General features: G+C 40.7%; 3 protein-coding genes across 4 annotated transcripts; all 3 read left to right on the top strand.

Moving 5' to 3' along the window:
- Positions 1-9807: 9807 nt before the first annotated feature.
- Positions 9808-195200, top strand: EXOC6 (exocyst complex component 6). 2 transcript variants are annotated; one of them, XM_024192625.3, is made up of 23 exons: positions 9808-9947; positions 45695-45866; positions 47164-47211; positions 47298-47388; positions 48426-48471; positions 67515-67719; positions 71789-71944; positions 74040-74108; positions 79715-79798; positions 79898-79944; positions 80346-80466; positions 83383-83454; positions 84169-84266; positions 85559-85664; positions 97146-97255; positions 109258-109369; positions 111738-111872; positions 134395-134574; positions 138346-138375; positions 147752-147893; positions 162135-162208; positions 192393-192505; positions 193854-195200. In XM_024192625.3, exons 1-23 carry the CDS (start codon positions 9865-9867, stop codon positions 193984-193986), a joined length of 2427 nt encoding a protein of 808 aa, XP_024048393.1. In that variant the 5' UTR covers positions 9808-9864; the 3' UTR covers positions 193987-195200. The 2 variants fall into 2 exon arrangements, with proteins under 2 accessions (XP_024048393.1, XP_026506713.1); XM_026650928.2 differs by lacking the exon at positions 138346-138375 and having other exon boundaries at positions 9810-9947.
- A 3730-nt stretch (positions 195201-198930) lies between these two features.
- Positions 198931-213447, top strand: LOC112101756 (cytochrome P450 26C1). Its single transcript, XM_024192617.2, has 6 exons — positions 198931-199134; positions 199584-199808; positions 200209-200484; positions 204494-204649; positions 211125-211766; positions 213058-213447. The coding sequence occupies exons 1-6, from the start codon at positions 198931-198933 to the stop codon at positions 213445-213447; spliced, it is 1893 nt and encodes a 630-aa protein (XP_024048385.2).
- Positions 213448-220130: 6683 nt separating this feature from the next.
- LOC112101757 (cytochrome P450 26A1) lies at positions 220131-223726 on the top strand. Its single transcript, XM_024192618.2, has 7 exons — positions 220131-220319; positions 220560-220784; positions 221033-221320; positions 221571-221720; positions 222521-222655; positions 223006-223161; positions 223385-223726. Exons 1-7 carry the CDS (start codon positions 220131-220133, stop codon positions 223724-223726), a joined length of 1485 nt encoding a protein of 494 aa, XP_024048386.1.
- The last annotated feature ends 64632 nt before the right edge of the window (positions 223727-288358 follow it).

Genomic DNA, 288358 nt, shown 5'->3' on the forward strand with positions numbered 1-288358 from the left:
AAAGGAGCACTCAAGGACGATAAGGCCACTGCGGAGAAACTAAATGAATTCTTTGCATCGGTCTTCATGGCTGAGGATGTGAGGGAGATTCCTAAACCTGAGCCATTCTTTTTAGGTGACAGATCTGAGGAACTGTCCCAGATTGAGATATCGTTAGAGGAGGTTTTGGAACAAATTGATAAATTAAACAGCAATAAGTCACCAAGACCAGATGGTATTCACCCAAGAGTTCTGAAGGAACTCAAAAGTGAAATTGCAGAACTACTAACTGTAGTCTGTAAACTATAATTTAAAGTGGCTTCTGTACCAGATGACTGGAAGATAGCTAATGTGATGCCAATTTTTAAAAAGGGCTCCATAGGTGATCCCGGCAATTACAGGCCTGTAAGCCTGACTTCAGTACTGGGCAAACTCGTTGAAACTATAATAAAGAACAATATTGTCAGACATATAGATGAACATAATTTGTTGAGAAAGAGTCAACATGGTTTCAGTAAAGGGATATCATGCCTCACCAATCTATTAGAATTCTCTAAGGGGGTAAACAAGCACATGGAGCAAGGGGATCCAGTGGCTATAGTGTACTTAGATTTTCAGAAGGCCTTTGACAAGGTCCCTCACCAAAGGCTCTTATGCAAAGTAAGCTGCCATGGGATAAGAGGGAAGGTGTTCTCATGGATTGGTAACTGGTTAAAAGATAGGAAACAAAGAGTAGGTATAAATGGTCAGTTTTCAGAATGGAGAGAGGTAAATAGTGTTGTCCCTCAGGGGTTTGTTCTGGGACCAGTCCTATTCAACATATTCATAAATGATCTGGAAAAAGGGGTAAACAGTGAGGTGGCAAAATTTGCAGGTGATACAAAATTACTAAAGATAGTTAAGACCCAGGCAGATTGCGAAGAGCTACAAAAGGATCTCTCAAAACTGGGTGACTAGACAACAAAATGGCAGATGAAATTTAATGTTGATAAATGCAAAGTAATGCACATTGGAAAGCATAATCCCAACTATACATATACAATTATGGGTTCTCTGAAAACATCCACTCAATGTGCAGCGGCAGTCAAAAAAGCGAACAGAATACTGGGAATAATTAAGAAAGGGATAGATAATAGGACAGAAAATATCATGTTGCCTCTATATAAATCCATGGTACACCCACATCTTGAATATTGTGTGCAGATGTAGTCGCCCCATCTCAAAAAAAGATATATTGGAATTGGAAAATGTTCAGAAAAGGGCAACAAAAATGATTAGGGGTATGGAACGACTGCCATATGAGGAGAGATTAATAAGACAGGGACTTTTCAGCTTGGAAAAGAGACGGCTAAGGGGAGATATGACTCAGGTCTATAAAATCATGACTGGTGTAGAGAAAGTAGGTAAGGAAGTGTTTACTACTTCTCATAACACAAGAACTAAGGCTCACCAAACGAAATTAATAGGCAGCAGGTTTAAAACAAATAAAAATAAGTATTTCTTCACACAACTCACCGTCAACCTGTGGAACTCCTTGTCAGAGGATGTTGTGAAGGCCAAGACCATAACAGGGTTAAAAAAAGAACTAGATAAATTCATGGAGGATCGGTCCATCAATGGTTATGAGCCAGGATGGGCAGGAATGGTGGCACTAGCCTCTGTTTGCCAGAAGCTGAGAATGAGCGGCAGGGGATGGATCAGTTGATGATTACCTGTTCTGTTCATTCCCTCTGGGGCACCTGGCACTGGCCACTGTCAGAAGACAGGATATTGGGCTAGATGGACCTTTGGTCTGACCAAGTAGGGCCATTCTTATGGTAGTCCTTGGACAAGAACAAATTTCCCCCCGAAGTCTGGGTGTTTCCCTAAAAGATTTGGTAGTTGGTAAATACAAATATTTTTTGCAAAACATGCACTAGTGATCTAGCCATACAATATACCAGTTCATCCACCTCTTTATATAGCTACTTAAATTGCCCTCATCACCATAGTATCTCCCAGTTTAATAAAAGAATATGAACAAAATACATTTTCGTTCCTCCCCTTTAGGAATAGCTTGAAACATTTGCACATACAGAGAGAAAGAGAATGCATTTTGGCTAGGATGATGCTTCCCTGGCCAACCTCCACTGATCCTGGCAGAACCAGGATTCCTTTGACCTCCTAATTTGGGGAGGGGGGAGCAGAAGAGACAGCATAGATCTAAACATGAAATGTTAATAAATGTATTGATCCAAAATTCCCAACATAAAATAAAAAGTGTCTGCATAATGTTTGCATCATACAATTTTTAGCTTCCTCCACGGTTCATTTTTTATTCTCTGAACTAGTTCCTTGCACTAATTGTATTCTGACAAGCAGTGAAAGAGTGTGTAGATTGCATAAATATAAATAATTATTTCATGTATGACAAGCTATAGTACAGTATCTTCTGCAATCCCTTATTACAATCACGGCAAGGTGCTGTTGAAAATAAAAGTTATGACTCATCTCCAACAAACTTTGGTGAATGATACACCCCTCTCACACTCCAGGGGACTCCTAGCCAATATGTAAAAGGTTATCTGTATAGTTCCTACAGGTTTAATATTAAACTTCTTAGTTTGTCCAAAATGTGTTAATCTCAAAAGGTTTGGATTGCAGAGATCAAAGTGTTACAAATACACGTTACAAATACATAACCAACACACCATATCATTCAAGTGTTTACTTTATAATTAAATCTTATTCTTTATACAATTTCAGGTTTTGTTTTTCAAAATGATATATTATCGTTGCAAACCCCAATAACACATAGAACACTGACAACTATGAAAGATATGTGGCTAAAGTAGCTCATCATTAACAATTAGCTATTGATTGTCCCCTCTGTTTAAAATCTTGTAATCACTCCCATTCAAGTCAATGGAAGTTTTCTGTGCAAAATGGCTGTAATAACAAACACCAAAAACATGGTTTCAATGGTTTCCATCATCAGCACTCCCACTATAAAAACTGTTCCAGCACCCTTGCGTGCAGCAGTGTGCTTTACAATAACGCTCAGTTAAAATGTTTAATTTCCCCCCAGGTCTTGAACTGCAACTTGGACTGCACATGTATGCTGTGGGGTGGGGGTGTGGATTCTGGGAGATGGGTGCAGGAATGGCAATTATCACACCCAGCAGGGAATATAGAGCATCGCTACTGGATGCCAAGGGGTGGGGTCGGAGGGATGCTGGGGTGTATGGAAATGGTGGTTCCATTAGACACAGCAGCAGCTGAATCCTGCCCTGTGGGTTCTGGGGAGGGGGGATAATGCTTGGGGGTAGGGGTAATGGTGATTTCCAGGACCAGCAGAGACCATAGATGCAGCAGTATCTGAAGTCCACTCTCTGGATGCCAGGGTGGGATTGAGAGAGATGCAGGCTGTTGGGGAGGTGGGTGGAAATGGCAGTTCCTGTGCCCAGTAGGGAAGCTACAACCAGCATTTGCCCGCCCTCCATCACCCATCATCATCCAGTACAGGTTAGTTCTCTACAGCTAGTGATGGGTCTTTTATGCCATTCCCCCCCAACCATTACAGTAATAGTGAATTGAGTCTTCACCTAGCTGAGGCAATGCTAGTTCCTCTTTTGCTTCCTCCCTGACCTGTTTCCCCATCACCTCCCCAGAGTCGTGGGTGAGGACAGAGTGGCTGTGGCCCCCGTGATGAGTGTCAGCACTGAAGCCATTGTGGCTGGTGACAGCTGTGGCTCAGAGTCATCCACAGGTGCATAGGTGCTGGAACTAGGGGTGCGGGGGTGCTGGCTTGAAGTGGTTTCCATTATGTACAGGGTTTACATTTTAGTTCAATGGCTCTCAGCACCCCCACTATAAAAAGTGTTCCAGCACCCCTGCACAGTTGGTGACCCACAGACTTCCCCAGGGGCCCTTGAGCTGTCCAGGGTGTAATCATAAGTCCTGCTGGCATCACACCACAGCTGAACCGCTTGGTGTCAGCCTCAGACCAGCTAGCCACACACTGGGAAGAAGGTTTTCCCCCCGACTCATCACCAGACTGAACAAGTGCAATAGCAAAGCTAGAACAAATGCTATAGGTGCACAGAGCTTCATACATGGCAAGATCTGACTGCTGAAGTGGGGTATGTATCCTGGGAGGCAGAAGGCAAAGGTGCAACAAATAACCCATGGTGGGAATTTTGCAAAAGGCATTGAGGGACTCTCAGCACTTGAGTGGATCATAAGTTGCATCCCCACTACGTTACTAGCTCAAGCTTCAACCCACTCCCCCACTGGGCCAACTACATTGAACTGAAAGCACCATTTAACTCGAGAGGCTAGAGATTTTTATGTGTAGATGTGAGTCAGATTAGGGGCAACACTTGAGTTATACCTTGAACTAACAATGAAGTGACGACAAGCCCTATAACTTTACCATCAAACGGTTTATGATGATCAGATATTTTCCACTGATTTATATGTACAGCTATGAATATTAAGTCAAACCATCTCAAAACAAAAGTAGGAGAAAAAGCTACAAAAATAATCAGAGCACCAAGTCTCCTTGTTTCTCCATGCATACCCTAATACACACTGGGCTAGAACTGGCAATGTAAATAGTGCTCTCAATTCAAATGTCAGTCAATGGGATTGAAGGCACACAGTACTTTCTAGGATTGGGCCCCATACCCTCTATATGGCTGTTAAAAATAAACTTATGGCCCCAATTTTTGAGTAGTACCTTAGTCTGTAAGTAGGCCCATTAATTTCATGTACTTAATACAGCCCAGGTAGTTGTTTAACAAGCAAAAAGTCAATTTGTTCATTACATGGTAAGAATGTACCAAATCCAATGAATCCATTCATCAACAGTAGCTGTGCTTATCTTCCAAGGATGGCCAGTAACATAGCTGTGAGGATGGTTGCAGAGATCCTCATAAAAATGAACCATATTGATTTCTGGATACAGTCCTACAAGAGAAGTAGCTAGATCTAATGGAAGTTAGAGTCCTGTGGTTTCATTTATTACATCTTTTGACCTTGAATCAGAAATGTAGTGTAAGTGGACAAAACCAGGAAATGTAGGTGTGACTCAGGCCACCAATTAATCATTCTAATAACTTTTGTAATTATTAAACTAACTTTTTAATGTCCTCAATTATTTTAAAAGTTAATACCTAATCTCCCTTCTTATAGTGCAAGATTAGAACTGTTAGTCAAGCCATCCTTTCATCTGCATTTGTGTGACATCCAGTGGCTGGATGGGTCAATCACAAGTGTGTATTATCTGTTAATGATACAAAAGATGAATCCCAAACACTAGTTGTTACACAATAGTGAGCACCTGAAATATTTATTACAGAGCAGTTAACTTTTATTTAAAGAATAAAGACAGCAAGTAGAGAAGAAGCTTGTGCAAGAGATATTTGTCTGAAAACAGCACAGAATTTATAATAAAGAGATTGCTGCTAAATTTTTGGGGTCTCTGCTGCACATAACAGCTTTGCTTAAAGATCCTAGCAATCAGGGGTCAGTCCTACTCTTATTGACGTAATGGTAACACTCACATTCATTTCAGCAGGAGCAGGTTTGGGATCTAAATCAAGTTTTTATGTAAGTCTCTGAGGGAGATACCAAAATAGATAAGCTATAAAAAGACTGCCCTTTCCACACAACACTGCCTGCCAGTATTAGGCTTCAAGTCGTTTGTTTCTCAGTGAATCTGGCACTCTATTCTCAAGTTTGACAAAAGAGGTTGAGATTCATTTGAGGAAGCTGTACCCGATATTTTCCCTGCTGTAGATTAATGGTTAGACAATGACTTGAAATCAGTGGTGCTCAGAGCAGAGTCAGGAGTCTACCCACTAGGTTCTCAATGCAAGATTGGGGCCTGCATAATGAATTGGTGTGAATTTTGTTTATAGCATGAAGGGACACAATCAACTTAAAAACCACATTTCTATTTGAACAGTTTACCTATTACTGTACAAATGACACCTAAAATGACTAAACTGAAAGAGATTAAAGCATAAATATTTGCTTTGCTTTTTTAGTGTACTTTTGCATTTCACAGCCCTTTTCCCTAACAGTTTTCTGTTTGTGTGGGTCTTTCACAAAGCAACAGGGAAAAGACAAACATTTGGAAAATAGGAAAATGTGATTTCAAATCCACAAAAATTGATAGAGGGACTCAAAGGTAAGTGTCCTGCTGAAACTACTTGTAAATCATATTTTGAGATAACTAAATTTCAGGTTTTTGGTGTCCCCTTTCATCTGCAATATTTATCATCAGTGAAATGTTTTAAATGTGTTAATGAATTATTCAGTGCTTTTGACAACAAAGTTTCCCTGAAAATAATAAATAAGTCCATCTTCAAGAAAAGACATTAATGAAGTGGGTACAGTGTAATAGGCACATTACTAGAGGAGATAGGAAAACAGCAGCTGTGCAGCGTTCTTGGACACAAAGTCCTCAGGAATCACGAGGTCAGCCCAGGGTCTGATTTTTCATTGCTGGTTTTGCTGACTACAGATTCATTCTGGTAATGATAGTAAACAGAATAAAAGTCCTGCCCTGAAGTTAGAACTGTTTCATGCTCTGCAATGGCTAGAAAAAGCAAACTAAACTTGCTGGAGCTTTATTCAGAAGAAAACAAAGATCAAATATATGAAAATGTCTTTGCTGAGATTGAGTCATTTGAACTGCCTCTTGGAACTAGCTTAAGGTAGGCATAATTTCTATCATATTATATTGTATAAAAAGGATTTGTTTTATTCTTAGGCTGTTGTTTCCCTCACCCCCAGGTACTGGAGACCTAATCCTGCACATACTGAAATTCAAAGGAAAACTTCCTTTGAATTCAATGGGAGTAGGATTGGGCCCTAAAGGAACAAGCATAGATTAAAGGCCTCTACTGAACCCCTTCTCACCAGGACAAGGGGTGTCTTTACAGACTTACCACAAGTGCTCCATGAAGCAAGAAATTACTTTTATAAATGAAAACAAGAAACAATCACTGTTTTTCCATAATGGAATGCTTTTAATTTGTTATCAGCCAATGCCATCAGCGACATGCTTGAAAAAATAGGTGAATGACTTTTAATTCAGATATTTTAGACAGACACTACCCTTGTTTATTATCAAAGTGTATCTACATGCAGTTAAGTTTTATTTAGTGAAATTCCTAAATGTCTGAAAAAATTAGAAATAATGCATTTACAGTTTATTGCATTTTCATGGACATGAAGCTTATATATTAAAGATTGTATGTTGAGCTTTATTGTTGGTGTCTGCAGCAGAGTGTTAAAAATAGCTTATCTGGTATTGTGGATGTCCGTTTGTAGTAAGGATCAGACTAAAGAAAGAAACCATATATCTTCATTTAGAAATACATTTAATTTTTCCTGAAACTTGCATCTATCACCCTATTCCGTAAATAACTTGAGTGATGGAAAAAAGGAATGTAGGAAGAATTTTACTATATATCAATGATTTATACAGGGAAATAATATAGAAAAGGTAGCTAAAACCTGAAAATAGTTTCCCCACTCTGAGTTATCTCCCTCCTGCATCACTGCCCGAACCGTACTTTGTAGGAGCTTGTCTACACTTAGAAAAACTACCTGTTGCTGACTATGGATGTCACTAATAGGTTCAGCTGAACCAAAGCTGAAAATGATCTAGCTGCAAGTGTAGACAACATCCAAACCATGTTCAGTACTGTTTCATTAACTGTGGCCTAGTGCTTGATGGTGGTTTAATTACAGTTACTGAAATGATGCTGAACACAATTGCAGCTAATGCACATTCTGGGCTGATTCAGTTACACACAGTGCTGATAACTGTTGTTAGCAAAGGTTAGATTTTCTAGTCTAGGAAAAGCCATAAATGGGCAAGCCACTTTTAAGGACCAAATTTTCAAAAGTTGGCTTCCATTTGTGCATAGATAACTTTGCACTGTAAAAAATCCAGGTCTGGCCCATGGACCTTGGCAATTTTTGGCCCCAAAACCCAAACGTACAATCAAAATAGAAATCAAGTGAGCAGCTCCTACTTCTCTGCAAAAATAAGGACTCTGATTTATCTGAGCCCCAAAGCTGTGGAAAAACACATATCTGGTACACAGATCCAACTGAATCTTGCAAATTTTTATCCCCAATCTACCTAGTTCTCTAAGCTAAACAGAGAAAAATGAAGCAGTTCCCAATGAAAATAAATAAAAAATAATAATAGCGCACCAAAGAAATCTAGAACTAGAAAACTGATCCGGCAGCACCAAAAAAAACCCACTGTCCAACACCTGGATCTTCTTGGATCCAGCTTGTAATGTTTTTATCCCAAATACAAAATTTCTACTAGCTAAAGAGAGAAATGCTGCTAGCTGCTCTAATTCCACTGCAAAATGAAGGCCCTGTTGCATTCTTGGTCAATAGAACCACAAAGACATATATCCAGCATCTGGAGCTTGCTGGATTCTACCATTTTTGGTTGTGACCCACAACGTGTATTGTCAAAATAGACAATGCATGTTTTTATTTCTGCTTGAACAGAAAAATCCAAGTTCCAATAAATCCTGCGGCAAAAGCAACACAAAACCACATATCTGGCACCTAGGTCTTGTTGGGTCTAGCAAATTTTGGCTGTAGGTCTCTAAGTCTACTCCACACTAGCACTTAAAAAATCCAAATACAGGTCTAGATCCAAAACGTCCAGCTCATTCTTTCACCCATCTCCAAAGTTATCATGGCCTCTCGGAAAAACAATTAAATTGGATACACATTTATCTAATTTAAAAAAGATAGCTACACTTGCTGTCTGTTTAGAATATAAAAAGGCCTTGGGATCTAGATGAAAAATGGACCTTGCTGGATTCTGGTCCATATTTTGATTTTTTTAAGTGCTCCTGTTCCAGAGTGTAATAGGGGACCAGATTTTTAAAAGGGCCTAGGAGCAGCTATAAGTGATCTCTTTATGTTGTAGAATTGAGAGATGAATAGCAAAACAAACAAAAAAGAACAACAACAAAACCCAAAACCAAACTGTTGGATTGGGCAACACCTGGGTGTTTACAGCACCTATGCACAAGGATGTATCAGGGTACAGAATTTTTGGTGCAGTAGGAGTGGCCCTGGAATTTATGATGGGGGTGTGTGTGTGTGGGGGGGGGGAGAGGGGTTCCAGCAGAATCCACGTGCTGAAAGGGTGTTTTTGTAGCGTTTGTGTGTTGGGATGTGTGAAGGTCCAAAATTTTTGGTGAAGTAAGAGCCGTTAGACTGGTTCTCAGTTTATGCATTAGAATTTGGTGCTGTGGGCCAAAATTTGGCTAGATCCATCCAGGTGCCGGTGCCTGATTTTTGACGAACTCAAATGTGCCAAGACTGGATTTATATGATCATTTACTATTATGATCTGGCGTGTGCGGGAAGCGTGGCTAGACTTGTTTTCTAGTTTGCTGCTGCATTGGGGAGCTAAGAGCCACACAGACCAGCAGAGTCCTCTTGTGCGATCTAGGCAGACACTCTCTTACCTCTTCCCTCCACACTCTTAACCCTGGACTCCTCTCTCCCGTCTTCCCTTGCCCAATCCTCCTGAGCCCCAGCAGCCCCAGTTCCTTCTCGCTGAATCCCTGCTCCGCCCTCCAGTTCCAGCAACCCCGGCCCCTCTCTGTCCCCCCACCGCCCTCTCAGCTCAGAGTGCGCACGTCTCCCCGCTCCCCTGTACCCCCAGCAGCCGCTGCGGAGCGGGTGGGCTGGGCGCTAGCGGCGGACCCGGCGGGACCCGGCTCTGCAGCTTTCGGGGTGGGGGCGTGGAGCGCAGGAGCCCGGTCCCGGGCCGGCAGCGGCTGCAGCGCCGCCTCCCCAGCGCGTCCCGCAGCGGCGCCGCTGCCTGGTTCCCTCCCACCCAAGATGGCGGAGAGCCTCCCCGAGCATGAGCGGATCCTGCAGGAGATCGAGAGCACGGACACGGCCTGCGTGGGGCCCACCCTGCGGTGAGGGACAGGGACCAGGGCCAGGAGGCGGGTGGGGGTCTGCAGATGGCGAGGGGCTTCCCGCCCGGCGAGACCCAGGGGCTGGGCCGGGCCCTCGCACTGACAGCTCCGCCCCAGAGACACCGAGTCTCCGGCAAGTGCTGTGCGGGGCGCAGCCCTTTGAGGGTTCGCCGCCGCTGAGCCTCGGGGCCCGCTCGGGGGCGTCTTGCCCGCCCCTCTGTTCACAAAGCCCCCACTCCCCCTCCAGCTCCCGGCGGGGCCCTGCTCGGAGCGCTGCACCCCGGCCAGTCTGAACGGCCTCCGGCCTTGGAGGGAAGGGGCGCGCCCCAGCGTGGAGCATCCCCTGCTGCCCCGTGTTACCGGGGCCTGGCCGGAGCCGCGGGAGCTGACAGGGGGAAGGCGCTGGCGAAGGCAGCTAGAGCACGGGGACCCCAGCACGTTCAGGACTCGCTGGACCAGCTGGTTATTGTACCAGCACGGGACAGGCACCCCTGGAGGGCCTGGGCACTGCACCCCTCGTAGACACTCTGCAGATCCGTGCACGTACGCTTCCCATAACCGACAGCATCAGCCTGACTCCGTTTTTTTTCCCCTGTGGGGAGAGGGGACTAACTTGTCACGTTCCCTCCCCACTCCTGGCCGGGGCAGCGTTGGTTCTGGTGCAGAAGGCGGTCAAGATTTGTCTAAAGTTAACGTGCTCTGCATGGGAGGAAGGGCACCAAATGAGGCTTCAGTTGTTGGTGTTTGTATTTGGGAGCTGTCAAAGGCGGTGGGTGTGGCTGGCTGCTGGTTTCCTCATTGGCTTTGGGATTCGGGATGCTCCCTTTGAAGTGGTGTCAGCCTCTCCATCCCGTTTCAGATCTTAGCTTTTCTTACTATCTTCGAGTCCGTGGTTGACAAGTGGCCACAGGGTAAAATTCCAAACATGCTGTGAAACCTATCCTGGGTGCTTGATGTAGTAAGGAGCACCAATACTCCACTCCACATTTAAGATTGAAGTTAGTTTCTCCACTATCAGAGGGGTAGCCGTGTTAGTCTGGATCTGTAAAAGGTGACAAAGAGTCCTGTGGCACCTTATAGACTAACAGACGTATTGTCTATAAGGTGCCACAGGACTCTTTGTCGCTTTCCCCACTATGAAACTAGTTGTTAATCTCCTCTAACTTCACCCAAGTGAAACTGATTCCCCTGAAATGTTGCCACATCTCATGCCTTGGCAGATTTTTTTCTGGTAGCTTGATAACATTCAGAAAATTTTTGACTCATCATAATTTCAAAATTATTTTTACAGCTGTCATATCTCTCAGGTGGTTCTGCCTGCAAACTTCAAATAGGTCTTGTTTTCTTGGCCTTGTTGAGGAGAAATGTCTTTAGTACTTTTGTGGAGGGGGAACAGTCTAGGCTTTGTTGCAACTGCTAGTCTGCTGGTAGTAGAAAGGGTGTCACACAGACAGGCAGGTATTCAGGATATGGAGAGAATGTGGGGGACCAGGAGGGACATGGCCTGCCTGGAGCTTAACTTCCTGATCTGTGAATGAGGGAATCCAAGATTGCTGGGAGGAAGGGGAACCTGGAACGGGGCAGGAGACTTGTCAAAACATATAAGGGGTGAGTATGAGGGTACGTGTGATCTCTGGTGGAAGACATATCGGATGTGTGTGCAGGGAACTGAGGAGGCATAGAAGAGTGTGTGCAGGGGACCATGTTGAAACATGGAGGGGAGTAGGTGGTGGTGGGTGAGAGAGAAAAGTGCATAATGGGATGCAGAGAACTGGAGGGCTTGAAAAGGAGCAGGGGAGTTGGGGGTCATGGTTGAGGTGCACAGAGGACCTGTGAGAAGCCCAGATAGGGGATATACAGGGGATCAGGGTGAGGTATGGACGAGGGGATGGAGAGAACTGGGGACAAAGAAAGAAAGGTACAGGGAATCAGGGAGAACCAAAGAGGGGATAAGGAAAGGTTGACTCTCCTATCCATGTTAAATACCTAATATTTTCAAAATATAAACATGTAAATGTTTGAAGTTTTCTCTGTGGGTAAAAGTTCTCCCACCTTTCTCCATGCATATTTTATGGATTTGCTCATGTCTTCAAAAGAGAAGCTTTGCTTTGGTAGGTCTGATAAGTTCTGTACGAGGAGGGCATCCTTATACACTAGCCTGATTTAGACTTGTTGTGCTCATTCACAAACAAAAACTTGGCAAAACAAGAATTAAGGTTGACATAATAATAATAATAATTAATAATTAATTAATAATGCCTAACTCTTATACAGCACTTTTCATCAGTAGATCTGACAGTACTTTACAAAGGAGGTAAGTTTTACAGAGGGAGAAATATTTCAAAGGCGTTCAGCCAACACCCAAAGGTATTACACTCCCTTTGCAAAAATGTACACCTTTTAAAAACAAACTACATTTAAAGTTCTGGAAATGAATAGTTAAGGGATCCAGCTGGTTCCCAACTGCTGTTTTGTAATGCATCATTCATTATTATCTGCACAACTTACACTGGACCAACCTTACCCCTCGCCCCCCAAAATGATTTGACCTAGATTTCAAACCAGATAGACGATTGGTAATATTTAGGTATTAGAATTTTTACTTGAATTTAAATAAATTATTAAATAGCCTCAGTTCTACCTGAAGCCCATGGTTCCTCTCCTTTGAATTTAGAGACAGAGGCATTCCTCTCATGGATTAGTAACTGATTGAAAGACGGGAAACAAAGGGTAGGAATAAATGGTCAGTTTTCACAGTGGAGAGAGGTGAACAGTGCAGTCCCCCAAGGATCTGTACTGGGACCTGTGTTGTTCAGCATTATTCATTAATAATCTGGAAAAAGAGGGTTAACAGTGAAGTAGTAAAGTGTGCATATGACACAAAAATAACAGGAGTACTTGTGGCACCTTAGAGACTAACAAATTTATTAGAGCATAAGCTTTCGTGGGCTACAACCCACTTCTTCGGATGCATATAGTGGAACTGGGAAAGGTTCAGAGAAGGCAACAAAGAGATCAAAGGTATGAAATGACTTCTATGCAAGGAGAGACTAAAAGATTAGGGCTGTTCATCTTAGAAAAGAGACAACTAAGGGGATATGATAGAGATCTATAAAATCATGAATGGTGTGGAAAAAAATCAATACAGAAGTGTTATTTATCCTTTCACACAATACAAAAAACAGAGGTCACTCAATGAAATTAATAGGCAGCAGATTTGATACAAACAAGAAGTACTTCTTCACACAACACACAACTAAACTATGGAACCCATTGCCATGGGATGTTGTGATGGCCAAAAGTATAATTGGGTTAAAAAAAGAACTGGGTAAGTTCATGGAGAATAGGTCCATCAATAGCTATTAGCCAAGATGGCCAAGGATGCAGCCCCATACTCGGGGCAGTCCAAACCTCTGACTACCAGAAGCAAGGAGTGGAAGCCAGAGGTGCATCTCACCATAATTGCCCTGTTCTGTTCACTCTTTAAGTTGTGGTATGGACCACTGTTGGAGACAGCATACTGGGCAAGATCAACCATGGTGTGACCCAGTATGGCTGTTCTTATGTTCTCTTTTATTAAAGCAAGAACAAAGCTAAATGTAAAATCAAATGATAGACAATAAAAATAAGAGAATACAAATGAGAATAACTCTGTCTCAATAGTCCAAAATAGAACAAGCTGAACATAGAGCCATGCCTTTAGACAATCATATCAGTAACAATATTTGATTTTAATTTTCCTGCAACAATGAATCCACAGGCCAGATATTAGAGCAACCACATTTTGTCATTGGATAACCACATCTGACATCTTATCTGCCCATAGATGTGATCAGAAAAAAAAAATCCCCAACCTGATTGTTTGTATACCAATGCAATGCTATCATCCCAAGTCTAGTGACAGGCAACTCCAATGCCTATGCTGCTGCTCACTAGACATTCTGCTAAGGCTACAGATATGTGTAGCTAGCTAATGTGTATAAGTAATAAACCATACTCTGAAGGAATTTGAAATCTGCATAATCTGTGAGCATCCGAGTCTCATTCTAAAGGCATTTTTATACAGGTTATGTACTTTCCTTTGAGCAATCCTCTTGAAAGGGCACAGGAATATCTGTGTCTGTTAAGATATTATCACTTGGAGCCCAAGCCTGAAGTCTTTTTTCAGGCAAAATGCCCATTGACTACAATAGGCATTCTGTCTCAGTAAAATCAGGTCCTCACTCTCCATGTCTGTTCCCTAGTACTGGATAGAATATCTTTTCTTTGGAACTTCAATTGCTGAATGAAGGAGACAGGATTCCCTGCCAGTGCCACTGCTACTTCTGCTTCTTATATCCTGTATGTTAATGATGTTTTACTGATGTGGGTGCGACTTGTTCCCTCAGTGGATATCAGTTTTCTTACAGAACATACATATTTCTGAAAGGTCCTTAGCTAATTACCCTGTGTCTCTAGTCCTATTATTTCTGGAACGTCACCCATTTTGATTTTTAAGGTATACAGCAGTGCTACACTCTATCTCCAAAGATCTGTTCAAGAAACTGCAAAAAAACTGGTATTGTGCACATTTGATTTTCCCTTACAGCAGGACAGCTTTGATCTGTTTTATTAGTGCAAAAAAGCCTTAAAGTCTGCTTAGCAAGTCTTAGGAGGATTACCACAGTGTAGTGGGATCCTCAAATAGCATAGAACCAACCTAATGGCTCCTACACCCATCCCTGCTCCTCAGAGTCAGTGCAAGTAATGTGATTAGAAGAAAGGGGGCATGGCAGTGGTGACCCTGCATCTAGTGACCTCCAGCTGCTGTAATAACCCCTTTGGGTTGTTGGCACAAGTTGGAGCAGCCTAGAAACTACCAGAATCTACTTTAACTTGCACAAAAGAACCAAATTGGTGCAGAGTGGCCTCAAGATCAAGGGATCAAAGGTTGCCTAAAACCATCTTTGCACTCTCTTTCTTAACTTGTGATGAACGCTCCTTAGCTGCAGCTGAGTATCAGCAACCACAGTGTACATGTCATATTCATTGAACAGCCAATTCTACTGTACAGAACACTATGCAAACCCTATAGATTTTACAAAGTACATAGCATTTCTTTGTCAAAACATCATCATCTCTATAGAATGTCCATGACCAGTCCTTCTTTCATGTCATATTATGAAACTGAAAGTACAATGTGTTGACAAAAGGCAGGACAATTTATAGACTTCAGTAAGATAATTTGCAAATGCAGTAATATTGTAGAATTCACGTGTACCTCAGATTAAGAAGACATCCATCCACAGTGACATTTGTACATTCATCTGTATTAAACTATTGCCTCTTTCGAATCAGGGACTGGCTGCTCCCTTCCTCACAATAGCCAGTATTAGGAAGGCTCTGAGATTGGAGAGGGGAAGAAAAGAAGCTTTGTCTTCCTTCTAGCAGACAGAGGCTGCAGATTTCAGAGAGCTGTTAGCAAGAGGCTGATACCAAAAATCCTAGCCCAAAGAGGGTCCAAGGATAGCACCGTGGAAAGGACCCAGAACCCTCCATTTTCCCAGGGTAGAGAGGGGAGTAGGACTAGACTTCTCACCAGGACACTGTCCCAAACCTCACTGGAATTGCTATCCTCATTTTTTAGTAGTCCAAGTTTTGTCTTCTGATTAGTTGGCGTGGTAATTTTTTCAAGTGCTGTACATAATGTATTGTGGAATATAGCACACAAAGTGGATGTATCATCAAGGGGAGAGGGTGTGAAGGAAAAGGTTGTCTATACTGCCTGAATATGTTAAAAATCTTAAAGTTTATAGCTAAAGTTTATAGACAGTCATTTATTTTAAAAAAATTCAAACTGTTACCAAACATTACAACAACAAAAAACCCAAAACAAACTGCAAAAACTCAAGCGTGACACGAGACATTGTCAAGACAGCCTTCTTTCACTCTGCTGTGCTTCACTAGGTTTTCCATTTTGGCCAACATCTCATAGTCCGCAGATATACTCTCCTCAGAAGCCCACAACCTGAAAACTGAACATCCCTTCTGAACTGGCCTTGTATACCTTCTTCCCAAAAAGAGGTTGGCTTGAAGATGACTTGTAAAGGAGTTTTTAAAAATTGTGCTTTTGTCCTTTAAAAAAAAAATTCTTCAAAGAGGGCCTGAAAGTTTTTTTTTAAAGAAAATGTTTAAAGTATTTTTCTGTTTGTTTTTATACCTTAGAAGTATTAGGAATTCAGAGTCTGGTCTTCTTTGATTTTGGGAAGACTACTGGGAGGCATTGGGGATATTTATTGTGAGCCTTAACACTAAGGGAAAGGGTGAGGATGATGGAATTTTAACAAAGATTTCTATTAGCCAAAATTTTAATTGGTCATTTAAGTTAAATAGGTGTTAACAAAACAAAGTTTTTATATACCTTTACAAACCTTTTCCTGCTTGGTCTACACACAAAGTGGCAGCTGTTTAAACAAAGGTGTGTTTTTAAATCAAGTTACATTGGTTTAACTTGCATCGATAAATATACAGATGCTAGCTAAACCAATTAAGTGTGCCCACACAGGGTTTTTAAAAAAGATTTCAGTTAAACAGGTGCAGCATCTGTTTTTACACAGAGGCCTTATATAGGCCTTAGTAGTTCAGTGTTCATTCTTTTGTGATAACCACTATTTCACTAGTTCCCTGCTCATCCAACCTAGACAGGACCTAATGCCTATCTATTAGAAGACCACTGTGCCTATGCAAAGTCACTTGCAGGATCTGGGCCTTATATTGTTTGTCTTTTACACACACTATATCCTAAAACATTTTACTCCAGTTCCATTTGATATTTTCTGTTGCCATTACAAATAGTACAACCGTTGCCACTCTGTCGTAACGCCGAAAAACTTGACCTTCATAGAGGAAATTAAACAAGTGTTAATAATGAGGAAGTTTGAAGTGTGGTTCCATGCCTTCCAGTTGATACTCCCAAAATAATAATTCTGTAAAGAAAGTAATAAAACATTAAAAAACTGTGTAAAGTCTAGCAATGAAGAGTTAACAATCTTGCCAGTTCCCATCTGCCATATAGTCTTCCTCATTCACAGCCACCCTACTTTATTTGCATTACCCACTCAACCCTTTTCTTTTGCTTTGTAATGGAAAGACATTACTGGATGTTACTTTTATAGGTAATACATGTAACAAAGATTGCAGAAAGAATACAGTCCCTATGTACTCTAAATCATAGGAACTGTCAGAGTTCTAAAAGTTTTTCAACAGTGTAATGTGTTGGTGGATTGGAAGGATATTTTTATGAACATGGAATGACTGATGTTATGAAATCTGGTGATTAAATGGTGTGGTAGGATTATGAAAGTGTATATATAGGACTTGCAAGTTTGTATTTTTTATCTATATTGTGTAGCAATTTTGCAAATGTAGATTTTTTTTGTAGAGAATAATGTTGCATTATATGTTAGTAATTTAGTTTACTTGAAATGGGTCCCTTGATTTGGGTATGGGATTTTATAATTTCCTTATAATATGATATTTTAAACTTTGCATACCAATTTGCAAATCTAATCCTGTATTAGTGCTGCCTTCTGTTGGTCTGAGTGCTCACTGTTATTGTGTCCATAAATATGTTTTGTTCCTAGTCCCCCCTTCAAGCTAGAAGGAGCTGGAAAAGTGTCTTATACCTGGGCTCTTAACTTGTGTTTGGATCAAATCCTGGAGTGTGCTTTGCTGCAGATACAGGCATCAATTTGTTTTGATTAAATTATTTGTGGTAAGCTTATGTTTTGCCACTGCAATGCTGCAGGACGATGAGAATAGTATTTCCACTGAGAATAATATATCCCTAAAGACAGGTGGCTTGGTCATTAGTGCATGTATATGTGTAACAATGCTTTTGTTATTTGTTGTAAATTTGATGGTATTTAAATTGAGAGGTAGCCACTCAGGTAAGGCATCTCCTATCTGTATAAAGTGGTCTTGCAGACTCAATTTGTACATCGCATAATAGGTCAATAATTTTTTTTATCACTAGGCCACTTAGTAGAGTCAAAGCACATGAGAATAGTGTCCATAGTGGCCTGGTGAATCTGGAATTAATATGTTCAATGGTAGCTTCAAGCATGCAAGTCCAATTTTTCTTCACTTTGTCTCTAAAGAACCAGAAATGTTTGCCTCTTCAAATTTGCCATCTGTAGTGATAAATTTTCAGATGTCTGGGCCAGGATTGACTTTCATTACTGTGAGTTCCAGCATAGCACTTTTCTAGCTTTTTCAAAGGCTCAAACATTTCATGGTTAATTGCATTTTTATTTCATTTCTTGTTGCAAGAGAGACTTCAGTCACAATGCTGAGTAAGTCTATCATGAAAGACATGTCCACAGATTAGACTATGTTGATCACCTTAAAAGCGCCCCTAACTTGGGCTATATCAGCCTCTAACTTGGTCCACTCAATATGTTCCAAATGGGTGACATTTTTTGATCACTGCCTTCAGAACTCTGACCTGACTTGCAACCCGGGAACTTGTTGGATTCTTCTGAAATATCTCATTGTAACTTCAGAGGCATCAGCAAGAGCTCAGAGTTGTTACCGTGCTTTGGGACTTAAATAGTAAAATCTGAATATGTCTTTCAAAACACATTCAAACTTTTAAGAAAATAGGGATAAACTTTTTACAACATCACTGATGAATATCTCATCTAAATATCTCATCTGCACATCGTTTGAACAACTCATTCACTGTTGCATCATCTACATTTAGACAAGCCAGTTTTTATTTGAACTCTTCTTTGCTATTTTGTTCCTAATGCTGATTTTATTTCCTATATGATACCATTAGCCATCCCACGTTATGGGTCTTTTATGACCAAAAAGAATACACAGTTTCCCATCCTGCACAAATCTGATGTGCTCTGACACTTGCCTACCTACAGACCTGTCAGTGAATGCACTAACCAGCAAAGTAGTAAGTGTAGCTTTCTATGTGTTTCTGAGACATTTCTGTAAGAGACTTTGCAGTTACCTCTATACTTTCACTGCGTGAATGTCAATGTAATTTGGTTCAAGATAAGGCTATTTTTGACCTGTAAGTTAGAGTATTTCACAATCTCTAAAACGGAAATCATGTCCAGTGACTGTAAGTGCTGCTAAAAAAGGCCGCAAACTGTTGAATCTCTTCATGTTGCATTTTATGGAACAGTGTACTAATAAGAAAACACATTTTCTTCCTCCATGCTTTTCACATAAGCAGCAGAGCATGCTGTATACATAGGGAATCACTTCTGAAGGCCTTATACCCATCTGTAAAAAGACTACATATACAAATTTTATGATTTCTGCAAACAATAGACTATTTAATCTCTATGACACAAACCCCATGGACACTTAGCTTTTCATGGATTCTGGGAGGTGCTTTATGTCACATTATGTCCCATAGTCCTTCCTTGGGAGGAAGAATGGTCTATTGGATAGAGCACTGGTCTGGGAGTTAGGAGACCTGGATTCTAGCCTTGGTTCTGCCATTGATGTGCTGTATGAACTCAGGCAAGTCACTTCACTTCTCTGTGCCTCTGTTTTTCCCCTCCTGCCCTTTGTCTGTCTTGGCTATTTAGAGTGCACTCTTATTGAGCAGGGACTCTATATCTTTGTACAGAGCAGAGCACAATGGGCCCTAGTCTTGGTTGGAGCCTCTAACCATTACTATAATATAAATAAATATCAGCATTCTCTTCTTTTCCATGTGCTTTATGCTTACTTGGTCCAGAGCATTCAGCATCACCATCAACCGATTAACCCCCACCCTGGTCCAAAAAAGAAACCCACCACAACAACAATGTAGTGGTGTAATGTGTCCCATGTTTCTGAAACTTTTTTAAATCAACCATGTCCATCATGTTCATAGTTCTTGTACAGATGTGTTTAAAATAGCATAAAGGATTTATTTGCAAATGGAACTGCTTGGTGGCAGCAGAAGCTAAATTTGTAATTGCAAGGCTGTAACATAGTATTAGAGGGCTAACTCCTTCCAAAAATCAAATTAAACTTCTGCAGCAAGTAATCAAATTATATTGCATTGTAATACATGGCCAGTTCTGGCTCAGTAGCTTGCCTTTATGGCTACTACCTGACTATATCTGAAAAACCTAACCCTAATTCTTGTCACCGCAGACCTGAGATAAGAGTGTTTGACAACACATTCACACTGAGGCTCTGCTCATGCATTTCTCTTTGGTCTTGCTTCCTTCTCCCAAGGAACAGAGGGTCCTGTGGCACCTTTAAGACTAACAGAAGTATTGGGAGCATAAGCTTTCGTGGGTAAGAACTTCACTTCTTCAGATGCAAGTAAAGGAATTACTTTTGTGGCTGGCATCAATTATGTCCTGGCCAAGAAGGAGTTAATAGTCTATCTTGGAGGCAGCTAATAGTCTATCTTGAAATCCTTACTGCACCCCAGCCTTTGCCAGTAAAATAAAGTCTGGAGGAAACTAATACTCCAGCTGAGGGAATAATAAGGAAGGAAACAAGTTTTAGAATTCAGCTGCCCTGATGGAAAAATCTGGAACTTGAGGTAGAGGACCAAGGAGGTAGGTTGAACTGCTCTAAGAACCTGCAGAGAAGGTTGTGACTTATTTATTGTTCATTCATTTGTCAAAATAAAGGCAAACTTCAGGAAAGGTGTTGAGTTTCGACCCTACACAGGACATTTGGGTTGTATTTTAGGTGGGAAAGTTACCTGCTCACAAATTTCACTGATTGCAAATATTGCAGTCCTCACAGACAACAGAGATATCTAAATGCATGTGCTCTAGTAACTCGATATACTGGGGCATGTCATATGAGACATTTCAACCTTATAAGGAAAACCCCATGTTTTTAAATGAAGTGTTTTATAATAAATATTTAAAAAAACAAACAAATATATTGGAAATCTGTGGAAACTTCAGCATTGTTATGGCAATAGATGGCTATGAGCTTACATCATGGGATGCAAACTTTCCTACAGATAGATTGTGAAGAAGAGAGTATATTTGTAGCTGTGTTGGTCCCAGGGTATTAGAGAGACAGAGTGGGTGAGGTAATATCTTTTATTGAACCAGTTTCTGTTTGTGAGAGAGACAAGCTTTCGAGTCACGCAGAGCTCTTCTTCAGGTCTGGGAAAGGTAATCCTAGAATCACAATAAAATGCAAGGTGGAACAGATTGTTTAGCATAAGTAGTTAGCATATATTGTAAGGAACCATTAAAGTTAACACCTCTGCAGTCATAAAAAGGGGGATAGTGGGTTACAGATTGTTGTTAATTAAGCCGTAAGTCCAGTGTCTCTGATCAGTCCATGGTTGTTGTTGTCTAGCAGAGTGAGGAATTTAAGCTCCTAGGCTCATTTTTTGAAAGTGTTGTGCAGGTTTCTTTTGAGGATGAGGACTGATAGGTCAGATATAGAGTGATTGCTTTATGAAAAGTGTTCAGCCGTAGGTGATAGGATGTTTTTGTCTTTTATCATTTTCCTGTGAGAGTTAATTTGAGAGAGTAGTGATTGTCTGTTTGGTTTTACCCACATAGTTGTTATTGGGGCATTTAGTACCCTGGCTGAGGTACACCACATGTTGTGATAGACATGTGTAGGATCCCTGGCTCTTGAAAGCTTTGTAATGGGGGTGTTGATCACTGTAGCAGTGGAGATATATCTGCAGGTTTTGCATTGTTGTTCTGGCAGGGTCTGGTGATGCTTTGAGTTGTTGTGTCCTGGTCTGTGGAAGCTTGCTTCTGATGATGAGCTTGGAGAGGTCAGGGGTGTTGTTTGAAAGCCAGAAGTAGGGCTTCAGGAAATATTTCTTTCAGGTTGAGGTCCCCATCGAGTATGGGTTGTAGATGCTTGATGATACCACATCATATGGGTTCCAGTGTGGGGCGGCAGGTGACAACCAGGGGTGTGTGATTGGAGGGGGTTTTATTTTTGTATTGAAGCAGGTTCTCTTGGGTTATTTGGGTGGCCCAATCCATGATGCGATCTACTTCTCTGGTGGAGTGTCCTTGTTCGGTGAAGGTTGTTTTAAGTATGTTAAGCATATCCTGGACTTTATCCTCAGAGCATACTCTGTGGTATCTGAGTGCCTAGATGTCGGTGTGTTTGGGGTGGTTACAGGGTCTATGAAGGTAGGTGTGATGATCTGTGGGTTTCTTGTATATGGTTGTCTGTAGGGTTCCATTGTTGAAAAGCTGATCGTGATGTCCAGGAAGTTGATGCTAGTGTGGGAGTGTTCCAGAGAGAGTATAATGGATAGGTGGTGTGGTGAAAATCTATGAAGGAGTTTAAGCTGTGTGTCCAAAGGAGGAAAATATCATCAAGGTATATCATTGGTATTGTGTTGCATCACTACTCTGTGTGTGTGTATGTGTGTAACTAAAAATATATGGATTAACCCTGTAAAGCCACCTAGTAGTGCAAACTTTTATTTGTATACGAATCCAGTACTTCTGATATTGAATGTGGTTTGGGTTGTAGTCTATGGAACTAACTGGTGAAGATGTTGCTTTATGAACTTTGCTTTCTAGTATCTATGATTACAGGATCTTCCCAGCTACCTCCATTATGTGAACATATGTATTCAAAACAGGGGGAAAACTTTGTTCTTGTTTACATGCATGAAGCTTCTGCTGAAATTAGGGGGAGTTCCACAGAAGCATATTTTTTTCTAGTGTCTTTTATTGTTGCATCAGTACAGCAGGAAATTAAAAAAGTAGTGCAGTGCTTGTTTTTCAATCTCTCGTTTCATACATCACTTAGTAGCACAAAAGCTTAGCAGGAAGAGACATCTCCTTGGTCAGCAATGTAAAAACAGGAAGGAGGAAGTCTATTGCAAATCTGGGTTTACTGATTATCAGTTCATGTTTCGCTACAGAGGATGTCCATTAACAGCCATCAGCGTGATACATTGCTTATCCAGAGTGAACAATGTCTGCTGTAGTGTCACTACTACAGAATATTGACCCTGGTTATAGGAAGTAATGTTAACTAACAAACTGTACTCAGCCCTTTCCTGCTCATAGAAACAGGATACTATTAGTGAGAACAATTCACAGAAATTGTACATACAGGAAAACAAGGCAAGTAAAGCATAACGGCTAAGCGAAAATTAATAAAATCGTTTTTGTGATTTGGCCTTAGCTTGAGTTCTGCATTGTTCTGGTGTATAATGTGATCTTTTAAATAGAATAGTGACATGTATTTATAAATAAGGATGGCAGAATTGGGCCCTTAGGTAGTGTGTGGCAGTAGAACGTCTGGTTAGTTATTAAGAAATGTGCTTATTAGAATAACTTTTGTTGAATTACAGGAAACAGCTGGTCATTATTTTATAAAGCATTTTAAGGGTGTATGCAGCAAACTACATAAAATTACTTCATGGAAAAAAATAACACAAAGTTTGCAGTTTCTGTAAACACAGAATATCTTTGTATATTATAGGACAAAGGAAATTGCAGTGTTTCCTGTGAAATTGGCGTTTAAAATTAATGTGTGATACAGTATCACATTAGTGACACTACAGTTGTGTTTGCGATGGCATTTCCATCCTAAGGCCCTGATCCTGCATTGTGATTGCAATGGGATCTCTGTTAGGGCAGATTACTGTGCCTGCACTGAGCCCCGCTGAAGTCACAGTACAAGACTGGGGTCTAAATGGCTTTATTTTATAGCTTACTCAAAATGAAACTTCAGCTTTTTCTCAAATGAGAAGATGTGTATATGTGTCTGTAGTTTATACAAATCCATTTGGCCATTTTTTGTGATGTGCATGTAGAGGTGTTGAGTGTCATGAAGAGCCTCTGTAGCTTTCATGCAAAATTGCTTCATGCCAGGAGAAGTTACTGACAGTAGAAAATACCATATTGAACATGCACAGTGTGTTAAATAATTGTTTTCTTTTTAAAATTTCACTTTGAAAATGACTGTAAAAATGTAACCATGAAGTTCCTTGTTTGTCTGTGACTTCTGTATCAAAATGATCAGTTTGAGCTTTTAAAAAATGTTTTTTCCTAACTTTCAGCATTGGAACTCTATTTGAGGAGTTGCAAGCAGTTTGGAGGACAGAATTAGAATTCAAAATGACCTTGGCAAATGGGTGAATTGGTATGAATTCAACAATATGAAATTCAATAAAGTGCAAAGTATAGGGTTGCCAACTCTGACTGAAGCTATTCCAGGAGATTTTTTCCCCCCAACATGACATAATGTCATTTTCTTAAAATATCCTATTAAAATCTCCTGGATTGCTTTCAGTAGTCACCGGGAGATCGATGCCGATTCCGGGAGGCTCCAGGCCAAATCTGGAGGGTTGGCAACCCTAGCAAAATACTTCACTTAGGAAGGAAAAATCAAATGCACAACTACAAAATGAGGAATAACTGGCTATGCAGTAGTACTGCTGAGAAGGATGTGGGGTTCTAGTGGATCGCAAATATAAGTCTACAATGTGATGCAGCTGAAAAAGTAATATTATTCTAGTGTGTATTAACAGGAGTGTTGTATGTAAGACATGGGAGGTAATTGTCCCTCTCGGCACTGGGGAGGCCTTAGCTATAGTACTGAGTCTAGTTCTGGGCACCACACTTTGGAAAGATGTGGACACATTGGAGACACTCCAGAGGAGAGCAACAAAAATGTTAAAAGGTTTGAAACCCTGACATTTGGGGAAAGGTTAAAAAAACGGCACTGTTTAGTCTTGAGAAAAGAAGACCGGGGGGACGGGGGGGACACGGGACACCTGATAAGTTTTCAAATGTGTTAAGGGCTGTGATAAAGAAGACTGTGATCACTTGATCTCCATGTAAGACAAAAAGTAATGGACTCTGTAGTAAGATGAGGCCCTGAAACATAAACCCTTATCAGAGGCCCAGTATGAGGCCTAAGGCCTGAACCAAAGTACTTTCAGGCATTGCTAAGCAAAAGCTGGGCTGTGAGCCAGAGGCAGGCCCCACTCACAGAAGTTGGTGAGAAGAGGGTTGCTAGAAGCAGGTGCATCCACACATAAGTGCTAATAAGAGGAACTTGTGCCAAGATGGCATCAGAACACTCCACAGAGATAACGAGGAACAAGCAGGTGTATCTTAAAGACAGGTGAAAAGGACAGCATGATGGATAGATCTGTTTGAAACAACATGATCAAAGGGGGGAGACAGCACCCTAATGAGTCAAGGGGCTGTACCTCAATACGTCAGTAGGGATGAGTAATCTGTCCTGTAACTGTATAAAAATAGGTCCTGGAGTGCACATTTTTGTCTGGCCTGGGGGCAGTGGAAAGTCCCGCCACTGAGCCGGTCCATTGCCAGGCGGCACAAATTCGTAGTATGTCTTGTAGAGTCTACGGGAAACTAATACTGTGCTTCGTTTGACAATAAACCTGGCTCAGGTTCCTTCGTACCTTACTAGAGTCTGTGGTCTTTGGGGGGTTCTCTTGGGGTTTGCTGTGTCAGGTATCTGCGCAGAACTGGGGCAGCACACAGAGGGAACACTCACGCAGCCGACTGTTATCATCATCGAACAAGAGCAGAGCACCACACAGCTACTGACAACAGACTCAATCTGCAGCAAGGGAGATTTAGGTTAGATATTTGGAGAAACTTTCTAACTGTAGGGATAGTTAAACACTGGTATAGGCTTCCAAGGGTGGAGGCTTTTAAAACAGGTTGGACAAATACCTGTCAGGGATGGTCTAGGTTTAATTGGTCCTGCCACAGTGCAGGGGGCTGGTGTCTTGGACATGATGATTTCTCGAGGTCCCTTTCAGCCCTATGTGTCTGATTCTGTGAAAGTCATGTCATACATCCCCTACAGTAATAAAAGTTCTACAGTCCAACTTATCCTTTGTTACACATGCACAATCCCATCATCTTCATCGTGTTCAGATGTATGCGATCTCCATTATCTTCACTGTGTTTACATAGATGTAACTGATTGGCCTTAAGTAAATGATTGTCAGTGCACTAGAAGGAATATGTGTATGCAAGTTTTTGAGTTGCTTCATAGATCTTGTGTAATCAGGAAGCGAAAGTCCTCTATGGCAATGCAACTAGCGGGTTTGAAATTTGCAACAGAGGGAAAGGTGTGGAAGGTAGGGCATTACTAATGGAAAGGTCCTACTCTGTCAGCTCCCCTTGCTGCTCAGCTAAAGGTGTAACTGACCCCACTGGTAGTTCATAGATTCTAAGTCATTGTGACCATCTAGTTTGACCTCCTATATCACACAGACAATGTCTAGCTGCCATTTCCAGCCATTGGATCATGTTTACCTTTCTCTGCTAGACTGAATAGCCCATTATTAAATATTTGTTTCCCATATAAGTACTTACTGACTATAATCAAACCCCTTAACCTTTTCTTTGTTAAGATAAATAGATCGAGCTCCTTGAGTCTATCGCTATAAGGTATGTTTTCTACATAAGAATGGCCATACTGGGTCAGACCAAAGGTCCAGCTAGCCCAGTATCTTGTCTTCCAACAGGGTCCAATGCCAAGTGCCCCAGAGGAAATGAACAGAACAGGTAATCATCAAGTGATCCATCCCCTGTCGCTCATTCCCAGCTTCTGGCAAACAGAGGCTAGGAACACCATCCCTGTCCATCCTGGTTAATAGCTATTGATGGACCTATCCTCCATGAACTTATCTAGTTCTTTTTTGAACCCTATTATAGTCTTGGCCTTCACAACATCCTCTGGCAAGGAGTTCCACAGATTGATTGTGCATTGTGTGGAAAAAATACTTCCTTTCGTTTGTTTTAAATTTGCTGCCTGTTAATTTCATTTGGTGACCCCTAGTTCTTGTGTTATGAGAAGGAGTAAATAACACTTCCTTATTTACTTTCTCCACACAGTCATGATTTTACAGACCTCTATCATATCCCCCCTTAATCGTCTCTTTTCCAATCTAAAAAGTCCCAGTCTTTTTAATCTCTCCTCATATGGCAGCCATTCCATACCCTTAATAATTTTTGTTGCCCTTTTCTGAACATTTTTCAGTTCCAATATATCTTTTTTGAGATGGGGCGACCACATCTGCATGCAGTATTCAAGATGTGGACGTACCATGGATTTATATAGAGGCAACATGATATTTTCCGTCTTATTATCTATCCCTTTCTAATCCTTTAATTATTCTTGTGGTTCTTCTCTGAACCCTCTCCAATTTATCAACGTCCTCCTTGAATTGTGGACACCAGAAATGAACACAGTATTCCAGCAGCATTTGCATCAGTGCTATATATAGAGGTAAAATAACCTCTCTACTTGTATTCAAGATTCCCCTCTTCATGCATCCCAAGATCCATTAGCTCTTTTGACCACAGTGTCACACTAGGAGCTCATGTTCAGCTGGTTATCCACCCTTGACCCCCAAATCTTTTTCAGAGTCACAGCTTCCCAGGATTGAGTCCCCCATCTCCTGTAAGTATGGCCTACATTCTTTGTTCCCAGATGTATACATTTACATTTAGCCATATTAAAACCATATTGTTTGCTTGTGGTCAGTTTACCAAGTGATCTAGATTGCTCTGAATCAGTAGCCTGTCCTTGTCATTATTCACCATTCCCCCAATTTTTGTGTTATCTGCAGACTTAGTCAGTGATGCTTTTATGTTTTCTTCCAGGTCATTGATAAAGATATTTAATAGTTTAGGGCCAAGAACTGCAGCACCCCACTGGAAACAGACTCACTAAAAGATGATTCCACATTTACAGTTACATTTTGAGACCTATCAGTTAGTTTTCAATCCATTTAATGTGTGCCATGTTACTTATATATTGATCTAGTTTTTTAAACAAAATGTCATGCAGTACCAAGTCAAATGTCTAACTGAAGTCTAAATATATTACATCCACTCTATTATCTTTATCAACCAAACTTATAATCTCATCAAAAAAGATATCAAGTTAGTTTGACAGGATCTGTTTCCCATAGACCCATGTTGATTTGCATTAATCACATTACCCTCCTTTAATTCCTCTTCTGCTTTAGCCAAGCTTCTTGCACATCCCCCCCCCCAGTATTCTAAGTTCTTTTTCCAGTTTCTCAATACCAGCATCTCAGAGTTCCTCCCGCTAAAATTGTCATCTTAGGGCGGATATTGGGTATATCAATCTTGTTGCTTGTACAGGGAGACTCCTAGCAGTTGTGAGTTTCTCTTTCCTCCCTGCTGCTGCTGCTTTGCTCATGATATCACAGCAGCGCCAACACTCTGCCTCAAACTGGCCAGTAGTGGAAGGGTCTGGAAATCAAGGAATTCCACCTAAAATGAATTAACATTAAAAAAACAAAGTCATAAACAAAAGTTGACCATTGTTGGTCATAGGTAGACACTACTAGCACATCCCATTAGACTTCTGATGTATTCAGGTCTCAGATTTACCTCTCAGTACTATGTTCCAATGAGTACTATTACAATTCTGTACATGGGCACAACCATGTGCAGTTCTTTCTTTCTTTCTTTCTTTCTTTCTTTCTACACACTATCCTAACTCATAAAAGTTAAAATATCATGCATCTTCCAAATTTTCTAAACAGTCCACCAATTCTTAAAGTATACCTTTGCTTCTCCTATTCTGCTGCTGTTAGAACATATAAATACTAATGCTTAGATCCCTAGGAAGGAAGCAGTTCTGTCCAAGAATGAAACATTCCACAGACTCCTAAAGGTGTTTCTCTTTGTGAATGTGAGATACTGTTAAAAATTAAACCAATTGCCCATTTATAAATCTTAAAAGGAATACAAAATTGCAACACTTTTTTTGAACCCTGGAAAGATTTATTATAAATTATTATTTTTGGAGAATTTATAATTTTGTTTATACTTTTTCTAATACGTTTGTCTTGGCAATTATTTTCCACTGGCTCTTGATCATTTAATTTCAGTTGGGAAGTTAGTCTGTCCTATGAATGTTCTTGTTCAGCTGAAAGACTGGAGTTTCTTCCTTTGTAGATTTTATCTTTTTTAAATCAACATCTTTTTGTGTGCAGTCTTCTTTCTAGATTGTGAGAATGATTAGACACCTGAGTCTCTCCACTCCTGCTACAGGCTTCTTAGTAAGACCTTAACACTCAAAGGTGAATTTAGCAGAGACAGAAATAAAGTTGTCCTGTGAATGGCTATAATCTCAACTAAGAGATGTGTTTCTGTTCCTCCTTTGTTTCACAATAGTGGGCAGTACATACTGTCTCTCTCTCTGTTCTTTCCTCTGTATGCCTAACTGATTTTCAGAGTCTCTTCAAATCTCATAACCTCTGTTCTCCTTGGCCTAAGACTTCTAATCTTTTCTTGCTTTAATAAAATCCTAATCCTTTTGCTTCCCACTTTTCATTGTATCTGAAATTTAGTAATTTTAAGAATTGTGTACCCACTACATCCACAGATACTGCCTGTTTGATATATTGTAACTCAAATATATTACATGTAGTTACACTGTAATCAGCTGTAAAGTGATCTGTGATAATGTGTATGAGTGATACTATGCGTGAATGAAGTATATGACAGTTGTCTTGTAATAGCGCAGATGAGCTGAGAAGTGAGTTTTAATCTGCATAGCTTCATTTAGAGTATCTGGAGAAGTGTTGGTAGTTCTATTTGATTAGGTGGGATATTTAACTGAATGTTAACTCTGTAGTGATCAGCCTCTTGTAGCTTTCTTATTATTAGCAATAAGGTATTTTTTGTGTGGAATGATGCCCTCTAGTGTTCCTATAGTGTGTATCAAGCCGTAAAAGATTATGAAAAGTTAAGTGAAAGCTTTTATTGAATATATATACTTTTCACAGCTTGCTGTGCAACAGTTTTCAAAATTAACATCTTTGTCTGCTTTAACAACATTTTTGAATATAGATAAGGAAGTTTTGGTTTAAAAATAACATGCAGATTCCCTTTTAAAACTACAAATATTTATTTGAAAAGTGGCTCCTCCTTCATTTACTTGCTGAGAGCTGACTTTGAGGTTCTGCATTTGTTTCTCTTTCTCTCTCAGCCCAAGTGGTGAGAAGAGATAAGGGCACCAAGGTCCCTTCTACAGTATCATTGTGGTGCCAATGATGAAGAAACTTATCTACCTTTTTGCAGTTCTTTCAAATAAGCTGTCTGTAAAGCGCGTGGCTTTCACAGCTTGCTCCCTGCTCCGCATGTGCCCTCAGGAGGTCCAAAATGACCCCATTCCTCAAGTTGGCTTTCAGCGTTAACTTAAGCAACAAGGAAAACAGGGCTTAAAGTGTGCGGGAGAAGGGGATGAGACCCAGGAGCAAAACGCTGAAAGCTCAAAGAGTCAATGAGGAGCACAGAACACTACCTGAGTTGCTGCCTCCTACAACGCCATGGTCGCTGCTCCCCCATGGGCAGGCGCTGGCCACGTATTGGCCCATCTGCCATCACAAGTGGGTCTGGTGTCTCTGGAGGAGTGGAGCCAAGCCAAGCCTGGGTTGGGAGGTGCAGGAATCTGAGGAGTGGCAGGCAGCAGCTCTGGAGGGCTCCAGCCAGCCAAGTCTGCCCAGCACCTTGTTAGGGATAGGCTCGGAGCTGGGCCAACAGGGAGTGGGAAGTGATGGGAGGTCAGAGGCAGCACCCCGACACAGGCCCTAGCACTCACTGAGAATCCCCACAGAATATCACTGCACCCCCTCCACCAGACATCCCCACCCCCACTATCATGCCACCTCGAGAGAGAGATCCTCACTCCCACTGTCATGGCACCCCCACACCTAGTGAGAGACCCCTACTGTCATTGTATCTCCATCCCCAGAGAGAGATCCCCACCCCCACTGTCATGGTACCCTCACACCCAGAGAGAGACCCCTACTGTACCTCCATCCCCAGAGAGAGATGCCCAACCCCGATGTCAAGGCACTGCCACCATTACTGCACTCCCATCCCCAGAGAGGGACCCCCCAACCCCACTGTTACTGCATCCCATCCTCCAAGAGAGACCCCCAACCCTGCTCACTGCAGCCTCATTCCCATTGCACCCCACCCCTGAGAGAAACCCCCCATCTCCACAAACTGTCACTGCACCCTCAATTCTCTATCTCCAGAGTCCCATAGAGACTCCAAATCCCAGAGACACAGTCAACTCCTCTGATTGTCACTGCACCTCAGACCCCTATCCTCATGGACCCCCAATCCCACTGTCACTGCACCCCAACCCCAGAGAGATATGCCCAAACCCTCTGACTGTCACTGCACCCCAACCGCTGAGACCCTTAATCCCACTGCCACTAAATCCCCAACCCCATTGTCACTTCACTGCCACCCCCAACCCTACTGACTGTCACTGTACCCCAACCGCCTATCTCTAGAGACCCCCCCAACACCACTGAATCTTGAAGCATCCCCAATGCTACTGAATCTCACTGCACTTCTCAGCCTCCTGTCTCACTGCTAGGGACCCACAGTCCCACTGAATTTCACTTCTAACTCGGCCATCTATACCCAGAGAGACCCAACCTCACTGAACCACCCACCTCCCCCAAACTCATAGGACATATTTTGTTTTAAGAATTTGTATGAGGCCTGTTACCTCAGTTAAAAACAATAATATATGAGTATCAATAAAACAGCATATTATTGTTTTTATATATATATGTATAACATAAAATTGTGAATTGTCTGTATCAAATGCATGAAAATTTACTTTAGCTGGGGTTATGATATACCGCCCACATTTTTCAGACAACTTTTAGCACTGAAGAAATTTAAATCTAAAATTAAGCTTTCCCCTGAGTTTGGCTATTCTTAGTGTTTTCCCCTTCAGGACAGTTCTATCCCTGCCTCTAATTCCCTCTGGATTAGAGAGGTATTTTTCTATACATCTGGACTGGCGGCCTACCTGATCTGTTTGCTAGAGTGAGTCTGAAGAATCTCTCTGCATCTCTTCTCATATTGCTAGCACCCGACAACCTGTTATATTTCCAACCCTGAAAAGATTCCTTGATTTCAGCTTTCTTTCTTCATGGATGGACTATTTATCACATCAAATGAAAATGTAAACAGTACCGACCTCTGTCACTGATTCGGAGCACTACTCATAATTAGCTCATTACTCCACTTAATCAATTCCAGATTTGAAACTGAGGAGATGGTCTTATGTTTTCCTCTTGCCAAAAATCAAGTACAAGCCCCTGTTTCATAGCTGCAAAAGTGATAGTTTATCTGAATCCTGTATAATCCACATTTGTGCAAAACTAGGATGTTTCTCACTGACATCCTGTTCAAGGGCCTATAAAAGTAGAGAGCTCTTTACAGCTGCTTCATCGAGAAGTGTATAAATCTATATAATATGTAGGAGGGGTGCAGACTCCTAGCAGCACCCTCTTGCAGCATGGCATTTCACTGGAGTTCCTTGCCTCAGTTTCCCATCATGTTCCTGGAAATAATCCACTCACAAGAGACTTAAAAAAAAATTACTACCCTTTTCTTGGATTCTAATTTATTAAACACAGTCTAGCTTCCTTTAGCCTGCCCCTAGGTCAGAGCCCCACAGTCTTCCTTCCTGGGGCTGTGTGGTTCAAATCCTGGCCTCCCTGGCCTGAGAACTCTCCCCTTTTACACAGTCCTTCTTCTGGGACTTTGTGCTGGCAAAATCCTCCTCTCAGCCAGCTCTCCCTGATTGGGCTTGGAGCTTCCTTTTTGAGTCAAGCTCCCCTCCTCCCCCGCTCTGACCACTCCATTGACCCTTTCCAGGTGGGTCGAACTACCCCAAATACCTATCTGGGCCAGCTGGGGGAGAGGGCAGCCTTAACCTCATTCACTTTACAAGGCTTCTGGTTCCAGGCCCCTTAAGGTGGGCTGGGTTTTCCTGTACCATCCGTCTCCCAGACACTATTCTCTAGAACCATCTTCCTCTCACCCAACATCTGTTTTGGTCATTCCTTCAGCTGTCTTCTGCCTTCCCTTGACACCTGGAATGGGGTAGATGGCTTCTCAGATTACCTCCTGGGGACTTCAAGTGCCAAGACCCCTTTATAGTATACATAAAAAATATAAACTATATTTAAATTGCTCTTACTAGTCCAGGCAGTTTGCCATGTTTCTCTCACTGCCTGCAGTCTCTTACATTTTTCTATTAAAACATGAAGCTTTTTAGAGTGAGAAATCCTGTGAGATGTATATCTTTAGAGAAGAGGTAATTAGGTGTAATTATTATTTTCTGAAAACCTACATGTTCATGGAATACCATTCACTCACCCTCCTCAATAGAAAACTGAGGATCTGTAACTTTCCTAATTTATATAATTTTTTAATTAGCTTTTAAGGGAGTATTTTTGCCTCATAATTGAAAAGAACTAACTATTGGAACACTAGGGACTGCCCAAGTACTTCGGCACACAGTACCAAAGTACTGTGCGATGACGTCTCTGCATGCAACAGCTCAGATCTATCTGGGAGGGTTTCTGCCAGAACTGTGTGCGGTCCCACAGAACTCTAGAATGGTAATCCATTGGCATGTATATCTTCAGAGAACTATTACAGGTAAGTAAGTAATTCTTTATTTTCTTAGATTAATCCAAATAACATTTCAGATACAAGTGTGGTAGATAACTTTCAATATGTCAGATGTGTATGATATAGTACTGTATATGCAAGAATGTGTAAAGCATGCATTCATTGCCTAAATTGTTTACAGTTTTGAGATTAAAGCAGTGAGTTTTACTATGATTGTCACAATAATTACTACTGTAGCTGTGTAACCAAGTGAGTAGGTAGTTGCTTAAAAGAGCAGAAGAAATAACATGAATAGTTATGATTCAGAGATAACGGAATGTTAGCTGAAGTACTTCTGATGAGTGAGAAACCAAACTTTTCATTTCAGTTGAGTAGATATAAATCCACCATAGGAAATTATTTACTTATTGATTTATTATGGATAAATTTAAGTTTTCCTGATACTGCAAAAATATATTTTAAATTTTGAAACAGTTCAGTTAAACTGCTTAAATCTTAATGCTGTTTTTCGTAATATTGCACACCATATAAGATAATATACATCAGGTAAGTAGTATTTAAAACTAGTGAAAATTAACTAATAACTTTTTCAGAGTAATCTATCTTTGTCTTTGTTACACTTGTTTGTAAAATAGTACAAAGGCAAAGTTTCCATTGAACTTAAATTTCTGGAATAATTAAAGTTCTGTGATCATGTATTAACATTTATTTTGTGATTCCATGATTTGTAAAGTAGGCTACAGTTTGATAGGAGAGCTAAAGGAAGTACCCATGTTCTGTAGAAAACGGCGCTGGTGATACTTTGGGTAGCACTTTTCTCATTGAGAAGACTAAATTAATGTCGTAGCATGGTGTGAACGGACACTGCTACTGGAGCTATCATCTTTTGGATGATTTTTAAAGCTAAGATCCTGTGCACTTGTGGTCATCTAAGACTCAGCATTTTTCACAACAGTAGGGATGTTGACCCAGTTTCTTAAAGATATTTAGGCATTGCTGTGCTCAGTATTGCAATGCCTAACTGATTTAGGAGTCTAAATCTAGTGTTCAAAAGGAATTTAGGCAGTTAGGAGCCTAAATCCTATTGATTATGCCTAAATCTCTTTTGAAAATGAGACAGTCTCCTAAATCAGGTAGGAGTTGCAATGCTGAGTGCAGTGGCACCTAAATACAATTACAAATCTGGGCCATTAACTCTTGGTAAATGAAATATATCCGAGGAAGCTTTGTTCTTCTAGTTTACTCATTCCCTTTCTTTGTTTTCATTGCTAATCTCTCCTCTTGAATTCAGCTGTCCTACACCAGTCTACCTGTCTGTCAGATTGTTTTATCTTCACAGCTAACTTTAGATTGAAAACTCCCAGGACAGAAAATTTCTCAACCTTTTTGACTGTAAAATGCCTTACTTGTGGGCTTATGGAAATATTATTAGGATGCTATTGCAGAGTTCAGCCTAGACATAGTAGTTCAGCCTAGACACATAACAAGCCAGTTGTAATTTACTATGTTTAGGCTGTCCTTTACTATGTCTGTACCAACTGAATTTGCAACCTTTCAGTTCTGACCTAATAAATTAAGGTAAGAGTGATGAGAACCTACATTTTTAATGTCAGTAACTTAATGGTCTCACCTGAAATTGTTGAAGAGAGTCTACATCTGAGCAATAATGAGTATTGAGGACTTAGAGTAGTGAAGTATAGAACAGATATATATATCATGGTTTATTATGCTAATGGTTGGGATATAAATGGAGCACACTTGAAAATCTTTGGGTATCTGGGTAGTCCAGGCATATACTGACAGAAAAATATTGTAGTCATGAGAAGTGTGTTGAGACAGACAAAATATATTTTTCTGAGTAGAATATATTCACTTTATATAACATTTCTATGTATGTAGAATTTATGGCAGGGTTAAGAAATTAAAATCCTTCTTTGATGTTAAAGTATACTTTTAAAATAAAAGATCTGAAATATTATGGAAATAATGGAGTCTCTTATAGGATAGGGGAAGAATAAGTAAAGATAACTCTGCTTTTACTTGCATACATAATTAACTGTAATGAAGTATTAATTGCAAAGGAAGGTGCTTTTCTGTGTTGCACTGTTTCAACAGACCATTAATGTTGATTTTCAATAAGTCTTGGAACATGGAGAAGTTCCAGAAGACTGGAAGAAAGCTAATGTTGTGCCAGTATTTTAAAAGGCTAAACAAATTGACCCGGGTAATTATAAGCCTATCGATCTGACATTGATCCTGGGCAAGATAATGGAACAGCTGATACTGGACTCGATTAATAAAGAATTAAAGGAGGGTAATATAATTAATGCCAATCAACATAAGTTTGTGGGAAATAGATTCTATCAAACTACTGTAATATCTTTTTTTGATGAGATTACAAGTTTGGTTGATAAAGGTAATAGTGTTGATATAATATATTTGGACTTTTGTAAGGCATTTGACTTGGTAATGCATGACATTTTGATTAAAAAACTTGAAAGATATAAAATTAACAAGGATCACATTATATGGATAAAAGCTGGCTAGCTGATGTCTCAAAATATAATTGTAAATGGGGAATCATCATTGAATGGGTGTGTTTCTAATGGGATCCCACAGAGATTGGTTCTTGGTCCTATGTTATTTAACATTTTTATTAATAACCTGGAAGAAAACATAAAATCATCACTGATAAATTTTGCAGATGGCACAAAAAATTGTGGGAGTGGTAAATAATTAACAGGACAGGTCACTGGTAGCATGATCTGGACCACTTGGTAAGCTGGGTGTAAGCAAACAGTATGTGTTTTAATATGACTAAATGCAAATGTATACATCTAGGAGTAAAGAATGTAGGCCATACTTACAGGGGGACTCTGTCCTGGGAAGTTGTGACTTTAAATAAGCTCAGGGGGTGGGGGGGCAGCAGGGGTTTGAGTTGGATAATTAGCTGAACGTGAGCTCCCAGTGTGATGCTGTGGCCATGAGTGCTCATGCAATTGTTGGATGCATAAAGAGGGGACCCTTGAGTAGGAAGTTATTTTACCTCTGTATTTGGCACTGGTGCAACGGCTGCTGGAATACTGTGTCCAGTTCTGGTTTCCACAATTCAAGAAGGGTGTTGATAAATTGAAGAGGGTTCAGAGAAGAGCCACGAGAATGATTAAAGGATTAGAAAACGTGCCTTATAGTGTTAGACTCAAGGAACTCAATCTATTTATCTTAACAGAGAGAAGATTAAGGGGTGACTTAATTACAGTCTGTAAGTATCTAAGTGGGGAACAAATATTTAATAATCGATTCTTTAGTCTAGCAGAGAAAGGTATAACACGATCCAGTGGCTAGAAGTAGAAGCTACACAAATGCAGGCCGGATATAAGATGTAAATTTTTAACAGTGAGAGTAATTAACCATTAGAACAACTTACCCAGAGCTGTGGTGGATTCTCCATCACTGACAATTTTTAAATCAAGATTGGATGTTTTTCTAAAAGATATTCTCTAGGAATTGTTTGGAGAAGTTCTATGGCCCGTGTTATACAGGAGATCAGACTAAACAATAACGATGGTCCCTTCTGGCCTTAGAATTAATTAATTTATTAAATGAACTTTGCACTTTATTATGACTGTACATTTATGTGTCTAGGGATTTTATTGGTTTTAAAATATTTGCTTGACTGATCTTTATTTTGGGGCAAAATTTATTATTTTTCTCGCTAAATAAAGAATTTAAATATTTCTAGCTTTTCTGTTTTTACCTGTGAATGATTCACAAACTGGCATGCTACATAGCAGCATAAAACTTTTGCACCCAGTAAATATCCATGGGCATGAGATAGAAATCAGTATGGCTTTTGCTATAATGACTTATGAAACATTTTCAAAGGTAGTGTTAAAAATGAAGTCTGACCCTATAAACTGAGAAACTTTTCTTTGAAAATATCCTTGGTCTGTTCACTTATTACTTAAAAAAATTCCTTATATTAACATTCTCACTTTAACTTATAGTTTCTAGTCTCTTAAGCCCCTTCATGTAATCTTAGTATTTTAAATAAAAACAAATTCCTTGTGCTATTATAGCTGTTTTCAGGATTTATATGTTAAATAAATAAGACCAAAAGTCTCTGAAATGTGATAATGATACCATACCTTGACATTCAGGGCTCAGTTGTGGCATTACAAGAGAACATACATTGTTGGGAGGAGGGTGAAGAGGTACATCTCTGCAGTGGGAGCTCCTTGAGGGCAGCAGCTTCAACAACCTTAAGTAATGTTCAGTGTAAAGTCTTCCTTTCACATCAATGTTGGCCAGTGCAGGGTACGATATGGCTTCTCCTGGCCTCCTCTGTTTCTTTTGAAGAGGCTTGTCAGTGCGCCTATGGTCACTACCTGGGAAGAGTCCATATACTCCTTAAGCACAAAATCTACAGTTGTGCACAACCCACAAAATACAATAAATCAAGTTTCTGCCTAATCTCTCTTGAAGTCCCTGTAATAACACTTTGCATGTCTATAACACCTCTCATCTGAGGATATTAAAGCATTTTTTATAAAAGTCTGAGTAAGTCCTATATTCCCACATTACAGATGAGGAGACTGAGGCTAGGTCTACACTACAGCGGGGGTCCGACCTCAGATACGCAACTTCAGCTACGTGAATACCGTAGCTGAAGTTGCGTATTTTAGGTCGACTTACCTGGCTGTGAGGACGGGGGAAAGTCGACCGCTGCCGCGCTGCCGTCGACTCCGCTGCCGCCTCTTGCCGCGGTGGATTTCCGGAGTCGACGGCAGAGCGATCAGGGATCGATTTTATCGCGTCTTCACTAGACGCGATAAGTCGATCCCAGAAAATCGATTGCCTGCCGCCGGACCCTCCGGTAAGTGTAGATGTACCCTTAGGCACAAAGAAGTTGTTACTTCCCCAGTTACACAGCATACCTGACCCATGTCTCCTGATGCTCAGTCCTCTGCATTTTCCGGCAGAATTAAAGTTATAATGGAAGTCCATGAGGACCATATAATGTTAAATGCTAAAAAGGCCTTCTAAAATAATGTTGTTTGCTCCTTGAGATGTTAGAGGCTGGAAATTCAGTGGAGTTGGTGCATTGAGTGCGTGAGGAGGGAATCCTTGAATTGTAGATCAAATGGCCCTCTCTATATAATTAAGGCAATATTCTCTTTAATTATCTTCAGTGGCTGGGGTACAGATTGTCCAGGATGTGGGGGAATAAAGATTAGAAAATGGTGGTGGGATCTTCAGGGCTCTAATGTAGATGTGTAGGGCTGTCCAAGGAAAAAGAGTGCCTCTCTCAAGAGGGTTTGACAGTTGAACTACCAAAAAATTGATGTCTTTCTACAAATCCTTGAAGCTTTTCTCCCTGTTGAGTTCATGTGTGAAACTGAACAGAACTATTAGGCTTCTGTTCTTGAGGTCAAAGCCCTGATGCTAAAGATAAAAAGAAAGTAGCTGGTAGAAAAGTGAGAGTTGGCACATAGTTGTGCTCCAGAACCTAAGCTATCATTTACAAAGTAAGCAGTTAGCCCTTGTATTTCCAAAAGATATCCGTGATTAGAGTGATGACTACACAGTAAGTCTGTACGAGCTTGTAGACAGCTTTGAAACAATAGTTCTGACGGAGATGAGCTGCCCACATTAATCTCAAAAGGGTATTGACACTGAAACCTACTAAGGATGTTTTAAATGTCAGCTTTGTTAACTATGTTACAGCTGATTATTTTGGCAGAAAATTTAAGGTAATATACATCTCTAGTGTTATTCAATGAACAGGCAGATTTTGGTGCAGGAGGTTGCTGTCAAGGTTGCCATGGAGAATGAGGAATTCAAATTTCAAATTTCCCATCTTCTTCTTCTCCCTCTCCTGTGTCCCCCCCGCAATGAAGTCATTTCCCCCCTTCCCAAACACATACATCTTTTCCCCAGTACCAAAAGCCTCAACTGCTCCCAGGCTCCCAAGCAACTCCAATACCTTCCAGCTGTGAAAACCTCAACAACTTCTATGATACACATTTTCAGCAAAAACATAAGGCACAATCAGAGTTGAAAATTTGGGGGCAGTATAAAATGTGAGGAAAAGAGAGTAAGAGCGTTTGAGGGAGACAGAGGAGAGAAGCAGTATCACATTATTCAGGAGTCCCTCCCAAATCGTATAGATCCGATAATGTGCTCTATGGGAAATGGAGCCTGGGAAATAATACAGATAATAATGAAGTGGGAGTAATGAGTCTCCCACTAAATAAAAGAGACTTGATTGATTTAAAAAAAATAAAAAGAGAAAAGGAAAGCTGTTATAAATTTAACATTCAGATAAAAATTTAAATATTTAGTGATATTCTTAAAGTTTCTTTGAAACACTGTGATATAATTATAACTTGCTTGATTTTAGAAGTTCCCTTTCATGTTTTCCATCACAGTTTGGAGAAAAGGTTTAATTTGTCATCATTCCCACAAGATGGAGCTCTTTACGTATGTAAGACATAAAAACTGTGCTGTGATGGTTACGTTAGGATCATTTTATAATGTAACTTTTTGTGTTATTTGCTGAACCTTAAAGATAGTCTATCAGATAATGTTTTAGATAATACATACATCAACATTTTGTTAATCTGCTTCTATGGAAAGGCATGATGCAGTATAGAAAACAGTAAATATTAGGTGTCCCTATAGACAAATAGGATGGTCTTGTGGTTAAGAGACTGAACTGGGACACGTGAGATTTGGGTTTTCTTCCTGACTCTGCCACTGACTGTGTGACTTTTGGCAAGTCACGTAATCTTTTTATGTCTCAGTTTTCCTTCTGCAGTATGGGAATAACAATACTGTGCAACCTCCTGTGGGTGTGGTGAGATTATCCTTTCCTACCCTCTGTGAATTAGGGAAGTATTAACCCTTAATGTATATGAAGTGTTTAGGTATGAAGCTGGTGAGCCCCATACAAAAACCCGTAAATAAAAAGAAATACCGGTTCTTTTCATTATGTACTGGACACTGCATCATCTTGCATCTGGATATGTACTTCCAAGAATTTCCTAGTTGATCATTGTTTTGTCGGGAATTATTTGTTTGATAACATCTTCGATATATTGCCAATGTCGTAGTGCCCAATTATTTCCCCGTTTATGTATTTGAATAGAAAAAATTCAGTGTATGGAGTTTGTTTCGTCACATCATGTTTCAAAGTCCTTTTCTGCGTCTAGGTCTCATCTATTTTTTTAGCTCTCCTTTTTTATTAGTATTAAATTGTGATAAATTCACTTAATAAAACTTCCTATTCATGAATAGTGTAGATAGATAACTTTGGAAAAGGAAGCTCTTTCTTTGCCCACATGCTATGTGTAGAACTGGCAGTGCAAGGTTCCCACCACTGTCCTTCCAACATGGCATAGTCTTCTTCCAGCAATACTACAGTTGACTGGGTAGTATATATTATAGGAAAACTTACAAATTTGTTCTGCTTCGTTGAACAATCTGGCCCAATAGGTTTCTCTCTGCTGGTTGAACTTGCTAAGCAGAGTGACCAATTGCTTGCTTCTGAGATTTCCCCCCCCCTACTCCAGCACTGCCTCTACATGCAACCTTTAATTCATCTTCTGTTTTAGCTCCAAGCAGATGGCTTCAGCTTCTCATAGAGTAGTTCAGCTTGCTTGATGGGCAGAAAATACCACAAGTGTGACCAAGTCCAAATTCCTTTAACAACCTGCTCATAGTTTGGCAATAGTGATATCCTGGCACAGGTGATGTGCCCACAATATCTTCCAAGCCATGTTTTGGTGGCTTCTTTCTCCTCAGCATTCTCATTCCCTTTCCAGGAATGCACTGCAAAGTTGTTTCCCTTATGTTTCTGCTCTCCAGGTTCTAGCATGTTAACCCCGTCCTCTTCTAGCGGAGACAGAATAGTGCTCAGATGATTGTCCCATACTAGGACCCTGGAGTACCACAGCATTTGCTGCTCCAGGTCAAGCAGCTTACAGGATTTGCCCATGATGTGGTAGGGGGCTAGAGAGTACAATTCTCAAAACCCTGCATCACTTTCTTGCATGTATTAGTGGGTCAGACTATCTGGGAGTCCAGAGATCTGCTTGCTCTTGAAAATAACTTCCTCTTTTATGCAGGGCTGCTCAATACCTCTTTTACTCCTCTGACTTTAACTGCTTTCCCCGGCTGGACATTCTAAGTGTACGTCAGTATCAAATGGAAAAAAAATCTCAATAGTTCAAGGCTCTCCCTATCAAAGGAAGGGGAAGCTGCCATCTCTTTTCTGTCCCTTTTCTCCTCAGAAGTGCCAGGCCTTGTCAGACATTTCAATTCTAGCTTTATTCAGCAAGTAAGTTTCCATGACTCTAGTAAACCCTCAAGCTTCCCAGAGAGTATAGATAGAAGAAGGATGGGAAGTCATACTTCCCTGTAGAGACTTGGAAGGATAGGACTCTTCCCCTCCCCAAGAACTTGGCCAAGATGGTTACAAAAACTTAGAGGGCTCCAGACTCTACATTCCCCAATTCTTGAACCTCAGACTAAATCTACAGCCTTCCAGACACAGTGGAAAACTGTTGGTCTTCTTCAAAGATTAATCCAGCAGTAGTAGGTCTTTGGGGAGGTGGGAGGGAGGGGAGAAATCCTCCACTTTGCTAGAGGCTAACACTTCCCCCTTGTACTCTGGGGACAAATAAATGGACTCTACCTTAAGAAAGCAATATGAATCTCCACTTAAATGTCTCAGTAGGTCCCTCAATATTTTCTGTGCTTCCCAGTTTTCCCTCTGTGGACTCAAGATCTCAGCAACTTTTTAAAAAAGGAATAAAGCTAAATCTCTTTGCCAAAGAATGAGGAGGGGGGGAAGCTTGCCTTGGAGTGAAATTCACTCATAGCAAATACCCTTTTCTGAAAATTTTAAAGCTAAGTTTTTATAGTAAGTTACAGAAATAAGAAATCATATGCTATCATATAGGAAGACTCTCTTAAGGGGATGTCTGTATTGAAAGTTCATTTTGTAAGAGAGAACAAAAGCTTGTTATTTATAAAAATACATGCAGAAAAGTAAAACTAAAGTATCAGGAATGTTTGCACGCTAGTGTCCTGTACAATTATGACATTCTGGGGTGCAATCCAGACCAGTGAGGAGCTATGTGACCCCTGCCCTGCGCACTTAGGTGTCGCACAATGCTTTGCTGCTGTAACTCCCACCTGGGCCGCTCACAAACAGCCTTCCAGCATGCAGGTAACACCCTGAATGTCTGTGTATAGCTGCATCCTGCTAGCCACACATCATTCACACTCTGGCTTCCACCAGCCTTGATTAGCACTTGCAGAGTGATCCCAACACACTCCTAATCCTGGTCCCTCCCGCTGCCCCCCCCCAATGTGTGTCCTGTGCTGTCCAGCCCTCTCCTGGACAGTCAAGATATATTAGGTCCGTTGCCCCTTTAAGGGGATCAATATTCAACAGCCTGTTACCTAAAATGAAGCTACCCAAACAATTCACAATGTTGGATTAGTTTTAATTAAAGAATAAAACTAGTATATTTAACTACAAGAAGATAGGTTTTAAATGAGTACAAGTATAAGGCATTAAAGTTGGAAATGGTTATAAGAGATATAAGGACTAAACTTAACGAACTAGACTTGGTTCAAGGTGAAGTCCATTACCACATGTTTCCAGAAACATTGCTGACCAAACACTCAGCCAGGATCTGCTGCCAAAATCCAATGTTTTCTTTTGTTGTCTTAGGTGAAAAGGAGAGAGAGCGCTATAGGGAGAGATCCCTTGGAGGTGTTTCTGCCCCTCACTTTTATAGTTCAGTCACCCTTTTATTGCATTTTCCTGAGGATTACTCCTGGATGAAGTTCATTCCCACTATGAGGTTGGAGTTATGGAGTTTTGTGTTGAAAGAGGTTTCATGCTGTTGTTTGCTAAGATGCTGATCTGTTTGTTCTTGCTCCCCTTCCTTGCCAAAGAATGTCCACTTGATAGGTGATGGCCCATCAGCTTTGATGACATCTGGCTAGAGGCATCAGCTTGTCCTATGTCTTTGAGAAATGGGTTTGCCCACTCCCCAGACTTGTCTGATAAACACACCTCAGTTATAATTTCAGCTCACATTTATAAATTTACATATTATGTTACTACACATGTTTCATCATGATATTATCGACCAGTGAGTTATTAGTTTTCAAATGATACCTCACAAGGCATATTTTGTACAAAGATTATTACAGTAGTTTGTAGGGTGTGAATGCAGGGATGATTTCCATCACAACTATATCTTTGCTTATTTTAGCCTTTTCCAATATTTTGGTTTTATTTTATTTTTCCTAATATTTGAGGAACAGTGCAATAAACAACTACAATGGGGGAGATGAAAGTTGAGGTTTCCATGGAAGATGACCTGTCCCAGGCTCTCTTTTGTGTTATGACTGTTCGCCTATAGGTGTCAGCAAAATGGAAAATATTTTTAGTTTTGTGAATAAAGTACTCAAAATCCAGATGTATGATCTGTCTCAATACACAGCCAAAAACTCTGTCCAAGTTACAGTATCTCAATGTTTTTTCTTAAAGCCCAGGTCAGGTGATTACATGCAGTGGTGCTGGAACAATTTTTATAGTGTGGGTGCTGAGAGCCACTGAACCAGACTGCAACCCTGTATATAATGGAAACCACTTCAAGCCAGGGGATGCAGCAGCAACCCCAAAACCCCTAGTTCCAGCACCTATAATTACATGAGAATCTCGGCTTTCCTTTTGGGAGGGAAATAGTAAGTTTCTAGCCCTTCTGGTTGTGAAGAAAAGCCTGAAAACGTGAAAAGGCCAAAAACTAGAAGGCAAATTAAAATAATTCAGTTTTAAAAAAATCTCATGATTTTTAAACCAATTCCATACTTTTGGGAGTTTGACTGATGATTTTTGATCACTTGGGGTTGGCAATACTAAAACTTTCTTACTGGCTTCCTTGACTCTTGCGTTGTCTGTGTTGCCATTCCAACAGTCATCTGTCTTGCCCGCCACTGTGACCATGTCAAGTCACTGTTCTAATCCTTTGATTGCCTTTCCCTCACTGATCAGATTTAAGGACTCTGTCCTTTTCTCTGCTGTTTAGCTGCCCATACCTCTCACTCCTCTTTGAACCTTCTGTTGAAGCTTAAAGATTAACCACCCACTATATCCTTTCCTTGCCCATTCTGATATCTATGCCTTCTTCATGTGACTACTATTCCCCTAAGCAAGTTCAACAAGCTACACGTTCAATTCTTCCATGAGGCCTATAAATCCTAGTTCTACCTTCAAAGAATTAACAAACCAACCCACCAACCCCCACCCTTGCAAAAAAAACCCAGAAAACTCCAAAACCAAATTTTATTAAAACAGGTGGAATTAACAAATCACATTTTCAACTTTGCCTTTTATTGTATCTGCTTCTTAGTCCTCAATTGTATGTCATCAGTAGGATTATAAGCAGCTCAGGAAGAAGAACACAGACTCCTTACTTGTCTGTGAAGTCCCAAGGCCAACGTTTTCAAACCGGATGCCTAAAATTAGGCAACTAAATCCAGAGTTAGCATCCTAAATAAAAACAGCCTGATTATCAAAAGGGCTGACGTCAATAGGAGTGATGGTGGCTCACCACTTCTGAACATCAGACCACTTTTGTGTGTCTATGCATAGATTTAGGTGGAAACTTTATGCATCTGTGTTTTAAAATATTGGCCCTATTGCACTCTTGGAACTGTATATAAATCTTTTTATGAGAAAAAACATCTCATTTTATTAGTTACTGTTGATTGTAGTCCACTAGGGGGCTGAATGCTTCAGGATATTTCTTAACTGTGTTTGGCTAGAGTCATGCAAAATGTATTTAATTGGGCAAATCTGTTGTTAGACATACTAGAAAAATAAATATGTATATTTGCACTTCTTTATATTTAACAAACAGTGGAATTTGATGAAAAAGTGATCCATGCTATTTGAAGTGGTTAGAGAAGCTGAGTCTTTTGTACTCATATTTGAGCATAAGGGCATAAGTAACCGACCAGTGAGGCTGAGGTCAACCATGATATAACTGGGTAAGCACCGGGATTAATGCCATAAGGGTCAGGTTCAGAGCTCGGTTTTGAATTATGTCTTTTGTTTAATAATATCAGCGGTGTGGATCACAAATTATGTCATTGTGATATCAAGTTTGAATTTAAAAGATGAAAACCTTAAGATTTCAGTAATGGTCCCTACCTGTTATACTAAACTATTCAGAAAAAAGAAAGTTCTGTTTTGTAATTTGTATTTAACAGGTCTGTATATGATGACCAGCCAAATGCACACCAAAGATTTATGGAAAAACTAGATGCTTGCATACGTAACCATGACAGAGAGATAGAAAAGATGTGTAATTTTCACCATCAGGGCTTTGTGGATGCTATTACAGAACTTCTTAAAGTAAGGGCTGATGCAGGAAAATTAAAGGTAAGAAACTACTTATTTAAACTTGTGTATATTGATTAATACTAGATGGAATGTTTCTTCTTTAAGGGATAAGACTTTCATGGTGTACATACACATCTTGATGTTTACAATTAAATTTTCAGATATTGTATAGCTGTTCAGAAATGTCTTGTTTACTGTAATAATAAATTTGCCATGTTCATATTTTTAGGTCTCATTTTCTGATTTCTTCATTTATAATTTTTTTAAAAAACATTGCCAAAAATAAATTTATTAAGTAATTCTGGAAGACTTTTAAAAGGCAAAGTATTGATAAAAGCAATATTTCTTATAATAGGTCTTGTGTTTTTCTCAGTTTGATTACCAAATTATGTATAAGATCTCTTAATTTCAGATTCAGAAAAAATATTGTTAGAAATCTTGATTCTTTTGGAAAGCCTCCTCTTGCAGTTGCACATTTTTAAAAAAGTGTTCTTGTGCTCCCCAAAAGAGTAGGTGGTGTTGTGGTATTCATTAGAATTGAGGACTAAGGTTTACTCAGAAGTCAGAATGCAGAATAATGAATTGTGAGACCTGTCCCTTTTAGCTCTCTTTACACTTTGGAAAGCAAAATATGCACACCAGACAGAATGAGCGTAGTTCACCAGAGGTTATGATTAGAAGAGCATTATATAAAGGATATTCAGATAACAAGAGACCAAATACAGCGTCAATGAGGTCATTGAGCATCTTTGTTTGGAAATTAATGAGATTTTTAATAAACTAGAATGTGCTTCCTTATTATGATGACCTAATGAGTCACTTAATATGTGGGAAAAATCTGAGGTCGAGCTTTGCCTGCACCTGCAGCATTAAAATGTTGCTGTGGTTTGGAGATTTCCACGTTTGATGTTAATCAACCACCCAGTGTTTGCATTCAGCAAAGTATGAATGTTTAATTACCATAAAATGCAATCACCATTTCTTACAGACAATGAATGGCACATAGAGCTCATTGAGGTTATCAAAAAGGGACCAGTGGTCAATTGGGTCAATGATTTGAATTGTTTGACAGACCTACAGAAACAAGTAAAGTTCAAAAATCCCAAGTAAATTTGAGAAGTTTGCCACAGAATCTGTTAGAAAGAACTGTCATAAGTAATTGAAGTTAACAAAAGCCCTTTGCAATCAAAAGTTCAAGTTCAAGCTGTAGAGTTAATTTGAATTTGCATTTCTTTGTTCTAAATTTCTCATGAAGCATGATCTAATTACAAGGGTGAGCAGTTACATCAGGGCAATATATGCATATTTGTCTAACAAAGGTGAAATTATTTTTAAGGTCCAAGTTACTGATACCAACCGAAGGCTTCAAGATGCTGGGAAAGAGGTGAGAAAATGGTTTTTAATTGAATATTTGCAGCAAATTAAATTTGTTTGCATAATTTAATTGTAATTTTTTACAAAATATCTAAGGTGATAGCCCAAACAGAGGAAATCATCCGATGTAGAATTCAGCAGCGGAATATTACAACAGTAGTGGAAAAACTGCAGTTGTGTCTTCCAGGTGAGTTACAAATATGTGCAATAGTGACATTTGGCTAAATACAATAGCTAATAAGATAAGTCATTGTATCCAAAATGCAACAGAAGTATTATTTTTTTCCCTCATATTTCAATGTTCTGTAACATGAAATTTAGCAGAAGAGTTACTAGGATCTTACAAATGTGTCCAAATTTAGATCTCATTATGGTATATTTATTCTATAATAATTGTAATAGGGTAAACATACAGCTTTGTTAGCAAGCTAACAACAAGAAGACATAGATTGTACGAAAAAATTAAGCATGTCTATTTTTATCATACAATAAATATGTTTTCATTTAAACCTTTGAAGTTGTTGTTTAATATTTATTTTCCTGTGGTTAAAAATTTAAGGGAAAACATTAAAAAGTTTGTGAATGTTATTTATAGTAGCATCTTTCAACATTGTGCAGTATTACAATAGTATGTTATAGAACAGCACCATCTTGAGACATTGTTTCGTATATAGTTAGAGAACATTGTATTTCATAGTGTACATTTGTAAAGACTGACTTCTGTTTATGACGTTGGCAGATAGGTTTGAATCTTTTTCTTTGTACTACGTAATCTTTCTGTTGTGACTTAGGATAATGACAGTAGATGGTACTGTTGCCTTTCTATGAACTGTTCCTATTAACTGATAATACTTATGACATTCCCCAGGTTTTTTATGGTATGTTATGAACATAACTGGTTGACAGATATTTAAACAAAAGTTGGTGTGTTTACATTGAGAAATGTTTGAAACTACTGTTTCATTTTAAATTCTTTACTATTTAACTTCTCTTTAATAGTTTACTTTTTTTCTCTTAATCTGCAATCTAGAACCTTATTTTTTGCTACTTCTTGTTGGTCTTCATATTGTAATATGTTATTGAGAAAAGTGTGTAAGTGAAACTAAGACTAAAATAATATACAGTATATACTTTTCATTTTAAAGTATATATTCTTTTTCTTATTAACTAGAGTATTTAATTTGCAATAAGATCTAAATGGATTAATATTTTTGTTTTATATAGTACTGGAAATGTACAGCAAACTAAAAGAGCAGATGAATGTAAAAAGGTGAGTGAATTTCTTTCTATAACTGAAGTGTAACTTTTTTAATGAATGGGTTCATCTACTTGTCTTTTACAATTATTAACAGACTGATAAAGACTAGTAAGGTCAAGACATAGTGAATCATAGTCAGGTCTTTTCATCATTCCTTGCCTTTGTTTCAAGTATGCCATTGCAAATTAACAGACGCTACATGAAAAATAAAACAATTCTAGGATCTTAATTAAGAAACTTGAGAAAACAATTTTTACTTAAACAAGCATGAATGCAATGGAAATATATTTTAGGACATGAAGTATAAACTTTTATTAATACTCTAAAACAATTTAAGGACCAAGAATAAAAGTGATCCTTAGGGAGTTCAGTAGAAATGGTAAAATAATGGTCCCATTTTGGTTCATTAATACCCTGGTAATTTATCACAGTACATGAAAATGTATAATTCAGTTTCCCATATATCTTCCTTTAGTGGCAGAAATTTTGTTAGTCTCTTATTTATTTGAAAGAATTAGTGCAATGTGTAAAGATTTTCTCTTTACTATATGCACAAAAATGTGAGCTCTAAAAGACATTCTCTAGACATCAGAGCTGGATTAGTGTTTGCTGTTTACTACCTATGGGCTAGATCACTGGTTTGCAATCTTCTCAGAGTAAGGGGCAGCATGTTGTTGCAGTATCTTTGGAGCAGCCTAAGAGGGAGACTGACTCCTTGAGTCACAGTCTCCTACCCACTGTTCTGAGAAGAGGAAGTAAACTCTCTGGACCTATACTCATTGTAGCATATGCTCCTACTCCGTAACATACAGCTATCACTTTCTGCTTGCTAGAATAGCTGTTCTGCGGAGCCTGCTGCTTCCTGCATGCTGCAAGTGGTGATACAGCACACTAGTTAAAGTGGTCATGTCCTCTTCCTGTCCTGTGCAACAGTGCAAGGAAGTAACACTCTGGCTTTATAATTGGCAGGGGTGTTAAATTACTGAGTGGAATCATGGAGGGATCACATGAGTGAGCTACAATGGCAGTTAGTTTTTTAGCAGCATTTTGATTTCAGGTAATCTATTATTTTTGTAGTTTGACTCCCATTGGTTCTTTGGGGTTGATTGTTTTTTTTTTTACTATTATTGAGTATTCATCAGTACTCTTTAAAGCTAAAAATAACCTTCAGTCCTCTAAAGATTTAGGGCTATGTCACCTCCTGTAGAAAAATTTGCAGGAGAGGAAATGTTACATGGGAAACTGCAAGTCAAGAACTGTGGCATTACAGAGGTATCAGCCCAACAGAGTAGGGGTTAGGACATGTCATCATCATCCCACTAGAAGGAATGCCGAAGGGGGAGGTCCTCTAATAGCATCAGTATCCTCAGAGCTGTATTGAAATCCCATGGAGGTCTAGAGCACTGGCTCTCAACCTTTCCAGACTACTGTATCCCTTTCAGGAGTCTGATTTGTTTTACATACCCCTCACTTAAAATGATTTGCTTACAAAATCAGACATAAAAATACAAAAGTGTCACAGCACACTATTACTGAAAAATTGCTTACCTTCTCATTTTTACCATATAACATAAATTGATTGGAATATAAATATTTTACTTATATTTCAGTGTGATACTTACCGTATAATAGTATATAGAGCAGTATAAACAAGTCATTGTCTGTATAAAATTTTAGTTTGTACTGACGCTGCTAATGCTTTTTATGTAGCCTGTTGTAAAACTAGGCAAATATCTAGATGAGTTGATGTACCCCCTGGAAGACCTCAGTGTACCCCCAGGGGTACACATTCTCCTGGTTGAGAACCATTGCCTCAGAGCATTCAAGATGAGAGACAGTATCTTCATGCTACTGCTCAGGCTCCTTTCTTCTCAGTAGTATGGCTCTGTCATTAACTGTGTGACTATCGCAGGGATCAGCAACCTGTGGCACGTGGACCGTCAGGGAAAGCCCCTGGCAGGCCGGGCCAGTTTGTTTACCTGCCGCGTCCGCAGGTTCGGCTGATCGCAGCTCCCACTGGCCGCGGTTCACCGTTCCAGGCCAATGGGGGCTGCGGGAAGTGGCACAGGCCGAAGGATGTGCTGGCCGCCGCTCCCACACCCCCCATTGGCCTGGAACGGCAAACGGCAGCCACTGGGAGTTGCGATCAGCCGAACCTGCGGACGCGGCAGGTAAACAAACCAGCCCAGCCTGCCAGGGGCTTTCCCTGATGGTCCACATGCCAAAGGTTGCCAATCCCTGGACTATCGTTTCCTTATGACTTAGTCTTCCCTGTGGGGGAGCATAGAGGGCATGGAGTGGTATCCTGTGGAAGTTGACATTAATTCTGGTGGTAATTTCCTGTGGCTTGCCAGGCAACAAAGCCATAGAGCAGGGGTCGGCAATCTTTCAGAAGTGGTGTGCCAAGTCTTCATTTATTCACTCTAATTTAAGGTTTCACGTGCCAGTAATACATTTTAACATTTTTAGAAGGTCTCTTTCTATAAGTCTATAATATATAACCAAACTATTGTTGTATGTAAACTAAATAAGGTTTTTAAAATGTTTAAGAAGCTTCATTTAAAAATAAATTAAAATGCAGAGCCCCCCGGACCGGTGGCCAGGACCCGGGCAGTGTGAATGCCACTGAAAATCAGCTTGCGTGCTGCCTTCGGCACTCGTGCCATAGGTTGCCTACCCCTGCCATAGAGTGACTGTACACTAGCCACGTTCCCCTTAATACTGCAATGGTACCACTGGAGGGACTTCCACAGGGTCAGTGTGATGCTGCTGTTGTGGTTCCTCTTCCCTCTCTCCAACAATTCTGGTCCCATTGTAGTGAGACTTCAATGACTTTATCTTATATCTGCCAAGCAGACATGATGTTGTGTTGTTTAAGTTTTGCTACAGTAGCTGAGGAACAGGGATTACGTCTGCATAGGCTTCTTATGTCATGAACTCATGGCATGTACCAATAATCCAGTATACTTACTAATAATTCAGTATATATCGCTACTGAAAGGTTGTACATAGTCCAAGCTAATGCTTATAATTGAATATTAGAATATTTGTAATTTTAAAACTGACTAAAAAGCTGAACAGCATCAACAGATGGGCACTTAAAAATAACACATGAATAGAAATTCTTGGAAGCCATGAGGCACAGTTTTTTTCCACAGTGGAGTGTGAGGTGTATGGGATAATTTATTTTGAATTCAGTTTACTATTTTTCCATTTACAGGCATGTTTTGTAACACAAAGATATTTCACTGACTTAAAGGCAACATTCTATGGATTTTTTAAAATTAGATTTGTCCTCTTTTTTTGCCTTTATGATGTGTAAAGGAGGTATGAAACTTTTTCCCTTCTGTTTTTTGTAAACCATACAAATATCATGAATGGCAAGTCTGGTCTTGCTTGTTTTTGCAGGAAGAACTTCTTGAGAGTGTCAGAGATGTGGAATGTGAATGTTCATTGAACTGAATCTTAATTGAAAAGATAAGGGTGTTGACTCTTTAACAAAGACATTTTTTCTCGCAAGAGTTTATTGGATATTAACATTAAATTAATGATAACAAAAACAAAAAACTAGTAATGATACTTTTCCTCCTCAATTTCTCAGATTTCTATCTTTTAAAATGCTGTAATTTCACTACTACTCCAGTTTCCTTAAAATGGCAGACAAGACCAGAATTGCTAATGTAAAAAAAAAACAAGCAGAGAAAAAGGTGTGGCATTTTTTGGTTTTAGGACAAAATCCTTTTAGGACTTCTTTACACATCGTAAAGAAGCCAAAAGAGTAGAAGCTCATTTACTTCCAACTATAGACATCACCTTTTAAGATAATGCAAAGTATGTGTCTGGAATATGTGTTGCTTTACTTTGCCAGAATGAAGGTTCGCAGTGGATTCCAAACAGCCATCTGTTGGTAACAATTTTTGGTCACTACCAACCTGGGCTGGATTTGAACTGGTGACCTAGGGGTGAAAGGCTCTGTATCCCATTTAACTATCTCCTGAGCCATGTATAATGCAAGTTGACAAGAATTATAGTTGTGAGGAAAAATAAATGAGGAGTCTGCTCTAAACAGACAAGACTGGTTGGAGAGTTTTATGGAGGGGTTAAATCTTGGGAGAAAGGGGCTTAAAGGAAGGGGTGTTGGTGCTCCCAGTGTTTTATTACTCACTATGGGTTTATAGATTATAATGAATCTTCCAGGCTTTTATTTTTTTTCTTTTAAAGACTGATTTAAAGTGACTTAATCATACAATGCTTTTTATTTAACCGTATTATATCTTATAGCCTGTGGCTGCCTGTATGTGTCTTTGAATAATGTTACAGATTTTGCTTTAGAAAATGATGGATATACAACTCCAACAGGATTTGTTAGAGAAAGAGATACAAAAGCACTAACATTGTTAGTGTACTGTAGGAAGCACTCAGTACTACAATCAGTGCAATAGAAATGCCTGTAAACAAATAAACTGATTGCTAAGGTTGTTGTTGGACCTTATTTAAGCCACTGTAGGAAAGATGGATGGGACTATGATCTTGTGGGTAAGGTTTAGATCTGGGTTCTTTTTCTGGCTTTGTCATTGACTTCCTGTGTAACTGTGGGAAAGTCACTTAGCCCTTCTGTGCCTCAGTTACCCATACATTACAATGGAGACAATGGTTCCTTACCTCATACAGAGTTGAGATTCATACTTTTTACCAAGACTTTGAGATCCTCAGAGGAAAGGTGCTATATGAGTGCAGTATATAACCACAGCACAACGGGACCAAATTCCACAGCAGCAACCCCTAAATTCTGTGGCAATGTAAATTTATTCTAATCCCCATTCATCCCATCCCCAGGCAAACAAACGCTCACAGTTGAAATATATGAAGTGACATTAAATCCATTGTTGATTATTTTCAGCTATGACTATTTTTGAGGATGGATTTTTTCATCGTGCTCTCTAGATGAAGCTCCAAGTCTCTGTTCCCATGCCGTTCTCCAAGTAGCCCAGCTCAGAATTTCCTTTCCCAGTGTACCCCGAGAAGGGGGAAGCTGATAGCTGTCTACAATGGCTAATGTCTCTAGTTGAGCAGGTCTCAACTGCTGTGTTGTTTTCTAAATCCCCCAGCTCACCAGTCTGTGCTTGTGGTTCTCCTGGTTGCGAGCTGGACTCCAACTCTGCTTCTCTGATCCACTTTTGCCTAGCTTCATGGAGCAATGCAGCAAGCATGCATTGTAATTCAAATAACTTCTTTTAGGGAAAGCTGGAGAGCAGGAGTCAGATATAGGCATGTCGTCACAGTGCAAGGAGAGAGGGGAAAAAAGTATTGGGAGTCCTGGTTGCAGCAAAATGGTGAAGTGCTTGGCAAAAATGTTGAATTCTATGGGATATTGGGAAAATGCCCAAATTGTGAAGAGCATGTGTCCCTATTTAGGATGAAAGGGGCAGGTCACAAATCGCAAAGTTTTAGTTTTAGGCACTTTGCAGATTCAGGCAAGCATCCCTACATCAGTTTATGCTTGGTTCGTGTTTTTCATGTTATCTCTTCAAGAACCAGAAACATTTTCAAAATGAAAGCTGAGAAGCTGGGACACAATTCTATGGCAATGAGTGAATTCTACAGCAAATTATGTGGTTGCAATATCACAGAATCCTAATAGTATGATATAGATCATTGTACTACAAGGCTGGTGCTGCTTTAGAAAGGCAAAACATAGGCCAACTAAAGTAATAACAGTTATCAATAATTTAACTTCCAAGGAAAAGATGGTGGCTCAGTCTTGTTGTAAAAAAAGATACTTTGTGAAGTTTTCAAAATTGATAGACTGATAGTTTCTTAAGATAAATTATTCACAATGGTAAATGGTTCAAAAAGTAGGTGGCCTTTCATAAAAAAAAGATGATAGTGGGAGTGAGCAGGGAATGAAAGCAGAATCCCCCCCCCCCCCACACAAATGGTAATAAACTTATTGAGTATATTACAGTGGAAAGTTGGTCAACATAGAATACAAATGAGTTTGAGACACCTGTTCCTATAGAAGGGAAGGGATTTAAAGGTCTGGTTAAATAACAAGTGGGAAGCATTGAGATGGACCAAAAGTAGGCAGGTGGGTTAAGCCAGGTGGTGCTTTCCTATTCTTTCCTATTGTGTTTTTTTTGGTGGGGTTTTTTTGTATTTGAAGTGACTCAAGTTCAATCCCTGTGAAGAAAATAGCTGTAAACGGTTGCTGTCCTAGGAAAACTACAGAAATTGCACAGTCCCTATTGCAACCACCCTCGTGGATTGCTTGAATAGTATTTTTAAAGGAAATTTTAAATCTAAAAGTTTTTAAGCTGTGTAGTTGGCTGCAGTGTTTCTCAATGATTGGTCTGTGGACCGGCGCCAGTCCCTGAGATCTCCCTGAAACAGTTTAGGAAGGCAGCAAGCTGTTGCCTGGTATCGAAAAGGTTAAGAAACACTGGGCTACAGGGATTCCCTTCCTTCACAAAAGTAGTGTTGCAGTCAAGATGGTGACTCTTTGACATTAATTTTTTTTTTACTTTTGTAGCTGTACCCAGGTCATATGGCTTTCTTTCTCTGTTAGCACTGACCATTTTTAAACCAGTTTGTATGAACATATTGAATATGAAATTCATTTTATGTAAGGTTGTTCTTTTAATTAGCATTTGTTATTTATATACCACCAGCAGCAAGTTAGGTGTTTTTCAGACTAGTATGAGGACAGGATATACAAAGAGCTTACAATCTAAATAGGCAATACACTGAGTCAGGAAAAGGAAAGGAGAGTAGTGCCAAGTAAGTTTCTTTGTCAAATATTGTTTCAAAATTTGAATCAAGCCTTCTGGAGTTGTGTTAAAAAAAATCCCCAAAACATCAAACAAAAACTTGTGATATGTATCTTCAGAGGTAATGTTTAAAACTGTTTAAATATTACATGCTGATAACATTATGTTTTCTCACTGCCATTGTTTATGATATGTTTAATTTAACTCAACACCAGAAGTCTTGATAGTCTAACTGGCTTTTTTAATGATGCAATTTTTTGCACCTAGACAATAAAAGAAGTTTAGGTGATTTCAAGCCAATGATAACTAAGAATATGCGTGTAGATATCTTAAAGTAGCAACTTTCCAGATGACCCCCCCAAAACTTTGGTTTTCCATATTGCTTGCTTCTATTTGTGTATTCTGACAGTTGCTTTACATGCCTCCTAACCCTTTGTCAGATTTATTCGGGAGGTTTCAGAAAATTACTGGATTTTAGGAAATTAAGGATGAATTACCAAATCTCCATAGTTTATACGATTTTACACTGATTCCACCTCTCCTTATATATTGAGAGATCTCTATATATGAGAGAAAAAATTGCTCCAAAAACAAAGTTTAAAAAAATGTTTTTGTTTGAAGGATGAATTAAATTGTATACCTACATAAGTGCTTGTCTTTGCCAACCCACACTTGCCTTGGCCGTAATAACCTGTACTTCTGAATCAGTGCTTTGCTGTCCAAAGTTCTAGCATGCTCCAGGGTTAAGGATTGTTCACCTTCCTTTTTGTAACCAATCAAGTTTCTAAAGAGTTTGTTATGGTTATATTCTGACTTGTGGGTCCCTTTAGAGGAAACCACAGTATTTGTATCTCCTTAAAGAAAATCTTTTTTCGACATGTTGAAGGAAAGGGTTACTCCCCCTTAAAGGGACACTGCCAACTTGAATTTTTTGAAGCTGATTAAATGTTTAAAAGTTTTCTAACAGATTTTTTGAGTATTTGGGGCCTTTTCTTAAGACAGGACATGCCTTTTCCCCACTCTGTTAGCTTTTTGTGCCCATTCAGAAGTGAGCATGTCTTCCAGGAGGAAAGGTTTGGTCAGAGGTGAAGGAAATGCTAGACGTTTGGGTTCCCCAAGACTGATGTGGTGTATGCTTCTTTGCCTTAAGTATTTCATGCAGTACCCCAGTGTTTGTAACCTGCGTTGCCTTCTTTATGATCACAATAACTTCTTTGGATTACTTCCCCCCAAGGAACTAAATAGAGATTACTAGCCTACAGATGGCTCTGAATCCCCACCATTACTATGTAGCTTTTTTGACTTGGTTGAGAGACCAATCCCTCCTTCCCGAGGAAGATGGCTTAAGCTTCCTAGTTCTCTCAAAAGACCTATACCCCTCATCCTGTTCCCCTCTTCCTCATCTGCACCCTGCAAGTCTGAGGACACTGATACCTATGGTCTTGAGTCCTACAGATCTCAATGAGTACATCATTTTTGTTCCTAGAAAAGCTCAGGGTCTCAGCTCTTTTACATGTCTGGGCTAGGCAACACTCTCAGAAAACGGGAAAGTTTCTGAGAAAGAAAGTTCAAATCACTTTTATCCACAGAGGAATGTTTGTCATTGCAAATGTTCCCCTAATTTATCCGTGGAGGAAAGAGAACTCTCTTGCTATGCTTCAGATCAGTCTGAATCGAGTCATGTAGAACATCCTAAACACTGTTCCTCTCACTAGCTCATCCTTCTCTTGAGGGACCATCTGTGTCCAGGAAGCAAGCATGGTCTCCTGCCTTGTGCAGACCACCTGCATGTTGGGTTGCTTCTCCCCCTAGAATCTCCTTCCCTAGCTTGCTTTCTCTCCTGAATGTGATGATTTGGGGAATTTGTACAACCTATGAATCTGTGTGAGACTGAGCTCTTGCTCTGTATTTATCTATACCAGGCTGCAAACTCCATTTTGAAAGATATATACAGAGAGCTCATAATATGTGACCTGCAAATTTTTTACTGTAGCAGATGCAGCTTCTCCTGCTACAATGTAGATCAACTCCAGGAAGTCCTGGCTTGGATCTGCTGAAGTCAGTGCCAATTGCCCTGATGCTATACTGGGGTTTTCTCCTCCCTACTCCCATGGAGGAAAAACACATCACCAGCATCATTCCTGAGGTGTAGGGGGAGAAAAATTTGGCTTTCCCCTAAGCATTACACTATTTGTAGTCCTTTCAATTCCTGCTTGAGGTGTTGCATCCTCTGATCTAATTGTATCTTATGTTAGAAAGATCAGTTTCACTTGAAAAAAAAAAATGTTGTCCTGCCCTGTTGCATAATGTGTGTATGCATTTGGGGGGGGGGGGGGAGGAAGGAAGGGGACAGTGCACACATAGTGATTTGATACAGATACAAAAAATCTTCCTCTAAGTACCACTTCCTCTATGGCACATCCCATAGCAATAATGCTAGTATCCCATTCATATATCATTCCAATTTATACATTGAAAAATATACTTTTTATTTTTTGTAACTATCTTTAGGTTTTATAACTTAATGTTCAATGCTTGCTTTGTTTTTCCTCCTACAGTTTCATCAGTAGCCCCCACTAGGTAATGGAATCAATAAATAACACTGGTGCCAGCTTTTACCTCTTACATAATTGTACAAAAATAACACCTATTCTAGAGGTAAACATTTATTAATTAAATAAAAAGTATTGAGCTACACTCTTATTCTGCAAAAAGAATGCTGTCGGACCCTGCATGATATGAATTTAATTAGAGAAGAGAAAATTATTATAATTTCCTTATAAAGTAAAGATATTGTATAATTGTAAATTTGAAACACGTGAATACTGCAGCTATCTCTTTCCCTGTCTATAGCATCCTTTACAACCCTTATTTTTTAATGTTTCAAACAAGTAAACAGTAAACACGCACTAATGAGTTTTTAAAAGTTCAGCTCTTTTCCTCTTCTCTGGCTTATCTTTCAGTGGCTATCGGTTAGGTTCCCATGTTAGTTATTTAGATACCTTTTGATTTTCCAAGAGATCACTATACTGCTGGAGAATTTAATTTGATTTCTATAAAGTTCTCTGAGTTAGGCAGGATATGAAAGAACAAAGAATATTCTCTTCTCATTCAGTCTTTTTACAGTAGTATATATAGCATTCTTCTCTGAGTGGGCACACATATGTCAGAGAAGAACATTATTTTTTCCTTTTTTGTAGATTCAGTCCTCTTCTCTGGCTAATTCTTTTCTTTGCCATGGAATTTTAAGATTCTTTCTTTCTTATTAGCAGCAGCAGGTTTTTGGAGATGGCTGCAATTAACTCGGTCTTAAATCCATGGTCAGAAGGCTCTGTTGCAAAGATTTTCTTGCTGAAGTACTGTTTGAAAAAAGCAGATATCCTTCAGTGAGATCCAGTAACCTCAGATTAAATTTTCTTGCTCTGTCCCCCATGTATTCCAATTTTTTCCTGGATTCTCTAGCAATTTTAGTTGATTTTACTGGTTTGAGCTTGAGCCAGGTGCTCTGGAACAATTTCTGTAGTGGGGGTGCCGAGATCCATTGAACCAAACTGTAAACCTTGTATATAATGGAAACCACTTCAAGCCAGGAGGTGTGTCAGCACCCCCAGCACCTTTATTTCCAGCAGCTATGGCTTGAGATGAAGATTCTGTGTCTTCAGTGCCCTCAGTTTGGCACTCCACCTATGCATTTCTCTCTTGGAACTCCTCCATGCCATTTTTAGTATCATTTATTGTTTTATGCGCAGAAGTAATTTAGTCAGCAAGGAGGTTTATGCCTTTCTGAACTTCTTTTAGAAAAGTGTGTGGTGCAGCTTCTGTGTTTCCCAGGTGGGCCTCCCTACCCTATAGAGACGGGGCTTGGACAATCTGTAAGGGGTCAATTCAGTATCAAAACAAGATAGTGAACTCAGATATAAATAATTTTTATCTTTTTGTTTTCCCACCAAATCTGCTTCCTTATATTATTAGAAGTTTTTGTATTTTGGAGGTGTCGGTGGGGATCAAATCAATCCTATTGATGGATTTCTGGTCCTGATGGGAAGATTTATCAGCCCTCTGCTGTCTTATGTCATATGACTTTTATTGCTACTTCACATTTTTATGTCCTCATAGTTTCAAAACTTGGGTATTAGTTAAGTTACTCTTGCAAGACTTGCTCAGAGGAGGTAGTAACAATGCACTTCTATATCTTAAAGGAGGACATTTTAAAAAGTTTAAATTGTTGCTTAACTCATTTATATTAGTCACTTTCAGTTTGTACATTTCATTACATTTGCTGAGAGCTAATAATGTTTATGACAAAGTTCCTGTGTCCCATTTATACATAAATAATATTTTCTAGATAAAAAATTAAAATAAATAACACCATGAAATGATATGCAAAACTCTGTAGCTTAAATCCTAACCTGCTGGTGACTTTCAAATGATGTCTTCAGTGCTTTATCAGAACAGATGTTAAAGGGGCAAGGTCCTGTGTGTGTGTATGCATAGAGAGAGTGAGTGCACACGCGCTCAGGACCTTATATATATAATTAGTAAGCAACTCTAGAATGGATTGAAAATGGATTATGTTAATTTTGATCTTAGAGACAGCAGTCAAAACCTTCCAGATGAACTAACTGTGCTCTGATAAGCTGATTTGTATAATTTAAATAAAAACCTTTTATATGATTTTGATGCTATTATAGACTTATTCCTCCTTAGAAGTTTCACCATGTGGCCCTCTTGGACATTGTTATTTTAAAAAACAAAAAACCAGACACACACGCGCACACACACACACACACACACACACACACACACACACACAGACCAAAAAACCCTTTTTATTGAAAACATTCTACGTGCTTTATATAAAATAAACAGAAGGCAAATATACAATAAAGCAAAGGCTCCTAATTTACACTTGAAACTACTTTGTTTGCAGTCTACTGAAAGCAGTTGTGTTCTTGGAGAAAGAACAATTCCCCCCCCCCATCCTTTGACTATACTGAATTCAACCGTCTTGAATTGAGAGAATTTGTTTGTATAGAACCAGAATTTACAGCTGAAATACTCAGATGGTTTTTGCTTATGTATTCACAAAAGTTTTATGTACTATTATTTAGAATTAACACATAACATTACCATAATTGAAAGAGATGTTTTTTTCCAGTTTTACTTTGTATGTTTGAAAGAACTTTGTGTATGTTAAATTTTCCATTATGTAGTCAGTCAGTCAGTTCCCTTATTGATTGTGTGGGGCTTATAAGGAGAAAAACAAGCTAAAGCTACAACTCAAACAACTAAAATTGAACTAAAGGGGTTATCTTGCATATAGGCTAAGAAAAAGATTGCATTTAGAAAACATATTAACTAAGCCTGACCTAAACTTGACCCCTTTTCCTTCTTGACTAGGAAGTTTCTGTACCATTACTCTTAAATTACAGAAGTCAGGATTCAGCCCAAAATAAATGTTTTTTTAAATTTATTTTAAGTAGCTTCCATGCTGAGTGGTTGGCAACATTTTTGTGGACAGAACAATTTATCATCATACCTGCTAATATAGTAGGCTGTCTCATATCGTATGGTTTGTATGTTTCCTGTGCCTCTCGATAACTTTAAAATCCTGCTTCGCCTTGGGTTCTAACAGTTCATGGTGTTTGTGAGTCTGACTTTGGGGGTGAATGGAAAGTATGGGGTAACTTGTTGGGTTCTAATGAGAACACATTGGAAACTTTTTGAAAAGAGAGAAGTTCTGATTCATAGATTCATAGATTCTAGGACTGGAAGGGACCTCGAGAGGTCATCGAGTCCAGTCCCCTGCCCGCATGGCAGGACCAAATACGGTCTAGACCATCCCTGATAGACATTTATCTAACCTACTCTTAAATATCTCCAGAGATGGAGATTCCACAACCTCCCTAGGCAATTTATTCCAGTGTTTAACCACCCTGACAATTAGGAACTTTTTCCTAATGTCCAACCTAGACCTCCCTTGCTGCAGTTTGAGCCCATTGCTTCTTGTTCTATCCTCAGAGGCTAAGGTGAACAAGTTTTCTCCCTCCTCCTTATGACACCCTTTTAGATACCTGAAAACTGCTATCATGTCCCCTCTCAGTCTTCTCTTTTCCAAACTAAACAAACCCAATTCTTTCAGCCTTCCTTCATAGGTCATGGTCTCAAGACCTTTAATCATTCTTGTTGCTCTTCTCTGGACCCTTTCCAATTTCTCCACATCTTTCTTGAAATGCGGTGCCCAGAACTGGACACAATACTCCAGCTGAGGCCTAACCAGAGCAGAGTAGAGCGGAAGAATGACTTCTCGTGTCTTGCTCACAACACACCTGTTAATACATCCCAGAATCACGTTTGCTTTTTTTGCAACAGCATCACACTGTTGACTCATATTTAGCTTGTGGTCCACTATAACCCCTAGATCCCTTTCTGCCGTACTCCTTCCTAGACAGTCTCTTCCCATTCTGTATGTGTGAAACTGATTTTTTCTTCCTAAGTGGAGCACTTTGCATTTGTCTTTGTTAAACTTCATCCATTTCTCCAATTTGTCCAGATCATTTTGAATTATGACCCTGTCCTCCAAAGCAGTTGCAATCCCTCCCAGTTTGGTATCATCCGCAAACTTAATAATCGTACTTTCTATACCAATATCTAAGTCGTTAATGAAGATATTGAACAGAGCCGGTCCCAAAACAGACCCCTGCGGAACCCCACTCATTATGCCTTTCCAGCAGGATTGGGAACCATTAATAACAACTCTCTGAGTATGGTTATCCAGCCAGTTATGCACCCACCTTATAGTAGCCCCATCTAAATTGTATTTGCCTAGTTTGTCGATAAGAATATCATGCGAGACCGTATCAAATGCCTTACTAAAGTCTAGGTATACCACATCCACAGCTTCTCCCTTATCCACAAGACTCGTTATCCTATCGAAGAAAGCTATCAGATTGGTTTGACATGATTTGTTCTTTACAAATCCATGCTGGCTGTTCCCTATCACCTTACCACCTTCCAAGTGTTTGCAGATGATTTCCTTAATTACTTGCTCCATTATCTTCCCTGGCACAGAAGTTAAACTAACTGGTCTGTAGTTTCCTGGGTTGTTTTTATTTCCCTTTTTATAGATGGGCACTATATTTGCCCTTTTCCAGTCTTCTGGAATCTCTCCCGTCTCCCATGATTTTCCAAAGATAATAGCTAGAGGCTCAGATACCTCCTCTATTAGCTCCTTGAGTATTCTAGGATGCATTTCATCAGGCCCTGGTGACTTGCAGGCATCTAACTTTTCTAAGTGATTTTTAACTTGTTCTTTTTTTATTTTATCTGCTAAACCTACCCCCTTCCCATTAGCATTCACTAGGTTAGGCATTCCTTCAGACTTCTCGGTGAAGACCGAAACAAAGAAGTCATTAAGCATCTCTGCCATTTCCAAGTTTCCTGTTACTGTTTCTCCCTCTTCACTAAGCAGTGGGCCTACCCTGTCTTTGGTCTTCCTCTTGCTTCTAATGTATTGATAAAAAGTCTTCTTGTTCCCCTTTATTCCCTTAGCTAGTTTGAGCTCATTTTGTGCCTTTGCCTTTCTAATCTTGCCCCTTCATTCCTGTGTTGTTTGCCTATATTCATCCTTTGTAATCTGTCCTAGTTTCCATTTTTATATGACTCCTTTTTATTTTTTAGATCATGCAAGATCTCGTGGTTAAGCCAAGGTGGTCTTTTGCCACATTTTCTATCTTTCCTAACCAGCGGAATAGCTTGCTTTTGGGCCCTTAAGAGTGTCCCTTTGAAAAACTGCCAACTCTCCTCAGTTGTTTTTCCCCTCAGTCTTGATTCCCATGGGATCTTACCTATCAGCTCTCTGAGCTTACCAAAATCCGCCTTCCTGAAATCCATTGTCTCTATTTTGCTGTTCTCCCTTCTATCCTTCCTTAGAATTGCAAACTCTATGATTTCATGATCACTTTCACCCAAGCTGCCTTCTACTTTCAAATTCTCAATGAGTTCCTCCCTATTTGTTAAAATCAAGTCTAGAACAGCTTCACCCCTAGTAGCTTTTTCAACCTTCTGAAATAAAAAGTTGTCTGCAATGCAGTCCAAGAATTTGTTGGATAGTCTGTGCCCCGCTGTGTTATTTTCCCAACATATATCCGGATAGTTGAAGTCCCCCATCACCACCAAATCTTGGGCTTTGGATGATTTTGTTAGTTGTTTAAAAAAAGCCTCATCCACCTCTTCCACCTGGTTAGGTGGCCTGTAGTAGACTCCTAGCATGACATCACCCTTGTTTTTTGCCCCTTTTAGCCTAACCCAGAGACTCTCAACTCTTCCGTCTCCTATGTCCATCTCTACCTCAGTCCAAGTGTGTACATTTTTAATATATAAGGCAACACCTCCTCCCTTTTTCCCCTGTCTATCCTTCCTGAGCAAGCTGTATCCATCCACACCAACATTCCAATCATGTGTATTATCCCACCAAGTTTCAGTGATGCCAACAATGTCATAGTTGTATTTATTTATTAGCACTTCCAGTTCTTCCTGCTTATTACCCATACTTCTCGCATTTGTATATAGGCATCTAAGATACTGGTTTGATCTTTCCTCCCGGTTTTGTCCTGACCCTCCTTTCTCTCTGCCAATATAGCCCACACTCCCTCTCGTCTCCGACCCATCTCCCAGGTCTCCATGTTCCCCACTTACCTGCGGGCTTTGCTCACCTGTCCCCGTCGAACCTAGTTTAAAGCCCTCCTCACTAGGTTAGCCAGTCTGTGTCCAAATAGGGTCTTTCCCCTCCTCGAAAGGTGAACACCATCTCTGCCTAGCAGTCCTTCCTCAAATAGCATCCCGTGGTCTAGGAAGCCAAAGCCCTCCTGGCGACACCATCTTCGCAGCCAGGCATTCACCTCCATGATACATCTGTCTCTGCCCGGGCCCCTACCTTTGACAGGAAGAATTGAAGAGAATACCACCTGCGCTCCAAACTCCTTCACCCATACTCCCAGAGCCCTGTAGTCACTCTTGATCCGCTCAGTGTCACACCGCGCAGTATCATTTGTGCCCACATGGATGAGTAGCATGGGGTAGTAGTCAGAGGGCTGGATAATCCTCGACAATGCCTCCGTAACGTCTCGGATACGGGCTCCCGGCAGGCAGCATACCTCCCGAGATGAAATGTCAGGGCGACAGATGGGCGCCTCCGTCCCCCTCAGCAGAGAGTCTCCAACCACCACTACCCTACGTTTCCTATTCGCAGTGGTGGCAGCAGACCTCCCAGCCTTAGGGGTACGAGGCTTCTCCTCCTTTACTGTAGGGGGTGATGCCTTCTTTCCTGTATCAAGAAGAGCATAATGGTTACCTATTACCACAGCGGGAGGGTTCAGAGCAGGGGTGGAGCACTGCCTGCTGCCAGAAGTAACCAGCTGCCAGTGTCCACCCTGAGCCATCTCCTCCTCCACCAGTGGTGTATCAGCAGTCCTGTGTCCTGGGACAGCTACCTCAGCTGTCTCCACATGGACACTGTCCAGGAATTGCTCGTGGATTCGGATGCTTCTCAACCTAGCCACCTCCTCCTGTAGCTCTCCCACCTGCTGCCTGAGAGATTCCACCAGCAGGCACCTTTCACATTGGATGGTCCCCCCAGCCTGGATATCAGTAAGTGGAAATTGCAAGTTACAGTCTCTGCAAAACCACACCAAGATCTGGGTAGAAGCATCCATGCTCAGGCGCTCTGTCTGGCTACAGGCGCAGGTGGAGGAGACAGAAGCAGTGCTGGCACAGGTGTTGCGGGTCTTCCTAACCATCGTAAGCCTCCCTCTGTCAAACTCCCGTCTGCAGCCCCCTGTCCGCTGAAAGGGTTGTATAAGTAAGAAGTTTAAAGTTTTAAGGGGAATAAAGGGAAAACAGATAGAACCGGCAAGGGACCCTCACCCCTTCCCACTCCCCTTCCAAACTCCCTTGCGAAACTCCCTGTTAGCAGCCCCTGTTCGCAAACGCTCCCCGGTCGCTTGTGCGCTGCTTTATAAAGCCCTGGCCTGTATGAATGCCCCGCCCACTGATTAAGGCTCAGCCAATTACCAGAGGCTTCTAGGTTTCAAACCTTCCTTTGAAGCTCACAGCTTCCAACTGCCAGCCACAGCACACGGTCCTTCAAACAACCAAACAACCAAACAGACTGACAAACACAAGCTCAGCACACAGCAAGTAACCCCCAAACACAAACAAACACACACTGCAGACAGTCACTTACCCCAAAAGGGTGCTGTATTGCTCCTCCTTCACCTGGAGAACTCCCTTGCGAAACTCCCTGTTAGCAGCCCCTGGTCGCAAACGCACTTAATAAGCACTTAGCGCTTTATGTGTTCAGAATGTTGTACAAAATAAAATGAAAATGAACAAAGCCATCTATTTTTAATCTAAAAGGCGTACACTGCATGTTGCATCTGAGGGGTTTCTATTGTTTCCTCAATTTAGTACCACTTTATGCAGGGAATTTTTTTTTTTGACTACTTGGTACTCTTTATTTTGCATCTCTGTCTCCGTATATTAGATTTCCACAGATTACAGGCTCTTAATGTAATGAAGAATTTGGATAGATAGCATGGAATTGTGTGAAATGTTGATATATCAAGCTAATCGTAAAAAGAGGCATTTGATGACTTTTTTCCTATTATTTTAAGTCTGTGATTTCCTAATTAACAGTATACTAAAATCTGTACATCATTTAAAAGTCCATTGTGAATAATTTTTTGTTATTGCAACTTGTTGGCCTAGACCATAGCAAATTTAGACGAGTGCTCGTCCTTACTTTAAAAAAAAAAGAAAAAAGTTGTATTTCTGTGGACAAGACTGCTCACTTGGCATACAAGTTTGGGAGTTCAAATTATGGTGGTTGTACAACATTTTCAGAAATAAATAATCATTTTTCTTTTAATTTGATATATGATAAAAATTCTCAATTTATTTTTCTAAGCAAAAACAAAAAAGTTACATTAATAGCTGATGAAAAATAAGTGAGCCATATAAAGATGTAATATTTTAAAAAGGGAGACTGTTGAAATGGGTTAGCTGTCTGAATATCCTTAAAAAAAAAAAAAAAAGATAGCTAAGGCTAACTTGCTCTCCCCCAAATCCTTTAAGGTCATAAATCCACTTACATGAAGTGAGATGGGTAAAAATCCTAATTTTGTCTTTTAAAATTTGACCTGTTAAAGGAATACAGTTAGCATAAAATTTACATTACAGTATTTTCTGAACAATTTTTGCCTACTATTGTTACAAATCATATCTTGCAAACATGCACACTTTATTCACATGAGTAGTTTCTTTTTATGTCAGTGTGGGGGACTATTCACATAAATAAGGGTAGTTATGTACAGCAGTGTTTGCAGGGAGAGAAGCTTTACGATAACTGTAACTGAAAGATTAGAGAAAAGTATATTTATCAGTTTATTTTATACACTGACTGTCACTTTGAGTATAATCCATTTCACTGTATTTACCATAGGCAATCATTTTTTCTTATTGTTCATGTGGGGACTTAGCAGCAACTGAAATTAGTATTAAATCATGGCTTGCAGCAAAACAGTGTATTGTTGAACAGAATATTCATAAAGGAAAAAGGTGGTGTATGTATATATTTATTTCTCTAAGGATGGTGAGGCGGATACTTTTAGGGGTAATCCTTTGTGATTTATTTTAAATGTATGGGGTAGGCACCCCAAGCACTGGATGGGTACTCACCATTGTATTTCAGAAAATCAAAGAAATTAATAAAAATATGGTTAGTAGCGATGAGACAATAAATTAAGCTAAATAAACAGAACTAACTAGATTTTATTATAATATTAAGGTCCCAACTCTTCAAGCTTTTGCGAGTAGTACAAGGTGTTAGTTTGAACAAAACAGTTTGTACAGTGGAGCCTAATTTTGTACTTAAGAGTACTTTTAACTGTTTTGAAAATGACTGGATTTCAAATTGACAGGTCACTTTGGCTAACTTTTGTAACTAAAAAATTAGAAAAGCTTGTCTTGTTAGAAAGCTTGTCTCTTTCACTAACGTAAGTTGGCCAATAAAAGATATTAACTCACCCACCTTGATTTTGTAACTAAACTAACAGCTTTCTAAGACTGACCTTTTTTTAAACATAACTCTTTTGTAAGTATAAAAGGCTTTAATCATATATTGTATATTGATATGTATGATTCTGATGGCTTACAGAAGCAAAAATAACCAAGCACGCTTCCTTAAAATTTATAAGATGTCTTCATAACCTGTTTTTAAACTCTTTACAGATATTATTCTGCTTTAAAAACAATGGAACAGTTAGAAAATATGTACCTTCCTAGAGTTAGCCAATATCGTTTTTGCCAAATAATGATAGAAAACCTTCCAAAATTGCGTGAAGAAATTAAAGAAATTTCCATGTCAGATCTCAAGGACTTTTTAGAGAGTATTCGAAAACATTCTGACAAAATAGGGGAAACAGCAATGAAACAGGTAAGTTAAATAAAATAATTTCGTTCTTGTGAAAAATTATTAAATTAAGTTAGACATAGCATCAGTGTATTAATCTCATTTATTATACAGATACTTAAAAATATGCTTTTTTCCACTTGCACTTCTCTTTCTGATTTTTCTCTGTTTTTCTCTTTTTTTAAAAACAAATTTGAGCAACATTCATTTAAAGCAGCTCAAAATTCATAGTATGTTGTGTTTTGGAAAAATAATGATCTGCAGATGTATTCCTTTTTTTAAACACAAAAAATACAATTTCAGATTTCTGATTGCAATGTGAAGTGTGAATTTTATAGATAGTGAGTGTCTCTTTCCCCATATGTTATTTTAGCAGAATAGGAGACTATTACAGTTTAAGTAATAGATCTATTTAAAAGTGACTGAGGCCCCAATCCTGTGAACCCCTTAAGCCTTGAATATCCTTAGAAAAATGAGATGCTTTTTTCAGTTGAATTAGCTAACTTGGTTTAGTTAGCGTGACTTGAAACATCTCTTAACACCTATGGTATGTCTAGACTTCTAGACACACATTCATCTACGCATGAAGCCATCAGTCCATAGGAAACTCCTAGTACAAAATGCTACAATGCGTCTCCTCAGCAGCACAGATTACCATGATCACTCAAGCCTGTCCTCTGCTCCATGTAGTGGCTTCCTATAGAACAGCGAGTCAAGTGTAAGGTCTCAGTTCTTATCTTCAAGGTTCTCAGTGGCCTGGGCCCAAGATATTTAAAAGATTGCATAAAGCTCAGAGATGAGAACTGTGGTCAACAACTGTGTAACTTTGGCTCAATAATGCTTTCTTCCACTGGTAAAGGTCATCTGTGTAGTAGAAAGCTTTCTTGCAGGTTCATCTAAAACTGTGGAATGAACTCCCACTGGAACTGTGGACCTTCACAAACCTTCTGCTCCAAGTGCAAGGCACACTTCTTTGACTTTGCTTTCTCTAACACAAACACATAGCAGCTTGTACATAAAAAACAACCCAACAGCAACAATAAAAAAACCTACCAAAACAAAAAACTTTACTGCACACATATATATTTTCCCCCTGAAGAAAGGATGAGAGAGAACGAACCACACTTGACCGATGTTAGTCATGTGGTTTGATGCACTACTGAAAGGCACTCAGATATTATGGTTATGAAGACAGTATGTCTTCACTGCATTGTAAACCTGGGTCTGTGGTGCGTGTGCTTGTGGATTCTGTTTCCAAACCTGCACTGGAGTGTCTGCGCTGCATCATAAATCTGGATTTACAGTTGCTGGACCTGGGTCTCACAACTGTGCTAACGTGTCCATACTGCACTACACAGACCACCTTATTTGGGTTTGTGGCTTGAGGTATGTCCACAGAACTGAATACTAAGACTTGGACTCAAGTCTCAGTGGGACTTTGGCTTAGGCCTGCCCTCCCGGGTGGGTCCTAGGACCCAGGTCCTGAATGATGGCCAATCAGAGTCAGACAGATTTGTGGGTGGATGATAGGGGGCTTTGGGCTCAAACCTGAGTGGGCCCGGGTTTAAAATGCAATGTAGCACGGAATAGATTTTTTTAACCTGATGTTAATTGATTACCAGTTAACTTGAAAGAGTTAACATGTTTGTAAAGCTAATATGGACACTCCCCAAACATTTGTCCAGATTACCAGAATTTGTATTTTATGCTAGGCTGTGCCAGCAAATGGGTTAAAACTACAACTGCCATTTCTTCACTACGATTTAACACGTTTAAAATACACTTTCTTTCCTAGTGTAGACAGTTTAGCATCTGTACAACTGTGTTAGCTGGTCGAACATAACCAGCAGATGCAATTGTAGAGGTATTAAACTGTGACTACACTAGGGCTTTGTCTTCACTTAGGGAAAAATAGGCGTGTTCTTAACTTGAGTTAACCAACTCTAGGTAAAATCCTAGAGACTACAAGGATTTTTTAGTTTTTCACAGAAGTTAGCAGATCAAGTTAAAGTCTAGGTTCCATAGTGCTTTTGAAACTTTTCATATATATTTTAAAACTCTTAATGTGTGCTGAGTTACATACGGTACATTATAGTTTTTTAAAGCCCCACAAATTAGTCTTTCCATGTACTGAAAAAGAGAATATTTGTTGAGCTATTTTATTTTTATGAAATAAATTAAAACGTTTCTAAATCTCATTTGCAGTACAGAGGTAATAAGTGAGAAGTTCCTAGTTGTGGTTCCAATGGGAAATTTTGTCTCAAAAACTTTTGTGAAAAATTGACCTGTTTTCCAGCAAAATTTAGACCAGATTTAGTTTCCAGTTTACTGATCCTCTGTTGAAAGCCAGTTTTACTTTTGTATTTAAGATAGTGATGAGCAAACAACAAAACGTTTGACGGTCCAATTTAAAGAAGCATCCAAAATTTATATTCTTATTGGAAGCTTATCCGTACTATATGAATCTTTGAGACTAGAACTCCCAGAGCCTAAAACTCACTTTTCACATACACATGATTCACTTTACTTACTAAACACTCTGCCTGCATTGTCTTTTTTTTTTTGGGTGAAAAGGGAGATAGAAACCAAGGAACTTTTTACCATCTCTGATGAGTATCCTGCTTCTTAAGAAGGAGACTTTGGGCCTGCTACTCACCTCCAGTTGTGTAGACCTCACAGGTTGCTGAGCCCACTGGTTGGTTATCTTCCTTTTCAGAGGGAGGCCCAAGGTTATATTATCCTGACCTGCCCCCAACATTGGGCCTTCCTCGGGGTGTTGGCCGAGCAGTTTTCCTTCCTTTTATTTCACTCAAAATTCCACTCTTGGGTTCACTTTTCAAGATGTGGCAGAACTTCCAACTCCTGCACTATGGTGCTGCAGGTCCTAGTAACCCCACCATTAACTTCCATTTATCTGGTCACTTTGAAATGTAAAAAGGACTTGTGAGGTTTGTAGCCCTGAGTGAGGTGCAATATTATAATTTCCTAGAGTAGGTAAGATCCCTTCCTCCTTGCAATATTACTGTTTTTTGTGGGAATGGAAGGAGAATTGTTGCACATTGACATTCCTGGTTCCTTTGACATTTTAAAGCAGTGAGCTTAATGGAACCCGAGGAAAGAGATTACTGTGTCCTATTGCACCAGATCAGTTATCTGGTCTCGTATGATGATTAATAAGACATAAAGGTGGTTTTGAGATTGGGAAGGGAAGATGACAGCCCTAGCTCCTCTCTCAGGTACCACCAGTACTGGGAGGAGAGAGCAGATTGCTGGCATCTCCTGAAGGAGAGAGACTGCTAGAGGCAGGGAGTGGACTGTCCAGCAACTCTTCCCAACCTAAAATTATCTGCCACTTCAGCAAAGAAGTAGCAGTGGTTTGGTGTGTGATGTGGTGATTGCAATAGGTAAGTTATTAACCAAACATTTATGATCCTTTAAGTTCAGTTTGGGCTGATTATTTTTTCAAGCTGGTTTGCCCTTCTGTAATTTAAGCTTCCTAATTCTGTTTTTAGTATACGGGGCATTCTCTTTTGGCTTACAAAAGCAAAATTTCTGTGTAAACGTAGCCATGGTGTTATGGATGAAATATGATTACAAGATTATACTGAGTCACATTTTCATATTTCTTGTAATAGTAGAAAGAATAGACATATAAAATAAGTTCTTGATTTCTACATATGACTCTTCTCAGTTAAACTAGGCCAAAATCTGTGTAGTTGGAGATAGCTAACTATATAATCATTTTATTATATTTAAATGTTCGTCTTTTATATGCAGTATCTGGTTAATAACATAATCACATTATAATTTTGTGATTATTTATTTAAAATTACATTTTGAGAATTTAAAAAAATGGTGAGGTTAACCTTTGAACTCATGATGATTGCAAGTTGATTAAGGACATTATTTTCAGTATCTGCATGATGTATGCCTTGGAGTTATACTGATATGTGCCCACTAAAATAAATATATGCCAAGTGCATAAAACATCACAGTTTGCCTTTACAGTCATAGCGTATATTCAGATCTGTGATCATTAATGAAATTTGCAGTCCCTCTCTTTTGATATTAAATATATGTCTTGCTAAAACAGGCACAGCAACAGAAAACCTTTAATACAGCTCTTCAGAAACAGAATAATGTAAACTATGGGAGGAATATGTATGTAATTAATGGCAGAGTTCCAGAACCTAAGTATGAAATTACATCCAAGCGAACACTTGAGGAAGAGGATGAACATGAAGAAGAGGTAACTTAGTATTAAGTCAATATTAATATCATTTATTTAAAGTGAAGTCTATAGCATTAACTGAATATTTCTGTTGTACAAATGTAGGCCTTTGGTCCTGCAATAAGCACAGCATGGATAGGGTCCCCCCCCCATTGAAATCCATAGGACTCTGTGGAGGAACAAAGGTCCCCCTCATGGAGAAGTTTGCTGGATCAAGGTCTTGAAAAGAAACAAATCAAGATGTTAATTATATTCATGCTACTTATAGTAACAATTTTATGGACATTAATGTAAATATAACTTGTAATTCTATAGAAGTTCAATTGTAACTTATCACTTACTGTACCATATCTAGTCACTGTATATGATATGTAACCTGTTAGAATTGTCTGACATGTGAGAATATTCTGCCACTGCTGTAGCCATTATGCTTCTGTGTTTTTAGTGGATATTAACCTATGTTAAAAGAACGGTTCTTTGAGTGCTGGCCCCTATCTGTATTCCATTGTGGGTGTGCATGCACACTATCATCTGAGACTGGAGTGTCCTTCAATCCTGCCTCTCCAGGAAATTGGAGAGGCAGTCGTTCTATATTGCCACTTATACCCTCCGTCTGCTGTGTGAGGAGAAGAACTGCACAGGAGTGGATTGAAGGACACTCCTAGCAAAAATGTTCTGGTCTCTGACTCACGATGCTCATGCTCAGCCCATGGTGGAATACAGATAGGGATCATGCATCTCAAAGAATTCAAGTTACAGAAAAGTGAGTAGCCTCTCCTTTCAGCTACTATGTGCTCCTTATGAGTTTGGTCTTCTAAATGACACATGAGGGATTACACTCTAAATATTATTTCTTGAAAATAGTGAATGAAGTGTCTGTTTTCTAATATGAAAAAAAGGAAGTTCTAATCCTGTAATGGAAAAAGGGGAAAACCTGAACATTTAATCTACCCTTCTGTGAGAAAACCAACACTTTGATGAGGCCTGAAGTTAGTAGTAAAAGAATGCTACAAGCCATTCAGGCATATTTTTTTTCTACCGCTTGTCCATTAAAACAGTGTTTTTAAGTGGCTATAAAATCTACCAGGAGAGATGACTCTGACTGACTTGAGTCTCTGTTTACTGTGGTCTTATGTTTCAACCCACAGTTTTTGCCTAAAGTGATGTCTGAATTCCATGTTCACCAGTCTACTAACCTTCCAGTATGCTTTCCTAAACCTCAGGAATTATTGGAGGAAACCAAGATGCACAAATTGGATATTAAAAGGGCACTAAATAATAATAATGATATAACAAAATCCTTGTATTGGTCTCCATAAGTATATTTTGGTTGCATTTGGCTCCCCCTTGGACTTGTCTTGAATTTCTTTTCAAGATTGTCTAAATCAGTTTGGCTGCATAATCAAAATACTTATGAACTAGAAGGTATGGCATACCCCAAGGTCTAAGAGCTCACTTGTTCTTTGAAATGTATAGGACTCTAATTGGAATTCCATTCATGCAGTTAGGCTACACTACTTTTAACTTAACTGCAAAGTATGGTGCCTATTTTGGGAGAGCAGAACTACAGTTTTAAATACTCTGCCCACCATGCGGGATTTATGATTGCCAGTCATTCTCCAAAGAGTAAGGATCTAAAGAAACAATTCTCAAAAGAAAAAGGAAAGTTACTCCCTCATAACAGAAGTTCTCAAAGTATATTGGTTTTATAGCTCCATTCTCTTTCCCCCACTTTTTCAAAGTCTAGTGTACGGAAATGACGGTTATTGTAACTACAGTCTCTTTTATCATAGCCTTGCTCCACATGTTTGGATCCATGGGGAGGTGCTCATGTAGCCCCAGTGTTCACTGCTTTGAAGATAGGTCTTAGCTCAAGATGCTGAGGCCCATGGATCCCAAGAATGTTGAGCTGTAGTAGCGATGTACTTTAAACTAGTCACTGGTGATTAACCTTCCAATTTGGCCAACTAACTTTAAAATGCGGCCAGTTCCTTACCTTTATCCTCATATTCATGTTAAGCAAAATAAGATGTTAAATTTACTGATCAGTTTGTAAGACCAGTTCTGTTCCTAATGCACCAAGTTATGAGACTGATTTTTTTTCCTCCTGCAGGTTTTGACTGCTCATGATCTTGTAGATTTTTCTCCTGTTTACAGATGCTTGCATATCTATTCAGTTTTGGTATGTATTACTATGATTTAAAATAATCAAGAATGGTTATATTTTAAAAAGTCTAAATATCCTTTTTCTTACCTTTTGCTCTTTGCCAATTTCCAAGTGAGCAGACACATGTGAACACATTTCATCAGAGTCCAACTGTGCTGAACCAGACGAAATAGATCTGACACTGGTACTCACAGGACATTCTTGTATGATTTATTTTTATAGTGCCTAACAGAGTAGCAGTTAGGTAATTACAGTACATAAACATTTTTAAAATCACACAAATTATGTATGCCTCAACAGATAGTAATACTTAAAGTGCCAGTCCTTTAACTGTTCCCAATGTTCCTTAATACCTAACTGTTTAAAAAATAATAGAGTAAAACATAAAATAAACATTTGTCCTAAAACTCACAAAACTCAGGTTCTGGTGGACCACCAAGCAAATGCCAACGACTCAGAGATGCTTGCTACCAAACTCATAAGCGTTTTACACTAGGAATCAACAGCAAAGGCCTCACAACACATCCCCGCTGTTGTGGGAAAGTAAAAAATGTTGGGCAGTACACAGGGTAACCAGGGCTAAAAAGAGTGATTGTTACTTTCCATGTTCACTATGTCTGAATAGCTTTTGTACTCAGTTTATGTGTAATGTAATTTTTAAAAAGATTTTCTTTCAAACTCCTAATCCTGTAAACTCAGCCTGGGCTCTGACAGTCAAGATGGATTCTTTCCTTCTCACAAGTTGCCAGTAACAAAGATTTTGCAGGACTAATTAAACCTTCATTTACACCTGTGAAATCTCATTGTTTTCAGGTTATGCACCCCAAAGATACCTGCCTGTGCAGCTTTCCCCTTCTCCTTGCCATTAGTGGCTTTGCCGAAATGTAGTTGATTGGAACTTAATAAAAAAAAATCCAGTGATACAAAAGAAGGAATAGAATCCAACTCCTTCTGTTAGCTGTGTTGGCTCTGCAGTGTTAACACAAATAAGTAACAGTAAAAGCTTGTTTTGTCACTGAAGTCAGCGAAGTTAAGTGACTACACCAAAGGAGAAAATCTGTAGTTAATTGCTATTTTTACGTAGTCACTTTTCATAGGAGAACTAAACATTAAAGAGTATTACAGTAGAACCTCAGAGTTACAAATGCCTCAGGAAAGGAGGTTGTTCGTAATTCTGAAATATTCGTAACTGTGAACAAAACATTATGGTTGTTCTTTCAAAAGTTTACAACTGAACATTGACTTCATACAGCTTTAAAACTTTACTATGAGAAGAAAAATACTGCTTTCCCTTTATTTTTTTAGTAGTTTACATTTAATGCAGTACTTTACTGTATTTGCTTTTTTATTTTTTTTTTGGTCTCTGCTGCTGTCTGATTGTGTACTTCCGGTTCCAAATGAGGTGTGTGGTTGACAGGTCAGTTCATAACTCTGGTGTTCGTAACTTTGAGGTTCTATTGTACCAGCACTTTGAATTGTGAGGAAGCCAATAGGGAGCCAGTAGAGAGATTAGAGAATGGCTCCATGCTCATAACAGCCCACCTCACTTAGGGTATGCCTACACTGCAGCTGCAGCACTAGCCGTACCCAAGCTAGCTCACTAAAAATCTAAGTGAGGATGCCGCAATGCAGGCTTCAGTTCTGGCTGCATCAGCCTACCTGACCCCCCAGGTGCACACTCACTGAATTCCACACCATGGCACCTGTGCTTCTATTTTAAATGAGCTAGCTGGAGTATAGCTAGGGTGGGACATCTGCACAAGCTGCAAATCACACTGACTGCTGCAGTGTAGATGTACTCTTGGGATACAGGTAGTTGCATTCCAGGGGAGGCTCTATGTATTTTGCCGCCCCAAGCATGGCAGTCAGGCGGCCTTTGGCGGCATGCCTGCAGGATGTCCGCCGGTCCCGCGCCTTCAGCATACCCGCCGCCGAATTGCTGCCGAAACCACAGGACCAGCGGACCTCCCGCAGGCATGCCGCCGAAGGCAGCCTGACTGCCACCCTCACGGTGACCAGCAGGCTGCCCCCCGGGGCTTGCCGCCCCAGGCACGCGCTTGGAGCGCTGGTGCCTGGAGCCGCCCCTGTTGCATTCTGCATCAGCTGACACTTCTGGGCAGTTGGTGCGGATTGCAATAAGCCTTGTGGATACAATGTAAGGAGAGAGGGGGACAGGGATCGAGGGGTGGCTGCTCAGTGGGTGGGGCAAAGCAGCCTGATTTATTGAATCTAGTCCACAGCTCTTCCCATCCCCCTCTTGCAGTGTGGGCACGATACCGTATCTCTTTCCCTGGCTCAGCCAACTTCAGGCTCCGTAATCCTGAGGAAGATTCTTTTCATATGAGAGTCAATGGCTAATACAGGGCTTTGTATTTTGAAATAAGAATGTTTAAAGCTTATAATTACAGGCATGAATCCCTAAATCTGATGTCTGCTGTGATGTGGCAGGTCCTGTGGGACACTGCACTTCATCCTATGCACTTCATAAAGTATGCCCGCACACTTTATTTTGATGGTGGCACTGTCAGATTTTATTATATCAGTGACCACCCTGTCTCAATGGCGAGATGTCAGAAATAGAAGAGGCCAAAAGATGGGTTGAAAAATCTGAAGAGAAATTAAAAAGACTGAGACTGTTTAGTTTAGAGAGGAGTTGGCTACTTTTATTTACCTGTCTCATAATACTAGAAGGGAGCAACCAATAAAATTGGAAGGCAGCAGATTAAAATTAATAAAGTATAATTTAAACTGAAATTATCATAAATAGGTAACAAATTATAACTGATTTTATGGTATGGCAACACCCATTTTTTCATGTTCTCTGTGTATATATATATGTTCCTACTGTATTTTCCACTGCATGCATTCGATGAAGTGGGTTTTAGCCCACGAAAGCTAATGCCCAAATAAATTTGTTAGTCTCTAAGGCTGGGTCTACACTACAGCCGGGGTCCGACCTAAGATACGCAACTTCAGCTACGTGAATACCGTAGCTGAAGTTGCGTATTTGAGGTCGGCTTACCTGGCGGTGAGGATGCGGGAAAGTCGACCGCTGCCGCCGACTCCGCTGCCGCCTCTTGCCGAGGTGGATTTCCGGAGTCGACGGCAGAGCGATCAGGGATCGATTTTACCGCGTCTTCACTAGACGCGGTAAGTCGATCCCCGATAGACCGATTGCTACCCGCCGGATCGGCGGGTAGTGAAGACGTAGCCTAAGGTGCCACAGTACTCCTGTTCTTTTTTCTTTGAAAACTAGTGGCCACTAGATATAACTGAAAGCTTAATACGATTTACAAAAAAGATTAGCCATTTATATTATCCAATAATATTGGATAAAACATTAGATTGGATGTGGTTAAAAAATTGGAGAGATGTTAAACTCTCTTGCTTCAGGGTATAAAGCTAGTTAACAACTCCTAAGGTTGGGAGGAAACTTCCCACTTGAGGCAGGTTATTTCATAATGTTCATTATGAGTTTTTTCATAATTGCCCATTATGAGGATCTTGCGCCTTCCTCTGAAGTGTCTGGTCCTAGCTACTGTTAGAGACAAAATACCAAATTAGATAAATCACTGGTCTGACGTAGTATGGCAGTTTCTGTGTTTAAATGTGAGGGAGAACGCCACCATAATTTGGCAATTTAAACTTGTAGCTTGTAACTATGTATTAGCAAAGTTCAATCTCTGCTTTAGTCTTTTCCTGCCTTTTTTTGGTTCACATTTTTTAGTAGGCTAGCCTAGATGCAGAGTGTGTTTAAGCACTGTAGAGTAGAGTGTAACCAGGGCTCAATGTGTTCTGTGGAATGCTGTATTTAAATTCTGTAGTAAGCTCCCGCTCCCCCCAACTCCCCGACCCCAGGTTCTGTGGTATACAACACTACATTTTGAGGCAAATAAAAATTATATGGCAGCATAAAATGGAAAAAAAATCCAAAACAGGATTTCATATGTGAGCAAATTTCCAATCATTTATCATCCAACATAAACTGATTCGTTATTTTATGTATGTGAATTTAGGAACTTTTCAAAGATGAACAGCTGCATCCATTATATTGGGCATTTTCTGTTTTGACTCTCCTTTGCTACTCCTGTGAATACATGTCACGCCACCAAGGCTACTGCTTTAGTCTATTGATAAGGGTCAGAGGATCTATTAAAGTGGTTTCTATTAAAAGCTATGATCTTAGCTGCCTCCAAGTAATCCTGTCTATTGCATGGTATATGGTGGTGATTCAACACCCATCAAGTATTTTACATATCAAATTTTATTTTGTGCATTTGGAAAGAGCAACTATTCTTTTTCACAGTAGACTTCCACTAAACTCATGCACAAATATGATATTAGAAGTAGAATTCTACATTTCTGCCAATTACTTTATTATGCATTTAAGAATTACATCATACTATTTGGCTGTAAAAGTAATGATTTACATTATGATAATAAATGTAAGTGATAATGTCCTGAATAAAATATTACAGTAATAAAAAGTGATTTAGTTAATATGGATCACACAACATGAAGAACTTGCTTTTTTAAAAGCAAAGTCTCCCACCCCACCCCCCTTTATTTTAATTTCAGGCTTTGCTTCCTTCTGTGGTAGGTTATCTGCATTTTGGGGAAAGAAAACAATATTCTTTGTACACTTGAAAATATTAATTTAGAGCTTTACTTAGATTATTTCTTACTGAAATAGAACTGATTTAAGAATATGCGGGATCTCTTAGGTTTTGATTTGAAGCTTTTTGGAATCCCAAGTAATGGAATTCTAAATAGCTCTGACCTAGCAATAACCTCGTGGAGTAAAAATGAAACTTAAAATGCTAAGCTGCTTAATTCTACTTGCATACAGATTATGTTGCATTCAATAGGTAGATGAGTCAGTGTTGTAATGGTTTCAAATGGACAGATGGTTTCCACTGAATGAATCATCTTAATGAGAATACCAGGATGTTGCTTGAGGTCTTAACAATATAATCAATAGGCATAGAGAATATTGCCTATGTATTAAATTTTGAGGACTGTTGTATGACCAAAATCCAAATCTTTAGTCATTATATTTACTAAGTACCAAGAAAGGGTAAGCAAATATTAAATTTTGTTTTACATTTTGCTCAAGGAATATTAATGCATTCGAGTCAGGCTATATTATGAATTTCTATAACATTTAACATATAACTAAACTTTACACGTCACAAAAGTCAACATAAACTAAGTTTCCTGTATAACTTTAAAAAAGCAGTATTGTAGTTAATGCAGCTGTATTTAAGTTACAGAATAGGAGTTAAGATTTTTTAAATTTTGATAATTAGTTTGATATTGTTACCTTAGTCATTTTAAAAGATTTGTATTTGGTATCATAGCAGCATGACATAAGTAAAAATATGGGCTGAAGGGCACAATTCTCCTCTCCAGTGTACATTGTGGATCTCTTTCATATGCTTTGCACTCATTTCAAGTATGCAGAACTTCCACTGATGTCATTGGGAGTTCCATATATGGAACAAATGCAAAATATATGGTTGTGACTTACAGTGGAGAACTCTGCCCTTAATTTCAGAAGTACTTTTTCATCATATGAAGAACATTCCTCTTTTAACCACATTTTGTTTGTCTTGTTCTAGGGTGATGGAGAGACATTTGAAAACTACTACAGAAAGCAAAGAAGGAAACAAGCAAGATTAGTTCTGCAGCCGCAGTCAAGCATGGTAACAAATACATTTTTTATTAAGTTGCACTGACTTGGAATTTTACTTAAATATTTTGTGGTATTTTTATTCCTCAACATTTTTGTTTTTTACTTAAAGCATGAAACAGTAGAAGGCTACAGAAGATATTTCAGTCAAATTGTAGGGTAAGTTTTCTAAATGGAAATCTGTTGCCCTTATTCTTACCCCCCACAATCCTCTCTTCTGTGTAAGACCCATGCCATCTGTATCCAATTGCCGCATGGATAATGGCTGCTGCTTCTCTAGAGTGGAGGATTCATCTGTCTGGCACACACATCCTTCCAGTGTAGTGACAGATATAGACTCTCCATTGAGCTGGGCTCCAACTGGCAGTGGGTGTGCTTCCCACATCCTGTCCAGAACAGCACCAAGGGCCCGATGCAAAGTCCATTGAAGTCCCAGTTGTTCTGTGGACACGGCCTTCCCATGCTCCTGTGCAAAAGGGTAGGATTTGCTCCATACTGTAATAAATATTTGAAAATAACTGTTGGTTATTTAACTTAATTCTTGTAAATTTTTGTTTTAGTTTCTTTGTAGTGGAAGATCACATTTTACATGTAACCCAAGGATTGGTAACTAGAGCATACACTGATGAACTCTGGAACATGGCACTGTCAAAGATCATTGCTGTTCTTAGAACCCATTCGGTAAGTGAGAAGACCTCGTGGTAATTCAGTGTAAATCCATTAAAGAGTGTCTGTGTGTTTAAAAGTAGGATAATGTCAATGTGAAAAATTACACCTACATCATTGTGGGGTTTTTTGTGATTAAAAATTGCTCACATTTGGGAGAGAGCCTGCCAAGCTTTTGTTTTTCCCAGCAGTATCAGGCTGTGAGCCACAGCCATGGGCTATTTGCATAATCCTCCACTGATTTACAACTCTCTGGGTCTTCCAAAAGTGCTCTTAGTCCAGCAGTTTAGAATATGCAGAGTTAATCTGCTGTTATTATTGCAATCTGTCCTCATTAGTTTCAACTGACCTCTTCATTAGATCAGATTGAATAGTTCATCACTGAAAGCACCACCAGGAAATAATTCCTAATTATCATTCCAAATACCCTGTTTCCAAAATAAACTTTACCAACAAAACCCTTAGAGCTACCCCTTCAATGCCCCTGTAGTAGTATGTTTACATTGCAGTAGAGGCATTACTAAAATCTTTAAAATGCTAAAGTGTTATTAACTTAATAGTATATTTAGCTGAATATTTCAGTATTTTTAAAATGTATCTCAAATAGTGAAAGTTACCTCTCTATTATCCACCCACAAGAAAACTGGCTATCAGCATGCTGTTTCTGATCCCCCTTGAAAAACAAGGGAATACAGTCATTGATTGTGGTTGACTGCATTTTATCCTGGTAAATTACTTCAAAACTTGCCAAAAGGGTCATAGATGGCATGTTCAGGAAGAAAAATAGAAGATTTGTAACATATACAAAGTGCTGTTATTTCATGTCTCGACTTGTCCTTTTCAGTGATCACTAATCGTCATTAATTCATGCAAAAATATGTGCTTAAATCATGGAGTTTGGATTTTGTTACCATTTTCCTATTATTACAGGTTGTTTTAGGTTTGAAGAATATTTTATATTTTGTAAATATTTTAGGAAAGGCTGAAAACAATTTGGTTTTTCAAATTGCAACAACTGTATTTTCATCAGGAACATTTCTGGTGAATACCAGTTAAGTTTTGTTTCCAATCCCCAGCTCATTTTAGAAGGCACTACTAGCAAGTTCAAATTGTTTAGAGATTTCTAAACCACATATTTTGCAAGGCAGGTGAATGTTTAATCTATTGATTGACAACCATTTATAAAAAAGTGACAATTTAAAGCATTCAAATGTACTTAAATCTTGTTTCTTATAGAAATTGGACCCTTCATTAAAGGTTTTCTGATATAATTGAAATTGATGTCATTATTTGTTCTCAGGATGCGTAACTCCAATCACAATCAATTATATCATGCTAGTCTGTATTGAGGTGAAGTGGTGACTAGTGCTCTTCTTCTTTGAAGAGTACTTGCAAGAAGCAAAACCATTAGCTTATTTATATAATTACTTGGAGAGTAAAGACACAAAAAATACTGTAAGGCAGACATGTGGGCTGCATTTCAATCTTGTATTCTCATCCTGCATTACATTGCATGGCCATAAATATTATTTGTATTTTTTTTATTAAAAAAAAAAGATGATGATTAAGACCAAAATATTCAGAATTGGGGACATAAAGATAGAAATATAATTGCAGGATAAATGTAGCCTTATTTTTCAGAGGTGCGTCAACAACTCCCCTTTGACTTCAGTAAAAGCAGCAGATGCTTAACACCTCTGAAAATGAAATCATATTGCTGTAGCTGCCTAATCTTATACACCCAAGTTTGCAGATATTAACATAATATGTAACCATTTTGCTTAGAACTTTTCCCTTTAGAAATCAGTCTTGAAAATGCCATTGTGTTAATATTGGTTAGATTGAGGCTTAATGTTTGAAAGTACTATTAAGGTTCCTGATTTAGCAAAACACTTCTGCATGTGCGTAGGTCCCATTGACTTCAATGAATGGAGCTTCAATGCATCTCATTCATGGTGTGCATAGGCACTGACTCCGTGGGTGCTCCAGGGCTGGAACACCCATGGAAAAAAAATAGTGGGTGCTCAGCACCCACTGGCAACCTGCGAGTCAGCATCTCTCCCTCCCCTCCTCCCCCCTGCACCTCCTGCTCACTGGCGGCCTCGCTGATTAGCTCCTCTGCCTCCCGCCTGCCGCAATCAGCTGTTCTACAGCATGCAGGAGGCGCTGAGGGGGAGGGGGTGAAGCAGGGGGAGGAGGTGGATGTGGGTGGGAACTTAAAGAAAGGGGTGGAGTGGGGGCGGGGCCTGGGCGGAGCAGGGGTCAAGCACCCCCCGGGATCTGAGTAAGTCGGCACCTATGATGGTGTGCATCACTTTTCATATTCCAGCTGGTCTTGTCTGAGCTCTTCCTGTTAGGACAAACTTTGTAATAGCTTTGTGATATGAACAAATACTGTATATAATTGGACTAAGTTAAGAAAAGGTGGGTGAGGTAAATCTTTTATTGGACCAACTTCTGTTAGTGCAAGAGACAAGCTTTCAAGGTTTGCCAGAAACTGGGAATGGGCGACAGGGGATGGACCACTTGATGAATATCTGTTCTGTTCATTCCCTCTGGGGCACCTGGCATTGGCCACTGTCAGAAGACAGAATACTGGGCTAGATGGACCTTTGGTCTGACTCAGTATGGCCATTCTTATGAAGAGCTCTGCGTAAGCTTGGAAGCTTGTCTCTCTCATTAGCAGAAGTTGGTGCAATAAAAGATATTACCTCACCCGCCTTGTTTCTCTAATATCCTGGGGCCAGCAAGGCTACAAGAACACTGTATACATAAATTAAGATATGTAAGTCTAAATTGCTTTTATCAACACAAGAACTTTACTAGTGGTATAAAGCTAGTGAGTTTAACCTGCTGTACCACTGTAAGTTGAAAATGTATTTACTGTTTGATTTAAATAACTTTTACAAAATCAATATTTTTTATTTCCAGTCATATTGCACTGATCCTGATCTTGTTTTAGAGCTGAAGAATCTCATTGTTGTGTTTGCTGATACTTTGCAGGTTGGTGTTATTTTGATAATTGAATTAAAATACGTGGAGCCAAATTCTGCCTTTGGATATGCATGTGCGACTGCCATTGGTTTCAGTGGAATTGCATGCATGTACCAAGAACAGAATTAGGTAAGATGTTTTAAATAATGAAAATATCTTACCTAGCTTTCTTCTGCTGGCTCCCCCTTAACACAACCTTCTTAATTTGTGCCCACCACAGACCTCCTAGGTGTCCAGTTGTGCACTGAAAAAAATCTTTGTCAGTTTTTGTAATTTGTTCGAAAGGGTATTACATAGCATTAAAATAAATGTAAATATTATATTTTTGTAAACATTTCATTTCTAATTTATAGCAAGTAGTATTTCAGTTCAGTCATTGAATTTGCTGCTTGGAAAACCAGTTATGTTTTATTGCTGATCTGCTCTTGATTCATTGATAAAACAGATAAAACACATTGATTAAATACCAAGTTAAAAACATTTAAAAGTCATTTGTCACATTTTGCCATGAAAACTGTAGTATTTCTAAAATAAACAGAGTATCAGGTTTACAAATTAGTAGATCATGTTTAATAGTACCTTTACCTGTTGAGTCCTGTAACTTGTACAATAGTGGTACAAAATTGTATGATAAAATAACCCCTCTTAACATATTGAAGCACTGTATGATAAGTGATGATAGTAGTTCTTGAATTATGTGTCCTTTTTATTTTTGTACTTTAGGGTTATGGGTTTCCTGTGAATCGTCTGTTTGATCTTTTATTTGAAATAAGAGATCAGTACAATGAAACACTGCTTAAAAAATGGGCTGGGTTGTTCAGGTTAGTATTACAAAATGAAAAAACATCTCAAAATACTTGTCAATTAGGGTTGGTTTAACTACTCAGTAATTGTGTCTTTGAATCAAATCTGCTTTTTTCTGTTAAATTACAAAGTTATTTAATTAAATACTAATTTTCTAAATTTTAGTTAACTGAGTACAGTATACTATAGTTTGACCCAATAGGACTAAAGGTCTTTTGGCATTTCTATTATGAATTGACCTGAATGGATATAGAACTTGCAAACTGTAAAATTTAATTTCCTCCAGCATGAAAGTTTGCATTCATTTTATACAAAAATTAATATCAGGTTGGATCATTTTGCTAGAGAAAGGTGGTAAAATTAATAATCTCTTTCCTGTTTCAGTAATGCTGCGCCTTTTTCTAGTTTAAAAACAACATTGAAAATGAAATATTACAGATTTTCATAGATTGAGTTGGGCTGATGTCATTGTACAATAATTCTAGGCAATATGACATGGGGAGGCTAACCTTGAGTTCTTATATATTATGCTATTATAGGAGCATCACAAAAGTGACGCCTTTAATTTGGACGGGAACAAAGGTACAGAAAAGGTTATTGTTTTGTTGTTAGTGAGCATTCCTTTGTATCTCTCTTGGCAGAAACTGGGTGCTTTTGATGCAGCTGCTCTGCTTCTATGTCTGCCTTAAAAATAATTTGAGAGGGAAAATGGTAAACCCAGTATTAAGGGGGTTTTGGAGCTTTAATCTGAAGTTCCTATTTCAGATAGAGAATGATCCCAATGTGCCCTGGATGCATTTACAGTGGAAAAAAATACATTTGTGTTGATCATGTTAACTAACACAATGTTAAACATTCAGTGTAGACAAGGACTGCCATATTTATTGAGTTAGCTGTTCATAGTTAACCATAGGGTAGTCCAGCTAATATGAAGTCCCTGTCTATACTGTTTTATATGATCTGAAGAGAAATTAGAAAATACTAAATTGTGTTTTGCATTGTGTTAATTAAAATATGTTCTAAAATGGTGTAATATTCCAGTATGGACAAACCTTCTAGGGTCATGTAGACTGTGAAAAAGTCATTGCATGGATAAATGCGATCCCAGTGCTGCAGTAAGTATTACTCAATCTCCCAAAATGCGGTTTGGAATTCTGGATCAATATTGAATTCAGTTCTCCACTTTTGGAATTGTACAACCAATCTGATGTCAGTGAAAAGCTTTGTATTCATTTATGTATTCACTTATTGATGATGTTTTTAAGTATTAATACATCTCCTGACTACTGATTTTGCTAACTCTGAACAGGGATATTTTTGAAGCAGATAATTACAGCCCTATCCCTGTAGCAAATGAAGAGGAGTACAAAATAGTGATTAGCAAATTTCCTTTTCAAGATCCAGAACTTGATAAGGTAAGAACAAGTTTTATATTACAAAAGTTTACTTTAAACCAATTAAACAGAGTTAGGAGCGTAATGAATTTTGTAATTAAAAAGTAATTAAAGTTTGAATAACAAGGTAGATTAAGAGGCTAAATCACCTTTTTCATGGGTAATTATCTAGTTATAAATAAACATGAAAATTCAAGATGCAGTCATTTAATCTGAAATTTTAGTGAGTAATGAAGCCTATAGTTTTGTAAACAAATTAATAATCAACTTTTAATAATTAATACAATTTTTGTTTAATGACAGTTAACTTTTAAGTTTTGCTACAGCATATCAGGTTTCATAAACCACAGTCTATGATGTACTGTAGCATTACAAAATGTAACAAACAACTGCAAGGTCTATTAAAAATACATTTTTTTGTAAATTAATTGTTTGGGTGCTGCTGAGCTCATTCGTTATGTGGGACAAAACATACCTGAGGTTCTTCTCTATATGAACTGTGTGTGTTCCTTTGAGGCCTTAGCATTCTAGTAGAGAGTTCTTGTGGATTTCTCTATGTACAGCTACAAAGTTCTTAAAGAAAATTTGCTCCCTTAAAAAAAAAAAAAGATGAGACTAGTATGTTGTGCAAGCCAAATGTGTTGTGTAGGTAGTAGCAGGCAGGAAGTAGAAGACCCAGGTTTGTGGTATTATTTATATCTCACTAGTTCCTAGAAGCCCCAAACAAAACTGAGACCCAAATAGACAGTTATTCCCACTGTTTACCATAAAACAGTTTTTTGTAGGGTCCACCACTGTAGGTATCTTCTTAGTCTTGCAGATATTTTGAATCTGCCATTCAGCTATCATTTATCTTTCCAAATGTAACAGCTGAATACCATGTGTATGTTACTGCAGTGAAGTGGAAGAAGATTAAAGAGGGTTTTATGATGCTTAATGAGCTTAAGCTTTATTTATAGATGAATATATATGATGGACTATAACAGGGGTCGGCAACGTTCGGCACGCGGCTCGCCAGGGTAAACACCCTGGCGAGCCGCGTGCTGAACATTACCGACCCCGGACTATAACAATCTATTAAAAATGTTAGGATGGTCATGACTTTGATAGTACTTTAACTCACTGTCATACTACGTTTACCTTTTCAAATTGTTATTTTTTATTAATAATCAGCTTTCTTAACTGTATAATAATAAAGCAATACCAAAATTGGAAACAAATAAATAAAACACAATATCAGCAATATATAGCACACCACATAGGTCTTACATTCAGTCTTATGAATAGTATTTGTCATGACAGACTTAGCCAATAGGGTGCCTTAATTTTATATTGTATTAAACCACTATAACTGTTCTATTACTTATACAGATACACAATCTTAGACCATCCGCTATGCGTATAAATGAGCCATGAGAATTCAAAATTGAGTACTTTGTCAATGAGGGTAGATTGTCATTCACTAAAAAGGGAATGCATTCTATGAGCCATTAGTTTTCCGTTTGACTTATAACTCAGAAAGGCACTGTCATTTTAAACTGAACAACACTCAGTTTATAGATTTTTCTGTGGACCAGATTTCAGTCTGGTATTTAGCTGCAGTCTAGTATGCTTGAGAATACAGGTGGGAATTGGGAGTTGCGGCTTCTGTTCCCAATTCTGCTATTGACCTGCTTTGAGGCATTGGGCAAGTCACTTCACATCTGCACGACTCTGCTAATTCATCTGTACAATGGGGGATAATGATTCCTACACATTTGTAAAGATCTTTGAGAGCTATAGATCTAAAGCACTGCATAATGCAGGATATTATTAAAAATAACATGCTCTAGATTGTTTTATCTCTTGTGTATCCATTACTTCTTCCCCAGAAAGAGCTAATGCTCTTGTGTGTTCTTAAATTGACATATGCTTATATTCATATAGCATAATGCGTACATTCATGGCCCTTGCACAAAAAGTATCTTAGTTTTTTGGTGACCATTGTTTGAAGCATCCCTCTCTAAGGTACTGGGTTTTGCAGGACATTCTGCAATTTGGTGGAATCAGGCTGTCTGTTTTACTTGACCACAAAGGCAGGTAGTGTTCTGCAGATATGCGAGAAACTTCTTCACAGAATACCCTGTGCCCTAGGAGAAAATGCACCGAGTTAAGAGCCAGGAGGCCATGAGTTAAGATATTGCCTTTGTTGACTGCTGTTTATATTCCCATATACTTGAGAGCCCCGTGCTGCCTAAGGGTTACAAGGCAGTCAAATATTAGCCTGCATCATTTTACAAATAAGTTAACAGAGGTTGCATAAGGCCATTTCAGGCAGAGTTGGGAATAGGGACCAGATCTGTAATATGGCAAACCCAAGTCTTATGCACCTAGTTATATTGACTTTTAGATTGAGTGTGCTAAACCTGTAATGTTTTGTTTATGCAATCTCTAATCACTGTGTTACACTCCCCTCTCACATTCAGGGATACAACCCATGATTTCTGATCACTGTTATTCTCCTGCTGTCTAGCAACTTCTTGTGTTACCCACTGGGAAAGTGGGTAGTGTGGCCTCCTGTAGTGGTTGGTCCTCACAGAGGATAAACAACTACTCCTGTCTGTCCAGTGGTAGAGGATCTGAAGGTTCTAGATTTAAACCCTGCTGATAACCCATGTGGGGGGTCTGTTTAATGGCATGATAGAACTTTTTTTTTTTTAATGGTCTGTTCAGTTCTCACACAGCGAGAAACAGGTTTTGTAGTTAAAACAGTACATGATCATCGGTCAGTGATAGTGTGATGCACAGCACAGTACGGATGTCCCACATTGTGGCCATTTGTTCCACATGTTGGTAGGTTTGATGTCTGAGAGGTATGGTTTGAAGAGTGTCAAGTTAAGTAATCCAACTTTTTTTACATCATAACTATTACATGGTGACACTGATCTGTTGTTACCTCCATTTTCTTGTGTGAAGAGACCTGATAACTGTCTTGTGGTAATGCCAGTTGTGAATTATCATTGTCCTTGCAGATGGGTTAAATTCTTCAGCCAACGGAAGTCAATGGTCATTGAGAATTCAATTATAATGAATTCCATACAGAAAAGGCTGTTGTTTGGGGTTTAATAAAATTTTTGTTTTCTTTTTATAGTACAAAATAAATGTAAAAAGTATCAGTGTGATATGTTATTTCTTATAAATTACTATGGCTTACAAAATATATTTATCATTAATTTGAAATTGTATTATGATATTTAAATGAAATAATATATACGTATTGGTTGAGATTTGCAAAGCAGCCTAGAGCATGTATGCACAGTAAAATTAATGGAATATTTGTGTCTAAATCCCCTAGGCTGCTGTGCAAATCTCAACCATTGTATATCATTTGGACTTTTTTTTTAACTTCCTTGATCTGAGAACTGCACAATTCTTCTTTAAGTGCTTGTCCATATAAATGTTCCACTCTTGGTGTGTACTTGTCTCATGCACATGAGATTGAAGTCTTTGGCCACCAGTGTCTTTTGGAGCCACACTTGTGCCCTGAGTGTGTCCTTGTGCTCCTATACCAAGGGCATAAAGGGCAGAGCAGCCCAACTGCTGCTCACTTCCTTTTCACCACTGTGGTTGTGAGATGGAGTTACCCAGTATCCATATCTAGACACATCCCTTAGCTGTTTACTCTTCTCCAGTTTTGTGTAAATATTAGTGTCAGTTTAGGAATAGTTAATTAGAATTAGTTGTACACTGGAACATTTTTGATAAATTTTAGTTTGAAGAAATTTTTATTTTCTTCCCTTACTGGGATCTTCTTCCCAACACTGGGGCTTCAGGGTGTCTAACTCCACGTCCCTTGATTTTAAGTAATATCCTTTCTGCAAGGCAGCAATACCTATACATGATGGTCTCTCCAGATGCCTTTTTTGTTGTTGGGAATCTCATATCCCCAGCATGTGTTCCATCTGTAAATCCTTTTCTAAAAGGATTTTGAAAGCTAGGGAGGCTCATGTATAGCTGTTTTCATTGGATTGTTCTATGCGACCAACTTAAGATCAGGGTACAGCTGACTCCACTGGACAAATTGCATTTCAGTACAGGAGTGCCCCTATGAGCATGGGTTCTTGGAGCTCTTGAGCCCCGTCCTCTAATGCCCCAACTTTGGACTCAGTAGGACAGTTAAATCTAAGTCCTCACAAGGAAAGGAGCATCACTCCTTGGGTAAAGTGAAAGGCAGGTTTCCTATTAAAACCTCCAGTAAAAAGAGGTCCAAGTCACCTCACAGATCCTATTCTCAAGAGATTCCTCAGCCCAAATTGACTACTAGCTGGTACTGGACTTATGGTACCGTATTGGCATGGTACTGGACGGCTGGTACTGTATTGGCATGCTAAATCAGTGGCTACCTTGACACCAAGTAATTCAGCTTTAGCAGCCCCTCCCTTAGACTTTGAATATTAATTTTTCTCATCTTCTGAGTCTCAGCATAGTGGACAGGAATCCCTTACTTTTTTCTCTAGGGCAACTTCTTACAAATTTTATGGGTTGGAAAAGGAATTGAGAGTTTCATTTAGATCCATATCCCATCGGGAGAATAAGCGTAGACCTCCCCGGTATCCTCCTCTGTGGCCCTTGGGTCTCCATCCATATAACATCCTAAAATGGCCCTATTGGAATCCTGGGGGTTCTTATCACCCAAGACGACATACCTATATACCACCACCTACAGGGATATCCTACTCTCGTACTTGTCAGGAACTGCAATCTCTCCATTAACAGCACATGAACCTGGCTTGAGGGAGGGATAGTGGTTTGAGCATTGGCCTGCTAAAACCCAGGGTTGTGAGTTCAATCTTTGAGGGGGCTATTTAGGGATCTGGGGCAAAAAAAATCTGTCTAGGGATTGGTCCTGCTTTGAGCAGGGGGTTGGACTAGATGACCTCCTGAGGTCCCTTCCCAACTCTGATATTCTATGATTCATGGGAAATTTCTGAGGAGAAGCTGCCTCAGACTGGAGATGTAACTGTGTTTGTGGCCATATCATTATCATTCTTAGGTGAAGCAGTGCTCCCCTGTATATTGTCTCAGCTGGATTTATTTCAAATATTTCAAAGATCTACTTAAAAGTGTAGTGGAAGGGTAGCAGATTGACTACAAATTCCTCTAACAGAGGTATGAACATAAGAACGGCCATACTGGGTCAGACCAAAGGTCCATGTAGCCCAATATCCTGTCTACCGACAGTGGCCAATGCCAGGTACCCTAGAGGAAGTGAACCTAACAAGTAATGATCAAGTGATCTCTCTCCTGCCATCCATCTCGACCCTCTGACAAACAGAGTCTAGGGACACCATTCCTTACCCATCGTGGCTAATAGCCATTAGTGGACTTAACCTCCATGAATTTACCCAGTTCTCTTTTAAACACTGTTATAGTCCTACTCTTCACAACCTCCTCAGGTAAGGAGTTCCACAAGCTGACTGTGCGCTGTGTGAAGAAGAACTTCCTTTTATTTGTTTTAAACCTGCTGCCTATTAATTTCATTTGGTGACCCCTAGTTCTTGTATTATGGGAATAAGTAAATAACTTTTCCTTATCTACTTTCTCCACATCACTCATAATTTTATATACCTCTATCATATCCCCCCTTAGTCTCCTCTTTTCCAAGCTGAAAAGTCCTAGCCTCTTTAATCTCTCCTCATATGGGACCCTCTCCAAACCCCTAATCATTTTAGTTGCCCTTCTCTGAACCTTTTCTAGTGCCAGTATATCTTTTTTGAGATGAGGAGACCACATCTGTATGCAATATGCAAGACGTGGGCGTACCATTGATTTATATAAGGGCAATAATATATTCTCCGTCTTATTTTCTATCCCCTTTTTAATGATTCCTAACATCCTGTTTGCTTTTTTGACTGCCTCTGCACACTGTGTGGACATCGTCAGAGAACTATCCACAATGACTCCAAGATCTCTTTCCTGATTTGTTGTAGCTAAATTAGCCCCCATCATATTGTATGTATAGTTGGGGTTATTTTTTCCAATGTGCATTACTTTACATTTATCCACATTAAATTTCATTTGCCATTTTATTGCCCAATCACTTAGTTTTGTGAGATCTTTTTGAAGTTCTTCACAGTCTGCTTTGGTCTTAACTATCTTGAGCAGTTTAGTATCATCTGCAAACTTTGCCACCTCACTTTTTACCCCTTTCTCCAGATCATTTATGAATAAATTGAATAGGATTGGTCCTAGGACTGACCCTTGGGGAACACCACTAGTTACCCCTCTCCATTCTGAGAATTTACCATTAATTCCTACCCTTTGTTCCCTGTCTTTTAACCAGTTCTCCATCCATGAAAGGACCTTCCCTTTTATCCCATGACAACTTAATTTATGTAAGAGCCTTTGGTGAGGGACTTTGTCAAAGGCTTTCTGGAAATCTAAGTACACTATGTCCACTGGATCCCCCTTGTCCATATGTTTGTTGACCCCTTCAAAGAACTCTAATAGATTAGTAAGACACGATTTCCCTTTAGAGAAACCATGTTGACTTTTGCCCAACAATTTATGTTCTTCTATGTGTCTGACAATTTTATTCTTTACTATTGTTTCGACTAATTTGCCCGGTACCGACGTTAGACTTACTGGTCTGTAATTGCCAGGATCACCTCTAGAGCCCTTTTTAAATATTGGCGTTACATTAGCTATCTTCCAGTCGTTGGGTACAGAAGCCGATTTAAAGGACAGGTTACAAACCCTAGTTAATAGTTCCGCAATTTCTCATTTGAGTTCTTTCAGAACTCTTGGGTGAATGCCATCTGGTCCCGGTGACTTGTTAATGTTAAGTTTATCAATTAATTCCAAAACTTCCTCTCGTAACATTTCAATCTGTGACAGTTCCTCAGATATGTCACCTACAAAAGCTGGCTCAGGTTTGGGAATCTCCCTAACATCCTCAACCGTGAAGACTGAAGCAAAGAATTCGTTTAGTTTCTCTGCAATGACTTTATCCTCTTTAAGAGCTCCTTTTCTATCTCTATCATCGAGGAGCCCCACTGGTTGTTTAGCAGGCTTCCTGCTTCTGATGTTCTTAAAGTATGAAAGTCTTCATTCCTTGCAGGCGGCCATCCTTTACTCTCTTGGGTACGCCCATTTGCCCCAAAGAAAAAACAAAGAACACCTTGACAGAGACCTTCATCTGGCAATTTTTCCATCAAAGAGCTTCAGAGCCCCTAATAAAGGACAGTGTCATCAGAGAAAGAGACCTTCTACCTCAGCTATGTTCTCATCTCATATATATATATCTGCACCCAAGCAACCATTTTGATGGGTTGGTCGGGAGTTGCAATTCAGTCAGTTCTCAGGATCTAGACTCTTCCTGTCCCCTATTTGGGAATTCTCTCTACTTCTTTGAGGATGCATGGAGCATAACTAAAACAGATCACTGGGTCCTAGAAATAGTCTCAGTCAGATACTCCATCCAGTTCCATACTGCTCCTACCACTACCTTCCTCCTAATCTTTCTTAAGGGGCTCATCTCAGAAGTGGCTGTTGCATCATTAGATGCTTTCAGTTCTGTCCCTTGGAGCATTAGAAGAAGTTCTGCCTCAGTACCATGGGAAAAGTTTTATTCCATCTAGTTCCTGATACCAAAGTAGGGGAAATAATATCCCATTCTGGATTTGAGGATCCTCAACACCTTCATTTGCTGCTTCAAATTCAGAATGGTAACCCTAGCATCCATAATTCTGACACTTGCGAGATGCTTACTTCTATATCATCATACGTCTGGTGCACAGGAATATATAAGATTCCAGGTAAGACAAAATTATTATTAATACACGGTCGTCTCCTTTGGCCACTCTGCAGTGCTGAGGATATTTACCAAGGTCCTAACAGTTGTCACTGCTTACCTAAGAAGGAAAACTATAATAGTCTATCTGTACCTGGATGATTGGCTTATTTGGGGAAAGTTGCTGGAGCAGGGTGGAAACCACCATATAGCAGATTCTTCATCTCTTCCTTACTCTTGGCCTGAGAATCAACAAAGAAAAGTCCAGATCAACACTACCGCAACTAATAGAATTCATAGATGCAATAATAGACTCTCTAGGACAGCCAGAGCCAATCTTATTCGACAAATTCAACACCAGGGCCAATCTTATTACTCCGATATAGTTTAATCCTCACACTACAGTAGGGACTTGGAAGCATGGCCTCCCGTATTTTCTTCACACAGCATGCCAGACTGCATCTACACTGCATGCAGGGTTGGCTGAGATCAGTATATGTTCTGAACAGGCATCATTTGGTCATGTCGGTCTCTTCTAGACGTCCTGTTGTCACTGAAAAAGTACAAGGACTCCAAAGAGGTGTGCAAGGGAGTACTCTTCTCATTATCCCTTCCAACCAAGATCACAGTGATGGATGCGTCTCTTCTGGGATGGAGAGTGCATGTGAATGATCACCAGGCACAAGGTGTCTGGACTCATGACGAGATTTGACTGGCTGTAAATGAGTTAAGAGCTCAGAGCAATTTACAATGCCTGTGCTGTGTTCCTACTATTCTTTAAGGGCAGGTCAATTCACATTATGAGAGACAACATGACAGCCATGTTGCAAGCAAGCAGGGAGGAGCATGATCAATCCCTATATGTCAGGAAAAAGTTTGACTATGAACCTGGTGTATCCATCACCAGATATCTCTCATGGTGACTCATCTCCTGAGTCTACAAAATGCTCTAGCAGACTTGTTTTTGGTCAGAAAATCAAGGACTCTGATTTATATCACCATCTGGGAACGGGGTCACCCAGCAATAGGTCTGTTTGTGGTGCATAAGAACAGGAAATGTCTTATTTTCTGCTCCAAGGAAGTCAATGTCCAGGGTCCCTTAAAATGTATTTCTCATTCCTTAGTTTGTAAATCTCATGTATCCTTTTCTTCCAAACCATCCCCCTGCCCTGCCCCGATCCCCAAAGTACTTGGGGAGATCAGATCAGACCAGACAGGATGTTGCCAGATTCATCATGATTGTTCCCAGCTGATACCCGGAGTTAGTGCAGTTTGATACCCGGAGTTAGTGCAGTTGTCTGTTTATCCTCCAGAGATTCTTTCCCTTCTGCCAGACCTGATAGCTCAAAACCAGGGAAATGTCCTTCACCTAAACCCAGTCTCCCTACATCTTTTGGCCTGGCTGCTGGCTGAATATCAGGCATAGAGAGATCATGTTCCTTGGATGTACAGAACATTTTAATCCATAGTAGAAAGGACTCCACCAGACAGACCTACACTGCTAAATGGAAAAGATTTTCAATCTGATTTGAGCAAAGGCAGCTGCACCCTATTGTTATTCAGATCCCTGTCATTATTAGACCTACTTACTCTTGCTAACAGACTCTGGTTTGGCCATTAGCTTTATTATGCTGCATTTAGCAGTAATTTCTGCACATCACTCACCTGTCAAAAACTTCACAGTGTTTTCCCATCCTATTATGACAAAATTTTTACAAGGTCTCACTAGGGTTTTTCCACCAGAAAGAAATCTTCTTCCCAACTTGGGATTTTACCAGGGATTAAAGTGGCCCCAATTTGAACACATGACATCCTGTTCTCTATTGCATTTATCTATGAAGACCTCTTTTTTGGTTTCAATTACATCAGCCAGATGGATCAGGGAGATACAGGCTCTTATGGTGGATCCACCTCGTACTATATTTCACCCAGATAAAGTGTTGTTTAAAACCCATCCCAAATTCCTGCCTAAGTAGTTACAGACTTGAATATAAATCAAATAATCCATTTTCTGTCATTTTTTCCTAAGTCATATCCTAGTAAGGGAAAAGATCGGCTACATATTCTAGATGTTCAAAGAGCCCTAGCCTTCTGTTTACAAAGGATGAAATCTTTCAGGGCTTCCCCGTGATTATTTGTGGCATCTGCTGAAAGAAAAAAGGGTCAGCCAGTAGCCAGCAAAGGGTCAGCCAGGATGGGTTTAGGGTTGCATCAAGGCTTGTTATGACATAACTTGTCTAGATCCTATAGCTTAGACTAGGTTGCATTCTACTAGAGTTCACTTCCTTGCACAGTGTACCCATTTCAGACAGCTGCAAGGCAGCCAGTTGGAGTCTGATTAATACTTTTACAAAACACTCTTCCACTGGAAAGGCATCGAGGTACGATGCTTCTTTTGCAGACCTGTATTGCAACCTCTCTTTAACTATACTATGAGAACCCACCTCCTTAGATCAGGTCACTGCTTGTGAGTCACCAAGAGTGGGATGGACATAAATATATGGACAAGCTCTCAAAGAAGAAAGAATAGTTGCTTACCGTACAATAACTGAAGTTCTTTGAGATGTGTTGTCCATATATGTATTTTCCACAGTCCTCCCTTCTTCCCTAGTACTAGAGAGTCCTATAATATCTGGATTTTGTGGTAGCGAAGGAACTAAGTGGTGGTTGGGCCACTCCACCCCTTATGCTGTCGATACAGGAGCACAAGGACGCTTGGCGCATGACAGCTCCAATGGATGTGCTGACCAAAAGACTCCCAAATCAAGTGCCTGAGGCACATATGCACCAAGAGTCAAATATATATAGAGAGAACACATTTTGAACAACTCCAGTTACTGTAGGATAAGAAACATTTCTGTTTTCTGTGCCTCTTTCCCTCCCTAGTCCTTTTCTGGCCTATTTAGACTGAAAGCTCTTTTGGGCAAGAACTGTTTTTACTGTGTGTTTGTCCAGTAGGGTCTCAATCTTGTCTGGAATTGTTAGGTTTTATTGTAATACAAATAAATACTTTCTGTTATGTTATAAATTATTTTCATAAGTGTGATGGTCAGTCTAATACATGCCCATGTTTATATTTGATGAAAAGCAGTGTTGTGGAAAAATGACCACGCGTTGTGTTTGGATCAGAATCGCCTGAGGCCTTTTTATTTTCATGCATGCATGGGGGGTACTAGTGAACTAGCAATCCCCCTGATTACAGAATTTTGCACAGTTTATATAGCATAAAACCACAATTATGTAATACATACTTTCTTATCAGCATTATTGCCATATTTGGAATACACTCTCCATAAAAGGAATATAGCTTAGCAAGCTTTCCTGTTTTTCACAGTCTGCCTTATTGCGGTTTCTAAGCATTCCTGTTTTTCACAGTCTATCCTACTGCGATTTCTAGACTTCCCCCAAAACCGTTAATGCAGCATTGTGAATCATAGGCCTTATAATTATAGATAGTTCTGCTTTTATACTTTTCCTCTATTCTGCCTCTAAAAACCTTTCACCTACAATAGACTTAACTAATGTGCAGGTCTGAACCAAAGTTCAGGCCCGAGCCAACTAAAGTTTAGGCCCTAGCAAACTTTTTCCTCCACAGCAGAAACAAAAATAAATTGGATTAAAATATTTAAATTATAGTATTTGGCATTTATTAGATTGCCACGTGTAATGTGAATATCTAGTTAGAATCAAAGGTTGAAATATAATGTAGAATTAATGTTTTGTTTCCATAGCAATTCTTCCCAAAGAAACTCCCAATGTCTCAATCGGTGCCTCAGATTTATATCCAGGTTAAGGAGTTTATCTATGCAAGCCTTAAATTTTCAGAGTCACTTCACCGCAGGTAAGCATTGATAAAGTGGTATATATACATTATCTTGGCATGTGCGTGTTTTTGTTTCATAATTGGAAGTTAATGAGCTATACATATAATGTGATCAAATGTAGCATGTGTATATCATATGTGTACGATAGTTTTGCACAGAAAACTGTCTACAATTTTAGTATAATGTTAGACAATATTTACTGGTTTGAATTGTATGGAGGTTTTCTTCTTTTAAAAAATCATGCAGTAGTTGAAAAAAGTAACCCGGAACTGGATAGTTCAGCAAAAGCTCTTTGTTTTGCTAATGCAGATTGGTTTTGCTGGTACACCTACCTCGATAGAACGCTGTCCTTGGGAGCCAAAAAAACTTACCGTGTTGTAGGTGAAACCACGTTATATTGAACTTGCTTTGATCTGCCGAAGGGCGCAGCCCCCGCCCCCGGAGCACTGCTTTACTGCGTTATATCCGAATTTGTGTTCTATCGGGTCGCGTTATAACGAGGTAGAGGTGTATCTACAATATAGCTGTAGAAATTTTACTCTGAGAGGGTCAATGAAAATAGAGAAAACTTAAATAGAGTGCAAGAAGAAAAGGGAAAATGACATACAGATGAATATTTATCATTTGTAAAAGTTTTGTTCTAGTTAATTCATGGAAGTCCTATGGCCTGTGTTATACAGGAGGTCAGACTAGATGAACACAGTGGTCCTTCTGGTTTTATAATCAATGAATCTCTGAGCGTATGTCTACACTACGAAATTAGATCGAATTAATAGAAGCCGGTTTTATAGAAATCGGTTGTATACAGCCGATTGTGTGTGTCCCCACATAAAATGCTCTAAGTGCATTAGTTCGGCGGACCGCGTCCACAGTACCGAGGCTAGCGTCGACTTCTGGCGCATTGCACTATGGGTAGCTATCCCACAGTTTCCGCAGTCTCCGCCGCCCATTGGAATTATGGGTTGAGATCCCAATGCCCGGATGATGCAAAACAGTGCTGCGGGGGGTTCTGGGTACATGTCGTCAGGCCCCTCCCCCTATGTCACAGCAACGGCAGACAATAGATTCGCGCCTTTTTACCTGGGTTACCTGTGCAGACAACATACCACGGCAAGCATGGAGCCCGCTCAGCTCAGCTCACCGTCACCATATGTCATCTAGGTGCCGGCAGACGTGGGACTGCATTGCTACACAGCAGCAGCAGCTAACTGCCTTTTGGCGGTAGACGGTGCAGCATGACTAGTAGCCTTCATTGGCGATCTGGGTGCGGGCAGCTGTGGGGCTGGCAGCCGTAGGGCTGCATTGCACCAGCCCCTTGCCTTTTGGTAGAAGATGGTTTATTACGACTGGTATCCGTCGTCGTCGTACTGCAGTGGCTGTCGATCATGGGCACCTGGGCAGACAATGATGGTTATCAGTCGTAGTATGCCATTTTCTGCCAAGTGCCCAGTATTGTCTGCTAAGCACCCAGAAGAGGCCGATGGTGATCTGGGTGCTGGCAGACATGGGGCTGGCAGACGTGGGGCTAGATTGCTACACAGCAGCAACCCCTTGCCTTTTGGGCAGTAGATAGTATATTACGCCTGGTATCCATCGTTGTCATACTGCAGTGGGTATCAGATGGTGCAATAGACCTGAAGGCTTACTGCCAAGCGCCCAGTATTTGCTGCCAAGCACCCAGAAAATGCCAAGGGCTATCAGTCATGCTGCACCGTCGTCTTAAGATGTAAAAAATAGATTTATTCTGTATTCATTTGCTTCCCCCCTCCCTCCCTCCTGTTAAACCCTGGCTTTTGAGTTCAATCTTTGGGGGGGGGGGGCATTCTGTGTGACAGTTGTTTGTGTTTCTCCCTGATGCAAAGCCACCTTTCTTGATTTTAATTCCCTGTACCTGTACGCCATGTCGTCACTCGCCCCTCCCTCCCTCCCCTGGTCCGTCAGATACTACTTTCGCGCCTTTTTTCAGACCAGACGCCATAGCTAGCACTGGGATCATGGAGCCCGCTCAGATCACCGCGGCAATTATGAGCACTATGAACACCACGCGCATTGTCCTGGAGTATATGCAGAGCCAGGACATGCCAAAGCAAAACCAGGACCAGGCGAGGAGGAGGCGATTGCAGCGCTTCGACGAGAGTGATGAGGAAATGGACATGGACCTAGACCTCTCACAAGGCACAGGCCCCAGCAATGTGGAAATCATGGTGTTCCTGGGGCAGGTTGATGCCGTGGAACGCCGATTCTGGGCCCGGGAAACAAGCACAGACTGGTGGGACCGCATCATGCTGCAGGTGTGGGACGATTCCCAGTGGCTGCGAAACTTTCGCATGCGTAAGGGCACTTTCATAGAACTTTGTGACTTGCTTTCCCCTGCCCTGAAGCGCCAGAATACCAGGATGAGAGCAGCCCTCACAGTTGAGAAGCGAGTGGCGATAGCCCTGTGGAAGCTTGCAACACCAGACAGCTACCGGTCAGTCGGGAATCAATTTGGAGTGGGGAAATCTACTGTGGGGGCTGCTGTGATCCAAGTTGCCAGGGCAATGAGAGACCTGGTGATATCAAGGGTAGTGACTCTGGGAAACGTGCAGACCATAGTGGATGGCTTTGCTGCAATGGGACTCCCAAACTGTGGTGGGGCGATAGACGGAACCCATATCCCTATCTTGGCTAATCCCCTCGTCGGAGGTGGTGTTAAGAAACCGGTTTAAAGGGCCCTTTAAGTCGAAAGAAAGGGCTTCGTCATGTGAAAGTGTCCAGGCTTAATTCGATTTAACGCGGCTAAAGTCGACCTAAACTCGTAGTGTAGACCAGGTCTGAGTTAAATGCCAGTCACCTGCATCAATGGATGGGGGAACTTGATGGGGCCAGCAGTGAAAGGGGGACAGCCAATCGCCCGTTTAGAGGGCCAGGAACAAATTTTTTTCTTCCATGAGCAGAGGACCAGGGTGTTTTTTGCCTTCCTTGCAGCACCTTCAAGCTACTGTAAGTTGAGCAGGAACACACTTAGTGCCTAACTGAGGTACTGGGGTGGAGTTGTTTGTTTGTCACAACTTGCGGCCTGTTTCCAGGGCAGTTAAGAGAATAAAATGAATGTTCCCAGAGGTAACAGACCTGGGATTTTGGTGCTGGGCCTTCAGCTCATGTGATAGGGTGAAACCTTGTGGCCTTTGCGGACCGAGGTCCCCTCCCAGCTGCACCCTCTGTCCCCTTCATGCAGGAGAGGGTGTGCTAGGACTCAGACAGAGCTGACTCTTGTGTGGGGTAGGCTGAGGAAAGCCTGCCCAGCATTATAGGTTATATGGTAAGGACTGAAGCCCTGTAACCCTGGCACCAGTTACGGGTTATACAGGGCCAGTGCAAGGATATTTTGCACCCTAGGCGCAACTTCTACCTTGCGTCCCCCTCTTCCCTCCCCTCTCCCCGGAGTATCGCTTATTATAAACTTTCAAAAATGAATACTGCATGATGTGGCATTGTTCATTAGAATTAATACACATTGAAAATTTATTAATTTCATTATTTAGTCTACATATTTAATGAAAATAAATGGCCTTGGGTCTCCTGCACGTGGCTAGAGTCCCTCCTGCCCTCCCCCCCCATGGATCTGGAAAGGGCTGTTTTGGGGATCAGAGCACAGATCTCAGGGGCTCGGGGAGGAGGCAGCTCCGGACTGGCAGGGGGGGCACGGGCTCCTACCAGCTGCAGCCCAGGAAACAACAGAAAGCAGGTAACGGCTGGGAGCTCCCAGATTCACCCCCTGGTTCCTCCCGCGCCCCTGGCCACCCCGCTGGAGCCGCGAGCAGAACCCACTCCCTGCACAGCGTGTTCCAAGCCCCTCAAGGCAAACCCTGCCCTGGCCCGGCCGTGGACCGCCCCTGTGCAGGGAGTGTGAAAAAAAATGTTTGGGCACCATATTCTGGCGCCCCCAAATCTTGGCGCCCTAGGCGGCCGCCTAGTTTGCCTAGTGGTTGCACCAGCCCTGCCTGGGCTTATATAGTAAGGATCCGTGTAATACAAGAACTAGAGGTCACCAAATGAAATTAATAGGCAGCAGGTTTAAAATAAACAAAAGGAAGTATTTCTTCACACAATGCACAGTCAGTCTTTGCCAGAGGATGTTGTGAAGACCAAGACTATAACAGGGTTCAAAAAAGAACTAGATAATTTCATGGAGGATAGGTCCATCAATGGCTATTAGCGAGGATGGGCAGGGATGGTGTCTCTAGCCTCTGTTTGCCAGAAGCTGGGAATGGGCGGCAGGGGATGGATCACTTGATGATTACCTGTTCTGTTCATTTCTTCTGAAGCACCTGGCATTGGCCACTATTGAAAGACAGGATACTGGGCTAGATGCAGTGATCAGCTGCCAAAATCTTAACAACTGGTTCCCTATAAAAAGTTCTGATTTAAGGGATGTGCCACAGTATGTATTTTTTTGTACCAATAGGGTTACCATACGTCTGTATTTTCCTGGGAGGAATCCCGGGAGGCGATTTAAGAACCAAAAAGCCTGACATGTCTGGGAAAATACAGATGTATGTTAACCCTACCTAAAGTTCTTTTTAAACAAGATGGGCCTGAACTAGAAATGAGCTCCATTTCACATGTGTGGGTCCCCGCCACTCCCTGGGGGTGTGCTAGGGTGACCAGATGTCCCAATTTTATAGGGACAGTCCTGATTTTTGGGTCTTTTTCTTATATAGGCTCCTATTACCCCCCACCCCCTGTCCTAATTTTTCACACTTGCTGTCTGGTCACCCTAGGGTGTGCACATGTGGGTCCCAGCTGCTCCCTGCCCCCCCCATTGAAGCAGGTGTGCAGGGTTACTGCCCTGGGAACTGCAGGGCACCAGTGGACGTGGGGCCGGCTGCAGACAGGGGCGTGGAGCAGGGCTAGCTGGAGGCAGGGGGTGCGGGGCTGGCTGCGGGCAGGGCAGGGGGTGCGGAGCTGGCTGGAGACAGGAGGGTGTGGGGTTGGCTGGAGACGGGGGGTGTGGGGCTGGCTGGAGGCAGGGCAGGGGCTGACTGGAGGTAGGGGCTGGCTGCAGGCAGGGCAGAAGGGTGCGGGGCTGGCTGGAGACAGAGGGGTGTGGGCCTGGCTGGCTTCGGGCAGGGCCGCAGCGGGGTGTGGCAGGGGTTGGCTGGAGACAGAGGAGTGCGGGGCTTGCTGGCTTCGGGCAGGGGTGTGTGGCAGGGATTGGCTGGAGACAGGGCAGGGGGTGCGGCAGGGGCTGGCTGCGGGCAGGGGGTGCGGGGCTGGCTGCAGGCAGGGCAGGGGGTGTGGGACTGGTGCGGGCAGGGCAGGGGGTGCGTCAGGGGCTGGCTGCGGGCAGGGGGTGTGGGTACTCACTCACGGGGAGAGTGTCTTGGAGCAGCCTGAGCAGCAGGACGCAGCCCAGGCCCAGCAGAGCAGCCGGGGACCCACCAGGCAGCAGTGGGAGCCTCAGGGCCAGAGGTCGGGGGGAGCAGCAGCAGTAACAGGGCCAGGTGGCGGCCCACATGGCTCCCGCAGCGCAGCACCGCTGGCGGCCGGAGGAGGAATTGCACACGTCCCGGCTGGAGTCCATCAAAGTCGCAGTGCCCCCTCCTTGCAGGGAAGCGGGTTAACAAGCGGTTCTAAAACCGCTTCAAAATTTAACAACCGGTTTGCGCGAACCGGCTCCAGCTCACCACTGACTAGATGCACCTTTGGTCTGACCCAGTAGGGTTGTTCTTATGTTCTTAACTCTGGCTTTGGAACCAATTAAATGTCTGGTCTAGGAGAATATGAATGATGGGTGGGTAGTGCCCCTCCTCTGTGTTAAAGTTTAATAAAAGTTGCATTCTGCCACTTAATTTCATGCATGTGTCTATCCTCATTTTGTCACTGTGTCCACATTAACATGATGCATACTGTAAAACCATAGCATACTCATATACTTATTTATCTACTTTCTTCTTACATCTTGCCAGATATTTATTTTCCCCAGTGATTCTGCCTTTGTCTTAGTTTACTTAGACTGTGAGTGCTTTGGGGCAAGAAACATACCTTTACTTCTTATACAAAGCACTATGCACACTAATGGTGCAATATGCAAGTATAAAATAATAATGTGGTCTCCCATCCCTACATTGGACCAGAATTCTTGAATGTATGTCAAATTGTTCTTACTTTGAAGATTCTCTTTGAAGTCACTTAGAGAGAGAGAGAGTTTCTGATAAAACGAAACTAAATATAAACTAAAGAGAAAGCTCTACAAAATGACTTTCTTCAGTGGAAAATATTTCAACACTTCCATTCTCCCCCCTGCTATCCTCCCCCCCACCCCAAAAAGCCAAGCTTGGTTTTAATTACATAAAATAACATTTGTAGATTAGTCTTGAAGGCTCAAATTTGCTATTCACAGCTGGTCATCCACTTTTGCACTGTTAACAAATGTAAATGACTCTCCTTTCACACATTCTTAATTGATACTGTTTATAATTTACACGTACTAATGAGTGCCTGTTGACCCCCATATCTAAACAGTGACTCATTAAACACACAAATTACTCTTTCCTAACTGCTATGTTAACAAACCTCCAAGAGCTAAAAATAACAGATTTTTGCATCAGTGCTGAAATTCAGTTAGTGGTACTGGGTAATTGGGTGGTGAATGGGGTGTTTTGTGAGACAGATCATGGAACACTCATTTTTTTTGTAAATTCAAATCAGAAATGTTTTCTTGTCATGCCAATCTTTATAAGCATTACCAAATTGTAAACAGATACACAGCCTGGATATCTGTCGGATAGATACTGTTTGCAATATTGTAGCCCTGTTGGTCCCAGATATGAAAGAGACAACGTGGGTGAGGTAATGTCTTTCAAAAGTTTGTCTCTTCCACCAACAGAAGTTGGTCCAATAAAAGATATTACCTCTCCCACCTTGTGTCTCTCAAAGGTGTTTTCTCTCTTTCTGTTCCACAAGTTTTGGGTGTGTGTATATATCTGTATGTACAGATGTGTGTATATATTTATATTTATACTATAAGTACTGTGTATGCTTTTTGTGAAATATAAGGATTTTATCTTTTCCCAGGTTGATCTCTGAATCCATTGTATTGTTGCAGCATGTTTGTAGTAAATGTGAATTCTTTTGGGAACTGTCCTGAATGGGTATAAGCTGGCATTTTATCTGTGTCTCATTTATTTGGAGCACTGGGTTTGGGGACTTTGTTCCACTACTGTTGCTAACTCATTGGTGAGTATGTTAAAAAAGTTAGGGCTCAGGTTAAGTGACATGTCTCTATGAGTGGAACTGGGACTCTTGAGTCTTGAATTACCATTCCTCAAGTCTGGTTGTTAGCCTTCCAAGACTAAGGAAAAATTGGCTTAATTTCACGGTATAATTATAGGTATAATGTCTCATCGAATCTCTGTTGTTATATCAACACCTCTTTATACCATATAAAAATGTGGATTTCAAGGATTTTGTTATGTGAGATGAGTGTGTTCAGATGGTGATTCATTTATTAAAGATACAGTTTTGCTTTTAAGTGTTTTGCCTGGTGTATTTCTTAAGAGTAGTGTTGGTGTATTGTACAAATTTAATCAGAAAATAGCAACTGCAGTTTTCTGGATATGTAAAATTTGCAGTAGCTCAGCGATTTAACACTACTATTAATTTTGTTCCCATTCACATTTGATATGTTGAAAAATAAGTATTTAAAGATGCCTTGAAAGCCAGCCACAGGTTATTGCCAATTGGGAGAATTTGCTTGAAATCAAAGATGCAAAGTCTACGTGACTGATTAGAGATGAAATACTCAGATTTGGGGAGAGGAAGCTGTCTAACATTCGTTTGTAGTTTTTGAACTTGAATTCTAGAAACTCTTCATACTTAATTTTACTGACTTTAGTGTAATAAAGAGGTATTGAAATTCTATTTGTATCTTTCAGACAAATGTAAAGTTTTGCAATTGTTTGTTTTTATGCTCTTTTATGATAACTCTTACAGTGTATGGCTATAAAAGGATGAAATGGATCACCTTCAAATTATTATTTGCATTTTGAAATTATATATTCTATTAAGAATTCCTAGATCTAATATATGAGACTTACATATTTCTAAAAAATTCATGGGGGAAGAGAGAATATTTAATCTTCAGTGCAATCTTGAGCAACATGAGTTAGTTAATAGAAAATGGAAAAAATCTATAATTTGGAAAAATCCATTAGATCTGTGAGAGGTTAAAAAAAATTAAGGAAAGTGATTAACATTTAAAACGTGCATGGACTGGCCTGTAAATCAGGGATGTCCAAAATATGGCAGTGGCTTGAATCCAGACCTTGATGTTTTTAAATCCAGTTTGTTGTCTGCTGAATACGTCAGTTTGTAGCATAAATTACAAATAATAATTTCTAGTTCTTATATAGCACTTTTAATTTCTTAGCTCTCAAAGCATGTAAAAAAGAGGGTCAGAATCATTCTTTTACATGCCGTTTAATTTTTTGGTCTCCTTTATCTTCCTCTGCAGCAGTGGATTATCACCACTATCACTACCACCATTAGAAAAAGCATTTCTTCTGATTGAATATGAGAGCTGTTTCCAGGACAGTCATCACCAGGGTGCAGCAGTAGTATTGCCAAATATATTCTGGAAACTTGGGCAGTGATTTTCAAAGGAGCAGAGGGAATTAAGTGCCCATCTCCAATTGACTTTCATTGGGAATTGGGTGTCTGTGTTAGGCTTCCTTGAGAATCCCAGCCTTGACTATTAATTTTAAAAGTGAAAAGAAGCTGAGAGTGAGCTCCTGAAAGGATTCGGGGTGTGTAGATTGGAAAGTGACTTACTCTGAGCAACCAATCATTTTTAGTTCATTACTTAAATGTGTTTTGCACCCATGTTATTTCTTCTGCTCTGTCAAACAACATTGGGTTCTATTAGCAGTTTGACACAGTATAGATCAAGTAAATCAATCCAAATTAGTTTCCAGCAGACTCTAACTCATATTAAAAACCCATCAGAGTAGCACTGTATCTAAAATATTCCATAGAATCTGTCAGTGTAAAAATGTTGAATGATAAGACCACACAGTTGAATCTTGGGGTAAAAAACCTAAGTGGTAAGAATGTAAATGTGTTAGTAAGGCATCCCGAATAAGAAAAAGATATTGAGTGCACAGTATTGAGAGAGATTGAAGAGGCTGCAAAATTTTACAAAATGACCCATATATAAACCAGGCAAGTTACATAATATGACAAAATTTAGAGAAGCAATTTCTCAAGATTTTAATGGTTGCTCTTGGAACAGCTTGTTCTTAGAGGACACAAAAGGGCGTGGCTGTTTTCTTGACTTAGCATTTTGTAGCCAGGTTGATCCCAGGATATGAGAGAGAAGGTAGGTGAGGTAATATCTTTCACTGGATCAACTTCTGGCATGATCTCCATGTAGGTTTCCTGATTTTTTTCTTCTAGGGTGTATGAGCAATTAAGGAAGACAGGACATTGCTAAGAAGCTAAATGGTTTATTTGCATCAGTCTTCACCATAGAGAATGTTAGAGGGATACATACTCCAGGCCTGATTGTTTTTGATAATAAAAACATGGTTCTATCAGAAATTGAGTTACCAGAAGAAGTGGTGGAACAAATTGATTATTTAAAAAGCAACAAGTCACTAGGCCCAGATGGTGTAAATCTAGGAGTGCTGAGGAGTGTGTATGAAGTGGCTGAAGTATGAAGTGGCTGAACTGCTGGCAAAAATATGCAATCCCTCATTAAAAACAGCTACCATGGTACCCTCCAATACTCTAATGTTCTACTTATTTTAAAATGGCTTTGGGGTGATCCTTGAAATAGAATAATTAATATATGATGGAGGCTATCCAACATGATTTCTGCAAATAAAAATTGTATCTCACTAATCTATTAGAATTCTTTGAATGTGTCAATAATATTTGATACAGATAACCAGATTGACATAGTTTTAGATTTTCAAAAAGCTTTTGACAAGGTCCCTCACAAGAGGCAACTAAAGAAACTAAATAGTCATGTGGTCAGAGGCAAAGTATTGTCACAGATCAGAAACTGGCTAAGAGACAGAAAACAATAGGAAAAAATGCCAATTCATCATGCCAAAAGGTTAACACCAGGATGCCACAAGATTCTGTATTGCGTCTAGAGTTTAATATATTTATTAATGATTGGAAAGAGGGACAAGCAGTGAGGTGGAACAATTGACAGATTACACTGATATTTAGATTAGTCAAGACTAGAGAAGACTGAGGGACTTCAGAGAGAGTTAGGCAAGCTAGGTGAATGGGCAAAATAATGTCAGATGAAGTCCAGTGTTGATAAATACAAAGTAATGCTCATTGAAGGGGGAAATGTGTGTTGATTGTGCACCTATTAGGGTTCTAAATTGACTATATCAACTCAAAAAAGGGACAACTCCATAAAGACCTCTGCTCAATGTGCAGTATGGTCAAAAAAGCAAACATTCCATGAAATTTAAAGGTGGCAAGTTCAAAACTGATCAAAGGAAATATATTACACAATGTATAATCAGACAGTGGCACTCATTGTCATCAGACATGGAAGCCAAGAATTTAGGAAAATTCAAAGAGATAATGGATGTTTATATGGATAAGAAATAATAATAGTTAATAATAACAAAAAAGGTATGTCAGGGTTTACGGTAATCTCTTACTATTCTGGATTAGGATGAGGCCTTTGTAAGGGAGCAGATTACCCCATATCTGCCCACTGCAGGGTTTTTTACACCTTCCTTTGAAGCATCCAGTGTTGGCCTCTACCAGAGACAGGGGACTGGATATGGACCCTTGGTCTGATCCATTATAAAAGTTCCTATGTTTCTGATTTTTAAACTGCTTAGCTGCTGGTGACACAGTGCTAGTAGTGTGTGTTTCTGTTCACCTGACACAATTTTCCTGGCCAGTGATTAGTTCCCACTATGGAGTTCCATGACCTACCAGTACATGTAGTGGCTTTGATTATCTTTCTTTCTTTCTTTATTTATTTATTTGGTGGTGTTAAATGTTGGAATTAGAGGGAATGTTTTATTCATTGCAGCAATGATACTGGGGAGGAGGCACCCCTCTGAAGCCAAAAAAAGAAAGAAAGAGGTCTTCCTTGTGATTGGCTGGTTACAGAACTCCCAACCAGTCACTTCAGATTGGAAGCAGGTTAATGTTCTGATACCTGATTCTGTTGAAAAGGATGTGAAAGGCATACTTTTGTCCTTGCTGTGTATCAGAAGAGGACAGATTAGTCACTTTAATTATACTGAAGCTGATTAAATTTCTTTAACTACTTAACCAAGTCAGTAGACAGATATTATTTCTGCAACATGTATAGAAGTTTCCTGACTCCCACTTGCCTTCTGATCACCACACATTACCTTTATGTGACAATGAGGAGCCACTAGACTTCATCACTTCCACCAATGGGATTTTTATGGGGAGACTGACAGGTTACTAGTTAATGTGATTATATGGCCTGAACATCTGATACCACAAAATACTCGGATAACCCAGTCAATGCCTTTCCTAAGTGGTTGTGAAGCACTGTTGGTGCACGCTCAGAAATTCATATAGCATAAGTGCAGTGAGTGTTTGAGTAATTTTGATCCTGGATTTTGGTGTTGGGATTTTAAATCCATCTAATTAAAAGGATATAATTCTGAGATATGTTGAATATTAAACTGTGGCACAGCCATGAGTTGGTAAAGGAGAAAATAACTAGGGCAGGAGGAAAACAACGGAGAACGGAGGAAAGGCCTGAAACAATGGAAGGACAGTAGATGTTGGTGTCATTTAAATAGACTCAGTATCCAAACATGTAAAAGAAGGTGACCAAGGCAGAGATGAGGAAGAGTCATAGACAACCTTGGAGCCACCATAGCAGAGAGGGTTTGTTAATGTTTGTAAGCCATGTTGAAGATGCTAAGCATGTGAAGATGTAAAGGTGCTAAATATTTCAATTAAAGTATTGTAACTTTAGTATCGGTTTAACGGTATCCAAAACTTTGTTTTTCAGTTCGACAGAAATAGATGATATGCTTAGAAAATCTACAAATTTGCTGCTAACAAGAACTTTAAGTAGTTGTTTACAAAACCTCATCAAAAAGCCACACATAGGTTTAACAGAGGTAAGTTATGAAATACATAGCCCAAAGATTTTTTTTTTATAAAGGACAGTTACTGCTAAACATGTTTTCATAAATCCAGCTATATTGTAGTACTAAGCTTTATATCAGGTTAACAAATGTAATAGTTTGTTTGGTTTTAAATCACAAGAAACACTTTTATGTATAAATTCAAGAAATAGAAAAAGAGGAAGATGTATAGATGTATATTTCCATATGAAAATGACAACGCTGTAGAGTGTTGGGTCTAATGAAATATATATTTATATGTGGATGCATATTGAAGGAAGGGTTGCATTGAAGGAGTCCTGTTCAATAAGACATAGGTGTGCAAGGAATAAGTTAAGGGCTCCTGCCTCATTGATTGCACATTATTCAGTGCAGAGCATTCTTCTGCTATGTACAAATAGAAGAACATGGTGGAATTTCTTTCTTAATATTTTTAAAAATAGAAAATTTCTCTCACACACACACTCTCTCTCTCTCTCTCTCTCTCTCTCACACACACACACACACACACACACACACACACACACACAATTACAGCTGCAAAGTGAAGCAATCAGTTCAAGAAACAACAAAGTTAAGGTTCCCTACACCACCTGTCCTCCTTTTGTGTGTGCATTGCAATAAAATATTTTATTACATGATCACATACTGTTTTTTCCACAGGACCCCAGCTTCATTCAGGGTGTGTATTGGACTGAAAACGAGACAGGATTGAAAAGTGAATTAATGGTTGTGTACGTGGCAAGTTAGTGTGCAGCAAGCCAGGGGGTGAATATACAGTTCTTTGGCTAGCTATGCGCTAATATCCCATGTGGGGTGTACGCTAGGATTTTCATTCTGCTGTGGCTGTGATCACATGGGATGTTAGTGCACAGAAAGCTGGTGTGCTGTAGATCAGTTCCTGACTTGCAGAGCACTGACTCACTGTGTAGATGAGCTCTTAGCCTGGTGTCTCATTCCCTGCAGTTATATGCTGTGCTATGGTGGCAGCACGGGTCTACTGAAAGCTGATGAATGATATTGCAGTTAAAGGAACTGGGCTGAGGCTATGAAATCTGGGTTCTATGGGTGCTATAGTATCTTGGGAAGGCACATGATCTCTCTGTGCCTTAGTTGTACATCTGTAAAATAGGGTACTTCCTGAACTCTCAGGGATGATGTGAAGATAAAATCTTTATTATATTTGAGGTGCTTAGTTACTAAAATGAATAAGGGCCATAGAAAAGACTATAAAGAGAGAGAAGAATCTTTTATATTGGGCAGGGTTTGGTTGCCATCCAGTAAATGAGGCATGGGGCCACACACTGTACAATGATGGTTTAAGAAATGTTGAAATGCTGTTTCATCCACTAAGCCCTGTCTGTTTTGTGTACTGAACAAGGACATGGGTCCAGCAGAAAAAGAGAATATCATATAATACTGGGTCATAGTTTATGCACAAGGGTGCAATCTTAACTTTGAAATTTCCTAACTTCTGACTTTCACTTTGTGACCGTAACATTTAATGACAGGTTTCAGAGTAGCAGCTGTGTTAGTCTGTATCTGCAAAAAGAACAGGAGTACTTGTGGCACCTTAGAAACTAACAAATTTATTAGAGCATAAGCTTTCGTGGGCTACAGCCCACTTCTTCGGATGCATATAGAGTGAAACATATATTGAGGAGATATATATACACACATACAGAGAGCATGAACAGGTGGGAGTTGTCTTACCAACTCTGAGAGGCCAATTAAGTAAGAGAAAAAAACTTCTGAAGTGATAATCAAGATAGCTCAGTACAGACAGTTTGATAAGAAGTGTGAGAATACTTACATTGAATCTATCTTGATTATCACTTCAAAAGTTTTTTTCTCTTACTTAATTGGCCTCTCAGAGTTGGTAAGACAACTCCCACCTGTTCATGCTCTCTGTATGTGTGTATTTATATCTCCTCAGTATATGTTTCACTCTATATGCATCCGAAGAAGTGGGCTGTAGCCCATGAAAGCTTATGCTCTAATAAATTTGTTAGTCTCTAAGGTGCCACAAGTACTCTTGTAACATTTAATGTAATGCAGAGATTTTTCTGGTATGGAATTATTAATTTGACTATGGTGATCTTTTTTTAATTGTAACAGTCTTACAATATAAAATGGAATTTCTTTTTAATGAATTGATGGTTATAATTTTTGTTTTTAAATTGTAGTATGACTTGTGAGCAGTATTTGCATTCTGACTTTAAAATTGGCAGTTATTCAGTTGTATCCTGTAATACTATAATTATCTACTAGCAATGCAGTGGCTGAAAGCAATAACTCTTAAAAAAATCAGATGATATTTGTTGATGCAAGGGCATTTTACCAGAATTTTGGTCTTTTGTAGCTGGTGCAAATCATCATAAATACAACACACCTGGAACAAGCTTGTAAATACCTTGAGGACTTCATAACTAACATTACAAATATTTCCCAAGAGACTGTTCACACTGCAAGACTGTATGGTCTTTCCACTTTTAAGGTATGTAATATGTCCACCATTTAAATTATGAAGTCTAAAAATCTTTGCATTAAAATCACCATACATTAAGTGTAAAAACGAAAAATAAATGAGAGCCCAGGAGGTTCTTACATGTTTTTACATTAACAGTTTCCTAAATGTTGAGAATTAAAGATAAATTATCAGTATTAACAATGAACAGGTAAATGTAGTTTTTCTTTTATGGCATTTTAAACATTAATAGGACATGAAAATGTGTTTGTATGTACATCGAAACAGCAAACTCTTGCAGATAGTTCATGCCTTAGTCTTGAGGTAACTTGCGATTTTATTATTTACTGTATCATAAACTTTAATAGATTGTACTTCATATACTGCAAAATGTTTAGTTTCAGAACAATATCAAACAAACAACAGGTTTTCTCAAAAGGTATATGTGTATATATATAAATGTTTGCCTTTTTCTGCTGTAATAGCGGTACTTCATGATATATTTTCAAGCGTTCTTACTTAGTAATGTCAAAGAAACAGAATTTAAAAAGTGAAACTGTTGTTGTATAATTACATTTCAACTTGAGAATGAAAACATGATTCTGATATTGCAATGCTAGAAAACACATTGTTTTGAAGGCTCTTAGGTAACAGCAAGACAGAATTCAGAACTTCACTTATGAAGTTTAGAAATGGTTTGTAAAGCAATAATAGTTATATATTTGTCTTTTGAGAATCAGGTTTTACTGAATTTTCATTTAAAATAAGAAATAGTATTCATTCACAATAATATATGCAAAAAATGTAATTTTATCTGGCTCTATACCACCCTATTTTATTTATTTAACACCGATGTCTGTTGTCTAGTGTTAAAAGGTTTGAGTCAATATAATTCAATGATTAATACTATTCTAAGTGGGGGGCGGAAGGCGGAAAAACTGTGTTGGTGGGAGCTATGGGCGGGAAAGATTTGTTGATTCCTAAATTCTAATATTAGCTGATCATAAGCATCTATCTGGCCTAATGGTTAATAAGATTATAATCCTAGAAATTGTTTATTCATAGTGTAAATTGAGGAATGGCTTCCATATAGATGTCAATCTTGTAGCACACAAAAAGAGCTACATATAGAAGGTTGATGAACCACAAATCTAGGCACAGCACAGATTTTCATTGCAGTTCATCAAGCTAAGGGTTTGTCTACACAGCAGCTGTGAGGGTGCTTCCCAGAATGGGTAGGCCAACATGCTAGCGTTAGTTGAGCTAGCACACTAAAAATAGCAATGTGGCTGCGGAGGGACGGGCGGTGGCAGAAGCTAGCCACCTAGAGGATTGGGCAGGATTGTACTTGAGCGGCTAGCCTGAGCTGCTGCCCATGCTGCCATAGTCACACTGCTATTTTTAGCATGCTACCTGGAGCAGAGCTAGTGTGTGTCTGTCTAACCACACTGGGAAGCACACTCCCAGCTGCTGTGTAGTTCTACTCGTAGCCTGTTGTGTGGCATCATGGTTCTGAGCTGTTGCTTCTTCCATTGATTTTTGGCAAGGTAATTGTTCAGGAAGGGTTTAATGTAAGGGAATATAATGTTCTTCTGAGTGCTGGTTTCTAGTATGAGGTAAGTACAGTATTCTAATCTAGACTATAGTTGTTATGGAGCAATCCTGAATCATATGTAAAATTGTTGTTTTGTTGTTATTTGTATTATGTTAGTGCCTAGAGGCCACCAGTCAAGGATCATGGGCCCATTATCTGAGGCTCTGTACAGTCAAAAAAATAGTCCCCGTCCAAAAGCATCTAGCCATATCCAAGCGACTCTGACAACTTTTATTCTCTATTAGAATACTCATTTTATATGTGGGAGCCCAGTAAATTCTGTAAATCTATCCATTATAGCTTCATGTGTCCATATCTCTTTATTTTTTGTACTTTTACACTCATAAATATGTTTTTGCCACAGTTTGATCTCTAAAATGTTCAACTAGACAAGAATTGCCAAGCCAGATTAGAGCAGAGTTCTGTCTAGTCAGATATCTTGCCTCTGGCTGTGGCTACTACCTGACAAATACTTTCTGGAATGTAGGCGGTGGTCAGTTTATTGCACGTTACTACAAAGTACATATATCAGCACATGAAAAACACCTTTCCACCTGCTTTAAAATACTACTTCACTTCCACTTGCATAACCTTAATTTAAAATTGCTACCTTTACAAGGGATGCAATGGGTAAACCAAAATTTCAGGAATGTGGAAAGAGAACAGTCAGATCAGAATCTACAGAATGTCACCGTTATTATCTTATCATCTGCTAATGAAATATGCTGTGATTTTGACATCACAACTGTTGTGTACCGCATTACAATTTTGTATGTTCCAAGATAGACATCTGTGACTCCAAATGGAAACCATTCCTAAATTTACACCGAATATGTGATTTCTGGGATCTATTTATTTATCTATTGCATACAAAAAAACTATGTTAAATTATTCAGAAAAAATATGCATGTGATCATGTAATTAAATCATGTATCATAATGCATGCACACAAGGGACTTGAATTAAGGTTGCATTATGGCATTTCTTAACTTTTGACTGCTTGACCTTGCAACCTTAATAATGTTCTTTTAATGTAATCTTGTGTGTGTAATTTCCTAGATTTCTCAAAAAGCAAACTGAGAAAATAGAAATTCCATCATGTGAAACATATTGACACCCATGTTTCATTTTAGAACCTTTAGATCCTCTGCACAGATCACTGCTACCTGAGTTTATGGAGCAACTGGTGGAAGTGGACTGTTATTCGCAGCCCCTAGGGGGTTTCACAGCTATTTGTAGATGGTCAAGAAATAATGTTGAGACTCAGAAATCTTGGGTTCAATTCCAGGTTGTTAAGAGGAATGTTCCCTAGTGGTTATAAGTCCTTCTGCCTCGGTCTATCCCCATCCTGTCTCTGTTCCCCTCTGCTTCTATCAATTCCACACACCAACTCCTATGTCTGTCTCCCTCTGCTCCTGTCCTCTTCTGACTCTCTGCTTCTATCCCCACCTTGTCTTTGCTCCTCACTACTCTGCATTCAAGTCAGGCTGCTTCCTCCTCCTCTTCACTGCCTCTGTGCAAGCAACTATTTCTGCTCTCATTTCTGGTGCTCTGCGCCACAGTAGCTCTCAGCTGCCAGGAGGAACAATTGCAGGGAAAGTCCTGCTCAGCCCCTATAGCCTTGGGATGGAGCATACATGTGCAGTCTGTTTGGCACATAGCAGCTGTGCAGGGATAGAGCATGCTCAGTGCAGATGGACTCTTCAGAGAATTTAGCTGCCAAACTCTCAACAAGCCTCTATTGATCATGTGTAACCTGAAACATTTTCAGATGTTATAACTTGACCACAGGGCTGGCCTTACCATGAGGCGAACTGAGGTGGCTGCCTCAGGTGCCAGACAGTGGGGGGGCGCCACTAGGACCCAGAGTGTAGAAAATTGTCTGCTGCTGGTGCATATGTATTCTCTCTGCTCTAGGTGCACAGAGATGGTGGAGGAAGGAGGGCACAAGAGACATAACAGGCACAAGAGACAATGCAGGAGAAAAGGTGAGAGGGAATAACAGAAAGCAGCAGGAGCTGCAGGGAGAGAGAGGAGGAGGAGCCTCTTATGTACCTCTCTAGCACCCCCAGGAGCCTGAACTGATTAACACCAGCTTCTCAGGGAGCTTCCTGTTTCCTGCTGCTTCCCTGAACCCACTTGAGGAGAACAGGCAGTCAACTGAAGTAGTAGGAGCCAGTTAGGCCCTTAAGACACTGATATCTTCCCTCACTCAGGCCCTGCTACCAGCCTGTTTATTTGTCCCCTTCAATTGAGTGTTGAGAGCCACTATAGCTGGCACAGAACAGCAGTCATGATGGGCAGCATTCAGAAAAAGAAAGAAAGCAAAGGAAGCTTTTCTATCTAAGCAGGAAGGAGCTCTCCTGAGATACATAGACACGAATGTTCACGGTGAGCCTTCCGGCCCCAGTGAGGATGTGAGTGGTGAGGAGATGTCTGATCTTCCAGTTAGTCCGAGTGCAGGTGACCTGGCAGCTACTGCAGCATCTATATCTCCATCTCAAATGGATGTAACCATGCACATTCCTGAAGAAAAGTGTAGATCAGAGAAGAGTGTGGTGGAGGCGCAAGAAACAGCTGCTGCTGAGTTTAGTTCCTTAAGTCTAGATGATCCGGGACTGTGGACCCACTTGAGCAGTAGCCTGAGGGACTTCCTTGTACTGCATGGGCCACAGCAAGTGAAAAACTTCATGTTGCCCAAAGACAATGAAAATAGAAGTTTCCATCCAACACATTACTGGCATGAAATCCCCAGTGGTGACAAAGTGGAGAGGCCATGGTTTATGTACTCAAAAACCCAGAATGCTGCATAGTGTATTTGTTGCAAACTCTTCCAGTCTAATAATGTTCCAGCCACACTGGGTTCTACAGGAACAAAGGACTGGAAAAGTCTGGCATGCCATGAGAAGGCAGCAAATCACCAGAGAGCATTCCATAGGTGGAAAGAGCTTGAGATGAGACTAAGGTTAAAGGCCACCATAGATGATCAGCATCAAGAGAAGATTGCATCAGAGTCTCTTTACTGGCAAAATGTTCTGAAAAGACTCATTGCCATTGTGAGAATGCTTGCTACCCAAAACCTAGCACTGCGTGGCACTTCAGATCAGCTGTATGTGCCAAACGATGGAAACGTCCTTAAAATTGTGGAGCTGATGGCTGAGTTTGATGCTGTACTCCAGGAGCATCTATGAAGAGTCACCACCCAAGAAATGTATACACACCACTACCTTGGAAAAACAATTCAAAATGAGATCATACAGTTACTGGCAACGAAAGTCAAACAGAAGATTGTGGCAGATCTGAAGTCAGCAAGATATTACTCTGTTATTCTGGACTGCACACCTGACATCAGCCATATGGAACAAATGACTTTAATGGTGCGTTTTGTAACAGCAACAGAACCTAGTGAAAATGTCCCTGCAATGGTGACGGTCAGAGAGTATTTTCTATAATTTATTGACATTGATGATACTACAGGAGCTGGTATGACAAATGTGCTTCTTAAAAAGCTGGAAGATACGGGAATTGCGATAGCTGACATGAGAGGTCAGGGCTATGATAATGGTACCAACATGGGAGGAAAGAACTGAGGAGTGCAGACATGGATCCAAGAGTTAAACCCCCAAGCTTTTTTTGTCCCATGCAGTTCTCATTCATTGAACTTGGTGGTCAGTGATGCAGCATCAGCTTCTAGTGAGGCTGCTGAATTTTTTAATGTAATTCAAAGCATCTATGTATTTTTCTCTGCATCAACTCATCGATGGCAAATTTTGAAGCAACATCTGGGAACATCCTCTCTCACAGTGAAACTACTGAGTGCCACACGATGGGAAAGTCGAGTGGAGGCGATAAAGCCTATCAAACACCAAATTGGGAAGATAGATGATGCCATAGTTGCCATTATGGAGGATAATGCTATGACAAGAACTGTTCGTGAGAGAACAGTGGCAGAGACAAATGGAATCACCAGAAAGATACATAACTTCAAATGTCTGTGTGTCTTGGTATTGGGGCATGACATGAAATAAATGTTGTAAGCAACAGACTCCAAGGTGTTGACCTTGATATATCTGGAGCAATGGAACAACTGGACAAAGCGAAGTCAGACCTACAGTCTTACCGGTCAGATGAGGGATTTCAAAACGTTCTGAAGAGTGCACAGAAGTTGGCAGAGGAACTTCACACTGAAGCTATTTTCCCACCCATTCAAGAATACAAGAGTCACTGAAGAAGAAGACATTTTGATTACGAGGCACGGGATAATCCCATAAGAGACCCCAAACAACAATTCAAAGTTGAATTCTTTAACCAGGTGCTAGATTGTGCAATACAGTCAGTTGAAGAACGTTTCATGCAGCTCAAGGAACACAGCAGTATATTTGGCATGTTGTATGATATTCCAAAACTCCTCACTATACCTGAAGAAGACCTACACCAGCAATGCAGGGCACTAGAGACAGTGTTGACACATGATGACATGCATGATATTGATGCGAGTGATTTAGGTGATGAACTGAAAGCCCTTTCAAGATACATTTCAGCAGGATCAACTCCAAAGGCTATTCTGGAATTTATGTGCACAAATAAGTTGACCATCCTCTTTGCAAATGCTTTTGTTGCTCTGCGCATACTTCTAACACTTCCTATAACAGTTGCCAGTGGAGAATGCAGCTTCTCCAAGCTGAAGTTAATAAAAACACATCTACTCTCCACAATGACACAGGAGAGGCTGGTCGGCCTTGCAACCATCTCAATAGAGCATGAGCTGGCCCAGACTGTGGACCTTCAGGAACCAGTTCAAATCTTTGCAACCAAGAAGACACAGAAAGCACCACTTTGATTATTCAAACAGATAAAAATGTCAGTGTTTACTATGCAGACAAGAAAAGTTACATTTGCTGTTCAGGTGTTTGAATGTTGAGTGTTACTTAAAATTTTTGAACAAGACATTTTAAGTTGTTAGTTCTCCTTTATTGGGGTAGGTAGCAGAGCAGTACCATGACACAAGTAGAACAGGAAGAAGGCAGAATTGAGACCTTTCAAAGTTTTGGCCCAAGTGAGGGGGCATGGGAGCGTCATTTGAGCTCCCCTCCTCAGGTGCCAAAATGTTGTGGGCCAGCCTTGCTTGACCAGATTTGAGCTGATTTTCATCAGCACTGCAGAAGACAGATCCCTGACACTAGAATAATTCCCCTCCTTGCCATCCTGGCAGTTGTCAAGTCCCTGCTTCTCAATGAAGCAGTTGTAAAAATGTGTAAGATGGGCAAAACAGCCTATTTGCTCCTTATCTGTTTCTCAGAAATAGCTGGATCATTTTAGCTGAAATGCTCTGATAAAGTTCTACCTGAGGCATACACTCAGCATGGAAAATTTCATCTTCAACTGTTACTTTGACAAAGTTATAAATAACTAGAAAAAAGATCATGTAATGGAAACATGTTACATTCTCTGCCTCTCTTTAGGTACTTAAATAGCCTTCATCAGCCTAGTAGCAGACCACCTCACAGTTAATGAATTTATCTTCACCCCAGAGAGGTAGGAAAGTACTATTATGTCCATTTTCCAGGTGGGGGACTGAGGCACAGACACTAAGTGACCTGCCCATTGTCACACAGAATGTCTATGGTAGAGTGGAAATTAAACCCAGGTCTCTGGATTCCAAGTCCACAACCTTAATCACAAAGCCATCCGTCCTCCTCAGTCGTAAGTCAGATAGGTGCATGTGGTTAACTCCAAACCTAGCCACAGCAATTAAATCTTTAAAGACAACTTATGTGAGGAAGCTCCATTCTAGCCAAGTAATTCAAAATGTCCATGACTAAGAAAAATTACACCAGATTCTGGTCCCTGCTTGGTCTGTATTACACCATAGTGACACAAATAAGCCAGAAAGATAGCTCAACTGGCCACCTGGAGATTCCTCCTGAGTAAGAGGAATTTCCATGTGACATAGAGCCAGTGTAGTGGCACTATGCTGTAAACTTTTCTGGCCCTGACACGGGGCATTTTCAGAGGAAAGGGGACTTTGTGCTCCAATGGTCTCTGGCTGCCAGAAGAGTCCCTTGGAATGTGGGCAGCTGTACATAAAATAGAGCAGATTTTGGACTGAAAATCAGCTGAAATTACTTGATTTACCTACAGTGGTCAGGATCCTTACAAGGTCCAGGGGAAAGTTGACCCATAGGAATACAGCTGTTGGTTCTTCTCATAACAGTACAGAAAAACAAAAATATATGCATGCATTACTCACATAATATATGGGGTCCTTGGAAACAGCTTAAAGGTGTCAAATATATAGGAGACATGTTTATTGGTATTGGGGAGACAAATCAGGTTGTCACAATAATTTGAATAAGAAGTTGAATGAACACAACATAGGCTTAGAGATGCTATTTCAATATGATCAGTTGCCTTGTGATTTACACTTTTAATATACAGGTAAAATAACATGCTGTACTGGATTTTAAAATGAAACAGTTTAGACTATGTAGAAGTTATTAAGTGGACTTATGTTAATAATGAGCTTAGCCTTACAATGGTAAACATGTCAGGATATGAAAGTCATGTCTTTCTTGAGAATTACAGGATGCTATAAATTAAAATGTCATGCTTTGGGTGTATGAGTAATAATCCCATTATAGATCACCCCCAACAAACTGTATCTTTGTAGGTATTGATGGGTTCATATTTGAAGAGAGACAAACTGGAAGATTGTTTATGCCAAATATTTTTGAGGTTACACCTACCCATTTCTCTGACTTGATCACGCATGTTGGCTGTTATTTTATATTTGTTTTCAATTTTATTTATAGTTTGCTCATGACAAAAGAGGAGATAAAGTACAGTAATCACATTTAATGTATTTGAATATATATTAAAATTTACAAATGTCTGTCTGTTGACCAATCTTCCAAATTATAAAGGTCTTTTCTCTCTAGAACTTTAAAAAACCGAATAATATAAATCCATCGTAACACTGTGGAAGAAGCAGACATCTCACCTACAGTCAGAGTTACAATTCAGAATAATGGAATGGAAAATCTTCATAGCTACTAATAGCCATCTAGTTAACTAGTTGTCAATTAAAGTTAAAATTACAATTATCCATGCTTTAAACATGGGATCATTTATCTTCTAATATCTTGATACACTTGTATGGAAACTGTGATCTAATAGTTCAGAAGAAGTGCATCTAAAACTGCCCACGGGAAATCATTGAAGAATCCCCAAAACACTTTGAGAAATGCCTATATGGATTCCCACTCTTGAGGATAAGTGCACCTTTTTTGGATTAGCTCCTGGAGAAACTGAAAAAGGAAGCAAAGTCTATAGTAGCTGAGGTTCAGATGGAGTCCATACATTTTCTGCAAGCACCATATAGTTCCTGCTGTATTGTTGCCAGCTTAATGACGATGGCAGTTATGTACTGATCCTTTTGGATTTTTATGGCAGTTTTCTATATCTATGAAGAGGAATGGAAAAGGTGGAGAGAGGTCCACAAGAGACATTTCTTTTCTCTGATTCTCTTTTGACAGCTTGTGTGATGGTAGAAAGAGCTGTGAAGTGAGAACTGTATCTGCACTATTCCTATCATGTTGTGATTCTTTGGCAACAAGTATAGTTCTGAAATCCAATGCTTAATAATACTTGCCTAATAAATTGTTGACTATTGAAGTAAAAGAGACTTCATTGGGTATAATTTTGAAAGTCATAAAGACTTCAGATGTTTCTCACATTTAGCCAGACCATAATTTGTAGAGTTTTATTCTGGAAAGTCATAGTGTGGTGATTCAATTTCCTTGTTATGATATATATTTTGAATAAATATCTCCTTATTGTTTTGTACATCTGAGGGACTGTCTCCCAAAGCATAGTAGGTTAACTTTATCAAAGCAGAACTCAAGGATGTTTTAAATTTTATGTATGAACAAATGTACTTCCAAACACATTCTAGCCTAGAAAGTGTGTATGGTGAGTTCACATTCTCTCCAGCAAAGGCTGGGTTTGGTAATTACTGGTAATTATTAAGTAACTCTTAAGAAGTTGCAACTTGAATATTAGGCATTTAACTATTTATTTATATATATTTTGGTACACCCAAACAAAGGAACAGAATTTCTTAAATTAATCGACTATAAAGGATTAATCCTGTTGAGTAGTTCTGTTTTGTACCTAGATGCAAGACTAAACCTATCCGATTCTAATATCACCTCTGGCACAGATGTTAAAGTATGGGTGAGGTACAATGAGATATCATCATTGTAGAGCAGTGCATTTATGTTCTATATTTTCCACCTGGAGGCCTGCAATTTTCCCATTAGCTCACATTTGTTCTGCTTGGGCTTTTGAAAGTAGAGTAAAGAGCAAAGGTGAAGAGGGCTCCCATTCAGTGTGGCCTTGCCAATTTTGTCTCCCATGTGAGTGCGCACACATATGTGTCTATAGATATATATTATATTGGATATGGATATAGATTCCTCCTTCCAAGTATTTAAATTACCCACTCAATCCAACCAAGAGCTTTCCATAAATCAAGAGATAAAAAAATTATCCAGGTGCTTTAATCTGGCCAGGTGAATACAGTTTAATGTTCACCTCAAATTGTCTGCTGATTTCATTCTTGCAATAAACCCTGTTTAACTTTTCTATGAATCTCTCAAGCTTTATTAGAACCCATCACAGAATTTTTGTGTCTGTATTTAGTGAGGATATTGGATAAGCATGCTAATCCATTACATTTTGTCCTTCAGTTTTGTTAGTTTATTCCACACTGTGTGTTAATTCCTCTATTTTTCTTATTTCTTTGTAGCTTCTTCCTATATTTCAAGAATTCTTCTCCGTGAATGCCTTATAAAAAGAGATGCCTCTTGGCCATGGGCATATTCTAGTTTGTATGGATATATTCGTTCATCAAATTTGTATTTGTTTTTGCTGCAGTTAATTTGGGCACAAAACGTTTATCCAAATAATTCTGTATCAGAGCAGTTCATTTTGTATATTGTGGGTTTCCTCCCATACATTAACAAGGTGCAAGTCAACTAAGCTTTTAAGAACTCTTATTTTGTTACACATCTCCCTCTCCCTCATCCTATACAGGAGTGTCCTTACTTTAAGAATTGTGGATGCATGTTTTAGAAAGAATGGAGGTAAAACACTGTTATTCAAAATCAGTGTAAAGGCAACATGCCACCTATTTCTATCTCAGTTTTCTCTGCCTCCTTTGTCCTGGAATAATTGAGTGCAACCTCAGACCACAGTACTTTGATCTAATTCTTTTTCTAAACTTTTCTTACAACTTTTGTATAGAAGAGAGACACGAAGACAAGAAAGAAGAAAATAGGAAATATGGATACTGGTAAAAGGAGGGAGTGGACTCTTTTGCTTCAGAGATGCTCACAGATAAGGGTCTCCAGTCATTCAAGAAAATATTCTTCAAGGAACTAGCTGAAAAATTCACCATCTTCATAAGTTCCCTTGGAGTTCTCTGACCTGGGATGTGCCCAGAGTAAAGCAGTCTCCTTGAAGTAATAAGTGTTGTTCTTAAGGCTCAGTTTAGTCTCCCTGAAACACTGCCTAGCTTTTCTGCCTGCTCATCCAGCTTGCCATACAACTTAAGAGCTGTTCATCCATTTGTGTCCCTCTTGAGTCCTGGCTGCCATCACAGCCGCCATGGTCCCATTTTTGTTTTCTAGACTCTCTGGGCCTCTGCACTTACAGTGTGATCTTTCCCTCACTTCTGCTGTTACAGGCTGGTTTCCTCCTAACATGAACACTTGTTGCGTTGTGTCTTGTGCTGTACTGCCAAAGAAAAGAACTTCATGCTGGTTAGTTCCACCTGTGAATCACACTCAGACAGAGTCCTTTCCTCTTCTTCCAGATTCATTTCGCGGTCCTTTCCTCCTTACCTCACATATCCCAGCTGAGAGACCATCTGGCTTCTCTTCTGACTTGATGTTGCAACTAACACTTCCTGTATGACTGTCTTCATGACTAATTTTGCCTACAAGGACTCTCACTGGCTGGTGACTGCTCTCGTAACCAAATTGTCCAGTGGTTCATTCTCTCTCTCTGTCTCCAGAGTCCATGACCAGGTTGTTTGCAGACTGGGAACTTCCACTCCTCCCCAAACCCAAAGCAGTTTGGATGCTGTTTCCTGCCTAAAGGAACCTTCTCTTCTTCCTTTTGTTGGTTGTAAATAAGATCTTCTATCACTAAAGAAAATTCTGTCCCACTGCTGCTGCTAAGAAAGCAGTCTGCCTTAGCAGCTCCAATATGCCCTAGTAGCCTACAGCTTTCTCTTTTCACTGGAAATGCTATGCCTGTAGAGACAGAGTATTTTAGGAGCTCTTCTTCCCTAGGAGATTGAAGGTTGGCACACAGCTGCCCTATTCTTGCCCCTTCTCAGCACCCTGTCTCCTATTTGGTGAGGTGCTAGGCAGGCATCTCTTCCCCTATTCAATGATAAGAGACTACTTTAAACTAACTCTTAATCTCAGATAATTTATAACCACCTACTTAGGGCTCCCAAGTATGTTAGGAATGACTGGATTTAAATTATCAAGGAATTATTTTGTGGCAAAAATTGGGGTTTTCTGTCCACAGTCTCTGGTAAGAGATGACCATGGACAGCTTCTAAGGTGGTTCCTCTTCCATGGCATAGATTCTCTTCTTTCATTTGTTTGGTCCATTTCTCACAGTGGTGTTAGCTTTCTGGGAAAGTCAGTCTTTTCTTTAGCCACAGTAGTTAACTACAATGCCTTGTTTAGTCTTGCTTTAGTAAGGAATTCTATAGAAATGTCACTTAACTTAAATATGTATGTGTTAGGTTCCTTCAGTTCTGCACTTTGGAATTTCTTGATTCTTGAGGTCTATGTGATTTCCCTCACTGTTCTATTTTTGGGCTCACAGTCTTGAGAACTTGAACATATAAACTCTTCCTCGCTCAGTTCAGAATTATCAGCTGTTAAAGTGCTCTCCTTGGGATGGTTCCCCTTCCAGAATTTCTTAGGCTGAACTGATCATGTTAAACTACATCACACCAGCCATTTTTTCTATTCTGCTTTCTCCTGACCATGTTTCTCATTCAAAATTAATTAGCTTAGCCAAACCCTCTTTACAGTGTCAAGTAGGCAAGAGAAGGCTTTTAACCTTCAGGAACATATTCACCTAGTGCATATGGGATGATGCCTCTTTTCTCTGTATCTGAGGTCTGGCTAGCTCTTTGACAGAGAAGGCTGATTACAGTGCCCTGTTATTATTTTTTAAATTTGGTCTCTCTAATTAACTAGTTCACTAAGTCACGTTGGAACAAAACAGGGATGGAATATATGCTTTTGGCAGCTCCACAAGAGAATCCTTCCTAAGTCTTAATGTTTGCTGAATTTGCATAACATAAATATGTCATCTTAATGTTTGTTGTATGATGGGGAAGAGAAAACCTAAAACAAGGGGAAATTGTTTATGGAAAATTCTGTTAGTCTTAGCCTTCCTCTGCCTATCCTAGATCTCTCTCACCTCTAGTCAGGGATTGCTTCTCAAGTTGTGGTATCTCTTTCAATATTATATTTCTCCATTTTCCTGCTCTGAAAGTCTTTTGGCTGAACTTAGAATTAGGATGGTTATGTTAGTAACACTTGTGATTGACAGTTTTTTACTGTTTTCTGGTGGGCAGAGCCTTTGCATTTAATGTAAGGACTTTGTCATGGTCTCTCACTTTCCCTATCCTTCAGTAATGCAGTGTTGTAGCCATGTTGGTCCCAGGATATTAAAGAGTCAAGGTGGGTGAAGTAATATCTTTTATTGGACCAGCTTCTGTTAGTGAGAGAGACAAGCTTTCAAGCTGTAGGGCTATGTGTAAGCTCGGAAGATTGTCTCTCTCACCCACAAAAGTTGATCCAATAAAAGATATTATCTCATCTATCTTGTCTCTAGAACTTAAGTCATTAATTTTCCTTATTTTTCTTCACTTTAGTCTTTATCAATTATCTTTTTTCTTGTCCATATTATGGTCAGGTACCAGTTTATTAAGTACTCTCACTTATACTGTTTCCGGTAACTTCAAGGAACGCTTATTTATGTGTGCCATCAGAACTTTTTCATTTGGGATTTAGACAACAACAATATGACTTCTTGTGTATGGAGCTAGATGTACTTCATTTAATTATCTAGGTGTTCATACTGTGCCTGTCACTGTGGTATCTAACCACCAGAAAAAAGATCATAGAATTAACTATACGCACAGACAACAAGGTTATAAGATACCCTGTATGTTTCTTTCCTCCTCGGCATGACATAAAAGTATTATTTTTCTCCCCAGGGAACCACACTTTAATATAACCTGCTTCATTTGTACTGGAAAATCCTTTTTTGATTAATCCCTTTTTCTTTTTATGAAAAACTGCATACACCTCACCAACTCGGCCATTCTGCAATTTGGTATGTACCATTATTATTAAGTACATCTCTTGGAGGCAAATTATATCAGATCCCATACATTTTAAGTGATGAAGAATATCTTTTTCTTATTGATCCCACTTATATTCCATAAGATCAGTTTATAAGTGTCTCTACCCTATGTGTTAAAATTTTCAAAATAGAAATCTCTTCACTGCAGAGGATGTGAGGGAGATTCCCATACCTGACTCATCCTTTTTAGGCAAAAAAATCTGAGGAACTGTCCCAGATGGAGGTGTCAGGAAGGAGTTTTGAAACAAATTGATAAATTAAACTGTAAAAAGTCACCAGGACCAAATGGTATTCATCCAAGAGTTCCGAAATTGCAGAACTACTAACTGTGGTATGTAAGCTGGTGCTTAAATCAGCCTCTGTACCAGGTGACTGACAGTTAGCTAATGTGATGCTGATTTATAAAAAAAGCTCCAGAGGCGATCGTGGGAATTACAGGCCAGTAAACCTGACTTTAGTATCAGGCAAATTGGTTTAAACTATAGTAAAGAACAGAATTCTCAGACACATAGATGAACATAATTTGTTGGGGCAGAGTCAACATAGCTTTTGTAATTGGAAATCATGCCTCACCAATCTATTAGAATTCTTTGAGGGAGACAACAAACATGTGGACAAGGGTAATCATAGATTATCAGGGTTGGAAGGGACCTCAGGAGGTCATCTAGTCCAACCCTCTCTGCTCAAAGCAGGACCAATCCCCAGACAGATTTTTACCCCAGTTCCCTAAATGGCCCCTCAAGGATTGAACTCACAACCTTGGGTTTAGCAGGCCACTGCTCAAACCACTGAGCTATCCCTCCCCCCTATATCCAGTGGATATAGTGTACTTGGACTTTCAGAAACCCTTTGACATGGTTCCACACCAAAGACTCTGAAGCAAAATAAAGACTCCTAGAATAAGAGGGAAGGTCCTCTCATGGAGCAATAACTGGTTAAAAGATAGTAAACAAAGGGTAGGAATAAATGGCCAGTTTTCACAGTGGAGAGAGGTAAAGATTGAGGTTCCTCAAGGTTCTATACTGGGACCTGTGCTGTTCAACATGTTCATAAATTATCTGGAAAATGGGTAAACAGTGAGGTGGCAAAGTTGGACGACAATACAAAATTACTCAAGATAGGTAAGCACAAAGCAGACTGCAAAGAATTATAGAGATCTCACAAAACTGGGTGACTGGGCAAGAAAATGGCAGATGAAATTCAATGGTGATGAATGCAAAGTAACGCACATTGGAAAACATAATTCCAACTATACATACAAAATGATGGGGTCTAAATTAGCTGTTCCCCACTCAAAAAAGAAATCTTGGACTCAATGTGGATAGTTCTTTGAAAATGTCCGCTCAATGTACAGTGGCAGTAAAAAAAAATCTAGCAGAATGTTAGAAACAATTAGGAAAGGAACAGATAATAAGGCAGAAAATATCATAATTCCACTATGTATGCCCACATCTTGAGTGCTGCGTGCAGTTCTGGTGGCCCCATCTCAAAAAAGATATATTTGAATTGGAAAAAAGTACAGTGAAGGGCAACAAAAATGATTAGGGATATGGAACAGTTTCCAAATGAGGAGACTGGAACTGTTCAGCTTGGAAAAGAGATGACTGGGGCGGGGGTGGTATATGATAGAGGTCTATAAAATCATGAATGGTGTGGAGAAAGTGAATAAGGAAGTATTATTTACTCCTTCACATAACACAAGAACCAGGGGTCACCCAATGAAATTAATAGGCAGTAGGTTTAAAACAAACATAGGAAAGTACTTCTTCACGCAACATACAGTCAATCTGTGGAACTCATTGCCAGAGGATGTTGTGAAGGCCAAAAGTATAATTGGGTTCAAAAATGAATTATATAAGTTTATGGAGGGTAGGTCAATCAATGGCTATTAGCCAAGATGGTCAGGGACACAACCCCATGCTCTGGGTGTCTCTAAACCTGTGACTGCCAGAAGCTGGGACCGGATGACAGGGGATGGATCAATTGATAAATTACCCTGTTCTCTTCATTCTCTCTGAAACATCTGTAACTGGCCACTGTTGGAAGACAGGATACTGAGCTAGATGGACCATTGGTCTGACCCAGAATGGCCATTCTTATGTTCTTAAATTTTATTCCATTTTTAACCTTTTAGAGGTTTGCCTATTTTCCCCCATGATATCACTTTAATATATATCTTATTTAATTTTATTAGACAGTTTTTCATTCAGACACTAGGTGAGTGGTTCAGTCTGGTTTAGACAAGATAGAGATATAAAGCTGGGTGTCATCAGCATATTGAAGCCTATGTCCCCCCACTAACAGGTTGTCTACACTTAGAAGTTAATTCAGTTTAAGGTAGGGTGTGAATTTAAAATTATTCCCAATTAACTCCCTATGTGGACGCTTTTATTCTGGAATAAGAGTGCTTTGTTTCAGATTATTATAATCCAATAGATTAAAGTAATTCAGAATAAGGCACTCTTATTCCAGAATACGGCATCCACACAGGGAGTTAATCAGGAGCTATTTCAGAATAACTCCCCATGTAGGCAGACATGGTGATAAAATGTATATTGTAGGATTCCATTTTATCACCATGTCTGCCTACATGGGGAGTATCCATAGTATGGAGTATCACATGTATATTGTAGGATTCCATGTGATACTCCATACTATGGAAGAGTTGCCCCCAGGTGCCTCTCACAAAGCAAGGAGCAGAGTCATTGAAGAAATCAGCCCTTCCCATCCAACTCACTGTTCTGATGGTTGGTAGGAGTTTTGGGAGCTCCCAGAGGTCCCTTGTTAAAATTCTGTTACCAAATGAAAAATAGAGTTGAGGTGATTTTGTCCCATTATTAAACACTGGTAAGCCATGTCTGTTTGATTTATCCCTTGGGATCACAGTAGTACTTCTGAAAACTAAACTTTTGCTTTTGGAGTGGACCGCATTACCCCAGAAGGCTGGTGAGTTCAATATTTTTCCTGGGTGAGAATATGGAGCCCTTTGTTATTAAAATATTGGCAGCACACTATTGCTATTGTAACTTTATAACTAAAGCAAAATAGATGGGTGTAATCAAAATCTGGCTACAAAGGACAAAAAGGGGGACTTGTGCTGTCACTGTTTAAATAGACCTGTCCCAGCTGTTAGACCCAGTTAGCAGGTGGTAGGGTACAACCAATCCCTTAGTGTCTGCTTTTTTTCAAACCATCAATCACACTAGGCTTAGGAAGCTCACTCCTACAGGAGTTAATGTACAGTTCTTGTTATTACAGATTGTTATGAATTAAATAAAAAGATCAAGTAAAGGTTTATCATTAACTGATGTTTTTACAGTCCTAGCAATCTACAAAATAGTAAATGCCAATATAATACTTTGACATTTTAACAAGTTGCTAGACTCTTAAATGTCAAATTAGGAGAGCTATTTGATGCTTTTATAGGTTGCTTTGATCATAAAATGCCATTTTAGGATAATCTTTTATTTGACATTTTTACACATTCAGTAAATGCTTTTCCTCCGTTAAAAGTTCCCCAAGGAAACTCGAGGCAAAGAACTGTAAATGAAAGAGAAATTAAGATTCTCAATTCATATACTTTGTATTCTAATGATTAAGAATAAGGGAATTATGCCAGGAATAAGATAGTAAACTTAGTTGCATGTCAGTTGATTTATATAATCTGACAATTTAATACCTATGTAAATACATGTGTACATTTACCTGCATTGTTGTTACTTGTTTTCGGTAGGTTTTTTTTCCCCTACACCTGAATAGCCCATATAAGTTTTGGGCAAAATTGTATGTCACATTGTTCAATGTCATGTGATGATACAACAAAAGACCATATTGGCATGTCCTAAAATAGGGCCTAATCCTGTTTCTTTTTAAATCAGTGGGAGTTTTGCTGCCAACTTGAATATTGGTTTGTCTGACTTGACCAGTCTGGGCCTGAATGGAGGAAGAGTAAATACTTAATGACTACAAGCAAGAGGGTAGAATTAAGAGTGCCATAGAATATTTAATTACGAATTTCCTGATATGTTAAAGAGTTAAATCATAAATCAAATTATTTTTTTCATGGAAACAGTGAGATTCTATCAGTATTTTTGTTGTAATGAAAATCTACATATTTACAAGTTAGAGCTTCTTTCTCTTTCACCCTGGAGCATCTTTGCAGACACGAGAAACAGTATAGAGTCGTCATTCATTCCTGTCCATGGTTTGTTCCTCCATTAACCCCAACCTGGTCATGACCCTGCGTATGATGTCTCACCATCTAGTCAGTGGTTGGCCTCTAGGTTGAACTGACCTTGGCTGTGCTTGCATTATTTACTTTGGCATCCTGTTATCTGCTTGTCTTCAGCAGTGTCCCCACCCCTGTAATCTTTTCAGTTGTAACCAATACTGTACCCTGATTTCACATCCTACTCTCCTTCTAACTTTACATTTGTCTTAAAATCATTCCACTTTACATCCACCATCTTTCAAAGAACTCTTCATCTCCTCTACCTCCAGCCTTCTCATGTCTGTTTCATTTAATGCAGCTGCTTCCAGACCACAGAGTAATACTGTTAGTATGCTGATTTGATAAATTTTCACTTTAGTACCAAATATAATGTTTGTACCAGTCCATAATTTCATCCATTTCTGTGCAGCACTTGTAGCTAAAGCACATTTCCTTGTAACCTCATCCTTGATGGAACTGTCCTCACTAATCAAGTGTCATAGGTATTCACAAGATTCTACTTGTTCTATGATGTAGCTTCTGCACTTTATCTATTGTCCCTTTTCCAAGATGCAACCACTTTGTCATTTTGGCATTTATAGTAAGCTGAAGTTGACTGCACCAATTTTCCAAGAGAGTGAAGAGTATCATCATCAATGTAAACATGTCTGCCAGTTGTGCAAGGTCATCTGCACAAGTTAAGGAGCTTAACTTTAGATCAGAGGTGGGCATGTGGCCTGTCAGGGTAATCCACTGGGGGGCCGCGAGACAGTTTGTTTACATCAACTGTCCGCAGGCATGGCCGCCCGCAGCTCCCAGTGGCCGCAGTGCACTGTTCCTGGCCAATGGGAGCTCCAGGAAGTGGTGCAGGCCGCAGGGAACAGTGCACTGTGGCCACTGGGAGCCGCGGGTGGCCCTGCCTGCGGACGGTCAATGTAAACAAACTGTCTCGCGGCCTGCCAGTGGATTACCTTGACGGGCCACGTGCGGGCCACAGGTTGCCCACTACTGCTCTGGATCATCCAGTGTCACACCCTCCAACTTGTCTAATGCTCTTAATGTCCAGTTTAATAACATGATGAAACATGACTGATTCCGTGGCCTCTTGTCTTACACCAAACTTTGATTTGAACCAGTTGCTTTAGTTCCCACCAATTCTTATGGCATTGTAGGAATCTTTGTACCTAGGTTTTATAACTGCAATTCTTTTATCTGGAACTCCATATGATTTTGCTGTTTTCCATAATGCTTCCCTTCAAACTGAATCAAATGCCTTTGTAAAGTCAATGAAAACAGCAATTTCCATTTCTTTAATTTCCATTTTTGCTTTTTTTTCATCAACTAAGGCCAGGTCTGAAACTGCACTGTTTCTCACTTACTTTTTCCTGTAAAATTGTCCTTAATCTGTTGACAATTACTTTCATCGTGATTTTTTTCGGTTCCCAACCATAAGCTTATACCTCTATAATTATTGTATCGATAGGATCTCCTTTCTTCACGATTGGTACAGTTATTATTTTTAGACAGTCATCTAGTACCTCCTGTTACTCCCGTACCTTCTTTATGGTTTTCTAGTACTTTGATATCATTGTCCTGCCAGTTTTTAGCAGCTCAGCTATTTTATTGTCTGTTCCTGCAGTGGCAAGTTAGAGCAGCCTTACTAAATTCTACTTGCCCATTCGTCTGGCACAAATATATGTATTTATAATTTAGAGGCAAGTAAATATAATTACAATGTTCCCTAATTTCAGAGTAACACATTTTTGGCTCCTGCTGGAGCTAGTCTCACTATGATGTGAGAATGTCCAACTTTAATTCAGTTTTCCGATTACTCAGGAAGAAAAACTCTCAGGCTGTCTTCCCCACTTCCTCGCCTTTTGGGAAAGAGCAGCCAATCACAGCTACAGCAGTAGACAGATAGAGTTCTCTTCCCATCCCCTCAGGAGGGGGAAGAAGAAGCAGCAGACACCATTCTACAAGAAGGGAAAGAAGAGGGGAGAGCAGAAAAAGCCCAGTAGCCCAAAGCAGCTCTCTACGCCTCCCCTACTATGAACAATATATCAGTTCCCCTGTATCCTCCGTCTTCCATCTCCCCTCTCCTGCTCTCTAATATTATAACCCCAGGTCTGGGAAGTAAGAGAAGACAAATCCCTTGGAGCTGCCTTCCTCTCTCCCCCCGCCCAGGTATAAGAGAGTGGGCAGGCATGAAGAACCTGTGAGCTACTCCCCCCTAGGCCCACGAGAGAGGGAATAAAAATCCCCAGGGAGCTTTCCCTCCCCCCAGGCCTGGTAAGGGGTATGGTACCTCTAAAGTTGCAGGAGGAATCTAGTTGAGCTGGGAGGAAAGGGCACATGTGAGGTTGGGTGGCAAAATTATGCAAAATTATTGTGTGGCTCTGTGGGTGGAGTTAACGTGGAAGCTGGGGCACCAAACTGATGTAGTCCGCCAGAAGGCGCATCGTTCCAGGGATGGCACAAATACCTCTCTCCAAAAAGAAGGCAAACAGCCTCCCCTAAGGCTCACTCCTCTAAAAGTTTGAAGGTGAAATCCCAACCGATGTGCCCACGCTGAAATCCAAGATGGCACTGACTGTCTTTTTCCCATACCAAGGACCATGCTGTCTCTGGTACCAACAGCAAGGCACCAATCTTGGCCTCATCCACTTTGGCACGAAGGCCCATTACTGTGGTAACTCCTGAGACCCTGCCTATGGTCATCCATGGGATTTCCATTTTGGTGTAGAGAGACCTTTCTGAGGGATTGGCACTAGAATCACTTGTCATCGAGAGGCTACAGGATGTTTTGGCCAAACCACCCTTCAGTGCTGATTGCAAGACCGGGCAGGGCATGCCTGACAGAACTGCCCCACCATTGGAAGACGTGTATTCATTTTCTTTTCCTCAGAAGAACACAGCAAGATTTCCTTCCCTGAGCATAGCCTCTAATCCCCGTGGCGGCACAATGTGAGTTTTGCAGAAAGTAGTGGGAACACTCCTTGAGGGTTACCAGGGCCATTTGTTGTATTTGAACTGTTGAAGGGACAACTCACATCCTCTTACACATCTCCAAGCAAATAGGCGACTGCTTGTTAGTCACAAAGAGTGGAATCTGTGTGAAGAATAACTCAAAGAAAGAACAGTTATGTACCGTGCAGTGACTACGTATATTTTTTTGAGATGTGCATGCAGATTCCGCAACCTGCCTTCCATCCCTGCTAATCAGAGACTGCTCTTATGGGATTTTAATTGGCAAAGGAACTGAGGCACTTGAGGCCTCTCCACTCTATGCCCTTGGCTTTGTGGGGTGAGAGGTAACTCAGGGCACAAGCATGGCCCTATTGGACACTGCTATTCGAAAAGAATCCGATCTTGCCTACATGGGGTGCATGTGCACCAAGAGTAGAATCTGTGTGGACAACATATCTCAAAGAACTCCACCCATACACCTGAGATGTATGAGAAGTTCAGATGCTATGTGGGACATGACCTGTTCTGGGATTTATCTTATATATTTAACTGACTCCTATTAGCATAGTATCTGAGCACCTCATAATCTTTAATATATCCATCATTACAATGCCCCTGTGAAGTAAGAAATTGCTGTTATCCCCCCCAAAATTGATATTGCTGAGGACAGATTGATAATGGGTGGTGTGTTCTGAAACCTGGTGTGTTATACTGTCATTTATGAAGAGGAAACGCATATTCATAGAATGTGCATTATTTAGAGTGTATATTGTTAATGTAAAAACTTGTGAATCCTGACTGTTCAACCATAACAGATATGATAATTAGCTTTTTCATTATCAATTTTCTTTGTAAAGGTGGGCAAATAAATTTGTTCCTGGTCCGGTAAATTTTCATTATAGTTTTCCAAAACGGAGTTAAAGATTTTCACTGGAAAGAAGAGGAGACTGACTGATTTTTGATTCTGTCTCCAAGTCTCCTGGATGAGTCTGAAGAATACTGATGTTGCTCTACAGTGAGATTCATTTATCAACATCTTTATAGTACACATAACCATAGTATCTGAAAAACTATATTCAGGATGGCACTACGTTGATAGTCTTAAAAAAAATTACAAAACCAAGGATTTAATTAAGTTGCCACTGGCAACGTTGAGCTTTCAAGCCACAAGTTACAGCATGGATTTAAAAACTAGTCAATGTTTTACTTGATTCCCAAAAAGCCATATGCACCATTAAATGACACTTCTATCAGTGGAGTTATATCAATTTTAATAAAGTTTTGAGTGGTGATTATGCAGTATTGTTTTTTTTCAGGATGCAAGACATGCAGCAGAAGGAGAAATATACACCAAACTGAATCAAAAAATTGATGAATTTATTCAGCTTGCTGACTACGATTGGACAATGTCTGAGCCTGCTGGAAGAGCCAGTGGATATTTAATGGACCTTATTAATTTCTTAAGAAGCACATTTCAAGTTTTTACTCACTTGCCTGTAAGTATACAAAATAGGCTTTGTTTTCAGATTATTGGAGTCCTATTTTCTATACATTTTAACTTTCTGATTTTTGGAAGAAAATAGCTTTTAAGTAAATATTTTAGGGGGATAGACATGATTTCAGATTGCTTACATACTAACTGATGCATTATTCAGTGTAGAATTATATATATTATGATGAACGAAATTATAAATTATTTGTGAAAGATTTTACTTTCAAAGAAGAAAATAAAATGCAGCACCCTCAAAGCTTTTTTTTTTTACTCAACTACTAGTAGTAAACATTCATACTGTTTTTTAGATCTCATAAAACTTAAATCACTTCAGGCCAGATTTTCAAATGTTCATTTTAATTGTGCCTGCAAATTCTGTGGACAAGTCCACTGATCCACAGAATGCAAACCTAATTCGACCCATGCACATTGTGCGTGTGATTTTGAACAGCATCTAAAAATTTAAACCCAAAGCTCTGTTTGAACTAAAATCTTTTTTGTCCATAAAAACTCCATAGGCTTCTACCTGTCTGAGTTCCCACTGAAACTAATCTTCATTCATGAGTCAGATAAATTCCTTATTTTCCTTAGCTCCGAGTAAAGGGAGTATTGTCCATCTGATTTATGTATCAATTATTATATTTCACTGTCTGACTGGTCACTTTTCAAGACAAGTGCACAACTACTAGGGTGCATTCTGCTCTTAGTTTATACCATTGTAGATCTGGAGTAACTCCAATGAAATCAATGGAATTACTTCCAGTTTATATCAGTGCCACAGCAAAATTTGGCCCAAAACATCTAGCCTTTATGGATTCATTACATTGTGCTTCAGCATGTTCCTTGTTGCTATTGCTTGATGTGTGATTACTTTACCCACATTTGGTGCCTCTGGACGGGTGCACAATCTTATTAATAAATATAACATATTTCTATTAGTCTGGAGTTTCCACATCTCTGTTGGAAGTTAAATCAAGAAAAGAATTTCACCTATGAATACTATAGCATAATTACAGTAGGCAAGGGAATTAGAGATTTTTTTGCTTTCCTCTGAAGCATCATATATTTGGCCATTTGTAGAGGAGACAAGATATTAGAGTTGGTGCATAAAGGGACAGATCTGGTATTCCAAATCTAATATTAAAGTGGCTTTGATTTTTCTCTGTCTTAGTTTTCCCACCACTCTTAAAGTATTCCTTTTTCGGCACATAAGGTTAATAGCTGTGTGAAATATGAGGGACGTGGAACATTTCTAATCCTCTTTTAGGGGCTATGCTTCATTAGTCATAACTGATATACTTATATGGCGTATGGCCATTTGCACTCATGGTGGGTTGCTACATTTCCGTTTGGTGACACTGTTTTACATGTTAAGTAACCCTGGATTAGTGGGCTAACATAAGTGCCATTTCCTTGCAAGAAGTTGCCTATCTGTGCCAACATTGTAGCACTGAATGGGAAAGAATGGAAAGAAGCAGTTATATCAGTTAACAATTGAATAAAAAGAATGGAAGGGATATACATCATATTTTAGAGCATAACCTAACCTCTAGCTGAGAAGGTGAGGAAGAAACTTCCCCTGATGGACAGGTTATTCTATAATTCCCTACTTTGGGTTTCTTGCATTTGGTATTGGCCACTGTAATAGACAGGATACTGAGCTAGATGGACTACCAGTTTGATCCAGTATTACGGTTCCAGTAAAATGTAGGATGGTATCTTTTTGTCTTATTCTGAGCATCTTTAATAGAATAACCTAGGACACATTTGCTTGACCTGGTTGATTGATTTATGAACAAGTCAACAAAATGTGGAAACCCGTTCCACAGACCTCTGCACTGCATATAAATATTAGTGAGAGAGTTGTAGAAATGATATGAAAATTAGTTTATTATTTAATTCTTTTCCTTACCATTGGTTTCAGAGTTTGATTTGTAATAGTGGGAAATATTTGTCCTAAAAAGGATGTTTATAATAAAGGTATTTTCAATAGACAAGCCCACAAAACTGCCTCATTTTCATAATTAAACAAGTTAATAAAACATAAACAAGCCTAACCTTAGAGATTTTGATGTTTTAAGCAAAGCTAGATTGTAATGTGCCACATATTGGATTTTGGATGGGATAGTTTTTAGAAGGACTTTATATTAACAAAATAAAAGCTTCACAATTTTACTTCAAGAAATGTTGGTGCCTTATTGCATTGGTGGTAGAAATATCATGGATATTCAAACATATATTAATAGTTCAGAACTCTTTATATCCAGAAACTATAGAACCAAGTCCTGCTCATTTGGTTGTGGGTATGGTGAGGAAAGAAAAAGGTACAGGGAGCCTCTTCTCCCTCCACCTCTTGTGTATCCACATAGCAGAAAGGCAGAATATAATTCAGGTGTTTGCTAGTCTGGAGACATGGCCACCTTGCTCCCATGAGCTCTCCATAGCCTGATTCAGACATGGTGTGCTGCCTGTTGGAGGATGGTTAGACTCCAGTCTGCTTGTGCATATGCTTTCATAAGCATATGCACAGCAGAAGGTTACACATTATGACTCCTGTGCATCTGACATTAGAACCTACTTCATTTTTGGAATATGTATAACTACCTCTAAATGTATAGAGACAGTCACGTCCGTGTGTGTGTGTGTGCCATGCTTGCATATGGGCATATACTTAGATGTGTTTGTATTGATGGGGACATAACTTTAAAAAAACTGAATATATAATGTAAAAATTTGTTTTATAGTTATACTATTTTATGTTTGAATCTAAAGAACACAAAACAGGCTCACTATGATCTAAGTTACTACATCTAGGTACAGCATGGTAAAGGTGACAACCCAAACTGTTCAGGTTTTGCTCTCATAGCAACTGTGGCATCGCTGTGATGTCTCTCTAGCATTGTTTCTCCTTAAAGTTCTCATATACTCCAGGGATGTAAGTGTACTGTACATTAGCAACAATGTTAGCATAAAAGGCTTGAAAAAGGAAAATATTTTCTTTTCACATTTGTTAGTTCATCCAATTACCATTAATAGTAAAATCTGTGAAAAAATAAATTACTTATGGAACAGAGACTTTATTTAGCCTTGCATTGTCCTAAAGCATTCCTAAGTATTGCTTGAATGAAATAGATTAATAAATTACTAATAACCATGTGCTTTGTAGTTTGGATGTTAAATATACACAATGAAAATATTTTTAAGGAACCGTTTAATTTTTATTTTAAATATTTTAATAAGTATATCGTTAATACTTATTACAATTAAAAATTGCTAGAAGATCAACTCAGAAAACGTTACTTGTGGAATGTGTTACTTTGGATTTTTTATTTTGGCATACAGCTCATTCCCACTGAAAAAGACAATCTTTATATTAAGTACCCCATTTCAATTTAATCACTTTTTTGTGTCTCTTTGCAAAATAATAATTTTTAATTTGTTTATACCTTTTTTCCTTACATTTTCCAAGGAATTTTGACTTTCTTTGGATTTTAGAAAATTTATCAGTTTGATATAGCAAAATATTTTTGTCTTCTGTGAGTGTTAAGAATATCAAAACTTTATATAGCAAATTAAGCCTTCCTAGATCTAGGTATTTTTCATTCATGCAGACTATGGCAAAATAATTTTAGTACTTAATAATTAAGTATCAAGACTCGTAAAATAAAAGTTTTCTGAAGAATTTGCTTCCCTTTTACTGATGCCAACATTTCTTTTGATGTTGACAGTACATTTTAATTTTTTGTTTTGATTGCCTTACTGGTTTCCTTCTCAGAATAACAACAATGACCATGCAGCTATGTCGGTAAGTAGATGCAAGATGAAGAAAAAGCATGTAAACTGAAAAACTATGAACTGCCTGCAGGCTTATTGCTTCAATATTTAATCACTTAATAAATCCCCCCACCCACAACCCTTCCATTTGTTTGATGACTCACTGGGTACCTCGTTGTGTGGTTGCATGCAAGAAACGGGTTAATTACTAACGTTGGTCTTTCGTTCTTTGGGACAGAAGGAACCCTAAAAGCCTTGCAGAAACATGATAGGGTGTGCATTGTATCACAAATGAGATAATTCAGAGGAGACTTTAAGACCTTTTGGAAGTGAGGTCAGGTGTCAAAATGCAGCTGTGGGATGTGCATACAGAATAAGGTTAAAATGGAAAAAACAGTGGCACAGAATAAAGATTTGGTGAAAGTTCTATATCCTTTTTGGTGCACATGCTGGCTGGAGTTGAAGGAATGTCTGCACTCAAATGTTTTTGTGTAAAAAGATGATGGATTGCATTTAGGGATTCATCCATGCCCTGGTTATTTTCAGGTCATCAAGTTTTTTTTAAAAGCAGTTTACTTTGAACAACCACAGATTATTTCCATGATAATTGAGAAATTAATATTGGGTTTGTTAGCAATTGTTTCGGAACATGGAGTGGCAGAATTGTCTTTTTTTTTTTTTTTTTTTTTTAATTTCACATGCATGTAGAATTTTGATTTATCATACCCAATTTGGTTTTATTTGATTGCATTATTCTCATATTTTAAAAAATGAAAGATTTTGTAAGGCATTTATTATGTATGATATTGAAGTAAATGTTAGAAACATTTATTTTTTAAAGTTAGTACATATTTTATATCTTTATTTTTGTGGAGAAATATATTTGAAGTAGATTGAGATGTTGGTTATTTTGTTTTTGCTGAATCTAGCAAAAGCTTTGCTACTAAGTATCCAAAGAATTTCCAGAGTTCAGCTAACATAGGGTGTTTTTTTTATTGAACGTAAACATGGAGATGTGTAGAAACTGCACTACTAGAATTACAAAAATGATGTGCTTTTAGTAAAATAGAAACAAAAACACATATATTAAGTTTAAAGGAATATGTCAAAGTTTTGTGGGCTCAAAATTATTCCCTTTAAATGTTTTTTTCCTGTAGTTTTTGAAGGCCAGGATTCCTCCGTGTCTCCTTCAACAACAGTCCTTTCAGTGGTGATATATTAAAAACTCCATCATAGTGTGTATGTGTATATTGTAGTTCACAGCTTTGTATCTGGAGCAGCCAAACAGTTGGATTATTTTTAATAACACATCACTCCTAGGACTGGCTATCAAAAGCAAGTTGGAGGAGTCCTGATCTCCAAATTTGGGAGGAGGGAAGGAACTAAACTTTCAAAGTAATTTGGAGGGCAGGGGGGTGCATAAACCTGAATAGCGTCCCTTAAATTGTTCCTTCTTTTAACAAATGGAAAGGAATTTTTGTTGTACGTATATGAAATTATATTATTTTCTGCCACTCTCCCTTACCTTTTTGACTCACATCTATTTAGGATTATTTTCATTTTATTAATTCCAATTTTTAGCATCCATCCAAAGTTTGCTGTGGGTACCGTATTTTATGCAATTAAAACTAAAACGTAATGGACTGCCGATGCTCACCAAACCCCTTTAATAACAGTAACCCATCAAACAACCCACCATATTCCATCAGCCTGCCTTCCCCACCCTCCAATGACTGAAAAAAAAAAGTGGGCTCTGAAGAATGTTCAGAAAATAGACTCTGGTAGACCAAGGAGGGTTAGGACCAATTTCCAAAGCCAAGATCCCTAAGGAAAAATGCCCTATGAGCAGCATTCTCTCTTCTTTACTGAGACAGCTGAAGTTTGAGTAATTCTCTACTCAAAGCCATCACCTTGAACTCCACCCAAAAATATATTGGCAGATAGTGTGGATTCTGGAACACTGGCAGTAATGTGTTTCCTCTGTGAAACATAACCTTAAATAAACAGGCAGTCATGTTCTGCACTACCTTCAGTTTTCAAATGAGCTCAGTATATAGCCCCATGTGCAGTGCATTATAGTAATTTAATCTGCCATTGATAAAGGCATGCATAACTGTATCAAGATCTGCTTCCAAAGGGCACTTCTTGAAAGTCACATTTGGAAAAATGCACTTTTGACCAAAGCTGCTACCTCAGTATCCAAGATTAGCCCAGAATCTTAAAAGGACAAATACCTGCCCTTAATCAGGGGTGCTTATATTAATTGATAATGCTTCCCCCACAGCATTCAAGTTATTTCTGTCTTGTCCAGGTTGAGCCTTATCCAACTCGCAGTTCATATAGATAGTGGTTCACTGTACAGGGCATCATCAGCATGTTGAATGCACCATTGCCTTTGTCCCCTCACTTAACTTCTTAACCATCTCATAACACACACAAATTTAATTTAATCCTGTTAATGGATTGGTAATGGTTTATTTAGCAGAGGCCTCAGAACAGCTTCCTTAAGGATAGCCAGCATGTTGCCTTCCACCCTTAGGGAAACATTAACTGTCTTCACCAACAAAGATATTCTAGCACTTCCATGTATCACCAGTGAGAAAGGACATGGATCTGATTTGGTGACTGCTGGCTAAAACTTACAAAGAAAACTTGGTATATGTTCCCTTGAGATAATTTCCTGATCCACAGTGGTAAAGAACTCACTCCACATTTGAGCAATTTGTTTTCTTCAAAGTAACCTGAAAATTCTTCACATCAAGAAAGACTTTACTGTTTTCTTAAGTGGCAGCAGTCCAAATTAACCAGACTGTCAACCACTCGGAAGAGTTTCCCTGGGCAAGACTTTGGATGCTGTTTTGAAGGTGAAAACTACTTTCTTCGCTTTCTGCACAACCATTGTTGTTATTTATTATTTTCATTATGGTAGCATCTACAAGCCCCAGTCATGAATCAGGGTCTCATTTTCCTAGGCACTGTTCAAACATATAACAAAGAGACAGTCCCCGTCCTGAAGAGATTACAGTGGCATAAGACTTCAAAAAAGTCTTTTTGGCAACTGGTCACTCAGCAAGAGACTTTTTCATTGATGCTCAAGTAGTCTCCCCTGTCATTTCACCTGTTACAGATTATCTCTAAACCAAGATGACCCAAGAGGATAAAGACAGCAGCGAGGAGATTTAGATGCCACTATGCAGATATTAGAAAACAAAAGTTAATTAAACTATCGCTAGCTCAGTCAATTGGTTGCGGAGTATTTTCTTGAAGATCTTCTGGAAATTCCTCAGTTCGATCAATTTTTGAGGGTAGACCATCATGACAGGTCTCTTGCCCCAACAAAAGAAAGTGCCTAACTTCAAATGAAGACTATAATAGTCTATTCATGACAAAAATGTAATAGCCAACTCCATTCAATTGAATCCCAGCCCAGATTCCAGATCCAGTGTGCTCATTTCCATTCTTAGAGCCAACAGTCAGGATTGTGGCTGTCAGCCATGAAATTCCGAGTTGATTCAGAAGAATCATCATCTGTTTGAACATTTGAAGTCCCCATGACTGGTCGGTCTCAGCAACTCCAGCACCTCTCTATGTGAAATATGTGCATCGAGCCAATCTGTATGCTAATACTAGCCCCACCTTAGCCCCATCTTGGGATTCACAGACAAGACTAACAGATCTAATTTGGGAGTTGGAAATTTCCCATATGTGAGGTCAGAGTTCATAGCCTCATGCTGAACCATCAAATTGTCTGGAGATAATTGCACCAGCAACATTAATAGAAAATATTTCTATATAAAATGTTCAACATACTGGCCATGCAGGAGGCATATAAGAGTGCAGGGAGGGTCATGGTCAGTCATGTCTAGATTGCAAAAGCCTGGGACTACTACAGAGGCTTCAGAATTTAGAGGGAGGGGGGCACCTCACATGGTACTCAAGCACCCCTTCTAGCTGATGCTCAGACAAGAATCCAGGGTGAGGAAGTAAAGAAGGAAATAGGAATACTCAGAATTACCCTTGCTCTTGAAGTGAAGAAATAAAACGAATCTTAAAAACCACAGATTATGATTTATTTGTATTAAATTAGTGCCTAGAAATCCCAACTAACAGGCCTTGTGCTAGGCAGTGGATGCACACATAGTAAAAGAGAGCCCCTGCCCTGAAAAGCTTGCAATCTAAATAGAGAAATCCAGATAAAGCACAAGAATGAGGAAGTATAATTATCCTGGATGAAGGTGTATGCTGGTTCCATAGAAGATTAGCTTGTTCAGCAGAAAGTTGCCCTACATTCGAAGAATCCCATTTCCTTTTCCTGCACAGAAAACCAGACAGACTTGTAACTGACATTGCATGGTGTGGAAAAGGAGGAGTGTGTAGTCCACAGTGCTGGACTCTTGCTTCCTCTTTAATCTACATCCTAACACCTACCCTCTCTCTTAATGGCAAAAAAAGCAAACAATATTCAGTCAGCTCCAATTAACATAAAAATCAATGACCACATTTAAATGTTGAACTCTTTGGAATGGAAAGAATCTCTTTCTCTCTTTCTTCGGTGAATCATCTAGCATACATTTAGGTGCTATAAATTTACTAAATCATGATACCTGTTATGTGGCAGTAAGGGAGTATGAGCCTCAACAGGTCACGCAAACCAGCTGTGCCCTGGGCTGACTGATCCAGAGTCGCAGAAGTGGTGTGATAAGGGCATCTTCTTCAGCTGCACATATGAGAGGTGTAGCGCAGGTAGAGAGTTCATGTAATGAGCTTCCTGTTCTGTTGAAGGAGCCAGCATGTCTCCCAACACCACCACTGACACTCCTTGCTGCTGGGGTTGGAGTAATCCTATGTGATTTGTAATGGATCAGGATCAGATCTCTTAACCAATGGTATGGAGGTGCATTGTCTTTTGGAGCTGTGCAGCCCTTGTGTGTCATGAAGCTCCTGCTGCCTCTGCTTTGCAAAAGCTACTAGGATTTGGCCGTATGAGTTTATTTTAATCTTCGGGTTCTTCTCACATAAACATCCTATATAAGCTTCACTTTTGTGGTTTATAGTGGCACTATACCTATAAAAATGTAGGTCCTCATCCTAAAAATCCATATATATGTAGTCTCATTAAGTCAATGGGATGGCTTCTGTGAATAAAAGATGCAGTCTTGGGCCCTTATTTGGAAAGTTCAGGATATATTATAGCTTAAGTTCTGAGATAAATTAATTTGAAAACAATAGTGGATAATACTTGGTTCACAAGGATAAATGGAATTTTTTTTATCTAATAAGTGGGCTATCAGATAGTTGAAGAGTTCTTTCAACAGTGATGCATGTATTTTGTTAATACAAAGTTAAAGATCCTTTGCTGCTTTAGAGGAAATGGTGACTACTGAAAAAAGAATGATACATTATTTCTCTATGTAAATCTTTAGTTTATTTTGATCAACCCTTTGGGGAGGAGGAATTACATAAATAGTGAAATTATGTATTTTTAAAATTCTCCTACTGTTTTAAGAAATAAATTTTTCATCTATTTATCAAAAGTTGGATTTGTTACTGCAATTGTTAAACAAAACAATTAATGTGACTATTGAAGCGTATGTATTTTAGTTTTCTTGCAGTTTCAGTAAGTTTAAAAATTGCTTCATATCTTTTAATATAGTTAAATTAATTTTGAAGCTTAACTTTTTAGATTTAACAGACAAGTTTTCTTATTTTCTTTTTCATTGGGGATGGTAGTTTGTGTTGTTTTATTGTTCTTGTGATTGGCAGTGAAAGCCTTATTTCACAGCTTGCAGTGAGGAACTATTGGGTAAAGGGTGGTGGTGCTCCACAAGCTATAGTCAAAAGCTGTCAATCAGAAGCCCACATAGGCTACTTAGAGAATGGGTTTTCTTACTGACTTCTCCAAATGTCACCTCATGCTGTCTTTGATTGGCACTGCCTGGCAGGGAGGATGGATGAATCTGTCACCGGCTGGTTAATTGTGTTGCTGGTCTTAGCCTGACATCAGGTCTTTGACTCTTAAGTGGCTCAATACAAAACAAATTAGCAGATTGTAGTCATATTTCTCATTCTATATGCTTTGACTTTGTTGAATGCAGTCCATAAATCATATTGACTGACACCCTAGTGAATGATGAAAGCTGCTTTTGAGACAGCTAGCATGGATGTAGAAAGCAGTACCGTGAAGGTGCCATGGAAGGATGCATATGGCTGACCCTTTGGGAATTTCCTAGGAGCCAAATGTCTTTTTACTACAATTGTTCTTAAGAGAAAAGCTTTTGGGTACTACAGAAAGGATTTAATATGTCAGCAGATTCTTTTTTACAAGCTCCTTTGAAATATAAGAAGTTTGTCTAAGGGTTTTCTCTTTTTACAAACTTGTATTTCAGCAAAATGTAAAGGGTTGGTAAAAGTAGTTAGCTTTAAAAAAATTTAGCAGGTGTTTTTGCTTATAGAATAGGGTCCTTGTTTCCTGACATTTGCGTTGGTGAAGTAAAAGAATATGCTTAGTAGATAGCGGCAATTATAACTTGTCTGAAGATGAGATGGTAGTAGTTTCTTCATAGAGCTCTGCAATAGTAGAATGCAATAAAACTGTTGAATTTATGCATGACATCAGATATGTTTATTTAATTTACTTGCTTGAAAGAGTAACTTCGAAAAACCTCAAACTTACAAATGCTAAATAGTAAGAATGCTTTAAAATTAACTGAACTAGTTTTATTCTGAAGTAGTAGTACATTATGATAATATTCATGGACCCGTAAGTTTACTTTTAAAAACATCTATTTTGAAAAATATTGAAAATAGGGATGACAAATTGTTACGTTATATAAGTTGGAATATGAATATAGTCAGACCTCATTTATCAGATATGAATTTGAAATAATGTTTCACATTTTCTAAAAAAATTACTTGAATTTTTATTTTATTCTCCTATGAATAAGTGTTATAACCCTGTGCATTTTGAATTTGGAAATACTGAACATTGCAAAGTAAATCTATAAAGGAGTTTAAATTAGTTTAGTAGAGTAATAACTCAGATTCTTGTGTGTGGAAGAAACGATAAGTTTAATAGATTTAGCCTTACTTTTTTTTAACATAGACTTACAAAAACCTAGTGATCTCACTGAATAGTTGTAAATTGTGTACAGTAAACTCCCCCCTTATCACTCCTTGACTGTACCATGAGAACAATAAGCCTGTAGTTCAAGTGCATAGTTGGGAGTAATTTAAATTTTAGGATGTTTGCATTTTGTCATTTAAAATAAGCATTAAATGAACATATATTGATACTTATTTTAAAAAGTCCAACAGAATTATTTCATATCATGTATTTCTGTATTGTCACCGTTATCTTGTGCTCCAGTGCTATTGATACATGCCAGTTTACAACAATTAAGTTCAGAAGTTTGGTCAGAAAGGTAAAATGGAATCTTTTGTTTATAAGAATACACACTATGTTTGCATATAAAATAAATTGAATGTTAAATTTTTTCTTGACAACCTATTAATCTGCTTATACTGTTATTACATTATGGTGGCAGCATAAATAGGACATGGAGCTGATTTGATGGAGCAGTACATTAAACTGAAATGCACTAGTTGTTCCATTAAATCAAAATGACATTTCCATTAAGTATCTCAAACCTACTACATTGTAATTAAATGAATTGTGGCCCATTGGTTATCCTCCTCCCCTTTTCCCCCCCCCCATTCATATTGATGTTGTTTTGCTTGGGGAATAGAGCTGCATGTCTCCCAATGTAATTACCATTGAGTTTGGGAGACTTTTAAGCATGCTGTTCTTGCATTGTTTCTTACATTCCTTGTTGGCAGTTCATCTGTTTTGGTCAAATATGTTATTTGCTCCTGCTTTACTTTTTTAAGGCTTTCAACTAAGAAATTGACATTTTAGATATGAAGCTCCTTACAGTTCAAGGTGTCCTAATGCTAAAGATATATTAGTGAAAGTTGTTGGAAGTTCCAGTTTGACATCAGAACAGAGTGCATAATGTAATATCCATGAACAAAAGCAGGAAAAGTTCAAAGAAATTCCAAAATGATACATTGTATTATGTATATATTCTTTTGATAAATTCAATTATAACAGTAAATTATGAAAGCAATGCAAAATATTTAGGGCCAGATTTTGCTCTCTGATATTCATAAACATACAACTCTTATTGAAATGAATGTGTTGTACTTACATAACTAAGGGCAAAATCTGTCTCTTTATCCTTTAGAAAATAGTCTTAATTATTTTTTGGCCTGTAATTAAAATTACAGTAATAATTTAAAAGGTAAAGTTATTTATATTGCACAAGGTATACTAAATCATTTCTCCTCTATAAAAATATGGTATATTAATACTTGAGCTATGTTACAAAATAAATTATATCATTAACTGAGATCATTACATTAAAACATGTTTATTTAAAGGTACATTAAACCACAAGTTCAGTAAAGCATAACATTACAATTTAACACAAAGATTTCTATGTTTTAAAAATATTGCAACATTATGGGTAAAAGATAGTCTAGTGAGATAGTCATAATGAATAATTGTTTTGAAATTTCATCTTAATTGGTTATCCATCTGCAGTGCAACTTTCATATTTGGTTTTAAATTAACATTTGATTAAATAGTTTAGCATGGTCATAGCTAAATTGTGCTTTGTTTTATTAATCTCTTGCAACAGTAAATAATTTCTTTTGAAGGATTCTGTAAAAATTGTAATGAAAATGTAAATAACTGGATTGTGATTAGAAAATTATTTCTGTTTTGTACAGCAGAGGGCCACTATTCATTTTGTAGGTAGTTGATTTCCATGGACCATTATTTGACCTGTCAAATACTTTAAAAGTGTATGGACAGGCTTGAAGTTCGAAAGCAGCAGGTTTTTGGGCTGGAAATCAACAGTTTAATATTTCTGTAATAATGAGCTATTATAGTAAAATACCCAGGTAAAAGCAAATGTTTTGATTCTATAAAGGTATTTGTCTGTTTTATGGTGTTACACATATGCAATGTGTCAATTTCCATTCCAGTTTGCATTGTGTTCAAAAATGTCGTCATAAGGTTAACAACATATTTCAGCAACGAATATTTTTCATGATACTCTTCCAGTCTATACTCTTGAAAAATATTTGGATTTGTCTATGAGTCCAGAAAAATTACCAACTCTTGCTTAATACATATTTGGGTTGTGTTTAATGCTCCTAGAGATTTAATTATATTCAAAACTGATACAATTGCATCAAATACATTTTCATTAATCATTCAGTGTCTATTCTAAGTGTAGTTGTATTAAGAATTTGTGTGTGTATATAAAATAAAGTAATACAGGCCATTATCTGGTGGTATATAATTTGCTTGCTATCTTACAACGTGTTACCCTTTTTATCAGGGAAAAGTGGCCCAGACAGCTTGCATGTCAGCCTGCCAACATCTTTCAACATCCCTGATGCAGATGCTATTGGACAGTGAGTTAAAACAGATAAGCATGGGAGCTGTTCAGCAATTTAACTTAGATGTCATACAGTGTGAATGTAAGTAGAGAATTCTGAATGTTACAGTATTTGTATGTTTCATTATAACTGCCATGACACTAAAAAAAATTTCTTTATCTAAGCCAAGTAGTGATCCTCTTCTATAGCATACAAATTCTTTGTCTTTTGCTTATGCTTTTATTTAACCTATATTTTAAAGTACGGTACCATTTTTGGTTATGTAGATAACTGTGAGAATAATTTTCCAAATGAAGTTAAATTATTTAAATGAAAATATTAACTTATGACATCTCAATTTTTTAAAGGGTATTAAATATTCAGGACCCAAAAATGCTGTCAGTTAGATGGTTTTAAATAAAGACCCTGAATATTAAGGCACCTGGAAAGCTTTTTAATGAAACTAAGCATTGCTTAGATTGAATTGTCCTTCTATTGCGTCTTCTAGTAGCATAATAATCATTATGTAATACAAAGCTATAATCTACCATAAAATTACACACAAAATACTATGTTAAAAGAACATTAAGGTTTCATAGTCAGCCACTGAAAACTTAGGAAACGCCAGAATAGAGGTTGCCTGTGCAACCTTAATTCAATCCCCTTGTGCATCTGCATTATGATACAGTCTTTAATTATATGATCACATACTATTTTTTCCACAGGCCCTGCCTCATTCAATGCACAAGATGGATGGTGCTCAATTAATGAGCAGCTGTTAAATATTTTGTCTGAGTGTTCAATGTGTGACCCCAGACCTTATTTACCTTATTTACTATTGAAATCTTGCTGTAAATACAGAATAATAATTACCTCATATGCTTTCTATGGTACTCATTACTATACTTAGCTGAGTGCTTCACAAACATTAATTAATTAATCTTCACAACATCCCTATGTCATGAGTGGATATTATTCCCATTTTACAGATAGGGAGCCGAGGCATAGAAAGAGTAAGGTCAAAAGTCTGTGTTCCAATCTAGTCTTTTTCCTCTCCCACCATCTGGCTCTCTCTTGTCTCTTCTGTGTTCAAGTCAGGCAGCTTCATCCTCCAGGGTGCCTGGGGGAGGAAGCACAGGAGAAACAGTCTCCACGCTCTCAGTTCTGGTGTTAGCCTATACCCCAGCCCAGAGCAGTTGACAGCAGCAGTTGCAGGGTTAGAGCAATGTTCAGTTGCTCTCTAGGGATGTTGCATGCCAGTCTGCTCAACACTAGGAGCTGTCAGGCAACCAAGGAAGGAATTTTTAGATAATTTGGGTGCTAATCTCTTAAGAAGTCTTTGCAGAGAACATGCAAACTGAGTTTTTTTTCAAAGGCTTATTACTTGGCTAAATTTGGTCAGACTTTCACAGGAACATCAAAATGCACATCTTGACACACACCCCGCCCCTATGCCAAATTTTAAATACCTACCCCAAAGCATGGGGGTACTAGAGCTTTACAAAGGAAAGGTCACCACATTTTTTTTAAATGTCAAAACCTATTTTCCCTAGCCTTGTTCTCAAAAATGGCTGAACCATTTTGGCTGAAACTTTCAAAAAAAAATAATCAACTTGAGGTATTTTCCAACTTGGAAAATTCTAGCCCAAATAGTAAAAGTTTGGCAAGTTATAAACTGAAAACAAGATCTATAATATGTATGTTAATAACAGGCGGTGCTACCAGCCCTGTCGATAATAAAATGTAATGTGTATGGCTTTATGATTCAGAAGTTGGAGGCTATTTTATGATGTCTAGAGTGATATTTACTATGGCTGAAAGTGTTGCCTAGGGAACCATTACATATAGTAGACTGGAAGTTCCAACCATTCAAGAGAATACATTAGAATAAACAGAACTGTACTGTGATACATTTCATATTCCTGAGAGGAAAGACCTTACTAGAAAGTGTTTTTGTTATGTTCATTATTAGAGCCCCATGATTTTTTTAAAAAAATTGTGATTATTTGTTTGATTTTTGGGGAAGTGTATTTCGTTTTATTATGGGAGGTCCTGAGGGAATGGGAGGGCAGGGGGGCCCTGTGTGGAGGGTGGGTTCTGACCCTGGGGACTGGAAGGCCTTGACCGGGGAGTGGGGGGAGAGGTGCAGAGAAAGGCTGCCTTGCATTCACCGCACAGCAGCGGCTCTTGTCCCATGGGACATTCACTGGGCGTTCCAGCCTAGCACCTGGGGGCACGGTGCTGCTCAGGATTGGCCTGGCCACCTTGCGAGCTGTCACACAAGATTGTAGCACCACTCAGGTTTGGCCCATCAATCCTCTGTCATGACAGAGGGACTGGGGCCAAGTCTGAGTGGTGTTGCAACCTTGAATGCCAGGTTACAACGCCCAGAGCGGGAAGTCAGGCCCGGTCCTGTGTTGGGATATGTTTTTCATTATATTTCTCTTTGCAGGTTGTTTTGTCTTTTATTGCATATTATTTTGCATTTGTTAAAAACGCACAGGGTGCTATTCATTATCTCAATCATCTTCTGCTTACCCAAAAACTGGCTGTAACAAGCAAAGCATAGCAATTTACTTTTTGTTAGAGAAAAAAAATTAAACATAGATTATGCTACCAACAAATTAACTCTTATGATAGTTCAACATAGTAACAAAGGCTAAGGGCTGTCCCTCAAGTATGGGTTCACCTGAAGCCCACCACTGGGTATCTTCTCTGGCACTTTTGTGGAATTTTTCAATTCTTTCACTTTTTTCTCTCAAGCAGTGAGTTAACTAAGGCCTCTGCATAATCTAGCTCCAAGTCAGAATAGTCTTGCTGCTTTCATTATTATTATTATTATTTATTTAATTATTTATTTATGCGTTTATTTATGCATTTACGTCGCATTAAAGATGTACATGGCACTTCGTAGAACAAATAATAACAGATTCCCTGACCAAAGAGCCTCCAATCTCAGGATTCTCGTCCTGCAAATCCTTCCTCATGAATAGCTCTTACCCATGGAAGTAATCGCATTAAATCAATGGCAAAAGAGTTTACAGGATCAGGCCCAAATTAAGACAAGAACAGGAGTAGATGCCAGTATATTGGGGAAGGTGATAGAAGTTTAAAGGGCAGACAAGAAGACAAGTTCATGGAGTTGCTTGAGTGAGTAGTGCATGATCTTAAAGATTGCAGTCTTATACATCATGTTGCTGAGACTACAGTTTACTTTGCCTTCTTAAATAAATGTGTTCGAGAAGTAGTTTAAGGGCAGGGTGATTGGGTTCAAGAAGCTGGAAGGCCTGGTCATGCCTCCAAAGCACTGACAGTGCCTCCATGATAGCGTGCTCACACCTTAGCATTCCAAGGTCTATGTTTTGCTTAGTGCTCCTTCACTTCCCTGCAGTGACTTACAAGTATCCAGAGCTGCAGGGGATGGCAGCCTCCACTGGGTTTCTAATCCCCATCCTGCAAGCAGGGAATAGGTGGGCAAGGACAGAGGGTGGGCAGAGCCTTTGTCAACCCCCAAACCCCACCAGCCTGCCCAGCTGAGCTGGTGCAGAGGAGGTAATCTGGTCCAACTATAGGGCTGGCACAAATTACTCCCATTTGCTCCTCTTCTCCTCCCCTCTCCCAAGCAAGGGGGAACCAGGGACCAGATTATGACTCTGGCACAATAATGAATAATGAAAAGTGTTAGGCAACCTTAACTACAGCCCAGGCATTGCTAACAGCTCTGCCTATAATTCTGATACAATTAATACATATGTTTGCTATGTATAAATATGTTAGAGTTTTATTTAATTCTTTGAAAAAATTCTTCCTCTCCATCCCTTCCTGAGATAGTTATTCATTTTCTGGCAGCATCTTTGAGGATATGCTGTTTACAGCCAGATAATTATGTGGTTTATGACTATAAGACTCAGCATGTATGTGTAAAAGTGATACTTGTCCATGTGTACCACATTAACTTCACACTCCCTTCCTTCCTAAAAAGTTGTACCTGAATATAAAGACAGATTTAGTAGGAACTCCAGAGCCACTACCATATTGCTCATTGCTCAAATGCCCTGGGGTTGGCTGAAGCAGTGATGTAGCATTACTTTTTCTCTTAGACACTTGCACAACATAATGACCTGTTCATTGCTTGAGACCCAAAATCTAATCCTGAATGTGGGTTTTCTGCCCTCTATTAGGTTGAGAGGGAATGCTTTTCCTTTTCCGACTTTTACTCAGGATAATTAATTTACATTTTCTATATTTCTAGAAATGAAATTAAACTGTAATAATCTTCCATGCCCATGGTTTTATTGGCCTTTCTTTTAGATTTCATTATATGTTTCAAAGAGACTTTTATAGTCTACCTCCTGAATATTATCCCAGCAGCAGCCCCTCCCTCCTCAGGCCATACAAGGAAAGTGTGCCATGATGTCATAGAGAAGGTAGGGTTCCAGTAAACTGTGCTATAATCTTAGCAGCTCTCTAGTGAGAATGCTCTAAGTGACTTCTCAGTCACATATAACTTTATTGTTTACTTTTTCCTAACCAATTGAAGGATTTTGTTTTTCATCAGGACTATGTCTCTACAAGTTCTATCTTTTTTGCTATCGTCCTGCTCAAAAACATGAGGTTAGAATGTTTTTACAGTGAGAAGTCTGATTTTTAATTTTCCCATAACTTAAAATTAGCCAAAAGGATGATGCTCTAAGTTTCCCCCCAAAATTAATTTAGCATATAGCAGAGACTAAGCATGGAAAATTTCAGAACAAAATGTGAATGTTTCCAAAAGTTGTGTGTGTGTGAGGTGAGGGACCGGGGGAGTAATAATTTTATGGAAACTGTTTTCATGCTTAACTATAATGGATAACCCCAGGTGCCGTGTAGCATTTTTTATATATATATACAACTGTTGGTAAAATTTTAACTCTTTGTGCAATGTTTTTAATGTAAAGTATAACAATTTCTCTGCAAATATATTTGATCAAATATTCAATATTTCCTTTGAAGTGTTTAGCTACAGCTAAATAAGAGTTTATGTAATGTTTGCTGAATAAGTATGTTACAAAAAATACCATCTTATAATGTGCAGAATAAGGGGTAGGCACCATAGTCTGCCCAAAGATTGCTTTGTTGTTGGAGATTCATTCATAAGGTCTGTCACAGTCACATTCCAGACATCACTGTGCTGGCTGTGATTTATGTTCTTGCTCATCGCCCTCATCCAGCTTTATTCTTTGACATTTTTGGATTAATGGCTATGACAGTGACATTTCCATTAGCACTCGGGATGTGCAAATAATTCACAAATGGCAGGTAGCTTCCTACTGTATTTGATAAATGGATTTGATGTTTTACTGACCCAGAAGTGGAGGGTATATCAGATGCATTCTGAATTCAAAAGTTTTCAGGTGTAATGCAGAAAGTTCAGTTCTTCTAAATAGCCATTTTAATTATTTTAAGTCTTAGCAACATTCCGGTATCTAGACATTTGTTCTGATTTTAATGATACTTTTTTTTTTATTCTTTCAGGTTTAAAAGTATATTATATAAACAGGAGAAGGAAATAACAATGGCAAAAATTTGATTTCCTGTAAAATTTGTTTCCTTCAAAAAATTGTTAGTGAATTTAGTGTTTGAAAAAGGTTCTGTATTAACCTCCCTGGAGACTGAAGTTTTGTTAGTCATAAAACGAGTACAGGGACTAATAGTTCTTGTGGGAATGGAGGAAGAGCTCTTATGGCATGCTCTGAGATTTCACAATCCTGCATTGCATTTTGAGGATCCATACTGGTTTACATTTTAAAGGGGCAGATCAGCAGGGCTCAGCAGCGAGGTTACTTGCTCCTGATGCCAGAGAACAGAAGGACCAGATTACCTGGCTGCTTCAAGATGAACTTCCTCTGATTCTAAAAGAGGAAATTATGTTGCCAGGCCTCCCCATTTCCAAGGAGACAAGGGTGTGAGAAGAAAGAGGAATGTTAAAGAAAGCATGTTGTGACTCCTCTGTCTCCAGGAGAAATTTTTTTGGGGAGGTTGGGGGTTGGGGAACTTAATCAACCTTTCCCAACATTTTAAAAGTTTTGGATTTGATTCATGGGATGGGTGGAGGTTTTGCAGGTGTTTTTATTGGAACTGAAGTAGTTGTTTTACTCCCTATATATTATACAGTGTCTTTTATATCTGTGGTAATCTGCAGCTAGTATGAATGGGATAACTTTAGGGTTTCCCAGGTTTTTTTCTGATAATCATTATAAGAGGGGCCACTGAGGCCTGTTGCAGAAAAGCCACAGAGAAATCCTCCTGCTTGCGCCAGAATACGAGTACCCTGGGGGGAAATGGGGAATTTCAGTCACCTCCCGAAGATAAAACTCACAAGCTGTAGCAGGGGCAGACTGTTTGGGTCTCTCCCTGCAATGCAGTGGGTAAGAGTAGCAGGAGTTTGTTTGGGGAAGGGAGATTGCTAGGAGAGACTGAGCACTGGTTCTGGTGAAGAACCACAAGAACACATAAAAAGCTTCAGGAAAGCATTCAAACTTTTGGATTTTCTGACTTACAAACACGTTAGATGTGTGCTCGCCACTAATAATATATAATCGGATGTATATGTATTTAATGTTCTATAACGACTGTCATTGCTAAAATTATTTGGTAATTTATACTGTTAAATATAAGTAGAAATGTTTCCTATCTAAGGTGACAGGAACTAAAATTGCTTTTTGAAATTAAAAACTATACCTGAAAGTATATTTAGATCCATAGCATTTGAAACCATTTAAATATATTTATTAAAATAGAATAAGACCTGCAGCAAAAGACCTGTTTGTGGGAAAACTTGACTTGCCATGGACACTGTCTGTCAAAATAGATATTTAAATTTGGGCTTATGCTTGGCATAATTGTAGAACTCAGGGTCTGTGGTTTAAGGGACTATAAAGTTTTAATTTAAAACATCATGCCATTCTGGATATATTGACATCAGCATTTTTTAATGAAATTGTAAGTGATTTAGAAATATTAATAACTAGAAAATTACCAGAGAGTTTTGCTATATCATTATTTTTAAAAAGTAAAGAGCTAAATCCTGATGAAGGATTAAATGTCAGTAAGAGGCACACAAGATTTAGCAGGCCTCATAACCCACCTGTGCATCAGCCTGGCTGACTCTTAGGGCAGTTAGGCTTGTGTGTAAGAGAGAGGGAAGGAATTTGCACCCAGTCCATAAAAGGACATAGAATTGCTGAAACTGCTTGGGAGATAAGGGGATTAATGCAAATCAGCTCCTGCTGCCATTCCTGACCAACCACTCTCTCATAGATCTTCCCCTTTTTCGCCATATTGTGCCTGGATAGGGTTGCAGCAGCTTTAGGGGGAAGACATAATTTGGACCCTATTTCACTTTATTTAGCACGTTTGCAGGTGGCCTCACATACAGACAAGTAAGAGATTGAGGAGCCAAAGCCCTGTTGTTTCTTTGCAGGAGACCGTCTCCTGCTCGATAGCCTACTCAGTCTGCTGGCTGAACTCCCCTCTCCTGGGAAGTCATGTTGGCGCTAACTCACCTGAGGTAATCCTTCATGGCAATTTGGGGGAAGAGAGGGACATCACGCATTCAATGGGCAGAGTTGGGTGGTGACTTTTAAGTGCTAGTTGACAGCCACAGGGAAGGTCCCCTCAGGGTACGTTGAGCAGCTGGAAAGTCCAACAGTGCTGCAAAGGTGCTAAACGCTCTGTGATGCTGAAATGATTTTTGGGTCAGGATTTGGCCTTAAATCTTCATGTTCTGGGGTTAAAAATTAATTTACAGCTTTGCTGTCTTGAATTAGAATCCAAGAAGCAATGCTATGAATGTGAAGAAACAGCTGTGTTCAGTTAACTTATGACCTTAAGCATGTACCCAAATTTAAGTTTCTGTCACTTAGGTGCAAACTATTCATTTATGCTCTCAAAGTAAATGTTGAATTTCCAGTCCTGTACACTGACCAAGTCACAGACATGAAGTGATAGTTGCATATGCTTAGGGATCATTAATAGGTGTAAAATAAACAGTAGATCCTGTCGTAAAATAAACAGTAGACCCTGGCATTTTGTTAAATATAGAACTACAGAGAGGCTCAGTATTATCACTGTTTACTGTAACAGATAACCTAAATTTCAGCATAGCAGAGATGTTCTTTGTCTTAAGATATAAATTAAAATAATTGTTTGTGTACTTATTGGCTGAGTTTGTGAGGCCTTACAGCTTAACTCGATGGCATTTCTGTGTTTGGATGTAATACAATAATATTTGAACGCCACGTCCAATCAATTCCAATGAGCAGAACCCTATTGATTTGAGGGAAAACTGGAAAACCAGAAGGGGAGAAGTGGGGAACACACAGAGCCCTGGCCATCTGTTTAGCACAGCCACAGCTTCAAGCACCTCTGCAATTGTCTGTAAATCAAAGAACTGGTTAATGATACCAATTAATACTTTCCAGCATAACAATACCCCTATTTCATCTCTGCCCATTCTCCTAATGGGAGAGGGGGGATGGGGAAACCTGGCATGGAGGATGGGGGGAATTGGGGCATACACACAGCCCCTGCATGAGGAGAGAATGGGGGACCCTGGTAAGAGATGGAATGGGGGAATAAGAGGAAGAGAGGTATGGGGGCGAAAGGAGGGAAGGAGGCAATAAGAAGTATGAGAGGAAAGGAGAGTACACAGAATCCCTGGCAGGGGGAGATTCAGGAGCCCTAGTATGGAGGGAAAGGGGGGGCATGGGGGAAGAGGGAAATGGCGTGCACCCAGAGTCCCCTGGTATGGAGGCACAGAGCCCAGGTATGAGGTAGGGGAACAGGGGGAGTGTTGCAGGGGAGTCCCTGACATAGAGTGGGGATGGGACGGTGGCACAGAGAGAGATTGTTGGGAGGAATGAAGGAATTTAAAGAGCCCCGGATTGTACACTGAGGTTGGCCTATAAAATCTAAAAGGTTTGCCACTCCCTAGAATTTATTATTTAAATGCACATCCATATTTTATATAGAAAAGTTAGTTAAAAGAACAAAACATTCACACCAGAAAATACCAGAGTTGAAGTTGTCTGCACAATCTTAAAACTTGGCCCCCTTTTGCATACATTTTACCATCCATCTTTTAATTACATAATTGCAAATTATTTCTCCTTTGCTCCCAAGCTTCATTAAGTGTGTGGGCTGGAGGATGTTGAATGATTCAGGGTTGTGTAGTGAATGCACTCAGGTAGATTGTGTAGATACACACACACTCAAAGATCCTAGTCCACATACACACAGAAAATGGAATTTCACTCTATTTACATATTTATGTTAAACAGTTCAATTAGTATGCTGGGAGACCTGTGAACAAAAACAGTGTGCGTGAACTAAATACTGTACATTTTCTTATGAGGTGGTCAAACCAAAGAAGATTTTTACCAGACCATCATAATGCATATATGCAACTTAATTCCCTACCAGACCAAACTCCTGAGGGTGTTTTTAATGGCAAATCTTTGCAATTTTCACTCTGTCTATCCTATACAAAATGGCTCAATCAGTTTTGGTCAGAGTAAAAATAAAATTCACTCTCAGGCTAAGAACAAATATGGAGGATTTTTTCCCTGAAAGATAAAAATATGGCAACGTTTTATCAGTATCTAGAAAGAACCCTCTAGAATGGATACACTGACAGCCTTAACTCTAGATGTTACTTTTGGTCCTCTTAAAACATTCTGCAGTATAAAATACCTAATTAGCCTCATAAAATGGTCATGGAAATGTGGTAACCCAGACAAAAATCTACTTGTCTGACCTTCCCCATAACTAGGGTCCCTTCTGGCTTCAAAATTATATATCTATAATCAGAGGTGATGCTAGTCCATTGGTGGCCCTAAGCAGGAATATTTTTGGGGCCCCACCCCACACACAATCAAAAACTGTCCATAAATTACATAACACATTTTTTGGTGATTTTCAAGACCCACCCACACCTTGTAACACTGAAACAAACACAAAAAAATAAGGACCTTTCCTCCTTCTCGTGTTGCATTATGTAATTTATGGAGTGCCCCCAAAAGAGTAGATCCTTGGGCTACACCTCATTTAATTCTCTTCCTTAGATGTTCTCTATGGCAAGTTGCTGAAGAAGTCCCCAATGTAAGAAACCACTGGGCTTCAGGAACACATCAAATGTAATTCCCATGAGCTTGGCACTGTATTTGACAACTGGGCTGGACAGAATTACAGTCCCAGCCCTTGGAAAAAATGGCAGTCCCAGACAGTCACAGAATGCCTACAGAAGATAATAGCAGGATATGTTGTCATTTAGAGTCGGAAGTAGTGAAAAAGCGTCATTTCACAGCCCAGGAAAATATGAGATTTCCATAGGCTAGTAGGTGTGCAGGCAATATTTTCTTGATATGGTTTGTTTAAATAAAAAAGCTAATACTTTCTCTTTAAAATTTAATTTTTGGCAGCTCTCCTCACACCAGTGCTTCAAACTTTATTTTTTTACAAAAATACTTCTACAATGAATCTTTCCCCATCCTCTGCGTAGAATGTTAGCTATATCACTGATACAGTATGTTTCCTAATACAGGAAACACATGCAACTCAGAAATCAAATACCTTGGTCACTGTTAACCAATTAGTACTAACTAACCGTTAATGAACAATGGTATATGACTTATCACACATTTCTGTTGGTCTTGGATCTGGTCTAAAATGCTGATTTTTTTTTTAATGAAAACTTTGGTTAGTGAAAATTAAACTAATTTGTATTGTAAATTAATGTATTTGTCCAAATTAATAAATTTGGATATTGCTTTATTGTCTAAAAATTTTATTTAAATTTTTCACAAATGCTTTGGCAATCACCTTTAAATGTCCTCAAGAAGGGCCTTGATCCTTGACTGGGGCCAGAGCACTACTGTAATGCAAATAATAAACTATGCCTCTAATAGTCTTACTCTACATGTATAGTTGACAGTTGCCCATTAGGATATTCTTTAGTCTCTATTTTGCCAATTTGTACAAAACATTGTATTGGTATGGTATCTAGGCCCCACTACTGCAAGCACTTTCACACATGCTTAACTTTATGCATGGGACTGCTCCATGCTGAAGTTAATTGTATGCATAGCTGCTTGGTTGATTGGGGCCATTTATTATTTTTTCTTTCCATTAGTTGAACCAGTATCTCCTTTCTGTATGTCAGCTTTCATTTGACTTTCAAAATTTTCTAGCTAACCTCTTTTCAAACCTGCATTTTACCCTTCCAGGGAGGCAATGTGGATAGGGCACTGGACTTGAGAGTCAGGAGACCTAGGTTCTGTTTTCAGTTCTGCCACTGACCTACTGTACACTTCAGTTTCCCCTCCGTAAAATGAAGTCAGTGGTACCTACCTTCTTTTGTACAATGCTCTGACATCTGCAGATGAAAAATGTTGTATTAAAAAAGTTGCAGATTTGTTGTATAACAAGGCAAATATAATCCCTCTCTTCATTCTTGAAAACAGCTAAACCATTTGTATTCAGCTGTTCTTCTTTTTAAAAAATCACTCTCATTCTTAGAACAAACCTGCTAAATGTCAGCCAGGAAGGTAAAAAACAGAAAGTGACCCATTAGAATGGAAACACTTTTGCAGCCTTAAATAGTGTTGCTGTATGCACCACTAATAATTAAATAACAATAACCTAGTACCATATGAGCACTACTTACTACTGTATTTAAGACAGTAAAGACCAATATTTATGAATGTAAGAACCTACTCTAGAGTAAGAAGAATAGACTTGCAAAAAGTTAACAGTTTTTAAAAAGCATGCCCGTATATGATTTATTAACAATGTGCTTCTTTGAACATCTCTAGTACAGCAATGTTACATAGCAAAAGGTTGAAATTTGGTGGGAAGATAATCTCCAGGTTGTAAATGTGCCTTTGGTAATGAGATAGAAACTGGGTGTGAATGTTGAAGTTATATGGCTTTGTAAAATATACTTTGTGCGTACACCCTGGATTTGTAATGTGACCTTTTATTGGCCTGCCATCATTCTATGGATTCAGTGCATGTATAAATAGCTAGGAAAGTTCAGAGACAGTGCTGGGAAGGTGTGTGGGGAAGACTTCTGCCTCCTGCTATACAATAAGTGTGGGTGTAAATGTCTTTTTCCATACAGGGTAGAAAGGTGTGTATGGAATGAGGCAAGGGCTTTTTCCTCTGACGACTGGTCATATTGAGCAATACAGAGCATTCCACTGACATCTAGCAAATAGTTGAATATAGTGAAAGAAATTCTTCATTTTTCTATTTTAAAAACATATGAATTTCCATATGTGAAAGCTGAATTACAAGAATGTTAAGATAAAAAGGCACTTAGAAGTCAGGAAATGGCAATGTTAAGGTGGATGCAGAAACATGTACGTAGACAGCAGTCCTTGCCCCAAAGAGCTTAAATAAAGACACGATGCAGCAAGTGAATGTAACAAGAAATAGAAGGATGAAGGAAGAATAATAAGATCTTGTGGTCCAATAGTTTTGCAATCTGCACAACTTTTTGGCTCTGAATCAATTAATGTGTCAAACCCATAGCCTATGCTCTCCCTTAACATTCCTGCTCCCAGAAAGTGTCCGTTTGTTGCCTGCCTGTTATTTGCTTGGTTGGTTTTCACCCCTGTATACAGTAGACTATTCCCAATTTCCAGTCTACTTAGTATCATTAGTTCCTTTTTTTTAAATATAAGTCATCCCCACAACTCCTGCAGCTGATGGGTCCCCTCCTCTTTGGGCACTTATCCTAACTGGGACTGGAAGGACACCATGCACCAATGGTTTTCCCACTCTGTTGCTGTCCAGAGGGGCTAGGTTGGGTCCCTGCATCTGTCAGGTGCAAGATGGTAGAAATTCTATTGATCGTATATGAAGTGTATGCTCTGATGTCCCTGTGGTCTAGGTTTGTGACAATGTCACCAGGGTCTTAAGCATTCAGTTATTCCCCTTTCCAATATCTCCTGCATCCAAAAGTCAGTCTCACCACCCTACAAACAGCACAGAGTGTCTGGAACTGATGATTCATTGGGGCACCTGGGCTTTTCCCCTTCCTCCAGTGCTACTGTTGTTGGGGTGGGTGAGGTGTGCTGCTGGGGTCATGTGCCCCCAAAGTCCTAGCTCCATAAAGGGACAAACAGGGATCAACTTGCCCCTAGTGGCAGTGAGTGCTGCTGCTGCATCCAGGAGCCACCTTAAAATGGCCATTCCTGCTGTAAATTCTGTGGAGAGCTTCAGCCCATGTGGTGCTCCTGAGAGGAAGGGAAGGAACTGCTGGGGCATTGTACCCAAAAAGCTCCACAAGGGGGTGCAAAGGGAGGAGCAGAAGTGGGTCTGGCTAGCACCTTGGTGCACTGCTGGTAGTGGCTCTTGCTTTCTCCTTCCTGAAGGATTCATCATCTTCCACTGGACAATTTTAATTAGATTAGATCATCCACTCTGCCTTTTTCCTAATTGTGGGTTCATTTGTGTTGCATCTTATTGTGGATTTTTTAATTAATTTTCAAGTTCCTTGTAACTTTTATTTTACAAAGACAAAATCTTCAATAAGCTGTGCCCTTTTCCTGCTTTCTTTCCTAAGTCACGAGCTTTATTTTAAACTGCCATAAAATAAGTTGTTAAAAATAAATCTGTTTGATTTTTAAAACACTTTAACAGCAAATATCAATGGTCATACATCCTACTGAAATAATGCAGGTAGTTTTTTAATATATGTTTTGTTTTTGTTTTTTGCGTTTTGAACATACTTCAGCCTTCCAATTTTGACAACCTACTTTGGGCTTTTTAAAGAGCAAAATTCCATTATCAAAAAACTTGTTAAAAGGCATGAGCAGACATTCCACCTCTGTTCTGATTATGGTGCTTAGAACTTTCCACCTGTTGTCTGCACATTAAGCTAACTCCCACCTAAGTGTCTGCCTTTTATTGCTGTTTGACTAGAGGTGGGATTTTTATAGAGCAGATGCTATGACAAAAGCAGATGTTTAAAAATACATTGACGGCCATGGAATTGGTATAGTTTCAAAATACTTTTGTAATCATTCACCTCAGGACAAAAGTGTAAAGTCTGCTGCTCACATGTTTGGAGTATTATTACTGGTTTTGAACTTTATGTAGGATAAATGTATCGTAATTAAGGATTATAAGAGTTTAAAATGATGGAGAATGTGAATTAATAGTTATAATCTTTGATTTCTATCAAAATAGTTAATGTCTACTGCTTTGTAGTACCCCACATTTGTAACAAATAGAAGTTGCTGTTAGTTTTTTTTTTTTTAATTCTGCCTCCTTAATATTTCTAAATTTTGCTTACAGTGTTTGCCAGTTCTGAGCCCGTGCCAGGATTCCACGGGGACACCCTGCAGTTAGCTTTCATCGACCTCAGACAAGTAAGACATTAGTTGTTTTTTTATCTTATTAATTTCCCCCTTTTGATTAGTGCCAAATTTGTTACACTTCAATGATCTCTCATGTTTTTAGACTTCAGTGCAACCACTGTTGAAAAACAGCAATTATTTTAAGTGGTATTAGTGGGACTCTTCCCTATGAGTTAGTATTAAACTGTTTCCCCAGCGTGATGTTAGGGGGCACTGTGCTACCAGAGGTGCCATCTTGTGGATAAAATGTTAAATTGAGGTCCTCACAACTTGTTAAGATCCCATGTCACTTTTTATGCAAGAGTATACATGTCGGTGTGCTGGCCTGATTCCATTTCAGGCAATTACCTTCTGCCTACTGAATTACATCCTGCATTTTCAATTTGACATAGTATTGTTCCCTACTGCCTGTCCTAAATTGTTATGTAGAATTGTTTTACCCTGATAAACTGCTGCCACATTCCTAGTGATGACTGATTTCTAATGCTATGTCCATTTTAATTTTAAATGTCTTCAATGATGGGCTCCAAACTCCTCCCTTGGGAAGACTGTTCCACAGATCTCACATAAGGAAAAATTTCCAGACTGAATCTTATTTATCTTTGTTTCATCCCCTTACTTCTATTTCCTGTTCTCGTTAGATTCTTATGCTATGTCCATCATTAACAATTCATCTTCCTCAGGTTTTTTTACTTGACATCTTTTTTTTAAAAAGGATTTATCATATTTTTTGTTTTGTTTTGTTTCACAAATATAGTAAAAGTGTTACCTGAACTGTGAAATGAATAGTTAACCAAATAAAGATGGGATTGACTTAAGCGCTACAAGGCCTTTGACAACATTATTCAGCAATGTTGCCACTTGACAAAAGTCATCTAGAAAAAAGGGGTAATCTAAGAAGGGTTCCATGCCAGATTATCTGTTTATTCACAATGTTTGCACTTCTGCATAGCTTTCTCATGGCAATCCAAATCTTCTCAAAAAATTAAAATCCTGTTGTAAAATTATTTTGCAGATAGTCTTCCCCTCTCTCATGCTAATGAGCAAAAAACTGGGGGTGAGGGGGAGCAGCTTTTTCAGTGATAAAATTAAAAGGTATAGGGTCAGATTCTAAGATCACTTACACAGGTTCAATGATACCTTTGTAATCAGTGAAGTTACAATGGTGTAAATCTGGAATAAGTGAGCAGAGGATCCAGGCCCATAGCCTGTGTTAAAGCTATACAATGGAAGTGTGATGTCTGTGGATAAGAGAAGTGAAAGAAGAATTTCAGAAACTGCAATTCGATGTGTGGAAGTATAGTTCTCCTTTTGGTATTCTACATCAGAGGTCCTGGGTTGACAAGTAGACGTTATCCTTTGGATTTTTATATCCTCCTGTATTACTAGCGTTATAGGTGATTAAATGCCTTCCACTTTGTACTACAGTAAATAGTTTAGTTGAAGGGAAGAGAGGTTTAAAGATTGATTTCATTGTGGCACATCTTCTTTGCAACTTTCATTATCCTAAATGCTATAAATCCTTGAAGAGCCTACATTTCTTTCAGGGAAAAAGTAATTTCCAGCAGTGCAGGAGCATGGGGCGAGTATGTGTGCATTTACTATAGGAAATAAATAATATTTTTGTATGTTTAAGTACCAGTTGTTGAATATGCTAGATAAATATTTACTGTACTGCTTATACATGATTATTTAAATTGTGCTTGGATTAGCAACGTGTGTCTAGAATTCTTTTTATGCTGTATAATACTTCACAGAGTGTCTTTTTCACATACTGGGAATCTACTAAATTTCAGATATTTTATAAACTGCAAAAATTTAGGCAATTAGCTTGTTACTGAGCGTCTAGCTATAGAATAGCTATAGAGTATTTTGTTTATTTTTTCTTTTATATTTCTTGTGTGTCTCATGAGAAACTCATAGGGATGCAAGTATTCATAAAGAGCGACAGTTACCTTTTAGTAAGGATTTAACACTGTTTTCCCTCTCTTCCTTTTTTGTCATCCATTTCTCTCTTAATAGGGTAGATGACAGTTCTTTTCAAGAAAACTTAGAAAGGCAACATAGCCTTTTTCAGAAACTTCTTATGAAAGGTCATGCTTCTGTTTTTTAGTTTGAATTTGATACTTCTTCATGAATTGTGGGATATGAAAGATAAGGAAGTAGGTCCACTGGTCAGGTTTTACCTGCCCACCCTGACTGTGCCCTGAGGTCAAACTCCTGATATTTGCTGTTCAGTACAGAGGAGTTGATGACAGGTAGGGGCTGATACAAGGGGGAAAGCTTGAACCATATCAAAGCTAAAAGGCAGGAGAATTGGGACTCAGTGAGAGACTGTAGCTAAAAGATGGATCAGCAGGATTGCCCTCTTTATAAAAAGTAGCTGACCTGTGATGGAAAAGACTTTATCATCCTGCCAATCACATGCTTGCTAATGGAAGCCAGTTATTTCAACAACAGTTTACTCCCTCTGTGTCGTATCAGGACAATGTATAAGATTAACAAGGATAGGGCAATGTAGTATTGGAACACTCTGCCACAAGAAATAAACCTAATTTATAAGGAACCAGCTTTGGAAGAACCAGGAGGATAACTAAGCTTTCATAGTTACTATGGGGTGCAAGGAGCAGACTGGGCAGGTAGCTGTTTCTAAAGAGCACACTGAAAGTGCTTTCCTCTTAGCAGCTCCTGATCCGCTATCTCTCCCTGCCAGTAATAGCTCTGAACAGTCAGGTCCCAGTCCTCACATTGCAAGCCCAGTTCCCCCACATCCTCTCCACAGCTCTAGGAGAAAAGCTATCAAGAAGAGCTGCACCTAGCAGCAGCAGCTTTCTGCAATCAGGTCCCATTCCTCTTCCTGATTGAGGTGCTCTCATTGTCTTACCATGACCTCATACACCCCCACCAAAAAAATAACAACTTTGTTCCGTAAGGACCATGTTTTTTCCACTAGCACACTTACAGAAACTCGATTCTGCTTAGATTCTCGTACCATTTCTATCACAATGGTATCTGTGCAACTTCCAGCAGTGCATTAAGTGACTAGCGTGTGTTGAACATGGTTCTGTCATTTTCCCTTTCTGCCTTCCTCTCTCAAGGGGAAAAGTTTTGTGTGTGGATTTTCTTCCAATTTTTATTTTATTTTTACTTTTTTATGCTGTGCCTTGTGTGTTTATTAGTGAAGGTATGGCAATAAAACATGCCCTGAACTTGGAATGGTAAGTGATGAGGTTTGTAGTGGTTCTTAGGGGTAATCTACACTTGGATTTTTAATTTTTTTATTTAATACCATTGCAAAATATTTGTATAGTCATTCTTTTAAGAAAAGAAGGCAGAGGACGTGATGTAAAAAAAAAGTGGGTAGTGGGAATGGAGCAGGAAGGAAATGCTGACTATGGGTTGCATACTCTTCTTCTTGCTAAAAGAAAGTATGAAAATATCTACATTGATTGGTGTTATTTATATAGCTACTAATGTGTGCTTAGCATTTTACAAAACCAAAAAGAGAGAGTCTCTGCCCAAAGGAGCTTATGTACTAAGACTGGACATTACGCTACAATGATAACAGCTAAGGGAAGGACAGGGGTAAGTGAAAGTAAGTGTTATGTGAAGATCATGGAATTGTTTATCTTTGTAGGCAACTTGTTGGCTAAAGACAAGGAATCACCCCTACATTGAGTGGGGGCCCAAATCAAACAAGGAGATCAGTAAAAGTCAGCAAGAGCCAATGGGATGATCAACATGGAGGCTGAAGTCCCAAGGGTGGAGGACTGGAAGGAGAGGAGAAAAAAGGAAACCAACATTGCTGAATGAGGATGTAGGAGACTTATATAGAACAGCAGCACTGATGCCAAACGCAGATGAGCTGGATGATATGTAATTTGAAGAAAGAAAGGGAGTGGCAGAAATGAAGGGAAACAGGTGGAAAGGGCAAGAATAGGAAATAATTATTATTAAACCTTTCTCCTTTGCCTGTTAGGTGGGACTTTTCAGGCTCAACCTGCAGCATGTCTGGTTATTCAGAGAAACCTATCACTCCTGTGAAGCCCTACCGCAGGCTGTCACGTAAAACGGATTTGTGTTTGTCTGGCTTTCAGGGAAAGGGGCTCAGAATCTCTGCCCTTCCCTCTCTCCATAGGCTGGTTTCACTGAAGTATAAGGAGCACTTCAGGCAGTCCCTGCCCAGAACAGAGGCACATGAGGGCTCCATTCCCCACACAGCTGCACCACCTTTTGATTATAGGGAGGCAGGTGAAAAATCTCTTCCCACATTCAAAAAGACTCTGGCTTGACTACATGGGACATTACTTCGCAGTAAGCCCGGGTATGAATCTACAGCTCACTAGCTTAGCTAGCCACACAGTAATGTCCTGTGTGGACGCTGCTACCAAATACTAAAAGTTCCATAGTATGCTTTTACATCCTGATCTTTGAAACAGTAGTACATCAAGCTGCACTCTGGGACACTGTGCTGTAGCAGTGTCCACACAGGATGTTTCTGCATGGCAGGCTGGGGCACTGTAGACTTTCATCCTGGTTTGCCATGCAGTAATGTCCCATATAGACAAGCCTTGAGTGGTACTAGGTCTCTCCCGAAGTACTGAGATGGGTGCTAGCCATCCTGAGGGAGAAGGCAGGCATCCTTTCAGGTTCCTAGGTCCATCTAGTGGACTATTCCCACAATCAAGGTATTTGTACCAGTGCCCTTTCTTAGCTGAAAACAACCTCCTGAATCAAGGATGCCATCTTGGTCCCAGACCTGGACGGGCTGGCTATGGTTAATAGCTTGGACATCGGAAGAGAAGTTTAGCTCAGCAGGGTTTTTTCATTAATCTCACTGATACTTTTTGGTATCCAGACAGAATTCAACCAGGAGATTTTGTTCTTTGGTCTGATCAAATTATATATTTGGTGTGAAACAGAAAGCTTTCTGGGGCAGGAACTGTCTCTTTATTTGTACAATGCCCAGCACAAAGGAGTCCTGGCCTCTAGATGCTACCATAACTCAAATAATTACCACAAAGTTCTGGTAATTTCACCGAAACTAGATGTGTGCTCACCCGTGCATTCTCAATTGAAGACTGCAAAGTCGTGTCTGCAGGCCTGTGCCTGTACAGAACAGTGCCCCGGACTCTGACCGAGGGCATATAAGGGAGGTATAAGCCTGCATCCCCTCAGTTCCTTTTCAACGACCAGCTTAAGATGCAGAGTTCTACTGTCTGCTGTATTCAGTTTCACAAACTGCTCCAAGATTGAGATAATTCCAGTACCATCAATATACTTTCCCTAAGCCTCTGGAGCCCTTCAGGAGAAAGGCCAGACCACAGAAACAGAGGTCTCCACCCAATCAGTCCCTCCCTCTCAGTGGTTTCAGCATTGGCCTGCTAAAGCCAGGGTTGTGAGTTCAATCCTTGAGGGGACCATTTAGGGATCTGGGGCAAAAATCTGTCTGGGGATTGGTCCTGCTTTGAGCAGGGGCTTGGACTAGATGACCTCCTGAGATCCCTTCCAACCCTGATATTCTATGATTCTATGACACCTTGGTCAAGGGCATCAAGCAGTCCTCTCCACCAGATCACATATTGTGTCACTACCCCCCATTTGGAAACCAACTATTACACTACCTACCTACTGGGGAGTACCTTATTTCAGATAAGTGGATATTGGAGGTCTTCAAAGTGGGCTACTCTATCCATTTCCATTCTGTTTCTCCTTCCAACCCACCCCTCCATCCCCATTCCTCTTTAGGGACCCTTCTCATGAGGAACGCCTAAAACAAGAAGTTAATTAAGTCCTCATTCTGGGAGCAATAGAACTGGTCCCACCAGAGTTCATTGGAAGAGGATTCTATTCCAAATATTAATTTGTTTCCAAGAAAGACAGAGGCTGGAGACCAATGCTCGACCTCAGGAATTTGAATGGCTGTGTTCTAGCACAATACTTCAGAATGGTGACATTAGATACCATAATTCCATCCTTAGATCCAAGAGATTGGTTCGTTGCCCTCGACCTACAGGACGCCCAATTTCATGTAGCCATCCCCCACTCCCACAAATGTTTCCTAAGATTCATGATAAGGGCAGATCACTATCAAGTTCTCCACTTCAGACTCTCCACATCCCCGGGGCACTCACAAGATTCTCTCACTGTTCCCATGTATGGACAACTGGCTTCTCAGTGGCTGGTCTCCCCAAGAGGTCCAGTCAGCAACATCCAGAGCATTAGCACTATTCCAATGTCTGGGCCTCTGCATCAACTACAAAAAAATCCATACTAACTCTAGTGCAGACAATAGACTTTATAGGAGCTACTCTAGACTCCACAACAGCAAGAGTCTGCCTACCCAAGGAGAGATTCTCCACTCTATCCAACCTAATGTCAGCATTACAATGCAGCCCATAAACCTCAGTGAGGACACGTCTACAGGTCTTGGGACACATGTCAGCCTCCACGTTTATGACTCCCCACACAAAGATGCACCTCAGATGCCTCCAGAAATGAATAAGAACAGTGTATACCCTAAACAGACACAGCCTCTCCAAACACATCAGTGCTTCAAAATGTGTTGGACTGTCTTATGTGGTGGAAGGACCCATGGAAGGTCTGTATTGGAACCCCATGTTTGCATCCAGCACCTTTGAAGACCTCAAATAGATGCATCTCTGTTAGGATGGGGAGCTCACCTAAAGGGTGAGACAGCACAGGAAAAATGATTGGCACAAGAATCAGCACTCCATAGCATTAGCCTGGAGCTGAGAACAGTACAATATGCTTACCAACACTTCCTTCACACCACACAAGTTCACTCAGTCAGAGTAATACTGGACAACAAGACAGCAGTGTATCACATCAACCACCAGGGTGGAGCAAGATCCCAGTCCTTACGTGAAGAGTTGCTTAAGCTGTGGAACTGGTGCATCTCCCATCAGATAGAAATATCAGCAATATATCTACTAGGCCTCCAGAATACAATTGCAACCTCCCTGACACTTCTGGCAAGATCATGAATGGGAGCTCAAAGACTCTGTCTTACACAGCATCTGCCAGACCTGGGTATACTGGAGTATACCTCTTTGCCACTTCAAACAAAGTGAAATGCTCCACTCCAAGGGAGGTTACAACCAAAACTCTCTAGGGGATGCCCTGATAACATCAGGGCCCTGTACCCTTCTTTTTGCTTACCCACCTATACTGTTAATCCTTAAGCTGCACTGAGAAAGAGTGAGAGCTAGCTTCATAGCACCTGCTAGGCTGAGGCAGGTGTGGTACTCAAATCTCCTCCACCTGTCGAAGGTAACACCCCTCAGACTTCCTATCACAAATGACCTATTGAGGCAGAACTCAGAGTCCCTCATCCATCCCAACACCCCGCTCTCTGAATCTCAGAGACTGGTTTCTCAGTCTTTCTCAAGCATGGAATTGACCTTTTGGCTAGAGTTTAGTCAGTTTATCAGTAAAAGCCCAATACTTGCAAGACTTACCTCCAAAAGTGGAAGCACTTCCAATCCTAGTGCTCCCTCCCATCTTTTCAAGCCTTGGGAGTTCCGCTTTCCAAGATCGAGTACCTATTGGGATTAAAAACAGAGACAGTCTCAGTGAGCTCTATAGGAGTACATCTTGACACCATTACAGCCTTCCACTCACCCATCCAGGGCTTCTCAGTCTTTGCCCACTGTACAGCAACCAGATTTCTTAAGGGCCTATACAACTTGTTTACTCCTGTTCAACAACCAGCCCCTGCAGTGGGACATCAACCTGGCTTTAAACACCGTCCTTTTAAACCGGTGGTGACCTGCTCCCTCCTCCACCTCTCCCTCAAAATTTCATTCCTAATTGCCATCACCTCAGCAAAACAAAAGAGGGAGCTATGATTGTTCATGGCAGACCCACCATACACCACCTTCTACAAAGATAAAGTCATACTATTTCCCCATCCTCACTTCCTCCTATAGGTCTCCTCAGAACATAATATTAACCAGGAAATTCATCTACCAATTTACGACCCAAAACCTCATGCCTCCAGAGAAGAATCAAGCCTGCATTCACTGGATGTCAGAAGGGTTCTTGCCTTCTATTTGGACAGGACTAAATCATTCTGGGCCTCTCCCAGGCTATTTGTATCAATTGCAAATAAGATGAAGAGCCAACCAATTTCCACACCAAGCCTGTTCAACTGGGTTTTGGGTTGCATCTCGACCTGTTATGGGTTGCGGCCTCCTCAGAATAACAACACGTTCCGCTAGAGATCAGTCCACATCTGTAGCTGTACTGAAGGATGTTCCTATAACAAAATCTGCAGGATTGCTACTTGGTCTTCTGTCCGTATCTTCCCAAACATTCCAGCATCTTTCTTGCTTCTGGAGATGACACTGCTTTTGGTGATACAGTCCTTAAAACTGTCCTGGATTTACTTCCTCAGCACCCACCTCTTCATTGAGTTACTGCTTCAGAGTCTCCTACAGTGGAGCACCCATAGGGATATATTCATGAAGAAGAAGTAGAGGTTACTTCCCTTACAATAACTTGAGTTCTTTGAGATGTTTTGTCCCTGTGATGCTCCACCTCTCCCGCTCATTCCCATCTGCTGTGAAGTTTGGCTTCGCGGTCGAGAAGGGAATGATTGATGGTGGCTCTTGCACCTCCCTACATGCCCTTGTTCAGAGCATGAGGTGCTGCTCTGCGCAGGCACAGGCCTGCAGACACTACTTTGCAGTCTCTGATTAAGAGCGCACAGGCGCACGCACATCCAATGGTGCAAGGACAAAACAGCTCAAAGAACTCAAGTTACTGTAAGGTAAATAACTTCCCCTTTCTTTTCCCTAAAGTTATACTATGTCTAACTTTGATTTAATCAATAGTATCTTTGAATTTTTAATTTGATGAATAGTAGAATAAATCCAGCAACCTGTATGAATTCACATCCCGTATTACTTTCAATTCTTTCAGATTCCATCCTTCTCTAAATTATCTGTCAATCACAGGTAGCATTTAGAACATACAACAAGAATAGGAATCAACAGATTGTTTTTCTTCACTGCAGCAATTTTCCTTGTGGAGATTGTTAATTTGGCAGTCACCAGATGTTTCTCATAGGACTGAATGCAAAGCCCACTGAAATGAAAGAAAGTCTTTTGCAACAGAAAGTCACAACAGAAAGTATTGTAATGATTTTGTGTTTGAAAGCAAAATAATCCATTTGAGGAGATGGCGGAAGCTTTTAGCAGGCATGCAGTATCATTACATGTGGGATTACAGGCTTCCAAAACATAGAGAACACAATATGGCAAGGCTGTAAAAATTCTGATGCCCAGCAACATAAAAAAAGTGATGTGTAATTAATGCCTTCTAGACGAACTACTGCCCTTCACTTAGACTTTTACCTCTTTGGGACAAAGACCGTGTCTTCATATATGTTTGTACAGTGTCTAACATAGTCGGATCTTGATTGTGGCCTCTTGGTGCTACCATAAAACAAACAATAAATAATAATCCTGGGTTCCTTGACTGACTACCATCAGTGACCTAAAATGAAAACTGACTTCCTTCCACAGTTTCCTTGTACTGGTCCTTTTCATTGGGTCACTTGTGCTTTTACACTAGGTTCCAGTCCAGGGAGTACAGGCACTCTTTGTGAAGATGAGGGTGTGTAGACCCTGAAATAAAATCCCTGAATTCTTGGAACTGGCCTAGCCCAGGGCATGGGCAAAGAAAGAGGTCAGCACCATCTTGAAGACCCCACAGTCAAATTGGGACTCAAAGAAAGAGACAGGGAAATCGGAAGAGGGGTGAGGGAGAGGGTGATGGTGGGGAACCAGAAAAGAGAATATGGGGAGAAAAACAATGGAAATAAAGAGAATAGATGTTATGAAGCTGAATGTGGTAGATGGTAGAAGAGACAGATAACATCTTAAATATAAGGGAGGAAAGAGAAAAAGACTTACTTAGAAAAATGTCCCTAAACCTTTATTACTGTTATCTTTATCCTTTTTCTTTTCTCTGTACTTATCACTTTTTAAATGGTATGTACTGAGATACAATAAGAATATTTTTAAAAAAGAAAAGAGGAAGATGAAAAGAGACTGGAGTCTGTGAAATAATTGTTGCCCAGGAGATCAGCTGTGGCCCATTGAGAAGGGGAAAGTCTTCGGGCTGTCTTCACTCTTAGGATATGTAAAACACCTGCAGCTGGTCCGTGTCAGTTGACTCAAGCTTGCAGGACTCAGGCTGCTGGGCTATAAGATAGCAGTGTAGACTTCAGGCTGAGGCTGGAACCCTCTGGGATACCGGAGGGTCTGGTTGGCTCCAACTCAAGCCCAAATGTCTACACTGCAACTTTATAGCCCCACAGCCTGAGCCCAGCGAGCCCAAGTCAGCCGTGGATGTTTTATTGCAATGTAGATATACCCATAGTTTCAGTTTAAGTATTATGTGCTCAATACTGCACTTGGGAAGAAGTGCACATGTCTAGACCTTTATTGTATGCACTTCCCCCAAAATGCAGCATGGTTCATTCTGCAGTTTGTTGGCACATCCAAAGAAACAAGAATGAGAAATTAATTTTCAACTTTCAGTCCTAGATCTGAGGTGCCAATCAGTCAGTGCACCTGAGATTTGTAGGTGTGGGTCAGGTCAGCACTTTGCCCTTGAGGGAGGAGCATGCAACAGACATACAACACAATTTAATTTTTTAATGGACTTATTTGCTTTACAGAAAATGTCGAACCACCTTATTTTTGTTAGTCATATCAGAGATCCAAGCTGTGGTTAGATAAATCACCCCAAAAGAAATTTTCCTAGCCTCAGTGATGCCAAAAAAGTTGTCATTTTTATTAGAAATAAAAAAGTACTTTTTTATGAACACTGCCAAGCTGGAGTTTAAAGAGAGGGCTCCTTAATTCCTCATTAGCAGCCCTCTGATGCATTGTTGCTGTTTTGTTTTACACACCAACAGGATAGAAGAATAGACATGGACCCCACAAATGCAGTTCAGACCCATACCCATATAATACACTAGGGAATGGTATACACTCACAGTGATGCCTAAATCTTACACACATTGAACTTGAGGAAAGTGTAGAACTCTTCACAACGAGGGAGAATCATGCTGAATATTTAGTCCACAGATACATATTTATGTAACTTGAAAGAAAAATTTGTCAATAGTAGATTGAAAAGGCACAACCATAGTATATATATAAAAAAAAAACAAGCTGAAAACTCAAAGGACAATGTAAAACATTCCCAACAAGCTTAATTAAGTAAAACCAGTAATAGACTTAAACTACTTTGAGTTCAAATTACTTTAATAAGGGTGTTAATTACTAGGGGATTAACACTGCTTACATGTGATAATAGACATAGTCGGTCAATAACGGATGACAATAATATGCATTTAAGAAGCACAAGAATCTAGCACAGATTACTTGCTCAGAATGGATAATATTTCAAAGTAGCAGGAAAACAGAGGAAGGAGGACAGAGGCAAAAGTCCCATTTTTAATACCTTATTGCTCAGGTCATGAGAACCAGGCTAATTCTTGCAAAGTTACATATTGCATGTCCTTTCCCATCACCCAGTGTAACTAAACAAATAACAAAAATTGAGACAAAATATTGTTTTATCGAGATATGTCATCTTAAGTGATGGGAAGAAGACTTTTCCAAAGAAAAGAGCTAAGATTTTGCTGTGGACCCCAAAGCTTGCTGAAATGTTTGTTAGTACAGTTTAATATATGGACTATAGAGGTAAACTTGAAATGGTAGGTGGGGAGGGGATTGAGAAATCACTGAAGATAGTCCACCAACAGCTACATTATCATACCTGAACAAGTGGTTTTGGCTTCACTTACAGTTTGGCTATAATCAATTCCTAAACCAGTGATTTTGGCTATTCTTGCATTTCTGGTCCAGTGGTTCCCAGGTCTAGTATAGTTTTGCCTAAGGGATGCAACTTCATCAGCCAGAAAGTAAGTGGTGCAAGCATACCCTGGATTACTGTAATGTGTTTCTCATGAGGCAGCCCGTGAAGAAACTTCAGCTAGAACAGAATGTTAATGAGTTTATCACACTGTGCTTCACAGATTTCACTGACTTCTGCATAGTTTCTGGGTGCAATTCAAGGTGTCGATTTCTGACCTATAAAGTCCTTTAAGTTTTTGGTTATGGTGTGTGTTCCCTCATGGTCTAACTCAGATGTAGAGCTCAGCTGGACACTTCATCTAATGGTTGACCTGGTTTTATTGGCTTTAGTTTACCTACAAAGGGGTCTCAGTGGAAAGCCTCCAATTTTGGAACTTGCTCTTGGATTGACAGAGCCCATGTTTGTTGACCTTTAGGACATATTTCAAGGCTTAGACATTTACCCCGGTTTTCTCCAAAGGTTGGGTTGAGCTGGTAGGATTTCAATTGTCTAGTTGGTAGAGTCTTTAGTTAGTATTATTGACATTTGGTCAATTATTGCATGTTTTTAAATTTGTATGGATGTGCTTAGAGGCACTACTGTACCATAGATGTGCTGTATAAATTGAAAAATAAATACCAAGTGGTGTAGACAATATTGCTCTGGAGCAGAGCTTCAGGGAACAGATTAAAGACATAGTTAGAGTGAAGAGGCAGAATCTGGTCTCAGTGATGTATTGTACTAATTTTGGTACCAGATGTTGGCGGCTTTGATGGTCATCTAACATAGGAATCCACAACACTGGACCATGTTACGTACCTCAGTGTGAGTCTTTACATTATTTCTTGTATTTAGATTTACAGTTTTCTGAGTGCTCAAGTGAAACAAAGGCATTTACTTTATAGAGCCAAACAAAATAAGTAAAAAAGACTCACCACCAAAACAAACTACTTCCCTTCACCTACTGCGGAGTCCCAATTAACCTCTGCAGAAACAGATAAACTCTGCAGCATATCCAGAAGGTCAATGAACTCTGTGGGGGTGGGAGGGCGAGACATTCCAGAGTGAAGAGCCCCCTCAAAGAAAATGCCTTGAAGAATCTGCGTAGACACCTCATCAGCATCCAGTGCTAGGACAATATCATCATGAACCACCATAGCTAGCGCAATCTCAGTATTCTTCCTAGACACAGCTCCATTTTATAGCTTAGTCTGGTTTATGTAACGTATAGTTTGGTCTGAATCTGAAAAATCTTATTGCATAATAATTGGAAAACTCCCCACAGAAAGAGATACTCTGCTCTGTCACCAGATATGAACTATCCATATTAACCAGACTGTTCACCTCCTGGAACAGTTCTGCTGATTGGGACTTCGCAAATGGAAGTGAAGAAATCCTTTTTTGCCTCCTGCACAGTCATAATTTAAGATTTTTAAAGCTTCTTATGTCACAGTTGGTCACTGGACAACTGGACACAGTTGGTCAGAACTGGACTTCCACAAACAATGCTTAAACTATCTTCCCTTTTATGTCATTTTACATAGCCACATTCTCAGATCATAGCTGTGTCTTCAAAACACCAAATTTTCAATCCCTAGAAATAACCTGGCTAGAGTTTCAAACTTTACACTATAATTATTGCACTCTTGGGCAGAACACTTCAGTGTTTAGTTCTATAGTATAGTAGATTCACTTTGTAGACTTGATGTGCATGTATACAAAGACAGATTGGATTAGCTTGTTCAAAATGGTATTTTTCCAGACAGTTTGACTTTTTGTTGGTTAAGAATCTGTGTATCCAGGTTTAGTTTAGAATAAACTAAGGTTGTAGATACCTAGAGAGACCTACATTGATAATGCTGAAGTTAAGGCAAAATATATGCCCAGAGACAATAGTTCTTTGTTTGAGGGGAGAGCCACATAGAACCCATTCACTGGATATGCTAGCAGTTCCCAGTGGCTAGTAGTAGGATATCCAAATGGCATGCTGACAGTGTCTCCCCCCTTTGAAAATAATGGATTATACAGTGAACATGACTTGTATTTAGAAACAGCATATTCCAGTTACACCAAAGTTTAGACAGTGTTTAGAGGAAAGCAAAGTGGATCTGATTAAAATGATGGATTTTATTATTCCTAGATATCAGCAGCTGTAAACGCACATTATCTAAAAGGTTGAGGCACATAATACAGTTTTAGTACAGATACAACAAATGTTATTAAAAGAAACTTATGTGCCATATGTATAATATGACACTTTTCAATCTTCATTTTTCAAAACAAGTGAAGTATTTACGATTAAGCCAGTTTTAAACCTGATGTAGTTAAAAAAGCTACTTATAGAAAAATATAGCTTCTTATAGAAGAATATAACTATATAAACCCAATGTGGGTAAAAATTCACTCTCCAGATCAGATATTACATGCTATATTTCATCCCAAATAGAGCTTATATAAACCCCTGTAAAAAAAAAAAAAAAAGTCAACATAAAAGTTACAGCTTTAAATTCAGCTAAAATATTGTAAATGTTTCCTCATAATTATAGCATGTAAGTTAGATTTTGAAAACATTGTGCAGAACAGAGGTATAAGTTCTGTTTTGGGGGACTGTGCACATAATTCCCTACATGATCTTTAACAGCGCACGCCTTTGCGTCATAAGCTCAAAAATTGATGAATGACCCTGAAACGTGCATAATACACAATTTTTCATCCACCCAAATTTTATCATTGACATAGTTTTAGGCTTTGTTTGAAGGGACTTGTTGTACAGGCTAACCGACTACGCAGGAACAATTTGGCCAGAACCCCTGCCCTCCGGAGACTGACTGTCTGCCAGACTGCTGCTTTTGAAACTCTTGTCTGTTTCTAAACTCAAAAGACAGTTTTCTTTTGTTTTTTTGTTTTGCCACTAGACCATTATTCTTTAATGATGAGGAAGAAGGCACTTTATTATAAAGATTATTTGCACTGTAATTACACAAATCTTTGTATTGTATTGCTATATTATATATTGTACTGGCCCGCCTACTTATATTTCCTTCAATTACTACTTCACAGCAACTTTATTCAGAAGACCTTGGCTTCTTAAAGTATTAATGGGATTTGCAAAAGTTGTAGGAGCTGAATGTTTTTCTGGTTATGCTAACAGAGCAGCAAGCTTCTTCACATAACTCCAACAGCATGCATTTTTTTTTCTGCAGACAGTCCTAAATTCATTTGAAGTGCCAAAGAGTTAGAGGTGTATTTGGGTTTATTCGTGAATGTAACAAGACCAGGCATCTCACAGAATATACCTTAAGGTCTAGATTTTAGGAAAGTATTCTGCCCTTTGGGAGAATTTAGGTTATAAAGGATTAGTTTGAACTTTTGGCTTTTTTCTAAGCAAAACAACAGTTCCCTCTGGTTCAGATGTCATAACCTCTGAGTTTACATATTATACACTTACAAATGTGTGAGAGATTATACCCTAACATTCAAGATAGTGACAGCTACTATCTTCACTTACGGACATAAATTTGAAACAGATGTAAGTATTTAAATATAAAAGCAAGGTTTCATTTTTTGGTAAATGTTTAAATGTTCTCTTATAAATACAATTTCTAAATGTAATATTTAAGTTTGTTGAAAACCATCAAACTTAAGTGCAGTGCTCTAAAAACTGGAGACTCAAGACATTGCCTTGCTAACACACAAATTGCCCTGCTTTTGAAAATCTAGAGGTCAGTTTTCAAAGCATGCCCAGGAATTTACCCTGCGACTCCCATTGACACTAATGGGAATTGCATAGCTAACTCCTGGAACATCACTTTGAAAGCATATTCCTTAGATGGTGAGCGATCCAGAAAAAGGGTAACATAAACTATAGAGAGACATTCACTGATCGAGAGATCAATTTACACTTTGAAATATTATACTAGTGTGTGTTATTCCTGTTATGTGATCAGTGAGAGGATTTTAAAATTCACCACATTCACAAAATAAGTCACCAGGAGTAAATAAAAAATACTTTGGCAAGTGGCAGGCAGACTTGCTAACCAGTTTAAAGTGATATTTGTCAGCATTGAAGAGATGAAGTGATAATTGGAGCTGTTTGGTGCTGATATTATTCTACAGTTAGTGAACTTTTTCTTGTTCTGAGCAGGTTTAAGTTGCATATCTGTATTTTTAAACATTTTTATTATTTGTTTGGTGTAAAAAATATCCAATTCTGCTTCCTTTTGCTCCCATGCTTTTCAGTTCTCTTCTAGAAGGTAATTTCATGGTGTTTATGCTTCAGTAAATATGGAAAGGATACATTTTGTGAACTGACATTATTGTGTCTGAAGCTTTTTTCATATATAACCTGAAAATGTTGTAACTGGATTTTATTAATTATTATTATTTTATTATAAATAATTATACATGTATTGTACACAAAAGCATTGTGCTTGTTTATATTTTATACCCACTGACTAAAGAAGACATTATTATTTTTATTATTATTTTATTACTTGTATTGTGGGTATGCCTAGAAGCCACAGCCCCATTGTGCTAGGCACTGTACGAACATAACAAAAAGACAGTCCCTTCTTCAAACTTTACAGTCTAATAGGGCTATAGTAACAGTTCCATTGAGATGTTCCAGTGATATCATAAACCATGAAAGTCGTGCTCAAGTAGTGTGCATAATTATCTAGAACTAAGGAATGTAATATAGAACATGGATACTGTCCCTTACTCTCCTGCTTCTTTCAAATACTACTGATGTGGCTAGGTCTTTGAAGCTCCTCCAAATCAGCTATGTTTTGAAAATACTGCTTGAGCTGAGTTGAGTAAGAGTAGTTGATGGTGCACATATTGATGGGGTGAATCTCTGTAATTCAGGGATGTAACATAAATACCAAATAATGTAGTTGGATTCTCATAATTCATAGACATGATATCATACCTACTGAGAAGATTTTTTTTACATAGTTCACAGAGTAACACTAGTAATCAAATCCTTACTCACACAAGTAGTCCCATTCACTTCAGCAAACTCTTTTAATAAGTAAAAAAAAGATTTTGCTGGATATGTTTAAAATGTTTGGATTGCAAATGTATTCATGTGCACATTCACAGTGCAAGGGATTTTGTTTGTTCTAGAGCAGTTTTTCCTTACACTTTTAGGCAATGATTATCAAGATAGTATCATATAGTGATGTTGGTGTAGAACAGCTGGTGTCATCCACTCCTGGAAGGTCTTCATTTTGTTGATGGTTGAAATATTTCCTATGTAGTCTGCAGAGTTTTGGATCCTTCTGAATGAAGGACAATGTTTTTATGTAGACTGTAAACTCTTTCAGTCAGCGACTGTCTTTTTTAGAGGTGGGTAATGTGTGTATATGTGTACATTGCCTGGCATGATGGGACCCAATCCCTCATTGGAGCCTCTAGGCACTACCACAATTAAAATAATTATAAATGTGTTGTTAATATACTTGCAATACTTATCTTAATTATTCAAAATAGATATATAATTTACAACAATTACATGCAAATGTTTAGATGAAAAGCTATCGATCCATATTTAAAAACGCACATATGTAGCTAATCTGTATTCTCTGTTCAAAAGTGTCTTAGTATAACTCATAATTGTATATGCTCAACAGCATTATTTTCCTGGAAGTTCACCCAGCCTTTTAGGTTCTGGGGTTTTTTAATTAAAAAGGTCACAAACCATTATATCTAAATTTCAAAGAATTTACCAATTAGCTGTAGTCTGCAATGCCCAGCAGGTGGCTTTTATACTATTAAAAGGAGATTGTTTCCATCTCTGATCAAAGCAGAAACAAAAGTAAGGAAAATGTTAAGTATTTTGTTATGTAGCGCAAACCGTATGGTGTGTAAATTATAGGTAAATTGTGGTGAGGGGGATTAAATTGTAGCATTGCAGGAAATATTTTCTTTTGTACATTTTTAACACTATTCTTCATGAGGATTTTAATGGTAATAATTAAATATCTGTTTAGATTATTGATTGGCTAAGAAGATTAAACAGCTTGCTGTTTCTTAAAATGAAGATGTGAGAGTTTTCAGTATTTAAAAGTAAATATAAATGCACTGTAGTAGTTTAAAGTACGTATACAAGTATTAATGTCAAATTAGAGTAAACTAGATAAGAAAAGATTTTTTCTCAAGATACTGAAAAAGTTCTAATTTGCAGTTTTCAATTAATTTAACCTTTCCAGATTTGTACCGACTTAGAAGAATGTTTGTGGCCTTTTGACCCTTTTGTTATCCCTAACTCAGAAAGGCTTTTATTCTGTAGGGCTTAGGTATAAAAAATAAAAAGGAACGTTAATGGCATAACAGTCCTTTCTGATCACCCTGTGTAAGATGTTTATGCAAAGTGTCAATAGAAGCAATTGGCCTAACAGTGTGACAACCTACTTTGCTTGGAAATGGGCTAATCTCCTGTTTGGGTTATCCAGAGGTCAGGTAGGGATTTCTTTTTGCACTCCCCATAGTGCATGGGTACACAACTCATAAACACTGTTGGGAAGAAATTAGAGTCTACTGAGCCCTGATGAGTCACAGTTAAAATCCCAAGAATATAAGTCTCACAGCTTTTTTTAATTAATTAAATCCCCCCATCTCCTTTTTAGTTTTTTTTTTTCTTTTAGCACCATACCAAACACCGTACTTAAACATATACACATGATACTGACCCTCACGGAAGTTCTACCAGTATCATTATCTGGTGCTTCACTTTCATTTTTTTCAAGTAGACATCATCCCACTCCATTCTGAAGTTCATGTGGAAATTTACGTTAAATCTCAGTTTTTCAGTGTTACCACTGTTGCCCTGTCACAGCAGGTTGGAACTCAATAAGCGCTCAGGCAAGCATGGCAGGCCATGAAATAGGCCTTGGCGGGCTTCATGCTGTGAACTCCTGCCTTAGTGAATCAGCTTCTGTGTGTTTTTATAACTGCCTTTTTTTCTCTGTTAATTATGCCCCAAGGCTGTGGAAAGACCGCATTTATCTGTTGAAACAGACTAAGCAGCAAGTGTTCTGACATGTTTATCAGGCAAATTGTACCTGACAAAAGGTAATTACACATGCAATCAAGTCTAGAAGTAACTGGGTGATTAGGGGTTAATAAACTGTTTAGCATAAGAGATATCCTTCTTGTGTTCAAAGAAAGTGGCTAGAAAAGGATAGCTAAAAGCAAAGCAGTAAAAAATAACTTTTTTTTCAGTATGTGGATTTAAGTTCACAAAAATCAAAACAGGTTTCTAAAGTAGCAAAAATATGCAACTCGTCTTTCTCACAAACTCTCAAATAGCTCAAGTATCAGAGGGGTAGCCGTGTTAGTCTGGATCTGTAAAAAGCAGCAGAGAGTCCTGTGGCACCTTTAAGACTAACAGATGTATTGGAGCATACGCTTTCGTGGGTGAATACCGCATGCGTCTGACGAAGTGGGTATTCACCCACGAAAGCTTATGCTCAAATACATCTGTTAGTCTTGAAGGTGCCACAGGACTCTCTCTCAAATAGCTGGTACCTAGCTGGGCAAGCCAAAGCTATTTGTTGGTTCAGTTGATAGCAGAACACAGATAAAGGCACCATTCCATCTGTACACCGCTATTTAGATCATTTAAAATTATTCTAGAATTACTTCAAGAGAAATGATCTGGTTTTGTTCTCTAACTGGCGCAGCAGCACACATTCCTTTCTTTGCTGGCCAGCTCTGGACTAGCCCTAGCTGCCATAGGGGACCTCCCAAGCAGGATTGTGCCCAGCTCTTGCCCAAAAGCAAAAGGGGAAGACAACTCTTATGCACCTGAATAGAACTAACCACAGTGGAGACCATAACATTTTGCTGCTTACAGTATAAATATGTAGCTATTTGCAATATATTAATAAAAATATTTGAATGTAGGAAGACTCTGGTTCTCAAGGATAGTTCAAAGGTGGGTTCAGGTCTCACGAAGACAATCACTGCAAATAAATCCGCTAAATAAGGTTCCAATCATATATGCAGATCCCTCCAAACTGAATTTAAGAGCCTACAGGTAGAAAGGAAGATCCTAAAATATATTCAGAGCAGGTGATAAACACCTTAACTACCTTGAAGAAAAAGTGCATGACTGTGGTGTATTTGAGAGGTGAATTAGGTTCATAGAGTGATGCAGCTCCAAGAATTCCACATACAAAAACTCCTTCCCACACATTTTCTATACGTATAAGATGGCCTATCTGAAGGACTCAGACTGAGCAGCTTAAGGCTCTGAATAGCAGCAGTTAATGCATTACTGAGCACGATTACAATAAATCAGTTCACAAGCAGTCATATCATGAGTTATTGGAAGACAGCAAGAGCTTTGAAACCATAATATATTCACAGCTACCTTACTTAGAGCCTGAACCTTATCCCTAAAGCCCTTATAGAACTTTTTTTTTTGACCTGTGGGATCAGTCTTACTACAACATTTCATGTTGATCAAAACAGCATTCTTGATCATCAATTGACTAAGCTGGGAGCTCTTTTAATTGAGGAACAGTTCAGTATCTGCTACAAGTGGTACTTAAGGTATCAGAAACCTTTCAGTAAAAAGGACCTGTATCAGTCCACATGATGCAAGAGTTGGCATAGCTTTCCTTTTGTCCAAATCCAGTTCACCTGAAACTGTGTAGATGTAGGGCATGTGTTGGTTGTGTGAAGAGCATTTAGAAAATATATAGACAGGACCAAGACTCTCAGAAAATCACAGCATCTTTTCATAAGTATCATTCAAGATGCTGGGGCAGAAAAGTAGCAAAAGACTGCTAGTAAGAGTATGTAAAGCTGGGAACATGATACTTCCAGAGGGTAACATAGCACAGGCAACAGCTACCTTGTATGTGGGAAGAGCATGTGCCTCAGCAGAGAAAATCATCAGTCTTGATGTTCACTAAAAGTTGGACCAGGAAGGTCTCCTCCTCAGACTCACCTTTTCCATAGGCAAATCCTCCAAGAAGTGGCAAAAGTTGTTACTGACATTTTATAATATTTTTTCGTTAGCTTCTCTCTCTGGAGAGAGTATGGAACTTTCCCCTTGCTCCTCCTCCTTTCTCATGCACTTGTATGTGGAGTTGTTTCTGTGCTCTCCCCTTTCCATACTCCTTATTAGCTATGTCACAGTGTGAGGGGCTGACAGATATGCTCTAGCTTGATAATAGCTTGATATTTCTCTTAACAGAGATATTTGTTCTGCTTACCTGTAAATTTCTCTTCTCAGATGTAGCTTGCCTCGCTGTCTTGGCCCACTCTTGTTTTCCATGAAGGTTACAGGAGAAAAGTGTGTGATAAAGTGTTTACAGCAAAACCTTTCTCATGTCACAGTATGAATATAGTTATCTTTGTATATATGACAGTATTTGTCAGCCTTGTGCTAAATCTGTTCTAATCAGAGGTAGACAGGTGGATCCTCAAGTGTGTGTGTCTGATGTTGGGGAGGGGAGGAGAGCTGCCAGAGCTCTGCACTGCCTCCACGCTGGAAAGGGGAAGGACCCATCCAGTTTGAAGGATTGCTATACATGTTATCTTTGAGAAGATAAATTTACAGCTAACATGAACAAATTTCCCATTATACCTTTAAAAGGAAATCAGATGTTACTTCTCAAGGACCAGTGTGTGTGTGAATATTCAACACTAGAAATCTGACTTTATAGAACTGTATATTTTTTAAGTACTTGTTAACTGTATTTAGCTGGTACTTCATAAACAGATGGAAAAATAACACTTCATTTCCTGCTGACATCTCTAATTACATGCATTTATTTCTCTTATTACCGTGCCTACCACTGTGGTCCATTCACCATTAGATAGACCACCACTCTTCCAGTCATAATCACATAATGTTCCTGTAGCAACTACAGCAGCTAACTTTTTTTTAGTGGAAAAAGTAGCATTAGGAAAATACTGAATGTAATTTTAGTTGTCTTAAATGTGTTGTGGCAGCTAGAGGCAAGGAGAGCCAGCACCAGGTGATCAGCAAATTCTCCATAGACTTGTGTCCCGTAATTTAGAAAGCACTGGGTGGGATCACGTAAACCTGTATGGCAATCAACAATTTATATTATTAGTTCATTTCCATTTTTGGCAGAATTAGACTTTTTGTAATTAGACCTGCCCTCAATACATTTTTGTCCTGTTCCATGCTAATATTAATTACAGGATTTAAATCCCCAAGGATTACAAACCTCCTTTATTTCAATGCAATTTAGCATATTTAACATATTACATCTGCTGTATTATGAGTCATGTCAATGTCGGACGCCAAATCTAAAAAGAGTATTACCATTACATCTTTACCTTGGTGAGGAATCTTGGTTATTGCATAACTTCACCACATGTTGAATCTTATTGTGGTTTTGCATGCACCTAATCTCTGTCACATAAAAAGATAAATTTAATAAATGTCCTATGGTGGACAAAAAATAGCTAATGTAGGGAAAAGTCTTGTTCTTTTTCATCTTGCTTTTCTATTGAAGAAGCAAGCAAATGTCAGATTTTCGTGACATCTTACTTATATCTAGGTGTTTTTATGAATTGAAGAAAAGATCTTTTTAACCCTGTAGTTCTTCTGTTTTTTAAAAAACAGTGTAGGTGTGATTCTCAATATGTTTCCATTCTATAAATAAAAGGGGAACCTTCCTGTAGTTAATTCATCACATAAATTCCCATGCTCTTTTGTGAAAGATTGCATAGGCTAGTGGATAACTGTCACCTTCATGTTTCAAAGAGTGAGTTAAAATACCATGAAGAATGCAGTACTCATAAAATTGCTATTACTGTTTTCATCTATGAGAACATAGATTATGGTCCAGACCATCCCCCATGTAAAAATGCCATGCTGTTTTGCAAGAGAATTCATGATTGTCATGCACAGTGGAAAACCTGCAAAAGGAAGTAAAAGTTGAATGAGAATCTATGTCTCGTACCTCTGCAGAGTTCCCATATACACCTGGCCATACAATTGAAGGAGACTTAAGAGCTGGGTAAGGGTTGATATGAAGATACTTCCCTTGCATCTGATGCTCCTGGAATCAGCTATCTGTCCCTGCTAGTGTGTTGGCTGCTTGCCAGCCCTCCCCACTAGCAAATTCCCTGCATTGACAGTACATTTGCGAAGCGCCAAATCAGATGCAGGTGACATGAATGGCCAGGACATGAATCCAAAGAATCGCAGACCAGGCAGCTCTTGTCCACCCACGCTGTACAGTACATGCTCTCAAAGCCCATTACATATAGCAGTATGTCACAGCAATACATGCAGCTGTGAGTGGGACAAAATGCACAAGTATAGAATTGTACGCAACAGCAGTCCAGCCTTCAGCAACCGCTGTCGTTATGTCCCATTTCCTCCAGCAGCAGTGAATAATTGTCACACTGGAGCCCCCGAACCTGTGTACAGAAGCAGGAGGGGAGTTATGATTGGATGACATGTGTCATTTGATTGCAGGTCCATCATGGTTCACTGCCACAGTGTAGTGGGAGCTGCTCTAGCTCAATAAACGAATCAGGATGAGTCTGGCTGCTGTGTAACCATTTGATCATGTTGGGGCTGTGGGGGAACTGTACTAGAACCTGTCTCTCCCTTTGCCGATACTCCAGTTTCTATCTGTCTTAGGTACTTACCTGGCACCCATATAAGTACCATACTCTCTGAGCACCTCACAATCTGTAATGTATTTATCCTCATAAAGGAGGACTAAGTGACTTGCCCAAGGTCACAGATGAAGTCAGTGCTGGAGCGGGGACTTAAAGCCAGGCCTCCCAAATCCTACACTCGCACCCTAACCCCTGGACCATCCCAGTTGTTTCCTCTCTGTACCTTGAAACAGGTTTGGAGTGCATAGGGTGTGCCTGAGGCACTGAAGAAGGTAGGACATTGCTCCACATTGAAAGTAAGACCTTTGGGTGGGGAAAATATTGTGTATACATCCTGTTTTTAGGAATATGAGCATGTATCCCTGCTTAATTGAGCCCTAATCTTCCAACAGGGCCTTCACTATCACTAAGACATGCGTGCCTGGAAGCAATCAGCAGCTAGACCAAGAGAAGTTGGCTCTAGAAAAGACTGAGGCTAGGTCTACACTACAGCGGGGTTCCGACCTAAGATACGCAACTTCAGCTACGTGAATACCGTAGCTGAAGTTGCGTATTTTAGGTCGGCTTACCTGGCGGTGAGGACGGGGGAAAGCCGACCGCTGCCACGCTGCCGCCGACTCCGCTGCCGCCTCTTGCCGAAGTGGATTTCCGGAGTCAACAGCAGAGCGATCAGGGATCGATTTTACCGCGTCCTCACGAGACGCGGTAAGTCGATCCCCGATAGACCGATTGCTACCCGCCGGATCGGCGGGTAGTGAAGACATACCCTTAGATGATGGTAGCAGGAAAGGGGAAGCACTTTTAACTTTAACTCTCTAACCTCATGGGCTTTAGACTACAAATTGTTACAGTGATGCAAAGCCTCAGGGTCATTCTCAACTCATCATGAATCCATGTTCTACAGATTACAACAATGATAAGGAATGCTACCTTCTATCTGTAACTGGCCAGGAGACTGAGCCATTTTCTCTCAAATGGACCTAGCCACAGATTAGATTATAGTAGCTCAGTTTTTCTGTAGGTAAACACAACCTCTCAGAGAAGGCTGAAGTTGGTCTCTTAAGAAACGCCTCTACTGTGATGCCCATGGTAAACTTCCTAGTGATAAAGGTAGGCAGGTGAGATAGTGTTTTATTAATATATCTTGTTTGCTTATTTTATTAAGAAAGCAAAGCCTCCAGGTTGTACTGTTGGTTAATATTTGTTCCTATTGCTGTTATCCTTGTTCTTCCACTCTCCACCTTGGTTCTCCTTCTACTTGTGGCATCTCGTCCCCCTTTGGTGTACACACTGCCTTTTATTGTATGCTTTTACAGCATTCATCACAGTGGGACTCCAATACAGATTAGGGCCTCTGGGCACTACTGTAATAAAAATAAGTAAAAAATAAACATGCAGGAGCAAGCCTAGCATGCATCAAAGGTTGGTCTGAACATAATCTGTGCTTCACAAACTCCACTGATTACCAATCTGCCTCAAAACAGAAGTCAAAGTCCTGGTTCTATCTACAAAACCCCTAAAGTACTGGAATCTAGCTACTTCAGAAACTCACCCTATCTGACTTTCCAAAGCAGTTAGGGTGAGATCCACAAAGGTACTTCTGTACCTAAACCCCAGATTTAGGCACTTTAATATGTGGTTTAGGTGCCTAACTCCAAGTTTTGGCTTCACTGCAATCCACAAAAGTCTCACTGTAGGCACTTAAACTCACTCAGCACTAAGTTTTCAGAGTACAGGTTCCCTAGCCACCTAGGTTTCTGCCTCTGGGCATGTACACTGCTGTCCCCTCTAGGCATCTAGACACCAGTCTTCTGCCTAAGACCCAGAGCAATTCATAAACCAGGGAAAGAGAGGTGTTTGGCCACATAATTCAGGTGTGGGGCCTAATCTGGTAGGCAGCGTCTGAGCATGCCTACTGGATCAGGTCCCATTCAAAACTGGAGGAAGGTGGAGAGGCACTGCCATGACTGTTTTGTGTGAAGTGCCTAATTTGGTCCCACAAGAAACTCCATAGGTGCTGAAGCACTTGACTCCAGGCAGCAGGTTCTTGTTCATGGATCACTAAGCAGAAGAAGGCACTTCCCTGCAACCTGGATTTAGGGGCCTATCTCCATGAGAGGGGTGGGGCTTAGCACACACTTCTCTCCTCCTCCTCCTCCTCCTTTGGCTAGTTTAGGTAGCTCCCCACCTAGTGTGCTGTCTTATGTGGATCTCATTCGCAGGCACCTATCTCTTCCCATGCATTGCACAAAATGCTGAGTTGTCCAACTCAGCTTACATGCACAGATATTCCACTGCCTTTCAAAAAGACCTGCATCTTCTATGTTTATGATGGAGGATCCCAAAAAGAATGCATTGCTTAACTAAAGAATAATGTTACAGTGCCAACTTAAATAATTAGCTTTTGAGCTAAACTGAGTGAGTATTTGCTCAAATTGGCATTTGACCCTGAGCAGGAGTAACATGTTCTTTAGCTATATCCAGATTGTAACCAATAGGAAATGAAATCGTATCCTCAATTTTTACACATCTTTCACTTAAATGAGATATTCAAACAAAATCTAACACTCATGGACATCATTGTGGCTTGTAATGCTCCCTGGAGAAGTTTGAGACAACAGATCAATAAATATATCACAAATCCATTATACATCTATCTATGGGGAAGTATAACAAATGTTAATATTATAGTATTAATTCAAGCATAATTGAGTAGATATTACTTATTTAAGTAATATGTGTTCCTTATTTTATTTAACTGAATATAATAAAATTTAACTGAGTTTTTTTTTAAATAAAATGTAAAAGCCATTATTTCACTGTTTGTATTTAATGCATAATGGTTATTAATGTATTAGTTATTAATTCATTAATATATCAAGACTTTAAAGGAGGACTTGGGTTCCCGAATTTATTTGTATCATGTTACTCTTCAGGGCAGGGCCTGCCTTTTACTGTGTTTGCAGGGAACCCACTCTAATGATCCCTGATATTGATTGGGGGCTTTGGGCATTTTTATAATACAAATAGGTAATAATATTGCTAGTGGCTTGCCACAGTTACATAGTCTCCTTAAACCAGCTTGGCCACACCCCATCTGGCTACCTTTTAGAAAAATCTGAAAATAACCATGATTTAATCTTGTCCAGACTAATTATTTTAAGGAAACCCGTAATTTAAATACGATTGAATGATCTGGAGTGAATTTCTGAGTAAACAGCTGCCAGAATTGTCACAGCAGTCCTTTATTTGGATAATGTTACACTCAAAATAGATGGGGAAGCCCTTTGTTGGAGGGAATTGGATCCCAGATGGTGTCTTTTAGAGAGTTATAGAGGAAATTTTAGTCTGGAGTATACTAAAATAAGGTATAGCAAATGAGTGAGAGATTGTATTATTCAGCATTTTCTTGCCTCTCCTCTCGTCTTCCCTTGCGCCTTCATTATTTGATTTTCAAAACCCGACATCATGTCAAAAATACAGTCTGATGGAGTTTAATTATCCCATTACTTTACTTCAGTCATCTGACTTTGATTGGTAGGTATTTCTTGCTGGAAATAGTATGAGAAATCGCTTATGGTGGATTATTTTTCTATTTGAGGGATATGTTTTAATACTGTAACACTCCCAGACCAGTGATTGAGTGCTTTTTTGCTATAAATGGAAAGCCGACAGTAAAAGAAAGTTGGAATGAGAAAAGAGAATTGGGAGTTTGTTCCCCAACAGTTGTCCGGAAAAGATTTTAAACTTTTTTGGTTATTGTTTATTTATTTATTATTAACCAAACCTATTTTCAGGGAGTTGGTTTGAGGCGTTGCCTATAGTGAGGATTTGAGCCATGGTGTGCTGAACTGGTGCTTTGTATCAGTGTAGCTGACCCCTGCTTGAAACCAGGAAATTTTCTCAAAATTATTCTCAAGGAAAGATTGGATGACAGAACGGCTTAAAACAAGCAGCCTAAGTGGACTGATGCTGTAGATGTGGAAGGTGGAAGTTGGATTCATATTCGCTGACCCTTTCCTAGAACTAGTGAGCACTGGACTAGGCTAATAGAAAACATTGCGGGGGGGGGGGATATAGTATTGTAAATAGCACACAAGCTGCAGTTGTTGATTCTACTTGATAAGCCTCTTTTCAGGGAGTTTTCGAAAGTGTTTTATTTCCTGTGCATATCTGCTGCCAGGAAACTTTTGTCAAGGCATTGTTGGGACCAGTACTTAATAATTGATACGCAGGTATGGGCGTTGTTGCCACAAATGAACTTTGTTTTAAAGCTACGGGGTGACGTATCAAAGTCTAGTGCCATTTGAGAGACATTTTACTGGGGGAAATAGCCAAGAATGGTGTAGTAAGTGTGGGGGTCGGGGAAGCACAGACTCATGTTTATTATGGAGTTTGTAATTATGGTTTTCACTTTAGTTTGCGAGGATTCAGTTCTACTCACTAATGGACTCCGGGCAGGTTTTTCACGTGTCAGTAACTGGCAAACGAGCTGTCCTTATCCTTCAGACGGTGTGTTTGCATTGTAGATTTAGTGGCATTTTACTGTTCCATTTAAAAGGATAAAATATTCGATAGAGTGAATCAAACCTTTAGGGCTTTAATAGGGACTGGGGTGTGCTTGCAGCAGCAAATCAGTTCTGAGGAACCGCCTTACTGCTGCTCAGAGGGCAGATCCGCAGCTTCAATTTTGGCTGCTCTTTATTCAATAAAGTAACGGGAACTGCTGATTTCTGTACGGCCACATTAGCCTCCAGAGAAGCGTGAACCGCTCAGCGTGATTTTAGTCGGTGTTCATTCGCAAAGGGGGGACATGACGGCTTAGAAAGGACGACAGCCTGCCCCAGCCCGCCCGTTGAAAAAGCGTGGTCCTCAGAGACCAAAACCCTCAGCAAAATTCAAATTACAGGGGCTCGCCCCTGGCTTCTGGAGGCGCCCAAAGCTCCCACTGAGACACAAGCAATGCAAGATTGGGACCAGTCAGGAAAGCAGATGCACGTCTCTAGGCTGGTCCTTTCCTCGGGGTATCAGTGTGTCCTGGTAACCAGAAAATTCAATGGCTAACCACTGTTGAATGCATCACTGGGCAGATCTAACTGCTTACTTTCCAGCGACCCCTTCACTTCAGTGGGCGTTTTCAGTTCGCTCTGCTTGCAGCGTTCCATTTGTTAAGATGCTTTTTTCTCTGGAGCAGCGTATATGGTGCCCGCCCTGCCTTTGCGAAGATGCTCCGTTTGTATTGAGTTAAGCCAGATTGCTGGCTCCTGAGCCTGCGGTCTGTACTCAGGCAAAACTCCCATTGATGTCAATGGGAGGTTTGCCTGAATGAGGCCTGTAAAATCGTCCTCCCGAGCGGTTTTTTCTTTTGTTTCCGAGTTGAACTCTTCAGCTAGCGATGGGGAAAAGTTTAGCGGGCATCGAAAATTAGTGTTTGCTCCATTTGTATCTTACTCAAGCGGGGCAATAACTATTGACTGTGATTGCTAGCAAAACCAGGGGCATGCTTGTAGTAACTGCCCCAAACGGGGCAATGCCTCCTTTGCTTTGAAGGGAGTCCTGGGGAACTTTGTTTAACATCGCAGAGTAGCGGGCACTACTGCAGGATTTTCCCATTTCTCATCATTATAGCCAAATAGGCAATTACAGATAGACTCACGCTAATAAATAATGGGAGTGCTCTTTTGCCCTCTCTATTGTTTAAAGAAGCAAAAACAAAACAAAAAAGCAACAAGGTAAATTAAAACGACAAGGTGCAGAAATAGGAAGCCGAACTGAAGATAGTAAAGTATTTAGCTGTTTGAAACAATTAAAACGTGGATAGGAAGTAGGTTTTAACTGGCTTAAAGGGGATTATGGTTTTAAAGTTGGATAAAGGGGTTGCTGCTTTAGTTTAGATATCACATTAGCTTTTAAAAGATTACTTTTATATTTGACAACAGCTCTGACGGCTGTTGTCAAATACTCGATTTTAAAATGCTACCAAACACAGGGCCTGGTTTTTTTCAATTTGTTTTATATTTGTTTGGACTAAAAGAGCTCCCAAGGCTAACAAGCAGAATCTTGAACCCGCCCTTTTCCAATCCCGGGGAGGATCAGTCACCATGGAGAATCCAGCGGGGGTTGTTTAATGCACTTAATTAAGATTATCTGAACCTCTGGTTTAAATTACTGTGGAAAAAAGTAGAGTTGCAAACTCTCTTTCAAAGGTAAAATGTTCTGGTGGGCTAGCAAAATGGGAAGCTTAAAACATTAACATTCTCCTGCTAGGTTGGTTTACGTGCAGCAGCCCATGAAAATATAAAGTAGACCCAAGAACGGGAATGAAACGAAAAATGCAGTAGGAAGAGAAGGGAGATCGTTAAACAATTAAGGTGTTTGCTGCCTAATCCTTCACTTTTAATTATTTATTTCTGGTGAAGAATGTTAAGTGACTTGTGCGGAACGATTCCGTGTAAAGTCCCAATGCTATGAGAAACAAACACCACTGGAGTGATCATATTGTTTCCTGGTGGGGATGTAGGACTGTTTTAAAATCCATTCTAGGGCGCCACTTGTCTGAGAAATCGCTAGTACTTCGGGGATGTTAAAACGTATCATTCTCCCCTCTACACCAAGGGAAGAGAGACAAACCTAGGTCTGAATCTTAACAGCTTGTCTTTCTGTCTTCTTCATGTAGCTTCTGGACCTTTTTATGGTGTGGGACTGGTCAACCTACCTAGCTGATTATGGTCAACCTACTTCTAAGTACTTACGAGTAAATCCAAGCACAGCCCTTACCCTCCTGGAGAAGTGAGTATGTAGCGCCAACACTTTGTGGGGGGTTCTCTTGAAAATATTACTGTTCCTGTGAATAAGAGAAATAGCAGAATGCGGGCTGATTCCAGCAGCTGGCGTCCCTGTTGCTGATCTTCTCCCAACAGCTCTTGCTACCTCGGTTTTAAAGACAAGCTGAATTTAAATGCTGCTGCCCTTTCTCCTTTCCTTTAAGGTTAGCAGCATAGTCTGTACCATAAAGTTACTGATCACGTTAATATGAACAGCAAAGCGCTAGCCTCTCTTAGGTTGTCAGGCTCATTTTATAAAACTGAATCTAGAAATGTGCGTTTCAATTTGTTCTTTGTCCCAGTTTTAAACAGAGATGTAAATGCCAACTGTTACTGTACTTTATAAATCAGTACTGTACTATATTACACTGACTGTATCGCGATCTTCCCAGGTTTGCTGTGCCCAAGAGAAAATTAAGGTATCTCGGCTACGAAATTAAACCAAAAACACCACTGAATGAGCTCACAGTCTCATTCAAAGTTTTCCGTGCCTTGTAGCTCAATATAGTAACATCACGGGACCAAGTTTCCACTTTGTAAAATAAAGCATTTAAAACTGAGTGTTAAATCTGTGTTCTGCACATTTTCATATTTGACTCTACAGTAGCTAATTAGATTTGAGAAACAGTCTGAAACGGGAGCATATATATGTTTTGGCTAAAAACAACTTGTCAATCTGCTGCATATAACTGGATCATAAATATATTATGATTTAAATGTGTTATCTGATTTTGTTTCCTTTCCCCTCAATGAATGTATGTTTTGCAGAGTGCATAGAGGGTATGTATTTCCCTATCATGTCATACATATACAATTGTTTTTTATTTTGACATTAGTTTCCTGTATTTCGTTTTTAAATCACCACTATATTTCATTTTCAAGTTTCAGTAGTAGTAATAAAGACTTCGGATAACTTATCAATGAATGGCACACCATTTCATTGAGAATGAACTCAAAAATGGAACCAGATGGAGAAGGATCTAAACAACCTTCAATTTTGTTCATTTGCAAATGTAATTTTTAGTGTTATGTTTCCTGTTTATGTAATGTTTAGCTTAATGGTTTTAAACGGTTTTTAAGTAGTAGTTGTTAAGACTGGGTCTGTATGCCTGGGATTTAATTTAAAAAACACAGCTAGGCTAAGCACAGCTAAGAGAGACTCCAAAAGAGATTTGTGTAACCTTTAACTCTTATTAACACAAAGTGAACACGTCTAAAAGAGAAAAAGTAGCGCTATTTATTTTAGCCAGTCCGATTTTCTCTAGCTAGTGACATTTCTAACATGCCTGTGTCATCCACTTTTTTTCTTGCAGAATGAAAGACACTAGCAAAAAGAACAATATTTTTGCTCAGTTCAGGAAGAATGATCGTGACAAGCAGAAGCTAATAGAGACCGTAGTAAAGCAACTTAGAAGTTTAGTGAACGGTATGTCCCAGCACACATAGACCTGTTAGATCGTTTGTGTCTCATCGTGCCGAGATGTATTTCTTGGCCACCATTTCTACATAGCAGGCAGGGATGGTGATTAGGACTCTTGTTTGGTTGAATAAAAGAAAAATGCGATAGAGGTGGCTTATATACGGAGACAGCAGTAAATAATACTTTGTATGTATTTTTAACGAATTGAATACTATTTTATATATTGTAAACAAATGGTGGAAATGGGACTGTAAAATAAAAAGCAGGTCACTCACGCTGTACATGAAATACCTGAACTGTAAATACATTATTTAGAAGTGGGTAGCCGTTACATACAAATTTTAGCTCCAGTTAGAAATTACTGGAAAAAAGTTTTGCTATAATCCTTTAATTGCCGTTTTCCGAATAAATCCTAATTTAATATTTTTAAACGTTGAAATCCATGCGTTTCAGATGTTGCCTGGTCGTTTTCTTTTTATTAATTGTATATTAGCCTTAAAAGTGGTTGGGACATAATTTTGTATACCAAATTTTGTAGTGTGGAGGTACGAAAAAAATCTTCTGATTTTTTTGTACACTTTAAAACTACCTGAAAACCAGACTTGATATATATTCAGTGTTAGGGCTTATAGCTTTGTTCTTCAGAAGTGGTTTAATCTTTGAGTTTATGAATGTAAATAACCATTTGAATTCTCTGCGATGTGCTTTGGTTTCTGTTCCTCAGGGGTAACCTTTATAACTGTACTTTTGTAGATGATTCCCGGTCCCCTGTTTCCCCCTCCAGACTAAAGTAAGGGATAAAAGATTTACGATATCTGATCTCATACCAAGTCCCTGTGTGTCAATATGTATGTTTATACAACTAGAGCCATCCCCATAATTAGAATTCCCTCCTACGACCAATATCTATGCCCTGTAGTATCCTGGCTATTTTAAACATAACGAGAATGTATAATAAATACAAACCAAACCATCTATGGAACATGTAAAAAGAATGTACATTTCGCTGTATTTTTAAGTTATTGACGGTCTAAATACAGTAATATAAATCTTACCCTTATTTTTGAATTTTATGTATTAAAATGCATCTCAGACTTAAATTTCATGTTGGACTGTACAGCAGAGTTCATTTCCCCTGTTTTCTATCTTTCAATTATTTACTCTCCTTTTCCTTTGTAAGCTGAGACTGGAAAGGTTCCTGTGTACCAGCCTTCACCTCCGTGATGGAAATATTAAACATGTTCAGCAAACTCTCCATACGGTGTAATTGTCCACATCCGTGTTTGTTTGTGTATCCCAGGAAGCTTGGTGCCCGAGTATCTGCCCCATGACCGCTTCAGCAAAGCAGCAGCAAGAATTTCTGTTAGACCTTGGGATTTTACTTGGTGTGAAACTGGAGCTGAAATTCCCAGTCGGGCTCAGCGTGGCCTAGAGATCTCGCTCCCATCTGAGGTGCAGAGTCAGGAAAGTGCAGAGGCTCTCCTCCTAAAACCATTGTTAGATGTTTTCCAGGGAAGAATGGCGCAGTAATGACCAAAGAATGGGGCAGCACGAAGGGATTAGCTTTGGGAAGCGGGACCCGATGCGCTGTCGCTTCGGCTTTGCAGTGCAGCCTCTCCCGTGTCTTCCTTCCTTTCTGGTGTCCTCTCCAGGCGCAAGTGGCTGCTATGGAAGAGGTTTGAGCCCAGGTCCCCCGTGAGAAGCGAGCAGGGCTTGGAGGCTCCTTCGCTCTTCCTGTGCTCCCCACTTGGACTGAGGGGCTCTACAAAAGAGCAACTTTCCCCAGCAGATCCTCAAATGATTAACTCGGAAGGAACCTGCTCAGCCCTTATAAAAATCCATGTTGGGGGGTGGGTGGAATTTCAGCCTGAAAATGCCCGCGAGGAAAGGGAGCGGCTCAGGGGACTGCCTGGCAGACGGGGTGCGAAGAGCGGGGGGATTTTATACCTTCGGGATCATTCAAATGTCTCGCATTAAAGAGGACTACAGACGTTTGAAACCAGAGTTAGGCTCTGGAGAGTTGCTGACCCAGCTCGAGCTCTGCAGGGTTTGTCTGGGGGATGCGCATTGTTTTGAAAATAGAGGATGTGAGTGTGAATTGAGAACTGCCCGGTTACCAGAATTGCCCTTTAAACAGCGTGTTTTCCACAGCCACCAGAACGGGTTTGTGTTACGCCCTCCTGTAGCTCGCGTTAGACCCCGGCCGGTGTGCTGCTGTAGCTTATTCGGCCCCTTTGTAAATACAGACCTGCCCTGTAGGAGTTGCGGACCTAGACTGACCGGCGTCATTTTCCCACAGAACCCCTTCTCCTACATAGCAAGGCTCTGCGAACCGCCCAGAGCCTCTTTACTCCTGGGTCACAGGGGCAATACATGGAGTGAGCTGGACCTCCAGCAAACAGGATTAATCAGGCCTGGAGCAAAGGAAAGCGGAGACAATTCTCCAGAGGGGCCTCTAGATTGCAGGGAAGGGAGCGCCACTGAACCTTGGCATCTAAACAAACAACAGGTGTCTCCTGTATGCTGCCGCGCCAAAGGATGCAACTGGAGCTGTGTTAGCAAGCGGAGATGGGGTGCAGGGCTACTGCGAGAAAAGGCTGCATCAAGCTCCCAGAGACCAGAGCCTGGGAAGTACATGTGCTGTGCATACGTTGTATAAAGATGCTGTTCTGACCTAAGGAGGGAGAGTTTTCGTTTGGACCAGCAGGGTAAGAATAACTAGAACCCAGAGACATTTGTTCCCATTGACGCCAATAAGACAACTCCGATTGACTTCCGATGGGAGCAGGAGCCGACCCCGCATTGAGCCAACAAGGCTTTCCAGAGGAGACAGTTCCGGGAAAGCCCAAGCTTTCCTGCTGCGCAGCGATTTGCTTTGCGGTAATACCGCTCCTGAAAAGGACTTAGCGGAGAAACTGGCTCGGATCCGAGGCACTGGCCCGTTATTAGCCCGATCCCATACTTCTCACGCAGGCAAAACTCTCAATGACATCAGGGAGAGCTTTGCCTACGTGCGGAATATGGCAAGAGAGTGTGTCATACCCGGCCCGCCGTTAAAATGCCTGCAGCAGCTTTTAGTGCGGGAACGTGTTGGTTCGGATTTAGATCGTTACCCTGCGCTGTGTTTGCTGCACAAGGCATTAGGCTACCTGCTCTTAATGTTCCTTTCATGGCAGTGTAGCTGCACTGTAATGACTTGCTGAGCCGTGAGTCATAGAGGAAGCTACGGGTAATGTTAGCTGCGAGCCTGGAACCCAAGCGGCTGTCTACTTGCAGTTCACTGGGAACCCTTTCCCCGGCTCGTGCCAACACACACAGTGACCCGGCCCTTAGCGTTCGATTGGCAGAACTCCCGTGTGTCTGCAGCTTCCTCCCCGGGTGTGCTCGTGCCCTGCTCGGGCTGGGCTGGAGCGGGGCTGGCCGGCGCCCATTGGGGTGGGGACACCAAGTGTGCAAGCCTCAAGCATCTGTTTGCCAGCGCTGCTTTCTAGTGTAAAACACCTTCCGCCTAGCACATGGGGGCCCTGGATTAACTGCAAACGAGCAAGGGGCGGGTGTGGGGGACGGGACTCAGGGAGAGCCCTGGAGAGCAAAGGAGAGCTGGAGAGCAGCGTTCCCTTTGAAACACTATTAAAATAACGGATCACTTCACGTCGATCGGGCTGAGACTTTTGTCCCATCTTGAGTATCATCAAAATCAACGAATGGCACGGATCGGGGGGGTTCAGTGGAGTCAGCGGTGGAGAAGAGGTTCGGGGGGAAACGCGAGGGGCTCACAGGCTGCTGTGCTCTGCCCCGCTGGACTCCGAGGGGGATGCAGGCTTGCTGTGGTGAGGATGAGAATGTGAGTGACACTGTGGATTGGCTGTCATTGGTTACCTGGTTCCCAGCCCTCCAGCTGCAGGGATCTGTCACAGCAGCTCACCCCCCTCTTCTGCTCCCCACACTCTTTCAATCAATACCCTCACTTCTCACGGGCTCCAATCATTGCACTTTGTCACGCTCTTTAAGTACGCAGCAAAGACGTCATCTCTGAACGTGGATCGGATAGTAGGCACCCAATATCTATATAAAACTGCTCAAGGCAGAGAATAGTTAAAAAGGACAGAGACGGCGAGAGGAAGGGGGCAGAGGAACTGGGCTGCAGACTTTTCCTGCGGACCATTCGCCTTTATGATCGCCACCAAAGTTATGGGAAGCCGTGAGTACCCAGCTTCTTTCCCTTTCGCCCCGCAGGGTCTTTGACAGATGTAGCCTTGCTGGTGCAGCTGTGGCAGAGGCGCAGCTTTCCCTTTGGGGATAAAGTTAGAAAGTCATCAGGATGCTGGCTGCAGCAGCTGGAAGTGCTGGCTGCTCCAAGCTAGGGGAGTCGCCAACAACCACCTAGTAAGCCAGGAAGTTTCTCCAGCGGAGCCCAGGGTTGCTGCGCTCAGCATCCCGAAGCTCTGATTTCTAGCAAACCTGGGACTCGTGGGGGAGTGAAGTGAGACGGACACCTTAGTTTAGAGGAGACTCCCTTGCTATATAGTGTCTTTGTTGGATTAGCGGACCCGGCTTTGCTAGGAGAAAATGAAATGTCATCCCGCAAACTTTAGTGTGTTGAAGTGCGGTTCGTTTTGCGGGCAGAGCAGTTTTTCACCCCGGGCACTAAATCTATCGCACCCCAGCTGCTGATTTTTTTACTTTAAATAACTCCTCTTTGCCAGGTGGCCGGTTTCACCTTCCACTCACCCGCTCTAGGCAGCATCCGAGAGGGGCAGGGACAGAGCGTGGGCACCTTTCTCCAAACCCTGAACTGCTCCCAAGCCACGCGCGCTGGAGTGGGGCTTTTCCAGACGATGTGAAATCGAGGGCTTGCCTGTCTTGTTCCTTCCCTCCCGACAGCCTAGTGCCCCGCTCCCCCAGCCCGCTGCAGAGGTGACAAGCGACAAAGGGCATCCGGTTGCAGCAGCCGCGGCTGGGAGCCGAAGATGTTGCTGGCGGGGATCAGCATGTTGTCCTGGCTCGAAGCTGCGCTCACTGCCTTGCTGGCCCTGGGGCTCCTCCTCACCGTGTCCCGGCACTTGTGGACTCTCAGGTGGACTCTGAGCAGGGACCGGGGCAGCGCTCTGCCCCTCCCCAAAGGCTCCATGGGGTGGCCGTTCTTCGGGGAGACCCTGCACTGGCTTGTCCAGGTAAAGTACAAACGAGAGCACGTGTCCCCCTGCGGCGGGGGCTGTGGGCAGTCTCCGGGCTGGTGACTGCTGGGGGCGGGCGGGGGATGGCCTGCAGGATGGCTCACCACCCCCTCCCTTCCGACCTCTACCCCCCTGGGATCAGGCTGCTCCTGGGACGCCCAGAACTAACTGAAACGTGAGGAAGGGATTTAAATGCTTTTCATTCCTGAGCCACGTGGGTCCCTGAGCTGGGCTGCCTCCTCCCTGCAGGTTTCGCGACGGAGGGCGCCAGGCTCCGCGCAGCTAGCTCCCCTCTTGCTCCCGAGGAGCCGCGGGCGTGTATGGGGTGAGGGGGCTCCGCAGCCAGCAAATCTGAGCGCGGCCGGGTCTGTCCATGGGGTCGGGCTGGCGGGATCCAAGCCTTGCCCCGATGGTGGCTCTCCGCTTGACCTGCCGGCTGGTTGCAGGGCTCTAGCTTCCACAGCTCCCGCCGGGAGAAGTACGGGCACGTGTTCAAGACCCACCTGCTGGGCAAGCCTGTCATCCGCGTGACCGGGGCCGAGAACATCCGCAAGATCCTGCTGGGGGAGCACAGCCTGGTCAGCACCCAGTGGCCCCAGAGCACCCAGATCATCCTGGGCTCCAACACCCTGCTCAACTCCATCGGCGAGCTGCACCGCCAGCGGAGGAAGGTGCGCTCCGCAGCGACCGTGCGCTCGGGGAGGGGAGGTGGCCATGGACCCAGGGCCAGGGCAAGGACCGGCACAGCGCTGCTCACTCGCGCGTGGCCGGGGAATTCTGACCCGGGAGGGAGGTGTTTGGAGACGTGTGTAAACTCCTCTGTAGTTGTGGGGGAGGGCCAGGCAGTGAGGGGCTGTGTGAGCGGGGCGGAGGCCGAGGGTCCAGGGAAGGCGGTTGTAATTCACCCCTCTGCAGCCTGCGAAGCCCACTGCAGCTCCGTCCAGCAGGAATCCAATTGGCGGCGGCTGCCAAGCGGGTAGCCCCAGTTGCCCTGGCGGCGCAGCTGCAGGTTGGAGACAGCGCCACTAGCCTTTTCTCTCTCCCTAACCCTCTTCCCTCCCCTCTCCCTAGATCCTGGCTAGAGTCTTCAGCCGCGCTGCCCTGGAGAGCTACCTCCCTGGGATCCAGAAGGTCGTGAGCTGGGAGCTGCGGGGCTGGTGCAGGGAGCCTGGCTCCGTCGCGGTTTATTCCTCCGCTAAAACTTTGACTTTCCGCGTTGCAGCTCGGGTTCTGCTGGGCCTCAGCCTGGAAGAAAAGCAGTTTAAGGACCTGGCCAAAACCTTTGAGCAGCTGGTGGAGAACCTGTTCTCCTTGCCCCTGAACATCCCGTTCAGTGGGCTGCGCAAGGTACTGTTGCCGGGTTACATTCCCGACTCGCACCGCTTTGCTTCCCTCTGCTCTGTCTTTTTGTAACCTACCGAGTATAGGCTGCATTGCTTTAAAAAAAATGTCCAGCGCCAAAGTAGCCAAAAAAGCCGAGGTTGGTCTCCAGGACCAGCGCTGGAAGTTAAAGAGAATTGTAAATAATACAGAGCCATGAAAGCCCACCACGCACTGTTACCCTGTCCTATAAAGGTCCATGCATGTGTTCTAGCTTTCGTAATGTAAGGGGGATCGCTACTGCCATTTTAAAATACAGTGAATCGCCTTCTTACCGTCCCCTCAGGAATTCCCTCTTTGGTTATCTTACCCCTGACATGTCCCTGAGTGGGTAACGAGTCACGTTTTAAACAGGTTTCATTGCTGTATTAGTTGCAGTGATCAGTTAGATTTTGCCCCATTTCTTTTGCACTGGTTTATTATAAAGTGTCGGATTGTTCTCTTATTACAAATTGTTCTCTAATTACTCCTCGTCCTAGCCATTTCTTTTTCTTTTTTTCTATATATTTGCTTCCAACACCTTTCTGTGTTGTTGGCGTCAATGTATTATTATATAATGTTTGATTGCTAAGCATGTTACATCTGGAGTTTTCCCTGGAGTAAATTTCAGTTCTGTGATGCTATATTCTCAGCAGGATAGTGATCTGTCCAATTCCTTTCCACAGATTATTGGCTTTGCTATTATCATGGTACATCACCAGCACACGAGTTTTCCGCACCTGTGGGCTGGTTCAGAGAATGCCACTTCCTCTGGCTGAGATAGTCCTTGCTAACATCTATTTATTACCTGAATAGTATATAATCTGTTCACTTGTTTGTGCTGTAGTTCTGTGGGTTCTGAGGTGGGAGTGGGCTAGAAAGGGATTCATAGAGTCTAATGACAGAAGGGACCATTGTGATCTTCTACTCTTGTATAGCACAGGCCATAGAACTTCCTCCAAAATAATACCCTGAGTAGATCTTTTAGAAAAACATCCTATCTTGATTTAAAAGTGTCCAGTGATAGAAAATCCACCAGGACCCTTGGTAAATTGTTTCAAGGGCTAATCACTCTCACCATTAAAAATATAGGCCTTATTTCCAGTCTGAATTTCTCTAGCTTCAGGTTCCACTGGATTGTGTTATACCTTTCTCTGAAGAGCCCATTATTAAATATTTGTTCCCCATGTAGGAGCTTACAAACAGTAATCAAGTCACCCCTTCACCTTCTCTTTGTTAAGCTAAATAGATGGAGTTTCTTGAGTCTATCACTATAGGGAGCTCCATCTATATATTTGATTATATTGAATGATCTCTTGGGTGTGTGCATTACACACAATTTTGTGTGTGTAATTTCCTAGGAGTTTGAAAAAATGGGGAAAAAAAGAACTTCTGTCATGTGGCATCATATTGACATTCACATGGGTCATCAACAGGGTTGGAACCTTTAGATCCACCCAACAGACCTCTGCCACTTGAGCTAACAGAATAACTGATCATTCTCTATGTAGACTAGCACTAGAGGAGCATGAGACAGTCACTTTGCCAGTGGGTTTCAGAGATATTTGCTGACAGCAAAGGAATGGTGAGATTCAGGAATCTTGGGTTCAATTTTAGGCACTGGAGGGGAGTGTGCTTGAGTGGGCACAGACTCCTCTGCCTCTTCCGTCCCCGCCACCACCGCAAGCTTTATCCTTTCTGCCCTATCCCCTTCTACTCCCAATCTCCCCTCCATTCCCAATCTCCTTGCCCAGCCAGTCCCAGTTCACCCAGGCCCCGTGGCTCCTTACCCCCTTGCCCAGTGCCCAGCAAGTCCCATTTCCCCTGGCTCCTGGTCCAGTCTTCTTCTCTCCCTCCCCTCCCCAGACTCTTTGTCCCTATCTGTTTGTTCAGCCAAGCCCAGTTTTCCCCCAGCACCCTGATTCCTTCTCAGATCTGTCTTTCTTCTCCTCGTGTCCTTCCCCACATTCCATTGGTTTCCATTTTCCCTGTCCAGCTAGTCACAGTCTCCTCTGAGGTCACATTACATCTAATGGTTCCTACTGGCCTTAAAATCTATGAACCCTCCATCCCGCCTCCCATCCAGCTTCCAGTCCATTTTACTCCACCCAGCTGCCAGTCCTAGTCTCTTTGCCCAACTAGTCCGAGTCTCCCACCATCAGTCTCAACACCTAGTCCCAGTTTATCCTCTCCTCTTTTCCCCCCGGCCACAGCCTTTAGTCTCAGTCCTGTGTCTTTTCTTCACAGCCTCCTTCTAATCTACTCCCCCATCTGGCTTTTGTCCCCTCTGCATTCAAATCAGGCTGCTTCCTCTTATATGCTATCTTGATGCTAGCAGGGGGAGAGGGCATGAAGAGCACAGGAGAGATAGTTCTTGTGCTTTCAGTTGCAGTACCTGACTCTGGAATGGCCTGCAGCAGCCCAGAGTTACAATTTCAGTTGAAGTCATCTCAGCTCCCTGCGGAACCCAAGCTGGAGCATGCCCAGGGCATATAGAATTTCCAGAGGTTTTAGCTGAGAATATCTAGCAAGATTCAAAGGCTTACATCTTGTCCAAATTTGGCTGAATTTTCACAGGGATGGCTCATCCCTGACATAAAGGCCACTCCCTGCACCAAATCCCTGTGGGAGCTAGGGACTCTTCAAGATTGCCAAAATCTTTTCACATGGGCAAAACAACATATTTTTCACTAGTCTTGTTCATGGAAAAGGCTGAGCCATTTGGGCCAAAAATTGCTAAAATACTTCAGCCTGATGCAGACACCTGGCATGGAAAAAATTTCAGCCCAAACAGTTTAAATTTGGCAAAGCTATATGCATAAAAACAGGGTCTTGTAATGGGAAGAGTTGAGCAACCTTGGCTGTAATACTTTGGTCTAATTTTGGTTGTTAGGTTAACTGTGCAGGTGCTGGGTGGTGTTGGTGGCCTGTGACAATGTTATTATGGAGTCATAGTGTTCAATGCCTGAAGGGACCACCTGCTCATCTAATCTGACCTCCTGTATATGACTCTATTATAATATAATCCAAGCAAAATCTGTGCATGGATTTCTTTCAGGTTAGATTGCCCTGCCTCTGGGCTTCTGCAGTAGGGTGATCTCTAGTAGGATGAGGCCCGCACAAGACAGGCTTCTTGTTACAGAACCACACACCTTGCATTCCGAATGCATTTCCATTTCACCTAATGACAGCTTCGGAGCTGACTCCTCTATATCCTATTAGATGTTTGGTAGCATGGAGGGTTACTTTAATGGAAATGCAGCCTTCTGACAGACACATTTACACACAACCAGTTGGGTGTGATTATCACATATTGAGCTAGCATACTCATCTGGAATAGCGAACCCCTTTGTCACTGCCTTTGAAAAGCCTCTGGAAGTTTCTGGAGACCAACATTAGATGGGGATTGGCTTGTTAAGTCATCCTCTCTTATCCAGGTACTAGAAAGCTCCCTTTGGACATGGCAGAAGCTGAGTTTGTTCACGGCAGTCATCAAGAGGTCACTGTGGCATCAGCACTCTAGCTTCACTGTTTCCCTCCCCCCAAGTGTTCCTTGGGCAGTACTTCCCTTTACAGGGTGTCTTGGAGTATCACAGGGAGAAATTACCCAATTCCCAATAGTCTAGCTGCCCAGTGCCAAGTAATGTCAACAAAGACAAACCCAGACCCGAAGAAGAGCTCTGTGTGGCTCCGAAGCTGGACTCTCTCACCAACAAAAATTGGTCCAATAAAAGATATTACCTCACCCACCTTGTATCTCTAGCATAGACAAATTAATTTGTCCTTCCTAGTCTTTTAATTGTGAGGTGTCAGATTGAAGCATCACTCAGAGCACAAAAGGAGCATGGATTTGAGCTATTGGTATTAGTTAGAATAAGAGTGATGGGATTCTTGGGGTCCTTGAGTGCCATTCATCCTGGGTAGGGTCTTTTTCCGGGTTTTTTCTTACAGTGCTTCACTGGACAGTCCCTGAACAATCATGTCTGACTCTTCGCAGGGGATCAAAGCCCGGGATATGTTACATGAGTACATGGAGAAAGCCATAATGGAAAAACTACAAAGAAAGAACTCGGAAGGTCATAGTGATGCTCTGGATTTCTTAATAAACAGTGCCAAGGAGCATGGCAAAGAATTCACCATGCAGGAGCTGAAGGTAAAGAGAATCTCCTTTGCTGTTTTGCTTCTAACTGTCTTTAAAGCAGTTTGATTGGGGGGCAACTGATATCTGCTAGCCTCTGCCTTTGTTTTACCCACTCTGGGAGAATCCATCACAAACAATAACAAAGCTTCTTCCTCACCCTAAGTGCCCCTGGACACTAAACATTGCTTGTCCACCTTGATGAAATAAGGGTCTGGAAAAAAACCCAAACGCTGTAGAAATGCAAGGATGTTGAAAGAGGGATTGGACACCCAACACTTAAGGTAGGTGTTGAGCAGAGAAAGGTGAGCTTTGTAGCATCTTACCAGTTCCCAAGCCTGAGCAGACAGCAGGTGAGGCGGACACTTAGGAAGAGTGTGCCAGACCTACAGACATCCTTTTCATGGTTAAATTGCTTTGCATTTGAACTGAGTTAATATTTTAAAAGTAAATAAATGCCTCTTTTGCCCTCCTACCTTATCCTCTTGGCTTTTCTTCCAGGCACCTGCCTGGTTTTACTAGAATACTGCTAGGTTGTCCAGCTCCAATGGGGCTTCTTGTGTATCCATGCATTCTCAATACACTTCAAAATATTATCTTTGACATGATAGACCCGATTGTGCATTCCTTGCACATCCCCATGCCTATTGTAGCGGGGCCTATGGATCATGCTACTGTGTTCCAGGGGGCGGTAAACTTAGAAATCTTTGAAACAATATATCAAAATGACTCCTGAGATGGAATGATGGATTCTGGGTCATTCCCTAGGATCAGCTCGTTAATTATATTACTCAGAATGTGGATGTGCTCTATGGAATAGTGAACATGAGACAGCACTATGATTTAAGGCCAAATCTTATCGTTCTTACTCAGGAAAAGCTCCCAATTGAAAGCAATGGGAATTTTGCCTAAGAATTGAGAAAGTATTTGTCCTTAATACTGAGTCAGTGCCTACCACGAGGCTATTCTGGGTGTCACTATTGATGTAAAATATAAAAATCTGAACTAGTGTTTATAAAGTTCTGGGATAATTTTGAGCATGTGCAGTAGCTGATTTAAGTATATTTATAATGTTGGGTTTTAAAATATCATATCGAGATATCAGTCCAAGATCAGGACTTACTGTAAAACCTAAAATGGGTAACTGACCTATCTTTCTCTTCTCCGGCTGAGAATCAGCTTCTATCCGTATTGCCCTGGGCTTCCAAAAACAGGCATGTTTGGCTGCCATATTGCCAGAACTGCCAAAATACTGATGGCCTTCCAAGTCACCTTCTTTTCAGAGCATATATGAAGTCAGTTTCAGGGTATAAGATACTATTAACTTGTATGGTAAAAACGCTGCTGCTTAGCCTCCTCCGGGATGAAATTCTGGCTCAGTTGACTCCAAACTCCTATGAACTCCAGCAGGGTCAGGATTTCAGCACGGATCTTTATTTCCTAGGAGCAGGTGACCAGTTTTTGTAAAGTTTCTGAATCTTTGCTTCTGAAAATCTGGAAGTGTGTGTACAGAATTGCATTGTCTCCACATGGAAACTCATCACTGCCTGTTGGCATCCCTCCTCATAACAGCGGTAAAAGTCATTACGCATTTCCTGCAATCCTTAGGCATTTAGTGTAGGCAGCGAAATGGACAGCGATAGAACACCCAGCTCCGTCAGTTTAGCTTATGCTACAGAGCAACAACATCATAGCAAATTAAGTAACAGAGACCTTATGCCTCCGTTCCATTCCCAACAATGCTGCGTTGGCAGGAGAAGGAACCATTCGGGAGTCTTTTCTGTCTCCGATCTTTCCCATTCCTGGCATCTTCTCACTTGAGTGCGTCACAAAAAGGAGCACCGTTTGGCTCCAAGCCAGGGGGCAGGATTCCTTGTGAGGCGGCAGCGTGGCCAAGTAGGCACTGGACTGGTACCCAGGAGATGTGGGTTCTGTCACTTCCTATTCACCTCTCTGTGGTTCACTTTCCCGCTATTTACAATGGGATAATGATCTCCTCATGAAGAGGTTTGGGTTGGTTTATTTGTTTGTGTTCAAATCCTATCCTGTGTGGAACTCCATGAAGGGGAATCCAATCTGCAAGTAGGGAACTGTAAGCTTCTGAGTAAAAGAGGGTGTTTGCCACGGGTTGTGTAGCACAGCAGTTTGTGGGAGGAACCCCTGTACATTGTATAACTAGTTCACCAGGAGAATAATCTATTTTAGAGATTAATTAAAATGACCCAAAACTCGATCTCCATGTTTAAGAAAATCTAAACTATTGGGCAAAAAGAATGCACTAATTTGTAAATAATGCTCAATGATATTCTCCAGGAGCAGCGAGATGTGCTTAGAAGAGGTATAGGTGACATTAGTCAAAAGAGATGAACATAACTATCTTTGTGAAATTAAACACGGGTATCTGTAATGTAATATTTGCCAGATTATACCCAGGCATCCCTAATGCATATTATGCAAAAATATTTATATGAGCAATTGCAGAGCCCCCACGGATAGAGCCAAGCCCTGGCTTGTCTACACTTACCGGAGGGTCCGGCGGCAGGCAATCTGTTTTCTGGGATCGACTTATCGCGTCTAGTGAAGACGCGATAAAATCGATCCCTGATCGCTCTGCCGTGGACTCCGGAAATCCACCGCGGCAAGAGGCGGCAGCGGAGTCGAGGGCAGCGAGGCAGCGGTCGACTTTCCCCCGTCCTCACAGCCAGGTAAGTCGACCTAAAATACGCACGTAGCTGAAGTTGCTTATCTTAGGTCTGACCCCAGCTGTAGTGTAGACCTAGTCAAAAAGAGTCTAGTGTGGCTCATCCCAGTCCAGATAACAGTGATGGGCAGGGAGTCAGCATGTGTTAGTATATTGATATGCACTTCTGTATGCTTAGAACTTAGAAACTTCCTACATCAGCTGCATTTAAAGAAACTTTCCTGCGGATTGTAAAATAATTTATGGTTACTGTCTAATGTGGCAGCGCCTTGTACTAAAATAAAATGACAGCGGAATATTAATCTAGTGGAATGATCTGCCTAGGTAAAAAAATCGTAGTTGCTTTACAGCACTGGATACAAATCTCTGAGAGACACGCCAAGCACGAGTGTACACTAATTTCCTGACTCGCTTTGTGTTTAAATACTTGTCAAAGAGCACTTTCCACCCCCGAGAGCTGCTGGGAATTGTACTCGGGGAATGAATGCAGCATGTGCTTTACAAAATCAGGATTTGTAACAATCCAGGTTAAAAAGCCCACCGTTTTATCGAAACCACCAGAAAAATCCGAAGGCCAAAAGGGAAAAGAGCACATCCTTTATCATAGCGGCGTAGAGATTTCACAGAAGGCAGTGTGGGATTGGGCATCTTGCTTTCTGAGAATGCACTAAAATAAATTAAACTATAAACCACTGCAGTAAAGTCACAATAAAGGTGAGATTTAAGTTTGAAGGAAACAGGATAATCCTGAGGCTGTTTCCATAATGAACCAGACTGAATAAGAGGCGAGGTGAGGTCTACAAGACACCCAATTGTACTGGCTATAAAAGAATAAATAAAATACTTTGTAGATTAATAAAATATTCTAGCGTCAGGACGTTCTTTCCAGCCACATTAATACGTTGCGAGCGGCTTTATTTTAATCCTTTGTGCGGTGATACATTAGCATTGTAAAGACTAACAGTGAGGAACTCAGCATCACCCTGATTCAGCAGTGCCATCCGTTGCTATGCGGCGGATGTAGAAGGTGTTACACTTTACTACGCGGAGCTTTCCCTGTGGAACTTCGCATTGGGAGAACCAAGACATTGTCGTCACTAGCACAGACGGTGGGAATGCCCAATTCCTGCTAATGTCTACGGGAGCAATGTGCACAGATACAGGGGGAAAGCAGCCCCCGTTCTGTCAGCGTTATACACATCCTGGAGGTGTCCCGGAGAGCCAGCACACTGACAAATCTCCCTCCCCCGCCAAAACAAGGAAAACAAGCCCTAGCTAAGCGGCAGTGCCTCGGTCTGGTAGCAAAGGAAAATCCTTGCTATGGGACCCCTGCAATGCCCCGGCATAGCGGGATTGGCTCCGGGTACTTCAGGGCTTTAAGCGGAATGGCCTTGTGTGAGTGGCTTTCCCGCTCTCCTTAATAGGAAATCAGATATTTTGGCGCTGCGAGGTATTCCCAGGCCAGATTTATATTTGTAAAAGGAAACAAACTCCGCGGGAATCCTGTAGCTCGGCCCCGCCGCTGGGCCGGTTCGTAGGGAGAAGAAACCTGAGTAGGGAAGGTCACATTGAGTCCAGTCGGCTTCTCCACTAGGGCTTTTTCCATGTCCCCCTGCAGTCCGGTGTCATTCGGCCCATCCTTTGCAAGTCTCTGTCCCGGCCCCAGCGCCGCCAGCTCGCCTGTCTTTACACGGGAGCAGCGCGATAGAGGCTCTGCGGAAGCCTTGGGGTGGAGTCCTAGCCTCATTGAAGTCAGTGGGAGTTTTGCCATAGACTTCAATGGGGCCAGGATTTCACCGATGTGTTTTGGATTCACCCCTTCCCTTCTTATAGACTTTCATCTGGAGGGGGGCGGTGGGGCCTGGAGACATTCCCACCCTTAGGTCACCTCCTACAGCCCTCTTTTTGCCTCCAGATCATGACCGGCAGTCTCTGGAAATCCCAAGTTCCTGATGCACTGTATGCAGCTGTGTTGTAGCTCCAAAGCTTGTTTCTCTCCCGGGCAGGAGTTGGTCCAATAAAAGATATTACCTCACTCAACTCGTCTCTCTTCCCCTTACCTTAGCAGCTATTAGGAAAGCTTAACTGGGTGTATATTCTGTGCATAACTGTGTGTATTCTACACAACATCCGAGAGGCGTGATGCTGCGCCCTTTGGATACACAGCAACAGCAGTCCCTTGAGTGTGTATTAGTCAGAAATAGGACAGACATAGTTATAGAAAGGCAAAATAGTTATTGTCAAATATTTCGGTCATATTTTTAAATGCTGGCTTAATAGTCATAGTTCACATCCTAAACGTGCACGTTTTCCTTTGATTTCTGTATGGGTGGGAAAGAGAAAGGGGAGCTAAAACCTTCCAATATTTAACCTTCTATGACTTAGCTAGGGCCTAGCTGGTTTCCCGTGATATTTGAAGGGAGGTTCTTAGAAAGCCCTGATTGTACGGTTTTGAGGATCCATGCTTGATGGATATTTTGCCTACTGTCGGCGCAGATAGCCCACTTTGATTGTCTGGGATCATTCTGTGGCTTGGCTGTGTGCTGAGTTATCAGAGCCACACTGTGACAAACATGTATGTAAAGCATCGTATGGACATAGTACATGTATAACACTCGGGTCCGTTGTTTTCCTTTGCAACACACCTCAGTTTTTGCTTCTAGGAAGCAATTGGAATAATTGGATCCTTAGGCTTGTTTTTCACGCAGCACTAAATAGCATAGGAAGGGGGCGTGCAGGGGACAGTGTCTGGAGTTCTTCCGTGGTTGTCCCATGACTTGTTATAAAGGTCTCGTTTCTGCCAGATGCTGAACACTGTGTGGCAATCCAGCAAAGCCCTTAATTTGACGCACGTGAGTAGGAGAATCCCCTTAATATTTAGCTCAGCACCTTGCAAAATCCAGCCCATGGCGATTTAGTTCAGGTGGCGGCACATCTATGCACAGTGTGGGTGCATGGGAGAAAGGTTGATAGCCTCAGGGAATTTTGAACCATCGAAGATCATTGACAGGATTTTAGATGTTTCACTAATGTCATCGAGCAATAAGAAAGTTTGTTAATCTACAGACTCTGACATGCCCTTGCCTCTGGGGCAAGCGAAGATCCCGGGATTTGTCAAACATCTGTATCCAGGTCACTCTCTATTGGCTGCACAGCTGCAGAGGTTCACATACATAAATTATGATGGCACAGGAAGTTTCTTATTACTTTTACTCACTGTTGGCCTGAGTCCAGTTCTATTCATGTACATGATGTCTTCACATTGACTTCAGGAGGCGTTTGAACAAACGTTACCTGTTTTAGATGGTAGCATAGGAACCTAGGACTCCCGGACTAATATCCACCATCAGCAAAGTAGAAGACATGCCTATCTGGCGATGATTTCTTTAAGAGATTGGAAGAATCTGTACATATCAAATGTACTGTCTGGCAGCCGGAGATCCAACTCTCTAAGGCTAAGTGTGAGGATAACCTTTGCTCACAAAATTCTCAGCCAGGTTCTTTCTCCTTTTCTTTCTCTTTTTACTGATAATGTTTGCAGGTTCGTAGGGAGGAGTGGAATAAACAACCCATTACATAAGTGGTAGACGTGCAATATAATGTTCGGTTAGCAAAGGAACGCAAGTCCTGTAAAGTTACAGAGATTTGAGTTTCTAAACACTCAAATGATGGAAATGAAGACGGGCCTCGTGGGGCTAGACAGCTGTGCTCAGAGGGAACAGGTGGGAGTATGATTTGAAGATTAAAACACAAATGCATTTAAAACTGTCACATTTGATTATCTCGCAGGAGTCAGCGATTGAGCTGATATTTGCTGCTTTCTTCACCACTGCTAGTGCCAGCACTTCTCTGATTCTTCTGCTACTGAAACACCCCTCGACGGTAGAAAAAATAAGACAGGAACTGATGTCCCATGAATTGCATCGGCAGTGCCATTGCCTTTCGCCTGCAGTCTCCCAAAAGAACCACTCATATATTGAACCCTGCCAAGATACACCGATGGTCCAGGAGAAAGAAAGGAAGGACAGTGACCCTCAACAGCGTCTCCTCTCCACGCCAGAAGGGACGCCGAAGAATCAAAGTCAGCAACTTGATCTAAAGGCAGAAGGAGAGGGTGGGGGTGGTTTCATCCGGCGGCCTCCTCTCCTTAAGGAGCTCACGTTAACCAGAATGACACAAGAAACAATTAGTTTGAATACAAACGATCATTATTCAAACCACAGGCAAGAGGAAGCCGGCCAGCCGCCCAGCAGGTTCGAGGTGCCCACAGGGCCAGTGATTCCAGAGGCAGAGTGTCATTGTCAGCCTGAGATGAACTTGGATAAACTGAGCCGTCTGCGCTACTTGGACTGTGTGATTAAGGAGGTCCTTCGCGTGCTGCCGCCCGTTTCTGGAGGCTACAGGACTGCCCTGCAGACCTTTGAGCTGGATGTAAGTTATCTGTTCCGTTTTGCAATTGTTTAAAGACTCGGGTATGGCTTTGAGCCAAGCAGCTTTAGTTCATTTCTGTGTATCTGCATGTCTTATCAGCCAGTTTTACACCATTTTCTTCTTCCTCTTTAGTGACCTCTGGGTATTTCAAAGGGCTGATTTACTAATAATGGCAGCTGTGCGACTATTAAAACTTGTCTGTAGAACGAGTTTATCTTTAGTGTGAAACACTTGTTAAGATGTAAGATATGACATTTTGCCAACTGCAGGTGCACCTGAGTTAGTGCAAAATAAATGTGCACCGAATCTGTTTTTTGCATTTTACCATTATAGAAAGCACAGAATACAGGGGAATGTTGCACACAGCTAACTGGCCACTTAAAACAGAACATGGAAAACATAAAACATCTAGAAATCAAATAATTGGTTATTTATTTTTAATGTATTTATATAGTGCACAAAAATGTATTGGCTGCTTCCCTGAAAATCAAATCATACTGATTTTACTAAATCAGCAAATACCGAAATGTGACAATATCATAGCGTGAATACAAGAAATGACAACGAAACAGAGCAGTATAGAACCGCAAAATCACACGGCAGGCCCAGTTCTACAACTAATAGGAGAGTAAGTCTTGCTCAGGCACCGTAGCCCCAATGAACACAACAGGAGTGGGACTGCTTGTCTGAGTAGGAGCTGAAGGAACAGGCCCTGGATCCAGCTGGCGTCATCACACGTCCAGTTTGTGTCCTTGGGACTACAGGCGTGAGCCAGGAGAGCAGGATTCTGGTCTCAAAGTGCCCTTCCTGCTGCAGGATTCTGCACTGAGGAAGAGCAATAAGTTATTTCCATTAACCCCGGTGTCCTGCGGGGGGGGGGGGGAGCGGCTTGTCTGAAGCTGCCGCATTAGACAGGGTGGTTAGTTAGCATCCAGTGTCCCCCAGAGGGAGTCACCCCGGCCCCGATCGAATTAAACATGCCACCCAACTCCCCCTCCTTCCCGGAGAAAGCCAGAGCCGGTTTCTAGCGGAGGGCCGTGGGAACGGGGTGCGGGGCTCGGGGCAGGGCGGAGTGTCGCCCTCTGGCGGCCGAACGGAACGGATTGCTGGTGGTGGGGAGGCCCGGGTCGGGCAGGTTTCTAGGCGAGGCGGGTCCCAGGGCCCCAGTCCTTAGCAGGAGCAGCAGCAGCACAACCTCAGGGCTCCCTCTAGCAGCTCAGCGAGGCCAGGGCCCCCCAGCGCCGGTGCCAGCTGCCCGCTAGCTGATGTTCCTCTCCCCGCTCCCCTGCAGGGCTACCAGATCCCCAAGGGCTGGAGCGTGATGTACAGCATCCGAGACACCCACGAGACCGCGGCCGTGTACCAGAGCCCCCCCGAGAGCTTCGACCCGGACCGGTTCGGCTCGGCCCGGCAGGAGGACGGCAAGGGGGCAGGACGCTTCCATTACATCCCCTTCGGCGGGGGGGTCAGGAGCTGCATCGGCCAGGAGCTGGCCAAGGCCATCCTCAAGCTGCTGGCCATCGAGCTGGTCAGCACGGCCCGCTGGGAGCTGGCCACCCCCAGCTTCCCCGAGATGCAGACGGTGCCCATCGTGCATCCCGTGGACGGGCTGCAGCTCTTCTTCCACCCCCTGCAGCCCGGCGGCGCCAGCACCCGCCGCCAGGTGTCCCGGGAAGCTTGAGCCTTCGCCGCGGCCTCTCGAGCTGGGGCGGGCTGCGGGCAGGGCGAGGAGCGGACGCCGCCCGTAGCAGATCTCAGAAGGGCCGGGCGTGGGGGACAAGCACCAGGATTTGTACCGACCGGACACAGAAAGCGCGACACGAGCCCCTGGGCCCGTTTCCTTTTCGCAATGCCCTGCAGCGGGGCTGGGATCCGGCTTCTGAGAGGGGGCCTAGCCCATCCATCCCCTCCTTCTCGGTGCCCTGCTGCTGCCCACCACGGCAACAGGAGAGGGGCTCCGGATGCAGCAGCAAATCCGGTGAGATCTCCTTTTCGTCCGCTTGCACATTAGAAAGGCTTGGTTTGTGCCATCCTCACTGAACCCGGGGTGGGGAAAACCAGGGCCCAGATGCACTCCGAGGAGTCCAAACCACCGAGAAAGAGTCCAAGATCCAAGTATGCAGTTTCCTTAAACTTCAAAGGGTTGGCAGACCTAGAGGTGTTGGCTGGGGGAAAGAAACCAACTGTTCTAGATTTTAAAACAGACTCTCCGGGGATTTAGATTCACCTGCTACCTCTCACCTGACTCTTGAAAGTTTAGGGGAACGCCCTATCCACTGAACAGCCTTCCAAGCCACACTGTTGTCCTGATCAGCCCTCCTGCCCCCTTCCTTCTGATCGCATAGAGAATAATGCAGAAAGGAGAGAAAAACAACTGTCTCTAGCACATTTTCATTACAGTGCATGGCTAGAGATGGCCTGGAATTTCCTGTTCCACATGCAGAAGTTATGCCGTATGGGATACATGTATTTGTAAGGGGGGAGTGGGTTTTTTCACGTTGGGTCATAGCCTTTTAGAAATTTCCATGGATATTTAAAAAGAGAAAAACCTAAGGGGTCGCTGCAACCTGACAGGTCCAAACCTATCAGATACATCCCAATTATCTGTAACTTTCTGATAACTCTCTAACTTCCGATAGATTAATGTAAAGAGTTTGTTTGTATTTCATCTCACTCCGACACTTTCCATTAGAGTCCATATGATAAAGATGCATTCTGATAGTACTGTATATTAATATTGTACATTAACACTATCATAGTAAGGACTGTGCTGCCATTATTAAGGATCCATCATTAAATCCCATTTTCAAAGTAAATGTGCCCTAGACTAGAGTTTAGTTGCAGGTTGAAACCTGCATGAGAGAATCAGATTTCAACAGGGAAGTGATCTTTTTAAAATAAACATTTAAAGAGTCAGGACATTTAACTATTTGATTCTGGCTGAAAAGTTCCTGATTTTAAAGATTGAAAACCATTTCTTGTGCATACACTCTGGTCCTTCTAACAGAATAATGATTTCAATATTTATAGTGATAGTCACATTACAGTAACTATCAGAGCAGCATTGAGCAACAAGACCACTTGTCATGCATCATATGGTGTACAATGACTTAAATATGGATTCACGTGGAGTTAAGGTTGGGTGCTGACTGATCTGTTAGAGGGTCTCTGAATACTGTCTGCATTGCCATTTCCTGCTCTTCAATTCCAGTATTTTTCTTTTTCCCCTTGTAAAAGAATTTCTCACAGATATTTTGTAATGGTAAAATGAAAGGTCTGTGATGCCTACCTTTCATGTCCATGAATGGAAATGGCAGTTACATTGGAGCGTTGAGAGGAGAGTTTAGGGTAATACTAAGTATTATTTGTGTAGATTAGTGAATACATTATTTCATTTTCACTTAGGGCATGATGGCAGCCCACTGGTGTCAATGGAAAGCCTTCGCTGGGCTTTGGCTAAGGCACATAGTACATACTGTCTGTCTAAAAGGTGGGGGGAAGCAAGGAAATGGAAACATCTGATAATTACTTTTCATACATTTTGATGGAAAATATGGCTACTCCTGCTCTAGGTCAAGCTCTTGTGTAATATTAAAATGTATCAGATCGCTGAGAGGTCGAACAGAACACCTACATCCCCAAACCTGTTATCCGTAGGATGAAGTTGCCCTTTGTGAAGGCTGACACATTGGTTCCTAGGATAATTTCTCCAACGACACTTCTGCCCTAAATAAACTTTCTTGTCCTTCTGCAATCTCCCAAAATGAGGAAAGTCAAAATATTTGAGCCCCCTTGCCTTAAATGGTGACCCACTGCCTGAAAACCAACCGGAATGATTTATTATTCTGTTAGCCAGAGTGTTAGCAGCCACCGCCCAGCTAACGTACCTGGATCAGTATTTCTAATTAAACATCAGAAAGTCGGGTAACATAATTTCACTCCATGCAACATCTCAGCTACCTAGAGCAGAAACATGGCTACCAAATGTGACAGGTCAAATCTGGAAAAGGTTGTCCTGAAAGTCGGAGTTAAGTGTTGTTGGCAGGTTGACCCTTTAGTGAACCAGAAGCCTCTGCCCTCCTGACCTTGTCTTTAAGGTGAATCTTTGTGGTGAACGGAGGGGAAATCAGTAGGCGGTGGATACAAGTGTCAATGACTAACTTTAATTAGCACAACCACTGAACTGATCTATCCAAACGCTAGTGACGCTATTGTGATCCTCTTAAAGAAAAGTAGGCGAACCTTTGATCCACCTCCAGTTCCGTTTCATTTCGGTGGGACCTGGCCGCTCACCTAGGCAATAATCGGATGGGGAGCCGACTGGCAAATGCAGCTCTGCAGCCTCCTCCCCCAGCTTGGATGAGAAGGAATCGTCGATTCTTCAGGACCAAGCTCAAAAATTACCCTGAACGCTAACACTGTAACCGCGTTGTTGAATAACGTAATGTGAATCTAGTAAAAAAAAAAAAAAGACTTGAAACTGATGTTGTTTTTCTAATAAACATGAGCATTTGCAAGTGAAGTGTAGCAATTACCACTTGTAATCAAAGTTTGTTCCTATCAGGCTGTTAATTTCTTGACCCCCTTCCAAGATGTCTTTAATTATCCCTTTCACTCTTTACCATTTGATTCTTTTCGGACTGACGACTGTAGAATAGATGGCTGTGGCGATAATAAAGGTTTCCTGTGGTAATTATCGGTGCTCAGGCCACCGTATCTCGTTATTTGATGGACAGTGAACTTGGCGAAGTTGCCGGCAAGAGTTCATTCAGATGTCACGGTCCGTGTTGTAGGTCACAAGCAGGTCAGAGTACGGGAATGGGAAAGAACCCCGAGGTCATGCCACTGCTCCCAGCGCAATTCACTGAGGATACGGAGACACCAGAAAATGATCATCCCTATTAGGCAGAGAACTGCCTTGCCAGCTTTGGAGGGCTCAGAAGCCGCCAACGTAACCACTGGTTGGTTTATTTAGGTCAGAGGAGGGGGTGGGGGAATGGGAACAAACTAAGCATTTTAAACAGAAAATAGGGAAATTTACCAGATTAAATTTAGGCTGAAATAATATAATATACAATTATATATCACGTCTGGGCACAGCAAACAACCCGTATACACATGTTTACATTATATGCAGGCATATGTACAATAATCACCATATGCTTCAACCCTTTACCGATAAATGTTTTTTAAGGAACTAGGAGTTCACCTACATTTCAATTAAACTCTAAACTGTAAAAGCCCTTAGCCCTCCCGGGTCAGATCGTTTGCTGACGCTGCACCATCTAGAAATAAATTTGCGTTTTTAAGCATAGGTTAAGTGTCTTGTCCCAGAACTAGGAAACAGTCAAAAGAATGTGCATGCGGCATAGAAATATTGGCGTACAACGACTACATTGCCAGGTATTGTCAAAGCAACCAGGCTACTAAATACTAAGCAGAAATACTCCCCGAGTCATGTCTTCCAGAAAACATAGAAGGGGGTACATTAGACATTAGATAACATTTAGATTCCGTTAAAAAAAATCGCGCTCGAAGGTTTATTGTGGTTAGGCAGGGAATCAGAAAGCGAAATTGACTAGACAAAAATTAAACTGAATAGTTTACTTGTACCGTCTAAGCTGAGTGAAATAGGATAAATAAATATATAAACATATGACAAACAACAGTGACAGCTCTTTAGATTTTGAAACTTCGTCCTCTTTTAATATATTATTAATATTAGATGCAAGGACATTTTCTAGATAAAAATATTACTTTGAACCTCGGAGTGCCCCTTTAAATATTTCCCAGCTTAGTCACTAATTTACAAAAGAAATTGCGAGGGTCATTTCAGCCAAGTAGTGAGCAACAAACACGGTGAGAAAAAGTTCTGTAATTTGAAGGTTATCGAGGATCTTGTTTGTATTCATTTGCCGTATTTCTACGAAACGGTGCCTAAGCTAGATACAAATGTAAGACTTTATGATAAGTGTTTGTCATACTTCAACTACTTACTGCTGCATTTATAGTAATAACGGTAACCGCGAGTCAGTAATTTCTGGACAGGTGTTATCTGTGTAGGTGTTATATAAAAACAACAAGGAGTCCGGTGGCACCTTAAAGACTAACAGATTTATTTGGGCATAAGCTTTCCTGGGTAAAAAATGTTTTTTACCCAGGAAAGCTTATGCCCAAATAAATCTATTAGGTGCCACCAGATTCCTTGTTGTTTTTGTGGATACAGACTAACACGGCTACCCCCGATAGATGTTATATAGTGTCCCCGGAGCTACCATGTTTCCGAATACCAATACCTACCGATTGTAAAGCTACCGATTGCAATTAGATGGGTGTAAGCATACAGTTCAGAGATGATGCACATGACAGAGCAGGCAGAGCGATCGGTGTTTTGGAAACTTTTAGCAGCTGGCTGCTCTTTTGGCGAACAACCAACAAGTACTTGTGTTCTACGTCTCTGGTTGCACAGAAGGGAACTTCAACTCTGCTCCAACATATTTTTTAAGGTTTCGCCAAGGTATAACGCCAGGATCCCCAAACGAACTAGATAGTCATTCCAGTCCTGATCGTATTTTCCTTTACAGCGACCTCTTATAAATCTACAGCCGTGAGTGGGAGGAGCGAAGGGTCCGTGGCAGCCACCGCCCGTGAACATCCTTTCCCAGCAGTCAGCCCTGCCATTCCGATTTGCACCGCAGTGATATAAAGCGGCTCCGCATTAAAACATTTCCCAGTATTTGTGAAGCACTCCTGCCTCCTGGATGCTCTACAGATGAATGTCAGACCCTGGGCAATTCTCTGTACGGTTTGTGGGAGCACATAGCCAGGGCGAAGTCCGCTTTCCAGGCACACATAGCTATCTCCCAGCCTCTGTGCCAGGAGAGTTAGCCCCCCTCTGAATTAAACTGCTGCTGGGGAGTATGCCGAATTCCTCTGCCTTCTTCCCATAATGTTATGGCGGCCTGTGGGTTATCTGCCTCCCATCTATATTCAGACAGATGGTGGGTACTGCTCTGCTTGTTGAAAAGGCAAACCCATCACCGCAGGTTGCAAAAGAAAAGATTCACACATAGAACACCCCCGGGGTAAGGACTAGCTATGCTCCAGGGTCCAGGATGAGAAGCACCAGAAACCTCACGCGTAGGCGCAGGTCTGCGGGTGCTGTGATCTATGATTTAAGCGTCTATAAAAGTCTGTGGGTGGCAATAGCCTGGATGTTTACTTTTTGATATAACCTTGCCTTCCCTCGCTGACCTGCGTTTGAACCTGCCATTAGCGCTGCATCATATGTTTCAGAATTTACTCCTGCCTGATGCTGATTCCTCTCAGGAACCTGACCATAAATACAAGCTGGGCCTTTGAGGTGAACTTCAGGCCACGCACTAATTTGAGAGGACAAGGTGAAGCGGCGGCTGTTCGTGATCCAGTGACATAATTATGTTTTTATCCTGTAAACCCAAAGCTGGGTTCCAGCCAACTCAGCGCTTTGCAGCTGGAGTTGTGGGAACTCAGTCCTACCCAGGGAGAACCTGGAGGAGATGTTCAAAGCGCGCAGTCCCCCGCTAGTGCTGTCCAGGGTCTGCGCCACTTGCTCCCACTGTGCTAACGAGCAATAGCACCAACCCGGAACCAGGCGAAGTCCAATTAACTACTCCTCGCACAGCTCTTCGCCTTTAGCCTGGGGCTCAGGTCTTTAAAACAAATGCTGAACTGCAAAGTGCAGTAGGAGAGATTTAAAAAGATCTGTTGTGTGTATGGTTGTTATCAAACCACGCATAGAGGCAAAATATAAACACGTATGTGCTTTCCCATGTAACTGGGCATAAGGACAAAGTGAGCGAGGCATTTCTATAATCTGCGTCAATATATTCTTACTCAATTTAATGAGTGATAAATAAAGGTAAAAGGGATGCAGCTAATTAGCTGGTCTTTCCTTGATCCTGACGAGCTGAACTAGCAGCTGTTTGCAATTCTGCCCCCATTCCATCCTTTAATGATTATTCAACGAGCTACAGAGTAGCGCCCTGAAGGAGCTGAGATCTGAGGCCCCCTCTCCCGCAAGCCCTATTGTCCGGGTGAAATTAGCACCTTTTCAAAGTCAGCTCTGTGGCTTGTCTGTAGCTCCTGGAGGAGGGAGACCTGGAGAAGCCACCGCGCAAAACAAACAGTTAAAGATTTCGGGGGGAGGAGCCAGGCCACAATCCGTAATTAAAGATGAACTTTGGGTGAACTAATTTATCTGACCAAGGTGGAGTGGGCAGCAACCTGGGGAGGGCTATAAAAAGGGGCCCACGGCGGGGCTTGGCCTGTGAGCTGCTGTGCTCCGCGGAGACAGGTAGGGGCTGTAGGCGCTGCTCGCGAGCCATGGGCTTCTCCACCTTGCTGGCCAGCACTCTGTGCACCGTCCTGCTGCCCCTGCTGCTCTTCCTGGCCGCGGTGAAGCTGTGGAATCTGTACTGCGTGAGCGGCCGGGAGCCCGGCGGCAGCTTGCCGCTGCCCCCGGGCACCATGGGGCTCCCTTTTTTCGGGGAGACGCTGCAACTGGTGCTGCAGGTAAGGCCCCGTGAGCTCTCCCTGCCTCCGCCCGGCTTCGGGAAGGGGCAGCCCCTCGGAATAGCCAGGGGCGACTCGGGGAGCCGGTTCCTCCTTCTGTGGGATCAGGTTGGCGGCAGCAGCTGTCGCGGCTCCTGGGTGCGCTGAGCTCCAGGTAGCCAGAGCAGGGCAGTGCTAGCCGGGGAGGCGGGCGGGCGGCTGGCCCGGAGCCCCGCTGTCACTGCACTTCTCTCCCTCCAGCGGCGGAAGTTTCTCCAGATGAAGCGTCGGAAATACGGGTTTATCTACAAGACCCACCTCTTCGGGCGCCCCACCGTGCGGGTGATGGGGGCCGAGAACGTGCGGCACATCCTGCTCGGGGAGCATCGGCTGGTGTCGGTGCAGTGGCCGGCCTCGGTACGCACTATCCTGGGGTCGGGCTGCCTCTCCAACCTGCACGACGGGCAGCACAAGCACCGCAAAAAGGTACCGCGAGCCCCGCTACCTTTCCCCCCCACCTGCCCTGCGAGCTGGGCTGCAGCTCCCCGGTTGCATCCGGCCGGGGCTGCCGCCTGTGCGCTCTCAAAGCTCCAGGAGTGGTGCCCTTTGTGCGGCTGGGGCGGGTGTGCGCTCCCCTGTCCAGCCGGGCTGAGCTCCGGCTCCGGCGCGCTCTTCCCTTGGGGCGGCGCAGTGGCGCGCGGAGCGGTGGCCTGAGCCTTCCTCGTCTCCCCCAGGTGATCATGAAGGCTTTCTCCCGGGAGGCCCTGCAGCACTACGTCCCCGGCATCCAGGAGGAGGTGAACGCCTGCCTGGCGCGCTGGCTGCGCAGCGGCGGCTCCTGCCTCCTAGTTTACCCCGAAGTGAAGCGCCTCATGTTCCGCATCGCCATGAGGATCCTGCTGGGCTTCGAGCCGCGTCACACGGACCAGGACAGCGAGCAGCAGCTGGTGGAGGCCTTTGAGGAGATGATCCGCAACCTCTTCTCCCTGCCCATCGATGTGCCCTTCAGCGGGCTTTACCGGGTAACGCTCCCGCCCGCGATTGGGGCTAGCTCTGGGGTGGGGGGTTCCAGGTACCTATGGGGGGCGATGCCGCAGGGGCAGCCCTGGCTCGGGGGGCTGGCACTAGGTGCCCGGCGATGGCAGCTGAAATTGGGGGGCAGGGTTTGGGAGCATGCTCCCAGGGGGTTGGTACGGCGTGGGTGACGGGCGTGTGGGGACGGCCTGGCAGCGGGATGACCCGCAGCCCTTTGGCTCCCTTCTCCGCCCCCAGGGCCTGCGGGCGCGGAACTTCATCCACGCCAAGATCGAGGAAAACATCCGGGCGAAGATGGCCCGTAAGCAGCCCGCGGGCGGCTGTAAGGACGCGCTGCAGCTGCTGATGGAGCACACGCAGGACAACGGGGAGCCGCTGAACATGCAGGTGAGATGCCCGCGGGAGCTGGCGGCCCTGCCACGGGGACCACTGCATTGCCCCAACCAAAGGCCTGATTTTTGCTTCCTTCAAACTTAGTGGCATCGCTCCTGTTGATGTAATGGGAGCAGGATCGGGCCCGAAGTGTACCCTCCCCCCGCAGTGCGGTGTCCGGGAGAAGGAAGATCAGGGTGGCAAATCCTCGGCTTAGTCAGGGGAACAGCTTCAGGGCCAGGATTTCGGACGATGGCGACCCATGAGTGGTCTCCCCCCGCTAGAGTTGAGGAAGATGCTCCAGTCCCTCCCGTCCCTGGAGCAGCCCGGGTTCTGGAGCTACCGGAATTCTGTCCCAGCCGCCCCGGATCGTGGGCTCCCAGGGCACATCCTGCTCGCAGAGCGATCGAAACCCCTCTCGGTGCTTTCCCCCCCTTGTGCTCGGGCTGTCTGAACGGCGCAACATGACGTGTGCAAAGCCAGGGCAATTCTTTCCGTAAGCCATCGGTTCTCCAAAATCCCTTCCCGGACAAGGAGTCTCTGCTCATCTTCTCCCGCCTCCCGTGCCTTTCTGTGGCTTTATATTAAAACGCAGCCTGTAGATGTGGAGCCTAGGAATATCGCTAATCACTGGTGGCATTTAAATGCGGCATTTCCTCTCTGCTTTACGGGAGGTGCAGTTTTAGAAGGGCATTTGTGTAGGGGCGGAGAAAGCCATGAGTCTGGCGGTGCAGTGTGGTGTCAAGTACCTAAAACAATAGGGTGTGTGTGTGTGTGGGGGGGTGTAAACCCAAACATCCTGCTCTTTGTCTCAGGAGCTAAAAGAATCTGCAACAGAACTTCTGTTTGGAGGGCATGAAACCACGGCCAGTGCTGCCACATCTCTAATCACCTTCTTAGGTCTTCACCGGGCTGTTCTGCAAAAAGTGAGAAAGGAGCTACAAATGAAGGTGGGTGTCTTCTCTGTGGAAGTTAAAATTCCTCTGTATTCAGTTTACTGTTTGTTCCTTCTTCGTGAGGAGGGAGTGTATTCATTTTAACGGACTAGAGAATAAATCTCTTAATTAAGCAAAGTTAATGCCCCTTATTAAAACAACTTAACCAGGAAGAGCTGAATTCTCCATTTGAAAAATGAGATTTGCAATGATTCAAGCTTGTTTGGGGAGCCCTTTCTCTTGTGATAACTGGGAGTTTGACTAGTTTGTACCCCATTACTGATGGCAATGCAATGTCCCGCTAACACAAACTGCAGCCTGACTTTTATGTGCATAGTCTTATGTTAACCATGTTCTTTTCCTAGGGTTTATTGTGCAGCATGAACCAAGATGACAAACAACTGGATATAGAAGTCTTGGAACAGCTGAAGTACACAGGCTGTGTCATCAAAGAGACCCTTAGGCTGAGTCCACCAGTACCTGGAGGATTTCGAGTTGCGCTCAAGACTTTTGAGTTAAATGTAAGCTGGGCTACTTGATTTAATAGAAGCAAAACCCCCTTCACAGGCTGTAGTGTTGTGTTGTGTTTTTCCCCTCCCCCCCCTCCATAGTAATTATTTGAAAGCAAGTAAAACTGACAATATATACAGGGATTTTTATTTCTCTGTAAAATCTTGGCATTCATCTGCCTCTAAGCTTGAAGTCTTCACATATTGGAATTTCCTAACTTTTTTTTTTAAACAGGGTTACCAGATTCCTAAAGGTTGGAACGTTATCTACAGTATCTGTGATACACATGATGTTGCAGACTTCTTCACCAACAAGGATGAATTTGACCCTGATCGCTTCATGTCTCCCTCTCCAGAAGATTCCTCCAGGTTCAGTTTCATCCCTTTCGGAGGAGGCTTGAGAAGCTGTGTGGGCAAAGAGTTTGCAAAAATCCTTCTCAAAATATTTACCGTGGAGTTGGCTCGGAATTGTGACTGGCAGCTGTTAAATGGACCTCCTACAATGAAAACTGGTCCCATAGTGTATCCAGTGGACAACTTGCCTACCAAATTCATAGGTTTCAATGGCCAAATCTGAGGTCAAAGGTTACTTCTGGATGAAATTCTATAGCATTTAAAGTACACATAGCTTTTTATAGAAACCTAAATCCAATATTAAATATTTAACTTGTAAATGTATAATAGTTATTTATGTCTTTTTAAAAAATTTTAAAAAAATCTACTAAATGTCCTAAGTTTGGTTGATGTGTTGTTCAAGCACTACAATTATGGGTCAGTGTGGTCCATAATTAGGTAACTTATTTCTACAGAAACACAATGTTTCCCTCTTATTTAAGAACCTTGTTGAAAGCTTATCCATTTTAGCATTTTGAAGGAGTTTAAGGACAGTGTATGTATTCAGAGACCCTTAAACTTTTAACAAGCATGAAACCATGGGACTTAACTGCACATCCTGTGACCAAAATACACACATGGCTTATATTTAAGCCAGGAGAATGTGTTTTCAGATTACTTTTTGATACTAGGTTTTGTGTTCAAAGTTTATGGATTATTATGACTTAAAATAAACTTTTATTTTTGAAGATGCTTTGCTTCAAATATCTCTAGTGGCTTTTTTCCTTATACTAATTTAGCTGCTCGGGGGTATAAACACTAATTCAAATTCTTGTTTGTGGGGTTCCCCCCAACCTTTATTAAGGGGAGGGGGTTCTCTTGCATTTTAGCCTCCATTCTTCCTGCACTCACAAGTCTAATGAGAAGACTCCAACTGGAGTCAAAACAGTTCACTTGTTAAAGATACTGAGGCTTAACCAAGCCACCTTAATAAATGCAACTAAGACTCTCCTAAACAGGTTGACTAATCCTGTAACATCTTCTCAAATTCAAACTCTTGGAGACTCCTATCATCTACTTAGGGCTGGTCCACACTAACCCCCCAGTTCGAACTAAGATACGCAACTTCAGCTACGTGATCTTAGTTCGAACTACAAGGTACTTACCGCAGGTCCACACGCGGCAGGCAGGCTCCCCTGTCGACTCCACGTATTCCTCTCGCGGAGCAGGAGTACCGGTGTCGACGGCGAGCAATTCCAGGATTGATTTATTGCGTCTAGACAAGACACGATAAGCAATCGATCTTCTGGGATCGATTTACCGCCGAACCCGGAGGTAAGTATGGACGTACCCTTAGAAAACCCACCTCTATATAGCTGACTAAAATCCTGAGGGGGTGAGAGGAAAATAACGCAGGCCATTTCCCTACCATGTCCAGTGTATAGTAACCTATAAATCTAAATTTGAGACCTGGTAAACAAAGACTAAATAAACCATGTTGCCTCAACCACACTCAGCCTGCTAGAATAAGCTCCTAGCTGTGTAGGCAGAGACAAGAACAAAAGTCCAGAATAAAACCTCTTTAGCTCCTCTTCTCCCATGCTATTCTTAACCTGCGCCAACAGCTCCCTGAACATTGCCATAGACAACAATATAGCTGTCTAAATCTCTGATTGTTGAAGGTGTCCGTTATCAATGGTTATTGCAAACAAGCCAGCTACCTGGTAGGTAGGTGTGTGTGTGTGTGTGTGTGTGTAATGGTTTAGATTACAACTGTAAATGCTGTAATGAAGTGCCTTTAGAGGAAGGATGGGGTTTGCTGTTAACAATTCTGGGATTTCTTAGAACAAAAAAAAATAAAAAGCAAAATACAAATTCAGTTAGCCATGAATCAGGCCCTATCAAGTGTACTAGTAGAGTGTGGGAGCAGGAAAGATGCAGTGGGCTTGGCATGACTCTCCCTCAACCTTGGCTAACTTAAAATTAAGTTTTGGAACAGAGGCAGGGTTGAAATGTGACCAAAAAAGCTTAGCTGGCTGCACAAATACTGGAAAAGGTGAACTGTCACACTAGTGTTACATACACTGCTAGCACCAGACACATAAAGCAAACTTCATTGGCACTTGGGTTACTCCTTATATTGAACAATTCTTGGGTGATCCTTTTCTCTCAGTCCTGATCTTGGGGAGGATTTCAAGGGGTTGGGGAGAAAATTCTAAATCACGAATGTCTGCAAGTGTTCCACTTATCAAATAATGGCAACTAAAAGTCATATGAATGTTTCTATTCAGCATAAAAGCTTTTGCCATCTACTTATGCTAAAAATCAAAATACTAGTTTCTAGGGCAACATGTTAAGCACAATCAACATCTGTTCTAATAAATAGCTTTTTGAATTATTCCAGATCAGATTAAAAGTGATTTTTAGTTCTAGACATAAACATTGCCTACATTGTCTCATTACAAGGCTCTGCTTTATATAAAAATCATTCTTTGCCAAGACTTTTCAGAGGTAGTTTGCCCAATTTTAAGATCACTGTTACTATGTGAACTCTCTGGGTCTGATTGTTATTTACACCACTTGACAATTTATGCTTACTTTATGCCCTTTCACACTGTCAGAGTGGTATGAAGTGGCCTTGGTATAAAAGAGAATCAGCCCTTTGATTGCAAACACTTTACACTTCATCTGCAACCTTATGTAATGCAAAGGCTAGTCCTATGTTTTTAAATAGCACTATTAGAGTCCTGCTAATCTTTACATTACAATAGTCTGCAAATAGAAAAAGAGATTAGATAACCTAATTTCCAGAATATTTATTTTTTTAAAAACTAGACTGTCATATTATTCTTACATGGGGTTTAAGCAATAACTGCACTTGCTACCAATATCTTAAATGAAGTGTCAGCCATACAGACTGCTCTAATATATAACAATTTCAGTGCTTATGGTTGCTATGTTTGGAGAATAAATGGCTATATCATATTGTAAATCTAAGATTGCACTTGCAGCATAGTAACATTTTTTTCTGTCTCACTGTTGGCCAGGTTTGAACCATACTGCAGCAATTTGTGTTTGGAGATAAAATGACATAGCTGTCTTACTATGTCAGGATCTGTCAAGATATCTTGGGGCAGATTCTCAGCTGAGGTAAATTGTGACAATATAAACTAGCTGAGGGTCTGCCCCAAACAATTTTAGCATTGTAACTAAACAGTAGGGCCGAAGGGTAATTTTTCCAAAAAAAGCCTAAATCCCATTTTCAAAACCATAAGATACTTTTGAAATTTCTATTCAAGATTTTCTAAAGTGTTAGTGCTTCTGAATGCCTAATTCATTAAAGGGACCTGATTCAGAGAGCAGGTGCTCAGCCCTTTATAAAAAACAGACCCCTTTAAAGAGTCTCAAGTTAGGCACCTACATTTACTAGTCATTTTTGAACATTTTGGGCTGTGTACACCTTTTAAAAATGCAGATCAAACATGTGCTGCACTCTGATCTTTCAATGGAAGGCTGTGCTTGCTTTTTTTGTATGGCACCATGCTGTTTTTCTAGATGTAACATGGACTACCGGAAACACCTGTCTTTAACCTATTTAAAGTAAAACTTACTCAGTTTCGCAGCATGTCAAATGTGTCATATTTTTGAAATTTGCTGTGTTATGTTATACGAAAGTTAATTCCTGATTAAATATGATATTAAGGAACATATTGAACTGATTTCTGATTGAAATGCAGAAACCTTTTTAACCTCAGGTCATAGATGGGTAATTAGAGAGAGAGGTGGGTGAGGTAATATCAACAGAAATTGGTTCATCCAGCTTGTCTCTCAGTATCACGGGACCAACACGGCTACAACAACACTGCTCTTATAGATGGATAATGCTGAATTTGAAGGTAATGACTCTATGAATAAGCAATAACTGCACAAACCTAATGTAATGAATTCTGAAAACCGAATTGGGGAAAATAGGGTTATTGTTTGATTGATTGAAAGAACATTTCAGCCTATTGATTGCCATTTGGCTTCATGAAATTATACAAGGGTCAGAATATTTTTATCAGCTGAACAGTAGAAAAATGTTACTTTCTAATTTGTTTTAAAAAAATACAAAAAACTGAACAGCCCAGAACACTTAAAACCTTTTACATTCAACATTCTGTACTTTGTTTAGACTTTTTCTAGGAATTTCTTTCTAGCCTTCGAGAGATCACATTTTGATAGAAGGTTGTTCTGCTTTGCATGTTAGTTTCTATCTGCATCACATTTTCTTATGTTACTCCCTTTGATGACTTGGAGTGTTTTTTGAGAAGTACTGAAAAAATACTTAGCAATTTAGAGAAAAAATGTACCCAAGTACCTAAGTCACTTGTGAAAATGGGATTTTTGCACTTTTGAAAATTTTACTCATTGGCAATATTCATCAGGAGGGTCACCATTTGAGGATTTTATCACAGTGGATTTAGGTCAACATTTGTAAACCTGGATGCCTAAATTAGCCCCCTAAATCTGTATTTCAGCTTCTAAACAACACTAGATTTTCAGAAGTGCTGAGACTTTGCAGTTCCTATTGATTTCAATGGGAACTATGGTGCTCAATACCTCTGTAAAGTCAGGCCACTTTTACTTCCTAAATATGGCTTTAGGAGCCTAACTGCAGAGAACCAGATTTGAAAATTTTTGCCTTAATACACACCTGGTATTAATTAGCATTGTCAGATGAGGCTAATATGGTGTTATGTTTAGCTTGCGTGCAGCCCCTAAATGCAAGTTAGGGGAAAAGTTTGAAAGCACAAAAAAGAATGAAGTGTCAAAGAGGTTCAAACTCAACTTTAATCCATGCATGTTCTGGCAATGTTTCAGATATGAAAAGATGATCACAAATATTGGTTTTGGTGTATTGTGGTGTGCACTGTTTAAAAGATTGTGTTCCACCCCAGAAGTGGTTACAGTTATTCCTGGCTGCAAAACACTTTAGGATAAAAGGCTCTGTGTTAAAATAAAGGACTCCCCCCATCCCACCATGTAATAAAGACGGGGTGGGTAGCTTTGGATAGCATTTGTTAGTATAAAGAGTTTTGTTTGCCAGGTGGTCTCTATTGTAAATTCTCTATGTCAAGCTATACATCCAGAATGCACTGCAAAACATATACAGATTAGTGGCAAAGATTCTTAAAGTTTATTAGTTGCAACCATTAGAGTGATAGATTAGGAGTAAGGGAACATAACTGGCAGCAAGTTTAGAGAAGGTTCATTACTATACTGGCTTGCCTAGCTTGTTTAATAATGTCATATGAAAAATGTTATATGAGAAGTTTGATGAATAATGCAGCCTTCATTAAGTTATGTAAATGAATGTAACTTCGTGGGTGGGTTAAAGATAAAATATTTCACAAATCTGTCTCCAACCAAGAATAAGAGCAGCATAGACAGTTTTTAATGAGTTTCAGATTAAAATATTTAAAAGCTGGCGGACGCTTTTGTAGGATGACACACTACTAGGGTGACCACATTTCCCAAAGGGAAAATGGGACACCGTGCAGGGCTGGCCTGAGCCTTTTGCCTGAGGGGGACAGGCATGGCTTGGGCAAGCAGCGATGCACATACTAGATAGGGTGACCATATTTCCCAAAGGCTGGAGCTAGCATTGCTGCTCGCCCAAGTCCTGCTTGCCCCCCACTGGAGCCCAACCTCCCCCCACTGCCCAGGGCTGGCATCGCTGCTCCCCCTACATGTTCCTCCACACCCCACTTTTTTACTAAAGTGGGCATTTGTCCCGTTTGCTCTTGCCAACTGATCAAGTTGGCAAGAGCAAAGGGGACAAATACCCACTTTTACCAAAAAAGACGGGATGGCTGGAACAAGGCTTAAAAAAGGGAGTGTCCTGGCCAAAATGGGCTGTGTGGTCACCCTACACAGTACAGTAGAATCTCAGAGTTATGAACACCAGAGTTACAAACTGACCGGTCAACCACACATCACATTTGGAACTGGAAGTACAGAATCAGGCAGCAGCAGAGACAAAAAAATAAAACAAAACTCCACAATCGAATACAGTACTTTGTTAAACGTAAACTACTTAAAAAAAAGGGGGGGGGAGTTTAAAAAAAAGATTTGACAAACTAAGGAAACTGTTTCTGTGCTTGTTTCATTTAAATTAAGATGGTTAAAAGCAGCATTTTTCTTCTGCATAGTAAAGTTTAAAAACTGTACGAAGTCAATGTTCAGTTGTAAACATTTGAAAGAACAACCATAATGTTTTGTTCAGAGTTACAAACATTTCAGTGTTACGAAAAACCTACAATTTTAATGGAATTTTACAACTGCCCTTTTAGTTGCAGTATGAGCAGCTAATATATTAAGTATATTCAGCTAATAAGGGGTATTGTGGGCTCCTTTTATTAGTATCCGCATTATTGTTCTCCTTGTGTCTTTTTGTGAAATTTTAGTACCTTAAACCAATGTGTGGAGTTTGTGAAGTCTGCAATACTAACAAGTTAGGCTGATCATTTTAGCAAGGGTGACTTGTCCTATATTCATACTTGTTTGCAAACTCATTGCAGTCATTAATACATTATAGGCCCTAGGGATTATCTTATTTTATTTATTTATGTTAATTTATAACCAATTTAAAAACTCTCTTGTGTTCTAACCACCTTTGATGCACTTAAAATTACAATGACATAAAAGATAACACCAGCAGTTTCCTCTTGCCCCAGCATTAGAAAACAACTAACCAGAGCTGAAATCAAGTCTAGACAATGTGCTATCCCATCTGACCCACAAATACCATCCCTTATTGTACTCCTCCCACCACAAACTCTTGCTAAAGAGGTGGGCTTTACAGCATCCCCTGAGGTCAAATATTTTGGAGCTTATTTTGGATCAAAGGGAGAATAAAATTCCAAAACTGAGGGTCCTTCGAGAGAGAACAACAAAGCCACCTAAAGGCAGCCCCCTTTGCACCCATTAGCGTAGCAGGCAAGTCAACAGTCTCATGATCAATGGAAGCTGATGGATAATAAGATCAGTATCGATTCCGGAGCCCAGATCCTAAACTATGGCCTAGGAAAGCTTCATGCTCTTTAGAATGGGGAAGGATGTGTATATGTGCAAAGATAGTTTTAACACACCTTTGTGCTCTCTGATTCTGAAGCTTGCTCTGGCCTGATTTAAAACAGTCTGCACAGAGAATCACAAGCAGCAGAATTTTTTTAGTACCAAGCTATTTCTTCTATACTGCAAAGAGGGTTATAGTCTATTTTGATGTGTTTTAATAGATATGTATCTCAGAAGTACACTGTATTTCTTATTATCCATAAATTATCAGCAGACAAAAATCCTTTTGTGGACTTGTGGTTTCATTGGTTTTAAAATATTTCCCATATTTACTTGGTTTCCTGACCCTGTTGGGTGACAGAAAGCTGAAGGATAAGGTATATTTTTCATAATAATCTTTGTATTTATATAGTGCACACTGTGGCTTAACAACTGGACTGTATTCTATCGGAAAGGAAGGAGGTGGTTTAATGCATTACAGGCTAGATTCTACAATGGGCTGGAGATATTAATGCAAGTTTTTCTCTCTTATGTAAGAATTATGTATTAATGATTTTATGAGGGGCATAGCAGGCAGGGCCCACCCTCCACATAATAATGGGCATACATACCTGATCTGGCAATAGCCACTTTGTAGCCTACTTGCTCCGTTCTGTGGATTATTCCTACTTCTCAGAAGAATAGATTTCAAGGAGTTGGGAGGAAAGTGGGGAGAAGCATGTATGTGCTTAGAGCTGATTCCAGTTAGAATTCAGAAGTTTTAGTCTTGTATGTTACCCCAGGTCCCAGGCACTTGCCAGAATTGGCCATATAAAGTATAGATTGTAGTTCTCTCACTACACAATGTCATCAGATTAAATATACATTATTGATTATAATGATGCTGCCTCTAGCACAGTAGACAAGATAGTCCATGCTTTATAAATCTAGTAGTTAAAGGAAAAAGTTCATTAGTCTATCACCAAATAGTTTGAATTAATAGCATCTCATGACCTTTTTGCTCATTGTATGAAATTAAATGGATCAGAATTGCGATATTTTTATGGGAACCTTTATAGTGGTTGGAGCTGGGATGATATTGGTCATTCAAATTAACTTATTAGACACCTATTTCTGAAAAGATTTCAAACTTCAGCCATGTAGAAACACAGGGAAATGTATTTTTTACAGCATGAAACTACAATCTCCTAAAAAAATTACATTCTAAGGTAATGTTTTGTTTTGTCGTCCTATTGTTTTGCTTAGTGTTGTATATATTTCTTTTTTTTAGCGGTGGCTGGCATGTGCTTATTATCAATACATTTAGAGGGAGAAAGAAAAAATCAGAACATGCAGATGGGGAGACATGAAAATCCTTGCAAAGTAAAATGCAGATTACGAGGTACCATCAGTTTATTTTGGTGATCCCTAGGCCATTGCTCTTTTCACCTTTTATTAACCTGCTAAGAGATCAGTTCTTGCAAATGAAAAAGGAAAGACCAATGCACAACATGCTTCCCCAGAAATGAGGTCACAAAGAGGGGACATGTCCTGAGTACAACCCCAAAAAAGAAATAGAACTCTGAAGGCACTTACACTAGGTTGCCATTACACTTAACTAGCGCTACTGTGATTTACTGTATCAGCTCTACTGCTGACACCTTTATGTCCCTCCCTCCTATCCCAGCAGGCCACAGAGACACAGTTCATGATAGATGCTGGTGAACTTTTCCTCTGATCACCTTCTGAAGAACTTTCCCATAATCTATTGTTTTCCATCACAGTGGAAAACAAAACAAGTTTTTTCTTTACTTTCAGTTACCAGCTATTTTGCCCTAACTTTAAAGCAATGTACTGAATTTATTACAGCAGTGTGAAAGAAGTTTTAAACTCTTGTCTCTTTATCCCACTCCCTGAACTTAACATGGTCCAGAGTAAATCAACGTAATTGCTGTTAGTCTTACATTGTTGCAGGAATGTTTTATATTCCATGTTGTCAGTTATTTAGAACAGTTAATTGAAATTGCAAAGATAAAAAGAGTAAAGCTACAGTTAAGATGTTATAAAAACCTAACATTAACATAAGCCTTAAAAAGGATGAAATACCTAAAAGAAAAAAAAATACAGCTGTGTAAGCAAGAGGAGTATTTCCTCTTATTGACAATATGCAAATAAATGACCCTATTCTTGATTGAGGGGAGCAGGTATTAAAGAGCTGACATGGTGTTCCCACCAGTACCTCCAAAATACCCAGCTGATCCCTGAAAAATACAGGGTTTGGTACCAAAATAATAACTGTCATGGATTCCACCTGTTTTTCTCTCATCAGCATTCAGCACCATTACCACAGCATGAAGGGAAAAAGAAAGTCATCAAAACATTAGGAGAGAACATAATAAAGAGAGTGTACTTGGAAAGGGAAAAAAGAATCTCTCTCTTTCTCTCTCTCAAAGTTGCTTCCTCTTAGCTTACCCTGCATCAATTAATTGCTATGCTGCTGCAGTCTGTGGATGGGATCAGCAGTGATAAACATACAAACAACCATGTCTGGCAAACAGATACATCAGCTTGCACATGGTGGTGAATTAGCTAGCAGCCAGTTGCGGAGGGGTTGCATAAAGATGAGTGATCACCCACTATGAAGAAATAAATGTGCTCTTCACTGCTGCTCTGACCAGCTTCATCCTTTGAGCTGCAAGATAGATTAGAGGAAATCTACACTCTGTAAAGTTTTCCAAATTTATCTTGATAAAAAGTGAGACACACAAACCTGGCTGGCCTTTAGCAGGAGTATATACTCCCGGTATATGCAGGGTAATGGACAATTTTTGCCACGACTGACTTCTCAGTTTATTGTGCCTTGAATGACATTGGTAATATTTTTACTACTAGAATATCTACCTCTTATATGGGCTCCACTTTGTGTCATCATTCTCTGAGTAGGTTTATTTTGAATGGGCAGTCGTGACAGTGGGGACCTATGGAAAGGCCCAAGAAGGCAAGCTCTGGTTGAGAAGAATTGGGCCAGGACATAGCAGTGATGCTCCTAACAGCAAAGCAAGAGTGTGAGTACCAACCTCAGGGCAGACTGTTAAAAACCACGGCACAACCCAAACTGGCTGTGTATTTTAAACTTAGATTTTAGCAACTATCTGCACTAAATGCAAACTCCTCTGGCACATTAACAGCTTTAACACAGAGCCTCAGACAGTCACCTTGGGTACTCTGGTCTGTTTTGCCACCCAGGTGAGCATATCTCTGTGATAGATGGCCCCTTACACCAAGAATCACAGCAATATTCAGGTTACTTCTAATCCCACTTACCCCAGGTCAACTGTGCTTTAGGCTCACACCAAAGACAATGCCTGTAGCCAATCCTATAGTAAAGTGTATGAAGATTTATTGAATAGGAAAAGGAAACTGGAGATTTATTTACAAGGTTAATGCAAGCAAACATATGCACAAGAATGATTTATGGTCTTAGGTTTCAAAAGGTAATCTAGGCTTCTATAATCAGCAGCTCTATTTGTCCTTTAGGGCTAACACAGGCTAAGCAGCTGGGGATCTCTTGCTTATGCCTAGAAATACCTTTCCCCCCACTCCAGAATCCAAGGAGTGTGGAGACCCAAAGTTCCTTTGATTTGGGGTTTTTAACTCCCCTCTGCCATGTGCTCCAAGCTGCATACTCAGCTGATGGGAGAAGTCTACTTGCATGACTCATCTTCATGAGGAGGAGAGCAGAACAACAATAAGGCTCTCAGTGTAGTCCTTTTGTTGACTGTTTCTCAAGCCAAATGTAAGGAGTTTCCAGCTGTAAGATCTAACCATAGCCTGTCTGGTATGGATGAGTCTCCTTTTTTGGGATGAGTAACGATTTCCGTAGAAGAGCAGCTCTTCTCACAAATTAACATCCTTCTCCTACATTCATCCATAGAACCACAGAGGCTCACAATACAACCATTCAAATATTACAGTACAATAAGGAACAGAGATATTGCAAGTAATATTAACACATGCAGCAATTTACAAGCATTCATCAGAGTTTAAACACTTTCTTATCATTCTAATACCTATTTTATCAATATTAAACCCCAGGTGAGCTAGACACATTCCAGCTGTGTGTCTGTTAGCGTCTAGCTGGGACACAGGGACCTTGGTATGAGTGGTTGAGTAGAATTGGGCAAGACATAGCTTTATATCCCTTGTTCCACAAAATCAGGGAGGCCTGCAGCAGTGGGCTTCACTGCGTAGAAAGAACAGCACTAATCATCCCGGCCTGTCACTAAGTGTCACAGCTTGCTGTACGTGGCCTCATTACTGCAGCGTTTTCTTTGAAAACAAACATCTACTTTCCAATAGCCATTCCCTGCATTTAAGAGTATTTCCTTGGCAGTATCCTCTATTAGATTTAACACTAATAAGGCTAGCTTGGCAGGTGTGCACTTCCTGAAGGTTTCTTATCCTTACTTCCTGCCACCATGAAAGCAGTAGCTGGCTGCTAGGGTCAGTTACCCTTGTTCCAAGAGAAGTGCAGCCTCACACCTGGCAGGAAGGTAAATACTTGTTTCTTATCCCAATGGGTTTTTTAAGCAAAAGTTTTACAGCAACAAACACTGGGCTAGATTCACTGGTGCATTCTGGCTGCTTTGGTGAAACAGCGTGGCTTAGGCTGCAGCAGCACGAATCAGTGAGAGCACACCAGTAAATATAACCCCACAGGCTTTAGCCATGTAAACCATCATACTTGGGAAAGGTGAAAGGCCAGAATCTGCGCTTGCTTACAGTGGTGCAAATCCAGAGTAGCTAACTTTTTGGAGGGGCTCTGAATGTATAGCCCTGTAGCTGAGAGAGATTTGGCTCACACTGCGGTCTTGTTATAAAATTCAGAAATCTTAACTCAGGCTCCCATCCTGCAAACCCGTCTGCTCCTGCTTAGCTTCATACACATGGATAGTCCCACCCTGGGGCCCTGCTCTTAAAGGTATTTAGGATCCTAACTGCCAATGATTTCAATGGAAGTTAGGAGTCTAAATACCTTTCAGGGTCTGGGACTCAGTGTTTAGCTGCAGTTGGGGGTTCTTTTGGGGGTAACAGATGAAAAATATTTAAATGACACATGGTACACAAGTGACCAAAACATAAGAATGCTATCGAGGGCCTGACTTGTATTTCTGGAACCCATAGAAGTAAGGTCTCTTTTTGCCTAATTCTAGGAACATATCTGAAAATTCTGATCATAGTAAGCTAGTTGTTTACTAAGAATGTTTACTGACACTATGTAAATATATATGCTGATAGATAAATGCTCTTAGCACTGCATTACTTACATTGGACAAGTAGATGCTGTTCCACTCTGGAATCTTACCATGGTAACACATTCAGAATGATATACTGTATTGGCCATCTAAGCTCACAGTTGACCAGTAGAGAGAGCAAATATATGAGAGGGAAATTTTTATTAAGGAGTAAAGGCCCCCACTTTGGTTATACCAAAATGTTGATTCTTTTATATAGTTAAAGAAAAGCATTTTCCCCATCCATTTCATGAATACCATCTTGATAAAGATAAAGGGTTAAGGAAGAGGTTCTGGCCTCTTGAGCTACAAACATCCTGCCCCTGCAACCAACGCAGCTGGAAAAAGGGCTCAGGCCACCGGGCAGGCAGTTGCAGCTGCTTTCCTCCATTCTCAGTTTGTCTGAGTTGAGGAGAAACAGCTGTGCTCTTGAACCAGTAAGTGGGAACAGGTGACGCTCAGTCCTGTAACCAGGGGATCTAACAGGTGGGGTTTTTGTCTGAGTCTGTTGTGTACTTGTTGGTCATTCGGGAAGAAGCATGGTTCAGTGACTTGGGTCACTAATTCTTTTTTGAGTGGCTAAAGACTCAATAAATGCAAATCCTGGGGAAATATTTTTTTCCAAAGGAAAACTGGTTGAGAGCTGCTTCTATGCTGTCAAATGCTGGGCCCTTTAGCAGATGTGCTAGTAGTCAGTAGCCATACACAGTGAGTGCACTTACTTGATTAATGTAGTCTTTCTTCCTATCACTGGACTGTTTCTGACATGCTCATGATCTAAATCTGGATTTGAACTGGGGTTGCGTAGCCAAGATGCAGAAGCTCCAAGAAGTCAGCTAAAGGATGACCCAGTAAGCACTTAACTAAGCCTTTCTCACCTACAAAGTAATTGTATATACATACTTTCACCTTATGGGGTTACATATAGGAATCTATATGAATTCTTAGACTGTAACAGGGTTAAAAAAAGAACTAGATACGTTCTTGAAGGATAGGTCCATCAAAGGCTATTAGCCAAGATGGATAGCGTCCTTAGCCAGAAGCTGCGAATGGGTGACAGGGGATGGATCACTTGATGATTACCTGTTCTGTTCATTCCCTCTGGGGCACCTGGCATTGGCCACTGTCAGAAGACAGGATACTGGGCTAGATGGACCTTTGGTCTGACCCAGTATGGCTGTTCTTATGTTCTAATTGTGCAGAACTAATGTCCAGAAACTCCTAACTGACTCAAAAGTCTATTATTTAGCTCACCTTGTCTCACTGCCCCCACTAATATGTGGGTCATATGTATCCATTGAACTTAATTAAGACTCTGATATTTTGAGTTCCCCAAGTATCTCCAGCAGATAGGTTAAAGTTTTTCTCCTTCTGACCACCAGTATAGAAGGTGTGCTAAGCTTTTCATAGGGAGGAGTTGAATATTACTGATTCATTAAAATAAACCCAACTATATTGATGGGATGTCTTTAAACTTGCTTGTAATGAACTGATAGGCTGCTTTTCATGCATGATTCACTATGTGCACATTCTGTAACCAGAATGTCATTGCAGTGTGGCTGTCCACATATTCCCAGAAGGTGCAGAGAAGATAAAGAGGGAGACTTATTTTACTTAAGAGTCTGGCACATGGCCTCTTTCATTCACTGGTCCCTGTTTCATATCCAGCCCAGCTGAGCAGTGGCTGAAAGTTGTTACCATTTGATGGGTTTTCAGTGGCCTGTGGAAAACAAGTTACTGGTCTCAGTCGAGTTCTCAGTAAATAGGTGACACCATAAAGCAACTCTCCTCAACTGTCAGTTTCAGAAACTAAATTGGACAGAAAATGAACTACCGGCTGCCCTTTAGACAGTCAATTCCTGGTCAGATCTAAAGCATTTTGGGGAGAAAGGAAGAGCGAAACCTGTATTGTTGTTGCTAATATATTTCACAAGCATTAAATATGCTAAAAAAACCCAAACCCCTTCATTCCAATTGGTACAATGTAGATCAGAAATTGACATGTCACTAGGCCCAAACCTAGTGTTGTTTTTAAAGCAAAATACCATACAAGAAAACTACCTTCTCTAGCACTCTTCCCTTTCCATAAAACCTTCTTCTGATTCCCAGCTGTTCTCTCTACTCTAGGGAAAGTCTCTGGCACTTGGAAACATCTGGACATTTTCTATAAACATAGTTTATCTCTCCAGTTGAGGAGATACACTGCAATTTACCCGTCAGAATTTGGAATTGCACTGGCATCTGCCTTCATGTAGGTCAGAGAAGTAGTGGCATTGCAACAGACAAAGAATTTCAAAGATGATCATGATTATTGCCTTTTTATAACCAAACTGTCGCTTGACAGAGTAAAGACCCTACCTACCATATCCCCTATGCTACAAGGAAGTCTATTGTGAGAACAGAATGTTCTGCATCTTTCACTCTGTGTTTTGCAGATTGTGTAATTTAAGATGAGTGATGCTGAAGAAGTAACTTCATTGAGCACATGAGCAAACATTGGAACAATTGATCAGATATCAAATGATAAAGTTAACATGTTTCTATCATGACCAGAATGCAAATCAAAGTCCTTTCCATTCCAATGCTACAGTCAAACAGGACTATAAGACAATATCACACTGTGTCCTGCACAAGAGATACCACAGGCCATTTTTAATTTTACCTCATTAAATTTTTCTTTTATAAACCTTCTTTAATCACCATACCATCAGTCACCTTAATCTGTCCTTTTAACTGATGATAACCTTAACTAAACCCAAGTAACTAGTTTAAAGTTAAGAACTGCCTTATACCGTAGCACTGGGTAACTTTGGGGTGGGCGGGAAGGGGATGGGAGGGAGAGTTGGCCTTTCATCTTTCAGCTTTATGAGCTGATCCAAACTCCTGGACAATAACTGAGCAACATGCTTCTCCCCTCCCCCTCCTCCAGAGATGGTTAGAAACAAAGGTCTTTAGGGCGGCTCCCCAGACTCCAGAAGGTCTCCAAGTAGTTACTTAATTGGAGATCAAAGGTTTCTTCTTAAAAAGTTTATCACTCACATAAACACTCCACAGCAGTTAGCATTTCAAACTGGGGTTTACAAGTAAAATAGTTCAGCAGTTTCTTCTAACCAAGCAATCTCACACAGAGGCTGCTGGGCACCCATTGTGTGAAATTATGGCATAACTTGGAGATGGAGTTAATCAATACACATGAAGAATACATGCACATCTTTTTTTTTTTTTTTAAACCATTCTTTGCTCCATGAAAGAGAAGGAGCACCATGGTCTTGGTAGGGCACAGCTGGGAGTTAGGGGACCTGGGTTTCCTCCCTGATACTGCTGGTGACTTGATGTGTCCCGCCCTTGCCTTGCTTTTCTGTAAAACAGGGATACTACTGCTGCTCTCCCTTGGTGAGCATGTTTGCAGATCTAGAGGGAAGAGCAGGCTGAAGGCATAGTGACTCTCCCCAGTTGCATTTGGGGGAGTGGGGGCTGAAGGGAGTATTACCAAATTCTGAATTACTCAGGATAAAACCAAAAGCCTGTTTAGTATTGCTGAAAAACCCTGTCCCCTCTTGTGTCATTGATAGACCCTTAAGGCTAGCTGGTATTTTGGAATGGATAGTGTAACTTGTGTGTGTAACTTCCACAACAGACTGACAAGCTGCTTCAAGTCATGGTTCTCACACGCAAAATCATCCCATTCTGTGCCATGTGAAAATGATGCCAAAATAGGACCCGCTACACAGGGGGAAATGGATTTTTATGTATTCTGATAGAATTACCAAACCCTATGCTGCTATTGAGCATATCTGTACAGTCCGTGTTGTAGAAGAGGGGTTTTTTTTTTCCCTGACAGGAAGCAATTGTAGGAGGACAATTGGAAGATAATCCTAGCTGTGCTCTTGTCACTACTGGCAGTCTACTGCACCATTTTTGCCATACCAAAACTTTTAAAACCCCATCCAGATTGCGTATTTTATTCTATGTGCTTGCAGTGATTTAGAATTGACTTTAATTTTCCAACAATTTGCTAAGCCAGTCAAATCAAGTTCACAGATAACAAAAATAGATGTTGTCAAGGTGGCATTGTTTACACCAATTGATTGCAAAGTGATTGCTTTATGTATGAACTGTAAGGCAAACTATGACATATAGGGGGTAAAATTCCAGCCCTGTTTAAGCCAGTGGTAAAAAACCCAACTGAGATCAATAGGATTAGGATCTCACACAGGACTCGTCCGTGAACCCACAGTGTACCCATTGCTCACTGTCAATTAGAATGACTATCTTTATTTACGTATAGTATTATTGTTTGTATTGTGGTAGCATCAAACAGCTCCTGTCATGGACCAGAACCCCACTGTGCTAGGTGTTGTACAAATAACAGGGTCTCTGCCCCAAAGAATCTACCATCCAAGTAGATTAATTCAGCCAAGATGATTTTCCTGGAGAGCTTCTTTCTCATCTTATTTGGAAAATAAAGAATGAAGGCAGCTCCTTCCCCTCTTGAATTTGTTCCTGTTTCCATATTTAATGCCAGTATATCATTTGTTTTTCATCATGAAGTCTGTATTATAGTTACTTTTTTAGATGAAATGATACCTATGGAGAATATGTGTTATATACTTTACCTGCCTAAGTATTTCAGGTAAGTAGAAACATATGTCATGAGTCTCAACGCATTAGAGAGGGAAATATTAAATCTATAGAAAACAATTTGTAAATATTAAGTAACTTTAATAAATGGATTGAAAAGAAAAGATTTCTTCCTAGGGTAAAACCAGCAATGTTAGGCATAAATATCTTTATCTATAAATAATAACTCAAACTAACATATTTATGCTTGCAAGATGACTATCACTGACTGAACTGCTCTTGAGCTAGTGGGAACTGAAACCTATCAGCTACCTTCAATTCCTTTGATCACAAGATGTTATTGACTTGTCCATGAACTGTGGCAGGTGTCGAGAGGCTGTTCTTAGGCAACTGAATTCCTTCATTGATGAGTGGATGGTGTTTGTCAGTACTCATAATCTCTTATGGTGCTCACAGATGGGGTTGCACATGGTTCCATCTCCTCTCCCCTTCTCTAAAATGCATGTATGGGGTGTTAGAAATGCATGTAGATGAGACTCATGTGTTACACTGTATTCAGCAGACTTCTAATGCCAAGACCCATATTTCTATCTCACATGACCCAGACAGTGTTACTGAGAACTTCTTCTAATGTTTGGGTATGGATAAGAGTGAGTTGCCTTGAAGCTCAGGTTGCATAAGACTAGCAAGTTGCGAGAAGCAACTATAACATGGAGAGGATCAGGTTTATCAGGGTGTTCTACTGCAACAACCAAAGTATCTGCTATCTGCCATCTGAGCTTTCTGAGAGTGGCCAAGATCAGGCTGAGATGAGTTTCTGACAGGAGCACGTTCCAAAGGGTTAATGCCTACCACTAAGAAGAGCTTGATTTGAAAACCCTCAAGCCTTAAATGTTCCAGATTATGACTTTAAAGAACAGTGAAATGGGAGGGATGTTTGAGCGCCACAGTATTGATGATCATGAGGAACACTAAAGGGGAGGCAAGGGTGGGAGCAGTAATGGGGGGCTGGCTCACTGCGGAGATGCCCTGAAATCTAATTGGAAGGAACCAGATTTCCCTATAAATAATCAGGCTTTACATGCCTAACCATGCCCCTTCATCCCTGTGAAAATTCACCTGAGAAGGTGACTACAGTAGCAACATCATTTACCTTTGATTAAGGCATTGTCTGTTTCCAGATATTTAACACTCTTATCTTCTAAAGAGGTAAACAATTGCTTTAATAGAAAATAGAGATGCTAGGGAAGCATGAGCCACAAATTGAATATTCACTCTTCCATACAAAACAATCCTTAGTTTGTCCAGGAAATAGTAGTTGATCTGACAGGTGATCAGTGAACAGCATAGCTCATTTCAGTCTGGTAATGAGATGGAGCTCTGCTCACGTTATTAAAAAAAAAATTCATAGACATTCCACTTTCTCATTATTTTCAAACAGAAGTCCCGCGGTCCTTATTTGGGCAAAGCTACCATTTAAATCAATACAGCTCATGAGACACACGTGTACTTTTCAAATGGTGGGACTGTTTAAGGGCATAGATTGGTTATTCTAGATTTTGCAAATGCTCCACAAATTGACCGTTCTCCCTCCGAATCTGGATATTATCTGCAATAATAGGAGAAACTATTGGAAACGACAATCTGACCTGCTTAGTTGGGAATTGGAATTAAATATTGCATTCTTCACTAAGGGTGAAATTCTGGCCCCACAGAAATCAAAGGACAATCTCTCATTGAGTTCAGTGGATTCAGGATTTCACCCTAAGTGTTTGTGTTTATATTTTTCCCAATGGCAGTCTGGATTAACATAGAGGATAATTGGTGCAATTCATTTGTCCCTGCTGTAGATAACTGATCAACAAAGGTCAAAATTGTACTGAGCATGAAGAAATAAACCATTTTTTTCTATCTAATTTAATCTATCTAAGTATATTTAACCCCCATCACCGTAGTATTTTTTATGATGTGCATGTCTCTGAGTTATATATATGAGACAGACACATTCTGAGATCAGAATTTCAAACTAAACTGTGCAGGGAGAAGAGAAGAATTCTCTTTTAAGTCTACTATGGACAATCTCCTTGCATATCTAATTTACCTTTTCAGTGCTACTTGTGTGCTACATTAATAAAAATATCACAAATGCTTACACATTTAGACTCTTTTATAGAATATGTTAAATGTATTAGGCATTTTCCATTAACAGTGGAGAATTCCTCGCTTCCTCAGGTACAGCCTCATTATAGTTGTATGTACAAATTTACTTTCCCCTTCAAACAGTGCCTTCAGACATGGTGCAATAGAATCAACATATCTTTAATTATTTTTGGATGACTATGAACTCCAGTCATGTTTTTCAACATTTATAGAGAAGCATCACATTTTACCCGTTAGCAGTGAAAAGATGCCATAAACAATAGGGTTTTTTTTTTGATTTTTTTTTTGTAGTACTAGGAGATCTGAATTCCAAACTAAAAATAATAATAAGGTGAATATTTCAGCAAATGAATTTAGCCTCAGACACCTGGTTTTGAAGCACAGAACCACCTGTGCTGTGTTAAACATGAGAGGAAGGAAGTACAGTATATAAGGTAAAAAGTACAGGGTGAGGTAATGTGATGTGTCCCTTAGGTCAAACAAGAGGCTGTTTGTAAATGACCCTTTCCGAGGCAGACATATGACTTCCCAAGATTGTAGCATTCTACAAAGGGATGCATAAATAGCAGTTGTTCACAGCAAGGGTTATACTATATGGCTATTAGAGTGAATAGAAGCAACTCAATTCTTGCCAATGACAGGAAATAAGGTCAAGTAAAGATAACAGGTCTTTGAATTAGAGGTTTTCAAAATATTAGTCTTAGGCCTTCACTGTGGAATTGAATGAGTGGTTCTCTTCAAAATATCCTGATTCTGAAATGCACTCCTCACTAGAGAAACAAACAATATGAAACAGAGCAACCATCGTATTTTATATTAACTAGTAACTTGCTTTGCTAACTCCAGAAGGCAATGCCCATATAAATAGCAGTGTTGCCAGTCAGAATGTGAATAACTTTAATAATCCAGCTGAGTTTACACATGCAAACCATAAATGGTTGTGTTTTGGACACTGTCATTTACTATATCTTCATATCTCTTCATATCCTAAGGACCTTCTCTTATTTCTGAATATTTAATTTGGACTATCTCTATAAAAGTAGAGGCAAGAAATCATGAAGCATACCAATGGCTTGTTATATATTAGGATTATTATTGGACATAATTAAATGTCTGAAAAAATAGTACATTTGTATAACAAAATGTTGTTGAACACCAAACTTTAATGTAGACTGTATCCCCTTGGGTTTTTTTTAAGTTTAATGCACCCCCAAGATTACTGGAAGCTCGTTAGGGTAGGGTAGATTGCACCTTCCTATTTGGAGTCTGATAATGTAAAGGCTATATTCACAGTTGTAAACTGTTCAGAGCACATTATGTATCAGATTTACCTACCCACTTTCAAATGTCACTAGCTTCCACTGGCTATGATGATAATGCTTGAAAATATAAGAATTTAAATGAGCCATCATGGTTTGTTAGTTAGATAATTAGAGATTTTAAAAAATTATCTCCTCCTGAGTGGTTACAATTTTTGTCATCTCTCAAACCCTTCAAAGATTTATTTTCCTGTCAGTCATTTTAAAAAAATGCTAATATAAACAAGCATATGTAAGTAAACCATAAGAATGAAATTTTGATACCAGTAAGTGGTTATGCTTGAGCACTGTAAAAAGCACCAATTGGTGACTCTACGTATAACGTGCTGCATAAGGGGTGAATTAAACATGATATTGTATGCTCTCTTTTGTTATCTATCTTAACTCAGTGTTCTTACTTTAATTGGTTTCAATGTCTGTTTAATTCTTTCTTTCTTTTTTTTTGGTGATTTAATATAATTGTTAGTTGATAATGAGGATACTTGCAAAACCAGGAAAAAATGCAACATATTGTATTGTCTTATTGCCTTCTAATAGACAAAAGGCTTCCATGAATTTTGTGTTGACTTAAAAAATTAAATGTAATCAAAACTAAGTTAAATTTAAAATTATTTGTTACATATGGCATACAGATATATTAAATGGGCAACTGTGCTATATTGTGCTATATATAATTTAATTTTGCACAATAAAATTATTTTTTCAGCAAAATGATTATATACATAAATAATTTAGCCATATGATACTTTATGCTCAGTTAATAAGTCCATGGGGGTATAAGCTATACAGTGTATATTTTGTTCTATTGTTTGTGTATGTGTTTGTATTTTTTGTGAAATATGTAATATAAGGAATAATTCATTATTTTAAAAAAAGAAGAGAATGTAAGTTCTCATGTCTCATTTAGCAAGAGAGGGTCAAAATGTTGGCATTTACATGATGGCCATTAACATGTGTTAGGTGGCCCAGAAAAGCGATTTAAACATCCTTTCATATTATCCCTTAATCATAGGCAATTTCCTTGATGCAGGAGTTTCATACCTTTCAAGGGGATGTCAAAATGACCCATCTAAATAGATCAGCTGCAAGACAAGAGGAAAAAAGTTCACACACATGTGTTCTCTTTGCAACGCTCTAGCATCTTCTTTTAAAGGGATGAAAAGTACATTCCCACTTGAAATTTTGCATTTCAGTGAAAATGTCTTTCCTTTTACTTTTTATGTCTCATTCACCTCTACAATACCGTTTATGTTATCATGATCATACATGAACCAAATATTCGTTAACAGTGGAAGTATTGTGTCCGGGCATCAGAAAACTGGGATGTCAATTTATGATTGTTAAAAATAGAAAAGCTATATTGATATTATAACTATAGGGAATATAGCAGTTTATAGAATTTATCTGTAATACAGAAGAGATGTAATACGAAATGAGGTTTTAGCTCTGTTTTAAAGGTAGCTGCCATAAAGCATGATATATAAGAAGCCCTATATCTGATTTTTTTTAAATCCATACACAACTTTTTAATTAATGGAAACTGACTTTCAGCAGAAATATTCACATTTTAAAAACCTACCTGATCTGGAGAAATGAAAATTATTCCTTTTTTTAGACCGACTAGCAAGGGGGAAAAAAAAGAAAGAAAGAAAATGGAAAGACCCTTCCAAAGCTGCAGACCTGATCACTTTACAAAACTGGAGAGATTTCTTCCAGCTGTCAGTCTCTTCCAGTTATTTTTACATGTTCCAGTCTGTGGCCTTGTGGGGGTAGAATTAAAAAAAAGATATATTATGCTCTGGAGGCTGCCAGAGCTCACCAGACCACAGTGTAAAGGTTCACTCTCCATCATTCTCCTCTCCGCCATCTATGCCATCCTTGGAGGTTGTAGGAGACTCAGCAATGTCCATAGAAATGGAAAGTTTTTTTGCTGAATTTGGGCACCTGAGAAGTACAACATATATTGAAAAATTTCATATTTGTTCACTGTTTAAGGGAATGAACAGTGCATTCGTTTGTGAAAAGTACCTACCAGAGATTCCCATCAACTTATGGGCAAGGTCACCATTTCCCTGTATACATTCGTATACACCAGCTCCCCTTTCCCCCACCAAAAAAGAGTGAGCTTGCCAACAATAATACTTTAGTTATCTCTATCTCAAACTATCCCGAAGTAGTTTATAAAGGATATACATAGAAATTCAGATGAGCTGCAAAGTCTGGAACCCACTCTAGAACTTGTCTCCCCTACTCCCCAAAATCAAGGGTATTGGTTTTCTTCACTGCAGAAATAGGAGCCCACTGTCAAGTTCAGATATAAATAGTGCTCACAAACTCCTCAAAGGTCACGGGAGGGAAGAGGTAGATCTAACATTCTAGTTCAGCCTTATTTGGCCTCAAATCTCTTGCCCCAAATTAAAATGTCCTCTCTCAAAGTCTGTTTCCTTTAGTTTTGTGGTGTGAACCAAAATTTGCCCCAGGATTCTACTTTTGAATTATTTTTTTTAAACTTTAGGATTTTTGTTCTATAGTTTACATAGAATAACAAGTTAGAAATCGTGGTATCAGTTGTTCAGTTAGAATCTACTTGTACTGATTTTGGATAATGGATTTCTTCAAGTTCATTGTGAATGATGTACAGCTTAATGTTGGGTGTGGAATTATGTTCTAATGGTCTGTATTTTAGCATGTGTGAAAGATTATCTGCCCTTGGTTGGTCTTTTCCTCCACTCTTCATTAACTTTAATAACTTTAATATTTGGATTTTTCTACTGTGTGTCAGGTGAGGTCTCTGAGCTAAATTTTTTAAGTGGTGTCTCTTTGTTTTTCTTTTTTTCTTGGCTCCTTAATTTTTATTAATAAAATCTAACTGGTGCCATATTTTCCTATATAAGTTATCTTTGAGTTATTTTTTATCCTTAAAATGTTTTTTCTTAGAGTTGGATATTTCCATTAACTCCTATATCCACTTCATTTTAGTCCAAGGGGATGGCATCTTTCCAAGGCTAAATAATTTTTTTGTAACTCTTAGCACTATAGTTAAATATTGGTATAGGCTTTTGAGATGTTTTGAAGTTCTCAGTAATTCACTGTACCCAGAGATGGATATATTACAGCAAGAGTGGTTGAACTATGTCTCCGGCATGAGTACACATAAACCAGTCATTCTTTGTGCACTTTTCACCATCCAGCTCCTCCCAAGCAGCAGCTTCTGAGATCCCTCTACATCAGGCACATTCAAGGTGTTCCCAGGTTGTGACCTCCATCACCTAGCATCGGAGCACTTTTCAATCTTTCATGTATTTACCCTCATAAGGCCCCTGTGGTGTACGGAATTGTTGTTATAAAGTATAACTGAGTATGAAAAAGCTAGATAGTTCATGGAGGATAAGTCTATCAATGGCTATTAGCCAAGATGGTCAGGGATGCAACCTCCTGCTTGGAAACACTGAAATCTCTGATTCTCAGGAGCTGGGAGTGGAAGACAAGGGTGGATCATTCCAGAATTGCCCTGTTCTGTATACTCTCCCAGAAGCTCTGGAACTGGCCACTGTGAGAGACAGGATACTGGGCTAGATGGACCCGTGGTCCAACCCAGGTCAGCAGTTCTTATGTTATCCGAATTTTATAGATGGGGAACTGAGGCACACAGAGGCTAAGTGACTTGTCCAAGGTCACACACTTCCTAGGGTAGTACCCAAATTACTGGACCATCCTTCTGTGTATAATTAGAAACTGTACAAAGGCATACCATATATAACTTTCAAAAGCAGCATATAAACACCTAGAGTTCTGCACATGCAATTTTGGATGCCCAGGTGTTTGGGTACCCAAAAATCGTGCTCACAGAAAACAGTCTTGCAACTGTGGTGCACAGATTTGAGGACCTTTAATTTGTCTAATTTTCAGTCTGCACAAGTGCAGTTCCTGCTCTTGCTTTACCCTCATGCTCTTCCTCTAACTACTACAGCAATATTCAAACACAATGGAAAGCTCTTTTAGAAAATTTTGGGTCTGATAAATCTACCTCGGGAGGGGCATGAACAATAGGAATGATGTCTCCCACCTGCCACTGTAAATAAATCATGATCCTGGTTTAAAAAATGGAACCAGATTCCTCATCCCCTCTAGCCTGAGTGATATGAAAGGTGCTCTTCCTTTTCTTTCTCAGACATTTCTGGTTGCCTATTTTAAGACTTCTCCTCAGTTTTGATTATAAATACCTTCAACATTGTTCTAGAAATAATTCATACTAAATGCACCATCTGCACTGGCAACTGCTGCACCCACTTCTTTGGCCCATCATTTACTGGGTGAGTACCTCTCTGCCCATTCTCCGGAATCCTCAAACCTACTCCTCATTGTTAGTAGGGCCCAGATCCACAAAGGGACTTAGGCATCACAACACCTTTTAGGTGCCTAAAAAATCACAGGAATAACACTGTGATCCACAAAGCCTGAGTTGAACACCTAGGTTCCCTATGCAGTGAATGGGGAGAGATAGGTGCCATAGAATGCAGTCTGCAAAGTCAGCATGCTAGGCAGGGAGCCAGCCCAGCAAGCCTATGGGAGAAACAGATGAGAGCCATGTGTTCTAAGCTCTGTTCCTCTCTCTTAGATAGTGCTCCAGTCTGGGATTGCAGGGAGGTGCCTATCTCTGCTAGCAATCCAAAAACCAGGGGAAAACATGTTCTTCTCTATCTAAACTGGGTGCAGGGCATAATCCAGTAGACTTGCTCAGAGACTGCCCAACTCCACACAAAATAGCAGGGGGACAGGGCCTCCTGTATAACCTTTATCCCCATTAGGGTATTCCTCTGGGACATCGGAAATCATTGGTTCAAGTCCCCACACTATCTGAGGGGAAGAATCTCTCAGGTGAGTGCTCTAACCACTGAGATCTGGGATATTCTGATGTGGGGGTTCCTCAGTCTCTTCTGTTGAAGTTTGTTCCCCTTTAAATTAAATGAAAAATTAAATATTAATTGGACCAATGAGAATCACCCTGTAGCCTGGGCACTCACCTGAAATGTGTCAGATCCTTGTTCAACTCCCTGCTCATCAGGCAGAGGGAATATTTCAACTGGTGGTCTCCCACACCCTAGGTGAGTACCCTAACCACTGGACTAAATCTCTTCCCCCCCGCCCCCAGCTGTTTTATGTGGATTTAGGTGGCCTCTGAGCTTGGCTACTGAATTGGGCCCTGCATGTGACTTAGATGAAGAAATACCTATCTTCTCCTGGTTTGCGGATTGCTCTGGGGCTTAAGCAGGAGATAAGCAATCAGGGTCCTACAGTGAGGCAGCAGGCAAGAACGTAGGTGCTAAGGGAGCTTCTACTGCAAAAACTAAGGGACCAATGAGTTTAGGTTCCTAGAGTGTTAGGCAGCAGCCAAGTGGGAGTTTGTGGATCAGAGTAGTACCTAAAAATGGGACTTAGGCACCTAAGTATCTTAATTAAATGCCTGTGAACTTGATATGAGGTATATCACTATTTCTGTTCTTTCTGTAGAAAGGAAAAATTGGTATGATGAGCACACACTCACATCCTACAGTGAGATGTTTGTTTTTGAAGGCCAGATTTTCAAGGAGCATGGGAAAAATGTATGACCAATTGTGGGACTGCAGACAAATTGCAGACAAAATTGACTATAATTGTGCATGCAAAGGTGTGCACTCCATTTTTTTGAGCATGAACCAGAAATCCACTGAAAACTTAGTCCTTGATGTCAATTTGTTTTGGGGAGTAGATTGGGGGCCCTATTGCATATTTAAGGGGTGAAATCCTGGCTCCATTGACATTAATGACAAAATGCCAATTGATTAAAACAGGGCCAGGATTTCACCCAAGATGTTTAGATAATTCAGACTTTTGCGTAAGCTTGTCCAAACTAAAACCAAACTCCTAACATTTTGAAGTTCATCCATTAATTCTCTCCTTCCTGTTCTATTACCAATGGGTAGATTTCTGCTCTATACCTTACTGCAGGATCTAAGTGTCTGTGATTGTTCCCATTCCCCGCACGCCATTTTGACTACAGATCTTTCATTTTGTTTTATGCAGATTTCATAGTTACAAAAGTTTTATGCCAGAATAGAGAACTTGGTTTCATGGATGTCTTTGGTTCCTTAGAGAGCATTCTGATTTGGCTCCATAGGCACTATGTTCTGCTTCCTCATGGGAAAATTTCTTGCCCTCTTAGCAATACTCTTTCTTGTCTGTTTTGACTGTAGGAGTTTTGTGTGATCTTACCTGTGTACCAGTGTGCATTCTTCTTGTACTCTGCTTTTAAAATGCATTTTTGCTCAGTCATCCCCACACTTCCTGGTCTGCACTGTCTTCTTGAACAGTGCTATAATGGTTTATATCATGACTGTAAGACAGTAAGGGTGGGTAGCTGAGGAAGTTCATTCATCACTAGTGAGTGATAGTATGAAATCATTGCTACTAGTGGTATCTTCTGGGTGTACAATATTTCTGAAAGGCATAGATCTCTTTACAGGTAAGGGGGGCATCTGGGGAATACCAGCAAGCACCTTGCATGACACATATTCTATCATACACTTATCAACTTTAATTCAATAGAAAACATTGCCAGACCAGGGAGCAATGTATACATTTATGATGAACTTACTGTTTGTATGCCTAACAGCATTGGAGACAGGGTTAAAGAGCTGTTTATGTAATTGGCCCTGAAACACTGCCAAGGTCAGTGTGTGTGGGTTATTGACATTTCAATGCCAGTAGTGCAAGAAAACTTGCCCAGGGGCATAGGTAGGGTGTTGTCTGATGGAGTGGCTTAATGCAAATGAAGGATGTACTGTAAACACTGGATGCTAGAAAGTAACTAATCATTTTGGATGAGAGCCGCTCCTTCCACATTTTGACTTCATTTAAGTACAGGTCATGGCAGGACAACAGCGATGGTTTCACTTTGTCCTGTGACCTTGTCCTTCAAGCAGTTTTTCTTTGTAAATATTGTATAAGGTCTATCCATATTTTATAAGGATATTCTGCTAATTAACTTTTTTTTTCTGGTAGAGTCCTCAAAAGCTATCACTTCCATCATGAACTCATTTAAATCCTATAAATGAGACTATACATATATTAATAGTCTAATATAAAATGCATCTAGAGCTAGTTTAATGGGTAAACAGCAAAGAACATTAAAACTGCTCTGTGTAATAAATAAAAGAGGGGAGTAGAAACTGTCTTGTGAATTGTCATATACAAACTACTCTAAACATCTCATCTGCTTTCTGGCACTAACTCAGCTGAGACCTAGCTACCATGTAAAAAACAGATTAAATTAACATCCATCAAGGTGAAAGATAATTATTGCTTGTGTCAGACAACACCTGTTTTTGCTGCATTCCTCAACTCCGTTAAACTGGAGACATGCTGAAACTTTCCACCAAATTTTACATTTGACAGTTGCCGGAGGCAGTTGTGTCTGTGGAACACCTTCACCTTTGGCTTTGTTTACATTTTTGGGGTATTTTAAAAATATTCAAATGTTGAACATAACTTTGAAAATGAAAGAGACATTCCAACAGCAAAGTATATAAATATAATAAATGAGCATTTGTTAGAAAAAGCATTTGCAGTGATTGAAAACTGTAGCAATTGAGAAGTCTTTTGTAGAAGACTTTTATTTAGGGCTGAATCCTGCTCATCTTACTCATGTGAGTAGGCCCACTGTCTTTAGAGGGGCAGCTCACAAGAATAAAGCAAGTAAGATTTGCCCCTTTGGGCAAAATTCTATTCTCAATTATACCCCATCCAATCCTGTTGTCTTTAATGAGACTGCCTGAGTCATAAAGGAAGGCAAAATTGAGCCTTAGTTTGTAAATTGAGCTGCATTTTGTGTACACAAAGCTTCTTGCTTTGGTTGGGTCAGACAGCTTAGACATAATGGATAAAAATGCATACTGTTCCCTGAAAAGGAATGATATATATGAATGCTATGGATTTCATACAGCAGCCGATGGAAACCTTTGATGCTTTCTTTACAGACATGAGATTAAACGATTAGTCCTGCAATTGTGGGGTCAAACAAGGTCCTTTTGATAAGAGATCAGGAAGTCTATGCTGTAAACAGAGAAAAGATTCAGAGGGGTAGCCGTGTTAGTCTGAATCTGTAAAAAGCAACAGAGGGTCCTGTGGCACCTTTAAGACTAACAGAAGTATTGGGAGCATAAGCTTTCGTGGGTAAGAACCTCACTCCTTACCCACGAAAGCTTATGCTCCCAATACTTCTGTTAGTCTTAAAGGTGCCACAGGACCCTCTGTTGCTTTTTAGAGAAAAGATTGAGAGCTTTTACTTAGCCAGTGTCTACCTTGCAAGATACAATTAAAATCTGTTAGGCTAGCACATTAAGGGCCTGATCCAAAGCCCACTGAAAGCAAAGGCAGACTTTCTAATGACTTTAATGGGCTTTGGATCCTGCCTAATAGAAAAGCATTGTGCAACCTTTGAGGCAGATTATGCAAAAGTCTCGCTCATAAATGAGGTAGAATAAGGAAAATGTTTTTTAGAGGGGAAAGACAGACAACATGCTACACACTGAGCTGAGGCTGACAGAGAATGGAGCTGGGAAGGATTGCAAATGGTGTGGCATGGAACATCCCATTAAAAACAACAACAACAACAACAACCCAGCACATGGTAAAATACGTTCAAAAGGTAAATGAAAATTTCCCTCTGCAGAAATGTGCTCCCCAGGAGAGGAACGCTGAGGTCACAGATGTGCTGTTTATTGGGGCAATAGATCCAGAGACAGCACAGCATGCTTCATTGCAAAAGGAGTCAGCAGTTAACAGTGATTGGTACTGGCTGTTTTTAAGGACATAGTACTTCTAACAAACTGGATGCAGGACTGAACACAAACACGATCAGATGGGGAGATGTGAAAGAGCTAAAATGGGTAAACCAAAGGTCTTAAAGAAACAGGAAACTACTGCAAGCCTCTAGTTGGAAGCTGAGACACAGGGCACTGTGTAGACACGGCTCTTTGTGAAATCACTTCATGGGAAAGAGTCTCTGCAGGGTGCAGTCCTGACCTGTGAAATACTGGGGCTATGCAACACATTTTTCAGCAAATGGTACAAGATATCATGCAAGAGTGACGTGATCTGTAAGCAAGCCAGGCTGCAGAAGCAGCAACGATACTGGCCTGGACACAGCTTTCCTTATAGGTTTGAGGGGAGTGAAGTGTTACCCTTTACATATAGCGCTTTGAAAGACCCAATTTATTCAGTAGTATATGCCCTGAAACAAGTAGCGACACCCAGAGGGTTATTAAAGGATGCATAGGCGCCAACTCCATGGGTGCTCCAGGGCTGGAGCACTGACGGGGAAAAATTAGTGGGTACTCTGCACCCACTGGCAGCCAAGCTTCCCGCCCCTCCCCCCGCCTCACCTCACTTGCACCTCCACCTCCTCCTCCTCCCCTGAGCGCGTGGTATCCCCACTCCTCTGCCTAGCTCCCAGTGCTTGCTGCCGTGAAACAGCTGTTTCATGGCGTAACAAGCTCCAGGAGGGAGGGGGGAGGAGGGGGAACATGGCGTGCTCAGGGGAGGAGGCGGGGCTGGGGCGGGGATTTGGGGAAGGAGTCCAATAGGGGCAGCGAGGGGGCAGAGTTGGGGCGGGGACTTTGGAGAAGGGGTGGGAATGGGGGCGGGGCAGGGGCAGGCGGGGCAGGGGTGGAGTCGGGGCGGGGCCAAGGGGGGTCAAGCACCCAGCAGCGCCAGCAGAAGTAGGCGCCTATGGCCTGGTCTACACTGGGGGGGTGGATCGATCTAAGATGTGCAACTTCAGCTATGAGAATAGCGTAGCTGAAGTCGACGTATCTTAGATCGAATTAAAATTACTTACTTCACGTCCTCGCGGCGCGGGATCAACGGCCGCGGCTTCCCCGTTGACTTTGCTTCCGCCTCTTGGACTGCTGGAGTTCAGCAGTCAACGGGAGAGCGATCGGGGATCAATTTATTGCGTCTACACTACACACGATAAATCGATCCCCGGGTAGTGTAGACGTACCCTATAAAAGGATGAGTAAACAAACTAAAAGCAATAGAAGAGCTCAAAGACTGGGTAAACTCAATGGGGTGTGTAACCAAAAACCTCATGGGAAACTCAAAATGTGTATGGATCCCAAAGTTCTCAATGAGATTCTAATGCAGGAGCAACATCAGATACTGACAATGGAAGAAACAACTGATAAGAAGACCAGGAAAATTATTTTACAGAACTGGATGTATCACATGGATTGTGGCAGCTGCAATTAGATGACAAAACTGCTAAGATACATATATTTCACACATCCTTTGGCAACTTCCAACAGTGCTAAATTCATCTCCAGATATTTTCCATCACTGAACTATATATTCAGAGGAGTGGGTAGGGCCCAAATCTTCACTGATAATGTGGTTAGTTGGGGCAAGACCTCCAAAAAGCATGATTCCAGTATGAGCATAAAGAGAATGCTTTGGAGACCAAGCATCAATATGGGCTGAAGTCAGAGGAGAAAGCTGCCAGTTTGCTGAACTGAAACATACCTTCTTTGCAGATATATTAACTGTTGTACTAATACAGCTGGGCTTGACTATATAAAAGCGGTACAGGAAATGCCAAAATGAGCTGATTAAAAATATCCTTTGCTTTCAGTATGATAAAATACATGGACATGCTTGTAAGTAAGTTGACAGCTACTGAAGGCAGTGGTGGGTTTATTTAAATTTTTTTAATTATTAATTCCTGTGCTTTTAAATATATATGTGCTTAAGGCATGAGCCAGATGCAACAAAAGTTTAATTTTAAAAAAAAAAGGCATCTTTAATGACTACAGAAATACAGGTTTCAGAGTAGCAGCCGTGTTAGTCTGTATCCGCAAAAGGAACAGGAGTACTTGTGGCACCATATGCATCCGAAGAAGTGGGTTGTAGCCCACGAAAGCTTATGCTCTAATAAATTTGTTAGTCTCTAAGGTGCCACAAGTACTCCTGTTCTTTTTACAGAAATACAGTAAGTTCGATTGGGATGAAGTCAGAGGGGAAGAAACAGAGAATGACTAGCCTCTCTGTAATGGGAAGAACTATTTATTGTTGAGAGACTATTATTCAATCATTGATAGACTATTCAAACACCTCTGAGTACAATTCTAACAAACACGCTATCAAATGCCAAATGGAAAAAAAAACAGTATTTTGGTCACGTACTAAAACAGCCTTTGTCCTTTGTCCCTATAATCCGGAACATTACCGGTATGAATAGAATGGCATGTCTAAATTTCTGCATGTGTTGACCTTCAGTCCTACATAATACTGTTAAAGTTTGGTAAGAACCCATAGAGGAATAGCACGCATCTTCTCAAAACCCAAGAGGTGGGGGCAACAGCTAATTGCAGGTGACTGTAGAAGATGGCATGGGTACAGCCAGAGTCTGACAGTAACCTAGATGGCCCTAAGGAACTGGAGGACATGAAACAGGCACACCACCAAAATACTACAGAACAAGTGTCACAGAATCAAAGAGGTCATGATGTGCCATGGAAGTTTCAACCGACTGAATTCATGACACCATATGCTCAAGTGGACATTAACTTTGGACATTGGTACCCTAAACCTATGAATAAGTTAATATAATCCTAATGATGTCTCCTGACCTAAAGTAAAAAAGGTACTTTGCCATTACAACTACTCTTGAGGTTTCTGTAATGTCAGAAGCTGCAGACAATAAAGGGAAGCGGTGTGTCTTCCATACTCAAAGGCAGAAAAGAATAAGTATCCATGAGTGCCTGAGAGAGAGAAAGCCCAGTGGGTTGTGTAGACCAGTTTCTCCATCTGGCAAACGTTTTCAAGGTTTCAACATTTTCCCTCCCATTCTGAATCAGGATGAAAAGTCAATCTCAAATTTGCAGGAACTGAGACTCCAAAAAGTGTTGGGAAGTGGGTCTATCACAATGTTTGTTTTGATAGTTTCAAAATGTTTTCTGTTTTGATTTTGACTTTTTAAACCATTTGTAAAAATAAGTTAACTACAATTGTGAAATGTTTCAAATGGGAAAAACAAAACATTTATTGTTTCATTTCCAGAACTTTTTTCAAAATTTTTTCAAACTAGCAGGTTTGTTGAAACCAACCCTTCCCCATCAACCATTTATTTAGGTGAACCAGCATTGCCTTGCATTAAAAGATGCAGTACATCAAACACATAATCATAACAGGTCAGGAACATTTACATAGCTACATATACCACAATCTGTGTTTGTTTCTTAGGCTTTTGACTGCTGACTACTCACTACAGAATTAATCAGGTAAGTGGCAAATCACCCCTATTCCCCTGTCAGTTTCTAAGTTTCCCCTCATACAAACCCTGTTTGAAAGATGCATGGATCAACACAACAAGCTAACCAACCATCTTAGGTCTTGATTTGATTGATACTTATGTAATAGGTTGCCAATACTAGTCCTACAATACATTAGAGAGAGATGGGAGAGCAGGGGCTAAAAGTCAAGGGTCAACTTCCTAAACCTCACAGAGGATTCAGTGTTTCAATCTGGGAATGGCGTTGACATACTGTTCTAAACCTCTGAGAGGAATTACAAGGAGATCTGGAGAATCAAACACATCATGGTCATCTGTTACCTGTCAATGACAAGACAACAGCAGCCTTAGGGTTCCTGGCAACGAAATCCTTCCAAGCTTCCATTCAAGATACCACAGGTAGCTCTTCCTGATCTTGAGATGGGTGCCAGCTGGTGCTTTCTCTGCCTTCAGCTAGGATGAGACCTCCCAGCCCTCATCCCAAGGAAGCTGCCTAATTGCTCTGTCTCTGTAGAAAGAAAAGGGAAGCCACTCTTGTGCTGCTGCAGTCTTGGTTTAAAAGTGAAAGTGATATTCATGAAGGCCTAGCACAATAGCTAGGCAACCCTCAAGGGCTTCTTAGAAATCATACACTAGGAAGTTAACTGCCCTACGGAAAGTGAATCAGGTCACTTGCTGGACCTCCCAGATCACCCGGGGAATATTTGGGGGGAGCAGAATGGTGGCAGTGGTCTTGCTTAGCCATTCCTCAAAGACAGAAGTTGAAGGAGCAGCAAGAAAAATTCACCTTAGCGAGAAGAACAGTGAGTCCCTTCTTGAAAATCACACCAGTAACGTGGCTGAGCTTATTGAGAGAAACAGGGAGGGGGGCCGGAAGGGATAAAGGCTGGCTGCAGGAAGGATGTTCCACAGATTCACAGATGTCCCCACTGTGCAAACTACGTTTTCCCCTCAAGTTTGAAAAACCCATTAAGCCTCAAATCCTGTCTCTGTTGGAGTGGGTATGTGGTTCTACACAAATATTTCGGCCAGCTCTACTTGTTTATTTCCATGTTCTGATGTCAGTCTCAAGTCCTGGGTGATTCACACTCCCCTCCCCCCATGAAATAAATGAGCCCTCATCTTCACCTTCCTGGAGAAAAACAAAGACTTCTTGGAAAAATATGATGTGCCTCATACAAATGCAAATGGCCAGGAATGTCTAGTGTTACATAAGGAGATGGAAGGGATCTAACCCTTTTCCCCAGTGAAGGTAAGGAGATTTATCATGCAGCTCCTGGGGCATGAATTCAACTGTCTCATGAGGATATAGGAGACTGCAATAAATTATCCAGATGTTTGCAGATCTCTGATAACAAAAATATAAATATCTGAGTATACAAAATGTGGCTGGTTTAGGGAAATGTACAACAGGCCCTTGTCCTTCAGGTGATTGGGAAGTCATTCACCATCACCTTTTTTCTAGTATTTTACCATATTATGGAGCAACAGTAGCTACTGTACATTTAAGGTGAAGCTAGGTTCCCCATTATAAGTTTGATTATTTCCAGGCCAACTTCCCCTCAAAGAAAACCACCTTCCTGAAATTCCACCAGCCATATCTCATCCTAACATATTTTTTCTTGGAGTTTGCCTAAAATTAGTGCAGTATGATGGGTGGAACTGGGGAAAGAGGGATAGATTTCGGGGGGAAGACACCTAATTAGGTGTAGCACCAGGGACCCAGGATTACATGCTAGTGGAAAGCTGCTTGCACATAAACTCGAGCCCCAGCATGTCAAATAAATACCTCTTTTCTACAATTCTGCTTGCCTGCTGCATCACTAATTGCTAATGAAGTGACTCATAAAAGAGTCTTATAGTATTTAAATTTCTCTGTTAACTTGTTCAAAAATGTCCTAGGTTTTATTTATTTTTTTTTTTTGGAGGGGGGAGACAAAAGGGGGTTCTCATGATTCCTAAATGGCTTGACTTATAAGGTCCAACTTTGTTTTATTGGTCTTGCTGAGATAGTCCATTTATTTACTTGTTTATTTAGGGGTGGGCGTGGAAAGGTTGCAGAAGCAAATTACAAAGATACTGTATACTTACTAAAAGGTTTGTGAAGTGCTGTATGTATCCCAAACTAAGATGTGAAAAAGGTATTAACTGAGTGCTTGTTAGAGCAAAGATATAAATAGTTTGCATACGAAGGTTAGAAGAGGACCCCTGAGGGGAACAGGAAGCTGTTGCTCCACCTTCCACCTCCAGCCAAGTAAGGAAAGGGTCAGGAAGCTCCTGTGCCCAGACAAAGAAACAAGTGTAGTTGTCCCCTCTAAGAGGGGTCCCTGAGTGCTGTGGGACACCTGCTCTCCTCAGGTATTTAGTAGCATGTCAAGTGTACCATGACTCAGAGGGAAGTGTTGAAGCTACTTCTGTTGCTAGTCTTTATAGGCTGTAGCACCTCATTGGCCCCAATATGGATTTAGACACATGGCTCAAACAAGATGATCATTCACTATGGCTGGCTGGCAGTAAAGGTTGCAAATATCCTAGGCTCAATGCGTTACACAATTACATTTAACAATAGCAGGGGAATTGTCTAGGTTGGCTTCTTAGGGGTGCCTATAAGATGTTTAGGGCTCCTCAGGCCTAGTATCCGGGGTGCTTCTTTTAGTCCGCTTCTCTGTTAGAGGTAATTAGGAATCCTGGCAGGAGCCAGAGTCCATTTCTTTGGTACATCTTGCTGAGGGCCTCTCCATACTGTAATGTTGCACAAATACAGCAGCTCCCACGAGCAGGCTGCTGCTCACCTGCTTCGTTAAGTATCTAAATAGGAAGTCAGCTACCCAGCTCCTAAAGCCCCATATTTCATAAACTAACTGCCCTATCATTTGAGTACGTTTTGTGAAGTGCAGAGTGCCCTCAACTGCTACTGAAGACAATATTAGAAAACTTTGGGACTCTTAATTGCAGGTATAAAGCATTTAGATGTCTGACTACTTGATTTGTACCTCACATTAGCTGGGTCTGCAACTGACTGTGGGTTCAAAATTAGAGTTCCTGCCTAAAAATCAAGACTTGTAATGCTCTCTGCATCTGTAAAACCTGTTAAAGCACATGATAAGGAATGGAGTGATAGTCTTTGGCAGCAGCCCCAGAAAGTGTAAAGCCTATTTAATGTAGTGTGAGGAATTCCCTAGTGGGTCAGACATGTTAATGCTTTGTCTGTGCACATCTGAGGGTCAAAGCTTGTTTCAGGAAATGCAGTGTAAACTAGAATGGATGAACTGGATCAAACCCTTTCCTTTATAATGGATTATAAATGTCTGGTTAAGGATGTGCCCTCTCCTCCTTCCTTAGATCACCATAGAGGGAAATGGAATAGGGCCTAACAGGGCCTCTACACCATCCCATAATACCCTTCTCTGCCTTTTTGGTTTGTTTTACGTGTGGTTGCAGATCTGTGGTGGGGGGAAAGAGGAAGGCCTGGCAGGATGGTCATATTCCAAACTCAAGGTCTCTTTCTTCAGAACAACCATGTGAGCTCCTATACTTTCCATGCTTTGTCTATAAGTGGTGGCCTTGCAAACCCATTCTCCATATCCAAATTTACAATGACTTGCCTTCTGTCTTTTTGTGTGTCTTTCAGGGCTGTCCACTGAGCTTGCTACTCTGACTCATTGAGGGAGAATCATCTAAGGATGAGTGGCTGGCTCCATCATTCTAGAGCAAAACATCTCATTAACATATCTCCAATGAGTCCTGTTACGCTGAAATTTAAGAGGCACCAGAGGGAGAAATTCCTTTCTCTAACCCTGCAACTGTAAGAAGCTCTAATCTCATGGGACTGGATGAAGGGAGAGAGGATCTTAGAAAAAAAACTTGGTTAAAAAAAAAATAAGCAGGTTTTTAAAAGTGCAATCATAGAAATGCTCTTTGGTATTAGCAAGCTGACAGCTTTACTAAGAAGGGGAAAAACCTGGCTTATGTCCTTAAACTGCGTAAGCATTTTCTAGAATCCACAAACTATCCTGACATCACACTCCAGCTAAATAAAAGCAAAAAATAACCTACAATCCTCATCAGTTTACTTAATAGTCTGGGGATGATGGTATTATGCTAATTTTACTAGTGACTATTACTGCTGAATGTGATTAATCTAATCCTAGCTCTAGTCTGAGAATGATTATTAGATCATTTTTTAAACTTTTGTGTGTGTGGAGGGAAACAATCTTAGCACTTGTGGTACTGATTTGTATGCTATATGATTGACTTCTCAAATGACCCTTCCCTAGGGGAAAAAAACTATTTTAGTGCTTCATCAGTAATACTTTAAAGTCCACTGTTTTTTTTTTTTAGGAGCATTTGAATCACTGCATGTCAAGTGACAAACACTTCTTATCTCATCAAAGATTCTTATCACCTATACTTGCTAGTGAGTTAAGAAACAGGTCATGAACTTGAATTGAAGTGCATCTAGAAAGGCTGTCCTAATACTGTACAAAACCATTGTAACGCTGCAGTAGTTTTATAGAGGTGAGCAGGGAGAGATACAATAAGGAAGAAGTGGAGAAACTAACAAATGTGTCACTTTTGCTGTTGAATCTTTAATTACCGTAGGAAGGAGAGCAGTGACCACTGTCCTGGTTTGTCATGCTGCATGGCTATGGTGAACATTCACATACAAGCAGGCTGAGCATTGGGGAAAGGAAAGAGACTGCAACAAGAATCTTAAACATGGTGTTATTAAAGAAATCCCTTTCTAACACAGGTCAAGAATGCGGATGACAATGCATTTTTTTTGGACAATAAACAACCCAACCCTATGTAAAAATTTCCCTCCTCATATGATAAAAAGAATCCCACAGCAATATAAGCAAATAGAATAGCAATGCAGGGAGCTCAGTGAATTCTGTGTGCACTGTTAAAAAAGTCACTATCTGTGAACTCCCAGCCCTGGAGCATTTGAAATAAGATAGGAAGCTTCAGTCTTGTCACAAATCCTGCTACAACTTGTCCTGGGGAAGCCTTCATAATGGGGTCAGGTAAAGTTCAATGAACTACCATACCAGCACTATTTCAGAAATGCTAAGGTGCTCTTTCCACTGATTTCCCCACTCTCTCTGCCTGTTATTAAACTGGTAGTTTTTACAACATCAATAAAGAACTTTCCTACCCAATTGCCCCAGACAAAGGCCTGAAAGCTAGGTTTAAACTATGAAAACTTTGTGTTAGGTTCATTTAGATTGTTTTGCTGTGTCAAATACTCGCTTGAGTTCAAAAGTTCAGTTGAACCATGAACTTTGTCATTTCACAGCAGGCAGTTCTACAAATATAACCCAAAAGTGAAATAACATACAATATTTAAGGTGCACTTATTGTTTTGTATGGAATATACTTGGAGCTCCGTTTTCATAAAGTTTTTATTTAATTTTAAAAAAAACTTTAACATATCAAAAGATGGGGGGGAAAACAAACACAATTAAACCAAATAATTCCTTGATCCCTGACCTTTTAGGCTTTCAAACCAACATATATTCAATGACTAATCATTAGTGCACAAGTTAAACCCAGCTAATCTTCTTAATAAATTGTGAAGTCTTCTGTCTCATGGTTTCAGTGATGGCTTTTCTGTCTGTCTGGAACAGTGCAGAATATCAAAACAAATGGGTCATGGCTTTATATATTTGTTTAAAGTTTGAATTCATGTCCTCTCATGATACAGTCTTGAGTTGAGTAGGTTATACAAGCGTATGTGGAGCATACGATGATTAGGAATGAAAATATATTGATGCAGTTTTCATCTACTAACTGGATAATAAGTAAATAATAAAAATGTGTAGACAAAGGCAGTTTGTGAAATGCTGTTTTTAAAATGTGGAAATTTACTAGCCTCAAAAGCAAACAGACAAAATAGATTTTGTTAGGTACAATGGAACTACTTTTTGCCGTGCATAAACTCTTCCCAGCAGTACTGACAATTCTTTGTATCAGGAATAAGTAATATCTGCTTCCCTCATTTAAATCTTGAATCTGAGACAGCACATGTACATGACAGGATTGTCAACCCCAAGCATTCAAAAATCTTGGGTTAGTCTTCAAAAAGCATAAGATAGGCCTAAAATCAGGAGGTTTTTTTGAAATAATACATTTTAGGGGTTTTTATTTGCTTTCTAGTTTTTGAGCCCTTAGGGTTCATGTTTTCAAACTTTTCTCCACAATCATGAGGGCTAGAAACTCATTTTTTGAGATTCTCATATAATCACAGGACTCCAGGGGCTTTAAGAAAAATACCAATAACATGAGACTTGTGATAAAATTGCAAGAGTTAGCAACACTGTGTACAAAGTAGATGTTGTTTATCACTTCTCTAAACAGTCCATTTTAGTGATGGAATTGCTCAAAGCCATTTTGCTATATTAAGTAATAAGGGCCAGATGTAAATAAAATCCACAGATTAGGTGAGAAGAGAGGAGTCCTGTTTTCTGTGAACACCAATGGAAAGGGAAAGGAGGGAATGCCAAGTATGGTGGATGTCCCCAGTAGTTTTATAGATTCACTAATACCAAGATATAATTTTTTCAAGGAGAGTCTCTCAAAGGCTAAGTGAAGTACCCTAAGTGAAGAAATACTAATTACATGTAATAGTTTGTTGCATGGCTTGCCTGCTATTTAGCACCTCCACATAGTCATGCTGTGGGCTATTATGGTACCTCCAGCCACAGCACCATTGACAACCATTTTGTATTCCAGAACTGCTGAAAGAGACAACACTTGGTACCCAGCTCTGTTACTCAAGCAGGAACTTTTTGCTAACTTCTAAATGCAAAGCACCATATTGTGGGATTATGGATCTGGGAGGAGAAGTTGAACCTGTAGAGTACAACTCATGCATTGCAATGCTTGTGGCTTCCTGCCAGCACTGGGTAGAAAGCATTGTATATTACACTGGTTCAGCCAAAAAGACCTGAGCTAAAGACCTGCTCCAAGATATGATGGTTCATTTACAGCCAATGCTTGTAAATTGCTGGGGTGTGTGGGCCAGAACAACACAAAAAGGCTCTAAAAGCTCTGGATCTGGCTGGGGGAGGCTGTCTTCTGAAGACCCCTGGCAAGTCCTGGAATAGGGAGCATGCTTGGGGTGGGATTGCAGCCGCAGTGCCACAGAGATTCCAGGCTGTCTCCTGTAATTTAGACAGGCCCCCTTTTTGTAACTTTCCATTGGAAGGGAGGGGGGTCAAGTTTAGGAAACAAAGGATTCCCGCCTTATGTAAATCCTATTTAAGGGTGGAGAGGAAGGCAAAAGGGACTCCTTCTCTCCATGACCTGTCTGCCCAAAAAGAAAGACTGCTAAAGCCACCTGAAGTGAAGGCAGGGGGGCAGTCCAGACTGATATAGGGGTCCAGTCTGAAAAGAAATATAACTGGAACTCTGAACCACAGAAACTTTGCAACCTGCCTAAAATAATATTATAGGTAAGAAATTACATTTTGTAAGCTGTTTCTTAAGTATATTGAGCTTAATTTGCGTACTTTGTTTTATTTGCTCAGTAATCTGCTGTGTTTCTGTCTGTTCTCTCTTATATTCACTTAAAATTCACCTTTTGTAGTTAATAAACTTATTGCTTGTTTATACTATAACTCAGTTTATGTAATTTCTAACTGGGGGGGGAGAGAAGTTGTGCATATCTCCCTCCACATTGAGGGAGGGGGCAAATTTAATAAGACATTTGGGTTTGTACCCCTTAAAGGGAGTGGGCACGTGAGTGCTGGGGAGCCCTCTCACACAGAGCTCACTTCAGTCTGTGTCTGCAGCGGGGTGGGGCCCTACGTGTGTGTGTGTGTGTGTGTGTGTGCGTGCGTGCGTGCGTGCTGCAAGAGGCCGGAGAGCCTAATCCAGCAAAGCAGTAAAAGGGAACCCAGGCTGACTGAGCAGGGGAGGCTCAGTTAAACCCCGGCACATCAGGTGACACCCCAAAGGGCACAAACCCATCACAATAGTGTTTCTTATATTTTATATGAATATTAGAATCACAAGAAAATTAGATCTTATATTATTGTTATTATATGTATTTCCTAGTGCCGACAATGTATCAGGCACAAAAGCCCATTGCCTGCCCCATGGATTTTGTTCAGATAGACACCTGAAAGGCTGCAAATGTACCCAAACCTCTTGACTGCAAACTTTGCCTGGAAACCATCCAAGCAGAAGCTTCCTTAGGAGATTTCCAGTATTTCTTGTTACTGGCGGACTTGGACATAACCAGAGAATAGCCTTTCCAATGGTATTTTAGCCTTTTTGGCTCTGGTCCCTAGTGGGTTTAAGAACAAAAAATAATGAGAACTATTTCTGATCTTTCAGAAAGGATCCTTTTAGATTTATATAAAAATTAGGGCTGTCAAGCGATTAAAAAAATTAATCACGCGATTAATAGCACTGTTAAACAATAATAGAATACCATTTATTTAAATATTTTTGGATGTTTTCTACATTTTCAAATATATTAATTTCAATTACAACACAGAATACAAAGTGTACAATGCTCACTTCATATTAATTTTTGATTACAAATATTTGCACTGTAAAAAACAAAAGAAATAGTATATTTCAATTCACCTAATACAAGTACTGTAGTGCAATCTCTTTATAATGAAAGTTGAACTTACATATGTAGAATTATGTACAAAAAATAAGTGCATTAAAAAATTAAACAATGTAAAACTTTAGAGCCTATAAGTCCACTCAGTCCTACTTCTTATTCAGCCAATTGCTAAGACAAACAAGTTTGTTTACATTTTTGGGAGATACTGCTGGCTGCTTCTTATTTACAATGTCACCTGAAAGTGAGAACAGGCATTTGCATGGCACTTTTGTAGCTGGTGTTGCAAGGTATTTACATGCCAGATATGCTAAACATTCATATGTCCCTTCATGCTTCGGCCGCCATTCCAGAGGACATGCTTCCATGCTGATGATGCTCGTTAAAAAAATAATGTGTGAATTAAATTTGTGACTAAACTCCTTGTGGGAGAATTGTATGGCTCCTGTTCTGTTTTACCCACATTCTGCAATATATGTCATGTTATAACAGTCTTGGCTGATGACCCAACACATGTTCGTTTTAAGAACACTTTCACAGCAGATTTGACAAAACGCAAAAAAGGTACCAATGTGAGATTTCTAAGGATAGACACAGCACTCGACCAAAGGTTTAAGAATCTGAAATGCCTTCCAAAATCTGAGAGGGGCGAGGTGTGGAGAATGCTTTCAGATGTTTTAAAAGAGCAACACTCTGATGTGGAAACTACAGAACCCGAACCACCAAAAAATAAAATCAACCTTCTGCTGGTGGCATCTGACTCAGATCATGTAAATGAACATGCGTTCGTCTGCTCTGGATTGTTATCGAGCAGAATCTGTCATCAGCATGGACGCATGTCTTCTGGAATGGTGGTTGAAACATGAAGGGACATATGAATCTTTAGCGCATCTGGCACGTAAATATCTTGCGATGCCAGCTACAACAGTGCCATGCAAACGCCTGTTCTCACTTTCAGATGACATTGTAAACAAGATGTGGGCAGCATTAGCGCCTGCAAATTGTAACCAAACTTGTTTGTCTGAGCGATTGGCTGAACAAGAAGAAGGACTGAGTGGACTTGTAGGCTCTAAAGTTTTACATTGTTTTGTTTTTGAGTGCAGTTATGTAACAAAAAAAATCTACATTTGTAAGTTACACTTTCACGATAAAGAGATTGCATTACATACTTGCAGGAGGTGAATTGAAAAATACAATTTCTTTTCTTTATCATTTTTAGAGTGCAAATATTAGTAATCAAAAATAATAATATAAAGTGAGCACTGTACACTTTGTATTCTGTGTTCTAATAGAAATCAATATATTTGAAAATATAGAAAAACATCCACAAATATTTAATAAATTTCAATTGGCATTCTATTGTTTAACAGTGTGATTAATCACAGTTAATTTTTTTGAGTTAATTGCATGAGTTAACTGCGATTAATCAACAGCCCTAAGAAAAATGTTTAAAAACAATTTTATGGAGGGGGAAGGGTGGAATATTTGCACATTTTTTTCCAAACTGGTTCATCCATTACTAATTCAGGGTCCGCTCCCGCCACCCAAACAGTCTTTACATAGCCACACAGGCTGTTAGGTCTTTCAGCTTGTAAAATGCAGTTTTTAACTTAAAGGAAAGGTCCCCCATTCTCTCTTTTGGATGAAAATTAAATTAAATAATGAATCTGGAGACTGACATAGAATCAAAACTGGAGTCAATTTGAGGAGCTAAAACTGCAACGGATGCCTACCAAAGAAAGCACAAGTACTATAGTCTCTGGAATAGATGGCAAGTACAAGGTTGTCATGGTCCTCTGACTATTGAGGAGTTTGACTAACATAGTACTACTAGAAACAGAGAGTGCTTCCAGAAGCCAGCCGTGAGCAAGCTAAATCATATCCTACCAAGAGGCAATGAAGCCAGGGAGTGACAGGGCTCTGCCAGCTTGTGTAAAAACTAACAATAGTGATCACTTCTATTTCTTCATCAATCCAGTGGAACCATCAGGAGACCCCACACCACCAGCACTGTGGTTTTTTCCCCACTAAATGACACCTGCCAAGTGTTTGCATTTTAAGTTGCATTACTGCCAAACAGACGTGGTTAAATATTAAGGTACCTGGGTCTTGCAGCATTGTTTGAAAGGGTGACTGTAAGTAGACTAATGATAAACACAATGAAAAAAGGGTGAGAGGAGTATTTAGTTATAATAGTTAATTCTAACAATGTTAGAAGGGTAATTAAATCTCATGCCTCGTGCTTAAACCAATCTCTATTAGAGATCAGGATGAGACCTAATGTTGGGGACAGATTATCCCATATTGGCCTAATATGCGGTTCTCACACTTTCCTCTGCATATTTGGTTCCATGCAGTGTAGTTGTAGCTGTGTCAGTGTGTGAGAGGACCAGCAGAGTGTATTCAAAACATTCTAATTCTTTTAAAAACTAAACCTACATAATATATATACATATTTGCAGTTAATTGGAACAATATAGTACAGAGTATTGTTAGCAAAGGGCTCCAATGAAGGCATTTACATTAGGGATAAGGAATGGCTTTCACATTCACATTTCTGAAGGCATTATAGAGCCTCTAAGACCTGACCTTCTTTCTATACTATAGAAGTTGTTGACAATGGCTTCATCCAAATATGGCAAATGACCTTAATTTCCTTTCGCACAGAAGTATGAAACTGAATTGCCTAGTTGATGATTTTTGTGCCACACCGGGGCTGTAGCAAGGGAGCAATAGGTTGTAGACTTCAGTGCAGCAAGGGCAAGAAGGAAAAATCATGTTTTTAATTTAAAATTCCCTACCAAAGTAAATAGAATCACCTTGAATAAATTCAAGTTGCAGGACATAAAGTAATGACTACCAAGGACCAAATTTTGTTCAGTAGGTCTATCTTTGCCTGAGGAGTGCAAGCTTGAATTGAATCATGAACCCAACTACTGTATCTTGATTAGGATTTGAGCTCCAACACTCTCTTGGTTCAGCCAACTAGCTGTGTCCTCCTCCATTCCATGCTGGTTGTGCCCCATATTTTACTTATTTACTTTCTTAAAAATTTTTTGGTTTTAGTCATTAAAATAATCTACCACTTTAGCTTCCTCTGGCCAGCAGGAAATTAGGAACTACTAACACCAGCCCCATATTAAAATGCAAAACTACAGGCAAATTATCATGTGGGAAAGTAATTAATCAACAAAACAGTATTTTGCAGTTTCCAAAATCAGCTTCCTAGGAAATTGCAGTGCTGCATTTCTGCCACCAGGCCGAGATTTGTGAGGTTATAAATCAGTGACACCCCCAACCTCATTCACATGGTTCCAAGATGGCATCCTTCAGTATTGCTGACTTCTCCTTGATTCAATCAAACCTAGAACCCTAGGAAGCTGAATCTCCTAAGGTAAAAACTCTGGGGGCTTTACCTCTGTAATGCAAGGGGCACTGGCCAAGCACACACTAGGGTTTTTCACTTGCCTGCAGGAATACTTTGTTTCAGTAAATTACCTTTAGGATCTTATTGTAGAGGTTGGGAATATAAATTTTGTTGAAAATGCTTAATATCAGGATGTTCATAATGAAGATCAAATGCTATTTGTTGGATGATTTTTCTTCAGTGTTAACCTTTAAACACAGATCTCAGACTTACCTGTTTTTTTACTTGAATTTTCTCTCAAAGGTTTTACTTAAAGACATATAAAAGGTGACTTATTGAGACCAATGTTAAAAATGTCTGTCTTCCTCTGATCGTACTGTATATGAAAAACCGTGTAGCTTAATAAGGTGTCACTATCTTAAATAACCATCTCGTGACCATGAAAATGTTTTATTATTATTAGTCAGATGTATTGCTAAGGATATTATTCTTTTAAAAAACAAAAGAGCCGCCATATTGCCACGTAAGCAATGAGGTTTGGGTACACATTCTTTAAATTCAAGTTTTACTTGTGTTTGCTTTTTAATGTTTTGAATACGCTCTGCTGGTCCTCTCACAGCTGCTCTTCTGGTCAATTGCATTAGTGTTCTCCCTTTTTCAATGTTATGTTTCAGTCATAAGCTGGATAGCTCTATTCGTGTAGTACTGTGTTCTTTAATTTATTTTGGCTCTGTAATGTCTGTCCAAGGAAATCTCTTCCCCTTCTTTAAATTACTTGCAGTGCAGTCTGAGGGTAGATGCCTCTCTGACTCTCACATAGTTCACATTTTCCTACTGTCACGGACTTCTTGTTCAGTCCATGTTTTGCCTCATTTGCTTCTGACCTTTTTGCAGGGGTATTTTTATCATGAAGTATGGCTGGTGAATCTAAATGAAGCTCTTACAGAACAAAAAACCACCAACAAAAAAACCAGCATTACTAACTATCCCCATTTCTTCCTAAGTCACATAGATAATACCTTGCTTTGTTTCTGTTGTTGTTACCATTTAGGGGCTATGTACTCACATTAGGCATTGATTTTTCTCTAAGGCCTGGTCTACACTACGACTTTAATTCGGATTTAGCTGCGTTAATCCGAATTAACCCTTCACCCGTCCACACTACAGAGCCAGTTAATTCGAATTAAAGGGCACTTAAAATCGATTTGTGTACTCCACCTCGACGAGCGGAGTAGCGCCTAAATCGATTTTGTTAATTCGAATTAGGGTTAGTGTGGCCGCACACCACCGAATTACTGTGGTTAAAGTAATGGGGTAGTGTGGCCGCACACCACCGAATTAATGTGGTTAAAAACCGAATTAATGTGCTTAGTGTGGCCGCGCACAATCGAATTTATACAACCTGTTTCCCAAATTTGAATTATCTAAATTCGGATTAATCCTGTAGTGTAGACATACCCTAAGTTATGATATTTTTGCTAGCTCCTCAGATTTGGTGCTGCTTTAGCATTACCTAAATACCATTTAAAAATCCCAGTGTTACTTCAGAAACACTGTAATATAGGGACCATGTCTGTATTAAAGGCACCATATCTCTAGGGAATGATTTATTCTTTACTTAATGTGCCAGAGGTGCAGATGGCACAGCCCGGGGCAGGGTTGGGGAGGACAACGAGAAAAGTGGCTGTATGTCACCTTTTGTACCTCCTTAACTTGTAGCTTGTGTGTAGTTGACATAATTTGGAGCAGTCTTGCCTGGAACTGAGACCAAAGTATTACTCTTCCCACAAGAGACCTAGCTATTGCGTTCCACAGACAGAAAATAGGAGGAACGGCAGTGCACCAATGGCCGAGGCCCCTGCAATGTCAGGGAATGGACTAAGTGAGAGTTACCCAGATGGTTGGCTTGAGAAGGAGGATGGATGCATCCCAGCTGTTGGTGGGCTTGTCTAACCTAACCCAACCAAACCTTTTGAGGTTCTTTAATCTGTGATCTTTACTTGGAAAAATCTGCACTCCCTTCCACTGGAATACTTGTGTAAGTCACCTTCCCCAACCTTCCCCCCACTCTCCCTTACTTCCCAACTTCACTGTTCACATGTGCTACCAGCAAATACTAACCGTGTTCCTTTTTCTCATTTCCTGGCTCATTTGAAATATCCTTCAACTCCTCTCTGCTTTCTGCCCACTGGATTACCACATATCTTCCTTCTTTCCCGCACCACTTGCATCAGAACATTGCAAGTGACAGACTTTTACATTTTATTCTAGGTCAGACTACTTTAAGAAGGCAACTCCCATATGTGGTATGTGTTTTATCAAGGAGCTCCTTTTAGATTAAAAAAAAATCTCGTTTTCAGTGATAGTTCCTGATTTCTTACCCCGTTTTCTATCTGGACTGATTGAGGCACAGGGAGGTCAAGTGACTTGGCGAAAATCAGACAGCAAGTCAATGCTATGAATTTGAACTAGAACGCAGGGTCCCAATAGCTCCCAGTCCTTTCCTCTAACGATGACTAAACCATACAGCATCTTTCAAAGGTTTAGTTCTGTTCAAAAAATTAACAACACAGAGTTTGAGTTCTTAAATCCCAGAATGTAGTTATCCAGCCTTGCTCAGATTACAGTGAAAACTTGTTTTTCTAAGTAAATAAACTATGTAACAGCTTTTGGGGTTTTGGCTGTCGTCCCTCTCTGCCTGCTCAGTTGATGGTGGTAGCACAATCTGTTTGTACAGGTTCTGATATGAGAGGGAAAACATGATTGGAAAGAAATCCAGAGGTAATGGATGCAGCAGAGCCAATCACTCCATGGATGTTCGGGGTTCAATGGAGAGGATAGACTCATATTGTTGTTCATTGTGTAATTTTGGTTCCTGTTTTGTTTAATTTGGACATATTGCTTTTGGATTCTGAGATTCAAAGTCATCACTCCATCTTTGATTCATACTGTATGCATATAATACTCACTTCCTAAGGCTGGATCCTATCATAATACAACATTTGCATCTCTGGTTAACTCTCTCACCATCCTGAGGGCCTGGGTGACTGTAACCTCCTTAAATGAAATATAGATCACACCCAAAAAATTAAGTGAAAAGAAGTTAAGGTTGCAAAATCAAGCATGCAGAAGTTAGAAAATGCCAGAAATAAGGTTGCCTGCAAAGCATTAATTCAGTCCCTTTGTGTGTATTTATTATGATATATTCTATAGTTACATAATCACAAGCTATTTTTTTCTATAGGACCCCTGTCTTGTTCAGTGTACAAGATGGACAGTGCTCACTGAATGAGCAGCTCTTCCATATATTTTGTGTCTCTTTGTTCAATGTGTGGCCCTACTTTTATCGACACACACTATTCAAATCCTGCTCTGAAGGCAGAACTATTAATTTCCTATGGGCTTTTGTATGGCACTCATCACTAGAATATTTGTGTTTTACAAACATGAATTAATCTTCCCAACACCCAAGTGAGATGAGGGGGTATCATCTCCATTTCATAAATGCAGAACTGAGGCAGAGAAAGATTAGGCTCAAAAGAAATCACTAATTTTGGGTACCCAGTCTGAGATGCCTAGGCCCTGAGCTTTCAGAAAACCTAGCATTGTATAGCACTTTATAGGTTTTTTTTAATGTAATTTCCTAAATTTAAAAAGAAAGCAAACTGAAAAAAATCCATTATGAAATTCCATCATACACAATTATATTGACATGGACCATTAACAGGGTTGGCAACTTTAGAGCCACAGCATAGACCTCTGTCATTGAAATAGCAGAGTGAATGATAGCATTGGATGGTTGTCATCCTGTCTGTGGACCAGCCACAGAGGGGGATGAGAGACACTTTGCCAGTGGGATTCACAGATATTTGCTGACAGCAGAGGAATAATGAGATTTAGGAATCTTGGGTTCCGCTCCAGGATCTGGAGAGGAGTTTGTTCTGGTGGGCACAGACCCTTCTGTCCTGTCTCTCCACTCTCCACCAGCTCCTTTTCCCAGTCTCCCTCTTCCCCAGCTCCTACTCCCAGTCTCCTTCCTTGAGCTCCTCATCCCAATCTCTCACTCAAGCTCCTCATCTGAGTCTCCCCCAGGCTGCTCTTCCAATATCCTTCTGTTCCTGAGTTCCTCATTCCAGTCCTCTCCAGGCTCCTTGTCTTAGGCTACGGCTACACTACACCTTATATCGACATAAGTTATGTTGCTCAGGGGTCTGAATTATCCACACCCCTGAGCAACATAATTTATGGCGATTTAAGTGCCGGTGTGGACAGCGCAATATCAGCGGGAGCGCTTCTCTCCCATCAGCTTAGAGCAGCTCCACTAGAGCAGTGGCTCTCAACCTTTCCAGACTGCTGTACCCACTACTGCCGACTTCCCCTCTGCCTGGTGGAGCACCCACGGAGTTGGCGCCTATCTTTTCAGGCATCCGATTTGTCTTGCGTACCCCCAAGTTTCACCTCACTTAAAAACTACTTGCTTACAAAATCAGACATAAAATACAAAAGTGTCACAGCCACTAGTTCTGAACAAACTTGCTCATTTTTACCATACGAGGAGGCATGGCACAATGGCAGGGAAAGTCCTGTTTGGCCCCTGAAACTGACCTTCACTCTAACAAATCTCTATTGAGCATGTGCAAACTGAGATTTTTTTTTTCAAAGGATTATATGTTGGCCAAATTTGGACAATTTTTCATGGGATCAGCAAAAGGCACCTCTCTGACACAAAGGCAACCCTCCCTTCCAAATGTCAAGCCCTTTTTCCAAAGCATGGGAGCACCAGAGCTTCTCAACAAAGCAGTTATAATGCTGTAACATTGCCAAATCAGTGTATTTCCCCCCTAAACTTGTTCTGGAAATTGTCTGTATCGTTTCTGCTGAAACTTTCAAAAAATTTAGCCTGAGGCAGACACCCGAGATGGAAAATGTCTGAACAGATAGTTTGGCAAAGTTACAAGCTGCTGAAAACAGGGTCTTATAATGGGAAATGCTGAACAACCTCAACTGTCTGTGTCACTACCAGCTCTGCCTAAAATGAACCTGACCACAGAGTGGTTTGCTTTGCAAAGTACAATATGTCATCTTACCAGGATGGCTATAAGGCTGAATTCAGATGGAAAAGAACAAAATTTGACCCATGGGTTCTGTCTCCACAAATTTTGCTAGATATTCAGGTTTCACTTTCTTTCCAATTTTCTCTTGCACAATATGCAATTGCTTTGATAACAGCCTTTTTTTATCATTAGAGTTAATTCATTTTTATGCCTATAACAATATTGACAAAATGCTCATCCTCACTTTTGACTTTACATGTCTCAATGCTAATAGGACTTCCTGATGGAACATTATCTGGTCCTTTGCAGTTATTTAAAATGCAGATACTCATCTAGTTTTGAAAGCACATAAGTGTGACCATGTCACACCACTTTTGGTCTGGCTAAACAGATTATCTGTGAAATACCATGTTCAAAGTAAAATTTTGTTGCTAACCTTTAAAGCATTGAACTGGCAGGCACCATCTATTCAAGAGCACTCTTGAAGATATATATTCTACAGTGCTCTTTGTTCATCTCAAAAGAGTTAACCTTTGAGACTATACAATTTAGATTGTCCTTCCTAGGCGGCCATTGTTTTAACAGGTTGGAGGCTTTCCACTGAACATGGAAATTAACCCAATTTTCAGGGGTTTAAATCTGAATAATGTATTTCTGAACTGTTGTTTAATAAGACTTGGCATCCTATTTATTATGGTGGCTTTTAAATTTCATTATAGAGTTATGAGGTGCTTTGCGTATCAACATTATGTAAATGACATTTAAATAAGAACTAACATGAACATATTTCAACAGCTGAAAAAAGTTAGCAAATGCTAATTGTTGGGGGTGCCATGACATGAGGGGAATCAGCATTATGCTATATGTGGTGATCTTGCCTGCTGGTTATTTTTAGAACACAAGACTAGTCATACTGGCTCAGGCCAGTGGTCCATCTAGCCCAGTATTCTGTCCTCTGACAGTGGCCAGTGACCGATGCTTCACAGGGAATGAACAGAACAGGGCAATTTCAACTGATCAATCCCCTTTCATCCAGTCCCAGCTTCTAGGAGTCAGAGGTTTAGGGACAACCCAGAGCATGTGATTGTATCCCTGACCATCTTGGCTAACAGCCATTGATGGACGTAACCTCCATAAACTTTATCTAATTCTTTTTTAACCCAGTTATACTTTTGGCTTTCACAAGATTCCCTGGCAATGAGTTTCACTGGTTAACTGTGCATTGTGTGGAGAAATACCTTCTTATGTTTATTTTAAACCTGCTGCCTATTAATTTCATTGGGTGACCTCTGCTTCTTGTGTAATGTGAGGGGTAAATTAACACTTCCCTATTTACTTTCTAAACACCACTCGTGATTTTATGACCTCTGTCATATCCCTCTTTAGTCATCTCTTTTCTATATCCCTCTTTAGTCATCTCTTTTCTAAGCTGAAGAGTCCAAGTCTTTTTAATTTCTCCTCATATGGAAGCTTTTCCATACCCTTAATCATTTTTATTGCCTGTCTCTGTACCTTTTTCAATTCTAATTCATCTCTTTGATATGGGGCAACCCAGAACTACATGCAGTATTCAAAGGTATGGGCATACCATGGATATTTTTTTCTGGTAGCTGAGAGGAGAGAGATTGCACCCACTAAATATAGCACACTGCAATGATGGAGAGCTTTCCAGTTTTTATTCTAGATGTGGCTTCATGTCTATGAACAAATATGGTGCACCTGATTAACTTCTGGAAATAGTATTTCATATATGTTCACTATGTTGTCTTGTGTTTTGCTTTTGCAACAGTAGTTTATCACTTAGTCATGACACGTAATGGTAGTTGCTGCCCAAGTATATGATTTATTTTTGTCTGTACTATATGTTTGTCTTTTTGTTTAAATAAAAGCTTATCAGTTGCACAGTTAAGAACTGCTATTTCAGATTATCCAGTTACCTTTCATCTGGGTAAAGTATACATGTGAAATGCAATGTTAAGGTGTGAATTTATATCCCTGAAATGCAGAGTTAGCTGGAATTTAGAATAAATGACAATTTAACTTTATCCCTTCCCACTTTATTAAGATTTATTGTCTTCAAGTGATGAAATCTGTTACTGGGTAATGTTATCAATAATTATTGGTTTTATATATTTGAAAGCATTTTAAAACTCAGAATAAGCCTACGGTCTGAGTAATATACTATATTCATTATTGCACTGCCATAGCACCATTTTGGTGACTGTTAGCTTCACTCTTTAACAAAATTGTAATCTTATTCTAACAAAATTAAGTGGTGCTTTTCCATACAGGACAGTCACAGACATTGATACAGTGAAGAAAGCAAAATTCTGTCAATTAGATTAGAGGTTCCGTAGGCAATTTCCACCTCACTTACAAAATAGGTACAGCTCTCACAAAACAACTATGGTTGTTTTACACCTCTACCCCGATATAACACTGTCCTCGGGAGCCAAAAAATCTTACCGCGTTATAGGTGAAACCGCGTTATATTGAACTTGCTTTGATCCACCAGAGTGCACAGCCCCGCCCCCCTGGAGCACTGCTTTACCGTGTTATATCCGAATTCGTGTTATATTGGGTCGCGTTATATCGGGGTAGAGATGTAGCATAATTCTTAGTGGTCAAGTTCATACTACAAAAACTACTGTCACATTTAGCACTAGTTGGCGTCCTTGCATAAGCCAAGAGGCCAAGGATTGAATAGGAACAAAGACTGACATACCATCTCAACTGCAGAGGTGGTTTCTCTGGGTGAGATGAGCCATTCCCGAGTTACCTCTGAGCCTGATGAGTCATCCCTGAGCGAGAGGGTGTGAATCAGCAGAGGCACCATGACATTCAATCAGGGTTCAGACAATCCACATGCGAGGACCCATCCAGGTAATCCAAGGCAGGTATCTAGTCTCCTAAGGGAAGTAGTGTCTCCAGTCTGCTCCAAGTCAGTGCCTGGCCGGGAATCCTCCCATTGCCTAGTAATTCTGAGAGACTGCCCCTGCTCCTACCCATGCGCCTGTATCCATGCTAGATAGTCCCTTTTCCAGCCTGCATCTGGTCTTGCCTCAGCCAGCTCCCTGGTGCTTCTGGCACTGGGGCAGGACTGAGACGTGTTGGCCAAGGACTGCAGGGATGTTCCCACTGCTGCTACATGTACTGTGGATGATGAGAGGACAAAGATCTCCAGGGGTGTCAGGCTGGCCCCTTTCATAAGCAATGTTTCACTTCCACAAAAATATATTTAAAACCTTTAATGGGTCCCCAGAGGCCTTAGGAATGACTTAAAAGACCCAATAACTAGAGCTCCAGAGTTCCCTGAACTTCCTAGTAACCTTGTATCCAAGCCCAGACTTTCAAAAATACAAGCAAGACAAAACCCTCTGTGACCTTGCTTCCACCCATGCCCCAACCATTCCACCCCAAGGCCCAAGATTGTAAACCCTCTGTGTCAGGGATTGTTTGCTTTACTACATATTTGTACAGCACCTAGCGCAAAGAGACCTGATCCTTGACTGGGGGTTGCTAGGAACTACGGTAATCTACATAATTTTTATCAATACCCATCCAAACCCAGATCATCAGGGCCAGAACCTGCAAGCAGTATATGCATTCACCTCAAGTAGAAAAATATGAAGGATAGTGAAATGTTTAGTGACTGTTTTTAGTGGGGAAGGGGAGTGACTGATGTTGGGAAGGGCAGAAATTTCCAAAAGTTCTGTGGAATCAAAACTTCTAGAGCTTTGATTGCATGCCAGCCAATTACTGGATGCCCAAGATATAAGGTTTTTGTAAGCCAGACTTTGCATAGCTTTTCAGTTAATGGGGAGGCATCTAATACACAATATTTATCAAAATCCAAACTGAATACGAATAGCAGCCTCCAGGCACCACCCTTGTGTCTTTAACAATGGGTGTTTTTAGCTAAGCAAGAGCTTTAGGACATGGGACAGCGGAGAGGGATGGATGGGACGCTTGTTCTAATCCTCCTCTTTTTTCTATATAGAGATGGACCAAGGAGGCAGTATTTAGATCCAGGGTATGTTTAGACAAGGTTCAGGTTCAAGGCTGAATTGAGGCTAAGATTCAGATTAGATGACACCTGTAGTTTGTAAGATTTTGGCCTGAAATAGGGGAATCATCTCAAGATTAGCTGTAAGATTTCCACACTTTAAAGATGAAGCATCGTGAAAACTCTAGTTCTCATTACATTTTAACTGCATCTGAACTGGAACTGGGAAATAGACTCCTTCTGGTTTTGATTCTGACCTGAAATCAAAGCTGTGGGTGGAGGTGGTAGCTGACTTCAGTGGGATGGCTCTCATGCTTAACATTAAACATGTGCTTAAGTGCTTTGCTGGATCAGGACCTTGGATTTGAGGTTCTGGTTTTGGTCCTTTATTAATACCAGCTGTCCATCATCATGTGCACACCTGCCTTGCCACCTGCCTGCTCTGGGATGTGGAGCACAGAGGGAGGATCAATAATCTGTTCTCCAAAATTTAGGCTTAAACTCTGAGGGTAAAATTTTCAAAAACTCCTAGCTGACTTAGGTGCTTTTGAAAATGAGACAGGCACTCTTGAAAATTTTACCATGGCAGCCTAACTAGTTCAGCATGTTCTTATGATACGCACAACTCTTATATGAGCCTCAACATTTGTGGCCAAACTCTGTAGCTTACTCCTCCAACTTCCTTGTTTTAATATTATCAATTTGAATGACTGGCTTAGAGAACATCAAATTGAATGTTGTAGTTTAGCTTGTCTAGTCTGGAGAACGTCAGTAGCCGTTCACCAAACTTTATGGTAAAAAGAAAATATTTTGTTTTCCAATATTAGTTTTATGATTTTTCTCTTAATTTGAAACTGTTAGTCACTTTCATTCTGAGGAATGGAATATGAATAATAAGTATTTTGTAAATGGAGTGCATGTGTAATTTAAGCACCAAGTGTTAGCTGTGCAGCTGTAGCACCGTTAGTTTTAGTGCTAGTTTTTAATCTGGAAAGATGAACTGTTCTAATGACTGAATTATTACCATGTGCTCATTTAATTGTGGGACTACAGTATGCAAATAGTGTAAATAAATGCATTGAAATGATAGGAGAAGAGGGTCAGTGAGACTCCCTGATTTCACCTGCTGCAATGAACTTCTAACTTCACAGATTTTGTATAAAAGTCCACGGGAGTCTTTAAGCTACAGAGCTACCAGTCTTTCATCAAATCGTTCAAAACAACCAGTGCTTGGAATACCAGTTGCTCCCTTGGGTTTCATATGTCTAGCGCATGACCTCGATTCTACTTTCACTCCTTCCCATTCTGCTTTTGCTCTTGGTTGGTAACTTTCTACTCTTTTTTTAAACACCTAACAAGACCAACAATGGACCAACAGGCTCGGGCCAGGCGTCAGTAATTTTGGCCAGTGGGGAGAATGGAAATATTTACCTTTCTCTTTTTAGTGCTTCAGCAATGCTTTGTATCACTGAGATCACTGCAAGATAGAAATAGTAACACCTGACACACACTGCATTTTACAAACTATATAAGCTCCATATTTTTCAGATATAATTTTTCATGATACCAAAATGAAGGCATAATACTAGATAATGCAACAAAAATATCTCCATTAAACTTTCTTCTTATCTTTTTTATTTCTACTGTCATATATTTGTGTTCCAATATGTCTCTGATCTCAAGAATGATTTCTGAATGTAACAATAGACACCTGTGAATCATAGACTAAGGCTTATTATTGTATGAAATAGTAGGATGATAAAGAAAAGAAGATACTAATAATAGATTAAGCTTCTTTCTGCAAAATCCATAATGCCCTCGGAATGCTTAGGTGAAAGTAAACAACATCCCATATTTTTGTGCATAAATATCACTGATTTAAAATCACTGCAAAGAAAAACCTAGCAAATTCTGCCATCATTTTCTGATAAAAATGAGGAACCTGTATATATCAGATCCAGTCTGAAATTATATTTGCCTGGTTTGGTGGGTGGAGAGAAAACCTGTGGAAACTCTCTTCTATCCTTATTGAATTTTCTTTTTAGTTTGTTATGATATGCTGCACCAAGAATGGCTATTTTTTCCCCTTTTTTCCCCCCACTGGCATGAATTCTCAAACAAGTAGCAAATTATTTAAGATAAATGTCTACTGCTGTAGACAGCTGCCAGAATAGAAGTGAAAATAAACTGGTGAAAGGAAACTGCCCAGTTCATGGAAAGGGCAGCAACGATATAGTGCAGCAAGTCCATGACACTTCTGGATACACATGCTGAAAGACTTACCCCGGCTGGCCTGCTACAAATCTCCCAGTAATTCATTAAGGGGAAACGCTCCTTGCAACATTTCACTCCTATTTTAACACCCTTTGTCTTTACCTTCCATACTCAGTGGGTTCATTCCTATGTCAAGTGAGGCTCAGTCAGTCTCAGGGTATGTCTACACTACGAGGGTAATTCGATTTTACTTAAATCGAATATGTGGAATCGATATTGCAAAGTCGAACGTGTGTGTCCACACTAAGGACACACTAAGGACAGTAATTCGACTTTGTGAGTCCACACTAACGGGGCGAGCGTCGATATTGGAAGCGGTGCACTGTGGGCAGCTATCCCACAGTTCCCGCAGTCCCCGCTGCCCATCGGAATTCTGGGTCGAGCCGCCAATGCCTTCTGGGTAAAAAAAATTTGTCGTCATCCGTCCGTCACTAACGCCCTCCCTCCCTCCATGAAAGCGCCGGCGGGAAATCAGTTCGCGCACTTTTCTGGTCAGTGACAGCGCGGACGCCACAGCACTGCGATCATGGATCCCGCTGCGACCATCGCTGGACTTGTGGCCGTTCTCAACACCTCGCAGCTTATCATACACCTTTCCCTGAGGCAGATGCAGAGAAATCGGGCGAGGAGGCTACGGCACCGCCGTGAGAGCCTGAAGTCGGAGAGTGGCACAGAGCTGTCAGAAACCACGAGCCCCAGCGCCCAGGACATGACGTTGGCAATGGGGCATGTGGATTTTGTTGAACGGCGATTCTGGGCCCGGGAAACAAGCACGGAATGGTGGGACCGTATAGTGCTTCAGGTCTGGGATGAATCCCAGTGGCTGCGAAACTTTCGCATGCGGAAGGGGACTTTCCTCGAACTTTGTGAGTTGCTGTCCCCTGCCCTGAAGCGCAAGGACACCCGCATGCGAGCAGCCCTCACTGTCCAGAAGCGAGTGGCCATAGCCCTCTGGAAGCTTGCAACGCCGGACAGCTACCGGTCAGTCGCGAACCACTTTGGTGTGGGCAAATCTACCGTGGGGGTTGTTGTCATGCAAGTAGCCAAGGCAATCGTCAAGGTACTGCTCCCAAAGGTAGTGACCCTGGGAAACGCGCAGGTCATCATAGATGGCTTTGCCGCGATGGGATTCCCAAACTGCGGTGGGGCTATCGATGGGACTCACATCCCTATCCTGGGACCGGACCACCAGGCCAGCCAGTACATCAATAGAAAGGGCTACTTTTCAATGGTGCTGCAAGCACTGGTGGACCATCGGGGACGGTTTACAAACATCTACGTCGGATGGCCGGGCAAGGTTCATGACGCTCGCGTGTTCAGGAACTCTGGTCTGTTTAGACGGCTGCAGGAAGGTATTTACTTCCCAGACCACAAAATAACTCTTGGGGATGTGGAGATGCCTACAGTCATCCTCGGGGACCCAGCCTACCCGCTAATGCCCTGGCTCATGAAGCCCTATACTGGCGCCCTGGACACAGAAAAAGAACTCTTCAACTACCGGCTGAGCAAGTGCAGAATGGTGGTGGAGTGTGCTTTTGGCCGTCTCAAAGGGAGATGGAGAAGCTTACTCACTCGCTGTGATCTCAGTGAAACCAATATCCCCATCGTTATTGCAGCTTGCTGTGTGCTCCACAATCTGTGTGAGAGCAAGGGGGAGACCTTTATGGCGGGGTGGGAGCTAGAGGCAAATAGCCTGGCTGCTGATTACGTCCAGCCAGACAGCCGGGCCATTAGAAGATCCCAGCGGGACGCCCTGTGCATCCGGGAGGCTTTGAAAGCTAGGTTCCTGAGTGAGCAGGGCAACCAGTGACTTTTCAGTTTGTGGACAGAAAAGCTGAACCTGCCCCCGTTTCTTTACCCAGTTCATTTTGACTATCCTCTCCAGTTACATACCCCCTTCACCCCCTTCCCCTTCCCAAAAAATAAAATCATTTCGATTTTGTTAATGAACACCGTTGTCTGTATTGCTGTTTTCGCGGGAATATTTTAAACCGGGGACGCAGACTGTGGCGGGGGGCGGGTTTAGTGTTCTGATGCAAATGATGCTTCTAAACTCCCGGAATGACAGGCTCCGCACTGGTGGACTGGTTATTTCAATGGAGCCTGCCAGCACTCCTGGGGGGGACTGTGTGTATGTGTCGGCTATGTGACTTTCTGGAAGGGGGGGTAGGGTTACAGATCCCCTGCTGCGTGGATCTGTGAGCCAGGATAAGGACCGCTGCATAAGATCTGTAACCGCCCTCCCCCACCACAAAGTAACAGAGCAACCCCCCCCCCAGAACATGAAAACCACCTCCAAGACTGACCAGGGTAACCAGTGACCGCACTGTGTATGTGTCCTGATGCTGGACCTGACACCGCCTCTGTACCCTGCTAAAGGTCACTGTCCTGTCCAATTACCAAGCCCCTTCCCCCCCTCCAGACAGACTCTCCCTCAAAAGAACCTGACTGAAACAGTAATGAACAGAAACAAACATTTTATTGCGAACCAGACATGAAACGTGGGGGGTGAAACTTGGACGGGGGCTTGTGTGAGGTGGGTAGGAAAGGACTTATGAAATTTTGGGGAATGTCAGCCTTCTACTGCTAGAGCAGTCTGCAGGGGTTGATTGAAAGTTTTAACGGCCCTTGCCGCCCCTCCTTCTTTGGACTTTGGGTGAGGGTGGTGTGGGACTTGGTGGCGGGTGAGGGCGGTTACAGATAGACTGCAGCGGGGCTCTGTCCTCCTGCCTCCGGTCTTGCAGAACATCCACAAGGCGCCGGAGCGTGTCCGTTTGCTCCCTCATTAGTCCAAGCAGCTTTTCAGTAGCCTGTTGGTCCTCCTGACGCCACCTCTCCTCCCGTTCCATGACTGCTCGGTGCATTTGTGACAAGTTCTCCCTCCACTGTGTCTGCTGGGCTGCCTGGGCTCGGGAGCAGCCCATTAGTTCTGTGAACATGTCTTCACGCGTCTTCTTCTTCCTCCGCCTAATCTGCGCTAGCCTCTGGGAGTGTGCTGACAGGCTGGGTTGGGAGACAGTCGCAGATGTGTCTGTGTGAATTTTAAAAAGGGAGTGAATTCCTGAGACAGATAAATGAAATTGTATACAAAGAACCTAGTCTTTCTCTGTGAACAAGACCATGCACTGAACCTCTCACATGCGCACTCAGGACAAGGTCGAATTTTCGGCCGTCGCCTTCAGTGCCTGTGGACTTGCGGAGGTCTTGGAGTGTTCAGAGAACTGTGGCTGGAGACCTGAACTTCTGGAGCGGGCAATAATGGTAAGCCGCAGACTTGTGGCTGCTTAAAACTCCAGCAGTAGCACTGGCCTCCTTTCACATTGAAAGCAATGCCAGTCTCTGCTGCCAGCAATCAGGACAGCATCAACTCTGCCCCTGTCCCACCCCCTCGCGGCTGTCCCAGGGAAAGATCCCTGTATGCTGCCCCTCTCCCTCCACCGCGTGGCTGTAAAGCAGTCCCAATACTAACATTCCCCTCCCTAATTCAAAGCAGGGCGTCATGAGCGACATCACCCTTCTGAGGATCCCGGACACCCAGAGAGAACGCATGCTGCGGGAAAGCATGCAGAAACCGGGGCCGTATGCCGCCATGCTATGTCGGGCCATGATCCCGGAGTACTTGATTGTGGCGTGGAGGGGGCATGTCTGCTACCACGGAGGGCCCACTAAGATCGCCCTACCCCGGAACCTGATCAACAGGCTTGAGCTCTACCTCCACGAGACCTACGAGGAGTTCTCCTACGAGGATTTCTCCTCGATCCCCGGCCACATTGACCGGATTTTCGCGTAGGTGCACTGGGACTATGGAGTGGAGCGTCTTGGGCCTGGGAATCATGGAGTAATGGACATTGTGAAAATTTTTTAAAACACTTGGGACTAAATTGAGAAGAGCCTAAGACAGAGAAATCATGAAAACCCATTTGTTACCTTTGTTAATATTCCTGTTTTGTACCTGATTATTTTTTTACTAGTTTACAGAACTTTTATAAATGTACATTGTTAATAGTATAAATATTACCGTTCTGTTTTAAATAAATGTTTACATGTTTACAGCACTTACTGCTTGATCCGTCCCCTGATTCTGTGTCCGGGGTAAGGGATGGGGACGGTTGGTAGGGGATCTCGGTAAGGGTGATGAAGAGCTCCTGGCTGTCGGGGAAATCAGCGGTGCCAGCGCTGTCGACTGCCTCGTCCTCCTCATCTCCTTCCTCCTCTTCCCCGTCCGCTGAGGAACCGGCCGCGGACAATATCCCATCCTCGGAGTCCACGGTCAGGGGTGGGGTAGTGGTGGCGGCCGCTCCCAGGATGGAATGCAGTGCCTCGTAGAAACGGGATGTGTGGGGCTGGGATCCGGAGCGTCCGTTAGCCTCTTTGGTTTTTTGGTAGCCTTGTCTCAGCTCCTTGATTTTCACGCGGCACTGCGTTGCATCCCGGCTGTAGCCTCTCTCTGCCATGGCTTTGGAGATCTTCTCGTAGATCTTAGCATTCCTTCTTTTGGAGCGCAGCTCTGAAAGCACGGACTCATCGCCCCACACTGCGATGAGATCCAAGACTTCCCGATCAGTCCATGCTGGGGCCCTCTTTCTATTGGATTGCACGGCCATCTCTGCTGGAGAGCTCTGCATAGTTGCCACTGCTGCTGAGCTCCCCTCGATGTCCAAAGAGGAACTGAGATTCAAACTGCCCAGACAGGAAAATGAAAATGAATTCAAATTTTCCCGGGGGTGTGGCTGGTCAGAGCATCCGAGCTCGGACTGCTGTCCAGAGCGTCAACAGAGTGGTGCACTGTGGGATAGCTCCCGGAGCTATTACCGTCGATTTCCATCCACACCTAGCCTAATTCGATATGGCCATGTCGAATTTAGCGCTACTCCTCTCGTTGGGGAGGATTACAGAAATCGATTTAAAGAGAGCTTTATGTCGAACTAAATGGCTTCCTGGTGTGGACGGGTGCAGGGTTAATTCGATATAACGGCGCTAAAGTCGACATAAAAGCCTAGTGTAGACCAGGCCTCAGTGAACCAGTTTTTCATTCCTGATAGAGTGCACTGTTTTACTCTAGTAGCAAGATTAAATGGATGCTTTTACTGTAAGTATTTTAACAGTCTGTGGAATTTTCCAAGGTTTGGGGTCAAAAGAAGGATATGATCAGTGTGGCCCAGTAAATAATGTACAATAAAATAGCGTGACTGGTGGCTGAAGCAGTAGTGAATGTTACCGTGTCTTGTAATAAATCTGGAGAAAGCCTCAAAGGAACAGTCATCTTCTATATAAGATCTAAGTGCATTGTGTTAAGAGAAAAAGATGAGAAATGTAACCTGTTGTTTTTTTTAAAAAAAAAGCTCTATTTCAAGTCTTTGAAATTATGGAATTAATATATAGTAGCCATCTCACCACTAGCCAAATTTTGCAGTCCTTACTCAGGCAAAAGTTCCATTGACTTCATTAGGAATTTTGCCTAAGTATTGACTGCAGGATTTGACCTTATATGTTTAAATGACAGAGCCAGCCATTCCAGGTGATTTTTCATTTTGTAGAGTGGCTTTACTCTCCCATGTCTAACTTCACTGCCTTAGAGAAAGTCAAAAATCATAGCTGAGTGTTTTGTTTTAGTAATTGTATATTTCTAAAATAGATTGGAGTTACATGGTGAAATTTTAATGTGTACAATGGCTATTGAAATATGCTGATAGGTTGTATTTGGATACAGATTGGTGGTAGTTGTTTGTTTTGCAGTAGCACATACGGGCCCCCGTCAGGGATCAAGGCCCCATTGTGGTAGCACTGTACATGCACACACACAATAAAAAGACAGCACCTGCCCCAAAGAACTTGCAGTGTTAGCATATGATGAGAGAACAAACAAATGTTGGAGAGTGGGAGGACAAGAGATTAGTGAAACTAATATGTTTGGTACCTGGTAGCAATTTAAAAAAAAAAGAAAACCTTTATTTTATTGAAATAAATATACAAAAAGTATTGGAAATTGCTGCTGTATGTAGCAGGACTTTGATTTTTACAAGTATAGGCCCCAGGCCTGAAGTGGGGTCTGAGCAGGCATAAGGGTCAACCCTTGGAAATCTGATTGCTCGATTGAGTCCATGGGGAGTACAATGAAAGGAATAGTTTATTTTACATTAATGTATCTTGCCAAGGATTCCCATTTTAAAAAAAGTCTTATTTCCCAGTCTACAAACTAGTTCTTCATTGGCGGCGTCCTATGAGCCTGCTGAAATCCATTCACAAACCTTTGCAGACTTTTCTGATTTCCATTGTCTTGAGACACATAAAACTGCATGAGAAAAAAGAACACGCTGCACTCAACTCTGAGTGAAGGAGACTTGTCTCCAAGACAGACACCCTGAAGCACCCTCTGATTCAGTGGAGAATATTCATTCTAGTCCAACAGTTTGTTAATTATTTGTGTTGGTCCCCATTTTAAAAAGAAAAGCTGATCACTAATAGCTCTTTGCCTCCCTCATGTGAAGCTGTATTCTACCCTTTTTGATTTCAGTGGTACTGCTCAGTATAAGTAAGGATGGCAGAATCTGGCCCACAGTGATTGACATTAAGTATCATGTGGATTTCAGCTTGAAAATGCAATGGATTGTCCTGACCTTGGTTTAACGCGTGTGCTTGCTGGATATATCTGCTGTAATCCACTGGGACGTAAACATACAGTGTTCATGCAGACAGGTTCCCATGGTCATTTGGACAGACCAAAGAGCATGCCACATACATAGCTACTACTCCACTCCTATGGAGTTCCATTCCACTGAACCTGATCCCCTCCACTCCTTGCCAGTGCAGAGAAAGCTTTGGGCCTGTTTTTAAATAGGTGACTATTCATTTAAATAACTCTGGTTCTAAAATTAACGATTCATGTTTAGTTGGTCTAATACTGATATGCTACTAGTCGCAGTGTTTCATATTGCACATATGTCACATTATTAAAGTTGTGTCTGCTTTCATTAAACGTCTTTTCCCTGTACTGTTTCTACAAATTCTGACTGTATTTTGTGCCTAATATTGTTTTATGTGCTACAATTGGTTGGGCTTGGAAAACAGTCCCTCCTCTGTCAGATACGCATATCTCCACCTTTGTACATACATTGTATTCTTTGTCCTATAAAAGCAGAATACAGAGTGACATGGTCTGAGATGGAGCACTTGGCCAGGGGCCCTTGCATTTCACAGTGTTCCTCTATACAGTCTTGGAACCTTACATTTCCTTCTTCCATGCTGGGTAAATTCCACTGAATAATACAGAGTTTCTATAAAAGAGACCATCCCTTCCTGTAGAACAGGTGGAATTTTAAGGTTCCAGAATTGTAGGCAGAGATAATTTTTTTCTAAAAAAAAACCAAACAAACAAAAAAAGACTCACTTAACCAGGAACATGGGTATCCCTCTCTTCTAAATTTCACTCAGTGCTTTTGATGGCATGTAGTGTTCTAACTACTCCAGTTAGTCATTTGTGAAATGATGACATGGATCATAGATGCCACAGGTTTAATCCTTTCACCTTTACAGCTCATGCAATTACCCAATCTGTAGCATCAGTTTTTATCCAGAATATCTTCCACGCTGGTTTGACGTTCCCATGTAGTCTGTGCCTGTTGATTGTATTCCCATTCAGGCATGTTGCTTTTCATTTATGTCCCTCCCAGCACCCCCTCTTTTTCTAATGTTGCATTCTGTAGCTGTATGTAGTTCTCTCATTTGATTATTTCAGTGTTGCTCATTTTGTCCTTCCCGATGGTTCTCCACATCCTGCTTGTAAATTGTGACCTCAAAATATCCAGCATCAGCTTCTGGGCTGTCCTGTCAAGGACAAGTTTTCAAAGGGATGTCAAAACTATGAACTATTAAAAAGAAAAGTAAATGGTAACAAAAACAGGCGAACTAAAGAGTGCCCAGTGAAATCATAAACTTACCAGCTGACAGAGAAGAAAGAAATGAGACTGTCTTTGCTACTGTGATGGATATGGTCTGAACTAATGGCTTGTTTCACTGAGATGTTTGTAATCAGGAGCGCTGCCAGCTTTTCTGCCGCCCTAGGTGGCGGAAGGTCCCGCCCTGAAATGCCGCCCCCCACAGAGGCAGCGGAAGGTCCCGCCGCCGAAATACCGCAGCGGTCGCCGCCCCCCAAATTGTAGCGCCCTAGGTGACCGCCTAGGTCGCCTAATGGGTTGCGCCGGCCCTGTTTGTAATGACAAACTAATGTTGCCTAGTAAAGCAATTGATTCACTGATACTATTCTAGAACTGTCTTATACAGTCAGTGTAATTAATATATGTAGAGGTGCATTCTTGGTTGATTAGTAGCAGGAATTATCAGCAAATGTAAATAATAGCATTTAACCTAGCTCAGAAATGCAGGCTGTCAACCAAGTTACTGAGCTAGTCTATATGTTTCTCCTTGATTTTATATTTTAGAAGCACTTTGCATTGTGAGGAATCGTTTTTCTATTGTAGTGTACTATTCTTAGTTGACTTGGATGAAAGAATAGGGCAATTTGAAAAATCAAACGGAAAATGTTATGTATACTGATTGTGTTAACCTTGACAAAACTTTATTTCTTTGTATCAGACCTTTTTGTAGCATTATTGGGAGTTGATCTCTACACCGACCATTTTATATTACATGGTCTTGGTTATTTTTCTGACTACAAATACTGGGCTCCTATGGCACAGGCAGCATGTTAGTAATGAAGAGTAAAGGAAAACCATGAAATGGTAATTCCTGTCTTTTTAGATTACTTTAAATCCCCGGAGGGACAAGGTCCCTGACACCCTTAAGCTCCACCTTCTGGCTTGAATCCATTTCCTGAGGGAGCATAGAAGTGGAAGGATGTGCTGTACGGCTTGTCGA

Source organism: Terrapene carolina, unplaced genomic scaffold, assembly GCF_002925995.2.
Source record: "Terrapene carolina triunguis isolate 2854851 unplaced genomic scaffold, T_m_triunguis-2.0 Scaffold95, whole genome shotgun sequence".
Taxonomy (NCBI): domain Eukaryota; kingdom Metazoa; phylum Chordata; order Testudines; family Emydidae; genus Terrapene; species Terrapene triunguis.

Excerpts from the sequence above, each read along its gene's own strand:
- LOC112101756 (XM_024192617.2), top strand. The coding sequence starts at position 198,931 with ATGTTGCTGGCGGGGATCAGCATGTTGTCCTGGCTCGAAGCTGCGCTC. Across the intron at positions 204,650-211,124 it reads TCACCATGCAGGAGCTGAAG|GAGTCAGCGATTGAGCTGAT; the intron begins GTAAAGAGAATC and ends ATTATCTCGCAG. Across the intron at positions 211,767-213,057 it reads TGCAGACCTTTGAGCTGGAT|GGCTACCAGATCCCCAAGGG; the intron begins GTAAGTTATCTG and ends GCTCCCCTGCAG.
- LOC112101757 (XM_024192618.2), top strand. The coding sequence starts at position 220,131 with ATGGGCTTCTCCACCTTGCTGGCCAGCACTCTGTGCACCGTCCTGCTG. Across the intron at positions 220,785-221,032 it reads AGCACAAGCACCGCAAAAAG|GTGATCATGAAGGCTTTCTC; the intron begins GTACCGCGAGCC and ends CGTCTCCCCCAG. Across the intron at positions 222,656-223,005 it reads GAAAGGAGCTACAAATGAAG|GGTTTATTGTGCAGCATGAA; the intron begins GTGGGTGTCTTC and ends TTCTTTTCCTAG.
- EXOC6 (XM_024192625.3), top strand. The coding sequence starts at position 9,865 with ATGGCGGAGAGCCTCCCCGAGCATGAGCGGATCCTGCAGGAGATCGAG. Across the intron at positions 48,472-67,514 it reads GAGCAGATGAATGTAAAAAG|ATATTATTCTGCTTTAAAAA; the intron begins GTGAGTGAATTT and ends AACTCTTTACAG. Across the intron at positions 162,209-192,392 it reads CTTTCATCGACCTCAGACAA|CTTCTGGACCTTTTTATGGT; the intron begins GTAAGACATTAG and ends TTCTTCATGTAG.